This window comes from Furipterus horrens, unplaced genomic scaffold (assembly GCF_987537825.1).
Source record: "Furipterus horrens unplaced genomic scaffold, mFurHor1.1.pri manual_scaffold_7, whole genome shotgun sequence".
Lineage (NCBI taxonomy): Eukaryota > Metazoa > Chordata > Mammalia > Chiroptera > Furipteridae > Furipterus > Furipterus horrens.
The window spans coordinates 20,040,282-20,328,639 of NW_028327177.1; the positions used below are offsets into that span (position 1 = coordinate 20,040,282).

The 288,358-nt window shown below is 37.1% G+C and overlaps 4 protein-coding genes and 1 pseudogene across 6 annotated transcripts in view; 2 read left to right on the plus strand and 3 right to left on the minus strand.

Annotated features, from left to right (window-relative positions):
- Positions 1-2,507, minus strand: part of EBAG9 (estrogen receptor binding site associated antigen 9) — a 22,439-nt gene extending 19,932 nt beyond the window's left edge. The window contains exon 1 of one of the 2 annotated variants that reach the window (XM_090283441.1): positions 2,450-2,507. In XM_090283441.1, the coding sequence (XP_090139567.1) occupies positions 2,450-2,458 (9 nt within the window). In that variant the 5' untranslated portion in view covers positions 2,459-2,507. The remainder of the gene's footprint in view (positions 1-2,449) is intronic. The other variant, XM_090283442.1, reaches the window with a different exon arrangement.
- Positions 2,508-16,884: 14,377 nt separating this feature from the next.
- PKHD1L1 (PKHD1 like 1) lies at positions 16,885-158,263 on the minus strand. Its single transcript, XM_090283443.1, has 78 exons — positions 158,191-158,263; positions 156,583-156,672; positions 147,869-148,013; positions 146,854-146,962; positions 143,780-143,837; positions 143,236-143,329; positions 140,185-140,238; positions 139,578-139,651; positions 138,612-138,654; positions 136,182-136,252; positions 134,992-135,102; positions 133,387-133,476; positions 131,252-131,520; positions 129,855-129,946; positions 126,279-126,438; positions 125,831-125,966; positions 124,573-124,716; positions 121,820-121,977; positions 120,782-120,895; positions 119,234-119,383; positions 118,078-118,202; positions 116,731-116,894; positions 115,350-115,522; positions 110,568-110,715; positions 109,753-109,907; positions 108,209-108,331; positions 107,365-107,470; positions 104,216-104,326; positions 102,967-103,131; positions 101,926-102,047; positions 100,510-100,642; positions 99,900-100,095; positions 97,898-98,040; positions 97,374-97,478; positions 96,485-96,673; positions 95,534-95,704; positions 94,800-95,026; positions 93,078-94,062; positions 90,618-90,866; positions 89,772-89,921; positions 87,324-87,498; positions 86,223-86,379; positions 85,660-85,816; positions 84,363-84,442; positions 83,772-83,901; positions 82,707-82,836; positions 80,466-80,707; positions 78,678-78,814; positions 75,686-76,715; positions 74,316-74,507; positions 68,615-68,766; positions 65,504-65,663; positions 64,769-64,940; positions 64,081-64,169; positions 63,596-63,744; positions 62,217-62,346; positions 60,754-60,872; positions 58,526-58,655; positions 56,348-56,521; positions 52,973-53,076; positions 51,925-52,054; positions 51,053-51,174; positions 49,237-49,327; positions 46,098-46,246; positions 45,898-46,020; positions 45,227-45,338; positions 45,028-45,144; positions 40,386-40,551; positions 36,667-36,899; positions 36,307-36,474; positions 33,122-33,279; positions 29,627-29,762; positions 26,339-26,683; positions 22,627-22,778; positions 22,105-22,251; positions 21,622-21,775; positions 18,039-18,317; positions 16,885-16,977 (listed from the first exon to the last, which is right to left on the minus strand). Exons 1-78 carry the CDS (start codon positions 158,261-158,263, stop codon positions 16,967-16,969), a joined length of 12,777 nt encoding a protein of 4,258 aa, XP_090139569.1. The 3' UTR covers positions 16,885-16,966.
- LOC150004094 (nucleophosmin pseudogene) lies at positions 30,890-31,720 on the plus strand (annotated as a pseudogene).
- A 13,476-nt stretch (positions 158,264-171,739) lies between the features above and the next one.
- ENY2 (ENY2 transcription and export complex 2 subunit) lies at positions 171,740-182,531 on the minus strand. 2 transcript variants are annotated; one of them, XM_090283444.1, is made up of 5 exons: positions 182,362-182,531; positions 180,915-180,991; positions 177,612-177,682; positions 176,294-176,368; positions 171,740-173,756 (listed from the first exon to the last, which is right to left on the minus strand). In XM_090283444.1, the coding sequence occupies exons 1-5, from the start codon at positions 182,365-182,367 to the stop codon at positions 173,680-173,682; spliced, it is 306 nt and encodes a 101-aa protein (XP_090139570.1). In that variant the 5' UTR covers positions 182,368-182,531; the 3' UTR covers positions 171,740-173,679. The 2 variants fall into 2 exon arrangements, with proteins under 2 accessions (XP_090139570.1, XP_090139571.1); XM_090283445.1 differs by having other exon boundaries at positions 182,434-182,529.
- Positions 182,532-182,727: 196 nt separating this feature from the next.
- On the plus strand, positions 182,728-240,499 carry NUDCD1 (NudC domain containing 1). The gene is made up of 10 exons (XM_090282756.1): positions 182,728-182,942; positions 192,641-192,795; positions 203,357-203,542; positions 206,880-207,060; positions 208,374-208,556; positions 215,831-216,035; positions 220,440-220,584; positions 224,002-224,127; positions 237,591-237,750; positions 239,711-240,499. The coding sequence occupies exons 1-10, from the start codon at positions 182,825-182,827 to the stop codon at positions 240,001-240,003; spliced, it is 1,752 nt and encodes a 583-aa protein (XP_090138882.1). The 5' UTR covers positions 182,728-182,824; the 3' UTR covers positions 240,004-240,499.
- The last annotated feature ends 47,859 nt before the right edge of the window (positions 240,500-288,358 follow it).

A 288,358-nucleotide genomic window follows, 5' to 3' on the forward strand; every position in this document is an offset into this window, starting at 1 on the left:
TGGACGGCTGCCGACGACGATATAATTTTTTATTACAGTATACTGCTATAATTATTCTATTTTATTATTAATTACTGTTGTTAATCTTTTACTATGCCTAATTTATAAATAAAACTGTATAGTAGTAGGTATGTATTACAGGAAAAAAATGTATATGCAGGATACATACAGTTCAATACTATCTGTGGTTTCAAGAATCCACAGGGGGTCTGGAGCATATCCCGCGTGGTTAAGGGGGGCTATGCTACATGAATGAAGAGCTGAGAATAAATTTCATATAGATGCTTGGTAAACCAGGGTTATCACCTTGCCAAAAATATTGTGTGTCATTGTTCAATAAATATTTTTCAACTTAAATGACTTCAGTGGTAACTGGAAGGAAAACTTCCAGTTGTTCCAACAGAAACATAGAAAGTGGAACTATTGGGCTGGCCAAAAAGTTTAATTTTCTCTGTACAGTGGCGCTCGTAGAGCTTAGTTGTTGTTAACTTAATTCAAAACGATTTTGTTAGATTGTATTGTGAGAGCTGTCATATCAGCAACCATTAAAAAAGAAAACGTAAAAATTGGTAAATTTTTCTGTAGCCATTTTAATACTGAAAATGGAATAAAATATGCAACATTTTTGGTGTGTTGTGCTTTATTATTTTAAGATAGGTAAAAATGCAAATGAAACACAAAAAAAGATTTGTGCCGTGTATGGAGAAGGTGCTGTGACTGATCAAACGTGTCAAAAGTGGTTTATGCCCTGGATGGTGTAGCTCAGCAGATTGAGCACTGACTGGCCTGTGAACCAAACGGTTCGATTCCTGGTCAGGGCACATGCCTAGATTGCAGGCCAGGTCCCCAGTTGGGGGCACGCAAGAGGCAACCACACATTGATGTTTCTCTCCCTCTCTTTCGCTTTCCCTTCTTCTGTCTCTAAAAATACATAAAATCTTTAAAAAACAGCAACAACAACAAAACACATGGTTTGTGAAGTTTCGTGATAAAGATTTCTCGCTGGATGATGCTCCAGGGTCGGGTAGACCAGTTGAAGTTGATAGTGATCAAATCTCGACATTCACTGAGAACAATCAATGAACCTTACACCCGTAGTAGATAGCTGACATACTCAAAATACCCAAATCAATCAAGTTATTGGTGAAAATGAAAAATGTGTTTCATTTTATGGAAAAAGCTAAAAGGACTTTTTGGCCAACCCAATATTATTGACAACAGAATAAAATTCTCGCCCTAGGAAATAAGACTTCTCTCATTCTGCAGAATATTTGCTTTTGTGATTAACGAAAGAGAAGAACTAATATTCATTGACCAGGTACTTGCTGGGTACTGAGTTATCTCCCCTAACTCATACAGTCTTAGGAGACAGATAGTGTTGCTCTCATTTCATGGAATTGAAGCACAGAGAGTAAAATATATGTCCACGTTCCCACACCCAATGACTTTGATTCAAACCTAGGTCTATTTAATTCAAAAGCCAAGAATACCTTACTAACAATAAACATTCTTAAAAATTCTTAAAATTCAATTCAATGAAGACATATATTTAGTACCTACTATGCAACAGATTCTACCAAAGATGATGGGAAACACTGCTGACCCAGTACAGAGAAACAGTGTTCACTGCTCAGTTGTCAGAGGCCTGTGACAATGCAAGGGAAGGAAGCAGAGCCCCCAGCAGTCTTGCTCAGTTAATATTTTAGATTAGCCCATGCCAATCACATGGTAGGTGATTCGGATATTTGTTGAATGAAGGGAAATTAACATTCCTAGAGCACTCAATATGTTCAAGACATAGTTCTAGACCAGCGATTTTCAATCTTTCTCATTTCATGGCGAACATAAAATAATTGCTAAAATGCTGTGGCACACCAAAAATGTTATTTTTTGCTGACAAAAAAAAAAGGTACAACTTTTATTCATGCACAGCAGATGGGTATTGTTGTGTGGGCTGTTGTCAGTTTTTTATTTGACAACCTAAGGGAAAAGAGGTCAGTGCCCCCGACTCGTCAGGTATTGCGTGTCTTAAAAATTTTGGCGGCTCAGCAGTGCATCTCTTGCAGTAAACCAGTTGAAAACTGCTGTTCTAGACAATGTATGTTCCATCACCTCATTGTAATCTTAAAAACCGATGAGGATGACAGGGAAGCTCAGAATCACTCACCGGGACTTACAGAGACTGAACCCAAAGCTCCGGCTCTCCCCATACCAGGTCCCATTTGTGAAACCTTTAATTTTATACTCATTGACTCAGTTTGATTTTTGAAATGGCCTCTAGTTCCAACTTGATAAGCACGCCTCTGAGGCTAACTTGCACTTTGGCTGCTTCAAAATACTTTTTAGAACTAAATAATGCTCATATAATCTAATTTTTAAATTAAAATGTTCTTAAAAGTTGCTAGGAAATTACAAAAAGTTGAGATATAGTAGAGTAAGTTTCAGAAACATGAAGCATCGAACCCTCAGGGTTTTTGTAGAAATGACATCTGTAGGAAATCAATAGGAATGACTCCTCATTTATGTCAAGCGAAAAAAATTCACCTACAATTAAAAAAAAATTCTGCATTAGTAATTGAAAGATTATCTTTCCTCCTTCTAATTCCATGTAAACTGCAGTAGTCTCTATATTACACTTTGTTAAATCAGCCAATCTATGTCAGTACACACTGGAGCAATCAAGTCACTAATCGCTCTATTTCTAAAACTATACATTCTGAGTTTTTTTAATGCCAACATTTGAACAACCATATGAATGAATGCAGGATGAAATATCCTTAGTTAAGTTTGTAACTCTCTGAAGTAGGTTAAAGACTATGATAAGGCTCCAAAAATAAATTTTACTTGAACTCACTTAAATGTCAAAAACCAAAGTTTGGCGGCGGCAAGAGCAGAACTAGAAGTAGAACGTTAGAGAAAGTTCTAAGTCAAACCCTGTCGCACGTCTGGCAACTCCAAGTCAGGCCCTCAAATACGTGGCACCACGGAGACTCTTCTGAAGGCAGAGGAAGGTCTCCGTGACTCAGAAGTAAGGAGTTTCATAACCAAAAATGCTTTATAACTTCAGATTACCCATCTGAAACTGCCTGATGAAAAACAAGATCATACCCTCTGTACAGATAAGGGGAACAACAGGAGCGTTCTCAGGTTACCCAATCCCACGCCATCCGCGTGGCGTTTTATGAAACACTCTAAATTACTACAAGTGGGCGCCAGGTGGGCTGGGATTTGGATTTTGTAAAAACCTGACTGTGAACGAGCAAGGGGTGCAGGAAAAAAAGGCAGAAAAGACGAGAAAATTTCCCTGCGGGGGGCGGATATGGAGTCCCGGGGGTTTCGGGACAGCGCCCTGCGGGCCGATCTCCAGGCGAGAGCGTGGCACGGTGAGGGCAGTATGCCCAGGGCCCACTCCCAACTGCCGTTCTCTCACCCCAGAGGTCACCCTGACCCGGAAACAGTACCCCAGACTGGCAGTGGGCCTTTGGGGGAAACCAGCAGGAGGGGTGGAAAGGAATGTGGGAGGGCGGGAATTGCGGAGCAAAGAGGAGGGCTGACCGGAAGAGCAGAGGACACCCCAAGGCTCGGATTGCGAGGGATGGGGAAGGGAAGCTCTTTGCGGGCGCACGCAAAACGCACACACTCACCTGCCCCTCCCCCGCCCCGCCCGCCCGGCGGAGCCTCCGAGATGCCACGGGCCGCGCGCACACACACAAGGCGCGCGCACGCGCGCTGCCAGTTGCTTTTCCGAGTTCGGGTTCCGCGGGTTCAGTCTCACCCCCTTTCATTCAAAGCCGGGCGCGCGCTCCGTCGCAGGCGTCTTTGCCGCCGCGCAGCCGCCATGACCGCCCCCTCCGCGAGAAGCCCTCCCCTCGCTCCTCCTTTTTTGCCCTCTTTGAAGGGGGTTCTCAGTTCTCTCCAGGCTGGTACTTCCGCACCCCGCCCCTGTCCTATCTGGCCCAATGGGCTAAAGACTCCGGATCGGGCGTCAGGGTTTACAGCCAATGAGCGCTGGGGGGCGGGGCGAGCCACAGGCGCTGTTGCGGGAGAGAGTGGCTCCAGGCAAGGATTTTTGTGACTTCCTGGCTGCAAGAACTGTTCAGGAGCATCGGAGCCCATAGGTTTTTTTCTGTGTGGCCCTGCCTTATATTGAGTGCCTCTGCTATAATACGCCCCTTAATGTCTGCCCTCTACGGTGTGGGACCAAGGGAAAGCTGTGTTTAGACAACACAAAATGACGGCGTCCCTGCCGTCTCCCTATGATTTGAGTGTGGGTAGGCCCCATCTCAATCATTCTGCCGCCGGAGTGGCGCAGAATGCTGTTTAAATTCGGACTTAGATTTCTTGATGGAATTTATAAAGTGGCTCTAATCCGCGGGCAACCTGGGCTAGCCATTCTCCCAATCTAAGGTGTTACTTCTATTGTTCTGTCTTGGTGTTGTTGGAGAAACCCTGGTTCTTATCACCAAGGCAGTGAAGAATTACAGATCAGCGAACCTATTAGTGTGCACGCAAAGTATTAGTGAATGGAAGAGCAAAAGCAAGGGTGGCCAAAACCTGGGGTGGCAAGCTCACCCTCGGGTGGCCAGAGGGTCAGAAGGGCCAAGAGCGAAGAGAGCGAGCCCTTTGTTTTGAGGACTTACATAGTTGGCGGGATGGGGATAAAGAAGTCATATTTCAATAATGGCTAAAGGTGGAGCCAGATTTTCTCGCGGGGGTGGGGGGGATGATGGTGGAGGGAGTGGGGGTGGGTCATGACTACCTAAACTTAGGGATGTAGGGGAGGAGTCTGTTAGTGGAAGTCCATATCTTGCTCCAGACTCCATTTGTTCATCTTGTGTTAAAATATGTAAGAGAAGGGAGGCAATAGATTAAAATTGGGTCAGTTACCTGAAGTTATTTATGGGCCTTTTTTTTTCCTTTGGGCACTGTGGACCCTCTCCCGCCTTTCTGGCCTTGGGATGAAAGCACAGTTTCAAAGGCTTTCTTTCCTAGATAGTGGAAATGATACGTAGAATTTGAAGGACTGCCCTCCTCCCGAGTTAGCACGGTGTTTTCTTGTGATGTTGGAACACCTGGCAATGTAATCAGACCAGGCCTAGGGCTGCCGAATTACTGGGTGAGATGTGTCTCCCTCTTTTTCTAGTCTCCTCTGTTAAGTTCTTCGTTAGATTGCAATGGTGAGGGTCTTGCCTTTGTTTCCCCTCTGCTACTCATTCTGCTGTAAAGTTAGAGCTTGATTTTTGTTTCTTTTTATCCCATGTTTTATTGAAAGGCTAAGGCCCTGCTATTGGAGGCAAGGGGCCCTCAAAAAAGTAATTGCTCTACTGTTGGAAAAGCGACTGGTGAGGAACCATAGAAGTTTGTATGGTCAAAGGCTGAAAGCAGTTCATGCAAATTGTTCCCCAACCAGATTTTACCTTTTCTGCTCTTTTTTAGACTACAACTAACTGCCTTGGTGCTGCCATCCTGACCTGCACCCACCTACCCACTTAACTTTCTGGAACCCCCATTCCAACCCCATTCCAATCTGTACCACATTTCTGCCAATGCTTTCATTTGTTTATTCCCCAAAGGAGAAGGGAATATTTATGACTCTTGGTCTGAAATGATTCTATGTAATTTTGGATGTTATTTCATCTAGAAACTTCAGGTTTTTAGATCTATAAAGTAGCCATAATAGTTCCGACTTCGTGGAATGGCTAATGCTTGTGAGGGTCTAAGGGCAGAGCCTGGCACAGAGCAAACATTCACAGATAAGAGCTGTTACTACCTCTATTTCTACTAGTACACTACTTCATCATTCCCAGTTATTACACCTCCCTCTGCAGTCCCTTAAACACTTGGGCTAACCTTAATGTCTTCGAACAAGAGTTGAGATAATTTAGAATTCTGATAATTCAGAATTCCAATAATTCAGAATTTCCAAAATGATTTTGGATTCCAGGAATCCAATAATCCAAAATAGCCTCCATTCAGCATTATGCTAAGTGTAATAATCTAGTCAAAAAGACAAGCGTCATATAACTTCACCCGTGTGGAGGCTAATGAACAAAATGAACTAAAGAGCAAAACAGAGACCAATTAAGAGAGAGCAGGCTGATAGCTGTGGAGAGGTTGGGGGACTAGAGGTTGGAGGGATTGAGCAAAAAAGAAAAAACCCATGGAAACGGACAACAGTGTGGTGATTGTGGCATGGTGGGGGGAAGGGGAGATGGAGGAGGGTATGGGGGGATAAATGGTGATGGACGGAGAGCTGACTTGGGGTGGTGAACACACAATACAGTGTACAGTTGATGTGGAATTGTGCACCTGAAACCTGTATACTTTTGTTAACCAGTGTCACCCCAATAAATTCAATAAAAAGGAGAAAAATAGCCTACATCCTGACATAAACAAGTTTTCAAAATTTTTCCTTAGCTATTTATATCTTTTCTTCAAATTATTTATTATACCTCTATGATATTCCCTTATTTTTTATAATTCTTCAGTTTTCTTTATTAAATGTACCATTTCCACATGAAACAAAACAAAAATATATGCTTTTCCAGAAACACTGAATATTTTTTTCCCAACACAATAACAAAATAAAGTTTGCTAACAACTGTATACTTGAAATTTACTTTAAAAATACCTATAAAAGGGACTTTCTGCCAAGATGAAGGCCTAGACAGACACACTGTGTCTCCCTCCACAACTGAGAAGGAATACAACTACCTCAAAACTGGAGACAACCAGAAGTTCCAGAAAATCGAGCTGCATGGAAGTCCAACAAACAAAGATAAAAAGAAGAAATACTCATCCACATAGGTAGGAGAGGCAGAGCCAGGACAGAGAGGACATGGAGTGGTGGCAGCAGTGGCAGGTGAGTGGAAAGCACATTCACACATTTTAAAAAGTGGGGAGGGACATATGGGGAGAGCTCCCAGCCCCAGACCAGACACCACAACTCATAGTCCTAGCACCAGGGTAAATAAAGTCTCATTGCTTCTGACTGTGCAAACCAGTGGGAGTTGGGATGGATGAAGAAACTGCTGGTCTCTAAGCAGAGTTTGCCTGTTTAAGGGCCTGCACAGTCCTAGAACATCCACAGACCCATTCACTCTGGGAACAATGGCCAGAGCAACAGCTAGAGATGCTCCAGTCCCATAGAGAAGTGGGAGAAGTGCCTGGAAAAGGGACCAGTGCTGAGCAAGCAACATTGTTCCCTCTCAGGCACCCTCCCCCACATACAGCATCACAACATGGTAAAACAGGTTGCCCGTACTGATGAATACCTAAGGCTCCACCTCTTAGAACATAATAGGTGAGACAGCTCTACCTAAGACATAGAGGCAAAAAAACACAGGAGCCTGTCAAGATGAGAAGACAGAGAAGTATGGCCCAAAAAGGGGAATGGATCAAGGTTCCAGTGGGAGAACTAAGTGATGAAGAGATAGCCAAGCAAACAGATGAGGAGATAGCCAATCTAACAGATGCAGAGTTCAAAACACTGGTAATAAAGATGATCACAGGCTTGACAGATATGCTTAAGTGTGGCAAACACATAAGCGAAGAGGTGAAGGCTGTGCTAAATGAAACTAAGGAAAATCCACACAAAACCAATGGTGAAGGGAAGGAAACAGGTTCAAATCAATGATCTGGAACATAAGGAAGAAAGAAACAGTCAAGTAGTACAGAATGAGGAAACAAGAATTGAAAGAAATGAGGGGAGTCTTAGGAACCTCTGGGACAACTTTAAATGTGCCAACATCCAAATCATAGAGGTGCCAGCAGGAGACGAGGAAGAGCAAGAAATTGAAAGCTTATATGAAAAAATAATGAAGGAAAACTCCCCAAATTTGGCAAAGGAAATAGACATGCAAGTTCAAGAAACAGAGTCCCAAACAAGCTAGACCCAAAGAGGACCACACCAAGACACATCCTCATTAAAATGCCAAAGGTTAAAGATAAAGAGAGAATCTTAAAAGCAGCAAGAGAAAAGCAGAGAGTTACCTACAAAGGGGTGCCTGTAAGACTATGAGCTGATTTCTCAAAAGAAACTTTGCAGGCAAGAAGCATTCGATGTGATGAAAAGCAAAGACCTACAACCACGATTACTCTACCCAGTAAAGTTATCATTTAGAATGGAAGGGCAGATCAAGTGCTTCCCAGACAAGGTAAAGCTAAAGGAGTTCATCATCACCAAGCCATTATTATATAAAATGTCAAAGGGACTTACTTAAGAAAAAGAAGTTCAAAACTATGAACATGAAAATGACAACAAACACAACTATCAACAACTGAACCTAAAAAATAAAAACAAATCCAACTAAGCAAATCAGAATAGGAACAAAATCATAGGTATGGGAATCATTTAGAGGGTTATCAGCTGGGAGGGGGGAAAGGGGAGAGATGGGGAAATGGTGCATGGATTAAGAAGTGTAATTGTTTGGTACAAAATAAACAGGGGGGAGTTAATAATATAGGAAAGGGTGAAGCCAAAGAACTTATATGCATGACCCATGGACATGAACTAAGGGGGGAAGGAGGGTACTGGGTGGAGGGGAGAAAAGGGAAAAAAATTGGAACTACTGTGCCAACATAATCAATAAAATATACTTAAAAAATACCTATAATAGACTATTTAAAATCCTCTTTAGTTGAGTAGTAATCCCCTAACTGGGGACACAAGTGCCAATACTTGGGGATCTTGCTTGGGGACCACCTCTTGAGAGTGTGCCATTTAAAGTCCTGTCCCCCTCCCAAGGCTTGGTGGGGTGAGTGAGGGTGAGAGACAGCCAAATGTCAAGTGACAGGCACAGAAGGGATAGAACCTGATGTTGTAAAGATTTATTTCTGGATTGCCCCTACCTACTTCATGGGGTGTAGTTAATTCTACCTGCTCTGTGTCAAGGTCATGGTGCCCACTTAAAAGCTTATGATTGGCTTCTACCCAATCCCCAATCATCAGCTTGATTGATTTATTCATAATTTATTCATTCTATCAGCTTCCAAACCACCATTTACACGCTTAGTTCAAAGCCTGTATAGGCTTCCTTGTTCTGAGTTCTCCAGCTGGGTCTTAGTACTGTCCTGTCGACTGGCCTCCTCCCATCCCTTCCCAGGGGGCAAGGCAGGACTTGCAAACACAGCCCAGTTCTTCCAGATCGCCCCCAACCCAGTTTCCTGGCTTTTCAATAAAGGGATGGTTTTTAACTCAAGCTCAGTTTTATACCTGCTGTTCTGACTTGGACATTAAAGGCTTTTTATTAATGAGCAGCTGTTCACAGTTGAATACAGATCATAAAGTCACATTTTTTTCATGATCAAGCAAAACAAAGCCTTGCTGCTCATTGAATGACAGTTTTGAACACACATTTGAAAACAGGATACTCTAATGTTAATTTTAATGGCCCATTTTATTCATTTTTTTATTCTAGAGAATTTTTCTTTCTTTCACTATAATTCATTTTAATATTCTGAGAAATTATAATTCATTTTTTAATATCCATGATCACCACTTAAGAGTCAGGGTTCATTGCTTAATAGAGAGACCAAAAAGTCTGAAACAACATTTTTATTTCTTTTTTATTAAAAGAAAACAAACTTTCCATGAAGCATTTAAATAAATATTTTTTATCATGATATTACTACTGTATATTTTCAATTGGGAGTAATTTTTACTGCTATGTACAGGAACGTCTGAGACAAACCAGGACAGCAATGAAGGACAGTAATGGGTGTCTTTTACTGGTGAAGTTCAGCAATAGCATGCCTTTTGGCTAATGTCCACATTGTTATTAGAGCTCTAATACAGTTCAGCTATATTATGAATTAAGTATACAATCTGAGCAGGCCCAGCAATCTAAGGTCATTTATTATTTCTAAGGCTAAATGTGTTGAGATTCATACATGATCTATCTTGTGAGTTGAAAACTTTAAAGTAAAACAACATTGAACCAACACTGGCAGCCTAATCCATTCAGCTACAGCATGATGGACATTGTGGCTTTTACCTTAAATGAGCTTGTATCTCAGTTTTCTCACCTGCAAAATCTGGTGAATAATTCTGGCCTTGTAGATTTATTTTACAAAGTGAGTGGCATAAGGTATGTGGAAATGTGCTGGAATCAAAGCAAAACTATCAATGAGAACTTTTAGGCATACAGGCTTATCACCTTTTAAGTCCAGCAGGATCTTCTCTTAGCTACAACAGGGAATAGCACTTCCAAGAAAAAGAGGTGAATATTCTCTCATCAGCAACCATAAATAGGCGTGTTAGTAACACATTTAAAAAGGGAAGAGAGAAACAAACACGAAGCTTTGAAACTATGCTCTGAGTACACCCCTCACCTCCTTTGTTTTAATGACATGAGGGGGAAAAACAGCTGTTAGAAGGACTGCACCTGCAGCCCTGCCCTGCCCTCTCTGTGCCTTTTCTCACTACTGATGGGATATTTTTCTCCTAACAGTAGTATCTGTTGCCAAGGTTCATCCATTCTCCTCAGTGTCCATCTTTTTAGCACACCCCAATGATCACAATGACGTCCTAACTAGTATTTTGTATTTCCCCCCTTCCTCTGAATCAGTTTGGTCCTTGGCTGTATGATTAATTTAAATATTTTTAAAACACACACTTTTTTTTTTAATTAACTAATTTATTTATTTGCTTATTTATTTTTAGAGAGAGAGGAAAGGAGAAAGAGAGGGAGAGAAACATCACGAAACATCACTGTGTGGTTGCCTCTCACTTGCACCCCCAACTGGGGATCTGATGTGCAACCTAGTCATGTGCCCTGACTGGGAATTGAACCAGCGACACTTGGCTCGCAGGCTGATGTTCAATCCACTGAGCCACAGCAGTCAGGGCTAAAACACACACTTTTTTAATGGTAATAGTTCTGTTCAAAATAAAGAGAGAGATTTGCCATTGTCCATCAATTCAAATTCACTTGGGAGGATACATGTCTTGATCGTTGCTTTTTAAACTCTTCGTTTTGAACTGCTGCTGCTGCTAATGCCTCTCTGACCACCTCTGTTCCTTTAAAGTAGCAGACATATCAGCAATTCTTGTTAAAAGTGTTTGTATATACTGTACATTTCATACAGTGAAAATTAACTTGCCTCCTCTTCATGAAATATGTCTTGCTGTGATTTTATTTGAAATTACATCCTTTATAAGTAAGAATTAAATCTATTCATTATCATACTAGAAATTTTCAGCATAAAAGAACAATATGTTATTCTCTCTCTTCCTAGGGAGAACTTATATCTATAAAGGATCGTCTGCCTAAATACATAAATTACTCTGAAGTAAAACCAAAGGAAAATACTCTTGCCACATAGCCAGACACAGTCATAAATATCTTGCCCAAAAGGAATCAATTTTTCTGCTCATAGGCACCAAGCCCATTTCCATAGCAACCATAACTAGTTGGTGTGTAACTGGGTGTGAATTTCATAGTACACTTACTTGAAATGTTAAGTCAATAAGTCAGGATAAAGTACAACTTCCGTAATATTTTGGAAGGATTTCTTTATTTCAAAAATCTGGTGGAGGAAAAGAGTCATTATGCTTCCTATTCATTTGTTTATTTAAACAGTTTATTTAACACTTGCTATGAGCACAATGGCCCTTAACCTAAAGGAACTTCTCTAATAAACTCAGCATATCCTGAGTAAACAAAATTAATGGAAGAACGGTTTTTTCATAGGAGCTTTCTAAGCTTGGAATCATATGATCATAACAACTAGAGTAGTTTTTTAGGGCCTGCAAGTAGAGTGGCAGGAGGTTTGAAGCTCAGACAGCCCACAAGTATCGAAGTACCAGTTGTAACCGTTATGGCAGCCCCCTTTCCTTTTGTCTACACGGTGTATCTGTAGCTACTCTGGGGAGGTGAAGTTGGGGGAATACATCTTAATGTTTCTTTCACTGGAGATTGGACATTTCTTGCCAGCTCATACCATCCTGAGGAAGCTGAAAATGCCCACAGATAAGCATGAAAGAAAGTATGACCCTCCACCTGTTCAGATAAGTTTTTCAAATGAAATACATAACAGATTCAGGTTGAGTTTTAAGCTTTTCTGTTTTGGTGATACAGGTCATAACTTCAAAGACATAAGTGGTATTTAAAACTATTTCCTTTCCTGATGTTGTCCCTGCCCACTTCCCCCTGAATATGCCACCTCAGGCACCTGGTGAAACTGGACACATCAGTTAGGATTAGGATAAATAACACTGAAAAAAAGAGCAAGGGCTGGTATAGGGCACCGTATTGTCAGGGACCCAAATTCCTTTCAGCTGAGGGCTCCACCCACTCCCAGGCCCCCTCCCTGCAGGGGCTGGTCCTTGTCCTCCAGATCCAAGGAGGCATCTTGCTCTGTGTCAAGGGAAAACAGGAAAGAATGAAGAAAGGGCAAAAGGGTGAATAATAGCCACCTTTTTAAAAAAAATATGCTTTATTGATTATGTTGTTACAGTTGTCCCAATTTCTTCTCCCTTTGTTCCCCTCCATCCAGTGATATCCCTCCCTCCAGTTGTCTGCCCCCCCCCTTAGTCCATGCCCATTGGTTGTAGATATAGTTCCTCTAGCCCCCTTTTAATGAAAGTTCCTAGAACATGCCACAAGATTACTTTTTTGTTGTTGTTGTTGTTGTTGTTTTCATAACTCACTGTGCAGAAGTTAGCCACTACTCATTGCAAGGGAAGCTGGGAAATAGTCTTTGACCTATGGGCCCTGTGTCCAGCCTAAGATTATAATAATTTTTTACTACATCTAGACATTGTCCTGGTACAATTAGAAGTTTAATGGTTTATTGGGCAAATGATTGACATATGTGGGGAACATTATGGTCATAAAAATAACAGCAGTGGCTGCCATTTACGATGGCCTGCCACCTGTTAGGTACTGTGTTAGGTGCTGTATATATATATATATATGGTAGCACACTATCTACTATGCCGTATGGTCTCAAGTATCATACAGCATGGTAGATATTTTCCACATTTTACAAGTGAAGAAAATGAGAATAAGAGAGACTAAGTAAAAACTGGCCTGAATTCATACAGGTGGTAAAGCATAAACTGAGAATTTGAACAGGAATGTAGACATAAATATGTTTTCCTAAAAGCTCTCTTCACAATGGATCACTTCCCCATGCTTGAGGAAAAGTTGGGGGTGGGGGGCAATTCAGTGTTGGAGCTTGTGCTCTGGAATTAAAGTGTCTGGGTTTGAATCCCAATTTACCGTTAGAAATTCTGTGAATTGGAATATTTTATTTAATCTTTTTTAGATTTCAAGTTTCCTCATCTGGAAAAGGGGATAATAACTTGACTGTGTTATTGTAAAGAGTCCATATAGAACACTGAGCATAGTGTCTGGCACCTAGTAAGCATGTGGCAAATCCATATTTTATTATTAATAGTAGTAGTAGTGGTTATTGTTGTTTAAATAGTCCTCTTTTAGGTAAAAGAAGATGGACCACCGAGAAGTCACTGCAATGATCAGATGGTGATGGAGCTTAGAAACAAAGTAGAGACAGTAGTGCAAAATATAAACATTTTACTTATGAGAAATACAGGAAGATATTCTTATTTCCTCCTTATTCTCTGTTCTTCACATGGATCAAAATGGGAACATTATATTTACTTTGTTTACTCTGTGAATTTTTCAGGTCCTGGATGGAACAGTACTAACACCCAAAATATTTTTATGATTTGTTGAACAGCTAAATAGCCACTTCTTACATTAAAATGTATTTTTAAAAACTTAAACATGACAGCATTATTGAGAGAAACATTATTTTTTAAAAGTTGCCAGTTTATGAATGAAGGCAATGTGAAGTCATAGTGCCTATGGACTCTTAATAATTCAGGCATTTTAAAAAATAGCAGTTAAAGTTGTTATCTGTCTGGCATAAACAAGTTTAGGACATGCTATCATAACTCTAGAACATTTGATAAAAGCAGACAGCCAGTAACCCAAAGAAATTAAATCAGGAACATTTTCACAAAGCCTGTGGCTAAGAAGCAAAGTTTCAGAAATTTCCTTTTCTCTCAAATAACATGTATTAGAAAACTTTATTAAAAATCGATGGAAAATTTTGGGCAAAAACATGTCCAGCAGACTGAATTAAGACTTGAGGTGAGGGAAGACTACAGATGCTATCCCATTCTGTGGCTTGCACAGGGTTCTGAGGTTTTTGCATCTCTTCCAGAACCCAGTGCAGGGATTTGTCCTACAGGTGCCATAATGGCAGTTTGTGGAATTTAACTTTCTGACAGAAAGGAAGTACCATGACATGGAAAGTAAACTGGATTTGCATTAAAAACTCTGATTTTTAAGACTTTCTCATCATTGAATGGGGTTGTGTGGGGTCTCTTTCCTCTTCCCCATTTTATTAGCAGAGGTTTCTCACTCCTCCAGCACTGGATCTGAGGGCAGTGTGAATGCCCCCTCAGTTAACTGCTGATGTGGCCAGGTCACGTCTCAATGATGTCTGGACAGGAAAGATGTTCCTCATAATGAGACTTCCACATGTTCCTTGCAGACCTCATAGTCAGAGACCTCTTACCTGCGTTCCTTTGTAACTGAGACTCTTTCTGTTCTAGCTGTTTGCTTGAACTTGACCTGTCGCCACTAGGCATTCCATGTCTTCTCTCTCTTTTTCTTTTTTTCCCCGCAGTCTACTTCCCTTCCAGGCAGCCCTCCTGGAAAATATCTGAGACTTCCTGTGCTAGCAAACTCTTTCCCTCTCCTCCTCTCTGTCTCTGCCACACACACACACACACACACACACACACACACACACACACACACACACACACACACACACAGACCCACATCAGGTCTGAGGGACGCACTTGTATGGTCTTTGCCCAACAGAACTGGCGGACACTGTTACTTCCTAAATTGCAACCCTAGACTCAGCTGCCACAGGCTGCTTCAGCCACCTGCTCTCTGATTATATTCATCAGTTATGACCCTGATACCAGTCCACTGGGTTCCCCAAACCTCGGGGAACCCCTAATTAAGCTTTCCTTGGGGTCTAATTAAAGTCCTTCTCTCTTGGCTTGGTGTTGAGAGCTAGAATCTTCCCTTTCTTCCCTTTGTAATGGGGCCTCCCAGCACAGCCATTTCAAAGAATTGCTCTTCAAAAATCCTCCTCTGATCTTCTATTCTTTTAGGCTACTGACTTAAAATTTTTTACATCTTTGATTGGTACCTCCTCTTATAAGTGGTTGTAGCCAACGCTTCTGTTTTAACATCTGGTCAAAACTGCGGCCTGGGACATACAGAATAAATCCTAAATCCAAGCCCCTCTGAGAACATGACACGGAAGACTGCCACCCTCCCCTTCCAGCCTTTTCTCTGGCTCTTGCTCATGTCATATTTTGTGCTCTGGTAACATCTGACTTTGAGTTGATTTTGCCTACATTCCATGCTTATTCCATTAGAGAGTCAATCAGCATCTACTAGCCAGACGTTTTGTTAGGTGGCAGAAAGAAATGGTGAGGAAGGGAAAGCCCCTGTCTTCAAGGCACTCACTGTCAAGTGGGGTTTCAGCCTTCGTTCTTGTCACTACACCTTCCTGCGGGACACTGCTCCTTGACTAATCTCATGCTTTATTCCTCAGCACTCAGCTCAGACATCGTCTCTTGGAAGCTGTCCATCATCCATCTCTGGCCTCACTGGAGGTGTCCTCCCCAGCCCAGCGCCCCTCCAGCACCTCAGCTCTCTCTCTCTCTCTCACACCACACTGTATCAGTATTACCTTTTCCACCCACTGTTTTCCCAACTACCTGTAACACCATCTTATTCCTTGTAGCTTTCTCATTAGAGTGCGTGGTACCTAGTAAATGCTAAGTAGATATTCATTTGATTGAATGAAATGACAAATTTATCCAAAGATATTTAGATTTACCGCCTGGTAAATGTTTATAATTTTTCTGTTAAGCAAGGTTAACAATGACCTGGGGTGAATATTCTACAGAAAAAAGGTCCGGGTTTCATTGGAGTCTTTCATTGTTCCAAATGCTTGCTGATTGGCACTTGTTGGAAGGTAACTTTTGTGGGTACCAACTTTACTTGCTGTGGGCATGGCTTCAGTGCCTTTATTGGGAGTTCTTCCTCCAAAATAAGCATGCCATTTAAAATTTTCTCAGTAGAAGTATAATTTTTATGGTATGAGAGCTTTTGGTTATTTTAGTCACATTAATCTGTGGCTTTTTTTGTTTGTTTGTTTTGTTTTGTTTTTTGCCACAGAAGTATCTCTTCTGGTGTAGCCTGGGACTGAGGGGGATTCACTTTTAGAAATGGCATTTTTGAGCGGGAAGCAGGAGTAATCAGAGAAGGAGTTTGGACTTATTCCAAAAGCTGTCCCAGGGACACCATGGAAACACTTCTTAGAATACTGGCCAGCAGTTGGCTGGCCCACAAATCCAGAACAATCTAGAATTTCTGGGATTACTATGGGTCTGAAAAACAGCAACGTCATCTGAAAACCATCTAAAACAATCTCACTTCCCTCAAATTATTAGAAATTAGAATGGCTTAGATCATTGGAAATCACAGCCTCATGGATAGAGAGAGCAAGTCAGATCTCTCAGTATGCACAAAACTTTAAAATGCTTCCAATCTGATCTAAAGAGATTAAGTCAAAACTAGACAAGCTCCTTCAACTCTTTAAAGGATTAGATGATTTATAGGTATAGCATCTTAGAGGTGACATATCTGCTTCTAAATAAAAGATTTCTGAAAGTTTTAAAAGTGAAATAAGTACATACACATATAAGGAATCAAAAGAAATGTATATTTGAAGAAATTTGACTTTTATGATTAAAGCTAATTAATACATTTTTTATATTATAAAAATATTTTTAGAATATTTTTGAAAATGCTATAGAGTTTTTCTTATTGGGCAACAAAATAGATCAGGAAAAGAGCAGTTCTTATATTTGTTTTCTCCTATTCTTCGGAAGAGCACTTCAGTTGCTTCCTGGAAAGTGAAAACATACAAATATATTTTTTAAAGTAGAGGTAGAGTACGATTTAAAAGTTATATTAATTTTAACTTGTCTAACTTGTATAGTTAATACGGCAAGAGTAGTATGTGAAAATTAATATTTCAAAGTTTACCAGTTCATGTTAGAATCAATTACGTACTCTTTTTGTGGAGCAAGGAGAATAGTGGCGTTTACACATTGTGTTTTTCATATAGAATTTGTGTCATTTTATATAATGGAACTTCATGATTCTTCTAAGTAAAACATTGTTAACTCAGAATGCAAAGTTATTTTCAAAAATCCCATTTTGTTTCATTAGTGGTTGTTATAGTCTGAATGTGTCCCCCTAAAATTGATATGTTGAAACCCTAATGCCTGATATGATGGTATGAGTCCTCAGGAGGTGCTGAGGTCATGAGGGTCAAGCCCTCATGCTTGAGATCAGTGTCCTCATAAAAGACCCCACAGAACTCCCTAGCCCATTCTGCCATGTAAGGATCAGCGAGAACTCTATGACTCAGCAGCAGGTCGTCACCTGACCTGCTGGTGCCCTGACCTCACACTTCCAGCCTTCAAAATAGTGAGAGAGAGATGTCGGCTATTCATAAGCCACCCAGTCTGTGGCATTTTGTTATAGCAGCTTGAATGGACTAAGACAAAGAGTAGCTGCTGTTTAATTATTTTTTTAAATCTGCATCCAAGGATATTTTTTATTATTGATTTTAGAGAGAAAGGAAGGGAGAGAGACAGAGAGAAACATTGATGTGAGGAAGAATCACTGATCAGTTCCTCCCACAAAACGCTCAGACCATGGATTGAACCCATAACCTAGGTATTTGTCCTGACCAGGGACCAAATTTTTATGGTGTTTGGGATAACACTCCAACCAACTGAGCCACCCAGCCATGGTGGCTATTGCTTTCTCAATGGCTGAGTCGTGCCTTTGAGTCCACGGTGATACCATACACAAGTGCGGTGTGCTATCTTTGTTAAGAAAACACTTACTGGTAGCTCGGTATGTCTGTTCATTATATAAAAAATAAACTGTGCTTACCTAAATTTACTTTCAAAGTCAAAACTGCAGCCGTAAATAGTTCTAAGAGCAGCACTCGTCCCATCAGACAGCTTATTACTGTAGTCATTATCTCAGCAGCTGTGCCCACAGGGGATGCTCCGCCTGTGCTGCCGCTGCTGCTGCCGCCGCTGCCGCCACCACCGCCACCGCCACCACCACCGCCGCTGCCTCCGGAGACAGGCTGCACCAGGGGGCTGAAAGGCTGGGATTCCACCCGAGCAACATTATCCAGAATAAATTCAATCTTATAATTTTTCCCTGGGGAAAAAAAAAATCATTGTGCTATTTGATTCCATTTTATTATTTGTTTTCCATACACTTCCAGTTTGGTTTTTGTTGACTTAAAAATAATGTATAATTCCTAACGAAGTATTTTTGAAACTGAGTGAAATGAGTTAGTGTAAATCTGCCCATCAGCTATGGGCAGGGGCACTCTGGAGAGATTTTCTTACTGTAGCATCAGTACCTTCAGGCCCTTCTGGTGCCCAGGTCTGGAGAGAGGCTGTTTGAAATGAGGGACAATAGGGACGGGAGGAGATGAAGGTGCTGAACTTCTGCTTCATCCCCGTATACTGTGACCAAGGAGTGGAGAAGCCTCAGCCTCCCTTGGGGGAGGTGGGGATGGATACTGAACTTTTCTTTTGAAACGTTTCATGCAGAAGAGTTGAAAGAAGAGTACAACAAACTGTTTCCCACATTAAGTCAGATGTTATTTTTGTGTTGTAAGATTGTGACCCTTTTTTCTTACCCCAGGTAGAAAGCTTGAAGAAACACTTGGTAGGTCTTTTTAGAGAGTGAAACATGAAAAGCTCATCCAGATGTTTTTAATCTACATGTTTAATCTTCCTACAGTTTTGAATATGAGATAATCAGTATATTTTTCCTTGATGTAATTTCTTCTGGGACTACCATTATCATTAGTAGTGGTTACCACACAGAGCAGACTTTGCAATATTTGTATAACTCTGAAGTTTTATTTCATATTTTTTTCTTTTATATTTAAAAAAATAATCACTTCTGCTTTCATTCTTTCTTTGTCAGGGAGAGAATTTAATTAGGTCTTGACCACATTATGCTTTCATAAACAAAAGCAATGTGTTCTATAACTTTCAAGATGGACAGCATTGCACTAGACTTCTACCACTGTTACAATTCATGACAATAATGTATTTAAGTCTTCTTTCACTTTGAAGAACCGAATTTTTGTGCCAGGTGTATTTTTTCTTAACAATTTTGATTTGTAAAGAACTTAGGTTTTTGTTGTTTCTACTGAAGTATTACGAGGAAGCCCAAGCTTGCCTTGTGGAAAAGATACTGATGGAGAATTGAGGGCTGTAACTCCGATGAAGTCATCTCAGCAGAAGATTCAGACATCATGGAGCAGGGAAGAGCCATCTTTGCCCAAATCCCTGACCTACACTATCGTGAGCAAATGAAACGGTTTTTTAAGCCGTGAAATTTGTGGCTGCCTTGTTATGCAGTATTAGAAGCCAAAGCAAGCACTAAATATCACATAGGTTGCTAGGTAAACAGGTTTAAAATGTTATATCTATTAGTAATACTATTTTTATCCAGGTTATTCAAAGATGTAGTCTCAGCTATTTACTTTCTTCTTCTATTCTCTCCTCACTCACTGCTCACATCCCCATTTTCTGTGTTAGAAACCACAAGCCACACCCAGGTGGCCCCCATTATGCTCCTTATGAAGCTATAAATGGAAGAGTGCACACTGCCACACTGTCGGGCCACAGTCTAATCAGTGGGGGGATTTCCCACAGTGCAGTTATTGAGGGGGACCCTATTAGAAAAAGTTATAAGAAATACGCTTTGTTAATTTTCTTGCATGTGCTTTGTTATTACAATTTTAAGGTAGTTAATCTACAAACTGGCTAACTGTTCTAAAGATAATTAAAAGATGACTATACTTGATCCTCCTTACTATCCACAACTGGGGAACTGAGGTTCTGTACTTGATGGGGAAAAAAAAAAAGCAAGAAAAAATAAAAAAATTAGGAGCAGTGGCTCTTCTCCATAGCAGGCCAGATAGGTGCTCCAAAAGAAGCTCTGAACTCTGAAAGAAAATTTACCGTATAAAGGAGAGTAGTATTTTATTATCATGATAAAATGCCAAAAACCTATATCATTGCTTCAGCTCCCCAGTAAGCCTGGTGACTTTGAAACATTGTTATTTAGAAATGGTAGTTTAAAAACTTCCTCTCCAGGTTGGGTCTTTGCCACTTGGGTTCACCTTCCTAGGGAGGTAGCAACCTGCCTCATTTTCTATAAAAGGGCCGCAGTCCCTAAATAACCACGTAGGCTGGCGATTAAAGGATTTGGCTCTGCCTCAGCCAGCAAGCATGTGGGATATTCAGGGTCCTTGTCCAAGAGCACAATGCTGAGCACACTGCCATTTGATCTTCATCAAACACTAGGCTGAGATACTGCTGCCTAGTAGGCAGACCAAACTGTCTAGTGTGCAGCAGCATGAAAGCATGAGGAAGCCAAAAATGAGGAAAATAATTTTTTGGAATGATTTTAGTTGTTGCTATTTAGTGGTTATGAAAACCATCAGACTACTGAATTATTTTACTCACTTTACTCTTTATTTTTATCCTGACCTTTATGTGTGTGTATGCATGAGTGTTTCTGAAATAACAGTGGTAAGAAGTGGGAGTCTTACTACACAGCTTTTCAGAAGTTAGGGCCTGTAATGGTCTGAAATTGGTTTCAGGTCGAGGGGCACAGACTAAAGGAGGCCTGCCTCAAGTACAAGCAGTTTATCCGTTTCACTGTTTTAGGTACTTTATAACCCATCACCAAGAGAGACCTGTTTTTTGTTTGTTTGTTTGTTTTGTTTTGTTTTTTTAGACGTATCATTTTGGACTCAGTAGAAAGGCTTTTACAAACCATCAGCCCGAATGGAGATAGTATAAGAAACGGTGCTGTGGAAGTTATGACTGTATGTACTATAACAATGTTGAAGACATCACTTAGTATAGATTCATTGGGTATACTTTATGAGACCTCACAGGGGATCTTTGTTCTGCTCTCAGAGCAACTTATAAGTCTCCATGGCAACTGGTTTATCTGATGGACACTGTGAATCCTGCTAATGCTCATGTTTCTCCTTTGTATTGGCTGCCAGAAAGACTAGAACCCACTTTCCAGGCCAACTCTGAACTTCTGCCTAGGGTGTTCAAGTTATATGAGCCTCTCTTAGCCTGTCTTTCCTTTAACTAGAAAATCTGTTAATTATTCTTATTATAAATAAAATAATACATTTTTAGTGATAATTTAGACAAATACACAAATGGATAAAAATATAAATCGTGAGATAATTTTGATGCATATCCTCAAATTACCTGTTTTAATTTACTTAATTGCATATTTTAATTTCTATTTTGTTTTGCATGTTAAATATATTAATATTTTTATTAGCTAGACTAAATGTTTTCTGAAATAAGTCAGAATATAGGGTTTGGATTTCTATATATTTACCAAAGTGTTATAGATTGCTTGGTTCGATTGTAATGTATGTGAGGATCCAACACAGTACACTCACCTGTTCTAAGAAGAATAAGGTCGGTGTAGTTGGCCCAACAGCTGCTAAATGGAATTGTTGTATTTCCACTGAGACCACCAATTTGGTTATTATTGGAGTCCTTTAGTATGGCCTTCAAAGTCAATGATGTAATCCCAACTGACACACAATTACCCTAAAGAAAAAAAATTTGTAGAGAATTCTAATTGTCCGGTCCCATGCATTTTTTCCTTGTTAGTCTGTGAAGCTTTATTTTTTCAAAATACATCATAACAGGTTTAAAATCTGCAAAAGTCTTTTCCTACACAAATATGGACATTGGACATATGGAAAAGGAACATTTTTAAAACAGTAAGGGACGATATCCATTCATATTAGTCCAACTTCTAAGGGGCAGGGCTATCCTCAGGTTGCCAGGGTACCAGGATGAGTGAAGTTGGCTCACCCCCCCAGAATTTATATCTTAATTATTCCACATAAGTAGAGCTTTGAGTTATGACTTACATCAGAATCTACTGCCTTTACTGAAGGCTGCTGAGAAAAGGGCTGTCCTAGCTGTGCCGCCACGGGCTGAGTGATCACTGAGAGCGAGGACACGAAGGCCACGTGGTTAACAGGAAATGCAAACCTTTCAACGGGTTGGGCAGTCACCTGTGAATGGTCATGAGTGATGAAGTGGTTTACACATGAGAACTACATTCAGTAGCAAACTCATCTTAAGTAGAATATTCATTTTTTACTCAAAAAACCTGTTCAATATGTGCAAATAGTATTACAACATTTCCTCTAGATCAAATTTATGAACCATTGTTGTAAATATTTAAAGCAAAGGACATTTTATTCCAATAAATAAATTTTTAGAAGATAGGCTTCTTTTTTCAACTACTTTATCATTTTTGTGATACCATAAAGAATAGCCAATAGCAAATTAGATAATCACCATCTTGAAATAAAAAAAGAGTTGAAATAAGAAATTGGCAACAATTTTTTAAATAGCTAAAATGCATTTTTCTAGTATTTTCTTACCTTAATCCAGCTGGAATCACTTGGACTGGGGATAGGGTTGGTAATAGACATGGAAGAGACATTAAATCCAAGGGTACTGTTGGTTTTTCCAAAAATTACAGCTTGTCCGAGTGAAGCAACAATTTCCTGGAGTTCAGATAATTGCATCTGACCTACAGGGAAACAGTATTATGACACATGGATTGTAAGAATGTGGAATTGTGAGAACCCGTGAGAGTTTTTCACTTAAATTTTTTTTGTGCTCCTCCATCCACAATATAGAATTCTACAGCTTTCTAACTGTACATGAGCTGAACAAGACAAGGTCATATTAATGAGGTTAAGAAAATGCAGAACTCAGTAGAATAGGTTTTAAAGATGGAATTAAAGAAAAAAAAACAAAGGTAGATAAAATAGATACAAGAAAAATGAAGGAAAGCATAGTAGGAAAATATATGTCTCAATTTTATACTTTTCCATGTCATTCTTTGTTTATAAGTGAACCACCATCATGCATGTCTATCATCACATATCATTTGAAAAAATAAGTTATTTTGAAGTGAAAGGATAAAATTCACAGTATGTATATTAATAAGTTGCTACACTCATTAAATTACTAAAAAATAGTTACTTTTTCTGGACATTGATGATTTGCAAGGTTAATTTTAGCATTATTTAGGTATTATACTCTTTTTCTAGCTTGGCAGGTCCTTTTAAAACTCTTGGCCCTGTGAGGTTCCTTCTGTTACAAAGTGGCACCTATATTCATCATACTTCTCTTGCCAGAAACTTTTGCTTAATCTCTTCTACTTCGCCCTTCACATCTCCTTCACATCATATAATCAATTACCAATTTCTAAATTTTTCTGTCTCCACTGTCAAAATCCCAGGGAAAGTCATCATCAATGGACTTAACTAAAAGAGCTTTACACTGGCTTTCTTGTATCTCTTCCCTCCCTCTTCCACTCTATTCTATACACTGTAGTCAGAGTGATCTTTTAAAAACCAGCTGTCACCAGGAAAACATTTTGGTGTACTGTAGGCCTTGCCAACCCCTGTTCCTAGAGATCTAGCATCTTCCTTACCCAGAGTCCTGCCTTGAAGACTCTGACCACTGGGTTTCTTCCCTTAAGTCTTGGGAAGAAGGAGACAATATCCTTGGCCAGCAGGCCTCACAGGACATTTTGAAAATCACAGTTTTAGGGAATTTCAGTTCCTGTCAGTTTAAAAGGTCTCTTGTGGTTGACTCAGACTCTTCTGGAAAAATGCTCAGTCTTCTAGATTCCTCCCTCTCCCCCCACTTCCTCTATGTACTCCTCTCTAAGATGGCTTCCCAGACATGAGGGCTCATGTGCCCCAATGGTAGCAGTGCTAGGGGGCTTCATGTCCTCACACTACTATAACCCTCTGTCCTCACTAGATTTTGGTACAGAGTGGCAGGTCTGAGCTGGTCTGCACTGTTAATAGCTACTCTGACCATTTGACATGTGAAAGGGTCCATTTCTGTAGACTGGAAACCAACAACCTTAACTTGAGGAGCTCTTATTCCTGACTTCAGGACCTGGCTTATCCAGAGGTCCCCGTGGTACTTGAGGGCCCTTTTCTAGGACATCTGGGAACTTCTGGATATCGTGACACTATGTGAATGCTGTGGGAACCAAGATGACTACTACATGAACATCTTTTTGCTCTTTCCCAATATTTTGCTGTGATATTGCTCCATGACAAGTTGTAGGCGCTAATTGAGGCTCAACACCTTATCCTAGTCAAGGTCTGGGAAATACACCATTGGTCTGTCTCTCCCTACACCCCTATCTCTATGGTCTTAGACTATTTATACATAACTGGATAAATCTGACTAACAAGATAAAAGTACTTTAAGGGGATAAAGGCTGGGAGGGGTGATGGGTGAGAAAATTTAGAACACATATAGGAAAGGAATTATAATTTCTTGGGATATCTGAGAGGCTAGTATGTTAACTACTGGACCCCAATACATGTAAGGGCTTACCAGGGATTTCTAAGAGCCGGTGAGCAATCTGAGTGTGAGCCATGGACCCACTACAATTCTTTGGTTAAATTTACAGGCTCTGTTGGGTCCAAAGCCATGACCCTGTAAGTATAGGAAGTATAGGGCTGGTGACAGGGAAGAGAACACCAAGAGAGAACTGGTTATAACTCAGGCTGGTGCTTTGTCCTTCAACAAAGAGAGTGAGTTGATCAGAACCTCCGGCCTAACTAGTAGAATTACAGAATGGCAATGTGGCTCACCTAGAGCCAACATTAAACAAACCTCCTGGGGAAATGAGTGATGACCCCTAGTGGCAGAAGGTGAGAGCTTCACCCAGTACACAGGTTTACACAGGTTTACACAATGGGAGCGAGCCAGCGAGTGGAATGAAAAAGGCACTGGAGAGCGATAAAGTTGATCTGGACTTTGAGTCTGAAAATTATACAATTTGGAGGGTCTCTTTAAGAAAAAGAACGAAGAAAGATATTACTTTCGAAACTTTTATAACAGCATTCAGTGATTTGACCGCATAATTAAGTAGAGACTTTTTCCAGGGCCTTGAAAGTTAAAGCAACTCCGGGGATTTGTGTAAGTGAAGGGCATTGAAGTTGAATCTTTATTAGCTGGATGGTAAACCTCCCCAACCGAGACCAAGAGCTCATCTTCTTGGAGAGGGGTGGCCTAGGAGAGAGTACTTGTGCTTGACCACTGGAGACAAGGGCAAGGGTGGGAGTTAGCACTTGGGGATTAGCAGCCGGGGTCCAGGAAAGTTCAGTTGCACCCCAATAAAGGCTTATGCAGAGCAGGGAAGACCAGCCCCCTTGGTATTCAGATACCAACTTGAACAGACTGAACAGATGGAGAGGACAAAAACCTGAAGACTGAACATTCACCCAACTGCCCAGAATGAGTGACTCTAAAGAAATAATTTAAGCCAGCAAAGACACCTGCTGTGAGGCAGTGGAGCTTATTTTTCTCTGGTACTTAGAAAACAAGGGTATGAAGAGTGAGAGACAGAGAAAGGGGTGATGACTGATGAGGCTGATTAGATTAGTCATAGGGGTTACAGGTAGAATGTTGTGTTTGCATATTTGTACCTGTAGGGTAAATCTATGACTTTACTACGGAAGTCTGTCCCTCCACTCCGCTGCTCAGAGTCTCCAAGGGTCTACTCTTTCTTTACAAAACATACACAATCTTTCTTCAGTTTATGAAGCAGAGATCTTTCTTTGGTTTCCCATGATCTAGCACCTGCCTCCCTCTCAAGCTCATGTCCAGCAGTGCGCCCCTCCTGGCTCCTTCCCCTGCACACCTATTGGAACTTCTCTACTTCTAATGCACCAAACTCTCAACAACTACTCCTCAGCCTTGAACTTTCTCACCTCCTTCTTTTCATTGACCGACTCCTTTCATGATTAATCTCTCAGCTATAAGGTCACTTCCTTAGGTTACTTCTCAGATCTTTTTTATTAGGTAAAATCCTTCTGTTGCATTTATTAATAGCTATAATAATAAAACAGAGGCTCAAGTTCCTTCATAATTTCAAAATAGACTGGGGTTTCAGAAGTAGGGCAGAGAAAGGGGTCTATAGCCCCTTCCAGGGTTCACAATGTGGGGTTGGTGGGATTTCCTGAGGGCCTGTGTACCAGGCCTTGACAAGGTAACTTGTGGGTGTGGACTTGGTAATTACATTGCTCTGTCTCAAAGGTCTACTACTCATACCTGCAGTGTCATTGCTTATGAACTGAGGGGGCGGATCTCCAATCTCCAGTTCAACCAGAAGTCCCATGGATCTTTTCTTCCGCAGACCCTTCCCTCCGGTTATTTTGCTGATACGGATTTTTTCATTTGGTATCTTCAGGAACAAGGCAAGATTTCTAACCAGATGATGAGAGCTATAAAAGTCATCTTCTGTTATAGCAGGTATTTGGAAAGAAACAAATATGACTGCAGTGGTGTGGATTTCAACAGGTATAGTTCCTTTAACCAAAAGGTAGAGCATCTGGTAAGTTCCATCAAAATAGTTTTCACCAAGGACACTGGAATTCAGGTCCGGAAGGACTTGCTCTATGAAGGAAAAAAGTCAAAATAGCTTATTTATCTTATAAATAAACGTACTTAAGATCACAATTACCATGCGGTATTTAACATTTGTTTAAGTTTAGGACATTCTGAAAAAATTCAACATTATCATTCTTTCCTAAGAAAGTATGCATATTAAAAACAAAAACACTTACAGAACTGGCAAACAAAATTAAAGTCAATCCTTCATATAATACCATTAGTAATTGCTATAAATTTATTATAAAAAATTGAAAATTAAAAACAATTTAAAAACACTAATCATTGTACATTGAATTTACTTTATAAAATGATACTATATACACAGTATAAATGAGGAATAAAAGGTAATTATGAACCCAGCAGCCTATATTATAACACTATTTACATGTTCAGAATTTTAGAGCCTTGACCAAAGGCATTTGGTAATTTAAAAAATGTAAATTTAACCTTAATAGCCATCTAGTTTGTGCAGTGTTATATACCAAATCTTGAGGAGCATTTACAATGTAGTGCTTCTGTTTTTACTAAGGACAGAAGTATGTAACATGAATGAAGTGCATATTAAAATATCCCAGAAGGATCTTATACCAGTGAAAGAGGCTTACATTTCAGCCTGAAAAATCTTTCATTAATGCAAAACAAATTCTACTAGGGAAGTAAATTTTGTAAAAATGATTGGGATTATTAGGTTTACAGTTGTGAGTATACAACCCACAGTGTTTATTCTTGTATAATTGTTTATTAATTATTGTATTTTCCATATGAACAACTATAAAGCTACTCTTGCCACCCCTATATATATGATTTTATGGTAGGATATCAAATGTCTAAGAGATAATATATCTACTAAGATGCATTGAGCATTGAGCCTTGAAAGCCTGAATTGTATAATAGTACTGGAATAAGACATGTGGATTTTTACCACATTTCATAATAAGGCTTACGAAATTAAGAAATTAGAAGTTTTAGAAAGAAGAGGGTATTTCTTATGAATCTAATAGACATTCATAACAGTGGCATTAAGAAGTCATTTTATTATTACTCTATGTATATTTAATAACTACTAGGATAAATTCAAGATGAAATTTGGTTTAACCTGTGAATCTGAAGAAGTACTTTAGTATTATAATCAAATTACTCTTAGAGGTATATATAACATTTAACCTAGGTAACTATTTCATGTCTTCCCCCAAATGGGAGGAAGCACAGACGTAGATAATGAAAAAAAATTGGGTAATCTATATGTATAGATTCATAATACAAGAAGATTATTTTGCATTCCAAGTGTCAAAGCAAAATGTTCATTTAAAAGCAATGTCATTTCTGGGAAAAATATCTTTAAGAGGGCAGTGGTTGTTTTTGTAGCACTTCAACACCTATATAGCCAATACCCTATATTAAACTCTGCCTGTTGGGATAGTTTCCACTTTCTTGACCCCAATAATAGAGTACTTGGAACAAAAGTGGTGTTGAACAGTTAAAACTTATGAAAATGAAGCTGCAAATATGTGCAGTTATGTTGTATGTGAAAATAACACCGACTCTCTTAGCTCATAAGAGGTAGTATAGCATCATGGCTAAGTGCATGGGTTCTAGAGCTAGAGTCTGTGTCCGAGGAGTCCTTGCTCTGCCCTTACTGGCTTTGCTATTGCTATTGCTATGGACTGAATTGTGCCCCACCTCCCCTCCAAATTCATGTCGTGGAGCCCTGACCCCCCCCCCCCCCCATGTGAGTGTATTTGGAGATGTGGCCTTTGAGAGGTAATTAGGTTTAGGTGAGGTCACATGGATGGGGGCTTCGTGGTGGATCAGTGCCCTTATAAAAAGAGATACCAGAGCTCGATTACTCTTGCATTCTCTCTTTCTCCACCCTGTGAGGACACAATAAGAAGGAGGCCAACTGCAAACCAGGAGGAAAGCTTTCACTGAACCTGACCATACTGGCCCCCTGAGCTAGTACCAGCAGCCTCAACTGTGAGAAAATATATATTTTTTTAAGTCTTGTATTTTGTTATGGCAGCTTGAGCCAAGACGAAGACCTTGGCAAATTACTTCACCTCCTTGTGGTTCACTTTACTCAGCTGTGCCTACCTCACAGGGTTATTATTAGGATATAGTGACAATGTATTATTATAGACAAAGCACTTAGAACAGTGCCTGGCACATAGTAATGTCTCTGGCAATATTAGTTATTCATATTATTAGTAGAAATAGGACTTGCTCCATAGATGGTAATGAATGTGGGTATCCATTCGTACTCTCGTGTCTGCTTATATTATGATCGACAGCACACATTTATGTGATTGTTAGAGATTACAGGGCACATCTAAAAATGATACTAATTAGCTCATGTGGAATAGAATGTACTGACATTATTAGTACTGATTTAACAAAAAGACTTCAATGAGCAGAGATAAATCCTGGTTTTACAAATATCAGTATATAGGAAGTTTAGCCTCTTCCATTTCATTTAAATCCAGAGTTTGGTTTATTATGTTTAGTTCATGGTGTTCAGTTGATGTAATACTAGCTTGCTTGACAATACTTCTGGCGATTGCCAATCAACTTAGGCTCTGACTTTTATGAAACAGAAGTAAAGCAGAGATAGGATAAAAATTCTAAGCAAAATTTCTTCTGCACATAGGAATGACTAAACTAAATGTGTAGAACATAAATGTTCTTGGGGGCTAAGGAATGTCCATCATACACAAAAAGCCTGTATCTGCATGTATGCAGATAGGTAAGACTTCCATCAGGAGTGGTCTTTCAGGACACAAAAGTTACAAGTAAACACATATTAGTGTTTGGTGCCTAAAAACTATTTTATCTTGCATTTATCGATGACTAAGGAACTAAAAATATTAATGAAATATTAAGAAAGAATTTTATACATAATTACATATACAATGTATATACCATATATATTTATATTTTCTAAGTTAATACCTGTGTACAGATGTCTATTAAGTTCACAGTGTTTCTTTTGGGAGTTCCATACTGTATTTTTGGGGCAGACCAATGCATTGTTCACATAGACATCCAAACGCTGCAGCGTGGAAAAAAAAATTCCTACCAGAACAGCCTGTTAAAAAAACAACAACATTCGTTCATCTTGAAAGAACAATGAAACAGAATATTAAGAATTTAGCACTTAAAACATTTCCTTCAACTATATATTCCTTCTGCAAAAAATTAAAACTAAATTTTATGGACTTAAGGTAAATATTGAGCTAAAATTATTAAATGAACTTACATTCAAACATTCATACAGATATTACAACTTAATTGATAATTCTCAGTAGACAAGTGTAATGTAAGAAAGAAATTATTAGAGAAGGATCTCTAAATTAAATAAAGGATCCCTTTAAAAGATAACAGAGTTCAATATAGGCTTTTAACTCCAGGGGTGGAGGAAACGGGGAACTTCGCATTACTCTGTATAATGCAACCACACAAAGTTAGCGACTTAATGTTGAAAAAATGCTTATTTATGAGATTAATATGGTAGTAAGACTATGAAATCAGCCAAAATAACTCCCCTTTCTGATTCAGTTTTGTTCATTTCCCATGTTTATATTCCCCAAATCTCATGCTACCTGGTATAATCATAAAGTAAGAAGATTGGTTTTTGCAAGGCAAGGAGGAATATTCTTCTGGGTTGTCTATAGAGGTTCAGAATGTTAACAGTCATGTTACTTTGTAGTTGCCATTTTTATTTTTTAAATTAAAGATATTCTCTTTCATTCAAAAATCGAGTGTCTTTCCGAGCCAGGCATTATTCTAGAAGCTCTCAAAAGCCCCTGCCCTATTTAGTAAAGCTTACATTGTAGAGTGAGGAGACAGATTAATAGAAAGTTGTAAGTGCTATGGAACAAAAGAAAAGATAGATCACAGTACAAAAAAGTAATTGGCAGAGCCCAGAGGAAGGGTAACCAGGGCAGGCCTGTGGAGCGAATGGGAGTTGAGGAGATGGGAAAGTCAGCTGCCTGGGCAAAATGTTGGAGGCAGACTCAACATCTGGACAGACCCAGGTGGTAGCATGTCCAGTGTGTTGAGGACATCAAGGAGCCCAGTGTAGCTGGAGGACTAAAATAAGAAGTTGGTCCCTGGTGTAATTCTGTCCTGCATGTTTGTTCTGTGGAACAGAAGTCGCTTACCTGTCTGCATTCTCTCCCACCTAAGTCCCACCTAAGTGTGAGCTACCGCCCCATGGAAGATTCAGTGGAAATGGACATGAGCCCTCTGAGGCCCCAGAATTATCTTTTCAGTTGTGAACTCAAAGCCAACAAAGATCATTACCTTAAGGAGGATAATTATGGAAATGAGCACCAATTATCTTTATGTACAGTCAGTTTAGGGGCTGGTGCAAAAGGTGAACTGCACATTGTTGAAGCAGAAGCAATGAATTATGAAGGCAGTCCAATAAAGTGACATGGCAACTTTGAAAATGTCTGTACAGCCACCAGTTTCCCTTGGTGGCTTTGAAATAACACAACCTGTGGTCTTGTGGTCAAGTGTGGTTCAGGGCCTGGACATATTAGCGGATGGCACTTAGTAGCTGTGGAGGAAGATGCAGAGTCAGAAGGTGAAGAGGAGTAGGATGTGAAACTCCTAAGTATGTCTGGGAAGCATTCTTCCCCTGGAAGTGGTAGCAAGGTTCCACAGAAAAAAGTAAAACTTGCTGCTGACGAAGATGATGAAGATGACAATGAGGATGAGGATGATGGATACGGTGATGATGTTGATTTTGAGGATGAAGAAGCTGAAGAAAAAGCTTCAGTAAAGAATGCAAAAGATTCAAAACCATCAACACCAAGATCATAAGGTCAAGAATCCTTCAAAAAACAGGGAGAAACTCCTAAAACACCCAAATGACCTCGTTCTGTAGAAGACATTAAAGCAAAAATGCAAGCAAGTATAGAAAAAGGTGATTCTCATCCCAAAATGGAAGCCAAGTTCAACAATTATGTGAAAAATTGCATCCGGATGACTGACCAGGAGGCTGTTGAAGAGCTCTGGCACTGGAGGAAGTTTCTTTAAGAAAACGGGTTTAACAGTTTGTTAACATTTTTTGTCTTATCTCATTTCTGTAACAGTTGATATCTGATTCACCTTTTTACAATGCAGAGTGAGAAATTTCCCTACCATGTCTGATAAATGTTGTCCAGGTTCTATTGCCAAGAATGTGTTGTCCAAAATGCCTATTAAGTTTTTAAAGATGGAACTCCACCCTTTGCTTGGTTTTAAGTATGTATGGAATGTTATAATAAAACATAGTAGTGGTGGTGGTCAGACAAACAGAAATGGTGTGGAGACAAAAATACATATGTGAAATAAACTCAGTATTTTAATAAAGTAAAACATAAAAAAGAAGTCAAAGAGCTAAGGGAGATATTCTCAGACGGTTTTGTAAGAGCTGTGAGGACAGGACTCCGTCTCTTGCACAAAGATCAATAGGGAAATTATTGTAGAGTTTAGACAGAGGAATGAGCTAACCTGGCTTACATTTTGAGAGTATCTTTGTGGCTACTAAGGTGAAAATAGACAATAGAGGGGGCAAAGGTAGAGCAGGAGGAAGAGTTGGGAAGCAACTGCCTTCATCCAAGGAAGAGATAATCTTGGCTCAAAATGGTGGTAGCAGTGGAGATGGGGAGAAGTGCTTAGATTCTACATATTTTGAAGGGATACTCAGTGGGATTTGCAGAAGGGTTGGATAAGGAATGTGAGAGAAAGAGAGGAGTCAAGAATGGACCCAAGGTTGTGCCTTGAGCAACCAAAAGGATGAGTTTGCAGTCACCTGAGAAGGGGCAGCTGTCTCCTTTCATTACTCCTCTCTCTGTTTCACCTAATCAGCATCCTTTCTTCACACTCCTAACAGACTTTCAAGTCTCATCCTCTGAGAAACAAAAAGCTCCATTATGAGACTACCACTTAACGTCATGCTCTTTCCCACCAACACGGTATATTTACATTTAATCATCCCAGCTGAATTTAGTTTATAAAAACGACCTGACATAAATGAAGATATTTTAGACAACATGCTGTGACCTCTGAAGTAAAGTCCAAAGATGCATTTCTGACACATATAAATAACAGCGGCATGGAAGAATAAATATATACTTGCAATGACCAGTTTTGGATGTGCGCTATTTTTATGTAAAAATTCAGGTTTACTTCCTAATCACACAAATCCTAGGCCTCACTGTCATGCCTCCTATATGAATCACATGCATATGGGGGAGATGTATTTGGTACTCATCTGTGCTCTCAGGCTGATGAAAACCGTCTGGACCAATGTAGTGCCCTGATGATCCTTGAAAAGGAGCTATGGCTGACAATGTTCAAGAGAACAGGGGAGGAGATAAAGCTCTTAGCAGATAGAAATAGAAGCAAGTAATCAACACCAATAACTCTTAAGAAATTATTTCCATCTTGCCTTACCTTGTCATGGTTAACGTTAAGCAACATCAGTCGAAGGTTCTGAGGACTAGTGCCAGTGAAGTAAACCTCATAAGACTTGTTCAGAGCCACAATGCTATGGAAGAGGGACAGTCTTCTCTGGCATGTGTATCCGGCACACCAACCATGATCCTGTGGGCCTAAATCCACATAACATGCAAGTTCATGTTCCCTGTGATAAATGGTATTAGTGCAAAGTCTGACGAGTAATTGTATTAAAAATAAATTACAGTGATCAAGTCCAGTATTTACATCCATTATCCATCCACCCATCTACTCACTGATCTAAGTTATTTCTTAAACTGTGGCTTAAAAAAGAAAGCAGGGGAGCAACTCCTCTCACTTACCCTTACTTTTACAATGACCAGGGTAGTCAGGGTAAACTAATGTGTTGAGGATTTGTGCTGGAAGGTCAATGAGGAAACAGCAGATTTGCATGGTTCTCTACTTTAATAATCATACTTAAGCTCAGGCCATATGGTAAGGAAGAAAAAGCTTTATCTTTTCTTCTACTTATCAGATGTTGAGTTTGGGTTGGGAACCACCTTCCTCAGACTTGGTTGAGAAATACACTTTAACCAAATTAATTTGTTAAAAATAGGACTATATGGACCTGGAAACACAGATATTTCTATTTCTGAACCATTGATTCATTAACTCTTTCTTGCATTCACTCATTTATTCATCAGTTATTTGTGAATTCAACACTCTTAAGTTTGTTTTTTATTGTCTTTAATAGTCTCCCACTATTATTTTAATAAATTTTTGTTAAAGAGTATGATCATAGGTACAGTTTGAGGATCAACATGATTAATGAACTGAAGCAGCCGGAGGAAGAACACTCCAATAAACTCCAGAAAGCCAAAAGATAGTGTACGCTTTTCTACCAGAATCTAGACATTTCTAGAACAGATACAGCATAAATTTTGTAGCAAACTTCTCTTTCACTTCAGTTTTAAAGTGGCTGATATTATACATATATAAAACATTGAGTGAGATATGGAATGATGGCTTTTTCTTGATGTTTTTATTCATTGGCTTTGCTGATATTCCTGGCTTACTTAAATTATTATCAATATTTATAACTGGACTTCAATCAAATTTTACACCAATATAAACTTCTGCAGCTCAAGTAGAACATAAACTTTCCCTTAGTATCCAAAATATAAGTCCTGTTTTTAAATAAACATTTGTGGATTTTAAAAACAAACAGAAAGTACTGCATATGAAATGAAAAATTTAGAGTGATAAAAGTCACATAGTGTAATGCATCTCAAGTTTCAGTGATTCTTTTAGCACCTGCATAATTTTTGAAATGCCACTATCATTTACTTAAAACTATTTTTTAAATTGAGAGTCACTTCTTAAAATTTAAATTTATTTTATAGAGAAATGTCATGTCACTATTGTAAATGGAAAACTTGTATTGTCTTTCAGAAAAGAAAAGTGTGGAATAAACAGAATGACATTTTTTCCACCACTGAAAACCTTCTCCATTATTCAATGACTGGTCTAAAATTATCCCCACAGTCTTTCTCCTTTATAAGATCTGAAAGGCAGCATTTGAAGTTGGGCTGATGGAAGGTCATAGTAACCAGGCAGATCATATGTTGGGGCAAGAGAACATGGAGAGAGTTTAAAATCATGTTACTTTGAGCCACCCCTGATTTAGCTCATTCTATTCTCTTTAACACCTAAAAAAAATTGAATATTCTTGTGGGGTAAAGGCTGGTATTTTTTTGTTTTTGTTTTTTCTTTAATCTTAGAATATTTCAGCACATGTTATAACACTGCCAGGGCACAGAAATCTTTCTGATCATGGTTAAATGCCCTTGAGCACTTGAAAGACTCCTCAGCTTTTTTAGGAACTAATCTTCAAGCTGCTGGGGGCTATTTCAGGGTTATACACCGAGTCCCTGCCCTCTCTTTTCAGTAGCTTTTAGAAGTTCATTTTATTGCTTGAAAAAGTCTAGACTCTTGAAAGAGTCTTGATCTGAATTCATATAGAGACCTTTGCCTCCCCTCTGAACTAGAGTCACCATAACCAGGATGTAAGGATCTTAGACTCTAGATCTTGACAAAATGTTCTGGGCAGTCTAAGAAACCAGAAATGTAAACCAAACACATCATTTCAAGATTAAGTCTTCTCAGGGTTTATGACAATTAAAAAGAAAAGTAGGCTGAAAATAATTGTTCTCAAATATTCCAAAAAATACATTATCATTTTTTAAAAATGTATGTAAGGCAAATTGTGTTTTTAGAGATACCCTATTTAAGAAAAGAGGCCACGTATTAGCCTGAGCAGCTCCGGGGAGGTCTGCATGGCAGTGTAGTAAGGATGCCATTAAGAGGGCTTAAAGTAACCACAAAGGGTGGTCTGAAATTAAAACTTACTAACCAAAAGCAGTTGATGGTGGGTAGTCACGTTCTAGGCTGGTATTTTCTCCTAATAAGGTCAATCTTTACTTTAACTGTCTTTTTGTAAGTATGATAACAATGTTAAGGTAACTTCCCTTCCCCCTCACCCCCCTAATCCCTGGGACACAGCCCTACCTTCCAAAGCTGAGACCACAAATCCCCTCGTTGTTACTGTTATAATGTTAACTGTTGACTGTTAACTATCCTTTACCCACCTATGAAAAGAAGTATGTGTCTATCGTTTTACCTTTTTTCCCATCTCAGAGGTTTCCCCTCTGTGCGTCCCCCCCTCCCTAATCCATCACCAGTGGATTTCCTATACCCTTCTTATGGCTCCTCCTTTGATTGTAATGTATAAAATAAGGTGCTAAATTGCCATTCTCTGAAACATTTCTCAATCCCTTGAGATTTTGCTTCCAGCAATGGTCAGTTTGGCTCAGATAAACTAAAAAATTCTCTACAGGTTTGAATGTCTTAGGTTAACACTCATGCCAACTTTCTCTTAAAAGTATTTCTGTCAGCTTATCATTATAAGTATGAAAGTTGCTCAAGAAATAAATTTCCTGTCCTTCTTCTCCTAGTGGTCAATTTGGAATCACTGTCTTGGCTCTTCTACATAGATCTTTCTTACAAGGCAAAGAAGTCCTGATGTCTTCTAGTTTTGTGTGCTAAATAATTTATGAGATGTGTCCAGGCATGTAATAGTGAATGCTTTGAGTAACTCTAGTTTGTTGACATGGAACACCTACCGTTAATGAGATCTACATAACCATCGCTCACTAGAGCCATTGGTGAGAGTCTTCGAGTTTCTGTGTCAGAATCCAGGCTTTCAATAACCATCATTGCATATTCCATCCCAAAGCACCTATAGCTTTGCCATTCTGGAACGTATGCACAGGTTGAATCTCTAATAATTCCTAGAAACATAGGTATACACATTTTAGCATGAAAAGAAATCTTTCTGCAAAAGCATACACATACTATCTTTTCTTGTTACGTAACATGAACAAGTAGAAAATACATTATTGGTTGGGTACACCAATCATTAAAAATAAAAGATATATTTTGTTTCACAAATTCGAGGACTAACAGAATAATATCCAACGAACCTTTATAAGGTGCTTTCTCAGTGACAGGAATTCTACTTCCATTGGGGAATGTGAGCATCACCTTAGGAATTCTGTAGTCTCCAATTCCAAATTGGCTATCTCCATTCCACTCATATTCTGATTGAGGTATCACTGAACCAGAATTCCCCAGAAAGGAGCCATCCATATCTCTGAGAAAAGATTTCCTTTTGGCATCACAAACCATGTCTACACAGTCAGATGGATTCACCTTCCTGAGAAGAAAAAGTGAAATGTGTGGATACTTAGATTTCATATCCCTACCCTATTTCTAGGGAGCATGTGAATATATTTGAGTATTTTAAATGAAAGTATCAAAAAAAATGGACTGATTGAATCTGATCATTTCAGACAGGATTCAAAGTAGGACCAATTAGCATACCGTCAGAGGATAGAGGCAGCTAGAATGCAGGCCTGGACTTTTGGTATATGCTAATCAACTTGGCCCTGGACTTAGCCATTCCCAAAGGATATGGTAATGGACCTAGCCTGATATGTTAACTGACCTGGTGTGGGAGGGGAGAAAGCAATGAGATGTAAATAACCTACTTAATATGTTGATAAGCAAACTCACCCTCACTGAAGTGTGTGTTTCACAAGCATAAAAAAGGTGCCTGCATAAATGTGGGTGGGGATTCCTACGGGCTCACAAGGAGGACCAGGAATCAACTCTCCCTTATTCCCTTGCTCCTGTGGGCCCATGAGGAGGACCAGGAGCCACCTTTCCCCTGGCTTCCCTTGCTCCTATGGGCTGTTGAATCAGTCTGGGAGTTGCCTCTCCCCTTAACCCCCTTCCCCCTTTCTTTGGTCCTTCAGTAAACTGGTTATTTGCTTCCACAGCAGTCTCTGGGTGATTTTTCAGAACAGGGCTACCCTGACACATAGGTATTAAGCATCCTAATGAGGTCTGTTTTCCATTGTGTTGAGGTGGTGTATTATGAATTCATTAACATTTCAAAAGGACATGTTACACCTGTGGAATATAAAATTAGAATTCCATTTTCTTGTTCCATATTTTGTTGAATAAACTATTTCATATTTGTAATAGCACACAATATACTAACTACCTCACAGAGCAAGTGAACAAATTACTCTACTGCTCAGGACATACAAAATCCCTGTGTTGGTAAGGAAGTCTTCATAATCTTTCCCTTGCTTCTCTTTTTTTAATGGGTTTTTAGCATTATAAAAGTATTATATGCTTACTATAAAATAATCTAAATACTTGGCAAAAGTTTGGTCCCCTTCACCTTCCTATCTCAAGCTCTTAGGCTTATCACAAACTGCAGATTAGTATATATTTTCCCCATGTGTAAAAAAACAGATATACTTGGATTATGATTTTATGGTACATATTTTAGTAAGCATTCTGTAAATACCAAAATTGTAAGAGATGAAATACTATAAACTCAAATGCAGTTCAACCATAGATGCTATTCTGCTTTCATCTTGGGCCACAGTGTTGATTAACTGGTTATAAAAACAAAATAGCTGCTCAGTTTGCAATGTACTATACATTGCATAGCATACATGGAATACAGTACACTTACACTATATCATCATATACTCTGTGAGGAAATATAATTTATTACAGAGTTATAGCAACAAAATTATACTGGAAAGCTCACATCTATTAGATACTATAGAGCATATCTCTTCCTTTTTGCTATAAGAGAGGCATAAAACTGTAAGTTATTATTTACTATAATACTATAATCATTTTGGACAGAGAAGGAAAACTCTGACTCCAAAAAACCTCCGCTGCCTTGCGGCATACCTCTTCAGGGGAAAGGCTAAGGGAGTAAACCCCGACAGAAAATCCGGAGCCGGAGTCCCTAAGGCGGTTTGACGTTGTAGTCAACACTGGCAACTCCTGCGGCGCACCTGAAGCCAAGCTGTATTGACTCCGTCTTTCCCTTGGACCCTTCAGCTGCGAAGAGAGGGGGGGTCTGCTGCATGGGCAACAGCAGACCCTCCATATCACCCTGCCCAGGCTCTGTAGCTTCAGCTTCACTGGAGAGGACACTCCAGCGTCATCGCAAGATGTCGATTCAACACGGGAGGAGACAGATACCGTGTCACTCCCGAGTCGGACTGCACAACCATTCTCGGCGGTGCAGATGGACTCTTAAGAAGCTACACCATCGTCTCTCGAGATGGACGGCTGCCGACGATAATCATTTTGGAGATGATCTGAATAAATATTCCTGTAGTTCCTGTGTTCTTTGTTTTCAAGTATGTGCAGAGTGCTTTTGTAAACAAGTCTGTGGGTAGGTGCTTAGTGGCACTCACATTGTAGCTAGGGCTCTGACTGACTTCATGTTCCAAAGAAACAAAGTCTAAGATGTAGACTTTCATTCAAGTCAGTTATTGAGGGAGTCCTCTAAAAAGGGGAGGAGAGCAGTCATATACAGCAAAGGAAAGAAAAGGAAGATGACTATGATCTGTAGACTAGCTTCAGCCTGATCCCAGGGGAGCTTCTGCATCAAGAATTACACCCAGATTTATTCCTACCTGGAGACAGGAAACCTGACCTCTTGTACTCCTGAATAAATTAGTCATTTTCCATGGTCTGCAAGGAGGAGGTGGTAGGAAGGGTGTTAGCCTCAAAAAGCTATTCCTGTTTGGCTAAGAGCAATTTTCTGGAAAAATGGGCTATCTTAGGTAATTATTGGCCCATGTTTAGAGCACGTGGGGAATGGGTGAACTGCCTAGAAAAAGGGGTCCGGAAAAGTGCCAACAGTATCCTAATTAAAGCACAGAACTCCAAGACATATTTTATAATAAAATATTTTCTTCATGACCTAGATATAAAATTATATATTAAATCTTAAAGATTAAATGATAACTAAACAGGAACTAGTAACTTCCTAGTGGGGAGTGGCTCTACCGAGCAAAACAAAACCAACAAAGAAAACACAACACTGCAGTTCAACAGTAATTAATGAAGCGATGTGGGGTTATCATCGAAACAAAGTTTGATGAAGTCAAACTATTTGTGAGACATTGCAGTTCTCTGAAGAGAGGTCTATCGACAACGTTATTCCTCATCTTCTCCCTATACTGAAAATGGGCAAAGTTCTCTAATAGAAAACTTCTTACCTCCAATATTGTCTCACATCTAAATTCCTGGTCTGCACCTTTTAGGAAGAGTAGCAATCATTGACTATATTCTTTTAAGCCTTGGAATCTAAGTGGTTCAGCTTTCACAAATATTCTGATACCACTTGACCTTTGTGATTGAAAAATCACTGTTCTAAATTTTTACTTATTCTCAGTCACAGAGATTATAATACAATGACTGACATTTAATTTTCAACTATATGTTGGGGTCCATGTGATAACACATTTGGAAAGCAACAGGAAACAAAAGAAGGGAAAGGGAAGAAATGTCTCTTGGTCCTAATGACTATTAATGGAGAGAGATTAACGTACAGCGCACTTCTAACCCTGTTTCTACTTTTATATTTAATGACAGTGTAATGCATAGACAAAACTATGAGAAAATAAACACATTGAAGCCTAGCTTATTCAGCTTAACTGAAAACATGAATGCATTAGTCTTAATTTCATAATGCTGATTAAAATTTTATAAAAGTAACAGTTACTTTAACATAACAGCTTTCCCAGATCTACAGAGGGGAAAAAGACAATGGAAAACTATGATGGGAGGAAGAACACTGGATTTCCATATATTTTACCTTGTATCAGGCCTATGTATAAATATTTTGGATTGTTCAGTAGTATCAACCAGCTGTATATTCTCCACATGGATTGGATGCTGTAAATCCTCATTTAAAGGGTTAGTAATGAATATCACATTGGTTTCACCTGAACAAACATTCTTGAATCCAACAAAGGTTGAACCTAAAATATAAATAATAGAGAAGTAATTGTTTTCTATAGAGGAAGTGTTACAGTTGCACTTTATGTACATTCCAGCAAACTTACCCTTTAATACTACCTTGAACATGATGCTCTTACCTTACGTGGCAGATCAATCCGCCAGGATTTGTGGTATATTGTCATCTCTCTACAGCAACACCATTGAGTAGTCATTTCCATATTTCCCTGGGCTTGGCCATGTAACTTGGTTTGGCCAATGGGACAAGAGCAATTGTAGTATAAGCATATCTGAAAAGTGATTCCATATTAGGACTCACTCTCTTGGTGCTCTAGGGAATTCTATGACTCTTAGCATGTGAATAAGCCTAGCTCAGTCACCCCTATTACTCTAGCCAAAGGCCAGCACTGACCATCACTAAGCACCAACCACCAGCCATAAATGTGAGACCACCCTAGACTAATCAGCCCCTGTCCATCTTGTAAACTGAAGGCAGCCTAAAGAATAATCCCAGCTGGGACCAGCAGGAGAACCATCCAGCTAACCAAAGCCCAAATTGTCAATCTACAGAATCATGGGCTAATAAATATTCATTTAAAGACTCTAATTTTGGAAATGGTTTGTTATACAGCAAAAGCTAACTGAAATTCTACTGTTTTTTTGGTCTTATTGCATATATTGTGTGGCCAAAATATAAAGTTTATTGGATTCAAAACTTAAATCTCCACTGTCCTAAAAATCCAATAACTCAAAAATAGAAAAAAAGCAAAAAAAAGGTAACTTCAAAAACTCTTAAATCATTTATATGCTATCTACTAACCTCTCGGTTACATTGTTTTCCTAAGTCACATAAATATGAGACTTAGATGAGTACTAATAAAACATCACAGTAGCAGATACTATTTGTCACCTGTGCAGATCCCTTTTACTGGCCCAGTGTACTCATCTTAAGCTCCTGTGTTGACTGCTAACTACTCATAGCTACCCCTTCTCTAAGGAACTGTTTTCTAACACTTGACTTCTGAGGAACGTACATTAAAGAGATCATCTTTTATTCAGTCACAAAATCCACTATTGTGTTTCAATATTTATAAGCCACAGACCAAACTTCAGTATTATAGCAAGGTTACGAAGATTTTATCACTCCTTTTGGTTATATTCACAAGATGGACTTCCAGTCAAGATGGCAGCATAGGCAGACATAGCTCACCTCTTCACACAAGCACATCAAAATTACAACTAAAATATACAACAGCCATCACTTATAACCATCAGAAATCGATTTGAATGGAAGTCTGACAACTATGGAATTAAAGAAACCACATCCATCAAGACTGGTAGGAGGGGCAGACACATGGAATGGGCTGGTCCCTCACTCACATGTGGTGAATAAAAATTTGAGAGGGATATCTCAGGAGTGAGGAGTCCCACCCCACACCAGGCCCCCCCACCCAGGGTTCCAGTGCCAGGAAGATAAGTCCCCACTACTTCTGGCTGCAAAAACCAGTGGGCATTGAGCCGGTGGAAGAAACTGCTGGAGCCCCAAGCAGTTCATCATAAAGAACTCACACACAGAGTCACTCCCTCTGAGCTCCAGAACCAGGGAAGCAGTTTGAAAAGCACATGTGATATACAGGGAGAAATGGAAGTATCTGCCATCATGGCCAGCAGAGGCCATTGTCCCTTTTCTAAACCCTCCCTCCACTGAACTGGCCAGCTGGTGCCATATTTGAGCCTCTATCAACCTGGCTAACACTCTTTAACCCGCCTTGGAGATCCCCGGAGACTCTGCCCCACCCAATTTAGGGGCTCACCCAAGCTGCTTTTCTTTATGAATGGTTGGTCTTGGCTCATGCTTTACAGCTTTCTAAATTCTCTCAAATACGCAACAGCTGGCCTCAGAGAGCCCCAGGCCTGGCACTAGCAGTGGCCAGCCTAGATCCACAGCTTGGTTTTGCCTGAGAATCTCAAAGCCCAGCACAAGTAGCAGCCATCTCAGATTGCTTTATAGCTCAGGCAGTGTGGCCCAGGGCAAGCATACCCAAAGGACAGCTACAGACCACCTCGGAGCACCACCGCCCTGCCTTGTACAGCTGATAATCCACATAAGGCACAGGTTGGTGGTAAGTGGTCACAGCCAATCATTGCTGCTGAGTAGTCTGGGTAAATCCCTCCCATTGATCTGCCAACAGCAACCAAGGCTCAACTACAAGAGGAGGGAGTACTCAGTCCACATGGAGAGTGTATCTCAAGTACCCAGCTTGGGTGACAGGGGAGGCTGTGCCATTGGACCCTATGGGACACCTACTACATTAGACCACACTACCAAGACACACAGTCAAAGAAGCTTTACCTAATACATAGAAACCAATACAGGGAGGCTGCCAAAATGAGGAGACAAAGAAACATGGTCCAAATGAAAGAATAGATTAAAACTCCAGAAACAGAGCTAAACAAAACGGAGATAAGCAATCTATCAAATGCAGAATTCAAAATGCTGGTTATAAGGATGCTCATGGGACTTAGCGAGGACCTCAATAGCATAACAAAGATCTAGTCAGAAATGAGGAATACACTAATGTAAATAAAGAACAATTTACAGGGAAAAATAGTAGAGTGGATGAACCTGAAAGTCAAGTCATGATTTAGAACACAAGGAATCAAAAAACAACCAATCAAACAAGAAGAGAAAAAGAATCCAAAAAAAATGAAATAATGTAAGCAGTCTTGAGACAAATTCAAGAGGCCCAACACTTGCACCATAGGGGTGCAAGAAGGAGAAGAGGAAAAGCAAGAAATTGGAAATCTATTTGAAAAAAATAATGAAAGAAAACTTCCCTAATCTGGCAAAGGAAATAGACATACAAGTCCAGGAAGCAGGGAGAGTCCTAAACAGGATGGATGCAAAGAGGCCCACTCCAAGACACACCATAATTAAAATGCCAAAGGTTAAGTTAAAAAAGAATCCTAAAATCAGCAAGAGAAAAGAAGTTAGTTACCTACAGGGGAGTTCCCATAAGACTCTCGGATGATTTCTCAAAAGAAACTTTGCAGGGTAGAAGGGATTGGCAAGAAACACTCAAAGTCATGAAAAGCAGGGGCCTATAGCAAAGATTGTTCTACCCAGCAAAGCTATCATTTAGAACCGAAGGGCAGATAAAGAGCTTCCCAGACAAGAAAAAAGGAAAGGAGTTTATCATCACCAAACCATTATTATATGAAATATTAAAGGGATTTATTTAAGGAAAAGAAGATCAAAATTATAAACAATAAAATGACAAAAAATACATATCTATCAACAATTGAATCTAGAAAACAAATTAAGCAAACAGAAAGTACAGTGACAGAATCATGGACACAGAGAGCATTTTGATGGTTGCCAGATGGGAGGGGGTGTGGGGAAATGGGTGAAGAGGTGAGGGGATTAAGAAGTACAAATAGGTAGTTACAGAACAGCCATGGGGATGTAAAATACAGTATAGGAGATATAGTAGCTAAAGAACTTAAACACATGACCCATGGACATGAACAATGGTGTGGGGACTGCCTGAGGGAGAGGGGGGTGCTGGGTAAAAGGGGGCAAAGGGAGAAAAATAAGGACAACTGTAATAGCATAATCAATAAAATATAATTTAAAAAACAAGATAACTAAGGCAACTACAGTGGAACATAAGATTCAATGTAGGCACTCACTAGTTTAAATAAAATCTGCTATAATAAAAAACTGGGTAGCACAAGTATTAGGTAATTACTAAGCCATTTTATTTTATGAGTCAAGTCAAAGTGACAATTGGTTTTGCATTTCCAGGACTTAGTTTTAAGAAAGAATATGCCAAAACTTAGATGTCTAATTTATTGAACATCTTTCTTAGAGGAGACACTGGTTAGAATTATCATGAAATGCAGACTTGCTAAACTGAAATAAAGAATGGCACAGTGTATTTAATGGGCAAAATGAAAATAATTGATATGTTCACTACATTAATTTATATATAATTTTTTCATATTATTAAGGAGGCCACAACCTGGTTTGGTGAAAAAGCTACAGATTTCAAGTCAGAAGATCTTGATTCTAATTCTAAATTGGCCAATAGTTGTAGGATTTTAGTAAGATTATATGGGCTCTTAAGTTATGAGTTTAAATTTCTTCAGTTGTAAAAAGAGATAAAATATATAACCCTAGTTATATGAAAGGACTTTTATAACTTATCAAAACTAATTAATATTTAATTACTATACCAGTGGTTTTTCTGTTGTTTTATAAGGAAAATGAAATTTCAGTTTTTTTAAATATATATGAATTTTGCCAGGGAACCATTCTTGAAATTGACTTCGGTGCCTGATTTCTTTTCTTGTCATATTGAGCAGATGCATATACCAATTCATTTAAATTACTGCTTTTTTTTTTTTTTTTTACTAACAATGAAGCATTATTAGTTATACTCCATGTATTCTTTATAGACCCTAACTGAGACTTGTCACAGTATGTTCAGACTTGCCTGAGATTTCCATAAGGCCACTGATGGCGTTGTAACTCATGATCCCTGCATGAGGCTTCCGGGGTGCCATGTTATGTGCTGAAGCAAAGGTAGGCCAGCAAATCCCACTTCTGCCTCCTTTTATAAAAAGAAGAAAGTTAATAAAATTTGAAAGGACACTCATATGAACACCAAAATTAAAATCCTAATTTTTTTTTACCTGATGGATGTCTAGAACTCCGATGGGCAGCAGAAAGTTCAATATTGAGATCATCATTTGTTAGGACATCAGAGCAATTAAATTCAGGGCTACTTCCAACAATTAATGAGCTCTATTAGGAAATTCAAACAATACAGCTTTAATAATAGCTACTGCTAAAGGAAAACATAATAATGCATAATACTAAATCGTACTGTTGCAAAAACACAACCCGTGAGTTTGAGAAATGGATCATTCATTAAAGCAAGATAAAAAAAAGATGTGAAGGGATATAATTCCTTTCCTGAGTGGAATGATGCCAAGGGGAAGATGGGCATGTAAATAATTATAGTGTATGTTCTGTGTCTAGGATAGAAATATGTCCAGGGAACAGTAGGAACAAGAAGAGGAGGGAGCATCAATACTACCTAAGCTAGTTCAGGAAAAACTTCATATATGGAATTAAAATTTAACTAACTGTGGCAGAATTAGCAGGTGATAATCAAGAGGAGGTGATGGGACTGAGGAGGAAAGGGAAGGATGGAGAGCCTCTTGGCCAAAGTCAATGAGAGCAAAGGCAAGAGGTCTGGGCTAGTGGGGTAGAAGTGCAAGGGATTATTTGTATGAGTCCTTTAATGTCACCTTTCTCAGAGTTGTTCTTTTTTCCTCACATGGCTGTATTCATTTCTTACCTTAATTTGCACTGTTTTACTGGAAATTTGGTGAGATATGGCAGCTGGCATGTAAATCATTGAAGAAATGGCCATTCCATTATCAACCAGGGTCACATTAGAGATATGCACACTCTCTGTGGTCTGTAATACAATTTTTAACTTACTCAGCACAAAATGCAATAATAAAAATAAACACTCATGATATCCAGTCAATTTACCTGAAAATAAATTCCATAATCCCAGCACCTCCAAACGGTGAATCCCTGTATAAGGGAACATCCAGGAAGGCCATCTTGGTTCATATAGATGCCATATAACCCCCCGTGGGCTTCATTGTCAAACCACTTTTCCAGGGGATCAGACTGGCCTTGGAAGGCAATGCAGAATGAGAGAATTAACATTACAAGTCATGTCATATAGTTTTATAGGAAGTATCAGTTGAAGTTAAAAATTCTTTAAAAAATTAAATATATAATTTCAATGTGAATTTTAATAAACAGAGAAATTATTTTTATGCTTTGGTTATTTGTGATTTACTCTAGTTAGTATTAAATCTTATCTAAATTGTCCTTTCATTATTATTCAGGATAATTGTATGCTCATTTGCAAAAGGCTGTTTAGTGGTAGTGCCCTTATTATATCTGATTAAACTAAACATGAATTTCATTAGAAAGAGCATGAAGTTGGGTTCAAACAAAGCTGAACTTGGAGCACAATGACACTACTTGCTGTCTGAAATGCTTCCCCTGCAGACCTTTGGGTTGTTGGTTCCTCTGGGCATCCATTTGCAAGTTGTCACTTCTTTAGAAGGCCTTCTCTAACCACCTGAGTAAAATTTGGTAGCACTGCAGTCACTTTACATGGCAATGAAAATTTTCTTCACTTGAGTCTGTGGCTGATGTGCTCAGTGGATTGAGCAACAGCCATGAACTAAAGGGTCACTGGTTCGATTCCTACTCAGGGCACATGCTCAGGTTATGGACCAGGTCCCCAGTTGGGGGTGTGCTAGAGGCAATCACACATTGATGTTTGTCTCCTTCTCTTCCTCCCTTCCCCTCTCTCTAAAAATAAATTTAAAAAATCTTAAAATTTTTTCCTTCACTTGATATTTTATTGTTACTTATTTGTGAATTATCCATCTCTATTATGATATAAGCTTCATGAGAGAAGAGACTGTGTCTAGCTCACTGATCACCATATTCCTAGAGCTTAGAAGATAATGCAGAGATAGGTGTTCATTAAGTAGTTGCTAAATTAATATATTCATGATGTTAGGAAAGTTATTTAACCTTTTAGGATTTTAGTTTCCTCATATATAAAAAAAATCAACCTTAATTCAGGGTTGTTTCACAATGAAATGAAATAACCCATATAAAGTATCTCACAATTAATATCCAGGATAATTGATGTGGTGTTTAATAAAAGTTTTATTTATTTCCAAATCAGATCAGTAAGCTTAATAGCTCCCTGCTAACCATGCACAAATTGGAGGATTCCCTATAAGGAGTAGCACTACCCCCTAAATTGTACTTAGTCCCCAAGGATCTGACTTCCTCCTATCTTATATTGCTTTTCCACTTTCCCTAGTCCTTTCAGATTGACATTTGACTTATGGTCTGCCAGGTTTCTGCTTTGTTTCCTTCATAAGAATCTGTTTGCATGTTTCTGCCTTGGTTCCACACAATGTAACCCACAGGCAAGTATGGCTCCTCCCTTGGACCCAACATGGGCCCTAGCTCCCTTCCCAGCACCCTAGCCTCTCACTTATTGGGAGATGAAGTTCCCATTCCAGGTACTCAGACCCTCAGTTCCCCTGTGGTGCTTCCCATTTCCCTTGTTTAATTTCAAAAACTCCTAGATACTTTCCATTATTTAGGAATATCAATAGTCAGTGAAAAATAGATTATATGACATTACATATTAGTAAATATTCATATTTATAGCTCATAGTTTGATTTCAAAAAAATCACACAACACTTCAATGAAGTTATAAAGAAATGACATATTTGCAAATTTTAAGTTAAAGAAAAGTCACTTAAAGCTGTTGGGAACTAAATTGTTTAATAAGAGCATATATCAGAAAATAAATCTGTTGGCAAAGTTGTTTTATTCCATCAAAATGTGTCTTACACAAGAATAAAATTAGCTTAAGTCTAATAACTTTTGAATTTAGAAAAAATGCTGATTCAAAGAATCTTAAAAATAACTACACTGAGAAAAAAAGAAGGAATAAAAATTTTTGAAGAAAAATCCCATTTCCTTTAAGTAAGTTTCTTAGGAGGTAAAGCTTGTAGTTAGAGTATTTATTTTATTTTTTGATTTGATAATCTTTTTACACAGTTGAAAAATCAAGAAGTTATAAAAACTTATACAATAATAAGTCACCCTGTTTCCACTCAACTTCTACAGTTGTTTGTTTTTATAGCTTGTGTATTTTTATATAAACACAAATGCCATACATATTTTTATTTTCTTCCCTTTTCCCACAAAACATATTATACAAAAAACAGTATTGTAGATGCTGTTCTGCGATTTTCTTTTTATCACTTTATAATCTCCAATATCAATACATAGATATGTATCTTGTTTGTTCTTTTTAGAGGGGCTTCATGTTCAATGTTTGGCTTTGTATAACTAGCTCAGTTATTTGACACAGTGTGGCTTTCAGTTTCCTGCTAGCACAGAAAGCTGCTGTGAGGAATAACTTTGTTCACAAATCTTTTCTGTTATAGAGGCAACTGTTAGTTATATTACCAAAGTAGAAACACTGACTCAAAGGAAAATGCCTCTCTAACCCTGGTAGCTATTGTCAGATTGCCCTCTGTAGGGGTTATACATCATGTTGTCCTTCAACTAGCAACGTTTATATATCCCTGTGTCCCTACCGCATCTCCAAAAGAGGAGCTGTTCAATTAGTTCTTGGTTTTCACTCTTCTGGTAGAAATGTATCTGAGAACCGTTCATGTCCTTTGATGTTCATGCTTGCAGGATTTAACATACAAAGAGCGAGTATTTATTCCTATGAAGCAGAAGCATTAAAGAGTGGCATATCCCTAGAGGTACGAATCTCTGTGTTTCGTTTTGTGAGATACTCACTGTTCCACTATCAGTCAGATCAAGAATCGAAGTCGCTGTTAGAGGCTTTGGATCATAAACATGGAAAAGAGTTGTCCTTAAAAGCCTATCTAGTTTTTCTTTAGACCCAATGGTGTCTTCAACGAATTTCTCTTGTTGAGATCTTTCAGTGCCCAGGAAGAGGAGATATTGCATATTTAACTGTCGAACAATAATTACTTACTTCTAATGAATTTGGACAAATTATTTCCTAATGTTTTCACTCTGTGCCAAAAGACTTACTTGAGCAGGGTTCCCCATCAATGCGGTATCCTGCCCTTCCAAATCCAGCCACAACGTTATTTTGCAAGACTGTGTTGGTCCCTCTATTTATCTAGTACAGTGATAAAGAAAACGCTGTGGGTCAGGCTCTTACATAGTTATGCAATGAGAACAAGTGTGCAATACACATAGGACAGCTAATTATGACTACGCTTCCAGGAGGAAAAATTTAATTCGTTTTGCACTCCATTCAAACAAATTACAAATAAAGTATTCACATTACCTAAGGTTCTTGGTATAAAATTGATCACTAGAGTTATTTGGAAAATGCATTAAAGAAATTATTTACTTCAGTCACAAAACCCACTGGATGTGGTTCAGTATTTACAAGCCATAGACCAAATTCCAGTATTATAGCAAAGTTACAAAGATTTTATCATTATTTTCGGTTATATTCCATTACTAATGAGATTTATTTAAACAAGGCAACTAAGGCAATTACAGTAGACCATAAGATTCCATGGAGGCACTCACTAGTTTAAATAAAATCTGCTAAAATAAAAAACTGGGTAGCACAAGTATTAGGTAATTACTAAGCCATTTTATTTTACGAGTCAAGTCAAAGTGACAGAAAATGAAACTACAGAGCACAGAAGGGTTAGTTCTTGCTTATGATGTTCATTCACAAGAGTTAAACCCTCAATTATTTAAAGCATAATAAATACCCTTATTTTTAAAGATTATGATAAAATAAAGTTAAATTGAATCCATAAAGTACTCTTTACTTCAAAAGATAACGGATAACTTTAAAATTTTTGAATTGACATTTTATTACATTCTAACATCTATAAGTAGATGAAAGAGAACATTATTACCTAATAAACATATACTAAACTCTAGGCTTTCACATTTTACTGTAAGGTGATTATTAATAGTTGCACACAATCAAAATCCAAGCCTTATCCCATCTTTCATTCCTATGGCATAAGTAAATAAAATAAAACAAGTAGAGGCTATGTTTCTTCCAAATCCTTTTTCTGTGCTATTTTCTTGCTTGTAATCTGGCCCTGCATCTAAATAAAGACCTACAGTGATTGAAGAAGGTCTGCTGCATGGGCAACAGCAGACCCTCCATATCACCCTGCCCAGGCTCTGTAGCTTCAGCTTCACTGGAGAGGACACTCCAGCGTCATCGCAAGATGTCGATTTAACACGGGAGGAGACAGATACCGGGTCACTCCCGAGTCGGACTGCACAGCCATTCTCGGCGGTGCAGATAGACTCTTAAGAAGCTACACCATCGTCTCTCGAGACGGACGGCTGCTGATTGAAGAAACTTCATGGAAAACAAGAAGGGTCCAATAGTTCTATCAGGTAAGAGTGAATAACCTTGCATATGGAATCATAAAGATTATAGATGAGAAAGAGGTTGTAGAGATTCTATAGTCTGTTGTTGTAGTTTTTCATAGGGGGAAGGAAACTAAATTCAGAGTTAGGTAGTGATATATGCAAGGCACTCGGTCGGTTAGCAGCACAGAGACCCTGCACAGTAACTTGAAAGCAATAATTAATGTTAGAGAACTGAGGAATTAAGAGACCTATTTAAACTAATGGCCATCAACACAAAGAAAAGTTCAATGGCTATTGGAGATCACATTATCTTTTAAGAAAGTTCATTCACTTTTTAATTGGCTCATTTTATTAGTTCACCAATCTTATCTAAGGAAGAAATAGTTTTCAATGATATTTTTAGATTTATAATTTCTACAAAAATTAGAGTCTTTGATAAGGAAATTATAGTTTTGTATAATTAGAATCATAAATTTGTTTGCGTTACCTCAATTCCTGCATGCCAGAGAGTTGAACTTAAATCTTTTCTGCTCTGATAGGTTCCCGGCCAAACTGAAAGTGCAACCAAGTTTCCTCGGACTCTGTTGGCATCCCCCCATATTCTTATGCCTGGAAAGAAGTCACCCCAACACATATACATTTGTAATAAGTACTATGGGTAGCATCTTTCATTTTTTCTATGAAACCAGCTTTCTAGTTCAAGCCTGATAAGTGAACCCTTTAGATTTTAAATCGAGCCCTCTACACTCTTTGATAGTGAAGCTCTACTTTACAGACTACCTAAATTAGGACCTTCTGGGTGCTTGTTAAATATGTGGGTTCCCAGGCTCCAGATTAGGTTTCACCAAATACACAAATACATTTTATACATATTAACTAAGTTTGTATTATACTTTTACTGATATTTAAGAAATAATAACCTCCTATAATTTAATAAAATTTTTATCAAATAATGACATTTATTTGTGCATAATCTTTGCAATTGATATGCAAGGAGTAGTTTAAAGGTTGTAGTAATTTAAAATATTGGTATTAAATAATACACATAAGATTGTGGTTTGGTAAATAATTCTTGAGCTATACTGTCCTATATGGTATCCATAGCCACATGTGACTACTTAAATGTAAAGTAAATACAATTAAATTAAGTACAATTAAAATTAAATATCCAGTTCCTCAGTCACATATAGTCACATTTCGAGTACTCAGTGAAAACATGTGGTTTAGTAATTACCATATTAGCACAGATATCAACAATTTCCACTCTCAAAGAAAGATTAATCAGACAGCATAATCCTAGAGTTTACAGATAAGACTGTCTCAGAAAGATATGTTTGGACCAAAATATTATTACATTACCTTCCCCCACTGTAAAGTGAATGATGTTATCATCAATGTCCAGTCCATCTGTCCCAAACACACCGATTGCTGGGGAAAAGCCATGGTGAAAAGCACAGCCTCGTATGTAAGATGGGCCGTACTTTTGAATCTATAAAACACCAAGACTCAGTGAATATTTTAAAAAATAAAATGAAATATATTGAAAGAAAAATATTCAAAGCAGGTGATTTTCAAGAAACACACCTTGATAAATAAAATAGTTTACACTTCATAAAAAGAGAAGATTTTCCCAGGAAATTTCCACATATCTTGAATTTATGATTAAATAAAGCCAAAAAAGTATGCTTACTTTAAATTCAGTTAAAAAAATTCTCAAGTACTTTTCCATGCATTTATATTTCTGTCATTACTTATATAATATGAAGGTACCAAAATTAATTTTTTCAGAATAGTTAGTTTACTATGTGATGAGCAGGGATTTTTTTTTTTTTTTAATTTCAAAAGTTGACACTCTAGGCCAGGGGGTTATGATTCCAGTGTATATTGGAACCAGTCAGCGGATAGATTAGGGGTTTCAATTTCAAGTCTACAAGGTTACATTTTATTTCTATAAGAAATAAGCTCTCATTTTTCTTAAATCATCAGCCCTCTCAGAATATTTATTTTCCCACTTTTGACAATGGCATGACTATACAGACATAATATTTTCATTTGAAAAATTTAAGCAATATTCATTTTGCTTAATTGAAATTGTTTGGAAATATGTCCGGTTATTGCAAAATAAAGGGGAAATATGATACACCATTATAGATCATCAACCCTTTCACCTTCCCTGCTCTTTTTTCTATGTTTTTTTTTTTTTAAAAACTTACCTGAAATAAATGCATTAAATGGTTAGAATGAAATGTTACTGTAGGTCTAGAAAAGTTAATGGCAACTATAAGAAAGTTTTATTATATTTAATTATAGTCTTAGTAATTCAAAGATACGGCTTTTTAGTAAAGGTAAATGAAAATCAAAGTATTTTAGTTTGAATATGTGCAAAAACTGAGAATAAAGCACAAACCTGTCCTAGGTTAAGGAATGTGACAGCATACCGTGGGTCTGAGCTATCCCTGAAGCCTTCTTGGCCACTGTGATAAAATTCCACATTACTTATTCTTGCATGTCCTGTGGGAAGGAGACAGTGAAATTTCCTTTTTCTCCCCCCCGCCCTGCTTTTACATGTTATTTAATAATAGTAACAGCTGCTCTTTAAGAAGCCCCCTCCCTCTGTGCCAGTTCCTTTTTCTTGAAAAAGAATAAAAAATGTTTGAAAAGCTACAAAACCTGTAATTTTCCCAATTACAAATTTGTTTTCAACTCTTTCATTGAGATCTCATTAGTTTTACTTTGTTCCTTTAATCTAAATGAGACATTATTTCTGAAGTTCTTTTCACTGCCCCAAGAGCTTTCTTAGACATTTTTTCCTAATAGCTTCCCCTCCCCATGAAATTTTAATAACACAGACATGCTATATATCTGTTAATGTACGGTGGTCCTTTGGAGGGCTACAAACCATTGTAATAACTAAGGGCATTTTTATCCCCCGAGGACCAATGTCACCCCCTTGGTGGTAATATTGTCCCTGTTGAGAATGCATGGCATAAAGCAAGAGATATAATTCACCTGACATTTCCATTTTGATATTCCAAATAGCTTCTAGGGGTGTTAGCTTTACATGATCTAGAATATGTCTTGCCCACTAGCTGCTCATCAGTTTTTCATTAAGTACCACAGAGCTGACAAAAGCCAATTAGTGATACCAGCAATGACAATCCCTAAGAGACTGCTCTGTGCCAAGTGCTGTACTAACTGCTTAACAGGCGGTGTGTGGTTTAATTCTCATACAGCCTCCTGAGCTAGGAACTTTGTTCCAGTCTTCTATATAAGAAAACTGAGGCACAGAGATCTATGGCTGTTTAAAAGAAAAAAACCAGTAGAATGTATTCCTTGTTTCTAAAACTAATATCTAATAAAATGCATTAGATAAGAGTTATTTTGTGCTATAAGGATAAAGCTTGTCTCGAAATCCATGAGCCAGCAATTAGATGTGTGGTGGGGAACATAAGATTAATAAGATGCAGGCAGAGAAGAAACGGCTACTGCAGACCACCAGGGCCTACAAAAGCCACAGACGTGTTTTTTTTACTTACGTCACAAAGTAATTTATAAAAGCAAGGAAAGGTTGCCGTGGGAATAGGGTTCATCATGGGACTTGAAGTGAAACAGACATGGATTAGGATCCGAAATCAGAGCAATTTTTCTTATATTTTCTAGATAAACTGTCCCTCCAGGTAGTCAAATAATTGTTTGGAGAAGCCTCTCTTTATAAAAGTATTCTAGATTATAAAAGAGGAGGGAATGGTAGAATTAAAATGTCACCATTTCAGTGGTTTAATCCAGGCAATGATTATTAATGACTGCTAACAATACAAAAGGAGAAATAGTCATATATTATGTGCCTACTAAGAGAAAAACACATCACCAACTATGAAGAATTTGTAGCTAAAAACTGAATCTGCATCTGATCAGTTTTCTGGTTTTAAACTAAATATGCATAGAAAATATAAGAGAGATAGGAACAAGTTAATTTCTAGGGATGCAATTGCTAAATCCCAGACTGTTGGAAACACTATAGGACAAATGACCCTGCTCCTTTTATCAATAAAATGTTAGGAAAAAGAAATGAATCAAAGAGATTTAAGATTCATAACCAATTAGCTCCTGTTAAATCCTGATCTGAATAAAGAAAATACAAAGGAAGGAGGGAAAGGAAGAAATGGGGAGGAGAGGGGAAGAGAGGAAGGGAAGAAGGGAGGAAGGAAAGAAGGAGAAGAATTAATAAACTGGAGGAATTTGAACAATCATTTGATGATAAGGAGCTATTATTAACATTTTTAAGTCTGATATTGCTGTTTTTAAAGAAGTCTTTTGAGTTACATACTAAAATATTTCTAGATTAAATAATATGTGACTGCTTCATTCACAATAGCCAAGATATGGAAATAACCCGAGAGTCTATCAACAGATAAATGGGACAAAAGATATAGTTATGTAAACAATGGAATACTATTTAGCTGTGAGAAAGCAGAAGCTGTTATTGTGACAATGTAGGCAGATCTTGAAGCCATTACAGTGATATAAGTCAGACAGAGAAATACAAACACTGTATGGTATCGCCTATATGTGGAGTTTGAAAATGCTGAACTTGTAAAAACAGACAGGAAAGTGGTGGTTTCCAGGGGCTGTGGAGAAGGAGAATTGGGGAGACGTAGGTTAAGGATACAAACTTGCAACGAGAAGATGAGTCCTGGAGATCTAATGCACAGCATAGTGATTATAGGCAACAATACTGTATTATAAATTTCCAAGTTACTAAGAGACTACATCTTAATTGTTCCCACCACAAAAAAAGAAGTAATTATGTAATGTGATAGAAATGTTAATGCTATGGTGGTAATCATATTGCAATATATAAACGTATCAAATCCACACATTGCACACCTTAAAAGTACACAATGTTATATGTTAATTATATCTCACTAAAAATATATGTGGCTGCTTCAAAATAATCTAGCGGCTTAAATAGTGTGGGTAGGCATATCAATGATATAAGATCAGACAACATTGATAATGTGGTACTGGAGATGGTACATTGGGATTCATTGCGCTATTTTCTATTTTTAGTACGTTTTGAAATTTTCCTTCAAAAATAACAGATCTGCTGTGCTTGTTATAAAATGATTCCTGTTTGGGTGAGAGGCTGGGCTAGCTATTAAATGAGGTCATTTTTAATTGGATAATTCTAACCATATGAAGATAAAATAAGTAGAATAATGTTAGGGATTTGGTTTAAGAGGGTAGCACCTGGGCTACATAATCCCACTCAAAGCTTTATTTTTCCAAGTGTTAGAAACATGACATCAGGCCCAAAGGGAAGTCACTTATGCTAAGCCACACATCACCGAGCTGAAATTTAATTTAACTACAGTTTTGGCTCTTCCAGAAATGGAATTTTAAAACAGTCAGTCAGGAGTGGCCTGATCAGCATCAGGGGTAATCTGCCTGATAACCCCCTGCCATCTCCCATAGGGAAAGTAAACTTGCATGAACCAATTTTTTTTTTTAACTTAGTATAACTCCCTTATTTCTGCTCCCCTCAGCCTATAAAATCTTTTATTTTGTAGCGTTCTACAGAGCTCCTTTTTTTACCTGCTAGATTAGATGCTGCCTGGATGCATGAATCACTGGATAAAGCCAGTTAAGACCTTTAAACCATACTCAGTGGAATTTTGTTTAACACCTGAGATTCTATAAAGAAGCAAAAATTACTTAAGAACTGACTAAACATAGAAGACACTTTATTTCATTTAGGAAAAAATATTGAATTTGTACTAACCTTTAAACATCATCATATTTTCAGTGAATGAGCTGACCAAGACACGAGCTCCAAAAGATTCCGTGAACCAACCTGGGTAGTCTTCGCCAAGTATTTTGATGTTCCTACTCAGTATCCCAACATCAGCTGCTAACGTGTAGCTCTGACCTGTTCCAGGAACATGGTATCTTTCAGCTGCAACCGAAGGATAGTGAGATTACTACCAATGCTGAGAAATACCTGTCTTTATTAGTTTCTTTGCAGTTCACAAGCTATTTAACTTTCTAATATGCCAAAAGTCAACACAAATGCATGGACTCATTAGTTTTATGCTTTAAAATACATAGATGGCAGGCTGAAATTATGATAGCTTTTCACTTATAAAATGAAATTTAATCAAAAGTATTTCTTCTATGAACACCAAAAAGATTATTATAATCAGCAATTATGAAGTTATTGCTTCAAAGAAAGTTTGTAATTCTTTTATACATAAAAGCACTATTGTAAGGCCAGTTGAGAAGCTTCTTGCAATTTTTTAACTTTATTTATTTTTTACACTATTATAGTTGTCCTCATTTTTCCCCCTTTGCCTACCTCCATCCAGCCCTTGACACTCCCTTTCCTCAGGTCATCTCTACACTGTTGTCTTTGTCTGAGTTATGCAAAGGTGTTCTGTGGCTCATCCCTTCACCTTCTTTCAAACAGTCCTCCCCTCCCCTACCTCCTCTGACAGCTGTCAGTCTGTTCCATGTATCCATGCCTCAGTTCCTATTTTGTTTGTTAGTTCAGTTTGTTCATTAGATTTCACATATAAGTGAGATAATATGGTATTTGTCTTTCACTGACTGGCTTATTTATCTTAGCATCATAATACTCCCTAGATCCATCCATGCCGTTGCAAAACCTAAGAGTTCCTTCTTTTTTATTGCTGTGTAGTATCCCATTGTACCACATCCTTTTTATCCATTCATCTACTGATGGACACTTAGAATATATGACCCCTTATGTTCATAGCAGCATTATTTACAATAGCCAAGATCTAGAAACAGCCCAAGTGCCCATCAGTAGATGAGCGGATAAAATAGCTTCTTGTAATTTTAACAGATGAGAAAATGAGGCAGAGAAGTAAAAGAATTTGCCCAAGGCCATCTAGAGAATCAGAAATTCAGAGATATCACCTCTCTGACCCCTAAACCTTGGTTTGTTCCACTTTTCCTGTGGCATATTTGTTGTCCACCACAACTCTTTATAGCAAACACAGTGTGTATGCTTATGTCTTAATGATTTGCAAAACATAACCTAAATTCCATTCTACATTTCTAGAAATCTTACCCAAAACTTTAAGATAAACAGGTAAATTTCAAACAGAAAGAACTATTTGGTGATTTAAAGAAGACTATAACGTCAAACTTCAAAAACTTTCTGTTTTACAATTAAAATGTTTCTTTAGATTTAAAGAAAAATATGTGATGTAGAATGACAGACACATATGCTTCTATCATAACACTGCTTTTAAAAAGTTCTTTTAAGTTTTTTTTTTTTCCCCATGCAGGTCACATATCCACCAGTCTCTCACACAGCCTAACAGCTGGAATTCTCATGAGCACAGAAACATCTGAGTGGTTTTTCTAACATTTCACTCCTGTCTGCTTCTGCTTCTTGGGATTCAGATGAAGGTAGCATGTCAAATGGGCAAAGGCTGGAGTGCGGGGAAGGCACTGATCCTACAGGCTGAAATTTGGTCTTCAGTTGACTCTAACTCCCTCTTTCCTGGAGAATTCTGGTTTTACCATTTGGCTGTAGTTTGTCTAATTGCAGTTACAACTGAGGAATGCATTGATGAAACTAATCAGGACAGAGATGCTCTCAGATCAAAGATCAAGGGTTTTCCAAATTTTAGTGTGAGTAATAATCACCTAGAAGCCTGCCTAAAACAGAAAGTGACACCTTACCCCATAGACTGTGATGCAGAAGATCTTTGCCAAACATTTGCTGAATGAATGAATGCAGGGACTCTTCACAGTCAACATGTAAATAGCAGCACCCGTTGGGTACCAGTGCCAGTCTGAGAGAAATGCTCTTCTAAAGCATTTGTGAGAAGTTTCACCAAATAGTTTTAATTACAGAGGAAAGCACTGAAATGTGAATGTTTCAAGACATTTTAATTATATGTCTATTTGGTTAAAGAACACCACTTACCATGGTGAGTGTAGAAAAGGGTATCATTGAGAATGAGAATTTTGTGATCATGCAGGATTTTAACGATGCTCCTAGTTTCTGTCTGGTGTAAATCATAGCTTGTGGTTGTTATCACAATCTCTTCTCCCACCTTAGAAAAATTTAGGTGCCAAATTCAAGAACAATTTAAAAAATAGGTTTATATTTCTTAATAGTTATTCAACTATTAACTAACAATTTATATCTCATTAGAATCATGGTATTATAAGAGAGGAAAAACTATATTGATGTCTCTGAAATAAATATGCTCCTATTTGATATTAAGAATTCTACATTTTGAAATACTTCAGCATTTCCTTAAATTTAATTTAGTCATTTAATAAAATTATAGGCTATACATTTAAAAAATTAAGCAGATAACAAAATATATTCATAATTTTGTTAAAAACTGATCAAACAATATTCCTTAAGGTTTAAAAAAATTTCCCAGGATTTTATAAAACATAATTAACTAACACTTGATACCCCTGAAAGATGGGAAAGCAAAACCTAAAGAGCAAGACCAAGTCTTGGAATCTGTATATTGTTATGACACGTTCCTTCTTGTCTTCCACATCTCTGCTCAAATATATCTGTAGGGGAAGAAAAATAATATTTTCCTCTACCCTTGTAAGTTCTCAGCTGGGACCCCTGTAGCAAATAACAGATTAACAAGAGACGAGTATAAATGTATTTAATATAAGTTTTATGTGACACGGGAGTCTTCATAAGGAAATGAAAACCCAAAGAAATTGTTAAACTGAGTGTTTCTACGCTAGGTTTGATGAAGTATGGAGAGCAGTAAGATGATGAGATAGGGTACAAGTTCAGTGTAATAAACTAGGAGGATTAGCAAGACTCATTCATTAAAATTTCCCTCTGTGTCCTTATGTCTTCAGAGACAAGGATGGTCCTTTCATTGGGTACAGGGAGGGCACCTCACATATGACAGTTTTAGACCTGCTTCAGGGGAAACTACAAAGTCCTTCTAGCACAAACTGTTCCTCAAATTCCTAAATATCTTAAAATATTTAAGGTTTTGGGATAGCAAGTCATAAATTTAATATTTGGGGGTGGCACATCCTGAACCTCATCATACCCTTGAGAGATGCCTCCTCTGGCCACCCTATTTAATGTATCTGCCACCCTCTACCATAGTAGTCTGTCTCTCTCACACTACCTGTTTTATTTCCTTCAACATATGAATTATAATCTGAAATTAACACATATTTATTTGTTCATTTAGTATCTGCTTTTCCCACCCCAAAGTAATTTCCACTATAGTTTTGACAATTTTCTTCACAACTGAATCCTCTGTCTAGAAAATGAGTGGCAATAAATATTCATTGGATAATTAATAAGCAGAAAATATTAATTTGATAAATAATAAAAATATTTGAAATAAGGATATTGAAGTCATTCAATTACCTTCTAAAACATAATGACACCTCAACTATTGCAAATAAGAACCTCCTTTAATACCTCCCAGTAAATCTTCCTCCCATTTACCAATTTTAAACTACATTAAGAGAGCCAACCCCTTTGTTTGATGATCAGTTTTGATTTATTCAGACTAAGCCTCTCATTGTTCTGTAACTCAAAAACTCATTCTCAGTCAAAGGGAAGTGGCTGAGATCTAAGAGCATAGAAGAGGAATACATCCATTTTCCTGACCCTTCAGCGTTTAAAAGAGTATGGTAAAACATGTGATTCTAGAGCCTATGCACACCTGTGAGTATATAATAGGGATGGGAATTGCTTCCACTCATTTTACCAAAATCTCTCATTTAACACAGGCATTACTTGAATATCAATGGTTATCAGGACTTGTTTTCTTTCTAAATGTTTAACATGTACCATCACAAATTAGAACTAAAGAGAGAACCAAGATAACAATAAAATGTATTTAATTTGTTTTTTCTGTTTTGCAGGAATTTGTAATAAAAATATTTTTACCCCAGAATGTTCACATTTCCCCTTCATAACTGATATATACATGATTTTTAAAATATATCCCAAAGGGTCTTTGAGACCACAGTTTTTAAATGCTTGCAATCAAGTCAGCTTTTTGAGTGTAAGCTAACTGCAAAATATACATTTCTCATCTGGCTAATCATATGAGAAATAAATGTCAATAAGAATAAATAGGAAACCTTTTTAAGTTGACCCGTTGTATGTATTCACTTTCTACTACATAGTATTTCCTCTACCTGCCAATCCACAGCATCCATCAGAGATAGGACTTTGGAACCCGCTTCTGCAGTTTCTGAGAGTTTAGTTTTATATATCGAACGTGGAATTCCATGAAGATCTAGCTCACCAAACACCCCTGCAGGAGAAAATACACTCCCAGTTATCCACGACACAGTACTGTTAGGTGCTGATATAAATCACTGATGTATTTCAATGAGCAATTTTAGAATGAAGTAAGTCAATTGGGGTTATCTGCTCAGGACTTTGGACCTTTGATTCACTTCTAGGAATCCGGTCCATAGACATTAAAGCCAGTACACAAGGATATATGAATGAAGATGCTTCCTTCAACAATATTTGAAAATACTAGAAAACTAGAACTAATCAAAGTTTACTTCAGTAGACTGATAGAATAAATTATAATATACTAATACCATCATGTAATATGCTATAAAAAGGAAGTATGTATCTGTAAGTATTAATCTTGAAGGATATGTTAACTGAGAAAAGAAAACCATATAGTAATATATTAAGTTTGACCATGTTTTTGTAAAAGTACAATACTACCAGAATATATATATAATGTGAATATAAGCATAGGTAAAAAACATGAAAAGATATGCAAAATTTGCTAACTAATCCCAGTTAGTTTGTTCAAGCAGGGAGTAGAATTGGAAAGATGTATATATTTTTTCTTGATATTGTTCTATGTTGTTTGAAATAAAAAATAAAGACAAAAAAGGCAAAAAAAAATAAATAAAAGACTAAGTTTATCTTCCTTGGGACAGTTTTTATTTTTTAAGGTTGGAATTTGTCTTGGGAGAGCTAACTCAATCTCAAGCTATTTTTATCCCCTTATTTACTGATTGTCACGGTTTTAGAAATTGTACAATAAAGCAATTACAGCACGTAACTGTATGTGTCTTTTAAATAAGTATGCAATAATATTAATAAAAGCAGTTATTTACTGTGACCAAATTAAACCTTTGCAGGTCCTTTGCTTTCCAGGCTCAAAGAGGAATATGAACAGCCATACAAATGAACTGGGAAGTTCAAAATGTGGGTCAGTTGATTGTGTTGTCAGATATCTACTGATTATTAATACTACAAGTGAAATAACATGTAGGAAAGTTACCATTTAGGGAAAATGAACTAAAATATGAAAAGTTTACTCCTTATATAAAAGAAGGATTATGAAGAAAACCGGATTGGAAAATATGCATATAGGGAGATTTGTTGATGTTAGTTTTGTAATGAATTACATTTTGGTTTAAAATATACATATTTATATCAATATTAATGTGACATGACTTAATTTTTTAAATCTGTGCCACTTTATAACCCATTACTATAAATAAATGTCTGTAAAAGCATCTGATACCATAACATCATGAGCTGATAACAATACTTTAGTGCTATGTTTTAAAGTACATTTTTAAAACTGTTATGAATGATACTTTCAGTATTTGGAGACACATACCTAAGACCTTTGATCCTTGATTGGGTCCTTCTGGAAAAGCCCACTCTGGAGTAGAGTGATTTCCTCTAAGAACAATCTGTAATTCTCCTTTAAAAGGGTTATCTTCCCAGCCAGCAATTAATCTACCTCCCTGTAGTGAAGCAGAACATTATTTATACTTAAAAACTGAGCAGAGAAAATTTCCCCCATAAAAAAAGAAATTAGGAAGACTGGCAGTCTTCTCTAGCAAAAATGAATAAACTCTGTTATACAAAGAACAGTATTATAACTGGAAATGAACTTAATTTAAATCATTCACTATGGCATAGGCAATTTAAATGATTTTTGCAAGGTCAGATATAATATCTACTTACTGTCAAAATTGGACCTAAAACTGAGACCTTTTAAGACCTAAATTAGTGCTATTTGAAGAGATCACACTGGATTTTAAAATAATATGACATATATAAAATATACTCCTCTAATTACATCCAAGCTATGCCATTTTATGAGCCATCATTGTTAATAATAGTAGCTATGACTAAATGCTTGCTGATTTTATGTCAGGCATAATGTGTAAGGCTTACATATATTGTATCACTTAACCTTTACACTAAACCCATGAACTGGTATTACTCTCACTTTATAGGTAAGAAAGTTGATGCCAAAAGTAGTCAAATAACTTACCCAAGGTTACCTAACTATTATACAGTGAGGCAAGGAATCAATACTAGCTTTAATTTACCTCAAAGCTCACCTATGTAACCAAAATATCACACACCGTTAAAACACTAATTGCTTAGTTTTACCAAAAGAAAAGCTACTGCACACTTATTTTTTTAATAGTGCTTAATAGCTGTTTGGTTAGGCCATTTATTTTCATGAATGATAATAAAAGACTGACAGAACAATTAAAATGTTATATGATAGAGATCATCTGAGGTTTCTGAGAGAACAAAGTCATTGCTCTAAACTACTGAAATATTTTTATTAAACTGTCCCTGTTTTCCTAATTCTATCTATATTTATTCAAGAATACTGTTTGTTTTCTTTAAAAAAGGCTTAAAATCTTTTAATTTTTTCTGGAACTGCTGGGGATTCTTTGTTGGTTGGACCAAGCTTACATTTAGCTGTACCTTATAATAACAAAACTATCTTACGTAGGACTGAAAATGGGCAAACCTTACATAAAAGTAACATACTTATCACTTCTTGAGGAATGTTCAGTCCACAATATAAAGGAGAGTAGACATATATTAGACTTATATGAGGCTCGCATTTCATGGGCTATAGCCAGCTATAATTTTTTATTCACATCAATTGATTATGCTTTCTTATAATTTTTTTGGTAAATCTCCAATATTTTAGAATTTAATAAATTATAAGACCATTACTCTTACCTGCAGTGATATGTAGGTAGCAATCAGAACAACTTTTCTGTAAGAAGACTCTGGAGCTTCCACATTATGTTTATCTTCCAGCTCCAGAACCCCCCAAATAATGAGCCTTTCCATTGGTGGAATATCTGTGTCTGCTACAATCCATGTTCCTATAAAACAATACTTTAATATAAGAAATATAATCCATAGATTATAGCCTATTGATAAAGCATTAGCAACCTTATCAGTGAGTCCTGGTTTTGATGTGTGCAACCCCTTTTCCATACAATGACCGATTCTTATTTCTCCCAGAAAATGTATATTCTTAATATTCAGATTTAAGTTCTCATAAAACCCAGAAGGCTGAGTCTGGTATCCAGGATACGATAATAGGATCCACCTACATACTTGCTATCCCCTAAGGTGTGCTTCATAAAGGTCACTGTGGGCTGGCATCTATTCTAATGCCACATAAACACAAGCATTTTACTTCTTTATGCATTTACCTTCAGGAATAATCACATTTGCTCCTGGGTAAGGAACGGTATAATTATTTTCCCGAGATGATTGCCAGAAAGAATCATTTGACCATAAGCTGAAAACAAAAGAAAAATAGTTTCATTAAGTATTATCTCTATATATTTCATGACCATCTCATCTCCTAAGGGTATGGCATTATACTAGATGATTTGAGGATGATAAAATGCAAATTAGTTTATAATTTCACTATGTAGACAAGCCAATATGTAAAATTAGTAGCATATTCAATATCTATATAGTTTCTTCATGGAAGAGAACTTCCTTTCCATTCACATTCTGAATCATTTTTTCTTCACTAAATCATTATAGTGATACCCCAATTTCATTGTTCTGGATGTGTCATCAAGAAGTTCTGTGATTTACTTAAGGTCACTGGACTCCACCTATATAGTAGGACAATTGGTCTAATTATTCAGATCTAATATTATGCAAATCTGAGACTACCAGTAGCACACACACATAATTTCTGTGAGATTTTTTTCCACTTTCTTATCAGTGTGGTTAGAAGGCTCAAGTGAAGTAATGAGAGTGGAAGTGCTTTATGACTATGGGACACTGCCGGTGGAGGACATTACTTTCTCACCCAGGAGTGATGTATTAAAAGCATTATGTCAAGTGCTGTTGAAGGTAGTAACAAACAAAAGGCCTATATACTTGTATGTGGCTGGTCGCTTCCTGGGAATTGGATTTCTTGATGGAGGGTGCACAGGAAAGCAATCCTGGAGAATGCAGCAGTAAGCTTGGAAATTAATAACAACGTCTTTCACATCAGGATCCAAAGTCCCAGAGATGGGTTGGCTTTGAAGAAGATCATTTCTCCCTGACACTGAAAGTCAAGTAAAGCAGCAGTAAATTAACATGATGACCAAAGTACTTAAATGTAAACAAAATCATGGCAATTTGAATATATTCTTTAAATAGTAACTTGGTATAATTTAAATGCATGGACTACATATGGAGAAATTCTGACCAAATGCACATCTTGAGAAGCACATAGTCAAAATTCTTGAAAAAGATGAATATTTTATAATTTAAAGTTTATTTAAAAATATTTTTATTTTCCAAAAACAATCACATAATAAAAATGAAAACAAAATATATGTACAGCTTCCATTGTACTCATTTCCTCTCATTGTGAGAAATATATTTTGGGGTCACATTTAAATTAAAAATGTTTGTGGTATCTCCAAACATAAAATGTAAGTTTTTAATTCAACTCAAGGCTATTTCCAGCATGAGGTTTGTCTCCAGTCCTTTCATTCAACAAACATTCTTTGAATCCTGCTCTATATAGGGCACCGTATAACACATTGGCCCATTAAGCAATTTTTCTTCTCCTTTAGATAGAGCATTAAATAAAATAACCACTTCTTCCTAATGAATACATACCCAAGTAATACAGAGTACTAGTGTTTGGTTCAAGATGCCAGTCTCCATTCTTGCTAGTATTCCAACTCAAGGGATTTGAAGAGCCATTCCTCATATCAATAACATTAAACATATCAGGATTTTGAGTGAAGTTATGAGATATGATGACATAGTCTTCTTCCTATAAAAGTTTACATAAAAGTGACTTGCTTTAAGTCTTAATACTCTGCATAATATACATTAATTTTGATGGCATAGAATTAGCCCATATATTAAGACAAATTTTGGTATCAGGTTTTTATCTTGAATTTATATTTTGTTTAATAACATTTTATATGTCTACAGCAATAATGTTAACTCTGTCCTAATACAATAAAAATCTATCTCTATATGTATACTTATATACATAAATCTCAACACACACAAATATATCTATGTATTTAGGAAAATATTTTATTTCTATAATGTTTGAAAACATTTAAAACAATGCAACAATGTTGGGTTTTTTTGTTTGTTTTTGTTTGTTTACTTTTTGGCTGCACAAATGTAGTATAAGAATATGGGACCAGTCAAGATGGAGGTGTAAGTAGACATGCTTTGCTTCCTTGTGCAACCATAGAAAGAATTACAACCAGATCTCAAAAACGAATAACACCCAGAACCATCAGAAAATTGAGCTTTATGGAAGTCTGACAACTAAGGACTAAAGAAGCCACATTCATCCAGGCAGGAAGAAGGAGCAGAGTTGCAGATATTGGGAGGAAAAGCAGTGCAGTGCAGAGAGGAGGAGGTGATGGTGCCAGCTGAATGGACGGTCCCACATGCATGTGTAGTGGATAAAAATTGGGAGGGATACCTTGGGAGCAAGCAATCCCAGCCCCAGGCCAGATCACACAGCCCAGGAATCCAGCACTGGGAAAACAAACCCCCATTACCTCTGGCTATAAAAATCAGTAGGGTTTGGGTGATGGAAGAAATTGCTGGATCTTCATTGCTTAAATGGCCACTTGGGCTTAGAATGTATGCAAATCCCATGGCAGCAGCTATAAGGGTACAAATCACATACAGGAGGTGGGTGAGGTGACTGAAAGTGGGGTGAATGCTGAGCAGGCCTCCAGAAGCCAGGCAGAAGTGTTTTCCCCTCTCTGAGCCCCCCACACCCCAAAACACAGAGCCACAAAGCAGTGAAGCTGGTTGCTCCCCCCCCCCGGCAACAACCTAAGGCTCTGCCCCATACAATTTACAGGTGCCTGTTCTACAAAGGCTACACTACTGTGACAGGGGGTAAAAGCAGCTCTACCTAATACACAGAAGCACAGGGAGGCCATCAAATTCAGGAGGCAAAGAAATACGGCCCAAATGAAGGAACAGAAAAAAAAAAAACTCAGAAAAAGAACTAAATGAAACAGAGATAGCCAACCTATCAGATGCAGAGTTCAAAATGCCGGTAATCAGGATGCTCAGAGAACTCATTGAGGACATCCAAAAAATAAAGGAAGAAATGAAAAGCTCTAAGCAAAATAAAGAAAAATATACAGGAAACCAACAGAGAAGGGAAGGAAGCTGGGATTCAAGTCAACAACTTGGAACAAAAGGAAGAAATAAAGCAATCAACCATAATAGAAAGAAGAAACAAAAATTCAAAAAAATGAGAAGAGGCTTATGAATCTTTGGGACAACTTTAAGTGTACCAACATCTGAGCCATAGTGGTGCCAGAAGGACAGGAGAAAGAGCAAGAAATTGAAAACTTACTTGAAAAATAATAAAAGATAACTTCCCTAATTTGTAAATAGACATACAAGTCCAGGAAGCACAGAGAATCCCAAACAAGCTAGACCCAAAGAGGACCACTCCAAGACACATCATAATTAAAATGCCAAAGGTTAAAGAGAGCATCTTAAAAGCAGTAAGAGAAAAGCAGTTACCTATAAAGGAGTTCCCATAAGACTATCAGCTGATTTCTCAAAAGAAACTGTGCAGGCAGGAAGGGACTGGCAAGAAGTATTCAAAGTAATGAAAAGAAGGTTCTACAACTAGGATTACTCTACCCAGCAAAGCTATCATTTAGAATGGAAGGGCAGATAAAGTGCTTCCCAGACAAGGTTAAGCTAAAGGAGTTCATCATCACTAAGCCATTATTACATGAAATGTTAGAGATTTATTTAAGAAAAAGAAGATCAAAACTATGAACATCAAAATGACAACAAACTCACAACTAACAACAACTGAATCTAAAAAATAAAAATGAAAGCAAACTTAGCAAACAATCAGAACAGGAACAGAATCATAGATATAGAGGTCCTCTGGAGGGTTATCAGCTGAGAGGGCAAAGGGGCAGAAAGAGGAAAATGGTGCAGGGATTAAGCAGCATATGTGGTAGGTACAAAATAGACAGAGAGATGTTAAGAAGAGTATAGGAAATGGAGAAGCCAAAGAACTCACATGCACGAGCCATGGATGTGAACTAAGATGGGGGATTGCTGGAGGGAAGGGGGGCTACCAGGTGGAGGGGGGCAATGGGGGAAAATTTGGGACAACTGTAATAGTAAAATCAATAAAATATAAATTTTAAAAAAGAATATGAATGGAGGAGACAAAGGCACCCAATTTAGGACTCTGGCTTCCTTCAGGGGTGGAGAGTGAGGAATAGATCAGGGTAAGCCATAAACCATACAGGGAACTTCCACTTCATCTAAACTGTTATTTCTTTTTAAAAATGAAAAGTATATAGTCACAGAATGTTAGATTCAGAGAAAGATGGGTGACAGGTACAACAGGACTTGGACTATTTACTATAATTTCTGGTGTTTCGTATATTTAATAAAACAAATAATAAAGCCCTCAATCGGTGCATGAAGCATCAGAAGCACGCAGTAAGTGTTAGTTGCTATCATGCTAATATGGGAACATGGCAAGAATATGGCTTACTGTTGATTCTTAAATAAGGATCCTTTTTTGGCTTGTCTTAGATTTAGTGTGGGCCATGGAGTTTGTGCTGGGCTTTAACAGGTCCATGTGTGAGGCAAGGGTACTCTGGGCAAACAACTGGTGTAAGGACGAGAGTGTACCCTGGGGCTGAGTAATGCTCAATCTTAATTATTAGAAGATGAACTTTATAGCTCTTCTCTTACCTTAAACCCATAGAATGTTGATGTATATGATATGTTGGTTATGTGATCCACATCTTTAAAATACCAGTTAATGTGCTTTGCATTTGGAATCAGAGCCATCCATCCAGACATATGAGTCAGCCGTTTCTTCCGAAAGGGAACAATGCTTGTGCCTGTAGGAGAGCATGACACAGACAAATAATAGTAATCTCTGCCTCTAGAGAATTCCTTCTTTTATGGACAAATGTGAATGTAAAATACTGGTCTAGTCTTTGGATGTCTCTAAAGAGGCTAGTCTAGCATTTCATTATTTATGTTCTAAATGTTAATGTTTAATACTAAACTGAGCTGAAACATAAAATGTGTTCTCACTTGGAATTTTGAATTTATTCCTTAGGGGAGGAAAAAATTAAAACAGAATGAGTATGATCACTATGACAGAAATGCTTAAATATATTAATTCAATTCTTTAAATATCATTGATCTAAAATATAATTCCATTTCTACTCTTAAGAACTTAATTCTTCAGAATCATTGACTTGCAATGTATGCAAACATAAGTTCTGATTCTTTATTAAATTTTCTTACATTTGTTGAGTAAATCAAAATGTGCATACTAAGCGTGAGTGGAAAGTTTGATTTAGAACTCCTAAGGAAGAAGGTCACATCTAGACCTACCACAAACACTGGCCATTACATCCTGAATATCGAGAGTAACAAACTTGGAATCTGAACTACCTGTTATAGGAAAACTACATAATTTAGTTATGCATTTGGTCTTAAGAGAATGCCTGGCATTTTCAGTAGAAGATTGAAAAGATCTCTTACAATATAAAGAAAAGATCCATGATTAATGGCTCATATTCTATTTTTTCTCCCCCTTTCCTCTCTGATTAAATTTTAGGTTAAATAAAATTTACAAATTTAAAAGAAAGGAGCTAGAAGCAACTTTATAAAATAAACTGTCATCTCTTATTTGGGAAATCAAAAATCAATCAATCAATCCATTCCAATATCAAGGGGGAACAAATTTATTAATTCTTAGGCTTATGAAGTAGGGTCAGTTTTGAGAGGGATATGAGCACACTAAAACACTGTTCCAAAAGACTAAAATGTTCTAGAAGTATGATAATTTGGATCATTCAGCAAATATCCACTCTTCTCCCCTCTTTGAGGGCAGAGCAGACTTCCTTGTCCTGTTGACATTGGGTGACTTCTTTGGCCCACAGGACAGTAGCAGAACAGATGCTCAAAGGCTTGAAAAGTGCTTATTAGATGGGGCTTGCTGGCTTGAGCCTCTGCCATGGCAATGAGAAGAGGTTCCCTTAAGTACCCACTCTCCCTTCAGCCTGAGCCCTGCAGTGAGAACACGTGGAGCAACCTAAATTCAACCCTTGGGGAGGAGCAAAGCCCACTGGGTCCTCGCCTTGAAGCAGAGCCTCCCATGAGCCCAGCCCAGATCGACCAACCCAGCCCTCAGACATGAGAGCGAAAATAAATGATTGTAGCTTTAAGCTATGGAGTTTGGGGTTGGTCTGTGGTAAAGCAATAGTTGATTTATATAAGAGCTAATTAAAATAATCCAAAACCTCTAGAATTTGCTACTATATTTGCCAGAATCAAACTGTGAAGTTTGCTGGTGCATGGAATTATATTCTAGCCCTACATTTCCTGATAATTCAGTTTCATAAGTAAAACTAACTTTCATTTTTCAAGTTAATTTTGTTTTAATTTTTTTGGCTACAATCTTTTTCAGTATGTTGATTTTCAGTATTCTGGACTGAAATATAAATTCTCTAAAGTTGATATTTTAAAAAATAGTATCACAAAGAGTAAGTATCTCAAATTAATTGGCCATCTGGTCTAACTTTATACATATATTTACATAAAGATACATTATCATGTGTGAGAAGCTTTGATGAAGATATATTAAAATACACGTAAAGTTATGCCAAACATTATTTTCCACTGATCTAGAAAGCTTGTTGAACTTTTGATTCATTTAGTACACATGTAAAATCAAAACACATATTTTTTCTGTTTCTAATTTTTAGTAGTACATCTATTTTTTTTTTTTTTACTTTAATGGAGATAAAATAAAATTAATCGAGCTTGCCTATTGAAAGTTGATTTATTTTTTTTTTTATGTCACATTATAAAGCAAATTGCCTGGCATGATATTTTCTGTACTCTGCAATTTGGTGTATTTACTACAAATAATTTCACTGTCATTCAATACCAGCGGAGTCCCTACTATTTACAATGTCCTGTGTGGAGCTTTGCTGGTGAAAGTAAGTTCATACATCTTGGCCTCGCGGTGTTCACAGGTTAGAAATAAAATAAAATTCTTGGTTTTTTCAGGAAGTAGGCTAATGGGTACAGAGTTATTTCATAAGAAACCTACAATCTCATAAATTCAGAAATATTAGACTTCTTGAATCAAAAAGCAAAAACAAACAAGCCCCCTTTTAAAGTTACTGCTATCAACCCCCCAAAATAAGATTTAAAATATGTAAATATTATTGCGTAAAAATTAATAGTTAGCCCGGGTGGTGTGGCTCGGTTGATTGGTTGATTGAGAGCTTTCTTGTGGAGTGAAAGGTTGCTGGTTCGATTCCCGGTCAGGGTATATGCCTGGGTTGCAGGCCTGGCCCCTGATTGGCAACATGCGAGAGGCAACCGATCAATATTCTTCTCACACATTGAAGTTTCTCTCCCTCTCTTTTTCCCTCCTTCTCCCTCTCTATAAAAATAAATAGTAAAATATAAAAAAATAAAAAATTAATAGTTAAAGATAAATACTTTTTCATGTTGTGTATCTAAAATAATTTACTGAGGAAGATTGCACATATCTGAGTTCTCTGTTAAAACTATCTTAAACCCTGTTTTATAAAATACTTATGTTCAGTCTAATCATAGCTGAAGAATTTGGGGAAAGACTTTAGTATAAGTAACTATTTTATGACACAGTAATGGAAATAACAAAATATTATCACACCAGATAAAATAATTTCATTTGTTTTTTTGCTATTTTGGTTCCTTTTTGTTTTAGCCGGTCAGTTTTTAATAGGAAGAAAACATTTATAGACACTGCTTAAAATACTGTCTACTGTACCTTAGTCTCTGAAAATTTAAGAAATTTGGCTCTATTTGGGCTATCTAGTTATCAGAAGAAAAGAAATGGCTTATGGGTTTGTACATTAAGCCACAGAGATAGCGGGTATAACTATTACTCAGGTAGTAGGTATGTGACCCTTTCGATGAAATTGATGGCTTACATGCATCGTCCTAATAAGTGATGGAAGCGGTGTTGCTAGCTTTCTGTTTCCCTTGCAGGTCCACTGACCACTATCCTACTGGATTTGCAGAAGCGAGGGAAGGATGACGGTGAAAGTGAGGCACTTCCCTGACTCTCCCCGTGGTTCAGTAAGGGTGCTCCTGCCTCTCACAACCAAAGAGCACACCCGTCAGGCATCAAAACGCCCTCTGTCTCTCAGCTCCTGTAATGGCTCCTTCCCCTCATCTCTTCAGGCCTGGAGATGGTACCAGTGCCTTTCTCCTGTTCGCCCTTTGAAGAGCTCCCTGGTGGCTGTTCCCTGGATGCTGGAAGTGATAATGGAGGCTGCTGCAAGGCAACTGGGTTCCCTGATCTCAGTATGAAAAATGAGATCCAAAAGTAGCAGGAAAGGAAATATAACCATCAGGTATAGAGGTAGATTTAATTAACACAGTAACTACTGGCCAGAGGAATAGCCAGAGTGTTCTGATCTGCAGGAATCTCTGGTGATAGCTGATTGATCTTGGGGTTCCTAAAAATGAGATAAGTGGGTATCACACTTCGGTGATGTTTGGTATACACAGGAAGAAAAATTATATATGCCTTGGGGGACCAAAATCTAACTTAGATTACACAAGTGGGAATTTGCTGCTTCTTACTTATTTCCTGGATCCAGGCCAATTCACAGCCTGGGAACATGCCCCCTGCACCCCATCCCAGCCAGTGAGTGGGAGGAATCTGTGGCCACTTATTGGGCTACTGCATACTAAAGAGAGGAAACTATCCAGACTGATACTAGTCCTCAGGCTAACATGGTCGGCCAGCCAGAGTGGAAGTTTATGAAGGCCAGGTGACAGAATGCATCTTTGCTGAATCTCATAATGAGTCCAGTGGGGCCACTGCCCACCGTATGCTTATTTCTCCAGTTCCAGAATGTATAGTGAGAATAGATATCAATGTCTATTTGAAGGGCAGAAATTGTAATTCTTACAAGAACTATTTTAATAAGACACTCTGATAACATGGAGTAGAATAACAAAATTCCAGAATGTCCTGATGGATTTGACATAGGTAATTTTAGCAGCTATAAGGTGACTGGTATAATCATGCTACACATTTTCAAAACTTATTTGTCATACATTGAGATGCGTGATTTTAATTTCAAATTGGAAGTTTCTACCTTGTAAATATCGTTAAATGTGGAAATATTGATAGCGTTTTTAAGTAACATTATGAAACTATTTGCAAGATACTGAAGAAAAGTGGTTAATGTTGACACTATAACAGGGTAAATAAGTGCATTTGGATTCTGTTGATAAAATCTCTTTCTGTAATTATGGTTTCTTGTTATATGTTGATTAGAGTTTCTATGCTTATGGTTCCTTATTATATGTTAATGGTTACAGTTTTATATAGTATCTTCAAGAAGCTATATCATGTAGATTTATACAGAAAATGTAGAAAACTGTATTTGGTAATTATCTATATCACCAATCTTTGGTTCTTCAGTGCATTTACTATTTCCCACAATCTTCAGTCCATCAGAACAGTGTGTGAGAGAGTAGATTCATTGTTGATAGGTATTTTAACTAATAACTCCTAGACAGAAGGTGGATGAATGAATGGATGGAAAGATAAAGAGATAGATATATGGACCTAAGCCAGTCAGAGTAGGCTAGGTCAGGGATAATGAGAATAGAAATATTTAACTGGAAGAATTCCCATATTGGTTCCCTAATGAATGGTGTTAGGAAAAATCTGGTAGGAAGGACTGAGGGAACACTCTAGGGACCACTCCTCAACCCCTCACCAAAATAATAAGGTCCTTCATGGGGGGAAAGGCAGCTATCAGTGCCACAGTGAAAGATCTGAGAGGTACAAAGACCAGGATTCCTACCACATTCTCACTTCACTTGCTTGTTTGGCTGGTGCAAATGCCAGATGAATCATTACTAATGACAGTAAATTAATACAATCTAGTCAAGATATGATATCAAGCACACCTGATGTTCCAGGTACAGTATCTTCCCTGAAACAAATCAGTAAGTCAACGGTCTCTGGCACCTGGTATGCAGCTCTTGACCAAGCAAATGCTCACCCATCCCACTCCAATCAGCAAAGATAACCAAAGGCATTTGCCTTTCATGTCAGAAACAATGGCATATTTACACTGTCTTGCTCCAAGGGCCGTGTCAGCTTTCCTGCTCTGTGTCAATAGTATCAGCTGGAGCTTGCTTAATCAGCAGAACCCCAAACTGGTCCATGCATTTATTTGATAGTTGTCTCAATCTCATTTTGAGTGTAAAAGTTTCCTGCCTGGCTTCTGACATATAAATATTCTGCTTTTCCCAATGTTTTCAACGGTGAGTGACAACTCGGGAAGATGATGAGAAAAATTGAGGAAAATAATTAAGTTAGTGGTTTAAACTGTTCTATTCCACTTACCAAAAGAGTCTGAGAGAACCACATCCTTTTCAAGCAGAGATACTGGAGATGGCTTGTTGAATGCCAAACGGTGGAAGCTGACTGAGGCATCACAGATGGACCCGGGGAACCCAACGCTCCACTCGGGTTCCTGAGTGCAGTGAGCAGGGTCCAGCAATGGGCTGTGTGGAATGACGGTGTGTCCTTTGTGACCTAGGGAGTGAACGCAATCAGCATTTTCCCTACTTCATGTTTTAAAACTGAAAAACCAAACTGTCCGCCACATAAAGGTACTGTGACCATAGTACTACTAATGAAATCTCAAAGTCTCGGGGCCAGGGGACCTCATACAGAGGTTTTGCAGTGGGTGGACTCTTTGGTCAGGGAGTTCATTGCGGATGTAAGTGAACCATGGACATAAAGCACCCATGAGAGCCAAAGCAGGGTGGTAGGAAGCGGGATACTAAGTCGGCCAAGAAGTCAAACCTAGCAGTCCGCCATAGAGCCTGTACTCTTAGATGATGGACTGCCAACTAACATTAAAAAGCTAAGTTAAAATAAATAAACTAATAAAGGTTACACAAAGCTTTATATGTTAGAACCATCCAAATGTTCCCCCTCTTAAAGCCACCAGGAGATAGAGGTCAACAAATATTGTTGAGAATTCAATCTTTGAATCTTGAGATGAATCTTCTTTCATCTTTCAAAGCTAAATTGTTAATATTCGTAAGGTTTATTTGTCAGTTTTCTCTCTCTTCTAAAGTATTATGCAGAATCTCTCTCTCATACACATACCCTTGCTATCTCAAACTTCATAGAGGCACTCGGTACTAAAACTATGAATATTTTAAAAATGTGACATACTCTGAACTTGAAATGGTAAAAAATGTTATTAGTTAACATAATTTCTTGAACTAATTCCAAACTCATAATTTAGATTTGAAAGAAAAAAGTTAACATCAATTCTGTAACTTACTATTTCCCTTTAAAGTATATGAGTGGGATATATCCAGTTTGTCTACATTGCTTATGTAAATAAATCTGGAATTTATACATTTATGGGCCATGACTGACTGAACAATTTGGGTAGGCATGTAAGAAGTTTCTTATTTGTGTAATTAACTGCTCAATGTTTCCATAAATATTGCTCAAAATTAGCTGTTCATTCAAAACCAAGGTGCAAATTCAGGGAAAGAAAGGACATATTTGGAGGTGCATCTGATAGTTTAGAGGTCTTCCAGAAGAGATTGTCTCATTTATGCCTAGTGTTTACCTATATCCTGAAGTCATTGGTACAGTTTGGTGCTGAGTAAAATCTGTGAATCAGGAGAGCCAGCTCTGTGTTAACACAAACATATTTACAATGTACATTATCAGAAATTATAAATTACCTGTAAGTGAACCATCCATATCAATGAGTGCCACTTCATGTTCCCATCGAAAGCCAGCCTTGTTTGGTGTGTGAAAATACTGGATGTCCATGAATTTTGCACTCCAACCTCCACATCTCTCATTACAGACTCCAGTGATGGATGTCACTCCCAAAGCCACACAACTGGGACGGTCAAAATTCATAAAGTGTACGGAAGATACAGTCAAGCCTTCACTAAATGGGAGAACCAGGCCTCGCTTTGTACAGAGTTCAGATCCCATTCCCAGTTCATCAAGATGACCAACTATTTTGGCATTTTTAATGACCGCTCCATTGGTTTCACCCCATCCTCCAACATAAGCAGCCAGGATCCTCTTGGTCTCAATTCCAGACTCATAATTATTTACCATCACGAAGTTATGGAACTGAAGGGCACCCCCATTGACCCATTCAGCTCCTTTTTGACAATTCCAAGTAGTCAGTGAATTAAATATTGCAGGTTCTGGCACTGTAGAAGTACAGGATCCTGTTTCCATGGGGAAATATTCTTCAAATATCCATATTCCAAACCAGCCTTGAGAATGAACAGTGTTGTTAAAGAATTCTCCAAGAGGAACTCTTTTCTGGCAAATGTTTCGGTCATAGGATGGCCCATCAGGGTGGTTGTTCATTCGGTACCAAAAGCCAAAGTGAGTGCCTCCTGCAGCTGCATTGTGCCGAATGGTGTTGTTTGGGTTGGTCACCCAAAATGCAGCTGGGGTCACATCATCATTCAGAAGACTAGTACTTTGCTGTACAAATACTGCCAAGTTGTACTGCAGGATATTACCATGTTCAATACCATCTTCTATAAAAAATGCTCCTCCCTTAATATCATATATAATATTCCTCTCAACCAGAAGGTGATGTGTGTTATGGATAGTAACAGCTCTGTTATAAGTCTGGTGAATTGCACAGCCTCTTACATAAGATTTAAACTGTAAATCTCCCAGCAGGTGCCAGTGTATTGGATATCTCCCCAGCCGAAAGGCCTGCCCAGCATGGAATACCTGTCATGCCCAGAAATCATGACTATTTAGTGATCCACAAAAACAGAGAGTTTACTTAGCTCCTATTTTTTTGTTTAAAAATAATCTCCAACTTTATATTAATTATCATTAATACATTTATATCTCCCATATTATTCCTGTTTGGCATTAAAAAATATTTGGCTTCCAACCCATCTTGTCTTATTCATTATATAACAACCCATACTTGATACCAATGAATTAATGAACAAAAGCCATGTTTAATTGTTCTGTTCTTCACCTAAGTCTATTACAAAACTTGTGTTGTTTAGTGAAATAAAACCTCTAAAAGACTGCTTTTATTCTTCTATAAGAAACACTCCTTGGATGCTCAGCATGTGCCTGATATTATGCTAAGTGTCTTATGTGCAGGATCCATAGTCCCTTACCACGATCCCATGAAGTAGCCACTTACCATTAACTTAATTTTAGTCAAGTAAATTTAGAAAGGCTAAGTATCTTGTTTGTGGTCATAAAGCTCATTTAAAATCAAGTTGGTCTGATTTTATAGTTGTGGCTTTTATTAACCACTCTACTGTACTTTCCTTCAATAATGTCTACAATCTAATAGTCTAATAGTGTACAGTGGATGCCAGTGTGTGTGAGTGTGTGTGTGTATAAAATGTGATTCCAGGAGATTTGGAAATAAAATATAAGGGCACTTATTTCCATTCTTCATCCAAAAATACAAAATTAACCACTACTAATATTTAATATACAGGTGGACCCTGGCAACCTGCTAAGTCTGTATCTCAGTTTCACAAATGAGCAACATATCCTAGGAGGAGGGGAGTGTCACTAATGCAGGTGTTGATTTTATCACACTCAATGGGTTGTTTTCAGTCTAAGTGTTCCTAGTTTAATGGATTTATGAATTTTCCTAGCTTTCCTTTCTTTCCTCCATTCCTTCCTATTACTGAATACTTGATAAAAAACTATGCTAAATCTTGATTATATAGACTGAATATAAATAAGATACAGAGGAGCTCCTAATTTCTTGGGGACAACTTGCATGTTTATTAAAGTACTTATATATCTGTCCAATTATAATCAATTGAGAATCTGCTATATGCCAAGCAGTGTTTCAAGCTACAGAGGAATCAGCAGAAAACCAGTAAAAGTCTTTTAACTAATTGAGTTATGTTCTAGAGGGATAAATAAAAAATAAATTACAAGTAGATTTAATGTTGGGCGTTATGAATAGATAAAGGAAAGCAGGAGTTTGGGCAGCTATTTCAAATGAAGATGTTGAGGGAAATTCTGAAGAGAAAACATTGATGAAGAGAGCTGAATGAGTGAGAGTGTGAAATGTGCAAATATTTGGTGGAGAAGCATCTCAAGCAGAATGAAGAGCAAGTGCGAAGAACCTGAGAAAGGAATGTGTTTGATGTGGCCAGGTATGGCCGCAGGACATCAGGAGGCCTATGTGGTTTGCATGGCATGAGCCAGGGGTAGAGTCGCAGGAGATAAAGTCAGAGGCCAGCTGGGGGACGGACCACATGGGTCCTACGGAAAGGACTCAGAAGACACTGGAGGGTTTTGAACAAGGTATAACAAGATATGATTTATACTTTTAAATTTTTCCTTTGGCTGTGGTGCGGAGACTCTAGTGGAGCAAGGGAGGAAGCAGGAAGACCAGTTAGGAGAAAATCATAGTAGTCTAGGTAGGAGGTGATGGTGGCTTGGGTTAGGGATCAGCGGAAGGTGGTAGAAAAAGACAGTGGGTTCAGGATGCATTATTTTGTGGACAGAGTGTATAGAACTTGCTGATGAATTTGAAGTATGAGAAAAATAGAGAAGCAAAGTTTTGCCATGATTAAATGGGTGAATAATTAGGTGTACCCAATTATATTTAGCATCTGGCAAACAGCATGAACTTAGTACACAACCATTGTATGGATAACCTTGAACAAACCACTGTGCTTTAATAACAGTGCCTCCTACCTCTACATATTCTATTCTTCCAGTTACCATGTTAGCCCCAGGCACGGGAGCATGAAACATAATGCAGCCTCCAAACTGATCACTTCCTATTTCTTCTCCAAACTTTCCTTGGAGACATGTCTGTGTAGCAAATTCACCTTTAAAAAAATAAAATTAAGGAAAAACCGTGTCAAAATTCTGTAATTATAGAAATATATTTTCCCCTCATAATTATATCTTTTTATTCACATAAAACTTTAATCTCATTCTGGAACAAAATTATTTGCATTCACATCATCTCCTCCTCTAGATAGTAAGAAGGGTATGTGCCATGTCTTTTGCCTTGTTCCCCTTTGCATCCCATAAAATACTTACTACCGTATTTTTCAAAGATGCTAAATAAACGTTTGTATGGTTAAATGCATACTGATAAAGGTACCAGTATTTTGTTTTATTATCTCCGAAGCTTTTCTCCAAGATTGGGCGATTAACTTAATTAATGCAATCTTATTCTCGAATAGCACTAGATATGCATTATGTCACCTAATTCTTATAACTGTAGTAGATAAGCAGAACAGAAAGTATTTCTATTTTTACCAGGATGAAACTGGGTTTAATGGGCATTTGAGACCATGCAGATGAACTGATGACAGGAAGGGAATTAAGCATCGCCACGAGAGTCTCTTACAATAGTCAGGAGGCTATTAAGGAAGCGGGGTTCTGTGAGGCCCGTGCAGATCGTGTGCCTCAGTTCTCGGAGCTGCTATTAGGTTGCTAACCCTGTTGTTAAGCTCAGCTCAAGGTTGAGCTGTAAACATCCAGGAACAACTGCTGCGTGGACACATGTGGACTTGGCCTCCTCCTTTGTAGTGTTTGCCCTCTTCATTTGCATATTGGTACTAAACAATCAGTAATTTAGCCAGCAATCATTCATCTGTATGAAAGACTTACATTTTGTGATTTTTTTTTTGCCCTGCCTTTCTTTGTTCTCAGAGTGGAGGTTGGGTTGCTATCTGAATCTGTGTCTCTGGATGGCAATCTTTTGCTCAAATAAATGGTTTTTATTCTTTACTGCAGCCTGAACTTTTCCTTGGTTGATAATTAGAATTAGAATGTAAGTTACTTGACATCAAATCCAATGAGTTTTGCCTTCTTTTATACTTCTCATGGGAGAAAAAGCTGTATCTAAGCTGTGTCTGTTATTATTTAATTGCTTGTAGGATTGTGATGCTATTAGCAATTATATAAAATATTTTTAAAAGACTCGTAAAATACATTGAGCTGCATCCTGAGTTAAATATCATTAAGGTTCTCTTATAGGAGAGCCTTAACATCATATCAAGTTCTCTTCCACCTCTCAGTATACGAGGCTTTGAACAAACTCACTTCTTTAGTGTTTAGCATAGCATAATCAGTTCTGACCAATGGCACACGAGTAGAGGAGACACCTGTTTTTTTAGGACCAAAGTAATGAGTTTCTGCTGCTCAACTCTCCAGCCATCTTGTGTCCTGTCTCAGAGATCAGAGAAGCCCATGTTGAGACGGAGCTTCCGTCAGCCTAGATCCTGAAACAGTTACAATTAGCTGAGCAACTACCCTCGCCCCTCCCAGCCCCCAGTGTTCACCCATATTGGACATGTAGTATCAATGAGAAATAAACCTTTCTCATATTAAATTCGCTGAGATTTGGGGCATGTTTATCACTAGAGCATAATTTAGTCCAGAAGTTCTCAACTGGAGGTGATTTTGGCCCCAGGGAATATATTTGCAATCTCTGAAAACATTTTAAGTGATCACACTATTGCTGACCTGTGTCAAATCCATCAGGACATGCTGGAATTTTGTTATTCCACTCCACATTATCAGATCCTCTTATTAAAATATTTCTTGTAAGAATTCCAACTTCTGCCCTTGCTTCAAACAGAGTTCCATCGGGAAGGGTGACGGTGATTCCCAAGTGCGTGTAATTCAGCGGATCAGTTAGCGTTACGTTTATGCCATCAGCAGATACAGATGCAATGGTCCTTTTTTCATTCTCTCTTTGACTGTGTCTGCAAAAATTTCAGCAAAAAATTTCAAAATTAATATATATCAACATAACATTAATTTGGTGTATTAGGTTTATCCTATTTAGAATATTTCATCTGAGAAACAAAAAAATTTTTTGTCATACAGTATTCTGAGGAGAAATTTGAAGAGGGTATTTTATTTTATTTTTTAGAGCAACTAAATAAATTTTACCGGTGCCTTTCAGTGAAATATTTTCCAATTGTTACACTTGTTCATAAACTTCAGTAATTTATGTAGAACTGTATACAAATGATCCATTCATTTAGAACATCCCTCATGCAGTATAAAAACGGGGTTTAGGCTGGGCTGTATTGAATTCTCTTGGATCAAGATGATACAGAGATTTCTTTCTAAAAAGCATTTTTTCATGTTATGTGCACCTAAATACACCTTTCCTTTCTTTGTAATAATAGCTAACACACAGCACTTACTTTGAGCCAAGTTCTTCTCTAAGTGCTTTGTGAAGAATAAGTCATTTAATTCTTACAGTAAGTCCAAGATAGATACTAATAGCACTCCCATTTTATTGAAGCCCAGAGAAGTGAAATAATATGGCTACAAGCCTAGTAATTAGTATCGTTGGAAGTTAGATCCAACAGACTGACTTTAAAGTAGTATTCTTAGCCAATTGCTTTAGAAACTCTCAAATAGGATTTACCGATGAAATAGTGAACAATGAATTAGATTTGGTGCGAAACTATTTAATTCTTGTTTCTAAAACTAAATATTTCTATGTTAAATACTAAATTTACTTTTAATTTTCATACAGAAAAGCTTAAATGAGGACTTTCTATTCTATTAGTAAGCCCTGTCAATTTGCTATTCTTTTATTTTGCCATTATGTAATTAAAATTTCTTCCAAGGGCAGGAAAAAAGATTGTCGCTTACAAAGCTAAGTATATATTTAACTCTTCCTAACATCTGCAAGTCTATTTTTAACTGAGAAAATAGCAAACTCAAAATGCCATCTTAAATTTCCATTCTAAATTGAATCACGGCCTTAATGTCATTTAGTTGTTTCTTGTCATAAATTACCATTTGTTCCCTGATGTTCTATTGTGCCATTACCCATAATTTGAACAATAAAGGGGGAAAAAAAGCCTCTCTTGGCTCCCTCTCTCCATTAGTATTCTGGTGTAACATAGTTAGCTATATTAGTTTTCTTCCTTTCATTCCTTATTTGCTAAAATATATAATGAAATAGAAATTGAGGGTCATAAGCAGTTTTGATTATAGATTGTCAGACACCTAAAATGTCCTGTTAATCATCACTCATTCTCTTATAATTACTTCCCTTTTATTCAATCATTCCTTACAAGTTTGGTGCTTGGGAACCCTTGCTGTAAGACAACAAAGAGTTTACTTCCTGTTTTCAATCCCATTCTTTAGTGACCCCAAAGAAGCATTTACATTTTTGCATGTATTAATGTATTTGGCTAAAGCTCTAAGTCAGAAGTTTTCAAATGACTTTTAATAGCAGAATGATTTTTATCCAACAAAACCTTACATGGGAACCTAACCATAAAAAAACCACCAAAATATTTTCTTAGTACAGAAGGTCCTTGAATAATGTGATTTCACTCAATGTTGTTTTGTTATAATATTGATAAGATTTCATAGGAACTTAACTCTTGTTTATATCAATTAACCTACGGTAAAATTCAGTTTCATTATACATGGTTTTGCTTAAAGCTATAAAACCTAATGACAATATTAAGCAAGGACTTACTCTATATGTTTATTTTATAGATTCAAATTAATGATTTTTTGTTTGTAAATTCAATCAATCAGTGAAAACGATACTGGAAATCAACACAACGTGAACATTGGGCAAATGCATATTTGGCTGCTTATGTTTCTTTATTAGAGGTTTCAGATTTAAATGAAACAGTTGTGGACCTCCTGAATCATCCCTCTTTTACACACATAAAAAAACCTCTGGTTTCAAATTTGAATGATCAGGTCCAGAAGACACCATACCTGTGTCCTGTGCTTGCAATCACAAGCTGGTCTCCTGGTTTCCACGTCACTGCTTCTTGTAAAGTCAAAGTCCTCTCCCCTGCCTGTGCAGTATGAGCCAAACGGGTCCAGACCACAGTGACAGGCAGACCTGGAGCCAACACACAAACCAAGTATTTCTAAAGGTATGTGTTCTTGGTTACTGAGAGCTTTAATCTTTTCCTGGATTGAATCAATTTGAGGACGATTCATTTTACCTTAGCATTTCATGCCTTTCTCACAAACAAAATATGTAAAATGCTTGCTTTATAAAAGTAACAATCAGGGTTGTAATAACACATGTGGGTGTATAAACTTTAAAAATATCCTTCAGCACCAATATATTCCATTTATGAACATTTTCTTTAATGAACTCAACATAAATGTGGTATGATTCTATTGACAAAACAGGCAGAGGCCTGTTATCTTTGTTATTGTTGACAGAAATTGCTTAAAGTGATAATCTAGAGACAAATAAAATGTGTAAATTCCTGAAAATTCCATTAGCATATATAGTTAACACAATGCAGGATATTTATGATCATGTTTACATATCTTAAATTTATAAAAGAGATTATTGCAATATAGAAGACTTCAATATAAAAAGGAACACACCATGCTTCCTTTAAATAAGTTAATACCTCAAACATAACCAAAATCATTGTTATTTGCTCATGATTTTCCAGAATATAGGTATACAAAAGTATAACTATAAATTTATAGTTCTATTTCAGGAAGAGCTCATAAACAATCTTTATAAACTGCGGTGAGTGCTGAATTAGGCAAAAGGTGTTAACGGCGCACATAGAAAGGATGTAGAAAAGGCCCAGGAGGGCTTCCCCAGGAGTGCCCTTGGCTGTTGCCTTGATCCTATGCAGGGCTGGGCTGGCCCAGATGCGGAGGGAAGAGGTCAAAAGAAGTAAAAAGGAAATGTATGCAGGCAAGAGAAGCTTGGTAAATTTTCATCTGGAGAAAGTTATCAGGATGATTATCTCGGGGTCCTGGCCAGTCTCCTGAAACAATCCCCTGAGCCCCCTAGGCGCGTACCATGCAGATCCAGGATTCCCTCGCGCACGGCCAGCGTTTTGGCACCGTACACCGGGAGCTCCGGAGACCGCAGGTGCCCGTGCAAGGTGATGACCGCCTTGTGTTGAAATGGAGATGCTTCCGTCCCAATCTGCAAGGGATTTCACGAGCATCATTCAGAATGTTAAAACCCTTATCCACAATTCTAATCACTCAAAAGTAATGTTTTCCTTTTTTCCCTTTTCTTTCAGGAATGGATTATTCACTTGTCAGTAACTTTCTTCCAAAAGATATACTTGAAATTTTCCAGCCAACAAAATACAGATCTTTGGAAAGTAAACTGATTGACTTAAGCCACATCTCAGAGCAAATTGTTTTCCTACTCTATTTTGAATTCTGCTCTCTTGTAATATGCAATTATTTTCTCATTAAAAGAGCAAGAATACTCTGAAAAACTTCCCCACAAAAAGGATTTTATACTAATGATAGAGACTTATACAAAAATAAACTTGTGAGACATTGGTATAATTAACTGCTTATTTTATACATAGTATTTTTTAAAACAAATGGAGAGAGATCACCAAGGAATATATCTCAAGTACTCTCATATACCTGAAGAATGCCTCCATCTGTAATTAGAATATTTTCTGCCTGGAGTTCAATGTCAGCTTCATCAAATATTAGAGTTCCACCTAGGAGTCATACGATTTTGAAATATATCATAAAGAAAATCAATATTAAAAGTTATTTATTCAGTTATACATAAAATTTAATTCTTTAATCTTATTTGCTATCCCCATGCATGTCACTTCACTTCAGCTCTTTGGCAACATAAAATATAAAAACTTCAGGCAAGACTCAGGAAGTGGTAGAAAATCAAATCCCAGGCAGATTTTCTCTTGACCATTCATTATTTTAAATGCTATCAGCCACATGAATTCTAGTTCTTCAGAGACAGGAACACAGAATATAAATTAAGAATCAAAACAATTAAAATTAAAGAATAGCACTATTTGTAGAAACTATTATAATGCCAACATTAATGCTCAACTTTTATCCTCCAATTTGCCTAGCAACAGCTATAGCCTGATTAGCATTATTAAATATAATACTGGGATACAGTTTTTTATAATAATGATATAAATTTGCAGGTAGGAAAACTTGCCCAAGCGTCCAATAGTTAATAACTTCAAATGACTGAAGCACTGCTATTATCCCAGAAGTTAAAACAAAAGCAAAATGCAAAGGTCTTTGAGCAGCTAAAACCACATGTCAAATGTATACACTAAAGCCCAGAGTATCTCACTCTGGCTAAAGATTGTTTCTTTTACATGCAGTTGTAACACTTCTGGTTATTTAGTTTTCTGTAGTTAAAACAGAATATCAAGAAGCAGAGAGCACTCCAGGTAACAATAAAAGCAGGTTCAAAGGCATAGGTGAAAGTCACAACCTGGCCCCAAGGGGAGTCAAGGGGGTCATTTAACACAAATTTCTATGATTCTACAACCCCTGAGATCCACTATTGCAGTGTTTTTCTAAATGGGAAATAGCTCTTAACTGTTGTGATCCACTGCTGGGGTATAGGCCTGTACACAAGTGCATGCAGGCACACACAGTTAGTGAAACGAATGCTTCATGAAATAACATTTAGTTTAGAAGATGCTTACTTATATGAATGCAATATACTCTGATATTGCCACTGTATTTATTAAAACATTCTGGATGCAATACACTAAATAAGTTCATACCACAAATGGCCTGTATTACTCAATTTAAAGAACTCAGTACTATATTCCATACTCAAAGCATGATTCAACTACAGATGTTCATAATAACGAGTCTTGATTAAATTAACTTTACAGAAATAGTCCACAAGCAGAGTCTAATAAACAGATTTTCAGAAATTTACCCTGAATGAGCAACATTTTCAGAATAGGGGTATTTTGATCCAGCAGAATTGTCTGTCCTTTTGTAATGACAACCAGTGACCCTTCCTCTGGAGGAGACTTTCCTCCCCATGAAAACTTGGAGGACCAAGCATCAACGTATAGGAAGTCAGCATTGTCCTGTAACAGAACACAAGAGGCTTAAAGGTAGCAGTTTCATCAGAATTCTTCACTCGCTTTCTGAAGAAAAGAAGAAATCTATAACAATAAACATACTTGTTAATAATAAGTATAACCCACTTTAAATATTTTATAGCTGCCTGGAAGTTTATTTCACAGTAATAATTTAGTGAAAAAACCATTACCAATTACCCTACAATTAAATTAAATACTTAAATATTGGAAAGAATAAAATGTTAGTGATAAGCAAAATAAATAAATAAATAACCTGCCTTAAATTTATTGTAGCCATAGCTCCGCTGTTTTCTGGAGACATTAACAAAGTAAAAAGCTCTTCTCCCATCCCCTCCCCTCCCATAGGCTAGCTTTCCGCTGCTGTGGTTGCGGCCTCCCGCAGCGGTCTTACCCGTCTGGCCACGCCAAAGCTTCTGATGGTGACGTGCACCAGAGCCCACCCCGAAGGACTATGGGTGTTTGTCATGCAGATGATATACGTCCTGTTGGAATACTCAACATCACATTTGGCTTCAGCTATGGTGACGAGAACATCCTGCACGTTTTCACTGTAAAGAAAAAGGAGGGAAGCAAAATACTGATGATTTTCTCAAATTTCAGGTCGCATACGCATTATGGTAAAATGAATCATCTTACCCTATGAGTCATCAAAGTGCAGACTGACATGTTTTTCAGTGGTAAAATTTCTAAAATATTTGTTCGGAAAAAAGGAAACAAAAAGAAGAGGCCAGGAAATGTAACTATACAAACTAGAAGGTGTTCTCCTGTTGGAGAAAAACTATTTGAGTTCAATTTATTGAGAGATGCTATGTTGGTCTCTAAACAGACGCCTTTGTAAGAGACTTGCAGGGGTCATTTTGTCTATGTGATGTTTTCACCACATTCACAGACTTGAGAAGTGAATCTCCATGTAAAAATGCAAGTCCAAGGTAGTTATAAGTATTTCAGGACTTAAAATTGCCTTTTATGATTTGAATGATCTGGCATTTTGATGTCAGTTTTATTCACTTAGCTAATGAAACAGTACATACATTTGAGCTAAATAATAAATATTTTTTTGGAAAAAGAATCTTGCTTGTTACAATGAAATGGTCCTCGTGCATGAAGAGTTGTTGCGATGACCCGATAAAACAGGTCATGGCTGGAGGTGAAATGCTGGGAAAAGTATAACAAGAAGGTGATTTGTACTTGTTACATTACTAGGATTTGAGGCAGGTTATTTAATCTTTGTAATCTTAGTCTTTTAACAATAAAATGGGATGGGATATCTAACAAGGCTGGAAGTTTCATTGAGGCAGAAGATACCTGGCACAGATTAAATACTCAGTAAACGTTACCTATTAGTTCTACTGTGTGACTCAAGTGTGACTTTGGAACAGATGGGTATGTGCTATGTGACTGCACTTAAGCCCTGGCCTGGAACACAAGGAAGCGGGCACAGTGGCTCGCGTCAGGAAACAGGCTCTGATGTAGGCGCCTCTGAAGACAGTACCTGAAGCCTGATCCCATGACTGTAAGTCTGGTGCCCCCTGCTGTGCTGCCTCTCTTGGGAGATATTCTGGTGACAAGCGGAGTCAGGGACATGGTGTAGCTGAAAGAAGTTGTGGACTGTGACAAATCCTCCCCATTGACCACGCTCACTTCACAGGCTTGCTCCGGTCCGCTGCCTATGAGAAGAGGGTGGGAGTGACTGCACTTCTGCCATCACGCCCCATTCCTTTCCCAAACCCCCACATGTTTTCTATTATTTTGAAATTTAAATTTTATTTTTAAATTTAAGTTTACATCAATATAATTTTGTATTAATTTTGGGTGTACTACAATGCAGTGGTTAGACAAAGTGCTCCCCCGATATTTCTAGTATGTACCTGACACCATACGTAGTTACTACAATATTATTGACTATATTTCTGATGCTGCATTTTGCATCTCTATGACTGTTCTTTAACTACCAATTTGTACTTCTTAATCCCTTCACCTTTTTTCACCTGCCCCTTAACCCCACCTCCCCTCTGTTAACCATCAGTCTGTTCTCTGTATCAATGAGTCTGTTTCTATTTTGTTTGCTTGTTTATTTTGCTCTTTAGACTCCACATATAAGAGAAATCATACAGTATTTGTCTTTTACTATGTGGCTTATTTCACTTAACGTCATACCCTCTAGGTCCATCCATGTTGTCATAAGTGTTAAGATTTCATTCTTTTATAAGACCAAGTAATATCCCATTGTATATGTGTACTATAGCTTTTTATCTACTTGTCTGTTAATGGGCGCTTAGGTTGCTTCCAAATCTTGACTACTGTAACACTGCAATGAACATAGGGAGGCAAATATTCTTTCAAATTAGCATCTCGAGTTTCTTCAGATATATACTCAAAAGTGGAATTGCTGGGTCATAGACAGTTCCATTCTTAATTTTCTGAGGACACTCCACACTGCTTTCCAAAGTGGCTGCACCAGTCTGCATTCCCAACCAACAGTGCACTAGGGTTCCCTTTTCTCTGCATCCTTGCCAGTACTTTTTGTTTGTGGATTTATGGATGATAGCCACTCTGAACCAAATATTTTCAAAAACATCTTCCTTTTCCCCAAATCACTCTCACAGGCTATATGTGAAGTAATAAATATCTCCAGCAATTGCCAAAAACATTGCAAGGTTAATACACATTAGCAACAGAGAAAAAAAAACTCTCAGACCCTCCCTGGAGCCTCTCATTGTAGACAGCCGTACAGCCTGAATATTTAGTTCGCCAGTCCTAGAGGATCCAACATGGCAAATTAGAGCAGGAAGGAAGAACTGCTAATGGCAGGCACTCTGACTGCAGCAAGGAGTGACAGCTGGAAGCAAGGTAAGAGGCAAACTACAGAAACGCAATACAAAAATGTAAAAAGAGGAGCTGGTGTTAAGACAAGCATCCGAAAACTTTGATAAATCTTAATAACATTGTTGCATTTAAAAACAATCAGGATACAAACTCTGATGTTGACATGATAAATAAGCCCAGTCCCCCAAATGCTATATTTCCTTCAATATTCTTTGTTTAAGAAGTTAGAGAAAGATACCAAAATGTTTAGAAAAGCTTCATCAAATATTGTTAATGTTTTAAAAAATGTTTGCACATAAAACATATTTTCTGTTTGAGAATCTTTCTTTTGGTTTTTCTTAAATTTTGTTAATTAAAAATTGTTGTATATGTATAATACCAGGTATTTTAACTTTATAATAACCCACTGAATTAGGGTTAATAATATCTCTGTTTAATAGATGGAGAAAGTGAGGCCAAGAGGAGTTAAGTTACTTAGCTAAGGTGACACAGTTAGTGAGTAGCAAACTGAGATTCAGTGGCTCCTCAGATCCTAACTCTTAACTGCTTAATTAAAAAAAATAAATGAGTCATAGCAGCAAATTACAAAACCCGTTTTAGGTATCATTCCATCCCTTTTATACACATGTGCTTATTAAACCTCACAATAACCATATAAGCTAATGTGTTATTTTCACTCTGTAGGTGAGGTTGAATAAATAGCCCAGAGACACAGCTTGGGGTTGCCTCTTGGCAATGCACTCACTACCAGAGCTCACACTCGGAACCATTACACATCTTATGTCCATGGAAAATCTAACACTCCAATAGAAACTAAAAATGTCTTCTCCGTTTGGCAAACTTAATAAACTAAGAGCCACAAGTTTGTGTGATAAACTGAAATACTACAATTTATTATAAATAATGCAATTAACCCAAATGTTATACATTGTGAATCACATATAAATGTCAAAAAAAAAAAAAATTCTGAAGAAAATGCTTAAAATCAGGACAGTTATAAAAGTGATTCAATTGCCCCAAAGAACACAAAAACCTGGAAAAAGAAATGCAGACTTTGATCTTTATAAAATTAACCATTTCTCAAAAACTGCCATTTTTTTTTCTGACAACTTACCATTATTAGGTGGAATTTTACATAATAATGTTGTGTGATTAGATTTGAGTCTATCAACAGCACATTCTGAGCCACACACTAATATTCTGGAATTTTGTGGATTAAAGCCAGTGCCTGTCACAGTCATGATCTGACCACCACCGAAGCTCCCTAGTGAAGACATAACAGAAGGAAAAACAAAGCTGACTAAAAGAAAACCTCTTCCACATTATATTTAACTTTATTTTTAAAATTTGAAATAGAACTGATAGTAATGAAAATATTCTTATTAGTGAAATTATATTTATATTATATTATAGTATGTTAATGCAATAAAATCTCTTTTTAGTGTAGTGTTTTATATCTTTACTGAGTAAACATTACAGCTGGTCATTTATTTAAACTACTAGGAACTAAAATTTTTTAAAAAAGAGATTATCACAAAGAATTTTAGAGTAGTAAAAACATAAATATAAAATTACTATTTTAATTAAGAATATATTGTTTATACTGTCTCAAGATTTTAAACAACTAAAACAATGGCCAAATAAAAATATATTTATGTAGATAATTACAGGCCAGTGATGTCTAAACATGCTTTTAAGATAAATTTCCACACAATCTGGCTATTTCAAGTAGGGTTAACTTTTAAATAAATTACATAGCACTGAGAAAAATATAGGCATTACACAGATATTTTGAAATGATTAATTAATGCCCTTTCATGCATAAACAAAAATATATATTCTAATGTGTTAAAAGAACCACAAATTTTAGCAGTGTTTGAAGAATTGTTTTCCCTAAATAAAATTAGTATTTACTGAAACAATATATAATACTTATAGGTTCCTGCACACTCAGAATTACCTTGGCTTGGATGAATATTTTGAATGGTGAGTGGGTACTCAAATACAACTGTGGACACAGCAGAGCCTTTTTTCTCATGATGCATCATAACAGGAAATGTGCCACCAGTATTTTCTCCAACGATGCATTGCAATACACTGTCATTGACCATGGTCACATTACACTGAATGTTATTCGTCATCACCGAAATTTCTGAGATATCAACACCAAAATTAGATCCAGTGATCTGAATTCTGGTTCCTGGTGGACCTTAAAAAAAAAAAAAGCAAAAAATATAACTATATCTAAATTCCAATACTTACACATGCATTTAAGATATACCTATTTACTTCCATAAACAAAATAATATCTAATACTTAAAAAACTAATATAAATATTAACAAAACATGCTTTATCATATACATTACAGTCTATGAGATATTGACTGTAAATTATGACAACATTCATTACTTTTCAGCCTTTTCTGTCCATTCTACTGAGTTGTAAATTACTAACTCAGGCTGGTGGGGAAGAAAGGGCAAGAGAAGAAAGATCTAGCATTAGGAAGTATGAATATCTGGGCAGCGAGTTGTGGGGTGGGTATATTTTAAGAATGGTCTTACTGTTTGGGGGCGATTTGGCGGTACTTTTCTGCTATTAGAAACATGTTGAGGATGGATTACTTTTCTTAATTCAAATATTTCCCATAGATATAACTTGAAAAGCAAATTATGATAGATACTTAGGTGTGAGATAGTAAATATGAATTAAAGACTTGTAGATGCCTTGAATAAATGCACACAAAACAAAGCACTTCAATTCCTCTGTTCTGTTCCTTCCTCTTTTGACAAAAACGCATTGAGGACATTAAACACATGGAATTTTTCAAAGGTCATCCAAATGACCATAACTAAATATTAAATGAATAGATATTAAGCAACATAATTTGTTGCAGATGCAGAGTCACCAAGTAATAGTTTGATTTAAATTCAAATAGTAATAGTAAAAATACATGTACAATTGATCATGGTAAAGATAATTAAAATATATGTTGTCATTTTAAAAACCACAGATATTAATGAGATATTTCATGTTAGGAATAATTTTAAGATACAAGCTAAAAATATTTTGAGGGTCTTAATTTTTTTATTTTGTCTGGCATTTTCACCTTTTAAATGCAGATGTTCTAAGTGTAATCTATTGCCTTATCTCTTCAGTAAATAAAGTAGCTCAATTCTCACTTTCTACAAATCTTATATCATCAAATACATTGTTTTGAATGAGATATTCAAAGAAAGAGATGAAACTTAAATGGTTCAAGTAAATAAGGAACAAATATCAATGTTTAGCTCATCATTTGCAATGACTACAACTATGTGGGGATTAAGTATGTCATTGTTATTGTTAATGTTTGCTTTTTTGAAAAATAAGAAAACTTGATGCATCAAAGAATATTTCAATAGCAGACCTCTTGAAGCCAGAGAAAACATCTTACCCAAACTCAACACATTTGCTGCTAATGTAAACTGAAAAATACTTTTTGTAAGGCTAACATTTAATGAGTTCTTTATTAAAGGCACCATTCTAAATTACATTATATCAATGACATTTAGTTTCATCAGTGGAAAGTAGAAGAACCAAGATCTGAACCTGGGGAGCGAGACCAAGTCTGCAGGCGTTACACTACAGCTCCCTCTCCAGAATTTATTAGATAGATGATAATAAGCACTCCAACAGCCAGAAGATTAATAGACATAGCACAACACAGTGACAAAGGAAGGCATCTCAGTCTACCTTGGTTTAGAAAAGAACGAGTCATGCTAAATAAGTACATAAATCTTTATTTCGTATTATTTTTCTAAATGAGTGAGCCAATTACCTCTTTCAAAGGATTCTGCTGCATTAATAATCAATTGTAGTTCAATGGCAACAAGGTATTCTGGAAAATTCTCTATGATAGTAAGATCAACTATTTGTGAATTTTAACAGGTGTTTTCTGTGCCATATCAATCAGCATTAATGACATAAGTTAATTACCAATTTTAAGCCACAGATATCCATCTATTTCTCCTTCATTTTGAAATTTAGGTCAAGTTAAAGGGGATTTTGTTTCAAGATGGAAGTTGGAATTTGACTAAAAATTTTATCCCAAGAATGTGCAAAAGAAGAATCACAAAATAGAGATGACATTAAATTCGAATCCCATGCAGTAACTGGATTAAATGGGATTGTCTTAAAATACATCTTAAATGGGCACACATTGCAGTGTGTGGATCATGTATCATAGAAATGTACACTTGAAACCTATATGACCCTATTAGTCAGTGTCACCCCAATAAATTTGAAGAAAACAGAGATAAAATAAAAACTAAAAATACATCTTAATTATCACTTATAAATATTACTCCAATTCTATGCTAATAAGCATCGCTGATAAAATATCAGGATAACAAAACAATGAAAAGGTGGGTGTTGGAGTACCTGTACTGGGAACAATTTCTCTGAGAAGTGGAGTATCCTCCAAGGCATATGTAAATAACAGGGGTGGATAAGCGACTTCGTTCACAACGATTCTCACACTGACCCTTCCAGCTGTCCCTGCTGGGGTGCGACAATACACTTCACTGGAGTTGACAGAAATAATTGAACAAGGTCCATCCCCAATACTGACTGTGGTGTTGCCTGGGTGGAAGCCATTTCCTTTGATCACCAGAGTCGTGCCCCCACCCATGCTTCCAGAAGTCGGTGTGACGGATGCTACTGCGGGGCTGTAAAAACTCAGGTTTCCCTGAGCCAAGCCCTTACTTCCCACCATGACACGGAGAGGATGAAGTCCAGCTGGCAGAGGAGTCATGAGAACAGTGATGTTATTTTCATTAACATCTATTGCTCTGAACTGTTGGTCTCCGATGAAAACAGCGATGTCCTCCGAGATAGTGCCGAAGCCTTCCCCTTCAATAAGAGCTTTTACAGATCCTATGACAGAATTTGGGGAGATTCTTGTTATAGTAGCAGCAATGCTGTCTGAGTATGAAAAGCTGCAGTTCCCCTGACACTGGGCAGGCACTCCATGGATTAGAAGCTCTACTGTCACAAGCTGGTGGGGAGCAGGAGATGTTTCACATTCAATGGTTGTATAATTCACTGATAGAACTTTACATGGAAAATGACCCAGAAGGACCTTTACAGCTGCAGAAGAAACTGAGAATCCAGAGCCTCTTAAGGTCACTTTGGTCATTCCTGTAGTTGATCCGGCATTTGGCAACACCGTATCGATGTTTGGCAAAAGTACAAATCGCCTATCGAATTCATTGGCCTGGGTGTTGATAGCACTGCCCAGGTTGTAGACAGTTAGAGTGACAATTTCTCTGATGCCAACATCCATTGAGTTTTGGGGGTCAATGTGACATACAATGGAACTTGTATTGCTTTCTTCTACAACACAGGGGTAGCTACCAATTGTAACCTGAAAGGAAAATTAGTATGAAAATAGGTCAATACATTCATCTACTATAAACTTAAATTTTGTATTATCAGGAACCAAATTTTTAAAAAATTACTTAAGTGCAAATTTTTATACATAAAGTTGATTTAGGGGACTGATTAATGTATATCTTGCATTAATCTTAAAACTAAATTATGATTGTCCATCAAAGTTCATTGCTACATTATTCATAATAGTCGAAAAGGTAAATACAACCCAAATACCCATGAACTTAGAATGGATAAATAAAATGTGTATGCCACACAATGGAATATTATTCAGCCTTAAAAAGAAATGTTCTGATATATGGTACAACTGGATGAATCTTGAAAACAATATGCTTAGTAAATAAAGCTGGTCACAAATGACATATTTTATGATTCTATTGATAAGAAATGACCAGAATAGGCAAATCCACAGAGATAGAAAGTAGATTAGTGGTTGTTTAGGGCAGGGAGGTATGGAAGAATTGGGAGAATGTCTGAGCTGAGAGTTATAGGGTTCCTTTGGGGATAACTAAATGTTATAAATTGACTGCAGTGATAGATGCATGATTGTGGATATACTAAAAGCTACTGAATTGTGCACTTTCAATGGGTGAATTGTTTGATATGTGATATCACAGTAAAGTCATTAGAAATTCAGTTGTGAGGTTATGGACAAAATGCCTTCCTTTTATTGAGTATATGGATGCAAAAATGAGATCTTTGCCATCTTACCTTATTAGCACATGTGAGATTACTGAAGCCGTGTCCAGTAATCGTTATCAGTTCATTTACGGTTCCGGCAGATGGACTAATGTTGGTTATAGATGGTGAAAAACACCTGGAAAGCTCAAGGAGGAGCCCGTCTGCATGGTTCACCCCGGTGTTGCTCAGCTCACACAAGGGCTCTGTTGCTCGGCAGCCTCCCACAGAGCTTCCCAAGTGCAAATCCATGGGCTCTCCTGTAAGTCATGGATAACATTCTAAAAGAAGAACTGTTTTCAGACTGCATTCATCTTTATTTTGACCGTGGTGGTTTATATTCTGGTAAACCTTTTTATTCTTCTCTTAAAGAAAAGAGGGACCTCGGGCAGCACCAAGTTAAAAGAAAGACCCAGACAGAGATGACGTGGTAAGGAGTGAATATAAAATTAACTTATTTTCAATTTGTCTCAGGCCAGATCCCATGGGGAAAATATCATCTCACACTTTAATGTATTTTCAGGCAAGTATTGAATATCAGAACTTTTAAAATATTATATTTGAGGCACACAAAGATTCTGGGAGAATGGCAGGGCAACATTAATATGATCCTTATTTTATAGAACAAATGCCTGCCTCAGAGTAGTCTAGACCCATTCAAGGTCATGTGGTTAGAAAGAGACAGAGGCAGGATTAGACCCAGCTATCTGCCTCCTACTCCAGAAAGGTCACTGGAGTAACAGGGTTTTCATCTTTATCTCCCTTACCTTGAGCATATGTGGCTTCAGTGCTACCCACAAACACGTGCAGGGGAATGTGCCTTGTTTCAGCTGGCAAAACGTTAACGACTCCTTGTAGAAAAATGGAGCGAGCATCATCAATGTAGCCGCTGCTGTAATAATGGATTCCAGGTGAAGTAAATCGGTAAGAAAATGAACCTGCCATGATATAAGATTGCACATAATAAATACAAGCACTTAATGCATCTTTGAAAAGAAATTTGAAATAATCATTCAAGTGCACATGCAGATGACAGGTTTCTTAGTTTTCATGCATATTATATTTCAACAGAAAGTGAGTAGTAAGGAAATGGCTGAAAGCCTATAAAAAAGCTATCTTGTATAATGAAATTACGTTACAGCAGGGCAAGATCCAGCATTAACTTTTCTAGGAAACCATGTCGAATCTCGCATAACTTACCAAATTTTAAAGAACAACTCGACATGGAATGAATAATGGACAAGTAATACTTAGTTTGTGTTCATGAGGAAGGAGTTCCAAACTGCTACATGTACAGAATAAAATGAGCAACCGAAAAGGCACACTAATGATAACGACTGATTTTAAAGCTGATTCCAATCAACAGAACTTCATTACTTGCTAGCAGACTGGTATGATTAAAAAACACATTCCAATTTTCTTTGTATTTTGCTTATTTCCATACATTTTTTTCAATTGGTTTATTATTCCATAATGAATAAAGATATTTTTTGCTATCAGAAGCTCATCACCAATGTATAAAATACCTTATTTACATTCACTTATAATACCTTATAAATTTGTAAATGTTTACTACAGCAATAAAATACCAACCAGATCATTTTGTATGTTTGTACATATTATTTATGCACGTGTATTTTAAATCTAATCAAAATATCTTTTTTATCGTATCTAGGAAAAAGAAGCATGATGCAAAACTGGACAAAGTGGAAACATACCTGATGCAGATTTTTCTCGCCCATTCGTCAATCCTTTGCCATCATAGGTCACACTTCCAGGACTGGAGACGGAGAAAACTCTATATCCTATTCCCCTGAGAAAGGGATGTGCTTGCCAGTGCCATGTCACTGTGTCTCCCACAGATACATTTAAGATTGATGGTGACCAGGCGTAACCTAATCCATGTACTGGGAACAAAAGTTGAGTCACATTTTATACTGGGAGCAAAAGTTGAGTCACATTTTATAAGAATAAAAGGAGTAAAAATTCTTAATCATTATCTTGAAAACACTACATTTTTATATAGCTACCAGTGAAATCTTTTAAAATAACATTGTAAAACTTTATGTGCATAATTTAAACATGTAACAAAAATAAATATAAATAATGAAGAGTAAGGACAGAAGCTAAGGAAAAAAATAAACCACACAATCACAAAACTGATCAAAAGACAATCTAAAAAAAATCAGAAAGTCAATAAGGAAGTAGTTCAGGAATATGACAAGGGATGTTTTTTAAAGCTTATTGATTCTTTAAACATAATTTTTCTCAGGCATAGAGGTATACACAAATCTATATAGTTTCAATTTGAATATTCACTAAGAAATCCATGACTGATAACAAACTACAGTAATTCAGAAGGTTCTATACTGCATAAAGCAATTACTAAACTTAGAAACTGTAAAGTCTAGCCTTCAGACTCAAGGCTACCACTGATTCATTCTATATGTGGTTCTGTATGTCAAGGAGATAGATACCATTGACAAATTAGAGAAGGAAATAATAATGCATATTCTCTGAAAACTTTGAAGTATAAAATAAACAAAAACCAACTTAATACAGGATAAGTGCTTCCATTATTGACAATATGTAAATGTTGGCTGTTACCTGAATCTTCCCCATCATTCGTAATCCTGAATACATTCCCCGTTGAAGGAAGAGTACATTTTATGACATTTGATGATGATGATGTCACATTGCAAGGGTAGGGCCCTATAAAGAATAAAGATGGGATAAAATTTTTTTCTCAAAAAATTTTTGAGCTATCGAAATAAAATATAATGAATAAAAAGTCAAGGCCCCACAAAAACTCCACATTATATAGTAGGCTTTTGGTACATTTTTCTGATAGTAATCATGTTTGAGTCCTGGTTATTTTTAAAACAGAAACCTTCCTCTTTTTAAGTGGTTTATAAATATTAAGAACACAACAATTATTTATTGAAATCCAAAGGAGTCAGTTTCCCTTACCACCTTAACCAAATACATTAAACCTTTTATACACTCAGAGAAGATAAAACTTCCATGATTGAGAATATCTGTGTAATCACTCAGAACCTATAGTACGTCCTTTAAGCTGAGAAAAATGAAACACCCCTCACCCCCACCCCCCGTGAGGATGAAACTCGTACCTAAGAGCACGGTGTTCTCGGTGGGTATTGTGCTGAAACCCAAACCCATTATGGTGATTTCAGTTCCTCCATATAAGGAACCTCTCTGTGGAAACATGTTGTTCACTTCCAACGTATACTGTATAGAAGCATTTAACCTGTCTCTGCAAAAGAAAAATTAATAGATGCTTCAATGAGCTTTCCATGGGGTCATGTTGTAAACTTTTACCAAAATATAATTCATGTAAGAAGATAAAGTAATTGAATATTTAATTAGACAATACTTTTTCCAATTAATTGACAATTATCATGAACCTCAATTTGGTTGAATGGTATATAGATAATTGCTTCTCCCTAACTATGAAATTGGATTTCTGAAAATCCCACAGTAGTAGAATTTAGGATAAAATATTTAAAAATATTATGGGAAAATACAGTTATAAGTACTAAGGTCACAAGTAATACATAAAATCCTTTAAAATATTTTATGTATTCATTAAAGTAAAACATAAAGGCAGCACTAGCTACAAAAAAGAATAGCAATAAGCCCTGACCAGTATGGCTCAATTGGTTGAACATCATTCCACAAAGTGAAAAGTCACTGGTTCAATTCTCAGTAAGGGAACATGCCTGGGTTGTAAACCTGGTCCCTGATTGAGGCTCAAGTGGAAAGCAACTAATTAATTTTTCTCTCAGACATCAATGTTTCCCTCCTTCTCTTTTTCCCTCCTTTCCCTCTGTCTAAAAATAAATAAATAAAATCTCAAAAGAATAGCAATGACATTTCATATATTTTATATGAGTAATAAAAGTTTTGTGCAATTAATTTGAATTTATCATTCTATGTTTGTAGGAAACTTGTCCTGTTCTCCATTCCCACTATTTCAACGAGAGGGTTTTCAATTTATTTAGCTTTGTTACAAACAGTGTGTCTACTAAGAGGCCATCAAAACAAATGTACGATACTTTTCTGACCTGACAGTTGACTCCCATATCCCAGCTCTTACCATAACTTGAATGAGTCTTTGAGTTAACTTTGTTTACTTCCACAGCATAACAAAACTGGTACTTCTTGAACTGCAACCCAGATCCCCAGTCAATATGCTGTCAGTTCTGCCCATTCTATCATTACGCAAAAGCACAAGCCAACAGCTTTTCTAGAACCCATGTGAGCTCCACCCTTTGAATCAAAGAGGAGATGTAGCTTCCAGGTCTATGTTTACTGTTGCTCATCTTCCTGCACCTCCCACAAGAACTTGCTGCAATCACGTCTCCTTCCACTCTGACATCAGCATTACTTGCTTTTTCTTAACTCCTAAATTTCTGTTTCCTCTTCTTTCTGCATATACTAACCCTGCAACTTCCTATTCCAGAACTAAAATTTTACCAGTTAACGCATAGCTTTTAGGGAAGAAAATACTAAACAATTGCTTACTGGGAAGTTAAGAGATGGAGAAGGAGTCTATCCACCCTCTCCTTCAGATGACCAACTCCTACCCATTTCTTGGCTTAATTGTCACCTTTTCAAAGAACTCTTCCCTTTTCCTCAGGAAAAGTTAGCTCTATTATATACTCATACAGCACTTGGTAGCTCTTATTCATAGCCTTTTTCACACGTGTGATTAAGTTACTGATATAATCCTCTGTGTGAAATCGGCCTCCCCAACAAAGCTGTGATGGGGGGACACATCCCTCTTATTCTCCTCTATGAACCCAGCACTGAGCAAGTGCCTGCCCCCCAGTGACTGCTTGATAAGTATTTCCAGAATTAATGAAAATCATGTGACATATACATATACCTAGTTCTGCAGAGAACCTTACAACCTAATCTGAATAATTAATGGCCTCAAAACTAAGAATCCTATGCACTGTATAAGATATTCTCAGAACCTTTTGCCAAGGGAGATGTAGAAAGGTAAAGAAAGCAACTAATTATAAGGTTAATGACTATTTCTTTTCGTCTCCTGATATTATTAGCCCCAGGTGTTCCACAATGCCATCAAGTTTAAGTTCATTGCCATACCTTGTTGATGCAAAACCCCAGTTTCTTACTTCCACACAGATAACATGTTTTCCAGGAGACAACTTGGGCAAAAGGCATCTAATATCAGTTAAGTTCCAGTGAAGAACCTGGCAGGATTTTCCTCCAACATACACCTCCACGTTTTGTGTGAGTTCAGTTCCAAAGTTATAACCCTTAATTGTTAAATTAACTTCTCCTATTATTTAAAATAAAGAGTTTTACAAAAAGGTTCAACTTATTATGCAGTGTGCAATCAGCATATTAACTAAACCAGATCACCTCTTCCTCTGGATTTAGGAAATCCTACTACTTTCACAGGCAAAAGAAAAATCAGTGAAAGAGCTGACAGCTGCCACACAGAGATAACATTCATGTTTAATTATTTCACAAGGAAAAAAAAAGGTGGCAAAGTAATTTTTAAAAAACGTAATGTTTTTCTCCTATTGTGCATGTTCAAAGTGAAATAACAGACTAATCCATGATTTCAAAAAAAAACCCTCATGACTGGTTTTGCTTTAAGAAACAAAACTGCAGGAAAGACTGTTTCAAAAACCTTTCTAGAAATGATTTATATATGTCACACAACTGATCTTACTGAACAATTTCTTACCTAATATTGTCCGTACTTTTGGACTAAAATCAGTTATAACTGGGGTCTGTAAACAATCGTAACTATAAGCGTCCTTTGCTGTGGCTTGAAATCCATTGGTAATAACTGAAATATCAACTGTACCCTCAGTTCTCTGAAATAAGAGGAAAAAAAGAAAACAATTAGAAAGTGTTAAATGTTGAGATAAAGCTATTCAATGTCTAACACAAACAGAATTTTTCAAAATAGACTTCCGAAGATGTTTTCTTTCAAAGTCATGAATAAGAGTCAGTTTTCAGATATTTAGGAAATCCTATTTTCAAATGTAGGTTACATGTATAAATTCTTTAGATAAAGTCATAGGATAAAGTGACTTTGACCGGTCTAATTGCATCTATATCATTGAATTCTTGAAGGTTTGGCAACATAGTTGAGTTGCTTTAGATAAGTGATTCTCTAACTGATAAAACATAAGATACAAGAAGTTGTGACTTTTTGCTCTTATAATGGACTCAAATTTAATTTTTATTCCTCTTCACTGACAAATCACATTATTGTATCTTTAGCTACCAACTTCCAGAATCCAAGGCTAACACTTGGATCCCTAAAAAATATTGGTGCTTTTACTGATATAGCAAATATACAATTGCCAATTAGGAAAAACACTTTTTATATCTAGCATTTACTTAATGCACACTGATTGTTTAACTTAATGACATAATTTAAACAAAGTAAATTTTAATGTACCTTCCCTCCTGATTCTCTTCATGATTATTCAGTCCAATGTATATTCAAATTTGCTTTTCCTATAGGTTCCAACTGCATAATACCCACCTTAGTCTGCTACATTTTAAAAAAATGTTAGTGACTGGATTCATCATCTTTTTGCACCTAATAAGCAAACTGGAGTCTTTGTTTTAATTTCAACACTATTTTTAAAAATAAAGAACAATGACTGGTTCTAAAATAGAATGTTCCATTTTCATCAGCAATTAGAAACTTTAACACATTTAAAATATATATTTCTTTTAAAAAACTAAAAATGTTTAAATTTTCATCCCTGAAATTTTAGACTATTTATTAGTACTAAGTTTCTTTTTCATCCTTTGATTTACCTGGTCTATTCCCATTCTTGTTTTGTGAAACTCTCACACCCTCTTCCCACATTTTTAATCTTTACTTTGTATCTACTCCTATTATTTCAAGTGGAACACACTGTTTATGTGCCTGTTTTCCTTAATGTTAATTTTAAGTATCTAGAAGATTGAATAATATTCTTGTATTTGCACATTAGCAGAAAGATGTTGAAGAAATAACTGTTAAAGAGCATAACTGAAACTCTGCACTTCCTAGGTAACTATGGAAATTTGTTTAACTCTTTACTGAGATCTTCCTTAATTCAGATTTGAGATAAATAAATAAAATCAGATGCCTTACTTTCGGCGTTCTACAGGTTATCTTATTCAAATCCCCATCAATCACATTGCAGTTTTCATTTCCAACTAGTACTTTTGAATTTTCACTAAAGCCAAATCCAGACAGAGTAATAAGAGTACCACCTGCATAAAGAAAAACACAACCCAACAACAGCAGGTTAACTATAACAAAAAGAACCTTGGCAATAACCTAACTCATCATTCAAGAATTGTCTAATTATCCAAAGTCTGAGCTTTGAAGTCTGAAACTGTACAGGAAGTGGGCTAAGCAATTTAATGAAATAACAGATTCAGAACCAACATTGCTTTGGGACATTACTAGCAGCGACTGTTATTTTGCTAGTACCTTCTTCATCCTAAAGAGAAATGATGTTGTTTCTATTTGCTCAACCATTCCATGGGTGGGGCATGAGAGAGAATTAAGATTCTTACCAAATCCCAAATTTTAATACCTTTAAATAAAAGGAAAACTGAGAAAAAAAATCCCCCCAAAATAAAAATAAAATAAAGTAAAATAAAAACACAAGACATGCCCAAAAGTTCAAGATCAGGAAAAAAAAAAATCCCAAACTAAGCATAGTAAAATGAACAAAACACAAAGAAAATGAAACAATAGGCAAAATGTGTTATTTTCCTCTCATCATCTGCATCACCTTCCTTTCCCCAATTTGTTCCTGGAACTTTTTCTGGGTCAAGTAGCTCCACTGAGATTGTGGTTACAAATGGAGCAGCTGGTAAGCAGAATAATAACTAATAAATCTTATCTTGACATAACTGATGAGCTTGTTATAGAAACATGTAATAATTGATGATATTAATTCAATAACCTAAGTTGTAAATATGAGCAGTCACCCTGACTTGTGTTTCATGGGACACAAAAGAATGAGTCAGCCGTTTAATCACTGTGACTTCTAAAGGGGAGTCTCCTTTGTTCTACCTGAGGGAGGCTTGGGCTCCTTTCCTTTCACCCTGTTCTAGAAACAGTACAATGAAGTGATGGAAACGTATGCAATGTTCTTTCTTTGGAACAATTAAAAATCACCTGCGAGGCTTCCAGAATCTGGCCAGAAGTGTGAGATCTGACTCTGATAAATGAAGTGGAATTCCTCGTGCTCCACATTCCGTGCGAGCCCAACGTCAGCTATGGACACGGCAACAGGGAAACGTCCAGCGCTCCCATGCAGAATCTGGCACCTGATCTCATTTTCTTGTAATAAGAAAGAAAAAAAAATGATAAAGCCAATATTTTTATGAAATCAAATCACTGAAATTTTATATTTGCAAATATAAACATTGGCCTTCATTTTATACCATCAATAAATATAACTAAGAAAAACCACTCCATTATTAATGGAAGAAAAAACCCTTACAACGTACTTGAAACCAGACACTCCTAGAAAAGAGTTAGATGAACAAATGACACCAAAGTAAACAATCTGCTCCTGATTGCTACTGTGTTAAAAAAAAAAAAAAGAGGGGTATAATAATTTAAAAAATCCCAATCTGTAGCATAATTTATATCAAAAGTTCTAAAAAATGTGATCCAATATATTATTTAAGTCCCAAATTGAGTAAAATAGGTTTTGAAATGTGAAAGGTGACCGAAACTAAATGAAAACATCTTCACTTCATTTGGGACAGAATGTGACTTGCAATACAAGTGCAAAACTGACAGGTAGATGACAAGCGTGCATAGAAGATCTAAGTTAAAAACAACTCAAACGATATGAGAGATGGATTTGCTTATGTAGTTTCAACTTATTAAAATTAAGAAATATACCTAGGATTCCGAAGGGTAAATTTTAGGGAAATAAATAATTATGGCCCTCATTTTTTCAAGAGCAGAAAAGGTGAATAATCTTTAAATTCTATGTTGATAGACAGAGGTTGTGTTGGGCCAGAAGTCAGGGAAAGTGGCCCTGTCCCCTTGCAACAAAATTAATGTGGCATTGTCAAAACACAGGCAGCGGGGACTGTGGAATACCAGAGCAGCACTTCACATGTTTCTGTGTCCCAGAGACACACCAAACAAGAAAAGATTTCATGTAATCACTTTATGAAAGAAAAAAAGAAGAAAAATCAACTACCATGAGATAAAGACACCGTATAACAGTGAAAAGATTAGTTTGTGGCCATAACCAAAGATTTAAAAGATAAGTTGTCTTTCCAGAGCACTTTGCCAAATTCATGACCCCATAGTTTACCCTATATGATAATAGTAATCTTTGATTCCATTTCCTCTTAGAGAAGGACAATTAGAATCAATAATAATAATTTTTAAAATAACCTACCAGCCACAGAAAGCAGGGAGCAACCTATTGGTCCAACTGAAACTGAAACATCCGAACTAGGAGAAAATCCAGAGCCTGATATGGTTAGAATGGTACTTTCTTCATAGGACCCTGAAAATGATGTTTAAATAACCATGTTAAGATGACAACTCATAGAATCTGCTGTTATGAAATGAGAGAAAAATAATACTATCTTCTAAAAGATATATACGCCTATAAGCAAGCAGGGGGTGTAAATGACACACTTATTCAGCAGTGGTATTTTATTCCATTGGGGCTACTACATTGTTTCATATTTTGCATCTGTGTGTTGATAGAGATCAATGATCTGACTGGAGATACGAAATAAAATAAGGAAAGAAAAATTATTCTTACAACAAACAAACAAACATCTCTACGTGGTAACTTAGGCAATTTCAGAACTGCCATCATAAATTCATGAGAAAAAGATAAGTTGTTAAATAAGTGTGTTATGGACACTTCCCATTTGAAATACAGCAGGATCCCTCTCTCTTGGGTGATATGCATTCTCAAGAGCCTGGCATATTGCTGGTTTACAGTCGCTGTCCCAGCGTCTTATTCTTAATGATTTCCCATTCGATTTTTAGAAGTGTCCACATTTGTTCAATAAATGATAGATATGATCACCCTACTTATTATTTTTATTATTTTTTAAAATTGTTGTTCTATTATAGTTGTCCCACTTTTCCCTCCATTGCCCTCCCCTGTCCCGCCCTCACCCTACTTATATAACATTACACACCACAAAGATCCTGCAGGAATTAAACAAACTCTAAAATTTTAGAAGAAAAGAATCAAATGACTTGTGTGTAGAGATGGATTTCTTAAGTATGATACAAAAGCCATGGTGAATCATAAAGTAAAAGAGACATAAGTTAGAATGAATCAATGATTTAAATGTTTCCATGAACAAGACACAAAAACAAAACACAAGTGATATATTGGAAGGAAACATGAGCAAAGGATTGGCAAACATACTGTATAGTATGCAGCTACAAGTCAGTACACAAAAACAACCTCATAAATGGATAAAGGAGGTTAACAAGCAATTTGCAGAAGAAGAAATAACCTCAGTGGCCAAGAAACATACAAGAAGTTGTTCATATACATTACTAATTGGTTATTAAAATAATAACTTCTTCTGCATATCAGATTGACCCAAGTTATTAGGAAGCTAATAATACCAGGTATTGGTAAATATGTAGGAGATGTGGTACTTTCATACACGCTAGAAGTACAGCCTCTTTGGAGAGCAATTTGGTCATCTAATAAACTGTGTACACATATACCCAATTATACAGCACGTGTGGACATATCCCCCCTAAAGAAGCTCTATCTAGCATGAATGCAATAGATTTGTAGGAGTACAGCAAAGCTCAAAATTGCTTACAAGAACTGTAAGCAATCTAAATGTCTATCAATAGAGAAACAAGTAAATTGGTATTTTTGTGGAATATTTTAAAGCATTAAATTTGATATGTATAAAACCATATACATATTTCTCAAAATGAATGCTGAATGTTAAAAGTAAGATAAAAATTATATTTATGCTGTAACTTATCATTCATAAACATATAAACTGGTAAAATTACTGTGTGCTATATACAAAAGGGATTAAAAATGACATGAAAGAATACACACAAAATTAATTACTGTGACATCCTCTGGGGAGGTTTATAGGTGCCTAGGAATAGCAACAGCACTTAAGGAGGATGCTTTAGCTCTTACAATAATATTTTCTTTCTTAAACTGATGATTTAAAGTAAACACAACAAAATGTTTACAGCTGTTAAGCTTCAATGAAGAAAATATGGGTGTTTTAACAGCATTATTTATATTTCTTTTTATGATTTTTAAATTTAACAAAATGTGGCACAAAGCAATTCATTCACATCGTTAATTATTTTGAGTAAGAAATAATGTTTTCAGAAAGTGTATATAAAATTGAAAACTCATTACAAAATATAAAGATAGACGCAAAAAGTAAAGATATCAAAGAACTATAACCAAATTAAAGTTAATCAAATCCTTATTTTTGAAAGTTTTGGCCCCTGTAACATGAATTAACCCAAAGTTAATATCATTACTTTAGAAAAAATTCTGAAGATTATATTCTTTCATCATAAAGTGTGCTATTTTTAAAATTTACAGTTTTATTTTCTGATCTATAATTATACTTCAATTGTTTTAGGACTGTCAAAAGGAGGATTAGATTATAATGGAGGCAATGGTGTAACCCCAGGTGCTATTGTCACAGATAAAATTGGGAGTATTGACCTTATACTAAAAAGCAAGGGTTAAAAATTATTAAAATATCTACCTTAAAATACTTGCAAACATCTTATGCAGTTATCTTTAGCTACAATTTCTTTGGTGTTAAAACCTTAGCATGTTTGGCAAAATCATATTGCCCCTTCTCTAACAATTAATTTTGCTCTCTTGCTGCCTTCTTTGTTTTAACAGGGACTACAAATACTGGCTAATTTGTCAGGGTGAATTTTCCTACTAACCACGGAGACTTAACATGTGATTATAACAAATGAGCTATTTTTCTGACTGAAAAAAGCCACTCCTTAGACTCCTTAGTCCTCATGTTTATCTCGATCCTCAGGAGTTCAGACACAAAGCATAACCACACTTTTTAAAGCAATCATATATTATGAAGACATGGTATAATGTGTCCTCCTAGACTGACTTCTTGGCAATAATTTCTCTTTTATTCTCAAATCCAGGACCTAATTATTTTCTTTTACTAACTAGCAGCTGTCTCATTACTAGCCTTTTAGTACTAAATCTCCTAGAACTGGTCTTATTTGATGAAAGATTTCAATCAACACTTTAGGTAGTACAGTTTAAGAAAAATGCCTCCATATCAGACTAAAATCGTAGAGAATGATTCTAATGTGAAATTGAAGACTAGTGAGTTCAACTTTAACAGTTTTTGTTTTTCAAAAATAAGTCTTTAATGATCTTTTCACAGCTTTCCAATCTGGTACATTTTCCCCCACTATGTAGAACTGTTTGCTTGTCTTAGCCAGTGACACTAGCATATAAAACATCATTGTCAGAATTCACATTTTCGCTAGTTGTCTTCTATCCCATAACCAAGTTAAAGAGCACAAGGTTACCTTGGGAAGGGCTAGTGGCCTCGACCACAGGAGTAATCATGGGATCCCATGTAAACCCACAGTCACCTGAACATTTAGCAGGAATTCCATTGACATAGACTTCAACCTTCAAATAAAAAACACATAGATAAAGAATACAGGTGAAGAAGTAACATGGTTCTGAAGCATATGCATAGAATTTAGAATGAATAATGTAATGTTGTTTGCTTCCTTGCTTGTTTATAAAAATTAGTCTCCCTACTTGAACTTTTCCTGCTTTGACACTTCATTCATTCATTCATTCATTCATTCAGCAAATGTGACCACTCTGCACCAGGCACAGTTGTAAATGTTATAATATTGGGACACAGCATTGAAAAAACAAGTGACATCCCCAATGTACCAAATTTATATCCTACTGGCGGTGAGACAGGTGGTTGCCTAGGACCATAGACAATAATTATAAAAAGGAAATGCATATGATGCCCTGATTTTGAGTGCCCTGAAGGAAAAGAAATCTTACTCTCAGGAAAGTCACCTAAACTCCTTACACACTAATGTCCTCATCATTAAAGCAGTGGCATTAAAAATTACTTCATAGAGCTTCTGTAAAGATTAAGTGAAAGGATATATTTTCAAATTGTAACTGGCTGTAGTACAACTTAAAAATCTATTCTTTTATCATAAGGAATATAATTTTCCCAAAGATCATAACATAATATTATGAGTTGATCAACTGTTAACACTAACATTCACATGAAAATAAAGATGTCACCTCTCCTGTTTTACCAGGTCTTTAATGTACTACAAACTAGTTATACATTTAAAATTATGTTAAACATCAGGTGAAAAGTTTCAAAAATACCTGTGGCTGTTGGCTGGGCGTACGAAGGAGGTCTCCAAGTACACGTTGTCTGAATAAGCCACCTTCCTTTACCTTTGTCACTGTCATATTAGCCTTTTCTCCAATAATGTTAGAATCATTAACCTATTTTTAAACAAAATTATTTTAATAGAAAGCTATGATAACCACATTAAGTTTTTTTTTTTTAATTTAAGAATGGTTGAGAGTGAATAAAAGATAAAGGATAAAAAAACAAAAAAAACCCATTCAAGTCACATTTATTAGAAAAGGAGCCTCTTCAAAAATGAGCATAATCTACCCAAGGAAAAATCTGCTAAGGTCATGGCAAGGGCTATCTCAGTTGCAGAATTTTCTAATTCCTTTTCCAGGCCATGTGTATGTGTTTTCTTAAATACCCCCACATCTGTATGACATCCATACAGCCTATGTGTGGCACACGGTATTCTGTGTTTATTACTATTTTCTTGTTTGTTTCCTTTCCCTCTCAAACTCCTCTTCCTCTTCTTTCCAAAATGATTTCATAAGTAGAGCTTTGTGTTTTTTTCCACCTTATGTCATGGACATATGTGGGTCTATATATGGTGCTTGTATTCAGAAAGTATCATTTTCACAGCTACTATTCTATTAACTGGGATTTAGGTTTCTAGGTTCTCATGATTACAAATAAAGCTGCAGCAACTAACTTCGTGCCTACATCATTTAATATTTGTATCATTATTCTAGTAAAAAGAGTTATGTATAGGAAAGAGTGCTGAATCATAGGTATCTAGACTCAGATAACTACTAAATTATCCTCCGTAAAGGTCATGCTAATTGACTTTCTTACTGACAGAGCCTGAGGGAGACTGTTTCCTTACACGCTCATCATGATAGAAAGCATCACCTTTTTCAGGTTTGACCATCACTCCAGAGTCTCCTCTAGATTTCCCTCCTTCACATACTCAGCCTGCCTGACTCCCCTCCTCTGCCCTCTTCCACATGCAAATGAATCCAATGACAGAAGATGAGAACTTAAGGTGTGACTGACTACCTTAGGAAGTTGAAAAGGTCATCCTTACAGCCGCAGAAACCTCCAGGGCCCCAGAACACAGCTCTCAGGGACGGTGGTAGAATTACAGGCAGTGAGGCTGATTCAGCCTGCCCAGCCCCCTTAAAGTGCCTGTGGATTAAGTTCTGAGACTGGCCCTGTCCTGGCTCCTCTGCCCCTGTCAAGAGTCTTTGACACATATTCCTGGGCTTGTCCCACAGGGGTAGGAAATAAAATACCAACAGCTGTTCTTTAGGACAGAGAACATCTGGTCAACTTCATTTAGAGCAATCTTCTCAATTTCCTTTCTTTAGTCTATAGTTGGTACTTGGGAGGGGAGAAGGTGGGGCTGGGGGGAGGTAGGGAAAGCGAGAAAAAACAGGAACTGTGGCAGCGTAAGCAATAAAAATAAAATTAAAAATCTATACACAGTCTCCAATTCTTTTTAGACTGAGGCAGGGTGCAAATAAGCATGCATCCAACAGAGGAAAACAGAAACCAGGCCAAATAAGGGAACCTGTAGGAGATTCTGCTTTCCACATCTGCTTCTCCACTTGATGCTCCACGAGTATCCAGCACAGGTGCCCTCTCGTGTAACGGAGACTTGCCCCACGCCTTCCAGACTCTGCAGAGCAAACCGCAGTTCCTCTGCGGACACCGTGGCGGGGAGGCCTGCACTCACAGAGGGGGTCAGAAAGTCACAGACTGGTTTTATCCTTAAAGTACAGAAAGGGTGGGCTATGTGTTATCACTCATAAATGAGCTGTCCCCCTTCAAATAAAAATTACATGAGTAATGCACCTCAGATTATAGCCTTCATGCAAATACTTTATTTTTGATATACAGTAGTCCCTCTCTATATCATGGTTCACTTATTGTGGCCCCACTGTATAGCGGAATTTTAAAAATATTATATTTAATTATTTATCGCAGATTTTTCGCTGTATTGTGGGATTTTGCGGTACTGTACAGTAAATACTAAAATAAATGTAAGGTTCCTCCACGAAGGATTTTCACCTATCATGGGGGGGGGGGGGGTCTAGAACGTAATACCCGCGATAAGTGAGGGATCACTGTAAATTAACTTTATAGGCAACCTATGAGCCATGGATACAAAAGAGAAACAAATTTCTGAGACTATAACCTGGTATACCTAGTTATATGAATAAAATGTGAAAATGTAATTTGTTCAGGATCATTTACCTTTACATTAGTAAATTATGAAAATTATGTAGAGAAATAATATTAGAAAGAAGTATACCAAGATGTTTATTGTGTTAGTCTAGGTTAGCATTGTCCAATCGACACATGTTCTGGACTTTTTTTGTATACCTTTGAGAATCTGTCCATGAGCTTGAATGTCAAAGCTGCCACTCAGAGGTGAAGATGCTGCTTGAATTCTTTGAATACGAATCCTTGATTCCCCTGGCCAATTATTTCCTCTGTAAACAGACTCATTCTCTGTCTCATTCGTGATGATCTAATTTCCCAAAATAAATATTGATAAAATGATTAAACATGGCAACAGCTAAGACGATTTCTCTTTCACCATGGTATAATCCTGTGACATGACATAAATGAGCCTCATATATTCAGGATTCTTCAGAACATTAAGGAGAGTCACATAAATCAACACAGACCATATCTATATAACTGCAATAATGAGGCCAAAGTCAACTGTCATCTGTGCAGCAATTAGCTGAAACCACAGTAATTCCTCATTAATTCAGAGTGTATCCTCCATCACTCAAGGGACAAATATTTATTGAGCGGCTTTCTATTCAAGGTATAGTGCTATCTCTGTGGGGAGGCAAAGAAACCTGAGATGCAGCATTGGCTATCAAAAACCTAAAAACTTTTAGGAAAAATGTATATGGGGAATTGAAAACTTAACTAACAATATGATCAGTACAATGAATGAGCCAGACTTGGGAAATACCTGGCTAATGTTGAGAGCCAATCAACTGACAAAAGAAACACAGGCTATAAAAATTCATAGATTGTAACTCAAATAGTGAAAATCATATTTTCCTGCTTCTGATTCCTCACAGTTATCAGTTAATCTTGTAGAATTTAAATGTCCATAGAAATGAGTAAACTTAAGTATCAAGAAACATGAGAGAATGTCTATAACAGCTTTATTCACAATAGCCCCAAACTGAAAATAATATGAAAGTTCATCAATAAAATGAATAAATTGTGGTATATTTACACCACGGAACACAGTAAAGCAAAAAAAATAAAAAATCTAAAGTTACATGCAGCACATGAATCTCACCATATCAAATAAAATAAACTAGGTGCAGAAGAGTACATATTGTATTACTCATTGATACGATTACAAATAAGCAGAAGTCAAAATAGTAGTTATCTAGGTGTGAAATGTAAGTAATCTAATGACAAAGGGAAGGCACAAGGAAGTCTCTTGGTGCTAATGACTTCTTTATCTTGATCTGAGTAGTGATTACCTGAGAGTACTTATTTTCTAAAATTCATGGAGTTTAGCAAGGTTGCAGGAGGTAGAATCAACACACTTCTCTATACAAATAATAAGCATGTGGAAACCAAAATTAACAACACAAGACCATTTACAATTGCTTCAAAGAAAATAAAATACTTTTGTATCAATCCAACAAAACAGGTATTGAATCTGACTTGAAAATTAAAAAATCATGATAAAAGTAATCAAAGAAGACCTAAAAATGTTGATAAAAGAAAGCAAGAAAGACCTAAATAAATGGAAAGACACATAGTGTTCATGGATTGGAAGACTCACTATAATAAAGGTGTTATTTCTCTCCAAAACAATCTAGGTTTAATGAAATTCTTATCCACATATCAGCAAGACTTTTGTAGACATAAACAAGCTTACTCCAAAATTTATATGAAAAGACACAGGACCTAGTATAGCTTAAAACAATATTTTACTAGAAGAATAGAGAGGAGTCACTGTACCCAATGTTAAGACACATATGAGGTGGGTACCCCAGAAAACAGAATTATCTTCTGGAGGGTGGGCCCCTTGTAGTAAGGCATCCCTTGCTGGATGACTGTTCTAGAAACCTATCTGTATCAGTGTACTAGTTGAGATAGTTGTGAGAGGCTGTGTTCAGTTTCAGTGAATTTTTTTGACAACTCTTTTAATAGGTTTGCCCATTTCATGATGAGTGATTTACAAGCACACAGGTCACACCACACTGAGTGTTGAGCAGTTTTTGGTGTAAAATGGCATGACCCCCATGCCCCACCCTCTCTATTCACCTGATCTCTGCCCGAGCGTCTTTTTGTTTCCCCAGATGAAAAAAGTCTTGAAAGGCAAACATTTTGCCAATGTGGATGTGGAAGAGGTGAAACAAAAAATAGCAGAAGCACTAAAAGGCATCCAAATTGATGAGTTCAAAACCTGTTTTGAGCAGTAGAAAAAAATGTCTTGATAGGTGTATTGCATCAAATGGAGAGCACTTTGCAGGTGGCTAAAGTTTAAATATGTAAGAATAAAAACAATTTTTTATAAATAAATTCCAGATTTATTGGGGTCCCCCCTAGATAGCTACAGTTTTCAAGAGATTGATGTCGGTATTGGTGGAAGGATGACACATGGAGCAACGGAACAGAACAGAGAAATCAGAGGTAGACCCACATGAATATACCCAACTGATTTTTGACAAAAGTGCAAAAGTGATCAAATGGATGAAGGATAGTGTTTTCAATAAATGGTTCTGGAGCCTCTGGAGCCACATCAAACGGATTAACCTCCACCTAAAACTTCACACCTTATACAAATGTTAACTCAAAATGGATCATGGCCTTAAATGCAAAATGGACAGCTATAGAATTTTCAGAAAGAAATATAAAAATATTCAGGGACTTTGGGTTAAGCAAAAAATGCTTAGCATTGAAGCTAAAAGCAACATTCATAAAGGGAAAATTTGATAAATTTAGATCTCATCAAGATTAAAGACTGTCGCTTTATGAAATGGCTTATTAAGAAGAAAAGGCAAGGTACCAACTAGGAGAAAGTATTTACAAAGACATAGCTGTGGTCAGATGAACCTACAGAGGTGACAAAATTATACAGAACTACACATATATACAAAGGACTTGTATCTAGAATATATAAAGAGCTTTAAAAACTCAAAATAAGAAAACTGTTCAATTAGAAAATGAGCAAAAGAGAAAAAACATTTCACAGAAGAGAATATATGGATATGCAAAATCCTTAGCCATTAGGGAATGGAAATTAAAACCAGAATGAGTTATCAGTGCAAACCCTAACAGAATGGCTAAATCAAAAAACATATATGGTGTTAATGCCAATGCTAGCAATTGTGTGCAGAAAGTGGATCACTCATACAGTGCTGATGGACACGTAAAATGATATAGTCACTTTGGAAAAGAATACACTAGGTAGTTTCTTACAAAACTATATGTAGCAATTAATCTGGAAAAATCAAAATTTGTTACATGAAAACCTAGAGGCGAATATTCATAGCAGTTTTGTTGATAATAGCCAGAAACTGAAAACAACTGAAGTGTCCTTCAATGAGTACATGGTTAAACACTACTCGGCCATCAAAATCACCAACTACTGATATACACAGCAACTTGGAGTGATCTCAGGGGATTATGCTGAGTGAGAAAAGCTGATCTCAAAAGGTACATATAGGTATGATTATGTGAAGTCTGATTCTATCTACATAACATTGTTGAAATGACAAAATTATGGAGATGGATTAGTGATTATTGGATATAAGGGAGTGCAGGAGGAAGGGAGGTGGCTGTGGCTGTGAAAGGTCAGCAAGAGGGATCCTTGTGATGGAATTGCTCTGTGGTGGTCAGATGAATCTACACATGTGATAAAATTGTATAGAACTACACACATACACACAATGAAAGCATGTAGAACTGAACAGGGTTAGTAGTTTGTATCAATGTCAAATTCCTGGTTGTGCAATTATGCTACACTACACAAGATGTTGCCATTGGGGAAAAATAGGTGAAGGGTATAGAAATATTTCTGCATTATTTCTTACAACTGCCTATGAATCTATAATTAACTCCAGGTTACAGTTTTTAAAACAATTCATTGATCTAGACATTTAATATATGTGCACATTACTGCAAGTATCTTTAGTTTGAATTTTTTAAAAATGTATGAAAATATAAACACCATATTCTACAAGTTACCTTTGAGTTAGCCAAAGCTAGATAATACAATTACCAATTTTAATGAGAAATTTTGAAAACTGGGAGACTGTTGACATAAGTGCTTTGACAACACAAAACCCTAAGTTAGTTACTACATTTTGTTATAGAGCTAAGGGAAAAAGACTGAGAAATATTTACAAGACACTCAGCTTGAAGATACCTAAATTAAAACATTGAGCCAGAACAAAGTAAAGGCAATTTGCATGAAATACTTAGTTTTTCAGTCCTAGTGATCACAAAATTTTTTACTTAGCAAAACATTCTTTATGAGACCCTGCTATAATATTTAATCATTGTTTAATCCTTAATCTTAAGCTTATTTTGGTTTTGATTTGTTGCAGGGAATTATATTAACACATATTTTTGTAAGACATTAATTTAAAAAATCTCATCATATCGTAATATTTAATACTTATTTTAAACAACTCAAGCCATACAAAAAAATTGTTCAGATCCTTTTGGAATTAGGGAAAGTTGTCTATTTCTTCCCTGTGTCAATTTTGATACCAACAAAAATTAAATGCTGCTTATAACAGAAATGATTTTTAAAAATACAGAATCTAAAATTTTCTTTCAATAAATAATGTTTGTGGAAGAGCCCACAATTTTTTCTTTTAAATAAACAGAGGTGACTACTTAAGTCTGACAGTTTCATATGGATGTTTCCTCTTGTTTTTTCCCATAGACATATTTTTGAAGATTTTTAATGTTTACAGTGAATTTTCATGCTCAAATTCAACAACCCTCTAGGTCTTCATTTGTCCTTAGAATAATTGTCTTGTCCTGTTAAAAGATATTTAATCTGCATGTCACGTATTTGGGAAGATTAAAAAGGAAGTTTGTTAGATTGAAACTAATGCTTCATACATTGACAATAAATAGTAACTTGTAAAATGCTAGGCTTACCTGCCCAAAGCTCACAGTTATCAGGGGTATATCGTAACTGCAATTATATGAAGTCATGGTGACAGAATATTGATTGGTCACACTTGATCCATTAATTTTGGTCTGATTCACCTGAAAGTGCTTTAAAAATATTCCTTTATTTGTTAATGCTGGGAGTCTTCTCCTTGGCATTTCTAAAGAACATAAAGTAAATGAGAAGTAAAATTGCATAGCTTCTGCTGCTAACAAAGAAAATTACCTTTAAGTAATATCCACGTGTCATGGACTAAGCTGTTTAAAATCAAGTTTTAGTAGATCTTAAGGCAAATAGTTTGTGGTGCTTGGTAAACTTTCACTTCTATACTATAAAGCTCAAGTCTGTAGACCTATGAGCTTCATCAGGTGAAACAAACAAACAAAAAATTGTTTAAATTGTTACTGAAAAGTCACCACAGTTTGGGTTCTGTGTAGCTTTCTGTGGCCCAGTTAGCTCTGCTCTGGTCCAGCCTGCTCACTGGCACATGTGCTCCAAGAGGGCAGAGACAGGATTGTCTGTTCTTTGTTCATTATTAGTACTGGATACAGTGCCTGCCACAGTGTAGGTGCTAAATCAATGTTATTTAAGAAACTACACCTGTCCCTGCACAATTCAGCTGTCTTACACATGTGTTCCACCAATTATAATACAGATTTGATGTTAGCAAATTCAAAGGGAGTGACTCTAAAGTATTAACATTTAATTTTTTTAGCAGTTGGATCATTGCCTTGCACTTGAAAAACTCTGAAAAATGGTGATAGTTGCTTTTTAAGGTGACTGACTGTTTGGAGTTAGGTTGATTTTAAAAAAATCAGTTTAACTTTAATTATTTTATTATCATAGCTTATACATATGAGTCTACTGAGATACTTAGAAAAACAATACTAAGACTATCAGAAATAAAGTTTTCATTTGTCACATTACTAATGATTGCTGTCAAGTCCATGGGAAGATTCAGCCCAATCTTATGAAACAGATGTCAATGTCACTATCAACACCAACATCAACAATGTCAGTTGTAGCCTTTTAGAAATAGCTCTCTCTATTGTTAGTTGTTTATCAAAAAATCAAACTTAGCAAAATGAAAATGCTTGCCCCAGTTTATATGTCTGTAAACAGAACCCAGGACTACAAAACCAATATTTGCTATAAGGACAGTTTACACTAAGGATGCACTTATTCTTAATCAGCTAGCCTTATTCCTTAAAAAATGATTAAATAATATTATCATGATAAAATAATAACTCATAAATATTTAGAGTCATTGTTTCTATTTAAACTATATAATAAAAATTATTTTCATGGTAAGATTTTACATACAATAGATTTAGATAGCTTACATAGATATGAAATGATACAACATACCATCCCATATTGAAATTGTAGGTGTCTGTCCAATGTATACTGTATCCACATAGAAGGACTGTGATTTTGATGCTTTCTGTAAACTAATCCTCTGAAGGGAAAAATTAGTGCCAGTGTACTTGGTTTGTATGAGGTCCAGAAGGTCTATGCAAGTGTATATCCAGCTGAAATATGATATATTAATTAGGTATATCGATAAGTTGTAATGTTTGCTGTAAACACACTGGGAAAAGCATTAAAATCTTAAAGAGCAAAAAGTTTTGTTTTTGTTTTTTTCCCACAAGAAGACCATCAAGTATGCTTTATGAGTTATAAAAGCAGCCATAACAAGGGAGAGCAGACAACAGAAACTTACATGGGCAGTAAAGGATCTAATGTTGCATCCAAATATAGATTATCTTTTATTTGCAGCCTTGGAAGTAGCCACAAGAATGTAAAGTATTCTATAGCAATAGGTAAGAAAACTAAGGAGCATGCATGCTGGTGTGGAGCACATAAAATAAGACACAAAAATGAAGTAAACTATGTTAGCAGAAAATGTCAGGAAAAGAGAAGTAAACTCAGTCCAATACTAAGAAGCAAAACTGAGCCTTGATATTATTTCCAAAAAAGCTCACTGGAGTTGCATTCTCTACTGTTCTAAGCAGAGACAAAAAGTTGCTGCTGAGTTGTGTATAGCACAGTACCTTTTAAGTGGGTACTTTAGATTAAGATTCAGGTTTTCCATGAAATACTAACTGCATTAGAATCCCACGAATTATAGTTAAGCAATTCTACTATGATAGTTTACAACAGAAAGATAAACGCTGCCATCCAAATAACTAAGCAAAGTTTAAGAATAATCTTCACATCTTTACAGCTACTACTGTACTTATTAACTGTGCAGTTTGGGCATGTTTTTATTCTCATTTCTTTCACTGTTTGCAAACTCAGTTTTAGAAAATTATATGCAGTGCTACATCAAGTTAAAGTGCCCTTTAAAATAATGAAAGCACTCAGGGACTCTCAGTAGAAGTCTATTAATTATATGACTCTGAGGTTTTAAAAACTACTACTTAGAAAATTTGGTATACTTAACAGTTTACCATTGTTTTGCCTCTTAAATGGTCATAAGTGATGATGACACTACTAGGTTTTATTTTTTTCTCGATAGATTTACTTTTGGTACAACTATTTCTGTGAGGAAGCTTTGTGTAGAGAGCAAGAAAGTTGCAGTTAGACCGTAGTATACACAATTTATCAAAAACAACAAACAAACAAACAAAAAACAAGAAATGGGTTTGTTTTATCTTCATAGTTTATACACTCTAGTATAAGTTAAGTTTTCAAATTGATAGAGTAACTTACTTGTTTCCATAAGCAAATGTATATGTAAATTGTATATCAGTGCTTCTAGTAATCTTGTTTCTGTCTTGGTATTGAAATTTTAGGCCAATATAATTTTCCAGGAATCCTTTGTATGCTAAACATAACTACATAGAAAATATGAAAAAAATCAGAAACAATGTCTTTCTATTAAATTACTTTGCAAAAATTCAAATTAACTCATTTCAATCGAAAAACAAAAGCAAACAAACAAACAAACAAAAAACCTCTTGAGCATTTTCCAAACAAAATGTATCAGAACACCTAGGAATAAAAAAATGATTTCAGCCTATTAGGTGCAGAAGTTTTGGGGAAGATTTTATAGAAGAAGTGGAGTTGAAATGACTTTATAATGAATGATTAATTCAATGTCTTTTTAGACATGGTTTCCTTAAAAAATGGAAATAATTCACTCCTTAGAGTTGCTATGCTACCTAAGAATTAGGTCCAGCTCTAACTGAACTCCTCAGTGGATTTAAAAGTCCATTACACATAGAGAGGGAAGAGAGAGAAATTTTTAGGTAGATTGAGATGTGAATGCAGCTGAGCATTTAGAGATGAAGATGTCATTGTAAAATAGTGACTATATACCAGTTTTAATGGTCTGCCACACCTTAAGAATACGAAATACATTTAGAACTTCCAGCTTCAGAACACGTGCTACAACTTGAGAACTTTAAAACAAGAGAAAGGGTAAATCTATGATTATTAGTCTTAAATACCTATCCTAAAATTGCCATTTCCTCTTCTCAGAATTTCTTTTCACTTTTCTCTGATTAGATACTTGAGATCACTCTATTACAACTATCCATTTTTGTTTCTTCTTAATTAATAAGGGAATATTAAAAATATACATATTTAATTGTTTTAGTATTTAAATTAGTGTGCAAATAATTTTTTTGAAATTATGAAGTAAAGCAGAATGCATGTGCATGGTACTGTATATTCTTTTGATTAATTTTTTTTTTCAGTATCACCAGAAGAGAAAATCCCAGGCACCCAGAAACTGAACCACAGTGCCTGTCCATTGTGACATGATTTCACATGACAAGCACTCCTCCTTGTCTTAAAATTTCATGAAATTTTATTACCAAGGGATTTCACAAATTTAATTAGCATATCATTTTGTTGAGCTTACCTGATTATAAGGAAATAATAAAATATCTCCATATGGTAGTTTGTTTGGTTTAACATCTGCTGAGTCAAAAAGAACAGCTGGGTTTTTCAGGGCATAACGACCACAGTATGCATCCGTTTCGGCTGTCTTTTGCCCTCTATTAATATTTTCCTGCAGAAACAGTAATATTTCAAATGAAAACATGATTTATTGTCCTGCTTTATTCCCCAACATCTCCACCCAAGTCCTTCAAGTTCTGCCTCGGATCTCTTTGCTTCCCAAACTACTGTAATTTGAAATGTTTTCTCTCTTTGAAATTCTAAAGCTCTCACCCTGTATCATTCATTTGGATCTATAATAACACAATCCCGTGTAGCTGTATTTCCCAAATCCTATCTTCCCCCATTATTATGAATTCCTTAATGACATTTAATCCTTCCTTCCACAAATGTTCACACAAGAGTTCACTGTGTGCCAGGTTTTTATTTGTTTGTGGATGTTTTTTGTTTAATCTTTGGGGTTCAAGTGATGAACACTACATCTGAACACAAAAGCCTACCCATTTGGAACAAAGGAACCAAGTATTATAAAACAGAGGCTGAAGGGAGGCATCTAACTCAAATAAAAGCATCAAGAAAAATGACTAAGAGAAAGTGGCACGTGAGTTGTCTTTGAAGATAAAAAGGAGTTATTTAAAAGGAAAAGGGGGGCAAAGGGCTTCAGAACAGGGTAAAATACAGGCAGAGAAGCAGGTGTTACGAAATGCAAATTGTCAAGGTAAGGTGGATCAAAAAGCACGCTGTGATGTGACGGGAAATGAAGAAGGAAAGAAGTACAATGCACATTTACTTGTGCAATTCCCTTGGCTGCAAGTACTACATTCAGGATAAGAGAACCCAGAAACATGTAGATTTGCTAAATTAAGTGGAAAAGGTAGCCCATTAAGTGGATTTCCCCCTTTTATTTCACTAATAAACCTCTTCATATAGGCATCACATGAGATATATTTTAAGGACTCATTTATTTCCAGGGTATTGATCTGAATTGAATAACTAGCATATTTCTTATTTTGATGATATTCACTTAGAAATAGTGCCTATCTGCCTTCCTTGAGTCCTCAAAATAAGAATTAGGAAAGTAGTATATTTTAAATTTTCTTTGCTGTGTATCAATGAAAAATCTTTATATCTCACCGAGAAATAAATAATCACTAGGCATGAACTAATTGAGCAGAGAGTGATATCAAAGAGCAAGGGAAGTGATTTACTATGTAACACCCTACTACAAATTTTATTCTCATACTGTATCCAACTGAAGAAAACAAACGAAAGACCCAGTAGATCTTATATTTTTCTACTTTCTATGGATCAAAAAAATTCATTTGTAGTGAAAATACTGCTTTCACAAATGAATCATTTTATAATGCAAAGAGATGTTAGAACAGACCTTATCAAAAATTATACTTGTAGTTTGTTCAAAAATTAGTTAAAAAAAGTGAAATGACAAAATTTCGAACATTTATATGAATTATTATTTGGTCAGTTTCATAGTTCACTAAACATTCCATACCAGGTTAAAATCAGTTTCATAATCTCTGAAGTATTTCACAATAAATCCTTCTTCAAAATTTGCAATTTGCGGTGGACACTTAGCACTAACCATTTCTTCCACTGCAGCCTGAAACTAAATTAACAAATATGAACTTTAGCAACTTCTTTTTTCATGACGAGTTACTAATTGGTTACAACAATATTGGTTACAATTCTACTAATTTGTTATAACATATTCATATAATAATTCCCATACTTTAGCTATAATTAAGAGATCATTTCCTAAATAATTAATATGTGATAATTTTAGTGTCCTATAACTTTCAATAGTTTTTAAATTTAGAATGACAATAGTAACATCCAACTAGCTAACATTAGCTTCCTTAGTTAGTTATTACTAAGGTAGGTATATTTGTTTAACAGTTTTTTTTTAAAGAGAACAATGAGGTAAACCTAAATAAATTAGCACCCAATCAAACAGACTTCAAATGAATAGTTTTCCAAATTAAATCAAAATTAACTGGAAAAAAAACATATAATCTGATACAGTCTGTTTTTCAGAAGAAGAGATACAGATGTTGAAAGCCTATATTTATGACTATTTAAAAATAATAAATAATTCCAGGTATACAGGAATTGATAGACATTCATGAGATATCCTATAATTTCTACATCTATTTCTTTGGCAAAGCACAGATATAAATAAATGACGTTCAGAAGTAAGGACTTGGAATGACAGATGATCTTTAATCATCAAACAAATATTAAGTTAAACTCATTGTACAGGGAGTTGTCAAAATTCAGTAACTCACAATAAAATTGTTTCTTTAGGAACAGCTGCCCCATATGGAGATACATCAGACCCTGTTGGCACAGATCTAAGAAACTGCTTTTTATTTCCTGTCTCTGTGACATTTCCTCCCTTCTCTGCTCACTATGGGTTGGCGCCGATCCATCATCCCAATTAGGCGAGTGTTACTACTATTTAAAGTGTTTTTTTTTTTTTAATAGAAAAGTGATGTTTAAATGGTTTTCTGTTTAAAAATTAACAGCATACTTCAGCTACTGATGGCCACACAGTAAGAGGCTTAGAAGTGACCCCATCCCAATTCAGTGTAAATGTGTCCAAACTGGGTTTTCCTTTCGTTTGTTCTGTAATATCCAGTGTGACATTATATCCTCCAAATACTTCATAACCAAGCAGATCAAAGTCTCCTGCAATGAAGTACCAAACAGAATTTTAAGATGTTAATTTTAAAAATATCAATATATTCATAGTATAACTCAAATTTAACAAAATTGGTTTAATTTGGAGTTGCATTATCACAAAACAAGAATGAATAGGGAAGATGTAGATCCTTAAAATTGAGCAGATTTATGCACAGCAGAAATAGGAAAACAGCAGATAGAACACTGTTCCTTTAAGGTTCTGTTTCTATGGCTTACAAGGAAGTATTAGAAGATAAACAAAAGGAGGTATAGGGACCATGATGTAAAGATCAATGGGCAGTAGTATATTCCAAATATTCTTTGAGTTTTGTGCTAGGACCACTACCTCAGTGTGAAGGGCAAGTCAGGGATAGTGCAATTTTTTTTTTTTTTTTTTTTTTTTTGGACATGAATAAGGTACAAAGCTGAATTTCAAGGAACAGTCCCAGGCCTGTGAAGCCTCTTAATATCACCTTACTTAGAGAGAATTAAGGCCTTGTCCTCAGATGTCTATTGCTACTTTGTTTTTTGGTTTTTTTTTTAGTTTTTAATATCTTAATTTTATTTTTTAAAACATTTTTATTGTATTTTTCTATGGCCATTTAACCCCCTGATACCTCTCTCCCCCCGCCCCTGGCTGATTTGGCTCAGTGGATTGAGCGTCAGCCTGCGAGCTAAGTGTCGCTGGTTCGATCTTCCAGTCAGGGCACATCAGAGAAGGAAAACTCTGATTCCAAAAAACCTCCGCTGCCTTGCGGCATACCTCTTCAGGGGAAAGGCTAAGGGAGTAAACCCCGACAGAAAATCCGGAGCCGGAGTCCCTAAGGCGGTCTGACGTTGTAGTCAACACCGGCAACTCCTGCGTCGCACCTGAAGCCAAACTGTATTGACTCCGTCTTTCCCTTGGATCCTTCAGCTGCGAAGAGAGGGGGGGTCTGCTGCATGGGCAACAGCAGACCCTCCATATTACCCTGCCCAGGCTCTGTAGCTTCGCTTCACTGGAGAGGACACTCCAGCGTCATCACAAGATGTTGATTCAACACGGGAGGAGACAGATACCGTGTCACTCCCGAGTCGGACTGCACAGCCATTCTCGGCGGTGCAGATAGACTCTTAAGAAGCTACACCATCGTCTCGAGAGACGGACGGCTGCTGACGACGACGACCTCTCTCCCCCAAAGCAATCACCACACTGTTGTCCATGAGTCCTTTTTCCTTCTTATTCAATCCCTCCACCCCCTAACCTCCCCCTCACCAGCTGTCATCCTGCTCTCCATCTATGAGTCTGTCCCCATTTTCCTTGTTAGTTCAGTTTGTTCATTAGGTTCCACATATGAGTGAAATCATAGAGTATTTGTCTTTCTCTGACTGGCTTATTTTGCTTAGCATGATATTCTCCAGGTCCATCCATGCTGTCTCAAAGGGTAAAATTTTATTTTTTATGCCTGAGTAGTATTCCATTGTACAAATGTCCCATAGTTGTTTTAACCACTCATCTACTGATAGGGCTGCTTCCATACCTTGGTGATTGTCTGTTTAGTTTTGGAGGATGCTTTACTAGTAGAATTTCATTGATCTCCTCTGTCAGGTAAAGTCCTAGAATTTGTCCAGTTATGATTTTGGTACCATGTTACTTTAGGTCTTTGCTGAAGCCCTAAAATTTCTCTTATCATAAGTAACTTCATGTGAGAACAAGGATAACCATATTTTTATTTATATAGTCTTTTGACAATCTAATTTGGGGGGAATTTTTAGAACTTCAATTCATGTTACACACAGTTTTTCACTCTCCACCCAACAATCAAATTAACAATTTTGTAATATGAGACAAACATTGAAGTAAATCTTACTTAAGTGAATTGGGAAATAATGATTGCCCAAAGAAGAGTAAACACACATTTTCAGGGACCTAATTCATGAGCTAGGTATCTCAAATACCCAAACTGGTTGCTAGAATTGGCTATAAGACTTGATAATCTGAAACAATACATTAACAGCTATTACTTAAAAAAAAAAAAAAAAAAAAAAGCATAGAAAGATCAGGTAATTTTGGAAATGTTGCATTAAACACAGATGAACTGGGCCTTTTTGTTTGTATTATTTGTTTGTTTCTCACTGCAGGGTTCCTCAGAGATTTTAATATCCTAATAAACTCAGTTAATCTTCATGGACAAGCCATGGTAAGCACTGTTTCCAATGTAGATTTGACCACAGAATGCTTTCATCCTACAAAATCTGGCCAGACTAGGGTCTCTGAAGCAATACTGATTTACCTAAATTTCATTTCCAGACTTAAAATCTTCACCAATTTTGCTAATTTATAAAGGACTATTTATATTGGTAGTGTATAGTATACATAGTGTATTATTGCCCATGCATTAGAGTTGTACATTCCTTGAAATACAATGGCAATTTAAATTGCAATGGAACAAAAATAACCATTTAATTTCTATTGTTTCTAAAATTGGTTGAGGCTGTGAATCCAATTTTTTTCCTCTGTCATTTTATGGTGTTTTTACCTTTTTCAGTGGGGTTGCACAGGATACAAATTGGTTTCCTAGAAAAAGCTTAAGAGACATGCAAAATGAAATACATGCTTACCTCTAGTTGATATGAAGGTTATCATGTAAACATAACTCTGAGGATTTTGTATTCTTGTTACTTGAACTGTATCCGGTTTTAAAGACCAGAGGTCATTTAAGGCTGACTGCAGCAGGAAGTCAGAAGCGTCAGCAGGTAGCAAGACTTGCATGAATTTAGAAAGAAAAAAAAAGAGGAGTTGGAATCTTTCTGTATTACCGACAATGATGTCTTAGAGTTGATTTTTTTTAAGTACTCATGGTCTGTACAATATACCACTTAATGAAATTGTGTTCTGAAATTGATTCAAATTCAGTAATATCGACCACATAATTGGATTATGGTCTCTTGAGCTCATATTTTATTGTCTTAATATCCCCATAGCAATAAGCATTATATTTGGCAAGCAGTAAATATCCATCAGTATTTACTGAATGAAACTATTAACTGAAAGAGCAACATTAATTTTTTCAGGACTTACTGTACGATATAGAAATATAATGTTTTTTTAACAGATAATTAGTGTCTCGTGGGCCTATCACTTAATTTGAGAGATCGAAAGCAATGTTTTACTTCTCTGAAATGATTAATTTAATTCCTGTTATCTTACACCTGTGAGTCACAGATATATAAAATCCTGTGTGCATTTAGATATACATTTGTTATGATCTTATAGAAGAAAATGATAGTATGTGCCATGTTTTTTGTTTTTTAATGTTTTTATTGATGCCATTTTCTATCCCAATCTGAAGATTTTTTCTTTCTATTTTTCTGCTTTGTCTAGCATAGTATTAAAACTGAATTTGACCACAGCATATACCTCTCTATAATTATATGTACAGTAGTCCCTCTCTATATTGCAGTTCACTTATCGCAGCCTCACTGTATCACGGGATTTTTAAAAATATTTTAATTATTTATTGCGGATTTTTCACCATATCGTGGGATTTTGTGGTACTATATATGTATGTTGTTAAAGTTACATAGGTTTAAGAGTGTAGAATATGTTTAAGAACATAAGTAGTGTTTATAAAAGTGTGGAAAAGGTTAATAAGGGAGTGAGAAAGGTTAATAAGGGACTGGGAACGGTTTGTAAGTGTGTGGGAAGGGTTTATAAAGCCTTAAAATATAGATAAATACTAAAATAAGTGTAAGGTTTCTACTTCGCAGATTTTCACCTATTGTGTGCAGGGGGGTCTAGAATGTAATACCCACAATAAATGAGGGAATACTGTATACATGAAGAGAAATAAAATCTCCCTTATTACTTATCACTTACCAGTTTTCTCCATGTTGTAAATTAACCTATATTGGTAAAGGGAGCATGAATTTGCTTCTATACATGGGCTGGTTACCATGATCCTCTGAACTTCCTTAGTTGCATTAGTCATTTCCCAGTTTTCCAAGGTTATAACCTATTTTGCAATTTACAAAATTATCTTTACCATATAGAAAAAATCTAAAGAAATCATAATTCAGTAATGCAATACCTCTTTATTGCTCTACTTAATTGCAAAGGATAAAATATTTAAAAATTTAAGTTTCATCAAGTAACAGCCTCTAAAGAGGCTGTATCTATCATACAGATACTCTAAGCCACATTTCAGTAATTTTCCATGCCTGCTTTTCCCCAAAACAGTATCTTACCTAGTAAAATGAATAACTAAGTAGAGCTCCTATCTTTGAACATTTTCTTTCTAGACAATGGAGCTATAATCATGGCAAACCTGTACTTCCTGGACAGCTGTTGACTGGGATTGAATAACTTGTTCTTCGTTTACTGCGTCTTCAGTTTGTTGTTCAGTATAGACATTTCTATGCTGGTACAGCCCAACGTCAACAAAAGCACTTAGTCTATACTCCTGAAGCAAGATTTCAATGTAATATCTGGAAAATAGAGTAACTAATAAATATAACTTGCTTTCCACAGCAGGCCATTAATTCTTTTTTTAATGAATACAATTTCAACACAATATGAAACATCTGCCTATTGATTTATATTATAGTATCTCGGATTTTAAATATTAAAATATCACAGGTTTCATAGTAGTTTGCTAAAATAAAATGAATTATGTAAGATACCTGCATTAGTAAAGCGCTGTTCCCATTCATAACAAATTCATTGTTTCATCAATACATGTTTATCGAAAAAGATACTATATCCTATCCTAGAGGAGCTTAAAACAAAATTACATTTTAGCTTATAATACAAACATCCTGGCATAAAGCACAGAGGACATGCAGAGATTAAGTATTTTAGTGTAAGAAAATGGCTGGCAGACGCACAGATATATATATTTTATATCTAAGTTGTTGTATGGGATGACAGTTCCTACTTTCATATCTCTTGAATGTTGGCTCTGTTCGTAACTTGGGAAATAAAACATTGCCTCAGGAATCTGTTACTGATTAGATTGACAAGCTGGATGGGATTCACACAATATATTGGATTGACCAAAAAGTTCATTCATTTTTGTTTGTTTGTTTGTTTTTTTGTAAGCTGCCTCTAGTAGCACTTAGTTGTCTTTAACTTCTTTCAGAATAATTTTGTTAGATTGTATTGTGACAGCTGTCATATCAGCGTGCATTAAAAAAAAATCACAATTAGTGAATTTTTGTGCAGCCATTTTAATACTGAAGATGGAAGAAAATACAAAACATTTCTGGCATATTATGCTTAATTATTTCAAGAAAGGTAAAAACGCAACTAAAATGCAAAAAGAAAGATTTGTGCAATGTATGGAGAAGGAGCGATGACTGATCAAACATGTCAAAAATGATTTGCAAAGTTTCATTCTGGAGATGACTCACTGGATGATGCTCCATGACTGGGTTGACCAGTTGAAGTTGATAGCCATCAATTTGAGACATTAATTGAGAACAATCAACCACAAGAGAGACAGCCAACAGAGTCAAAATATCTAAATCAATAGTTATTGGTGAAACTTTAAAAAATGTGTCTTTTATTTCACGGAAAAACCATATGAACTTTTTGGCCAGCCCAATATTTAGAATTCTTGATTGCTGAGAACCCCCACGCATCATCCAACTGACTACCCAGGATAAGGCATTCACTGCCCAGCTGTTACAGGGGAGGGCAAAGCTGTTGTTTTCCTGCTTGAATCTCTATCAAAGTTACCATCGCTCCCATCTTCGGAGAGGACAGCTGGGAGTTCCTCTAATTCCCTCAATCATTCGGCAGATACTCTTATATGGAGAATGAGTGTCCACCGTTCATGAAAGACTGAATAAGGGGCACTTACCACTGCTCACCTGTCTAGATGGGGCTCTGGGTCACCCTCCTCACAGAACTGATATTGGAGGATTGCATGAGGCTCTTGGCTGCCCTGAGACCCTGTTGCCAGCTCTACCAAATCAAGGTGGGCAACACCATGGAGCAGGACTCAAAGAAGAACCAGTAAATTCTGTATCTTAACCTGGCAGCTTAAAAATATTAGGCACTTTCCATGTGCTAGAGACTAGTCTGAACACTTTACAGACATTATATTGAATCTTCACAAAATCCTATAAAATACATATTATTTTTCCCTCATTCATATGAATAGGAGAGACTAAGAGAATTTAAAAAAATTTAAAGATTATTTAAAATTAGCAACTGAGGTAGGATTCAAAGTAGAACAGGGTAGATAAAGAGACATGCGCTTAGAGATGGGGCTATATCATCTGAGTAGAATGAACTAGACACATGAGCTACCTTTGAAAAGACCTCAGGGACCACTGTGCAATAAACCAGAATTCAAAGCCATCATTCTAAGCACAGTGTGTAAATTCCAAGCTAGTATGCAGGAGCACAGCTACCAAGCAGCAGATGTACAACGAGTCGCTTTCATGCAGTCTCTGTGTTCCGGCCAAACAGGTAAATTGAACTCATTTTCTAAGGCCAAGGCAAGACCTGAAGGTGAATTGACACTGAATTCCAGTAGGGATTAATTAGGCGCTCCGTTTACCCTGAGTTGGCCCAGTAATCTTGGTTAAAAAGAGGTAAGTATATAAAAGAAGTAAAGGCAGAAGGAGGAGGAGGAAAAGAATAGAAGGCTTTCCCCATGACCCTGTGGTCAGGACGGCAGTGAGAACACTGTGTGGTTGCTCCCAGGGACCGTTGGTCCCAACCCTCTCTGTCCAACTCCGTCAGATATTCATGGTGTTACCTATGAGCAAAACCTCATTAATTATCTAGAAGGGTGATATTGTAAAAAAGTTTTTTAATCCTGCCATCAAGAAGTGAAATCTGTTTTTTCATCTGGAATCTAGGTTTGGCCATTTGTTTTGGGCAATAGGATCCTAGTAAATGTGACATGATCAGACTCTTGAAAAGCATGTGTGCATTCGGAATTGCCCTCTTTACTGCTGGAAACCCATTTATCAATGTGACAAGACTGGGCTAACCTCCCGGAAGATTAGAGACTACGTGGAGTAAGACATCCCAGATAACTAACTCCAACCATGCCACATGAGACTCCAGATATGTAGGAGAGGCCATCTTGTGCCATCGATCACCAACTAAAGCAGCCAGCACCAAAAGAACTGCCCAGCCAATCACAAAACTGGGATGCTTTAAGCAACTAAAGTTTGGGGAATTGTTTTCCATGCAGCAAATCCTAACAGATATAAGATAAATGGAAAATGGTCTCAATGAATCTCTTGATGTTATTCATGTAACTTGGCTATTTTAAATATATGTCTTTTATCTCCCTGTTTTCTAGGAAGCTTGAATTATTTTTTTTGAAATAAATTATCTGTTATTTGAATGGTACCTTAATTTTTTCTCTGCATTTTACCTTTCAGCACTAAATGATGTACTTCTTAATGAGAGAGAGTGTATTTTAATATCCTTTGTATTAAATTTTCAGTACCTGGCCCAGGGTCTGGAATACATGAGTGAATAACAAATATGTATTAATTGCAGCACAAATCCATGTGGTTTTGTGATTTTTCCCTAGCAATATTTAAGAGCTCATATTTCTATGGAAGCAGAGAAATTAGATGGCTGGACTGACTAAAAAATCTTAGTAAAAAAACTAAAAACAAGATTAAGTATATTTCACGAAGTTATAATTTCAGCAACAGAGATAATTTAAATGTCAAATGTCCCTGATTAGCTGAATGCCAGTATTCTTGAAGATATAAAAACAAAGTTTATTAAAATTACAGAGACAAATAAATTATAAATTAAGCCAAAAAACTAATATGACTTCCACTAATAAAAATAAATTGAAAATATATGTAGACATAAACTTATAATTTTTAAATGTTACACAATAATTAAAAAATAAAAACCTTACTCTTTTCCTTTCTGAAGATGAATGTCACCAGATCTTTGTGTTGGACTGGCAAAATAACTGTTGGCATTGGAAGAATGATATGCGATCCTTATCTTATGCCAAAAGGAGAGGGAGAAGGGAGCAGGGAGGGAGAGAAGGAGAGACAGAGAGGGAGAGAAGAAGTATTAATAAACATTTTTAGCACTTACTTATTTTTCTGTTAGTCTCGGAACTTTTATGAATCGAAAACTGTGAGGCTACTTCATATTTTTCTTCTAAGGTCTGTTATCCATGATTAATGAAATTTTAACAGTTATCAAAGCTCACTTCATCCCTTCCACCCTAACTAACATCAGCACCTCTATACCAAACGTACTGAACAGACACAGCTCTTCCACAATTAAAACTGCAAGAGAAATTAGAAAGGCATGTAGCAGAAGGACGGTTTTTACTGTTAAATAAAATATTCTTTTGGTTTGTAGAGATATTCAAGGGATTTAATCCAAATGATATCATTAAAAGTAGGTCTGATAGGTGCCAAAAGGTCACTAATTGGGTCTGTGTACTAGAATGAGAAGACTGTGGGTCCCCATTAGCCTTGACTATACCATTTTTGGAGGAAGCATGCTGACAAGCTGTGATGAAATTGGAATTCATTTATCACAGGTAGCAATTTAAACTCATGCTTCCAGTTTGAGAGGGAATCTTTCAATATATATCAAGTCATAAAATGTTCTTTTGTTTTGACCTATTAGTTTAATATTTATGAAATTGTCTTAAGGAAATAATCTAAAATACAGAATAATTTAATAAACTCAGATATTTGGTAAAGTATTATTTATGGTCATAGAAGATCAGAAGTAAGAAATTTACCAGTATGGAAAGAATGACCTAAGTGTAGTAAACTCATAAAATATCATACTATTAAGATGGTGTTATACAAATTATTTATTGTCAACATACTAATATGTGACAAAAGAGTACTATGAAATTGGATGTATGATCCTATTTATATAAAAAACAAAATAGAGATATCAAGAAATGATAGACTTTCATTTCAATGTCTGACGCAAAGTATAATAGCAGAATATTTTCTTTTGCAAATTTCCTCTGTTGTAGTTATAATTCCCTGATAATAAAAAAATTCAATTGCAAAGAAAACATATGTGTTTTTTCCCATGGAAGAGAAAATTTAGATATGGGAGAGTATTTTCTTTTAGGTGACAGATATTCTATGACAACTTTATAATTCATATCACAAGTGTTTAAATAGTCAAGAATCCAACCACCGGAAAAAATGTGTCTGAAAAATTATTTAATCTATTGACTGGTTTGGGTTTAGAATAAATTACATACATTATATATAAAGGTTATCATATTGTTTTAATAATATCAAAGGTTATCCTTTTCTCCCCTACCTTATCTTCTGGAAGTCCAGTCTGGCTGAAATAAATCGCATAACGGTCATCACCTTTGATGTAGAATCTATAAACATCAGAATCTGGAGCCACCAAAAATCCCCTGAAGCGTGCAGCAAATGTGTCTTGCTCCATGGGCCAAATATAGGAAGCTGAATCTACCCAGCTGGCACCCATATACCCCGGTGTCTCCTCATTGTACTCGAGTATCTCTTCAAGGTGCACCGGCCGACTATTATTCCATACCTCAAGCTTTAGGCCTCTCCCACCTGAACACAAAACAAGAGAAGTCTTTCATTACGACTTTGATATGGTGTTTCAATGGCCTTTTATTTGGGTAGTGGTTACAGATATTTGATTTCAACTCCTGTTATTGAGCATGTGTGTAAATAAAATAACTACTACCAGCCCCTGTACCCAGAGGATAGACTGCTATTAAGGCGGTATACAATTTATTATTACTTCACTTCTCTGCATCTCAGGCTCCACATACATAAAATGGGAATAATACTACTACCTGCATGGATGCTATGGGGGTTAGATATAATATATGTAATATATAAAACACTTGGTACTTTATAGGTGCTTTACTTAAGATAACAATATAATAATTATTACCTACGATATGATTCATGTTGCTTTATATAGTTAAGTCTAAAAACTCCAAGGTTCATACTATTTGATCAAAACCTTTGCCTTGATTATTCTCTCTAACAAAAGTTACTCAAATAATGGCTTATAAGCAATCAAAGAACAGATACTGTTGGCTTTAAGATTTGTCATCATGTTTTCTTTTTCTTTTTTTGAACATTACTTCTGACCAAGGATTTCATCTCCTTTTTGGACAGAACCAGAGAGAGAATATTCTCATTAAGGTGTATCTACATTTGCCATAAACCATGTGATTAAGTGTTTTCTTCTTCACCAAAAAGGAGCTGTCTAACTCTTTATTCCTTCTTTAAAATACGACAACAATCAGGCTCATGACTTCCTCCAGTGTCCTCAAGTTTGTATGGAGTGTCTGGATGTAGAAAATAATAGCTACTCTTCTTCAGTTCAGTTTGTTTAGAGAAAAGCTTTAGCATTTCACTCCCTGATACATACCACTTTATTTGAAGTTATCAATAAATATCAGAATTCTTTTCTTACACTGATCATTTTTTATAATATTGCTCAAAACAAGGACATTTAAGAGGTTGGTAAATAGAATTTATCTGGCTTCATATGCCAATCACTGATACAATTATACGCCACTCTCACTATATGCACAAGAAAAGATCTACAGCCCACTTAGCACATGCACAAGATCTAGTGGAATTACTGCAGATGTCAAGTCTGTCAGTTCCACTTTCACGGGGTCAGAGGTGAAAGTCTGAAAAGAATTTTGAGTTCCATTTCCCTTATCCCCTGTTATCACTCCTAATTCACTCTGAACAAGTAAGGATTAAACTCTGCCATTTATTTTTTTAACCAGGAAAAGGCATAATTTACATTTCCATGTAGCCTGTACCAACATTTAGTAATCATCATTTAATTTGAAATAAAGGCACCATGATATGCTATCAATGAAGGTGGCTGTTTTCAGTAGGATGCAAAGGATTTAGGTCAGGTTTACCTCCACTGGTGCAGTCTTAATACAGCTCTTTTACTACAAATATTTCCTAATCTAGAAAGTGTAAAGAGAAAAACTAGGAAGAAATGTATTATAATTTTCTAAGTACAAATTCTAAAAAGTTCAAATATTTTTTTCCTAATTATTGTAGCTGACTGTGTCCCCCCAAAACTCATATATTGCAAGTTAATGCCCAACGTAATGGTAGTAGGAGGTCATTAGGTCATGAAGGTGGAGCCCTCATAATGGGATTAGTGCCCTTATCAAAGAGACCCCAGTGAGCTCCTTAGCTTGGAGAAGGAGACACCTATGAAAAAGCAGTGGTCACCTAATCAGTCAGTACCATGATCTTGGACTTCCCAGCCCCCAGAACTATAAGAAATAAATGTTTGCTGTTTATAAACTATCTAGTTTATGGCATTCTGTAATAACAGCCGAATTGGACTAAGACACAAATGATATGTATCAATAATAGTCTTCTTATGTAAATGTAGAAATGGCCATTTTCTCTCTGGTAACTTACCTGGATGTACAGTTTTGAGAATATTAGGTTTTGGAGATGTCTTGCAACATATACTATTTTCTGTGACATTCAAAACATCACAGGCTTGACCTATAGAGAAGCAAGGTACAGAGCTATTACTACAGAGTTTCAGAATGCAAATCACATCTGCCCATCTCGAAGCACTGTTTCAATTAAAACAAAGTTGCACAAGCAAGAGACAAAGATGTGGGGGGCCGCATGTCCTTTATATATTCACTAAAGCTTATCATTCATTAATCATCATCCTTCTGCAAGGCAACATTTTCTTGACAAAATATCTTAAGTCTGAGTAAGAAAATTTCACAATTTCTGAGAAAAAAATTAAAAATTTGATAAAATTATGTCACAATAAGGGATTTCACATCTGGGTCCAAAGTGAAGTCTTATATTTTGATCCTTAAAGAAGATTGATGTTCAGAATTTATAAAAGCAAGTGATCTCAGTCCTCTTAGGTTAAAAAAAACTGATTTGGTCCAGGTTCTTCAAATGAAAACAAAAAGGATAATAATTTGTAAATATATATTCAAATCATTATTTACAAGAAATTATCAAAGATTCAAAATCTCAAGTCTGGTTTTCACATTAACAGCAATGAAATATAAAAATTAACTTATATTTTCATATCAACTGTACAACATCAGATCATAAAACACATTATATAGATTTAAAATAATGTATGTTCCTGGTTCTAATATTCAAAACATATTTATATTTAAAATATCAGAAAAAATATATAAAACTTTAAAATCTACAGCCTAGATTTTAGTATTTATATAGGTTACCAGAAAGGATTCATGGGGATAGGAAATATATTGTATAAATGTTAGATGAGGTTGCTTTATATTAATTTCTCTTCTTGAAATCACACTTTGGCTGGCTTGAGAAAATTTCTTCAAAGTCAAAAATACCTAAGCAGAGGGCTGTATCAGAAAACATATGTGCCAGTAGCAAAGACAGACATACTTTTCCCTGCTCAACAGGGTAGGTTACGTCACTATGACTGAGTGGGAAGATCCCATTCTTATACTTACTTTCATCACCCTTTTGAGCTGCATAGTTCCCCACCTCTGAACAGACCTAGACCAGACTCATAAAAGTGATGCATAACCAGAAAGCCGTTCCCTAAGCACATTAGTGGCCAGGTGAAACATCAATTAGTGCTCTTTGCAAAGCCAATGTCATCAGCAATTACTGATGCATAAACAAGGGGGATGAGGAAAGTATCACCAAATACTACTTTAAATTTACTCATAATCAACCAACCCATTGAGAAGTAACAACAGTTAAGAATGACATTGAGGAATTCATGTCTAGACATGTGGCAAGGAATTTGTGGATGGCAGTCACGATGCCACCACACAATGCCTTTTGGTACTGACCTCAGAGCCCAAGCCCTGGTCGTGCAAGGCTGCAAGGGAAGGCCCTCACTGCTAAGTGCAGTGGGAAAAATGTCAAGACCACAACCCAATGCCTACGTGAAAATACCCAGCTTTAAATTTAAGACATTAATTGAGAAAACAAATTATTATAGAAAACACAGAATTTTTTTTCATAAAGTAATATATTAAAAATGATGAAAAATACCTCCAACTAGAACTCTGACTGGGGAATCTGTCTGATCGAAGAACTGCCCATGTATTGTTAGCATGGTGCCACCTCGAATGCTTCCTTGTGAAGGTGAAACCATAGTGACCTCTGGGAAAGGGGAGGAAAAGCACATGAACCAACATGTCATAAGTATTACACATAAACCCAAATGCTTGCATTTAAAAATTTTTCTAAATCACCTAGCTATAGGTGATTACATTACCACATAAATGAATTAGGTGTTCTATTATTTTGTTTCTGATCCAATCCTGCAGAGGACAACAAACATGGCTTTCACAGAGACCTACAATTCCTGGGACCAGGCTTCACTGGGGACTGGTACTCAGGAGACACTGGTATTGGGAGGATCCAGGGCTAAGGAAAACCTGGGCTGAGCATAGATCTTTGGTTCCAAAAGAAAACCTAGGAAGACAGAACAGCCTCATCTCCCCTATGCTCTTAAAGAATGAATCTGTATATTTATTGGCCAACATCTTATATTTATATTTTTCTCATATAGTAGCTTTATAGATCAAAGTTTTAGCTATATTGGTAAAAGAACCTAGTGCATTACATATGGTAGATTCTATCAAAGTTCTATGTAGTTTTACATATGAGTGTTTCACATTAAATAAATTTCCAGAAAAAAGCCAAGGTATATCATATTTGATTGATTCCAAGACACATTTTGTTTCCCATTGAACATCTATGAAATATAAATGTGCCAATGCCATCGGTCTTGACCTGGAAAGAAGAAAAATGCTTTCAAGGAACAAACAATTGTGTTTGCTTCTGACACTCTCCTAGGAGTACTACCAACCTGAGACGTGTGTAAATTAAAATAAGTATAATATGCTTGAGGATTCTTTTGGAACATGCTGAGAGCATATATCTGAGAGAGGACTGGCTTATGCTTTAAACTGACAGCAAATTTCTTTTTTCCTCCTTCAACCAGCAGCCAGAATTGAGACATGCCCATTTTCCCGTCTATCTCTTTTAGTGTGGTGAGTCTTCAGGGTCCTAGTTTAATGACAGGGCTTCCTATTAGAATCCCTTTCTCAGGAGGTTTTCCTTCTTAGAAGTACGTACAATAATATAGCACACATTAAGTCGTTATTGTCTTTGATTTAATGAAATGAAGTATAAACATTTCTCTTCTCACACACACAGAGTGAAAGGTCACATACCTGCATATGTTTGAAACATTGAAATTTTATTCAGAGAAGAAACAAAATGTGCCATTTTTTGTGGGAAACTCCTGTTAAAAAAAAAGTTCAGAAACTCTTTAAATATAAACTTTATTTGGGGAAAATGTTATTTATTTATTTTAGTACTATAACTCATGTTATAATTTGCAAAGGAGCTGCAGAGAACAATTGAATCTAAAAAACAAACTAAGCAAACAAGAAGAACAGAGACAGAATGATGGATACAAAGAGCATTTTGATGGTTGTCAGATGGGAGGGGGGTTTGGGAGAATGGGCGAAGAGGTGAGGGGATTAAGTACAAATAGGTAGTTACAGAATAGCCTTGGGGATGTAAAGTACCCATGGACATAAACAATGGTGTAGGAATTGTCTGAGGGAGTGGGGGCAGGGGGATGAAAAATTGGGATAGCTGTAATAGAATAATCAATAAAATAAAACAAAAAAAATAAAAAGAATGGTTTTCAGAAATAATTAAATCACATTACCACTCACCAAGAACATCATTATATTTGGGTGAGAACAAAAGGATTGTGTTGTTAATAAATGTTATTGTAAATATTGAAAAAAAAAGAAAGCTGAAGAGTCACTGAAAGTATTTTATGCTAAATTAGTTATTTAAGAAGTTCACACTGGATTTTATATCTTTATGCTATAAGCCTTTCAGTCGCTTTACCAAAGATCTGAAATGATGCTAATTCCAACAATATTGCCTGTGGTCAGATCACGCATCAGAAAAAGTCTCTCTGCTTCTTAGTTGATGTGAAAATTGCCTCGTGATATAAAGTTGGAATGTAATTTATTTGGTATGACACTGAGATGTTTTTCACTAATTCAATGATAATGACTAGGCATTTCTCAATTAAGGCAGCCTCATCTGAACCTTATCAGTCTGGAACAGCTGTTGTTTGAACTTGGGTAATAGAGGAAAGAAGGTTGGCTATTAAAAGAAATACAGAATGGGGGCCATAATGGTCTTTAATTGGTTCATTTGATACTCAGAAATGCCCCTGAAAATTTGTAAGAGACTATATGGTTTAACATTTTAAAATGCTGTATAATCTTAAAAATGGCTTTTACATGGTAAATGTCATATTTTTAACAGTTATCTTAAATTCTTAAGATAGTTTTACATAAAACACAATTTCAATACAAAAGGACATCAATTTGCTATAAAAATTGTAAGTCAAGATCACAGAATCAACAATTTTATGCAGCAATTCCCTACATTAGGTCAAAATCTGCTGGTCTTTTTAAATTGAAATTTTTGCGACATGCTAATGCAGCATATTGATTTATGAATACTTATCAATCACATTCAATCTTGATCACTCAAACCTTCTATTTCTGGATAATTATTTCTCTGAGAGACCTATGATGGATTTGACAATTAATACCTTTTATATACTAAGAGTTCATTTTTCTCACCTGAAGATGACATTGAGCTCATAAGAGAACCATATATAGTTCAAGATATCATTTCTAATCCAAGAAGTGTTGCTTCTAACATGGTTTTCTAATATTTTCAATAAAATCCTATTGTCCTGTCTTATCAAGTTATATGTAAGTATGTCATGTCCTTGCAGAAAATGACAGTTAACTCATGGGACTCTAAGTCATTTGCCCCCTGTAAATCACAAAGGTAAATATTAGTACTATTTACATATTGTCCAGTCTGGTTTGTTCTTGAACTATGACATTCTTAATGGTTTGGGTCCAGTCTGTAGTGGTCTCTAATGAAGTGTCCAGCCCAGGCATCGCTGAACTGCAAACCTATTACCTCTAGATATCTAGACTAGATGATCTAAATACTACAATAATGGATTTGTTCTCATCAACTCAACTACAGTTCCATGCATGCAAGGAACAAATACCAGCCTTCTCCTGAGCATTAACCAGGTACAACATCTACTTTTGTCATAATATTGCCATTCTTTTCAAACTTCAAATTGTTGATTCTCTCATTAGAGATAACAAAGAAGTCAACAGACCCGTCCTGTTATTGATCTACTACAGCTATATTACTATTCAATGGGTAAATAATATAATTTATCTGGATTTCTGCTAACTGGCTCATTTTCTCAATGTAAGATACCATGACATTTTGTGCAGAACAATTCATTTAGGTTTGGCACATCTTGGCCTTGCCCACAAAAGGTCATTAGCATGGCCCAGTTACTGTGACAATCAACAAACATCTCCACACATTTGCAAATGCACCCAGGAGTGGGTGATCCTGCCATGGTAGAGAATTATGGGTGAAAGGGAGTTGCAGACCCCTTAAATGTTAATTTGTGGGAAGAGAGTGATAAATTTTTTAATTGCTGGATCTAGGGCACAAAATAAATATACTCTTATTTTATTCACCCAGTCGAATCAATTATGAAAATTATTACTTACAAAATGACCTACCTTCCATAATCACTATCTAAGATGAAGCTTACATTGTGATGACCTGGAATTAATTAAAATACACAATCAATTAAATTCCCAATCATAGGAGAACAATAACTATATATTATAAAGCTGATTTTAAAGCAAAGAAATTTAAAATTAAAACTGTAATTACATAACCATCTATTGATCCTCAAAGAAATGACAAGTGAACTATCTTAAAGAAATACCTATTATTTGAATATATACATAATTGGATGTTTCAAGGTCAAAACTAAAAAAACCTGACAAAATATAATAATAAATGAAGACTAATCAAAGAACATATATGTATGGGACAATATTAACCCCGAAATTCTTTCATCCAGTGAACAACTGTCTAGTTAGGTCGGAGACTCTGCCAGGGGTTGAGATGCAGGGTGAGCACACAGTTTGCTCTTCTCCCCCAAATCATCTTGTCTGGTGGAGGATACAGCCAGCTAAGAGCAATGACACATTCAGACAACTATGAATTGTGATAAAGCTATCAAGGAAAAGGAGAATGAACTTTGAGAATGTAAGGCAGGGGATCAGGGAAAGCTTTTTTTTTTTTTCTTTTCTTTTTGGAAGACAAGATATTTTATCTGAATTTCTCAGGATGGGAAGCTTGCAAAGACCCTGAGACAGAAGGGAGTTAAACTCATTCAGGGACTAAGAGGTTTATGTGCATGGAGTAGCTACAGCAAAGGAAAAACAGAGTGAAATAGCTAAATTTGTCATGGAATCTTCTGGATGACAGATGAAGAAGAAAAAAAGAAATGTGAAGAAGCTTACCTTAAATGTAAACCTTAGGAAAAAGGTAATTCATACCTCTTTACATGAAACTGAAAGGAAGCCAAGGAAAAGAGGAAATGCTAGCATTTAATAAACAGTGGGCATCGCAGGAGAATACAAAACAAGGAAACAGGGATTTCTGAGCTATGAAGAATTATAATCAATATTTACCAATGTAAGTTCCAGTTGTCTTACAAATCATAGAACCCATGTCTCCACTTGGATGATCTAGTCTTAGACCATACCTAATAAAATATATATGTTAATTTTAAAGCTTACATTGACACAAAATTTTTAACACAGTATGTTTCCCTTAAATCATCTTACGAATTTCAGAATAGGTATCCGGATAGAAACTGTAGCTGAAAACAAAAATTTCTGTGAAATTAGAATATTTCCCAGCTTTGGTTGAAGATAATTGAATAAAATTTCATTGAAAAACTAAATATTTTGTAATTAATTTTACTACCCCTATTGATATTCCTCTTAAAGTTTAAAATACTATCAAATGAAACAATTATTTGATAAAAAATATTTCTCAAAGCGTCTTTCTCATAATAATCTAAATAATAGTTCTTATCATACTATACTGGACGCAATTGGGGATATCAGGTAACATCTAAGCATATACATGCTTGCAAATTTACTATAAAATATTATAATCTCTACTGTTTTACAAAGCATTCAACTATGTGGTCTTGCTAGAAATTACTATTTGAACTTAGTGTGTTTATATCTATTCTTTATTTTTCTAAAGAAAACTATTTGGTTTACTTACAAATGATCAGATTGTGGTACAAGAAGCTCACAGGGCATTCCTCCAATATATACTCTGTATAAATATTGTATTAGAAGAAAACAAGTTATATTTAATTGTTTCAAAATGCTCTCCTCCCACCAACTTAATGTCACCTTATATTTTTTCTCTCTATCATTTATTATCCATCACTTACTCATTTGACAAACTTCCATTGAATACCTATTATATTGCAGTCTTTGTTGTAGGTATTGCAACACATAAAAACAAAGATCCCTGCCCTTGTGGAACTGACATTCTAACTCGGGGAGGCAGATCATGAAGATGATAATCAGAACATATTTGGTGTTAGTAAATGATAAGTACTATAGGAATACAAAACATAGAAACAGATTATGGAGACTCTTCCAACTGAAGTTCCATTAATTCAAATACAAAACAATTTTGTAATAAGTTTCATACTATAGGAATTAAGCAAGATCCATCACAGAGGCCCCGCAGAGTAATCAGGATGAAAAGAATGTCTAACAGCACCAGTAAGTTGAAATGAAAATAAGCCGCTGAGAAAGGGCAGGGTAAAGCTGGAGAGAGAACATCTGTCAACCTACTGCTTTAAGGCTGATAGAACCTGATGCTATTGGAGGCCTGCGGGGGTTACTGACTAGTATTGTATTTTTTGCATTATCATAATAAACCACCCAACATCTGTGACCGCAAATCCCAGGCTCAAAATAAGGCCAAACACAAACCTGAACTTAAAATATAAGGGATATGATTACGGGAGAAAGGGTGAGCTAGGTGGGGGAGAGAAATGGGGGAAAAATGGGACAACTATAATTGAAAAACCAAAAATAAAAAATTTTAAAAAATAAATTAAAAAAATAAAGTTTTACTTGGATAACAAATATATATATATGGGCTTCTGTTTGCAGAAAGTTTTGAACTTTTTAATACACTTTTACATACAAATTCTTTCACTTGGTCATTACATTAGGTTTATAAAGAAGGTAACTTGAATTATTGTACCCATTATAGATTTATGGATTCGTTTTCTCCTTCTAATCTTCTGCCTCATTGCACTTAATAATCTTAGCAGCTAATATAGACACTTATTACATTCAATCCTTGCAACCTTTTACAAGTTAGGAACTATTATCATTCTGCTACACAGATGAAGAGACTAAGACAGGAGAGTTAAGTAGCTTGCCCAAGCCTGTGGCCAGTAAGGGGCAGAGCAAGAATTCAAACCCAGACAATCTCTCCCTCTTCACCCTTAACCACATCCAATAATTCCCACTGTGGTCTGGGTTTGCCTTTCTATGGTAATACTATACTATTTGGCCTTAAGTATATATATATATATATTTTTTTATTTTTCTCATCTGATCTTTTAGACCAAAAGCTCCTCGGTAGGCCCTAGACCATTTTAGTCATTTGCATATCCTCTATAAATTTGTACCTGGTCTGAATTTGGAGGTTTGGCTGAATTGATAAGACTTTTGAATAGCAGGAGCAGCTTGAGCACCGGGGTGTCCTGACTTCCTGCTCAGACTCGCTCCACTGCTCCTGCTAATGGAATCCAGGCACAATGTAATGCCTCGGGGACACTACTGCCACAATTAATGTGGTAGAAATGAGATAAATGCAGGTCTGAGATCTTCTCTCCTCCCATTAATAGGTGTGCGAAATTCTTTCTATATTTATAGATAGCATTTCAGGGTTTTCAGAGTGTAAGAGCTGGGTAGCCTGACCTCTGTGGTCCCTGCTGAGAGCAGTTCTCTGATTTTATGACATAATTTCATCCATCCCTTTGTATTAAACAGAATTAACTTCAGATACAGTGAGGGGAAAAAGGAATCTCTTTTTGAAAGGTAAACTTTCTATTTCTTGACAGTTTTATGGAAAAGGATGACTTAGAAAACCCCATCTAAGAATTAGAATATAAACCGTTCATAACAGTCATACGGTAACAAAAAAATCTTTATGTTAAACTGCCTATATAAAATGTTAAGTATTTATTTCTCTATTTAGTAGTTCTCTTATATATAAGAAATCAATATGAACATTTCCAGATTATAGTCATGCAAACGTTATTTAATTGAGTTATACCTCACTCACAGAATACCAAATAAATCAACTTTATTTCATTTAGCAAAACCTTTCAAATTGTATGTTTTACAGCTATATATGCAAATGTACAAGTATGTGTGCTGTCTGAACTTGTTTAACTTATCCATTTAATGTATGTATTCAATAAGCATGAAACATCTCGAAAGCCAGGAGTCTGATTCTCTCCTTCCTTCTATAGGAAATGAACAGACTTTCCCACCTGTGCTACAGGACGAGAACTCTAGTCAAAATACTAGTTTCCAAAAAATAAAATTAAAAAAAAAAGGGGAGGGGGGAATGGGACAACTATAATTGAATAACCAAAAAATAAAATTAAAAAAAAAAAAGATACTAGTTTCCAGTCCAAAATGTGGACAGTTATTTCTGATGTTAAATGACTAGCCAATATTACCATCTTGTCCAGAGTTGGTAAATGAAGGAACCAGAATTCAAACTCAAGTCTGTTAATAAAGTTATTGATTTTTGTTTTTGTTTTTGTTTTTTAATTTTAATTTTAATTTTTTAATTTTAGCACTCTCCTGTATACCATGGTGCGGTAGAAAAAGTGTCAAATGACAGGTTAGCTGACTTGGGTTCTCCTCCTGACCCTGATGAAGCTATGAACGTCTAGGATTCAGAGTGTTGTTGTTTCTTTTTTCTTAATCTGTGCAATATGAGGCAGTTAGATTAAGTAACAAAGTTCCCCAGTAGTAAAGCTCTGTGGCTTTAATTCAATTGTTCTTGCACTTGCCTCCATGTGTCTTCTATTAATAAACCTATCACAGGAAAAGAATGATGCTCCCATGTCAATGCATCATCCAACAGGCTATTTTTCTTCCTATAGTATGGCTGAAAGAACACCGGTTAATCCTATTGTAGTGGTTTTTAATGTAATTTAACCCATTATTTTTAGAATATCTAGTCTATGAGTTATAAGAATATGTTTCCACATCAATAATTTACCTCAAAATCCTAACATTTCTCCCATTTGAGCTTAGCGCAGTATTACTTCCATAGACATCAGTGAAGATTCTCCCTTGGATTGTTATTAATGTACCTAAAAGCAAACATAAAGTTCTGTGTGAGATTATCTACCCATATGCCCACATACTTACACTACCAGAACACTAGAGGGTCTTCCAATAAAACAAGCATCCAAATACTTAAACCTCATGTAAATACTTGGAAAAATTGTACATAGAATTGTCAAGGTTACAGAACTAGGCATTCTCACATATTCCCATTGGAATTATAAACTGGTATAATTGTAGTTATTCCAATGAACATTGGAAGTCAGCTAAATGTCCAATAGGAAGAAAGTTAAGTAAATTTAGTAGATTTGGACACAGCGCCTGAAAATCATTTTATAAAATATATTGGAAGTGATTGTACAATCAGGAAAATGCTACTCATAAATTTTCAGATATTACAATAATTTTATACACTAAAAAGTAAATTAATTAATTACCACAAACCAAAAAGATATTTCAGCTGTCATATAACAGACCTGGAGTCCCAGATAAAGGTGTGATGCTCCTTATTGTTGGGGTTCTGAAACTTTTTGCCTGTAAAATAATACTATCGATAAGCAGACTTATCTCCATTTTGTTCCTAGTTTTATGGACTGTCTCTGCTTCTTACATTATTTATATTTAAACAATATCCATGAAATAACTACCAAAATATTATTTTTTACATATAAGAAATAAAGTTTGGAATATTATTCTGATTATTCAAGATCTTTTTCTTATCCCCTAAAAACCCTCTCTCATTTCAAAATGTGTCTAGCTCAGAATAGTAAAATTCAAGCATCCTTTTGTTATTGCGGTAAGTCAAACCACAGTAGTAAGGCTTTCTGGTAGAGACTTTTAGGAATCTGATAGAATAAAAGTAAAGCAAGTCTACTTTGAATTAAGCCCAGGAAGAATAGTAACAATGTATATTTCAAAAACATAGAAGCAAAAATTGGGAAAAGTCCATCAAAGTAAGCTTTAGATACTTTTTTTAGAGGAGTGCAGTTATAATTCTTAAAAACTGTGACGGCAAATAAGAATTGGAAAAGAACAGAATTCTGGGAAGGCTACTGGTGTGATGGAAACTAATACATTGTGATAGACAGAATAATGGCCCCTAAAGATGCCCATGCCCCTAATTTCTGAAAACTGTGAATATGTTAGGTTCCATGGCAGATGGCTACGGATGGAATTAAGGTTGCTGATGTGTTGATCTTAGAATAGGGAGATTACTTTAGATTATCTGGCTGGGCTCAATGCAACCACAAGGTTGCATTTCGTTTCTTATAAACAAAAGGGGGAGAGAATAGCCAGAGTCAGAGAAGGAGACTTGACAATATGGTAGCAAGATCAGAGTGCTGCATGTGATAAGGACTCAAGCACCAGTGCTGGCTTTGAAAGCAGAGGAAGGGATCATGAGCCAAGAAATGTGGGCAACCTCAGTCTAGAAGACAGAACAGCAAGGACACAGATTCTCCCCCAGAGCCTCCCAAAAGAACGCAGACCTCCTGACACCATGATTTTAGCCCACCGAGACCCATAGAGCTCTAGCTTACAAAGTGGAAAGGTAATAAAGCTCTGTCATACGTCACTAAGTTTGGGTAAATTTTTACGGCACAAACAGTAAATTAAGACATACCTGCTATATTCAAACACATATGTGATGCAGGAGGGGATGATGATTAAGAGCCCAGTTTTAGAGTCAGGGGTCTGAATTCAAATTTGAGCTCTACCACCCCCAGATGAATGAATGACTTCAGGTAAGTGTAAGTTCTCAGTTTCATTATGCACAAATAATGATAATAACAACATTATACAGTTATAGGATTATCGTGACAGTCAAGAGCTAGTATTTATAATGTACTTAGACTGCTCCTGGCACACAGTCAATTACATATTAAGTATTGTTATTATCATCCAAATAAACGCATGCCAGCTTCTATTCTAAAGGCAAAGTGAGAAACAATTACTGCAAAAGGGAAATAAACTACAATGTGGAAAAACAAAGTAAAGAGCAGACCTTATGGGAAACATAAAGAATCCTCAGTAACTGAGATATATACAGATCAAAAGCTATACTTAACAACAAATACAATCATCTCTCCCTTACCTGCAGCTTCAGTTACCCACAGGTCAACCAGGGCCCCCAAATATCACCTGGATAATTCCAGAAATAAACAATTCATATGTTTTTAATTGTGTGCTGTTCTGAGTATTGTGATGGAATTGCACAGGTCCCACTTTTTTGGGCCCGAGACATGAATCATCGCTTAGTCCAGCATCCTCACACTGTACACACTCCCGGCCCAATAGTCACTTAGTAGCCACCTTGGTTATGAGATTGACTATCCAGGTATGGCAGTGCTTGTGTTCAAACAGCCCTTATTTTACTTAAAAATGGCCTCAAAGCACAAGACTAGTGAAGGTGGCAATCTGAATATGCCAAAGAGAAGCTGTAAAGTGCTCCCTTTAGTGAAAATGTAAAGGTTCTTGATTGTAGTAAGAAGTAAAAAAAAAAAACATTACAGAAAAACTTCAGCAAGGGAGCCCCTGAATCTAGTGACATCAAGCCATTTACAGCAACTAACGGAGGGTTACACGGATTCGGAATAGGTTTGAACTAAAAATATAAAATGACTGCATCTGCCAATGAGGAAGCTGCTGCCACATTTCCGGCAGAGTTGAAGTTGATCAGGGGTCAGTACTAGCTGCAGTTTCAGATACCCACTGGGGGTCTTGTAATTTATCCCCTGGGAATAACAGGGTCTGGGATGGGGACTACTCTAAAGTAGAAGAAAACAAATGGACTAGAAATTGATCAGGAAAACTATGCAGAAACACAAGGATGCCACAGAAAACAAACAAACAAAAAAAAAATAGAAACATGGGCAATATTTTTAAGAAAAAAGTTTTTTTGGAGGTGGAGGGTTGATGACGCAGAAAGAGATGCATAGTTACAAAATAATAAAAACGAAATAAGCTAGCACAAAGTCAATTTCCAATAAACATCAGTTGTCCCCCATTGTCGTTCAGGAACTACCTAAGGAAGGCCCAGATCTCTCCTTAAAAGCAAAAAGACAGATTTTTAGACCACCCAGAAAAGAGATAAATATTCAAATGTGAGGCTAAGAATGACTTCAGACTTATTCTTTTACACATTAAAGTGGTAAAAGAAGAGAAAAGCTACCGGAGAAAGAAAAAGTCATTATATTTCTATTCAAGATGAAAGGGACTCCAATGAAAATGGGGAAGAGAAGAATCAAACTCAGAACAGAAATGGAGAAAGAGCAAAAAAGAAGTGTGAACAAGAATATGATTTGGAAGTATAACAGTTTAATCCTTACTAAAATTAATTTAAAGAAGGGGGAAACAAATCAGAAATAGTAAGAGATTCTATTACTATGGAAGATAAGTAATACTGGGTGAAATTATCCTTAGTTACATGCTAATGTATATTTAAGTGTGGACATAGATAATAGTCTGCAAAGTTAAAAAGTAAAAACCCAGTTCTGCAAGAAGGTAAGTATAAGATCCATAATCTGTAAGTTAAAGACGAGCTCCCACATACATAGAAGCTGCACGCATGGCTGTGGATGTGACCTTTGCAGGTATTATTTTCTGTAATAGGAATCCCATCCACACTGACTTTAACAGTGTAGGAATCTTCTGGCATTGCTCTGGAAGGCAAATGAAGAACACGTAAGGAAGGTAATAACTCTTTCATTGAATGCATAGTATTAATAAAAAATACTACCCCAGACTACATCATTTTTAAAAAAAGGTGTCTAAAATTCTAATTGACGGACAGTTAAATTCTACTTTACATTATGAAAAGATTATCTTTGTCCTGAATTCTGTACTGCAAATTCTAAATCATGAACTTCTGGCAAATGCTTATTCTAAGTGCATTGATGCTTATTGAGAATAAAAATAAATGCAATAACAAGTGTAATAATAATCATTTAAAATAGGGACATATTGCCTTACTTTAAAAAGTTTTAATCAAATTTCTCCATAAGTAAGCTTTTGCTGCAAAAAAACAGCCAACAAGACTAAAAAGTAGATGAAATCCTCTGGAATATATGCTACATGTTTCAATATTGAAAGTTACTATTTAAAATGATTAATTTTTCCCTAAGTTGCAAATAACAAACATTAATTTGAGCTAATAGTAAAAAGCTTAAAATGTCACTATACAAAATGATCATCTTTAACCAAAATGACTATGCCTATATTGAACAAAATTAATCAAGCCTGACAGGAAAGCATAATTTTGATATTTTGAGGAGCATCATTACAATTTAATAGTAGCCATTTATCTTCTAAAAGAGATCAATAATGATAATAGCTCTAATAACCTGGGAAAGAGTATAGAATATATTTTACCATGCCAATATATGAAAAGAGCATTATAATTGAATGTAATAAAGGTATAAAGTAGTCTAAACATCATGAAATCAAATATAGATAATAAAAAATATTATTATAACAGCCAGAGTGATAAAACTATTGCAATATTAATATGCATAACTCTAATTCTGATATGATAAAAATGATGCTATTAAAGATGCTTTAAAACATACCTAGTATAGCATGTTATTTGAGTTGAATGACTTGCATCTTTTTCTACATCACAAGAAACTGATCGAAAAGAAGAAACTAATTGCACACTGTTTCCCAGCTCAGCATCATCAACTCCATAGTTAAACTGGTTTGCTTGAGCAAAACCTGGAAAAGTAAAAATGCTCAGTTATTATTAATGGATTCTGTTCTTAGAGATTGAACCATTATAATGCAGTATTGAATTATTCAATAAATAACAAAGAATAGTACTGAAGTGAGCAGTTAGCTTATTCCATGTATCTCTATGATTTTAATCCTCTTTGGAAACAGAAAAATTGAACTTTAATTAATTTAATTCATAAAGGTAATTCTTGAGAACCAATTATTTATCAGGTGCTGTTAAATGCAGTGGAATCAAACAGCTTATATTTCAGTGGGAGGATAAGAAGGGGTGGAGCAAATAGACAAATATTTTATATATAAATATACAAATATACAAAAAATATATGTATATGTATATATGTACATACATATACCACCAGATGCAATATGCTATATCTGGTAGGGATAACTACTATGAAAAAAGGAAGCTAAAGAAATAGAAAAATTACATGAGGGGAACGCTATAACACTATTTTACCATGAGTTCCTATTTTTTTAGAGATTTTATGTATATATGTATTTATTTATTTGTTTTATTTATTTCAGAGAGAGGGGAAGGGATGGAGAAAGACATCAATGTGCAAGAAAAACATCAATTGGTTGCCTCTCACACTCCCTTCAAGTGAGGGCCTGGCCTGCAATCCAGGCATGTGCCCTGACTGGGAATGGAACCAGCGACCTTCCAGTTCTCAGAATGGTACTCAGTCCATTGAGCCACACCAGCCCAGGCTACCATTAGTTCCTATTAAGCAAAGGCGATGTGAGAAGTTGCAAGCAGTTTATTTGGATGGTGATGACTTAGGGACAAAGGAGAATAAAGCCTGAAGAAAGAAAAGCTGGACACCACTGAGGACAACCGGGGCTCAATCTTGCTGGGAACTTCTAAGGAGAATTAGAGATTGCCTCTCACAATCCAAGAGTCAACGGCAAGAAGCATTTCCTCATCAAATCCTGTCCCCATGAGTTGAGGGTTCCCACTCGGGGAAATAACTTTTCCTGGACTTTCAAGCAGCATATATGCCCTATGGGATCCATGTCCCAAGTCCCTCTATCAGAGAAGCCCTGGGATGGTAGACAAAGTCAGGCAAAAACCTGAAAGTACGGATTGAGTCAAAGTTTGGGGGAACTATCTGCCATAGCTGTCGCAAGAATTAGAACATAATTCTAATGTGAGGCTGAACATAGAAGGTACCTGATCCAGTCCACTTCCTGCATTGTACAGAAATTCTCATGCTCTATACAAGTATAATTTATTACCAGGTCTCTAAGGTGGTGGCCAGCTGAGAGCTCTGCTAAGGATTTAATACAAGAAGATGAGTGGACAAACTACAGGTCACACTATTAGGACTAGTCCTGAGGCTATAATGAACATTCACATGTCCCTGCTCTAGCATCCATTGTAGATCTCTCTTACCCTTAGCTAACACTTCAGCTAATGAAGTGATACTAACCTTCATCCTAAGGTCTGAGCCCTTAGTTGCCTTGCCCTTGTTAGGTTGTGGTTGCCATAGTTGCCTATCCACACTTATCACTGGACATGGAAGCCAAGAGATGCCTCTGAATATCATGAATTCCAGACATACTCCTTGTCTGCATTAGGTAAAGCAACCCTACCGCTTTATGATCATCAGAATTGATTATCTCTAGTTTTATACTAAGCATGTTTGATGAATTCAAACTGATCAGGTAGGAGTGGAAATCTTAGTTCAGTGGAACCCATATTAGGACCCTTCACAGACGCATTCTCTAACTGGAAACTCAGGCCCCAAATCCAGCAAAACCTAAAACTGCAATGACAGAAAGTGAAGATTCAATTCTTGGATCACTGGGCATGATAATGATGGTGGTAACCCTTCATTTGCAGCTCCACGTATTCTACCTGCTGGGAAACAACAGCAAGCATCCGCCATTGGCTTACTGCCTGTGGCAAATGACAGAGAACAACATCCCATCCTGCAGGATGCTGTTTCAGAATGGGATCTTAGCCATCCCTTTCCTAGGCCATTTCATCATCCTACTAAGCCATATATTTCAGAGCAAAGGCACTGAGGAAAGGGAAGGAAAAACCTATGTCTGGAGTGGGTGCCAATTCCAGCAGTAATGAATCTCTGCTCCTTCCATGGGAGGAGAGTGATACAGACAACTTGTCACTAAGTGGCCGGGTGAACTTCATGAAGGATGGTTTATCTTGAGAGCTCAGTATTGGTCTCTGCCACCAGCAGGTCAGACATTCAGCACCAGCAGTATGTGGCTTAGCCTTGGTGAAAGGGATTCCATGGTATTGCCCATGCACAGCCATCATCACCCCAAATCCTGTATTCATGGGCCCATTTCATAAGCACTAAAGTGGCCAAGGAGAGAAGACCCTGGATGAGCCATCCAGTCAACGTGGCTGTTCTGGTTCACCTCGTGGGAATGTTTTCTCGTAGGAATTAACTTGAGAGCTACAGATCTGCATCTCTGTGCTCACTACCATGAGTCCATTCACATGCCTCTTTTCAAGACTATCTTGTTTGTGATCTTCTAATCCTGTTACTGGGATACAGGAAACATGCAACACAGATGGTCAAGGAAGGTTTTAAGAGGAGTAAGGTATGAGAATACCTACGGCAAGTGCATTTTAGATAGAGGAAACAGGCTGTTCCAAGGTCTTGTGATGGGAGCATGTTTGTGAATTCAAGAATTAGCAAGTAAGGTTGGAGAAGTATGAATGAGGAGAAGGATAGGACATGAGACCGGAAATAAGAGCATTTGGATTATTTTTATTATGAGTGGAGAACCATTAGAAGCTTTGAAACACAGGAGAGGCATGACCTTACACTTCCCAAGAGGCACTAGCTGCTGTTCTGAGACTGTAGATTTGGGGCAGCAATGAGGAAAGAGTTGGGGCAGGAATGAGGCTCTATGAATCACTGATGGGTAAATGACTGTCTCACATGGGTTCAGGAGAAGATGGGGGACGCTAAGTGAAGAGAGCAAGTCTTGGTAACCTTTCAGGGAACTTTTACTGTAAAAAAAGGAACGCAGATATTGGGTGGTAGCTGGAGAAGGGTATAGAGGAAGAAGAACGTTGATGAGTGTGCTTTTGCTTTTTCCAGGTGGGTGAAATAGTATGTTTGCGTGCTAATGGGTGTGACCAAACAGGAACAGAGAAATAGATGATGTGAAAAGAACAGAGCAGAAAATTAATTTAATCTTACTATACATATATGAAAATTTGAAACTACATTTGGAAGTAAATATGGATTAACTAATTTTATGCCACATAAAAGTATTTTATATTATTGAAACAACATTCAATTTTTAAATAAACGTAAGAAATGAAACCTATGAAAGAAATTAAATGGAAATTTTCTATTAATTAAATCTGACAATTAAATAGTCTCCTAATAAAAAGTGTTTAAAAGGTATTTAATACTATTCAGGTATGCAGAGTGAATCTATAAAGTTGTCTAGGTCATAATATTTTATGGAATAAAGTGAAGTTAGTGAATAGTTGTTTGCCCAGATTATTTCAAAATCTAAAATTCCAAAATTCTGAGTTCTAAAAACATGTGCCCTTTTAATTATTTTTCTCTATCACAAGTGCTTAACATTAAAACACTATTATAGCCAAATTGATGACTAATATTACTTTTGAAATTATGAAAATTTTTCTTTTATACCAAAAGATGTCTATCCATGTAATTAATGTAAACTTATAAACTATTTAAATTTCAGAACTTAATTGCTCTGATAATATTGTTTCCCTAATACAATAATAAACTTAAAATCAGTATTAAAAAGAAGGTAAACCCAGAGATGTATTTATACATATCTAATATGTATTTATATCACTAATGTTAGAAAAAATAAATATTAAGTATTTATCTTAAATTGTCAGTAGTTTTCAAGGACGTTTCAACAAAACAATCACCACTACAATATGTGCTCATATTAAATGACCTTTACTAGTTGAAGTGGCTGAGTTGGGGTCATCAGATGTCTGTGGTATAACTGCTATTTAAGTCACTGAACATCTTCAGTGTTTTACAAAGTTCACTTAGAAAACACAAGTGTTGCCTGGTTTCATGTAGGAAGTAGGACTTCACTATGCCAGATGTTCGCCAAATGCTAAGTTTTAAAACACCAGCTCTGATAGATCTGCATGTTAGGGGACAGTGCTTTTTCAGGAGAGGGCATTGGGACCCTGACATCTGGGTTGGAACGCTAGTGCCAGCATCGCCATAGGAACTTTACAAATAAACTCTCTCAGTCTTAGTCACTTCATCAGAAAACTAACAGTAATTGTCTACTTATTGGATTGTTAGGAAGACTAAATGAGACTATATATATTGTTTAACATAGTGCCTGGCTCATATATTGAGAGTTCATTTTATATCTGCTCTTATTCTTAGTTACAAAAATCCTGAGGTTTAGGTTCAGTATTACTATTCCTTTTTAAAAAATAACAGAAGATTAATTAAGTGGGTAGTCAGAGAAAAATAATATTAAAAATGCACATTATGAAGCTATTACTTGTTATAAAAGCTATTACCTCTTCCAGACCCTATGTTCTTAGCTCTTCTTCTCTCCTTTGTATATAGAAAAAGCAAGCAGAAACTCAACAAAAGGTAGAAATTTTAATGAACACCATTTTCCTCTTTTCCTCTTCTAAGCTTAAACATTAACTAGTCATGACTCATCCAGCATAGACTAAGGTATAAATATAGGCATCAATTTCAAATGTGAAGAGATACTTGCATTGAATTTGTGGTTTTGAATCTAGAAAGGCAGTTACTGCTAAAATGGCACCGTGAGAAGACACAGGAAAACACGGAAAAGCAAGCTACTTGTAAATCTGCATGTTCCTTCTGCCAACTTCTGCTTATCTTTGGCATTCACGTTGCATTTGGAACAGCCAGACGGGCTGCTGACAACTAAATAAAGAATGGGAAGTTTTCATTGTGATGTGACTCGGGATGTGATGAATGTATTATTTTCCTACTAGGTACATGTCTTGTGAATGATATGGTAATGCAAGTGTGTTCTTCAGTTTTCCTAAGACAAATACAACTCTAAATAATAATACTAACAAAAGATGATGTTTTTAGCTTAGCAGTTGTTTCTCCTCCTCTCTCTCTCTCTCTCTCTCTCTCTCTCTCTCTCTCTCTGTCTCTCTCTGTCTCCATATATATATTTGCCTAGGAGAAAAATTTATAGAAAAAAATATGAACCAAATCAGTAAGATTTGTAAATATTTTCTTTACAAATTTTGCTAAAAAATAAGCATAGAAACATTTCTGATTTTCAGCTAATTCCAATAAGTTAAAAAACACAAAGGAATCACCTTTAAAAAGAATTTTAATTTAGAATTGTAATATTTTAAAAAGTCAAATGAATCAGCTTTAAAAAGAATTTTAATTTAAAAGCATACTTCTAAATAAATAGTTGCGCATAAAGAAATACCTCTGGAAGTACTCCAAGCACAGAGATTACAGGAAGGGTTGGGTGTACCCTAGAAACAGAAAAGGTTGAAGCTTCAAATGGAAATTCCTAACATATTGATGTATTTTTTCCTTTGGCAGAAAAACTGGAGACAAGCCTTGCCAGGCATGAAAACCTGGGACTCCTTCATGGGCGATGCCAGCTGCCATGTACAATTCAGGCTATTTGGGTTTCTCTACTTAAGAGCTGAGAGTGTATAAACCTACTTAAAAGCTGTAACATGGAAAATGATGGGAAGGAAAGATGTAGTGGTGGAAGAAACTCCTTAAGAATGAAACCAAACGTAGAGCATAAATGCAAAAGAATAATCAGAATAAAGTAGTTCTAGTTTATGAAGCTTATACTATATACAGGTACCTTAGATACACCATTCGTTTCAATATTTACAATAGCCACAACAGGTAGAAATTCGCATCGCGTTTTATTGATGAGGAAGCTGAGGCTTACAGCAATAACTTTCCCCCAGTCACATTGTGGGAAGTGGCAAAGATGGAACTGAAATTCAGTTAAGCTGGACCAAAGTCCATGTCCATAATATTATAAAAAATGTGTAATTCAACACTTTGCATTAACAGAAATATATACGCCAGACGTTGTAACAGGAAATATATAGAAAAAAAAGATCCAAAAGAAAGATGTTATTCCTTCCATCTTACTGATATCAGGGAAGACAATTGAGAAATACAAGGTATGAGTACAATGTAATAAAACCAATAGTTAGACACACTCTAGAACTTATCAAAATAATGACACAGCCTCTCAAAGCAGTCACCTTAGAAGGACATTCAAATATTTCTACAATCATGCCATTGCACAAAACATTTTTACTTTGGCATCAAAATTGTAAAATTATGTATCTTTGGTTCCTATAGAACAAAGTGATGCAGTAGCAATTTTTTTTGCCTGTAAAGGTCAATACTATGTGTGAAAATAGCCAAAAGTCATATGGATGCACCAAAATACTAAAGTAGATCTCCCAAAGGGTGAAATTTCAGAGAAATCACTTTCTAAGTCAAACACCTCCATAATAGTTAACTTTTTCATTGTAACTTTGACAAAAATAAAATATTTAAAAAGTCATATGGGACCAATATTTAGGTAATCATCTATCATTTACAATTTCATATAAAAAGTGTTCTTGTGTGGTTAAGAACTTAGCTCTGCATGCAATTCTAAACATGGAGCATCAGTTAGAGAGAGCACTGATGGACATGTGAACGTAGTCCTTCCAAATAAACTTTGTTCAAGTACCATATTCATGCAGCTATAGGAACTCTGGTGTGCTTTGTAAATTTATTATCACTGCTTTATACACATTTGTGTATATATATACATATATATATCATGGGCCCCCAAAACCTACGTGAAACAGAATTCAGACTCAGCCTCTGAGAAAGACATATGCTAACACATTTTTAGTCACCTACAATGTGTGGTTAAAGCAGGGAGTGGGAAGACAAACTTGGGGGGCGGTGCTGGTATCTAGACTTCAAATAAGATTTAGCTACTCTAGAATTCTCTGCCAAAAGCACTGATGGGAAAACTAGAAATTCACCATGACACTTTTTATTCCAAAGGAATATTACTCCTGAGCCTTAGAAAGTACATAAAAGGGCAAAGATTATAGCTAGATTAACAAGGATATTCTTCCAAACTGCCTAAAGAATTGAGTGCTTTGCCCTGGATGGGTAGCTCAGTTGGTTAGTGCCGTCCAGATATGGTTGCGGGTTCCATCCCCAGTGAGGTCACATACAAACAAACACCAATGAATACATAAATAAGTGGAGCAACAAAGTGATGTTTCTCTCTTTTTCTTCATTTTCCCTCTCTCTCCGTTTTCTCTCCCTCAAATCAAATAAATAAATAAATAAATAAATAAATAAATAAATAAATGAATGAAGTGTTTTGTTTTTTCCCTATTTCTAACTAGGGAAGATCTGGATCTACATACTTAAACCCAAGCTATGGTTCCTGGATCAGAAAAAGTTCAGGTCTCAAGACAGAAGGAAATAGGTGGGTGGTCTTATTGTTTTGTTTTAACCTGAGCATTTCTTTCACGGCATGGAAATCTCTGTTAAAAACCTAATAGCTTCCAAGCACATTATGTTAACAGCAACTTACAATATAAAGGACCTATGTATGGATAAAGGCATTTTGAAAATAGTCTTTAACAAATACATTGCCTTCAAGTGTTTAACTCTAAAAAAAACACTTTAATTCAAAATATGTTGTTAATGATTTTGAAGTATAAGCCATTTTAAGTATATTGCTGAGAGGCTGAATTCGGCAGAAATATTACTTAGAAGTATTAAAAGACATTATATATATATATATAAAATTAAATATCTTGCTTTGTCAATTTTCTCACTCCAAAAACTTCTCATTTCCCTTATTATAGACTAAGTAATAGCTTTTGTTAATATTCTTTACAATTTTTCTTTCTCATCCTTCAAAAATTTGTAAGCATCTGAATACTACAAATACTTAGATTTCAAAGGCTTTATAGTTAAAAGAACCATGTATTTCTAACTAATTTTAGTAATTAAATATATTCACTGATTGCTTACTACGTTTTCATCCCAACACCAGGGAAGGAGTCATATACAACCCATGCTTTGATGAAGCATATGATAAGGATTGGTAGCAGAAGAAGGTATTCCAAGTTCTACTGTCAGTTGTCTTTTCCTTTTCATTCCCATTCTATTTCTCTATCATACCTTCTTACTAACATTCTATCCCCAAACCCCTAACATGTTTTATTTGATATAAAAACAAATGAAATATTATTAGACCCATGAAGAGCAAAGCAAGTAACTGGGGTTGAGGTGAAGATGTTCCTTTCAGTTCAGTCATTAGAATCCAGATCTTAGAGTTAATCAAGTAATTATAATACGAATCCAAATGATTGTGTTGATAGAGACTCTTGGCAATTTTATTAGCTGTTAAAGGGGATAGAGTTTTACCACTCTGGCCAAGTGGAGAAATAACTCCAGTGGATTTTTTTTTTAATGATAGGCTCTAAATGTGATATACTCTTTAAAATACTTCAATCTTAGCCAAAAAAAGGAAAAAAAGGCAACCATACCTTCTCCTTTGATAGTCAGTCTTGTTGCTCCATTTATGCTGCCATATTTAGGTATTATTTCTGTGATTTTAGGAATTATTTTAGAACCATCTGAAAGATATTAAAGTATAGGAGAGGTAAAATTATCAAGTACTCCATTTCTAGCATCAAATTTCACACCATATATTGTAACGCTGTTAGGAAAATATCATGAAAACTACAGACTGAAAGTAAATATATCAATGTTTTATTTTTGGCTCCACTGCTAACCAATGACTTGACAGAGTTAAATCATTCACTTAATTTCTGGGATCTTTCTAGCCTCCCCATGCTAGTGAGTTCTTCATGCAGAGGTCGCTGATACATTCAACAAACCATGTCAGGTATCTGAGGATATTACAATGCTTAACAATCCCAACTTCCTGGAAGTTTAGCTTGCACAGTACAGAGTGACAGAAGAGAGCACAGGCACCATGGAAGACTCAGATGGGGCATTTCATCCATATCTCCTGGGTCATACCAGCTAATTGAAAGAAGAGGTGCCCCTGCTGCATCTTGGAGGGCAAATAGGACTTAGCTCGTCTGGACCGATCGTGGGAAAAGAACGAGAGTTCTAGGCTGAGGGTGAGTGAGCGGCTTCTTTGGAGAACTGTAAGCAATGCTTTAACACAACGCACTGAGCTGTAGAGTTTGTTTTCCGCTTAAACTGCACAGATCTGGCAATTATTAGAACCAGCAACAAATCCTCAGAATATGTGAAAAGATTTAGGGGGGGGGGCACAAAGAAAAACCACAGAAATCACCAGTCGTTTGAAACTGAATGATGAGAAAGGCGAAAGAAATTATGATTGTATGCTTCATTCCTGCCTGAGAAAAGCTGAGTTAGGGATTTCGCCTGTGATGGCCACAGCTCTCCAACTTGAAGGAGACCAGCCCCCAGACCCGACGCATCAGATCTTCAGGCCTGTCTTTGCCAAGGTCTGCAAGGCTGTTACTGCTCAGGCACTTTTATAACGCCCAGCAGCTCACAGCCAGGAGCAGGAGACTCCAGCTGGATCCTATCTCCAAGACTGTGCTGCTCCTCACCTATCTCAGGTTCATCCTCCCGTTATCTCCACGGACAACTCCAATTTCTTATCTTATCAGGCTCTCCCCAGCCTTCTCCTGGGTATTACTTTGAAGGCATGGGGCAGCCGGCCCAGTAAGTGACTGACACCCGCCACAAAGACCCATTTCTGTCCTACTGGAAAACCTCCCTGCAGTGGAGCAAAGGGACCCAGGAAGAGCGAGAGGGGGGACTCCGGTTGCCTCCCCCGCCTGGACTTCCACCTCCAGTCCCCCAGGCCACATTTCAGTCTTATTTTAAGTCACTTCGGGGAGAGGAGGTGAGATTTCATAACTCGCATAACTCACTCAACCAACACTGATGTATTAAGAGCAATCTCTCCCTCGGTCTGTCGCCATTAGGTCCTCCTACCAGGTCCGTAGGTCCCAGGCACCTCTCGCAGGGGAACCCACACCTTAGCTCAGGGCTGGTGCCTGCGGTCCCGCCTCTCCCGCGACCCCAGGAGCAGCGACCGTCTACATGGACTTCTCCTGGGTGCCTCCCTGGCGCCCCGAATGCGTTACCTGTATGAGGGTCCGCGGCGCACAGCAGCAGCCCCAAGAAGCCCCAGGTGCCCAGAAGCCACAGGTGTCCCATAGCGGCTCGAGCTCCGAGGAGTCCAGCCCGCCGCTGCTGGGAGCCACCGCCCGCGCCTGCGCTCCGCTCCGGGACCGCCACGCGCTCGCGCGCCCGACTCGTCCCACGCGCGCAGGCGAAGCCGCCCCGCCCCCGACGATCGGGCGGCGCTCTGGGATTTGCGCACAGACTGGCACCCTTCACCCGAGAGGCGAGCCTCCGGGACCGGCTCGCGTTCCTCAAATGTCCACACTCAGACCTGGGTTCCCACATCTCAAGGCTGACCCCGTAGGGCTAAGAGCCCCACCTTTTTGGCAAGAGCGATCAACTGCAGTTCCTCTCCCTCCACCCCCCTTTCCTTTCCTGATCTTTTAAATTTTTTTAAATTCTGGGCCTGCATACGTTCATGGCCTGTCTGCTGTGGTTATTAATCGCCCCCAGTTGTGCCTAAAAGTCCATCTAATACACAAACCTCACTCATTTCCCCCCCTCACATTGACAATCATACTAATATTCATTGATGTTCCAAAAACCATGTCTGGTGCTCTAGAGACTTCAACTGACAATAATCTCGAAAGGACGATTTACTATTGCTGTTACTATTATTAGGCCTTTTAAGACACAGAAGGTTACGTTGCTGAAGGCCATACACCTAAGTGTAGAGCAAGGACAGAAGCAACGACTCCAGGGCCACTGCCCGTATCCTCTCCACTGTCCACAGTTCGGCAGGCTTCCAGCGAAGGCCTGCCATGCTTAGGACACACTCATACAAAAATCTATTCATAGTTCATCCGAAATTCAAATTAAACTCAGCATCCCATATTTTTATTTATTAAATCTGACAAGTCTAGTTGGGAGGGAAGACAGAAGAAAAGAGAACTCTAAACTAAGTACCTAAAATTGGGTTCTTACATTTTGAAAAATACTATTAGGAGTGCGTATCTCTCTCATTGGGGTTAAGAATAATTGTGTTAGGTTTGGGTAATTATGTTCACCTAACAATTTTTTGCAAACTGACTTCCCGCATCACTTCTCTACTGAAAATAGTGCCTGGGAGGGTACCACAGACCTTTCTTTGCCTGGAACTCTGCAGCAGGTGACTTTGTTAAACATCTTTCTTGAAATTCCATTCCTCTGAATGGTCTTGGATTTCTTCCTACCTCTCCAATCACTTCTGGCTCATATTTTTGTCGTCCATCTCTTCCTGGAAACTGGTATTCCTGCAGATTCTCTTCACTCTTTTCCTTCTCTATCTGAAAGCAGGCCACTTGGCGGAAAATCAGTTAGCTGAGTGCCAACTTGTCAATTAATTACATTCAAATTTACTAAATTTACAGGTTGTAATATTGTGCAGCAATACTTAGCATCTTTACCAAGAATAATTTAGCAGTATTAACAAACATAGCTATTAAACATACAAAGTGTATATTTCAGTATCAATAACAAAAAAAATTTTAATGTGGGTATTTTTATATGGAATTATTTGGCTAATTTTGATTCCTTTCTGATGCTTTCAAATTAAAGTTAGATTAAGTTAACCAAAATTAATTTTTTGATGTTTTTATTAAAAAATAAGTTAAATCTGAGCCAACTCAAAATTCTGATTATTTTCAGATTCTTTTCAATTTATAAATTAAAATGGAGATGAAACTAGGCTAAATGATACTAAAAAGAATATTAAAAAGGCTTTGTATTAAAAAAGCAGAAAATGTCATTCCAAAGCATTATAAAAGAAATCAGAAGTAGGTGAAAAATCTTGTTCCATATAATACACTCAAGTTTGATTATTAATGAGGAACCATTAAAATAGCCAGACTTTTCAGTAGAAAAAAATCCCATAGTGTTTATAACAGAGAAGAACTGTTCTAAGTTTTGGATATAGCAATAAAGTCATTAGGAAGCTTTATATGTTGATTTCTTCTTTGCTAAACTTTTAACATTTGTAAGATTCTTTTACCAAACCCTTAGACAGTATATCAACCAGCAAATAACATACAATATTTAATATATATAGGTGGGTAAAAGCCAAGCTGTATTGACTTTGTCTTTCCCTTGGACCCTTCAGCTGCGAAGAGAGGGGGGGTCTGCTGCATGGGCAACAGCAGACCCTCCATATCACCCTGCCCAGGCTCTGTAGCTTCAGTTTCACTTGAGAGGACACTCCAGCGTCATCGCAAGATGTCGACTCAACACGGGAGGAGACAGATACCGGTTATAAGCTCATCCGATTGGCGAAGGAAACGAGCGCCAGGGGTCTCCTCTGACGGTGGGAGAGGTCATCGCACCTCACTGGACAGCTACCGTCTCGCCATGGCTCGCCTGCCCCACTGGGTGCGTGGGGATCAGAGAGGCGCCTCTCGAAAAGTGGGCCACAAAACACCCGCACCAGTTAATTCCAAGCAAACAACAAGAAAGAAGCCTCCGGCTCTTCGCCTCGCTAGCTGGAACATCAGGACCATGTGCCCCGGACTTACTGCAGACATTCCGTGGATCAAGGGTGCCAGGAAAACCGCTGTCATCGATAGGGAACTGGCACGACTAAACATCGACATTGCGGCTCTACAGGAGACCCGGTTGGCCGACAACGGAACTATCAGAGAAACCAACTACACCTTCTACTGGCAAGGGAAGTCTCCGGACCAACCAAGACAGCACGGTGTTGGGTTCGCTGTGAAGAACACGCTTGTTAACTCCATAGAGCCACCCACAGGAGGCACAGAGAGATTACTTACCCTCCGATTGTCAACAACTTTCGGCCCAGTCAGCATTCTTAGCGCGTACGCCCCAACCCTCTGCGCCACCACCGAAGAGAAAGAACAGTTCTACCATGCACTGGACGAAGAGTTATCCAAGATTCCCAGAAGTAACGCTCTCTATCTCCTTGGAGACTTCAACGCAAGAGTAGGAGCCGACCACATGGCCTGGCCCACCTGCCTTGGAAACTTTGGGAGAGGAAAGATCAATGAGAATGGTCAGCGACTGCTTGAGCTTTTGTGTCACCACGGCCTGTGCGTGACAAACACATTCTTCAAGTGCAAAGAGATCCACCAGGTGTCATGGAGGCACCCCCGCTCCCGCCATTGGCACCAGCTTGACCTCGTCATCACCAGAAGAACGGATATTGGCAGCACCCTCCTCACCCGCAGCTACCACAGTGCAGACTGCGACACGGACCATGCCCTCGTGGTAAGCAAGGTGCGCATAATGCCGAAGAGGTTGCACCACTCCAAGATGAAGGGTCGCCCACGCATCAACACCAGTTGTGCCAGCAACCCAGTTAAGACCCAGCAATTCATCAACAAGATGGAAGATGCACTCGGCGAGGGAGTGGCGGCAGATGACATTATCGAATCCAATTGGCCACGTCTCCGCGACGCCATATACAACTCCGCCATTATTGCTTACGGGAAGAAAGAGCGGAAGAACGCTGACTGGTACGAGGCTCACTGGGAAGAAATGGAACCCGTGATCGAGGCTAAGAGGAAGGCCCTACTGGCTTACAAGGCCACGCCCACTCCCAGTACACTTCAAGCTCTACGGGCTGCCAGGAACAAAGTCCAGAAGACCGCCCGCCACTGTGCCAACACCTATTGGCTAAACCTGTGCAGAAGCATTCAGGAAGCCGCCGATATAGGCAACGCACGAGGAATGTATGAGGGTATCAAGAAGGCAACAGGCCCAATCCCCTCCAAGATCGCCCCCCTTAAGTCCAAGACAGGTGAGGTCATCACTGACCAGGAACAGCAAATGCGGCGGTGGACCGAGCACTACCTCGAGCTGTACGCAACGAAGAACACCGTAACAGACACTGCTCTTAAAGCCATCCCAGACCTACCAGTCATGGAGGAGCTAGACACCCCACCTACTGCGGCAGAGCTCGGCAAAGCCATCGACCGCCTTGCTTGCGGGAAAGCACCAGGAAGCGACGGAATCCCTCCAGAAATCCTAAAGAGCGGGAAACCAGTCCTGCTACAGCCGCTCCACCATCTACTCTGTCTCTGCTGGAAGGAGGGTTACATCCCCCAGGATATGAGAGACGCCAACATTATCACCATGTACAAGAACAAAGGAGACCGCAGCGACTGCAACAACTACCGGGGTATCTCTCTCCTCAGCGTCGTCGGCAAAGTATTCGCCCGGGTCGCTCTTGCCCGCCTGCAGACCCTTGCTTCCCGCGTCTACCCAGAGTCCCAGTGTGGCTTCAGAGCTGGCCGATCAACAGTGGACATGATCTTCTCCCTACGCCAGCTGCAGGAGAAGTGTCACGAGCAGCATAAACCACTCTACCTCGCCTTTATCGACCTCACGAAGGCGTTTGATCTGGTCAGTCGAAGCGGACTCTTCAGCTTGCTACGGAAGATTGGCTGTCCACCACATCTGCTTGCTGTGGTCATGTCCTTTCACGACAACATGCACAGTACGGTGTCCTACAACGGCGCAACCTCTGAGGCCTTCCCAGTCAGCAGCGGAGTAAAGCAGGGCTGCGTCCTCGCGCCTACGCTGTTCGGAATCTTCTTCTCCATGCTCCTCCAATACGCCTTTAAGGACTGCAGCGAGGGTGTCTTCATTCACACCAGATCCGATGGCAAGCTCTACAACCTGGCCCGTCTACGAGCCAAGACCAAAGTCAAAGAGGTGCTCATCCGTGAGATGCTCTTCGCCGACGACGCAGCTTTGACATCACACTCCGAAGGGGGACTCCAGCAGCTAGTCACTTGCCTTTCCCACGCATGCAAGGAGTTCGGACTAGCCATCAGCCTGACGAAGACGAATGTTATGGCTCAAGGCACAGGGACTCCCCCATGCATCACCATCGACGGATACACCCTGGAGGTTGTCAACGACTTCACTTACCTCGGGTCCACCATCTCGAGCTCTCTGTCAGTTGACTTGGAGGTCAACCGGAGAATCGCCAGGGCAGCCACAGTTATGGCCAGACTGAACCGGCGAGCGTGGAACAATTCCAGCCTCACTGAGAAAACCAGACTGCGCATCTACCAAGCCTGCGTACTCAGCACTCTCCTCTATGGCAGCGAGACGTGGACCACCTATGCAAGGCACGAAAGGAAACTCAACAGCTTCCACATGAGGTGCCTGCGACGCATCCTGCATGTCGCCTGGCAGGATAAGGTCCCCAACACCGAGGTGCTGAAGCGAGCCAATATGAGCAGTTTGCATGCAGTTCTTAGCGAGAGACGCCTCAGGTGGCTCGGCCATGTCAAAAGAATGGATGCAGGCCGTATCCCCAAAGACCTCCTCTACGGCGAGCTAGCAGAAGGCAAGAGGATGACAGGGCGCCCAAAACTGCGGTTCAAAGACATCTGCAAAAAGGACATGACACAATGCTCCATCAATCTCAACACATGGGAAGTTCAAGCAGATGACCGCCTAGCCTGGAGGCTCGCGGTCAGGCAAGGTACGTCACGTGCAGAGGCTGCGCGCAACGAGGAGGTGGTCCAGAAAAGATCGAGGCGGAAGCAGCGTCAGCAGCAGCAATAACAGCCATCTGCCTTCACCTGTACCAAGTGCGGCAGGGATTGTCACTCCCGAATCGGACTGCACAGCCATTCTCGGCGGTGCAGATAGACTCTCAGGAAGCTACGCCATCGTCTCTCGAGACGGACGGCTGCCGACGACGACGATAGGTGGGTAAAAGTAGGTTTACATTTCTGAGTATGTGAAACACAGATTATTCTTGTATTATTACTTCATTATTATATTATTTATTTTTACTACAACTGTAAACCTACTTTTTCCCACCTCTGTATAATGTGGTTGCTCCTATTGTGTCCTGTTTCACTTTTGTAATATGTAATTTGTACTAACCATATGTCCCTTTAGCAGTCCCTCCCAGATATCTTTACTTCCTCTATACCTACTATTCTTATTTTAACAAGTTAACTATATGCAAGCATGCACAAGTATACATATTTATATGCATATAATTATGCATATATACACAGAAAAGTATATATGTACATAATATATACATATAACATATATACATATAACATGATATTTAAAATGTATGTATAATTTTTTATATATTTCATTATCAGTAACCAAGATCAAACAATGCTGTTAAAGCTTCTAAATATTTGTTAAACTACAGTCATTTAATTTGACAAATTTGGCAAATTTGGCAAATTGGTCATTCTGCAAATAGATCATTTAGCTATCTTCAGAAAAGTTGACATTTCAGCAGATTAGCCTGCATTCCTGTCTATTAATGCCTAAATTTCTCATAGAGCCAAGTACTATAATTTGCATATATAGGTTTTCACTCAACTTTTGGTGAATGAATGAGCATCTCTCTCTAAATAGTGCTTAAGTATACAATATCTCAGTTCCTTGAAAGGGAGCACACCAGTAAGATATTTTTATCTTAAATGATTAACAGAAGTGTATGGGATAATGTGAATATAAATAATTATACCTAGATGGATATTTATATAATCAAAAGGTCAACTTGGATCCTGAAAAGAGGTTATATAGTTTACATAATTAATGACTTAAACCATATTGACCTGTGAATCTTTAAACTTTTTAAGAGTCAGACTCGTCATGGAACATGGACTTGAGGAAACATGAAAGGAGAATCCTGATCCCTAAACCCCATGCTTCTTTTGTAAGTTTAAAAGAAGTCTAGCTCTAACAAACCCCTCCCTGTTGGGCCACCAGCATTGTGGGCTTGGCTCCTGTGCAGTCTCCTAGGACCCCATGCTTGCTGTCATGCTCTGCTATCACCTTCTTGACATCCTCCATACTTTTGGAAGGAGGTAATCCCCATTTTCATTTTGCTTGGCCTCCCATGATTAGGTAGCTGGTCCTAGCTGCCTTTATGGTGAAAAAAGAGACAGAGTTAAAACTTGCAGATCCCTCGATTTAAAAGCAGTAATAAAATGATGATGAGTTAGTGGGAACTTGCAGAACTAGAAGGAATAAGGAATTCACTTCACTTGGAAAATGAGCTGTGTGCTGGAGCCTGATTTTGAATCTGGACCTAATTTTGAGAGAGATGGTAACAGAATGAGGTACCTATAAGACAGAAGTTTGCCTTCAACAAATATTCAATGTCCTAGGCATCAAGAATATGACAGCAATTTAAAAAAAATCCCTGTCCTTGTGGAACTTACATTCTTAGTGGAGATAGACAATAAACAAGATAAATGAGTAAAATATGTAGTATGTCAGAAAGTAATGCATGCTAGAAAGAAAAAAGTAAAGCAGGGAGGCCTACAACAGGGTGTGTGTGTGCGTGTGTGTGTGTGTGTGTGTGAGTTGAGTGTGATGAACTTTTAGATACAATAACCAGGAAGTTGCCATGGAGAGGAATTGTGAGTAAAGATCGGAAGGTGTGAAATTATTCTTTAGCTACATGTACATCGGAGAGAAGTGCATTCTGGAGAGGGAGTATGCCTGGTGTATGAGGAGCACAGGAGCCAGAGTGGCCAGAGTGGAGAGACCTAACAGGTGGTGGAAGCCATGAGGACAAAGAGGTAATGGGAGGTGGGACAGATCACACAGGATCATAGATGTGACTCTGAGGGAGATGAGAACCAACTGTAGAGTACTGAGCTGAAATGTGACATGATGCAACTTATGTTTTCAGAGAAACACCCAGCTGTTGGGTTTTTGTTGCTTTTGTTGCACGAATATGTGACTGAACCCAGTTAAGGCCTGTGTATACACTTTTGAGATTCTGGCAGGTAGGTGTGGAAATCTGCTCATCTTGCAGTCACCAAAGACAAGCCTCCTTACGTTTCCTTGCTTATTGGGCCTGACACCCACCCGTGTGGGGTGGGCTGCCCCTTTCTTCTGTCTTCCTTGCCCTCTGTGTGTGGGGTGCCAGTTCCAGATTTCACCTGGGAAACTCCCCAGGTTGGGAACCAACATTAATTTATGAAGGTTTTCATGTCAAATATTTTGTTATATTGTAGAATTTTCAAAATATCTGAACATTTGAAATAAGCAGTGGAGGAACTGGCAGCCCTAGCATTCCCATTGGTATGTGCCTGGAACAATTCCTATTTCATGAGTCTCTTTTGGAAACTACCAAAGTTGTTGACATACTGGAAATGCTGAAAAGTTGTTCTATTGCTCGGTTTTTTAAAACATGATTTTTCCAAATAAAACTTTAATTGGAGAAAAAGCATTATACTCCTTACATGACTTAGTAATATATCCAGTACTGCTACCTTAATAGAAAAGGAAGCACCTCATGATGTTGTACTTTTATTTGTTTGTTTTTTACACATACATGCACTAGGAATTAAGACTGTTTTTACAGTCCTGGGAGAATTTTTGCCAACAGCCATAAAATTTATCACTATTATCCTCTAATAATTCCTCTGAATCGTTGCATTTCAACAATTGTCAAGAAAGAGGACAGGAATATCAAATGGTTACTGCCTTTCCCAGAGAACAAGACTTAGTGCTTATTTGAATTAAGACAGTTGCTTTAACTTTTCTGAAAGGAAAGAATTTTTGGTTTGAGACACCTTGAATAAAAATGGTTTATCCATTAATGTATATCTTAACTAATGAAGTTTTTCAGTACTTATAATCATTAAAATAAAAATTTGAAATTCGCAGAATTTCTAACCTGTTGAACACCACCCTCCAATTTAATATTCTTATACAAGTTTAGAAATACCTTTAAAATAACATTTTAAAATAATAAGATAGGATTTCAAGCTTACCTACATTTGAAATGCACTGCCTTATTTTTGTGTTAATAAAGATGAATACAATGAATTCATTTTGAATGATTTCTATATTTTCATGTAGTTTCCTGTGTAATTCTCAGAAGTTTATTTTGTGCATTTAAATATGTTATTCTGAGAAAGAATTTATAGGCTTCGCTTGGCTGCCCCAGTAACACAAACGCTGTTAAGAACCTCTGATGCAGACAGACAAAGAACTAGGTCTTATGATTAGGAGTTGAGGGACTCCAACAGCTAGAGGTCCAACAGAAGGCCAGGAGGCGGCATAAGCTAGGAGGAGGTAGGATAGCTTTGTAGAATGTAAATGAAGAGAATACCATGTTTGAGGAAGGAGTGTGGTCAGTTGTTACCAATGCTACCAAGAGGTTGAGTAAGGTTGTAATTTCTCGTGACCTTGACATGAATAGCTTCACTGCAGTTTAATTTCATAAGGCCAGCATGAGCGAGTGAGTGGGAAGCGAAGCGGAGACAAGTGCCTATAGATAACTCAATGAAGCAGCCCTCCTGGCTTTGAATGGGACAGGGGAATGGGGCTGTTCCTCTACGGAGATCTTATTCAAGGCATGGTTTTTATAACAGATGGGAGATATCAGGACTAATGACTGTGCTATTAGGGCTGATGCAATAGAGGGAGAAACTTCTGATGGAAGAGTGAGAGGCACAAGCACAGGAGGGAAATCACTGAGAAAAAGAGGCACCAGGATTCACTAAGAGCACAAGTGGAGGAAAGACTCAAAGTCTGGATCCAAATTCAGGAAGGCTCTCAGGTTTCAGGGCTGGGATCTTTCTTGTCTGATGGCTGCTGTTCCTTGATAAAGCCTGCAGAAGAGTTGGTGCAGGAAAGTAGCGTGAAACAGGCATTTGGGGGGAGTGAGAAAGTGAATATATACCAGAAAAATGTAGTAGAGTTCTTGGGCGGTGAAAAGGGTTCACCTGAGACTTGTGACCATTCCTTCTTTTAAATTTTAATTTAAAAAATGTTGAATCTGTTTGCAGTAAGTATCTATAGACCCCTCCCTTAGATGCCATTTTCTATCCTCCTCTCTCTCCATACTCAGTGTGTATACTTTTTGTTGTCGAACCACTTAAGAGTTAGTTATAATGTGACCTGTCACCCAGGATACTTCAACATGGAATGAGGTCTTTCTTCTTCAACACAAACATGACACTCAGGAAATTTAAAACACTAACATTCTAGTCCATGGTTAAAATTTTCCAACTGTCTCAATAATGTGCTTAATAGTTGTGTCTTGTTTATTGATCAAGGATGACACATTGCTTTAAATACTGTCTCTTTATTCCTTTTTAATCTAGACAGTTCTCGACCTAACCCTTTTTTCTCTTTGATTTTATTCTTTTGTGACATTAACATTTTTGATAAGTCCTTGCCAATTGTTTTTTTCAGAATGCTGTAGTTGTTATTTTAGAATGGGACTCATCAGAAGGGTTGTATACTTTTCCTTCATAAAGTTCAGGTGGTCTGGCACATGCAGAGAGTAGCCCTCAGGGTAGTGAGGTTTAAGCAGGAATGGATATTAGTGGGGGTGGAGGGGTGGGGGGAGGAGACAAGTTGAGGGTAGTTGTAAGGGATTCCTAATCATACACCATTAAATCTAAAAAGGAGGGAGGTGAGAACAGGAGGAGAGGGAGTGACAGATAATGAAAAGGGGTCAGTAGTTGATTGGAGGTTTCTACAGAGTCTCTATAAAGTGAAAAAAAAATGTGTAAGAAACAGGAAATGCAAGTGGTAAGGGAATATGTCTGTGCTTTTTCATGAATTATGTCTGCTGAAAGCCTAGTGTTTTATAGATGGGGTGAAATGTGGGAGCTAGATCCCATACACAAGACTATTTTATGAGCACCATTGCTAGGAGAAAAGTACAGCATATATATAAGGACTTACAAAGTCCTTGACCATAACTTTGACTTGATGTCACACTTCCTAAGAGTAGTGTCCATAATTCTTATACTTTATCATCCTCTCAGCATTCCTAGCAGATTGGAGTTGGGTGGTTGGTAGGCAACTGTCACAGAACATGCAAATAACTAATGAAGAGTACTAGAGCACTCAAAAATTACTTCAGTCAAACTGAATGCTCCCCAAAGTACACAATGTATATCGCTACCTAGGTCACCTGCGCATCAGACAGACTGTGGTTTAATGGACATCTCTATTTCAGCTACTCTGCTTTGTACCTCTTACCTTGTCGAAACCGATGTAAGTAGCTGTCCAGGAAGAATAAATTCTCAAAGGTGTGCCCTCAACAAACGCTTTTGGAATGAGAAGGTATACAGTAACTGAAAGCCATTATCTTCACTTAATTCTGGTGATCCCAGACACAAAGCCAAAGCATTTGATGGCTGTAGAGTACTGGCACCTGCTCTTACTTAAAACTATTTTTGTGAGCAACATTAGCCCACGAGTAGAGAGTCTATCTGCTTTCATTTATTGCCTTCCTTTACCATTGTCATCATAAGCGAACATTCACTGAATGTCCACATGGTTTTAGCACTATATAATTCTCTATACTTTTAAAAAGAAACAAAGGGACATAGTACGAAAAAGGAATATATGAATATTATGCCTTTAAAAGGGTCTTCTATAAAAGAGCAGCATCATGGACACTGAAAATTATTTTCTTTTACTTTTTGTTAAGAATTTACTCTGCTTTTTGTTTGATAAAGTAACTGAAATAGAAATACTTTAGTCACGGTGTACTCTATTTAAATCAACTTGCTTCCTGCATTAGTGAACTGGTTTCTAAAAACAGTCCCAATAAAATATAATATCTGCATCTCACTGTAGCTTCATCTTAATTTATAACAGCAGCATGTTCTGAGATCTTCACAATTAAGTTTTAATTCAATACCCTTACGCTGTGAAAAAACTGTCGGGCCTAAGCTGGAAATGCACTCACATCCTTTATAGAGCCCCAGAAAGAACCAAAATACAGGCTTCAAGTGCCTCCTGGTGGCTGAGAAGCAGAATAACCAAATACAGTGTGAAGTTTGGAATAAATAGGTATATGCCAAATTTCTTTCCCTAGTGTTAATCATTCATCCAATTCAAAGTATCAAGAATTCACTCCATTACTCACTTAGGATTAAAGGCAAATGTATCAAAAATATAAATAGGATCAAAAGATAAACTCCTCTATGACATAAACTGCTTATAGAATGTGGGTAAAAATGACAAGATAATTTCAATCCTTCTTGCTAAGTGTTATAGTATTTATTCTATTCCAATCAAATAATGTCAATATTTACTTTTGTAGTAATTCCTATGTTAGTTAATATTATCTAGAAATTCCTGAAAAATAAAAGCAGCTATTTTCCACATAAATGTAATTTATATACCTGTATAAATCTAGAAAACACATAGTAAATACATATTTCTAGAGTTCTTCCTAGGAGTAAAATGAATCTGTATTTCTTTTTATGACTATCCTATGAATAGTATTTAGTTTTTAAATTAATTTAATTCTTGCCAGTTCAGCATTATGAGATCTGTTATGCAGATGAGAAAACTGAGGCAAAAGAGGCAATCTTACCTGATAATTCAGTATCATAGATGAGGCTAGAACTCAAATTGTTTGATTGTACCTGTTAGTTTTCTTGGTGGATTCACCCAATGACTGTGTGGTTTCTAATGGTAAATATGAAGGGTTTTATGAAGTCATTGAGTAACATGAGATGACAATTTACAAGGGTTAAAAAACAAAAGCACACACAGGATCATTTCCAGCATCAGCTACTGAGCAGCTGTCACAATTCTCTTGAGTTCAATGGAGACCGTTATCGAGTTATGAAAAGTCCCATATCCAATTACCAGTCCCCTGTATCACCAGGCCCTAGCTTGGCACTGTTCAACCAAATGATACACTTGTAATGCCAAAGCAAAGTGATTACCTAAATAATTTAGTTGGGCCTTCTTTAATCCTATACAAGAAAAGCTTATTGTAACCCTAATTAGTATTTCACTCACCCAATGCAGTCATGTAACAATAATATCCTATCGTATTTCCAACACTGAACATGAAAGAGTGCAAGATTTTTAAAGAATGTATTCCTGGTTAACATAAATCAATGATGTGAGTCGAGATGTTCACAAAGTTGGTTTATTTGAAAGATATCAATGGTCTAGATGCAGACTACAGGACATTTTCAAAAAAAAAAAAAAAAATCCTAGAGATGATAGGGGACTTCTCGGCACTATCATTTTAAAGCTATGCTCTTCAGTATTTTAATTGCTATTTTTTCAACTCAATTTTTTTGTTCCATCTCAAACTCTTTTCATGACTTTTCCCTTCTTATATTTTGCTCTGAATTATTAAAATAGTATCTCTATGAGCAATTTTTGGTTTGCTTTTAAATACAGTACTATGAAATGAGAATTACCTGTTGTTTTTAACATTTCCTGTGTACCATGTTTCTTTTTTTGCTAGTGGGTGCATGATGAATACAACTATCATTTAATTTTACATTATTGCTTTATAAAATGAAGCAAAAAAATTGGGGGGCAGATTTTGTGACTGTGTGTGTGCATGTCTTAGGTTCAACATTTTACATATGTAAGCAGAGTTGGTTCCAAGAGTACACTTAAAATGTAAATTCATCAAAGTAAAGTTTTATCTCTGGAACATGAACCAAAATTTAATGCGAAAGCTTTTTCTCAAACCAACTGTATTTTTAACTTTTTTGTGCTTCTGTAATGTTCATTCACTTTTTTTTTTCCCATTCATCTACAAATAAATATCATACAGAGAAAAAAAAAAAAAAAAAAAACTATGTCACCTTGCCTCCAGGAAAAGCATGCAAAGTTTTAGAACTATTGTGTTGAAGAGAAATTATGCACAAGTGCTTCTGATAGAAAAAAGGCAGTGGAAAATCTAAGTCAATTAGAAAGGCCAGAATGTTCTAACAACTCAGGCAGTAGGCCAAGGTTGAAGGTTCAATCCCCGGTCGGGGCACACAGAAGCATCAACTGATAAATGCAAAAGTAAGTGGGACAACGAATCCATTTTTCTCCCTCCCTTCCTCTAAAATCAATACATAAAAAATAAATAACTCAGGCAGAATTTTGAAGGCCAGTTAGGAGTAAGGTAAGTAAAAGGCCTTTCAAAAGGGATGAACAACTTGATACTTTTGGGAACTCTTTAACTAGAGAAGCTAATACCAGATCAAGTGGCCTAGGTGCTATGGCTGTGTGAATTCCACCCTGCAAACCACGAAGAGCCATTGAGCAGCTTCAAGGAGGGAAACAAAATGGATTCTAGCAAGGTCACTTAGGCAAGAGTGGAAGACATACTAGAGGGTGCAGAGAGCAACTGGCACAAGGACACATAGATGCCTACTGCTCTCACCTGGGCTTGAACTAAGGCACTCAAGAGGGCAGGCAGTGGGCAGCGGACAGCCTTGCCACACTCAAAGTGGTCCTCCCTCACCAGCACAAGTATCGACTGGGAATTGGTCAGAAATACGCAATCTTGTGCAACACCTCTTACCTTCCGAATCAGTATTTTAACAAACTCTTCCGGTAATAGGTACGTCTGGGAGGTACCGCTCACACTGATAAGGAATACAGTAGGGATAGTTACTGGAGGGGAAAAAAAGAAGTCACTACCTTAGGTGTGGTCAGTTTGTGTTCATGGAACATCCAAGGAAGCTGATCCACAGGTGGGTGTGCGGGTATGGAGGCTGGGTTGAAGTCTGGGTTGAAGTCTGGGTTGGTGATGCAATTTACCATTTATTAACCTGTTAGTATTTGAAGTCATGGTCCGACCAGTTTCCTGGGATTTTCCCAGGGAAAGCATATCATGAGTCAGGCAGAGGGCCCAGGAGCAAGCCCTAAGAAACACCATTATTTCAAGTCCCATACAGCAAAAGGTACTCCACAAGACACAGAAGGAACTTCCAGTGGTAGGAGTAAACAGTGTGAGGAGTGGGAGGAAAGTTCCAGTGGCAGGATGGTCAACATTCTGTTTCCAGCAGAGGTCACATACGTACAGACAAGAGTCCATTGGATTTGGCAATCTTGATGTCAGAGTAAAGCTATGGGTGGAGATTACTTCCCATTAAGTTCTTTCTTGACCTTAGTATGTGGGGATGTGATTTAGACTTTCTGCTTTCAAAGTTCAGATGAGTAGATATGTGAGAGGAGCTTGGTATGGAGCCAGTTTGCAAATGTTCTCTCTTCCAATAGGATGATAAATTCTTTGAGGAATAAGGAAGGCACATAAAGATGAGTAAGACCCAGTCCTAACTCTCAGAGTTTATAACAAATAAGATTTAAGACAACTGTAGTACAAGATGGGGCATGTATTATAAAATATTATGGGGATTTAAGAGAAATACACCATATCTAGACAATCAGAAGAGGCTGCTTCCTTCTCCTCAGTTGTTAGCACAGAAATATGCACATATTTAATAATTAAACTATATTACTCGCTGACTTTTTCTCTAACAAATCTGGTGGATTGTTGAAAAGTCTCATTTATTCCAAGATCCAAGGAAACTTCAAACTCATTCATGAGATATTTATTAAAATAACACATTTAGGGAAAAAAAAAAATCAATACAATGTATACATCATTACCGAAAACTGTATACCATCATACAAAAAAGGAGTTTATTTGGGGAAAGCGATTCCTAATTTATGGCAAGTTTTACTTTCAGAAATAAGACCACAAAACAACACAATCTAATTCAATCTTAAAGGCTGGCATGCTGAGCAAGGAATGTTCTTATTCTTTGTAGAAGCTCCTTCTTTACACTGTCAGGTACCAGGGCTGAAAAAGAAAAATAAATACATAAGAGTAAGAAGATTCCAAAAAATATATGTCGATTTGAGATTTGATATTTTATTCAGGATGACCAATTCAACAATTTATTAATAATTTATTTCATAAACAACCCTCATGTTATAATTTAAAAAATAGGTAAAGATCTGGGGGGAAAAAGTGTATCTGCAATTCGTTATTTGAGTGAACTATCAAATACTGAAATATACTGCACATTGAGAAGAAAACATGAGAAAATCCTTCAACCTAGGAGTGAAAAGGCTTTTTCAAAACACAGAGGCTGTAACATTGATAAATTTAATTCAAATGCAACAGCAACTTAAACTTGGTCAAAATCATTGTAAACAAAGGCAAAAGGCAAAAACTGGGAAATCACTTTACAGAAATAGGCTAGTATGTCTACTCTACAATTTCTTCAATTTGATAAGAAAAAGATCAGCAGGCTAATAGAAGGGTAAGCGCAGGAAATAAAAGGAGAAACACAGTTCCTGAACAGAAGAGGCGGGAAATCCTTACAATAGAAATGAGAATTGAAACCACATTCAGATAACATGTTTTAACAGACTGGCTAAAATCTGAAGGTCAATAATATACTATGTTGGCAAGACTGAGGGAAAAACTGGCCCTGGGATACTAGATGATGGAGGTGTAATGGGTACATCTTTGGGAAGGTAATTTAGCGATATTTCACAAATAAATGCACATACTCTCTCTGACTCAACAAAGATGCAAAAGCAAATATAAAAATAGAAATGTATTTCCATTTTTTACTTTTTGAATTTGAACCATGTGATTCTATTATCTATTCAGAGTATTAAATAAAATTTTTTTTTAAAAGTCCTGCTCTTTGAAGTTTTAATTAATATTAAAAGTCAGTAAACAAATCTATATTTATTATTCCTTTCCTTGGCTACTAATAAATAAGAGCTCTAGAAGAATTTAGTAACACTTCTAATGTTTTCTGCTTGTAGCCACAGGAAATGGAAAGCTTCAGATATAGTTCCATTATTTCCATAAAGAATTCCAGAAATAAGTAAACAAATCAAATGAGACAGATACTCCACTGTATAAACTGTTTAGATTAAGCCTGCCTAGAAATAAAGACTACATAATTAATTCAAGCCCACTGGAAATGTGATCGGTATGTATATTAAACATACTTTTAATCAAAATTATGGTGATGGAGAACAAATCAGTTGCCTTGGGGTTGGGGATATGGTGTGAATACAAAGCGACTGAGGGAGTTTTATGGGAGTGGCGGTTATACGAATTTATATATGTGTATAAAATTCACAGAACAGCGCACTAAGAAAAGGGTCAACTGGGCTGTATAATAAAAAAAATAAATAAAATGCTTCTACTCTTAACAATAAAGAAGACTTAAGAACATAAAGGAACAGTTTTCCTTTCTCTTCCTTTTATTTGCTCATTCTCTACCAGGGGAGCTACAAGGGACTGGTCTGTCCAGGACGCCAGAACTGAAGAAGCGAAGGACAGTTTCTACCTTGTATAACCAGTTCCTAAATAAGGTCACAGATTAAGCATAAACTACAGAAGAAAAACAGAAAACAAAGTAAGGGAAATTATTTTAAAATTTAAATTCATGGGGAGAACAATAAATACTGTTGGTTTTTCCTTCTTTCCCTGAGATATGAGTACAGAAAAGGCAGATTTCTGTAGCTGTAAATAGGCCAAAATATACGGTGAAAACAACCAGGCGATCCCCTAGCTCCTTCCCAGCAGGTAAGCAGTTCGGGGAACTAGTAGTCTCAGAATTATTTTCACACTTATTTACTTTTTACACTTAAATATTTTCATTATATCTGTGTGATAAAACAATAGGGTCATCTAATTTACTGCCTTCCACTTAAATGAACTTTCTTAGAATGGGAAAAAAGCGTAGCTCCATCTGAGTTAACAATATAACGTAGTTCCTGACACTTTACTGCATAGCATCAATGTTAACACATTTCCTTTCTCTACTTTGCCCTCTGTAAGCAAGGCATTCAAGGGGGAAATGAAGGAGGCTGCAGTGTGAAGCTTGAATACGATTACCCTGAACGCGAAGTAGTGGTGCTGTCGAGTTCTTAGACATTCAAGAAGACAGAGTTTGTTTATTTTTAATAAGCAAATAGAGCAATGACTCAGGGACATGAGTAAAAATTTAAATTATTAAATATTTAAGTGAAGTCAGGCCATATCTAATACAGTTTATAAATCTTAGCTTCCAGTAATATTTGCCTCTAGAGGATCCCATTTTTAAAAATTATCTGTCTTAACAACCACATAACTTATTTGTATACTGTTTTAGAGTGTAGGAGTATTTTATACCTCTTATCTTATCTGTTATTCAAAACAATGTTAGAGAGGAAGGTAGCCAATTGTAATTTTCCCCAATAAGAAAATACAAAGTACCCTAAAAAATTTGGAAAGATTTTCCTTGTAGAAAGAAGAAAAGCTGAACTAGCAAGAGCAAAAATAGTGTCTTGAGCCACGTTTCCTTTCAGACAATTTGTATTCCTTACCTCTGCCTTTTGGTGTGATTTCAGCCACCAAGTCATCAACAGTAACGTGTTCTAGTCCTTTTTCTTTAATTACCTCTTATGCAAAAGTAAAAAACAAATCATATCATTTAAAATCATTATCTGTAAGAAAGATTTTCATAGAGGAAGGATTAAGATCATGTTTTTAGAGTGCAGATTGGTCTTTAAAAAAAAAAAGAGGACACTTCTTTTTTAATGAATATTTAATTCAACTTTAAATACATTAAGTATTCACCAGATAAAATCATAAAAGCCTGTTCATCTCTCATCTAAATAGCCTGTAACTTAACAAATATATCACAAAATGAATTTGAACTGTAAGGTCAAATCTAACATTTGTAAAAAGCTGGAAACTTTTAACTGCACAGACCCTACTTCGCTATAATCACACTAGCTCTTAAATGTATGGAGGGGAAAAAACCTATTACTTGTGTCCAACTTATAATTTCATAGCCCAAAATTAAAATATAGAACTCTTTTGCTCCTTTCTCTTCCTTAGACTGCACCAAAAGAAACAGAGGAAGGAAAGCAGTTAATATTTATTGACCCCCTATTATGTGCTAAATGCTTTACATCATTTAATATTTACAATAATCTAAGGGGCTGGGCGTTTTTCCCACTTCACAGTTGAGGCATAAAGATTAAGTAACTCATCCAAACGAGTTAAAATACAGCTCTAGTCTTTTACCAGTGAAGATGTGTATGACCTTGAAGTCTGTTTTTACTAATCTGTCTTGCTGCCTTCTTAGGGTTAATGTTATAAAGTTGCTATTATCATTACTGCTTGTAAAAACCATCATAATACAACTGGAATTAAAAATAACCCAAATGCTATTATACTAAAAGCTGAGCCAGTAAGGAGGCCTGTCTTAGTAACATATATAACCCATCATCAACATTAAGCAATTTAACAAGCTCTCATTTTACATTTAAAAAAATAAGTATAATTCTGTAAGAACTTCCAAAACAAATTTTTCAAAATAAAACATAGTAGGAATAAATAATGTTTCACTTTGAATAAGCACTCTGAAATAGGTGGGATTCCTTCCACATTTTGAAGCCAGAGAAAATCTCGCCTCACTTAGAGAAACAAAAGAGAATTCCTAAAAATTTAGGAATTAGGTCTAAATATTACCATGGAGAGGAGAAAATCGTAACGACAGGAGTCAGTTTTCTATTTGTTTAAAATGATGTCTCAGTACTTAATATGCCTTTAAATACTGACTAATTTTCCTACTGAACCCCAAACCAACAGTTGAGAGCAATGGAATTAGCTTATCTTCTAAATGAAACTGATTACCTTTACAGTGTGCCTTCAATTGATCCTTCCAGCCACATTCACTTAATTTAGCTCTCAGCAACTCTTTGAGGCTGTTGAAAAAGAAGTGTTTTCAAATTAAATTACAACAATGAATGTTTGAATCAAAGGTTCAACTCTTCAATTAAAAATCCCCTGCCTTCTAGCCACAAAACTTGAACTATGGCCTAATCTTGGTTCTATCACGAAACACTAAATAGTTCTTCAATCCTATGACAATCATTTAAACTCTGGGCCTCGTTTTCATTATCAGTAAAATAAAATGCAGTGGATGGGGGCATAATACTTCTCAAGGAACTGCTCTGGCCTTCTTACTGTCTGCGTCTCTCCACCAGTAGGAATGCTGGGGGGCTGTGCACTGTTGGAGGGTATTAGTTGAGCTTGAAACCGTTGCACCTCTGAAATCTTCAAACTCCAAAATCCCTTCTTTGACTACAAATCCTTATCCTTCAGCTCTTACCTCCCCATTACTCCTCTCTCTAACCTCAAAGACTTCCTCCTCCTTTTCTCCATTAACCTTCTAAATTATACATCAACTATGTATTTCACTGAATCTAACTCCCCCCCCCTCATTTTAACCATTCAGTAATTGGCACGCCTATCATAATTTAACTGGCAAGGTTTTCTTTTTTCTTACTGGTTTAAAAAAAGGGGAAGGTATATATTACAACATGGGTGTAATAAAATATTTTATCAGTACTTACTTATTCTTTTGCCATCCTACTCCTGCAAATCCTCCATCTTCAACCTAAATCATCTAATTTCTCGGCTTAACTGTGTCACATTCCAAACCAAACCACTTCTCTTTCAATATTCCCATGCCTCCACTACGTGACATTTTCATTTCAACTTTTAATCAGGTCTTTCAATCACAACAGGACCCAAGCCCAACTCACGCTTCTCTCCCACCTTAACCTGTTCTCCATTCCTCCGGTTCCTTGGGCTACAAACCTTGGCAGCGCCCTTCACTGCAACTTTCACTACACATCCAATCCCCAAGCAAATCCTATTGGTTCCAGTTTTAAAATATGTACCTGCACTCCAGATGTTTTTCATCATCTCTGGCCATTACTGCCCTTGTACAAGCTGCCACCTGACTTGTCTCTCTGCTCTTCCACCTCGTACACTTCCATCCTCCTCCCGCTGCTCAGATCTCTCCAGTGGCTTCCCAATTTACTCAGAATAAACTTCAAGTCTTACTATAACCTAAATGACACTCCATGATCCGCCCATTCCCCAGCTATGCCCTGACTTTAGCTCTTCTTTTCCTCTCCCAATTCATTCAGTCTCCTTAGTTTCCATGGGCTCCTCAAAACGCCAAAAGTTCCTGTCTTAGGACTACAGCTCTTGGGGTCTCCCATCTCCCTTATAGTCTTCTAATTTCTAATCAACGAAGCCTTGTTTTTTCCTATCCAAAATAACATACCCCATTATTCTCTGCTTTGTCTTCCCCCTGGAACCAAGCACTACCTGACATATTTGACATTTACTGTCTTGTTTCCTCCCATTAGAAAATGTAAGCTCTGTGAAAACGATAGATGTCATTTTTTCACTACTATAACTTCAACACCTTACCAGGACAGAAACTCAGTAACTAAGTTGCATAAATGAAAACAGAAACAAAACCAGTTCTTCTTTCCATTTTACTGTTTTTCATTTTTAACCCAATATAATCATCTAAACACATGTTTCTGCACTCTATCTCTAACGCTTCCAGCCTATCGGCCACACTGCCACGATAACATTTCCTAAGTGCAAATGTGATCTAGCCATTCCCCTTTTAATAACCTTTAAAGACTCCCACCACTCAAAGATAAAAGCAACAACAGATGTTTTTGCAAACCCACCAGCCATTTTCCTGCTTTTTATCTTTATTGACGGGGGCGTGGGGAGAGGGAAACTCTACCACTCAGTGTAAGGAATTTGGGAAGGGTTCTAGTGGTGGAAAGGTGACCTAGGCAGGGGTCATCACTACTGGCCTATTACCTAAGCAAGATAGTAATCGAACTAGGTCTTTACTGAAACTATTAGGAGGAAGGTAGTCTGAGGCAGAGGGATATACATGCTGAATTACAAATCTCTGTGGGTAGAGCCTGCTCGAGAACAAAGCCAATGCAGAGGAAAGGAGAAAGCTCAGGGAGGAAAAGACAGACACATTCCTGACAATAATTTCTGAGTGCCTGGGCCCAGTGGTGCCTGAAGCAATTTCAAGCTCTAGACTTTTAGTTAGATGAGCGTCTATAGTTCCATTGGTTAAGTCAAGTCTCTGAGTCCAGTTTCTATCACTTCCAATTAAAAAATTCTGACTTGTACACAATCTACTGCTCCTGTCCATTGTTCCAGCCACACAACTTCCCTTTAGCTTTAATTCTGCACTTCCCAGCACATTATCATGTTGCAACAAAGCTCTATTCCAACTGCCTAGATTGCCTTCTCTCTTTTACTGGCTTAGGGAAATGCTAACCCTCCTCCCCCAGCTGAAGTAGCTCTTTTACTATTTCCCGAGGCCTTAACTCATTATCTTAACCCCCAGGTGGAGTTGAAAGATCCCTCTGTTCCTTATATGTAAGTATTTTTCTCATACAACTTATCACCCTGCTTCTGGAAGCCTTTCATGACTCCTCAGCCTCTCCTTTGTATTTCCAAACTACTTTTGTTCATTTTTCAAATGTTTACGTGTCCAATTATGAGCTAGGCATGATATTGAGCATACAATGTGATTTCTGCTATCAAGTAACTTAGATTATATTGGAAGACAAAAACTAGCAAAGTAGGTGGTCACAATACAATGTGATTAGATGTTATGGAAGAACAACGTATTTGGGAATTAAGAAATACTCAGAAGAGGTATTTAAATTAAGACCTGAAAGATAAGCTAGAAATAGCGAAAGATTAGGAATAAAAAAGAGGAATGCTTCAGAGTAGGAGCTTGCTACTCTGAAGTTAAGAGAGCTTGGTAACTAAAACTGGTTCTGCTCCGCTGTCTCCCTGTTAAAAATTGGGTACCATGTCTCCAGTTGTAGTTATTTGGGAATTTTTTCTCTACTACGCAGAATCATTTCTTGTTCATCTTTCTCTAACACCCACTTCCCATAAGTCTTGCAATATCGTATAGACCTAACTATTGTTTATAGACGCTAGGAACTGAAGCTTTTGACCATCTCTATTTTCTCTAATTATTTCCACCGACATCGGTTTTGTTCCTTCATATTTAGATTCTTACATGTAACGTAAGTATAATTTAAAGTTGTTAAATGTAATTTATTAACACAGTCTATGACTTACCGTTCTCTTTCTCCAGTTTCTATCAACTTTTGGTTAATCGCTGCTCTCATCTGCGCATCTTTGTTCATCTTGCTAACCTGAATATCAACATGTATTTTCAGATATAGAACACTTATAAAGCATCTTCTCCTAAATCCTCTACGCAAGCATGTCAACGTGTTTAACATTCTAGCCACTAAAGGGGTGATAAATTTCAACAATGTGTTAACATCATTACTCTTAATATTTACTGCATTCCAAGAAGTCATACTGATGAACTCAATTTTCTTCCCCCATATACCCTTTATTAAAACGAGTCTTTAAATAGTAATTATTGTAACATTTATTGAACACTTATGTGCCTGTTACTGGGCTAACACATTGTTCTTGTTTTGTTTTGTTTTTCATTTAACTCCCAGAGCTTATTATTTTACATAAGTATTATTAACATAATTTGTATTTTACAGATGAGGAAACTGAGGCACTGAGGTAGAAAAGCGAAGGGAGGTGTTTTGACCCCAACCCCCACCCCCAGAAAAAACTTCTAACATCACTTCATAACTGACTACTAATCACTTCTGTACCTTAACTGCACTCAAGAGTTTCGGGGATGCCATAATATAACCTAAATGTAAACAAAAGATTAAGCACTGTTGGTGAAAAATGCAATTTCCAGATAAGGTTCTAAGTGCTTTACTTTTCACTACGGCGTATCCAGAAATAACAACTACCAAACCAGCTGTAAGTAAACTTGCGTTTGCTCTTTATCAATGCTTGCTGGTGGGACAAGGAGAAAACAAATCCCAAACTAAATCCTAACTTGGGAAATTATCAATTTGCAGTACGAACAGTCAACCAAACCCAAAACTGTGTAGAAAGAAGAGGAAGGTTAGGCTGTAAAACTTGGAACAAGCTAACATTACTTTTGTTGTCTCCCACCTGGCCTGTATGAAAACTCAGACTGGCAGGGAGTTTTCAGAGTTGATTCTTTTTTTTCTTTCTTGGAGTGGAATAGGAAAAAGGAGGGGTTGAGAAAGAACTAGAAAATGTTTGCTTTTGTATTTGGACGGTAACATTTTCAAAATAATTCTAAGGTGTAGAAAGTATCCTTCCTAGAATATTGAACTTACTCTCGCCTTGGACCCTGAAATACGGATAGTGACCTTGGACAAGTCAATTCTTAAAGACCTCAGTTTCCTCACTGGTAAAACAAGGGCGCTAGGGGATCCCTCCCAGTTCAGACATTCTTGAGGAAAACAGAATAGGGCGGAGACAGCAGGAGAGGCGGGAGGGGAGGAGCCAGAAAACAAAGCGAGGACTGGCTACAGGCCAACTCCGGTAGCACGCCCTGTTGGAGAGCCCTATAGGCCCGCGAGCGCGGGTCGGGGAAGCTAACGAAAGACAGCACATCGAAAGGAGCCTGGGCTGGGCCCGGGTCCCGGCCCTGAGGACCACGGGCATAGCTCACCACCATCACCGCGGGCGAGGGCCGTCCCTTCCCAGCGACGAAATGACCCTTGCGCTGACGACCGTTACCTACCACACTCTTCGGCTGCCCAGACTTAGACCCTCAGTAGCTCGGGCGCCTAAGCACACAGAAAGCTAGAACACGCATTTCCGGGGCGGGGTCTGGCCACCCTGCCTATAATACGAGAATTTAACCAGCGCGGGCCGCCTCCTGGTCGCTCAGCCCTCTGGGTAAGAGAGTCCAAATCCTACCGCTGAACCGAGCGGTGCGTCCCCTGAAAACTACGTAGCCTAGCAAGCAACAGTCAACATTCTCATAGGCACTACATTTCCCAGCAGGCATTCTGCCCCGCAGTGTTTTCTGGGATGGGACCCACGCATCCTTCCAGCTTCTGTGCTACGAGAGAAGCGCGGACCTTTCAACAAGAGCTTTATTAATTGTCACGCTTGGATCCTGGAAGGTGATGGAAGTGGCAGCTAATTGCTCCCTGCGGGTGAAGAGACCTCTGTTGGATCCCCGATTCGAAGGTTACAAACTCTCTCTGGAGCCGCTGCCCTCTTACCAGCTGGAGCTTGACGCAGGTGGGAAGCGGCGGCCCCTCCTTGCACTCTTCCTTTCCCCTTTCGGCTGCAATGGACTAGACCCTTCCCGCATGTTCTTCTTTTCTTATTCGGGCAGGCAAGGCAACCGGGGCCTTCCTTACGGACCCGCCGGACTGGGGTGGACACCGGGTGGCGGTTTCTGGAGGAGGACGCCCATCCCGGACTCCGTGGGAGCCACTTCTCGCTGCTCTTCTGTAGTGGGACCACGGGCCGGCACTCGGCTCGGCCGCCCAGACTCCGAGGGCCGACACGCGGGCGCTGCTCGGGCTGAGGCCGCCTGTCCGTCCCTTGCTTGGTTCTTGCTGCGGAGAGGGCTCAGAAGTTGCTTCCCCACTGGAGCATTCTCTGTGAACGTGTGCGTTGAGAAGCCACACCTCCTCGGAGGACCCCCAGCTCCTGTTTTCTCTGGCCGAGACCCATTTCTTAGAAACTCCATTGGCTGTTAAGAGCATTTTCAATTTTCTGGGTGATATCAAACTAAGGACTTGTCCGTATTGTAGACAACATCTCTAGAAAAATTTTGAGGAAAAGTTGATTTTCGTACCCATACTGAACACTTGTTTTGTTTATCTGTAGCTGGCCAGAATATTCATCCTTTGTTTTTAAGCAAAGTAAACAATGGCATTTTTATTGATGATAAAGAGCTCAGAGAGTTCCATTTTTATTTAATAACACCCCTGCTGGTTCTGATGCGTGTTGTCATTGGGTCACACTTTGAAAAATACTGATATAGAGTTAATAGTTTCATAGTATTAAATAAGCAATAAGGGTTTAATTCATTTATAAAATTCAGAAAATCTGTTGGGAGCCTGTTGTATGTTACATGCCAATATCAAGACGAGTAAGAGTCTGTAACGTAAAAGTGCAATTTGTCTAGTTGGGAAGCAAAGGAAACAGATAATCATAAAACAGTGTGGTAAGGCAGTGGGATATGTGCAAATCATAATGGCAGTACTTAAATGTCTTCCAAACCAGCCCGGGAGATCTGGGAAAGCTTCCTGGAGGAGTCTATATTTAGGTGGAGCTGTGAAGAGGAGGTAAGAGTTGACCTGGGTAAGGAAGAATGAGCTTGATTTTTCTTTTTATTCCGTTCCTTTCCATTCCCTCTATCATCCCATATCAATAAATGCTACCACCATGTTTAGTTTATTCATTTAAAAAATCACTCCAAAACTCAGTGACTTAAAAAATAAGCAGTTATTGTTGCTCATTAGTCTACAGGCCAGATAGGTTGTTCTAGGCTTGGCTTGGGCTCATTTGTACATTTTTGTTCTGTTACAGGTCTGCTAGGTATCTCTCTGCTCATCCTGGCTGGACTTCCTCATATGTTTAAGAGTTTTCTGGCTTTAACTGGTTTAAGATTATTTCAGATGGTTCCTCCTTACTTAGCTCTCCTCTCCATGGTCATGGCCTCTCATTCTTTAGCTGGCTAGTGCAGGCTTATTCCAAGAGATAAGTAGCAGTGCACAGACACTTTTTTCAGGCTACTGCTTGGATAAGTTTGCAGTTGTCCCATTGGCCTAAGCAAGTCATATACTCACTCATAGAGTAATTATAGCAACCTCGTAGCAAATGGCATAGATCCAGGGAGGCATAAAAAATCGGGGCTATTAGTGCAAATCCATATAGTTGCTTATGCTGAAGTCATGGAGTTATTCCTTTCTTATTAAGTCCCCCTGTTCAATCAGTCGGCATATCCACTTGGCGCAAGATTTTGGCTCTTCCATGCCTCTACCCTTGTCCAAGTCGTAGTTCTCTCTTACCTGAACCATAGTGACTTCCCGACTATCCTTCCTGTCTTCACTTTTGGGCTCCTTCATTCTATTTTCCATAAGGCAGTACAATCATAGTTTTAAATTCTGTGTTTACTTGATATGTTTCCTCCACCAGACTTTGAACTGCATGAAGACAGTGATGTTTCTCCTTTGCTCGCTACTCTGTCATTGCTCTTAGCCTCGTAGGTGCTGAATAAGTTGAGTGAATGAAGATGAGAAGGAGGAAAAAAAAAATTTCCTGGGAAAGAGAGACAGGACTTAGAAAGATAGGTGAGGCCACTGCTTCCCTAGACTCCTTCATGGGCCCTTAAATAAACAGTAAAGCTCATCTGTCATAAGTTTGCCAACTTTTAAAGAAATTTCTTTTCAATCCTTACTTGAGGACATGCTTATTGATTTTAGAGAGAGGGGAAAGGGGAGAGAGAGATGGAAAGAAACATCCATGTGAGAGAAACATCAATCAGCTGCCCCAGAGACTGGACCCACAACGCTGGCACGTGTCCCAACCTGACTGATTGATTCTAGAGAGAGAGGACGGCAGAGAGAGAACCATTGATATGTTGTTTTCCTTATTTATGCGTTCCTCGGTGAATTCTTGTATGTTTCTTGACACAGCCTAGGTGTACCAGGATGAAACTAACCAACTGAACTACCTAGGTGGGGCTGGTATCTTTAGTATCTTGTCTTAAATGATGTTATTAAATTGTTGTAAAATTCCCTCTGCTATGTAAACAGTACAACTTGTCACTTTATCTTTTTCTATTTCAAAGAACTAAACAAAAAAAAAACCCACTTTTTTTTTTTTTTTTTTTTTTTATGAATTGTAATTGCCCTTTAACACAACAGTTCCATTTCTGGGCATTATCTTACAGATGTTTTTCTCAGTAAATGTTTTACAGTCTTTATTCAGTAAATGTCTTTGTATATATTTATTTTCCTCCTGTATTTCACCTGGCTAACTCATACTCCATTTTTCATCTTGATTTATTTGTTATTTAAGAGATTACTCTTTCAGACTATCTGGTTAGAATCTATACTATAGAACTTGTATAATCACATAGTACCCAGCACTTTATTATAGACTTGACAATCGGATTCCGTGTCCTTTCTGTGCTAAAATTGTTAGTTCTGTGTTGATGAGTGCTGTGTTCATCTATTTGTTCATCTCATCTTTTTCAATGCTGTGTCTCTAAAGCATGCTTGATGAATAATAGATTATTTTATGTCACACGATTAAACAGCTTTATTGAGCAATAACTGACAAACTCCACATATTTAAGTGTATAGTTTGGCAAATTTTGACATATGTGTGCACTCATGAAGTCATCACCACACTCAAGATACTAAACTGAGCTATCATTTCCCAAAGTTCCATGTACCCCTTTGTAACCAGTTGTCTGTTCCCTCCTGTATCCCCTTCAATCCCTAAGCAGCTACTGGTGTGTTTTCTGTCACTGTATGTTAGTGGGTTTTTTTGCATTTTCTAGAGTTTTACATTTGTGAAGTTATACAGGGTGCATTCTTTTTTGTCTGTCGTCTTTTGCTCAGCATAATTACTTCAAGTTCATTCGTGTTGCGTTGAGAGAGGGATATTGAAGTCTCTGCCTATAATTGTAGATTTTTCTCATTTTCCTTGCTCATATGCCAGTTTTTGCTTCATATGTTTTGAAGCTCTGTTATGCTGTATAAACATTGATTATGGTGTCCACTTGATAAATTGACCCCTTTATCATTATGAAATAACCTTCTTTAACCTTCGTGATAGTCTTTGCTCTGAAATCTGTCTGATCTTAAAATAGCAGCGTCAGCTTGGTTTGATTAATGTTAACATAGTGTGTGAGTGTGTGTTTCCATTCTTTTACCTTTATTCTCTTTGTGTCTTAGTATTTAACATGCATTTCTTTACTGGCATAAATAGTTGGGTCTCACTTTTTTATTGAGTCTGACAGTATCTTTTAATTCAGTTGCTTTTATTTAATATGATTATTGATTTTTGTTACATTTGGGTCTTTTATCTTGCTATTGGTATTCTGTTTGTCCGATCTAGTCTTTGGGAAAATGAAATTTTCCTACTGTTCCACTTTCTTTTGGATTGAAATTTTTTTTTTTTTTTTTTATGAATCCATTTTATCATTGTTGTTGGCTTATTAGCAAAGCTATTTGTCTTGTTCTTTTAGTAGTTGCTTTGGGGTATAAGTATACAGTTTTAACTTATTACATGATACACTTAAATGATATTACAGTACTTCATGTGTAGTGTAAGACTACAATAGTATACTTCCATTTCTCTCCTGCTAGCCTTTATGCTATTATTGTCATGCTTTTTACTTTTACATATTATTATAAATTCACAGTATATTGTTATTTGTTTAAATAGGTAATTATCTCAAAGATGTAAATGATAAGAAAAAATCTTATATATTTCTCCTATAGTTGCCATTTCTGGTGCTCTTCATTCCATTACATAGATCAGTATTTTTATCTGTATAATTTTCCTTCTTCCTATGGGTCTTGGTGATGAAGTCTTTCAGCTTTTGTATGTCTGAAAACGTTTTTATTTTGCCTTGGTTTTCAAAGACATTTTTGCCACATATAGAATTCCAGGTTGACATTTTTTTTTCTTTCAGTACTTTAAAATGCTTCCTCACTTTTTGTTTTGAAATGAGAAATCTGATTTTATCCATCTTTGTTTTTTATGCATAACATATCTTAAAAGCAGGCAGGGAATATAGATATTTTTCTTTACATTAGTTATGAGCAGTTTCACTATTTTGGCATGGCTTTCCTCATGAGTCTTGTGCTTGGAGTTTATATTCCCACATCTATGGATTTATAATTTTCATCAGGTTTGGAAAGTTTCAGCCATTATTTCTTCCATTCCTTCCCACCCCCTTTCCTTCAAGAAATCCAGTGGCCCATTTTTAGATTGCTGGAATCTGATCCCAGTGCATCAATGTCATTTTCTTTTTTTTTCCTATTCCTGTTTTTCCTCTGCTTTATTTTTGATAATTTCTATTTTCATGCCTTTAATATCACTAATCTTTTTTTTTCTCAATGTCTAATCTGTCATTAATCCCATCTAGTGTATTTTCACTTCAGTATTGTAGTTTCCATGATTAAGTTTGACTTAAATCATTTTATATTGTTGTATGCCTGTGTCATTTGGATCATACAGAACATACCTTTAACAACTGTTTTAATGTTCTGCTAATTATAATCTCTGTGTCAGTTATGTGTTGAACTTCTGTTGATTGTTTATTCTTTTCATTATGGGTTTTATTTTCTTTACTTTTTATGTGCCTGGTAATATTTGACAGCATGTCAGAAAATGTGAATTTTAACTTGTTGGCTGCAGAATATATTTGTTTATAAACGTTCTTGAACTTTGTTCTGGGATGCAGCTGAGTTACTTGGAAACAGATTGGGTGCTGCTTTTATAACTTGTTAGGCTGGTCTGAAGTAGTTCTCAGTGTGGGGCTAATTATTTCCCATGACGAAAGAAGACTTTTCTGTGTACTCTTATCCACTATCCCATGAGTTCGGAGTTTTCTCCTGCCTGGTGAGTGTCCCAGATGACTGTCTCTAGTCCTTTCAGAGGATTCTTTCTCTGGCATGGGGTAGTTTCCTCAAACATGTGCTGTTATTTGAGAGAGACCCTCTGGGGGTCTCTCTGTGTGGCTCTGGTCTCTGGTACTCTGTCCAGTGCTGTAGAGCTGCCTTGGTTGTCTCCAGATTTTCACTGTTTCTACAACAAAGGAGTCTCTCAGGTTCTACATCATGTTTCCCTTTTTGTGCTCCGGTCTGGAAACTCATTCAAGCAACAGTAAGCTGGGGCAGAGGTAGGGCTTTACCTCCTTTGTATCTCATTTCTGAGGGATCACTGTCCTTTGTTGCCTGATGACTAATGTGTTGAAAACTGTTGTTTCATGTAATTTTGTCTGGTCTGGTTTGTTTAATTTTGCTTATTGGATCTCTGATGGAAAGATAAATCTGGTCGCTATTATTCTATTTTGGCTGCAAGAAAAGTTATTCAATAGATATTTTTAAATGAAAAAATGATTCCTGTAGAATAATAGAGTACAAACAAAATTGAAATGGGTCAATAAGGATAATGAGAAAAATGGGATAGAGGCACTTTCTAGAGCAGTTTGAGGAGTACAGGGTAGGGAAGAATTATGCTTTGAGTGCAGGGCAGAGAGAAGGAAACCGTTTTCATTTGCTTGTTTTGCAAAAGCGGAAGTTATCAACACATTTAAGCGGAGGAGAAGGGCCCAGTAGAGAGGAGGGGACCGCCAGTCCTCAGCGAGGCCCTGGAAGGTGGAGGAGAGAATGGACTCCTAAGCAAGCACCTGTGTGAGAAGGAGCCTTAGAAGGGAGAAGAGAGACCGGGAAATCGGCACTTCCTATGCGACGTATAGCAAACAGTATATTTTTTAAGGTTAAGCTTGTCAATAATTTTGTAGGACAAGTGCTGTTAACCTTTACTACAGGTGAGACAGGGTAGAAAGCTTAAGTAACTTAACCAGGCTCCTCATCAGTGGGAAAGCTGTACCTAAAGCTCATGCTGTTTCTAATGGTTTTTGTAGTTTTGTAGTTTTGTAGTTTCTCTGGACTTTTTCTTCAGGCAGGGAGAACAAACGCTGGTGAAGATTAAGGCTATCATTGGAGTAAAGGGAGAGGAGGGCCATGTAACCACTGTATTTATGTAGACTTTACTATAAAGTTCTTATCTACCTTTATGGAGGAAAATATGGGGGGAAAAGGCCGATGAGTATGTTGTGTGCCGAAGCGTTACGTAACAGTTCAGTGAGAGCAGTGGCCCTGATTCCATACCTTGCTTCAGAACTTGTCATACAGACTTGCATGCTACCTTTTTTACATCTTTATACACAAATAACAAATTCAGTAACTAAAGCAAAAGAAGACAACTCACTGGGTATGATTAGGAGATAAATGGTTTAAGAAGTGACCTTTGTTAATGTTTTAATATTCTTCCCCTCTACACCCCATTTGAAAAAAATACTGTGCTTATATAAGGATTAGATTGAATCATATCTAGGTGGTGTCAAAAGAGTTGGAATATTGACAGTTTCATGTGGTTCATCATAATAGTATATTATGGACAAGAAGCAGTAATTGAACGGTTGTTAGCACTATTAACAGGGCTCATGTCTGTTACTTACCAGTGTGTGCTCAGTACACAGTGTCAGGCACACAGTAGTCGTTGAATAAGTGATTTGTGAGTGGAAAATCTATAGGTTTTTGAGGTCATATGTATGTTTTGTAAGGAATTCCGGTAAAGATTAGGGGAGAGTCCCTTTGTGTTAGGCTCTCACTCAGTTTTTAGTTTTTAGTTTTTAAGACTAAAGAGAAAGATTTTTTCAGCAAAGCTCTTTTATTTCCAGTGCAAGATAATGTTAAATAATAAACTATTTACTACAGTGACTTCTTGGCCCTATTAAAGGTGCTTCTCTTCAGCTATTTCAGAGATCCCACAGAGATTTGAGACCATGCTCCCCACTCCTCCTCTCAGGGGGCTTTGTAAGGCAGCTCTGCCCGCTCACGTTCTCAGCGCTGCTTTGCTCCTTTCAGTTGCTCTGCCTCCCCTTTTATTCTCAAGGTGAATAAATTGATATTTTTCTTTCCCTCGTGGGGCCAGAGGCGGCCTTTTTCTGTGCATTAACAGGACAGTGGTGAAGAAAGCATATATATTTGTCATGCGGTTGTTAGTATTACTGTCTGGGCCCCTATGGGACCGGGCACATTTCCTGCACTCTCGAGTTTCATCCACACCGTGGTGCTAGGAAACCAAGAATTGATGCTTATTCCCCTCCTAAGCAGAGGAATATTTCTAACTGTTCTTATAAAAATAGCACAGATTCGAGTTATATGGTAACAGTTTCCTCCGCCTCTGTCAAGTCCGTCCTAAAGTTACAGCGATGGTGCTTCTGAAACGCCTCTACACTGCGGTTGTCCGTGCCCCGGGTGACTGCAGTGGCTCCTGATGGGTCTTCCCGGACTTGCTGCTGCTCTTCTCTGGTGTGTTTTCCATATTGTACCCTGCCCAGGCTCTGTAGCTTCAGCTTCACTGGAGAGGACACTCCAGCGTCATCGCAAGATGTCGATTCAACACGGGAGGAGACAGATACCGTGTCACTCCCGAGTCGGACTGCACAGCCATTCTCGGCGGTGCAGATAGACTCTTAAGAAGCTACACCATCGTCTCTCGAGACGGACGGCTGCCGATACGATACTTATAAGTGAGCCTTCTACAAATTTGAATCTGGACTTGATTCTCCTGCTTAAAAAGTTCTTATTACATTGGGTTTATCAACAAATATAAATAAAGACAATGCCTTCATGATTCAACTTCTGCCAAGTTCTCTAAGTTTATTCATCTCTAAGCCTTTCCCTGTACAGTTCTGTTTGCTCTGTTATTTCAGCGAGTTTGGCTGTCTTTTGGGTCTTTGAACACAAGTTTTTCCTCCTACTTTTGCCTGCTTTTCCTTCTGTGCCTGTGATAAGTAGGTATGTGTGTATGCGTGTGTGTCTAGGTATACTTCTTAATTCTGCCTTACCCTTTGTAGCTTGGATCAAAATTTTTAAAGCTTTTGTTAATCTCCTCAAGTACATTAGCTTGCATTGTTATACGTTTTCACAGTACCCAGTGATTTTTCTTAATAACCTTTAATCATAATACTTTGTGATTATTTGACTAATGTCCATTTCCCCACTCTATCATAAGTGTTAAGAAGATACTAGATTCTGTCCTCTTTGCTCACCATTGTATCATTGGTGCCTATTAAAATATTTGTTGCACAGATGAATGAGTGGATATAAGTCAGCCAGGACTCAAAGTAGGTAATAGAATTAGGAATTAGGAACAGGTGAGCATTGTGGAATAAAACTTCCAGTTAGGATATAGTAGGATGAGTTTTATATAAAGGTAAGGTATTGGCCCAGCTTGGTCAACTTGCGTATTTCCTGCTGGAGCAGAAGTTAACTGTAGGTCCCAGGCAGCCCTGAACTGTAAGGGTTCCTGTCTGTATGAAAGGAGGGAGGAGTGAGAGGCACAGATCCCATTTGGCACATTTAAAATTATGGAAGAGGCCAAGAGAGTAGATCTTAAAAAGTACTCATCTTTACAAGAAAAATATTGTGACTGTGTGAGGTGATGGATGTGTTAAGTAAACTTACTGTAGTAATCATTTTGCGATATATACAAAGATCATATGTTATACACCTTGAACTTACACAGTGTTATGTGCCAATTATATCTCAATAAAGCTGCACAAAAGTAAATTCGAATTATGGAAGCAGTTTATGCTCTAGAGGAAAAAGCTCTATTTTTAAAAGTAGGAAACCTAGGTTCTTTTCTAGGTATAATATTGTTTTGCTCTGTGCCTTGGAAAAAATGTGGTATAACATTGGAGAAGTCACCATTTGTGTTTACATTTATTTCCATAATTGTGTAGTGAGATAAAAACATTATTTCTTAATGCATGTTAAAATTCAGTGAGATAATTTAAAAAGAGCATTTTAAAAAGTATAAAAGCATTTTATGAGGTGGACTTAATTTTGCTCAGGAGACAGGAAATCCTTTAGTTTTAGAATTTCTCTCTTCTTATTCATAATTGCAAGGAGGAGATGCCTAAAAGAAAGAGGGTTATGGCGTAAGAAGCCCTGTCTCCTTTGGCCACCATAGTCTAAGTTCTGTATTTGTCCTCTGCACAGTTTGTCCTCTGGTGGTGCCCAGAAGTTGTGTCTGAATAACATAGTGAATTGGCCTGAAGGCCTCTGTGATTAGCATTCGCTGATTTCTTTGCCATGTACGCACTGTGCAGAAAGGAACACTCTCAGGCAAAACTCTTGATGTTTATGTTTATTTTTCTTATATTTCAGCTGTAGCAGAAGTAAAACTTCGAGATGATCAATACACACTGGAACACATGCATGCTTTTGGAATGTATAATTACCTGCACTGTGATTCATGGTATCAAGACAGTGTCTACTACATTGATAACCTTGGAAGAATTATGAATTTAACAGTGATGCTGGTAAGGAAAAAAAATGTGTAATACTAGGATTTTCTTATAAATTTGATCTTTATTTTTTACTTTGATATCCAGAGAATGAATATACACATACCTTTAATATAGGGAATCCTATTACCAATCTATATAAGGCTCCATTTCTGTTTAATTCAATTAGATCCTATTCCTACACGTATTTATTGTCCTCCACTCCCATCAGTGGGCAGCTACTCTGATGAGTTTATCAATGTTGATGTAACTGTTCATTTCTCCTTTTTTTAATTATCTTTATTTTTTATGTGAAGCATTAATCCCTTACAATGACAGGGGATCTGTTTTTCCATTTAGTTAATTTTTGCTTTATGTATTTTGCAGAATTTTGCAACATTGTTAATTGGGTACATTTAGGATTGTTTCATCTGGTATGACTTGGTCCTTTTAGGATTATGAAATGTCCTTTATTTCTAGGCTCGTGGAATAATTTTGTTTTGAAATCTTCTCATAGTAATATAGTTGTGCTGGCTTTTTAAAAAATTAGTATTTTTTTTATCTTTTTAATTTCAGTTTACTTTTAAAGTGTATCTCTTGTAAAGAACATTTAGTAGGGTCTTGTTTTCTATCCAGTATGAGAATCTCTCCTTTAAGTAGAAGGCTTAGGATATTTATATTTAATATAATTACTGATATGGTTGGGCTTATATTACCATCTTTTCAATTTGTTTCATCTATTCTTTGTTTCTTTGTATCTGTTCCCACCTGTGTCTGAATTAATCAAGATTTTTTTTTTCATTAAAATTTCATTTAATTTTCTCTTTTGGCTTTTCATCTAAACCTGTTTGTATTACCATTATTTTAAATTGTTTTTGTAGAAATTATTTTATTTTTAATTTATCATAGAGTGCCTCTAATTAATCTACGTAAAAACAGTATAAATCTACAATAGTATTTCTTTTACTTCTCCTACCACCTTTGAGTAATTTTTGTCATATATTTTGCATCATCATATGTTGTAAACTCCGTAATACACTGTTAGTATATTTGCTATAAACAGCGGTCGGTTAAAAGCCTCATAATTACTCTGCTCTGCTAGCCATCCCTTACATTGCATCTACAGAAGAATCCAAATGGTTTGTCTGATCTTATCACTTCCCACTTAAATTGCTTTAATATTTTCTTTATGACAAAATCCATACTTTTTTTTTCTTAAAAAATTTTTTCTTAGCTTGATGGTTTCCTCATTATTGATGTGAAAATTCACACTTTTTAATATGTAATTTTAGAATAGGCAGTGTGTTCATGTAATTTAAAAAACAAGACATTTGAAAAGGTATTTAGTGAAGTCTTTCTGACCTCATCTTTTATCTCTCCTGTGTTCAATACCCGTATTTCCTCTGCATCTTTTCTTTTATTGGTTTCTTTTTCTGTTCTTCTCAACGCAGTTTGTGTTTCATGTGTCTGTTTTTGATATTTTTTTCAACAAGTATAAGCACAAAGTGATATATATTCTTAACATACAAACTCTTCTTGGCCTATGAAGTTTACAGTGCCCTTCTCTCCTGCTTATACTTCACTAGTTTATACAAACTACACTGGTAATCCTGTACCACACACACTCTTGCAGTTCCTGAGACTTGCCCTGTAGCCTGCGGCCTCCAACCCTTTTCCCATGTGATTAGCTGTACCTGGAACATTCCCTCTTAGTTCTGTCAGGAAGCCTCCCAGGCTGCACTTAAAGTCCCAGCCAATAATCTCATCTCGGAAGCTTGACTTGATAAATCCCTTTGCTCCCCTAGGAACATTTAAACCATTGGCTCTTAGATCTACATGGACTATGAATTTGCTCTAGGCCAGGGGTTAGCAAAATTTTTGTGCTCAAGGCCAGATAATAAATCTTTTAGGGTTTGTGGGCCAATCTTACGTCACAACTGCTCAGTTTTGCTGTAGTAGTGTGAAAACCTTAGTAGATAGTATGCAGGTGAATTAGTGTGGCTGTGTGCCAATAAAACTTTACTGACCAAAACATAGAGTAGGCCAGGTTTGACTCATGGGCTATATAATTTGGTGGCCCTGGGTATAGCCTGTGGTTCTTTCTTATATTTCTGTGGTTACAGAACCCAGCAGAATGGTTGGCCAGTGTGTTTGTTGAATGAATAACAGCTGTTTAAAGTTTGTTCTTACTCTTTGGAGTTGTCTTTGCATTCCTGATAGGGTCTTCCTCTTACTATCCAGGTATATGTACAAGTCTTTGGTTTGTTGAGAGAAATCATTTTACTGAATGAGAAATATTTATATTTCTTCAACAAACATTTATTGAATGCTGTTGTTTGCTTAGTAGACACATACACATGAATTGATAACATGTAACAGTGGAAGTAGGGATAAGATGCAGAAGTGGTATGGAGAAGGAAATAGTTTAGTAGTGTGCTTGGCTGGGAGCAGGGAGAGAGAGGGGGAAAGAGGGTTGCAGTTCAGGGCCAAAAGCTTGATTTTATCAGTTCATCTATTAATAATCACAATTTGGTATGCTAATTCCAACTTAAATCACAGGATATAAGGTTGGAAATCTGGAATGAAAGTTTAATGATTGCATTTGAATCACTATAGATAAGCAGTGTGGACTAATTGGTATATATTTTTTCTTCTATAAAGTTTCCATAGGAAATCCAATACAGCTGACTCTTGAACAACTTGGGTGTTAGAGGCACCAACCCCCTTACAGTTGAAAATCCACGTATAACTTTTGACTCTCCCAAAACTTGGTTATCCCATAGTATCCACAGGGAGTTGTTGGTTCCAGGATATTCACCCCCATCCCCGCCCCACAGACTACAAAATCCAATGATGTTCAAGTACTCTATATAAAATGGCATAGATCAGTGCATGCAGTTGACCTTCCACATTCACAGACTGCCAAGCAGATCAGAAAACAGTTACAGGGGTTTATTGAAAAAATTGTGTATAAGTGGACACACACAGTTCAAATGTGTTGTTCAAGGATAAAATGTACTGTAGTTTTATTAAGATAGCTAATTTGACATGGAATCAGAGTAAAGACTAAGATGTCTTTGATTCTTTTTTCTAACCTATTCCCTAGTTTCTATGGGCACTTCAGAGTAATTCGTTATAGTTCCTTATTTAGTTTAGTCTGTCTTTGCCTGCCAATGGACTCATTTATGACACTGTATACACGTACACTCTGTATGCACTATATACTTTGGATAGTGTATACATACAAGCTAAATGCCTTATAACACGCATGCGCGCTATGTTGTGCATATATGATCACACATAGCCATACTCTGCCTGTGCATAGTTGGCATTTTATTTTGTCTTTAAAGTTAAGGGCTTTTATGTTTTTAGAATTCTGTTTTGTTTGTTTAGGAAAACAAATCTAAAATCTCAAAATTCTCTAAGAATATTATATAGTATGCAACTCAACATTCAAAATATTAACTGCATGCCTCCTTATATATTATGCTTTGGTGTAGGCACTGACAATGCTGCAGTGTACAAAATAAAGTTCCTTCCACTTTATTAATTTATAGTAGAATTTGAACTGCTTCCTTCCTTCTCTTCCCCAGTTTGAACTTGACACTGAAATAACAATCTCTTTTGGTACATGTTCATACATGTTCAAAGCAATCTATACCTTTCCGTGTTTATAATGTATATTTAAATTTGTTTAGCATCCTGATAAAATTAAAAGGATTTTTGAAAAAGTTTCACTAGTAGGCAATAAGGAAACTATAATTTAGAATGGATGATTTCTGGGAAAGTTTCTGCAAGTTGCCTTCTTTCCTAATTCTTAATTATTTTCATCCCTGAACTCTTTTCCTATTTCATATGTACTGTATTCTCTGTTTAGCAATTGAATTATAAAATCCTTGAATTATTTAGTTGAAAAGACATGATATACATTCTAAAAAATAGTTTATTAGATCCTCTTTTTAAAAGGCCTACCATATATCTTTTTCAACTGGTAAGTGACACTGTATGTTTGAGTGAGGACCCCTACCCCGAATGTTTGTTTTTGTAAGTAACATCTCCAGGGCTGGCAGGTGTCCCTACAGAGGCACCTTGCTGTCCCTTGGTTTCTTGTGTAAGAGGTGTAAGGCTTGATCTTGGCTTTCTGGGATCCAAGGAAAAGAAAAGATTTTGTGGTCTTTTTAATCTTTTAATATATGGGAATTCGCTAAATCCCCTATTTTCTTTAAGAGTGTTCTTGACCTTTGTACTTAGCTGGGCTTGCTGGCCAGAGTCTGCCTAGTTTAAATTTTTAATAGAAAAATCTCAGTTTTTTGCTACAGTGGGAAATTTAAATTGATTTTGGAAGAATTGGCATTTTTATGTCCCCCCCCACCCCCCCAAACATGGTATGTCCTTCTATTTATTTAGATCTTCTATGTCCTTTAGTAAGATTTTCAGTTTTCCCTTATGCTCATTTAAATTTATTCTTAAGTATTTTATAATTTATTTAGTAATAGAATATAGTTCTTTTTTTCCTATTTTCTAGTTGCTTATTGATTATTTGTTTTATAAACAGCCACCTTATTTCATAATTCAGCAATTTTTACCTACTCCCATTTAGGTTTTCAGAGTATACAATTATATCATCAACAAAAGGAAATGGTTTTATCTCTCCTTTTCCCATGTTTATGAAAATGTAAATGACATCCCCATGTCATTTCATTTTTATCTTATTGCTGTTACTAAATAGAATGTGGAGACAGTGCTGAATAATAATGGGGTTTGCACATATCCATTTAGCTCACGACTTTAATTGTAGTAGCTTTTCAATTTACTTAGGAAAATATTTACTGTTGGTTTTGATAAAAAGCTTTTATTGTTTAAAGGTTATTTCCTTCATTTCCATTTAATATTTTATGTTAAGAATGGCTGCTGAATTTTATCGCATGCCTTTTCAGCACTCACCTATTGTTAATGATTGTGTTTTTTAATCAATTTATCAGTGTAAGTGATTTAGTTTGATAAAACTTAAATTTCTTAATTTCCAAGAATAAACCCTTTATGGTAAGAGTATATTATTCTGTGGATACATTATTGGATACATTCTGTGGAAAATGTCTACTGCCTGACATTTTACTTAGAATATTTGTATTTATTTTCACAAGTTATAATAGTTTTTAATTTTTTTCCCCTGATATCTATTAGACTTTGTTTAAAGTTTTGCCGGCTTCCTTAAATGAGTTGGAGAGCTCTCTGGCTCTGGAATAATATAAAACTGAAAAGATCTGTTTTTTATATTTAAAAGATTTTTTTTGGACCTCTTGTATATCCTGCTGTCCTTTTCAGTGATAGTTCTCTAATCACCTGTTCGGTTTATTCTATAGTCACTGGTTTATTCATACTGTTTCTTGGGTAGTTTCTTTTTTTTTTTTTTTTTTTTTTTTTTGGCTAGGGAAAATCTTGCATTTCCTCTTAGTTTTCAAAATTCTTCCTGTAAAGTTACATGTATTATGCTCTTAATATTGTTGTCTTTTTTCCCTCTTTTTCCTAATCAAACTTGAGAAGGTATTATTTGATTTTTAAAGAACCATGTTTGGAGTTGTCTTTTGTTTTCTGTTTAATTAATTCAGTTTATCTTTGTCTTTTAACAGTATCGCACATCAGAATCACTGGGAGTAACTGATCAAAACAAAAGCTAATTTCAGGTTACTGTTCCCAAACATTTTGATTCAGTATGCCAGGGTTGGTCATGATCTGGGAATCTACATTTCATCAAGCACTTCAGATGATTTGGCTTGTGTTTCAGTGATCATGTTTTGAGAAACTTGCACTGGTGGTACAGAAGAATCCCACACTTATTTCTTACTATTTTTCTGATCACCTCAAACAATACCTGTCTCTTCTTTTAAGTTCTGTGTGGGGGGCAGGTGGAAAGTATTGACCATTGAACACACATTGACGTTTTTTGTAGCAGAAAACAGTTATTGTAATATCCATTTTATTGTCTGATTTTTGTTGTTGTCATTTTTTGAGTCAAAGACACACGTGCTCAGATCCCAGAGAGGCTCTTTTCCTGTGGCTGGTCTACAAATGCCTGCCCTTTTACTAGGCAAAACAGTATTGTGGTTCAAGTGAAGGCTGTAGGGCCCAAGAAAGAAAATTTACACTTTGTTTGAACTTTAGATTTTGTCAGGAGCCAGCAGGTGGCGGCATTTAACTTCCAAGTCAGTTTAATTTGTGGGCTTATAATTTTAGCGAAATATCAATTGGGAGGGAGTATACTCAAGAAGTAGAAAATGCCCAGAAAAGCAAAAATAAAAAGTTATGTTTAAAATTTAGTTTTTACCATTTGATTATGGTATTACAGCTTTTTTAAAGTGATCTGTTCATTTTCTTAATATTTAGGAAATTAATTCTGTCATTATTGTTTTTTTCCCACTAACCTGAAAAACTAGTTTCTGCTACTAAGAAGAGTGTCACCTTGTGGTGTGTCTTTAAGTTGCACTTAAAGGTCCAGGGAGTTACTGGATTCCATTTGTAAGCAAGCATTTGTGAGGCTGTGTCTTGGAGTGACAGGTGGCAACTACTTGTTAGTCCAGCTCAAATGTTTGCTAGTATATTCATCTCTAGACCTGAATCTCAGCATATTTTCTATGACTGAGTTTATTAATATAGAGCCATTTATTTTCCTCGTTAAAGAAAAAAAAAGGAGTAAGCTCTTGGAACTGTCTGCTTAATGCATTCTTGAAAGTTTTATGTTACATAGAGACATTACTCAAACCAATTAATTAAAAACACCTTTTCTTAAAGCTTTAGCAAAAAAAAAAAAAAAACAGGAAAAAGGAAGATTTTTTTTTTTAAGTTACAAGTTATTACTGATGAAAGCCGTTCTCCAGAAAAATGTCACTTCCTTTTAAAAGGGCAAAATTTTAATGTTGGTGTCTAATAATACTATTAAATGGTATTCTTATTTAATTTTGCTTGATAATTTTTTAAACTTGAGTAACCCTTTCTATAAATGTTAGAAAAATGTTTTGTAAGTTCAGAACTTATCGCCTTGTAGATGAAATTAAGAGGCCCCTAAACTCTTGTTTAGAGATTGTTTTCATAAATATATACAGTTTATAATACTTATTTACTATTTATTTATAGTGTCATTTATATACAATGTGTAGACATAATTTTTATTGACTTAGAAATATAAAATACAGTAGTATAATATTTAAGCGTGAAGAAAAACAATATAATAGTTGTATTCACAGTTGTATTTGGAGGGGGAGTATTCTAGAAATTGCATTGAGGTATCTGAGGTATCGTTTGTTTAGAACAGCTTGGGAAGTGGTTCCAGAAAGTGTGGAATACAGGAAGGACATCAGCCTTTGGAGTGGAGTGGATCAGGATTTGAATGCTGGCCCTGTCGTTTCTAGTAGAGTCCCAGGCATTTTATTTACTCTTATTGAAACAGAGCTCTTTATCTTCTTAAAATGGGAGTAATAATTTCACCTTTCTGTGGTTTGGTAATAATTTTAAATAAGGTGGTAAAAAGTCAAAAGCACTTTTTATTCAATACTGTGCTTTTACATTATAGTCATTTGGTAAGTGTTTCATTTATCAGTGAAATTTTAATTCTTTTGCAATTCAGCTGTGAAATGTTACCTCAGAATGATTTTCAACAGCATTGAACATAGTTACATTAACATTTTTTTTTCCTAGAAACAAATGATCGGGTGGTACCAGGACATTATAGATGCCAATTACATAAGATGTTATGGGAACACTTGGTAAAACTGTCATTGGAGATAATGAAAAATAATTTAATACTCCTAAGATTTATAGAAGGAAATATTTTATTGTGTATAGTCCACTCATTAAAATGTACTGTTTGAGAAATAGATTTCAAAAATCAGAAATATTCAGGTTGTTTTCACTTAAACTATCATTTGCATTAAGTAAGGGAGATACTATATGTTTCCTTTTGTATTTTAATTTCATTAATTGGTCTTCACATTTACATACCTTACTACCTTAATCATTCTATTGGACATTGCACTAATTTATCTGCTAGACTTCTAGCAATCCCAGTCATGTGTAACCTTGTATTTAAAAGAAAATGGCTTAAAATTACCTTTATAAATATGTATAAAATGAAGAATGATAACTTAACAAGTTTAGCTTTGCATTCTTTCTTGATAAGGCTTCATTTTAGGTCCAGTGAAGGGCATGTGTGAAGATCACTACAAAGCTTTACTTTTCAACAACTGTGATGAGGAAAAAGTCCCATTTTATTTATTAATACCTTTAAATTATGTATATAACACATAAATTGCTTAGTGGAAAAAAATAGTCAAGCAATGTTATTTAAAGCAAAAAGGGAAACTTCCCCTTAACCTCATTAATCCCTACCACTAGTCTCAATCCAATCTTAATTTTTCTTCTACTGGTAAACACTGTTAACAGACCATCACTTTACTCTGCTGTCAAATCACAACATTTATTTATTTTAACATATGTGGATTTGTACTGTACATATTCTACATCTTTTTTTCCCCCAGTTATTATCTTTGGAGATCTTTTTAAGTCAGTATATAAATCCACTTGGGTGACTTAACACTCATTTGGATTTATTATTTTTTGACTGAAAGGACAATGCACACCCAGGGGAACCACAGAGTGTCTTAGTAAGAAGATGTTAGAAAGGGCTAATTATAAGATTGGGCTTTTAAAGGAATTTTTTTATTGATTTTAAGAATGAGAGAGGAAGGGAGAGGGGGAGACAGAGAGAGATACTCATTTACTTGCTGTTTCACTCACCAATGCATTCACTGGGTGATTCTTGTGTGAGCCCTGACCAGGGATGGAACCCACAACTTTGGCGTATTGGGACCACGCTCCAATCGACTGAGCTATTCAGCCAGGGCTAGGTTGGGGTTGTATTAGGTAATTTGAGGTGGGGGAGGATAGGTCATTCTAAAAACTTTATGCCAGCTCTCTTTTTCATTGAATTATTTAATTTAAGGTGTTGTAAATCACTAAAATATGAATACAGAAAGAAGGAAAGGTACTGTTTCAAAAGTAAATTGTATGCTCTAGAAACAATAGGTAACTGAAAAACTTGAGGCTAGTGAGGCTATTGAATGTATTTTACTGAAATCTTACTAATATATACACCGATCTAAACAGTTCTAGGAGCAGGTTCAAATTCTCAAGGACTGCAAGGTTTTGCTGGTCTAGTTTGTTAGAAACGTCCTTGCCAGCCAGGGCCGAGACCAGGCCCGCTGAGAGCAGAGGCCCTCCCAGGCCCCAGGCTGCCATCACCACAGGAGGACCTTGTTTCCCAGAGGCCCAGGTCCGAGGCTGCCGGCGTCCGCGGCAGCTGCCATCAAGAAACCCCTCTCGGGCCAGAACACCTTTGCGGGCATGGATTCCTCAAGTTGGAACTGCGTAACTAAAGCAGTTGCAGGGTTTTTTGTTTGGTTTGGTTTGGTTTTTTTACAGCTTTTCCCAAAAAATGATTTGTAATTGTGTGTGCAGCACTTTGCCCTCATACGTGTGCTCTACAATAAAAACCAAATCTAATATATTTTGGGGGGAAAAATGTATAAATTAAGGACCTTTTTGGTCCTGTAGGAAAAACTGTTAACTGAAAAGTAAAATAATAAAAAATTACTGCATACTATGTGTGAGGAAATTTATTGACTAGGGGTGTGAGAGGCAGTTTATTTTCTGAAATGTAGACCTTTTCATATATTTTCTTGTAGAACATTTTAGTAATGCACTCCATCTTATAGCCTTAAATTATGAGGACACAGACATGATAAAAACATGTTAACAATAGCCTAAGTCAATGGTCTAAATGTGGCATTTTCATAGCATAGGTTGTTTCTGTAGGCATTTAGAACATGATGTGGTATTTCTAATTAGTTAAATATGCAGATTATTAACTCTAAACTTAAAAGAAGAATAAAGACTGGATTATTGCACCGTATTAGTTATCTATTTCTATGCAACAACTTTCTTCAAAACTTAGTGAATTACCATGGTGATCATGTTGTTAGGTGTATATAAATGTTGAATAATTATGCTGTACACCTGCAATTAATATAGTATTGTATGTTAATCATCTTTCAATTTAAAAACTTATTGACTTTAAACAGTAGACATTTGTCATCTCATAGTTTCCGTGGGTCAGAAATTAAGAGAGTGGCTCAGCTGGTTCTGTCTCGAGGTCTCTCAAGGAATTGTGGTCAAGAAAGATGTCGGCCAGGACTGCAGTGAAAGCATAACTAAGGCTTAAGGATCCACTCCCAAGAGGATTCACCTATAGGATGCTGGCTGTTGTCAAGAGCCCTCAGTTCTTCCCTATATGGGTCTACCATGTGCTGTCCTAGAGAGAAAGCCAAATATATGAAGTCTTCATGGCCTCGTCTGAGAAGTCACATAACTGTTACTTCTGCCAAATTTTACCAGAAGTGAGTCAGTAGGACAGTTCATGTTCCAGGGGAGGGCAATTAGACACCTTCTCTTGACGAGAGTAATACCACACTGCAGGTGTTTATTCTATATGTGTGTGAGCCAAAGGGAGGGAAGGATTCATTTATAATATTTCGCTTCTTTTTAGGACACTGCCTTAGGAAAACCACGAGAGGTATTTCGACTTCCTACAGATCTGACCGCATATGACAATCGCCTGTGTGCATCTGTCCATTTCACATCTTCTACCTGGGTTACCTTGTCAGATGGAACTGGAAGATTATATCTCATTGAAACAGGTGAACGTGGAAATAGTGCTTCTGAAAAATGGGAGGTGAGATGTTTTGGGGTTTTTGGGTTATTTATTTATTTATTTATTTATTTATTTGTAGTTCATGCAAAGACTGGAAGGCATACATAAATTAAGGACCATAATGATTTTGAAATAATGCTATTTAGGGACAGTTTGTGTATGACCTTTTAGTTTTGATTATAATGTTTTGAATATCTATTTAATTAAATTATAAAATATATGTCCTCTACAAAACTGATATGTTAACCATTTCTCTTTTGATTTGGGGTCATGCAGTTGTCAAGAATTGCATTCATTTTTTCAGCAAATATTTATTAAGTGTTTGAAATATGTAAAGCAGTACACTGAACACTGACAGTGCCACCTTCTTGAAGAAGAGTTGGCGAAAAATTACACTGGCATATCTTTTCTCCTCCACTCATGTTATATTTCCTGATAGGCTGATGGGTCTAGCATGCTTCCGTTGCAGTACTCTGCTAGCTGTCTGGTATGTTTGCCACAGTATCTCTGCTTAGAAAAATACACTACACCATAAATACAGTAATGTGCTGATTGCTAAGATGCCATTTTTACTTCAGTTTTCTTAACACAATTTAACAGATTACCTCTTAGCAGGTTAGGATTTTAATAGTAATAAATAAGAAATTAATTTCTCTAGAGCCACCGTTTTTGAAAGTGGAAAGGATCAACCCTGGGTTAAGTTACACTAAAAAGACTGTTGTGATATTATGACTGTCGATATTTCAGCAGTTGATCTTTAGTTCTGGGTAGGAAAAGAGATCTGAACTTAATATATTACATCTTATAAAATATTTTTATCAGACCAACCAGTACTTATCAAGGCTTTAATTAATTATCTGAGAAAAATCAAGAAGACCTTAGAACAAAATAGTTTACTTTTCTTACTAAGTTATACTAAATGTTATAATACCAAATTGCATTATGTTCAAAAAAGTAAACAAAAAACAAAATATATGACCAGAACAATAATATCCTGTTTATCAGGGCCTTTGCAGGCTTTTGCAGTCACATTTTCAAATATTCATTGGGCATTGTGACGTTTTCTGCTCTGGCCTATAATAATTCTTTTTCCTTTTTTTTTTTTTTTTTTCTTAAACTCAGACAATGTGGTATATAACACAATTACCTGAAACAGTGGAAGGAGTTTGGAGAATAATGGGCAGGAAATATATGAATGAGAATTATCTGTTGTAAAGCTATATTGATTCTATTGGTTTTGAGCAGGAAGAGAAATACCTTCAGCTTAAAATGATACTGCATATTTAGCTAGAAAGGAAATTCATATTGGTTTATAATTCATTTGATTTCTGCTGTGCATATTCTCTTGGCATGTATCACGCCTTCAATAATATCTTCTAAATCTATTAAAAATTTGTATCTACTTCCTCCTCAGTATGCATTGCTGCAATGAAATAAGCACCGTGAGATGATTTCAGTTAATAATAATTTTGACTGAGGATTGGAGGGGGTAGGGAAGAGATGGGACTTGGGCGTTAATGAGTGGGAGGGATACTGTGGGATATGCATTGCTTTAAAAGAAACAGTTGAGGAGAGTTTAGGACTTTGGGGGATCTGGTGTAAGGGAGAGAAAGCAAAAGATGGGAGTGGCTGGGGGCGTTGTAGGGCAGAAGGGGCCTAGCCAGCCCGGTGGCGGTGACTGAAGTATGGCAGGAAATGCGCAGGAATACTGCCCAGATGTTTTGCCTCTAATATGATGGGATGCTGTACAGCAGCAGTACCACAGTTGAGTGGCTGGGCTCATTCAGAAGACTGGAAACTTCAGCCTGACCGTTTTTAAAAGTCCACACATTTACCTGTGGTCACTTTCTAGTCCCTTTTGTGCACGAGATAAAAAAAGGAGGAAACTGTTGATAAACCACCTACCAGTACCTGGCAAAACTCATTAGTTTTCCTTTTCCCCTTTTGTTTTCCCCAAACAAAAGCAAAATGCACTCAACCAATTAAAAACTTGTCTTCATCATCTCTGTTTTGACTACTTGAGTATTTTTTTGTTGTTTCTTTTGTTTTTCTGGTTATGGAAGACTAGAATAGATTCCAAAGGTCTCCTCTTTTAACAATTATGATCAAATACATAAGGATATTGATGACATTAAAGCACACTTTTCTTTATAAGGCTTTCAAGTAGGAGCAGATATGAGGGGATTCCAGATAAAGGTTTTTTGTTTTTTTTAATGGAGCTAATTTAGGTTTTTTGTTTTTTTTAAGGGAGCTAATTTTTATATTTTAGTTAGGTGTTTTTTTCAATTATTTATTTATTTTATTTATTTGAAAATCTTGTTTAGAAATCAGTCTAAAACTTCTGTTTAGTATTCTAATAAAAATATAATAGTCTTTTATTTTTATTTTTTTTATAAAGATTTTATTTATTTATTTTTACAGAGAGGGGAAGGGAGGGAGAAAGAGAAGGAGAGAGGCATCAATGTGTGGTTGCCTCTAGCTCACCCGCAACTGGGGACTGGCTTGCAACCCTGGCATGTGCCCTGATTGGGAATTGAACCGGAGACCCTTTGGTTCGCAGGCCAGCGCTCAATCCATTGAGCCACACAAGCCAGGGCTTCTCTCCTGATAGTTTTTTAGATTGTGTGTTTATAGTGCAAAAAAGAATTTGATAAGATTTTGGCTCTCCATATGATGCTTAGATTTCCTTTCATATAAGCAAATTCAGTATTACATTTTAAATAGAGTTGGTTGAATTGTTTAAATGGATTCCTTTGTTTTTGAGAAATAGGAAGGTTTTAGTGATTTGTTCTTCAATGCCTTTGACTCTTTGTAAACTTTAAGAAAACCCAGAAAGACAAACCAAAAATAAATATAATAGGAAAAAAAGCTCACACACAGGTGAACATATGCATGTATAGTATCCAGAAAGTAAAAGGAAGAAAGCAGAAATAAATCACATATGAGACAGGGGGAGAGATGAAGGAATGAATAGTATTAACTATTACTTAGAAATAGTTATTAGAAATAATAATATTAACTATTACTGAAAACAATGCTTTGTATAGAGCACTGTTTGCACTTGATAATTCATTTCTAGGAGATTGCTTTTAGTTCTTTCTCCTTTAGATGCTGTTTGACCTTTATTTTCTTTGTTTTTAAGTCAAGAGCACTACTCAGCTTTTTCTCTGCTAAACAAAAAAATATTTTAAAACAATTATATTTAAACTTGAACCTTTAAAGACTTTTTAAAATTTTGTATCACTTGTATTAAATAGTATCAAAATTAATCGTTGGATTGTCAAAAATCTGTGTATTCCCTCTGCTTTATGCATTCTTGTAATATATGCATTTTTGTGTGCCATCTTTTTTTTCCTAGATAATGTTTAATGAAGAGCTAGGGAATCCTTTTATTATAATTCATAGTATCTCATTGCTGAAAGCTGAAGAACATTCAATAGCTACCCTACTTCTTCGAATAGAGAAAGAAGAATTAGACATGAAAGGAAGTGGTTTCTTTGTTTCCTTGGAGTGGGTCACTATCAGTAAGAAAAATAAAGGTAAACAGCATATTCTAAATTCCTCTGTAGTGGTTGCCATAATTTAGTAGGTTTGAAGTGCAGAGCCGTTCCTATAAATGGTGTTTGTTTTTTGGGGGGATATTGGGTTATGATTCTGGTACCTGTCATACAGTGGAATGAGTATCTGTAGATGATTTCTCCTTAGGTGTCAGTTATGCCTTTTTGTATAAAAGACATTATTACATAATTTTAAAACAATTTAAAATGTATTTTTTTAATATATACAAGAATATATGTGTGTATGTACACATATACATGTGTGCACAAGAATTCATATATAGAGTGGGGCAAAAGTAGATTTACAGTTGTTCATATGGAAAATAATACAATAGTTAATAAATTATACTAGTATTAACTCTGTTTAGCATACTCACAACTATAAACCTACTTTTTCCCTACTCTGTATATAAAGCTAAATGCAAATTATAATTCACAGTGTAATGGAAATATAAATTAAATATAACTGCCTAGATGGAAATGAATATACCTGTATCTTACTAAATCACAACTGTTATTTCTTTTTAATCTAATTGAACTTTGCCATTTGCTTTTACCTTCAGGAAAACTATTCAATTTTTTTTTTTTTTTTTTTACCCAAAGTGCTTCCATGAATAGGGAAGTCCTGACTTTTAGTCTGTTTGAAACTGTCTGTCAGACTTCTAAGTATAAAAATAATTTCTCCATTAAGCATATTTCACTTTAATAAAACCCCGTATCAGTAACTAGAATGGGCAGAAAAATAGTCTACACCACACTTTTTCCCATATTCTCAATTTGTGGCTCTTTTCAGAAGATGCCTATCATATACTTGCTGGGAAAGCAGACAGACTGGAGTCGAGGAAAAGGTAGATCCTTCAGAGGCTGATATTTCAGGTTTAGTTGGTCACTTTTATGCTCTAGAGCACTGCTGTCCTGTAGAAATGTCTGCACAGGGGACATGTGTTGTATTTGTGCCATTCGGTGTGAGAGCAGCTAGCCTTGTATGGCTGTTGAGCCCTTGAAATGTGGCTAGTGTGATTAAGGAAGAGAATTTCCAGTTTTCCTTGTGACCAGTGGCTACTACATCGGATAGCAATTTTTATCAGATCTAGTATTTTAAAATAGGGATTTATTTACAAATTAGGTGGTCAGTTTTTTTTTATCCTTTTAGCCTATAAAGACACCCAATAGTATTCCTTTTAATAGTACGTTTAAAGTATTAAATTTTAATGAAATTAACCTACAGATATTTTCAGAATATTTCTTTAAGTTATTTTGTAATTTTTGTTCAAAACTACTTACTACTCTTTCAGATAATAAAAAATATGAAATTATTAAGCGTGATATTCTTCGTGGAAAGTCAGTACCACATTATGCTGCTATTGAGCCTGATGGGAATGGCCTGATGATTGTTTCCTACAACTCCTTCATATCTGTTCCAGTTGGTCAAGATACTGAAGAAAACATGGATGAAGACATGTCAGATAAAATCAAAGGTATTTATGTGCATGCATACTTAAGTCTGGTTTGTCTGCCCTATTATGTTACGGGTTTTACTAGGTCAAGGTAAGTGCTTAATAATAATAATTAATAACAATTATTATTAAAATATACTTCCCAGAATAATCTTTGTAAACTGCACCACCTAAATCGTAGAAATGAGTTTAATTGAATAATTTTATAATTGCAAAAAATGTTAGAAATATATATATGTTAGCTTATCTGATTAGGTGTTTAATAAATACTTGGCGAAAGAATAAATAAATAACGACTTTGTTGTTGGCATTTGAGAAGCTGGCATATTAGTATTAAAGACGTTAATCTTTTAAAATAAGCTCAACTCTGTTCATTTTAAGTGTATACTAATGTACATAGTTTTACCTTTCCAAAGAAAGTGAAGGCATAATCACTAATTGTTTTCTGTGTAGAATGAGTACCTGAATGAAGACTTGTAATGATTTTAGAATGAAAAAGGAACAAGGTCTTTCAGAAGTTTACATTTGTATGCAAAGAATACATATTCTTTTAAAAATATGCAAGAGATGTGTACATGTATATATCGATATAAATACATTCCCCCTTTAATCATCAATGTTCATGTTTCTGATGTTTATATATATATATATATATATATATATTTTTTTTTTATCCTTACCCAAGGACATTTATTTTCATTGCTTTTAGAGAGAGAAACATGGATGTGAGAAAAGTATTGATCAGTTGCCTCCCATATGCACCTGGCCTGGGAATCAAACCCAACTGGGGTTCATACTGCAACCCGAGCATGGGACCTGACTGGAAATTGAACTGGCAGCCCTTTGGTTACAGTATGATGCTCCGGCCAACTGAGCCACACCAGCCAGGGCAAGGATAGCATATTTTTTAACAGAGCTTTCACAATATTTAACAATTACACATGTTACTCTTTGAATCTACCTTTTTTTGTTACTTATTTAAATAAAAATCAGTTTTTATATTTTTATATATTAATATCTTTTTAAAAAATCTAAGATCCCTTTTAGAATAAATTCTTCTTTTCTGTCTTGTGTAATGTTAAACTTTCCTAGAGCTTAGCCAAAACAGTTATTCATATTTCTAGACCACATGGTGTTTAGAACTTAGCTCCTTAGGTGAGCATTTGTGAAGGAGGAAAATAATGCCTTAATCCTTGGAATCATTTTGTCTAGAAGCTAAGACCATGTGGTTCCGAGACAGATTGTAGGTAGGTGGAAACATGTTTAAATCACTATCAGGTTAGATATTGTTTTTCTTGTTGACAATTCACATTGTTTTTTGAATTCTTCCTGAATTTATTTTGTCTGTTCTTCCGTTTTAATGTAAACCTCAAATCCCTTCCATTTTTGTTTTCCTTCTTATAAACAGCCCATACTTAATTTCTTGTACCCAATTTTTATTGGGAAATTTATCACCTCTATTTATTTTATCATAGGATTTTCACAGATAAAAGAAAAATGTAACTTAAGAAACTTATGGATAGTTTGTTAATTATAGCCTGTTTTGTTTTAAACTGTCTTACTATATATATATATATATATATATATACTAGTCTCATTTTCTGTAAACCTCAAGAAGAAATATTGTCTATTGCCTGTTTAGTATTGTTATGGTTATATAAATAATAGTGGTTTCTTTGAAAGATCTAAAACATGATCTCTAAAAACATACAAAGGCACTCAAAGCAACCAACAACTGAGAAAAGTATTTAGGTGTTTGTATACATTTATAGTGGAGAGAGAACTTAAAATTCAGATTTTCCCTTTGGTTTTTAATTTATACTAAAAGCTCATGTGATTTTGCAGATTCCTCCCATCCCATATCTGGCAGAAGTTACCCATTGAGTATTATGTGTAAACTGCCTTGTTAACTTTTGCAGTATACAGAAATATAAATAAAGCAAATTACTTGCCATAAGGAGCTTATAGTTATTAATCTCTCAAATTACAAGATTTTTTTTTTCAGTGCATTCATATTAAAAGGACTACTAAAGGCAAAAGAGAGAGGGTCTGAGAGGCTATTTAAAGAAATGTGATGCAGGTTAAAAATTACCCCAAAATACAATTTTAACCTGAAAATTCATGTATATTTTATATTTATTTCTGTAATACCATGTTTGTTAAATTTTTTTAACATAAAGTTAAAATGACCCTTTAAAAGATACACCATACATATCTCTGAGCATATCTAGTACCAATGTTTTTACATAGAACAGCACAAAAACACAAGAAAAACAATAATAACTGGTGTTTAGTAAGAATTCATAATACATTTAGGTAACAGGATTAATATTAAATTTTTATATACGTTAACTTACATAAATGTCAACAGTCCTAGAGGTATGCAATATTCTGTTAGCTTATTATACAGATTAGGAAAATGAAGCTCAGAGATAAAACTGTATCCCAAAATTAATAAATGGTTGAGCCAGGAGTTTGACCCAGGACTAGTCAACTCTGAAGCCCTGGTTCCTAACCAGTATGTAATTTCTCTTCCTGATGGATGAGTGGACCGATGAATGTGTGTGGATGCTGTTAGGCAAATACTTATTACATTTTGGCTGTATTTTCTTAGTTCCATGGTTAAGTATGATGATGGGTCTAAAGGAGATTCTTCAGTAGCTGGCTTTTGGCCGAGGAGATAAAGAAGGAGGTAGAAAGAGGATTCTTTTACTGGGAATTTGAAGTATGCTGACAGCCTTTGAATTTCCAATGAAATTGCTTCGTGCAACAAAGTTGTGGGGTAGAATAGCCTGTTATAAGGAAAATAAATCTATTTTTGTGTGGATATATGTCCCATCAGCAGACCCCCCCTCTCTTCGCAGCTGAAGGGTCCAAGGGAAAGACAGAGTCAATACAGCTTGGCTTCAGGTGCGCCGCAGGAGTTGCCGGTGTTGACTACAACGTCAAACCGCCTTAGGGACTCCGGCTCCGGATTTTCTGTCGGGGTTTACTCCCTTAGCCTTTCCCCTGAAGAGGTATGCCGCAAGGCAGCGGAGGTTTTTTGGAGTCAGAGTTTTCCTTCTCTGATGTGCCCTGACTGGAAGATCGAACCAGCGACACTTAGCTCGCAGGTCGACGCTCAATCCACTGAGCCAAACCAGCCAGGCAAGATGTGAAAATTATACAGTAGGTAACATATGTGAAATGCCCTATCTGCCAGAGTGAGTAAGGAATATGGACAAGAGAAGAGGCTGGATATCACCCTGCCCAGGCTCTGTAGCTTCAGTTTCACTGGAGAGGACACTCCAGCGTCACCGCAAGATGTCGACTCAACACGGGAGGAGACAGATACCGGTTATAAGCTCATCTGATTGGCGAAGGAAACGAGCGCCAGGGGTCTCCTCTGATGGTGGGAGAGGTCATCGCACCTCACTGGACAGCTACCGCCCGCCTCAAGCTGGGCAGCCCCCAGCCAATTAGGTGCCGTCTCGCCATGGCTCGCCTGCCCCACTGGGTGCGTGGGGATCAGAGAGGCGTCTCTTGAAAAGTGGGCCACAAAACACTCACACCAGGCAATTCCAAGCAAACAACAAGAAAGAAGCCTCCAGCTCTTCGCCTCGCTAGCTGGAACATCAGGACCATGTGTCCCGGACTTACTGCAGACCTTCCATGGATCAGTGGTGCCAGAAAAACCGCCATCATCGACAGGGAACTGGCATGACTAAACATCGACATTGCGGCTCTACAGGAGACCCGGTTGGCCGACAACGGAACTATCAGAGAAACCAACTACACCTTCTACTGGCAAGGGAAGTCTCCGGACCAACCAAGACAGCACGGTGTTGGGTTCGCTGTGAAGAACACGCTTGTTAACTCCATAGAGCCACCCACAGGAGGCACAGAGAGATTACTTACCCTCCGATTGTCAACAACTTTCGGCCCAGTCAGCATTCTTAGCGCGTATGCCCCAACCCTCTGCGCCACCACCGAAGAGAAAGAACAGTTCTACCATGCACTGGACGAAGCGTTATCCAAGATCCCCAGAAGTAACGCTCTCTATCTCCTTGGAGACTTCAACGCAAGAGTAGGAGCCGACCACATGGCCTGCCCACCTGCCTCGGAAACTTTGGGAGAGGAAAGATCAATGAGAATGGTCAGCGACTGCTTGAGCTTTCGTGTCACCACGGCCTGTGCGTGACAAACACATTCTTCAAGTGCAAAGAGATCCACCAGGTGTCATGGAGGCACCCCCGCTCCTGCCACTGGCACCAGCTTGACCTCATCATCACCAGAAGAACGGATATTGGCAGCACCCTCCTCACCCGCAGCTACCACAGTGCAGACTGCGACACGGACCATGCCCTCGTGGTAAGCAAGGTGCGCATAACGCCAAAGAGGTTGCACCACTCCAAGAAGAAGGGTCGCCCACGCATCAACACCAGTTGTGCCAGCAACCCAGTTAAGACCCAGCAATTCATCTACAGGATGGAAGATGCACTCGGCGAGGGAATGGCGGCAGATGACATTATCGAATCTAATTGGCCACGTCTCCGCGACGCCATATACAACTCCGCCATTATTGCTTACGGGAAGAAAGAGCGGAAGAACGCTGACTGGTACAAGGCTCACTGGGAAGAAATGGAACCCGTGATCGAGGCTAAGAGGAAGGCCCTACTGGCTTACAAGGCCACGCCCACTCCCAGTACACTTCAAGCTCTACGGGCTGCCAGGAACAAAGTCCAGAAGACCGCCCGCCACTGTGCCAACACCTATTGGCTAAACCTGTGCAGAAGCATCCAGGAAGCCACCGATATAGGCAACGCACGAGGAATGTATGAGGGTATCAAGAAGGCAACAGGCCCAATCCCCTCCAAGATCGCCCCCCTTAAGTCCAAGACAGGTGAGGTCATCACTGACCAGGAACAGCAAATCCGGCGGTGGACCGAGCACTACCTCGAGCTGTACGCGACGAGGAACACCGTAACAGACACTGCTCTTAACGCCATCCCAGACCTACCAGTCATGGAGGAGCTAGACACCCCACCTACTGCGGCAGAGCTCGGCAAAGCCATCGACCGCCTCGCTTGCGGGAAAGCACCAGGAAGCGACGGAATCCCTCCAGAAATCCTAAAGAGCGGGAAACCAGTCCTGCTACAGCCGCTCCACCATCTACTCTGTCTCTGCTGGAAGGAGGGTTACATCCCCCAGGATATGAGAGACGCCAACATTATCACCATGTACAAGAACAAAGGAGACCGCAGCGACTGCAACAACTACCGGGGCATCTCTCTCCTCAGCGTCGTCGGCAAAGTATTCGCGCGGGTCGCTCTTGCCCGCCTGCAGACCCTTGCTTCCCGCGTCTACCCAGAGTCCCAGTGTGGCTTCAGAGCTGGCCGATCAACAGTGGACATGATCTTCTCCCTATGCCAGCTGCAGGAGAAGTGTCACGAGCAGCATAAACCACTCTACCTCGCCTTTATCGACCTCACGAAGGCATTTGATCTGGTCAGTCGAAGCGGACTCTTCAGCTTGCTACGGAAGATTGGCTGTCCACCACATCTGCTTGCTGTGGTCATGTCCTTTCACGACAACGTGCACAGCACGGTGTCCTACAACGGCACAACCTCTGAGGCCTTCCCAGTCAGCAGCGGAGTAAAGCAGGGCTGCGTCCTCGCGCCTACGCTGTTCTGAATCTTCTTCTCCATGCTCCTCCAATACGCCTTTAAGGACTGCAGCGAGGGTGTCTTCATTCACACCAGATCCGATGGCAAGCTCTACAACCTGGCCCGTCTACGAGCCAAGACCAAAGTCAAAGAGGTGCTCATCCGTGAGATGCTCTTCGCCGACGACGTAGCCTTGACATCACACTCCGAAGAGGGACTCCAGCAGCTAGTCACTTGCCTTTCCCACGCATGCAAGGAGTTCGGACTAGCCATCAGCCTGACGAAGACGAACGTTATGGCTCAAGGCACAGGGACTCCCCCATGCATCACCCTGGAGGTTGTCAACGATTTCACTTACCTCGGGTCCACCATCTCGAGCTCTCTGTCAGTCGACTTGGAGGTCAATCGGAGAATCGCCAGGGCAGCCACAGTTATGGCCAAACTGAACCGGCGAGCGTGGAACAATTCCAGCCTCACTGAGAAAACCAGACTGCGCATCTACCAAGCCTGCGTACTCAGCACTCTCCTCTATGGCAGCGAGACGTGGACCACCTACGCAAGGCACGAAAGGAAACTCAACAGCTTCCACATGAGGTGCCTGCGACGCGTCCTGCATGTCGCCTGGCAGGATAAGGTTCCCAACACCGAGGTGCTGAAGCGAGCCAACATGAGCAGTTTGCATGCAGTTCTTAGTGAGAGATGCCTCAGGTGGCTCGGCCATGTCAAAAGAATGGATGCAGGCCGTATTCCCAAAGACCTCCTCTACGGCGAGCTAGCAGAAGGCCAGAGGATGACAGGGCGCCCAAAACTGCGGTTCAAAGACATCTGCAAAAAGGACATGACACAATGCTCCATCAATCTCAACACATGGGAAGTTCAAGCAGACGACCGCCTAGCCTGGAGGCTCGCGGTCAGACAAGGTACGTCACGCGCAGAGACTGCGCGCAACGAGGAGGCGGTCCAGAAAGATCGAGGCGGAAGCAGCGTCAACAGCAGCAACAACAGCCATCTGCCTTCACCTGTACCAAGTGCGGCAGGGATTGTCACTCCCGAGTCGGACTGCACAGCCATTCTCGGCGGTGCAGATAGACTCTCAAGAAGCTACGCCATCGTCTCTCGAGACGGACGGCTGCCGACGACGATATGTCCCATCAAATAAGAGTGGTCTCCTATATCACAGATGGGTGCTTCTAACATGGGTGAAAGTTTCAGACACTGGTTTATGACATATTTGGTATTTTTGAACTAGGAAACCACTGTGTGTGTGTGTGTGTGTGTGTGTGTGTGTGTGGAAACCACTGTGTGTGTGTGTGTGTGTGTGTGCGTAAGAGGTTCGAGAAGGCAAGAGAGGGGCTGGGAGGCAGGGAGATAAGGAATGGGGATAAAATAAAGGATTGCTATCATCAGGATTTTATGAATACTTAGATAAGCCTGGAAGATGAAAACATCAGGTGCAATTGCTATAACTCTGAGTGAAAATTCCCCTAAGAGATCTGTGTGCGTTTGTTTATAACTACTTTTTGTGAGAAGATCACTGGGAAATATGCTAAGATTCCTTTAGCTAGGTTATTCTTTTGTATCTTCTAGTCTCTAATTTTGTATGTTCTGTTCTCTTTTTATTACATAATGCATTTTTCTTTTCCCATTTAGAGCCTCTGTATTACTGGCAACAGACTGAAGAAGATTTGACAGTCGCAATACGGCTTCCAGAGGACAGTACTAAGGAGGACGTTCAAGTTCAGTTTTTGCCTGATCATGTCAGCATTGTGCTGAAGGGTCAGAAGTTTTTGGAAGGAAATCTCTATTCATCTATTGATCATGAAAGCAGTACATGGATAATTAAAGAGAATAATAGGTATTTTTTATAGTTTTATTTATATTTAAAATTTTACTTTTCATTATTTTATGTTTTAGTCTTTCCATAGTAGTTAGTTCAGAGGTGAACACTATAATTGGTCTGTCTGTATTGCTGGTTATTTTTAAAGGTGGGTTAAAATTGGAATTATGTCGAAGAACATAATTGTAGTTAAGATTAAATTTACTAGTTATAGTAATTGCTTGCATCGCATAGTAGTGCTTTTCATTACCAGCTCTGGAAATAATAATAATAATAATAATAACAACAACAATAATAATAGGTAAAAATGGTTATTTTTATTTGCACTTTTTTAACTTAATAGAAATAATTTTTTCTACAACCTTTAATTTGTTGATTAGATACTACATTACTATTCTTTAAAATTTAAGATACATAAAAGGATATACAGTGCTAAGTCTCCCTCCAACCCAGGCCCTCCAGTATATTTTAAACAAAAAAGTTTTCAACACATACAACTCACAGTTTTACAGCTTGCTTTTGTTGACTGTAACAATAAATCTTGGAGAGCTTTCTATAAATAATGCATAAATTTTTTATCCTCTTCTGTGTCTTCACAGAATTCTCTGTCAACTGCATAATCATTTAAAAAAACTGGTCCTCTATTGATAGACATTTACATTGTTTCTACTCTTGCTATAATGATAACTGTGTCTGTCTAGCAATATCATTTCACATGTGTGGGATACATGGAGAATACATGGAATGGTTCATACTTCTTTAAATATTGTGGAGAATAAATATTCTTATGTAAATTAGCCATTTACATTTCTTTTGTGAACTGTGTGTTCAGGACACACAAAAAATAAATGATAAATTCAACTTCATCAAAACAAAGCTTTTCTGTACATCAAAACAGAGAACTTTTTTTTGTTGTAAAGATACCATTAAGAGAACATAGGTAAACCATGGACTTGGAAATGGTATTCCCAGTACGCATAGCTAACATATAGGACTTACATTCTTAATATATAAAGAAACCCTATTACAAATTCATAACAAAAGACAACCCAGTTTTTAAAAGTCAAACGAATTACAGAGACATGTCATAATAGAAGATAAATATAAATGCCTAGTAAGCACATGGAAAAATAATAACTATTAGTCATTAGGGAAATACATATTAAAGCCAGATGAGACACCATTACTTGGCTAAAACTAAAGAGATGGACGTTATCAAACATTGGCAAGGATGTGGAGCACTAGCAACTTGTACATTGCTGGTGGGAGTGGGAAAGATATAATAACTTTGACAAACTGTTTAGCAGTTTCTTACCAAGTTAAATATATAGTTTGTTACCCAGATATTGTATTCCTATATATTTACCCAGGAGAAATGAAATGCATTTAAGAAAATAAAAACAACTTCCTCCTCAAATGTGTAAAAGTATATTCATAACAACTTTATTCATAAAAGCCAAAAAATGGAAGCAGCTCAATGGTCATGAAAAAAATGAATGAATAAACCCACGTGGTAGTATATTCATACCATTGAATGTTCCTTTGTAATTAAAAAAAGAATGAACTACTGAAAAACAATAGTATGAATGAATCTCAGAAACATGTGGAGTGAAAAAAGGCAGAGACAAAGAAGTACATATTGATTGATTCCCCATATGTAGAGTTCTGGAACTGGCAGACCTAGTCTACGGTGATTCAAATCAGAACAGTGGTTACCACTAAGATGTTAGAGGATTGACTACAAAAGGGCACAAGGGAACTTTCTGGATGGTTCAGTATCTTCCTTGGGTTATACGGATGAATGCATTTGTAAAACTGAATGAATCCTACTCTTAAAACCTGTGATTTTTGTCTAAATTATACCTCAATAAAAGGAATATGTTAAAAAAAGAAAAGGTAAAGGTTGAAGGCCTTATAAAACTATTATCAACTATAATCTTCTGCCTCCAGTATCATGCCTCTTTATAAATCTGTTGTCCCAGGTTCTTCATGCCCCAATCATTTGGATTAATAAAATTTATTCTTTTTCATTATATATCAAGTTTCAGTAATGACTGAATTCAGTGATGGATTAATAAATAGTATTAGGAATTTAATTTTAAAAATGGTCAAATTTGGTCAAAAGTTGGGTATAAGTTAGATATTTATAGTCTAATATATAATTCTTAATTAGTAATATATGATCCATGTGAGTCTTTAGTATGAGTCTAAATCTTTTAAGCTCTAAAAGCAGATATCCTGAATTTATTTTATTAATGGAGAAACTTAATGATTTTGTTACAATTTTTAATATATTATTTCAAAAACTCAGTTATCTGAAAGATTCTTTTTAAAATAAATATTTTGTACTTCCACATATTTTATTTAAACTTTTTATGTGTGTGAAAGAGATTTGAGGCTGGCATTGTAACATGGCAAATTAGCTAGAATATATTGTTAAATATAAGTCATTAAGCAATAACCCCCTAAAGGTCTGTAAGAATAGTTGAACCTCATGCAGATCGTTTCAGCATTTAATACACGAACATAGACCAGTGTTGTTTTTCCATTAAATTTGACGTGCTTGATTACTACATTATGTTACAAAAGATAATTACAATGATGTATAGGTGGGATCCATTGATTTGAAACACAATTTTTTGTAGTTGATTAAATTATTCATATCTCATTTTCAAATAATGTTCCTTCTCTCATTGGAAGAATAACTAGTGTACAGTTTATTATGTACAGGGTTTTATGTTCCTTTTGGCTTGGATGGCAGGATTTGACACTAGTATTAAAATGTAGAAATGCAGTTGTACAAATTTAATGATGGGTCAGGATCTTTTTACAACTGGGATTGTATGAACTCTTTCTAAGTTCTTTGGGTAGCAACCAACTAAGAACAGTACTTACACATTCTGGTCACTGGGTCAAGTTCTTTAGGAGGTACTTACATATATTTTTGCAGAGAGGCAGAATAGTGCAGTAAGGAAGAGCATGGACTTGGAACCAGACTGCTCTACTAGCTTGTGACCTTGGCAGGTTCTTAACCTCTCAGTGCTTTTTTTTCTTACTTGTATAATGGAGATGTTAATAGTACTTACTTTATTTGGTTGTGGTGAACAATAAATGAGTTAAAATATGTCAAGTGCTTCAGGCAGCACCTGGAATATGGTAACCACTAGGTCAGTATAAGCTGCTGTCATTATTTTTATTATTATCATTATTATTATTCATTATCATCATTATGAAGATTAGCTTTCTCTTTAGAAAATATAACTAAACCTGGGCATTATTGTTTGTGGTGGTAATTTCTAATGCTAATGATAGGAACTAATATTACATAAGAAAGATATTTTGTATAGTCTCTTAAAATAAGTAGTTTTAAAAGATTTTAAAGTGCTGTAATTAATTCATGAGGTAGTAATAATAACAGCCCTTAAAAAGAATAGTTGAAAAGTTTGCATGTTCTAGTTGATAATTATGATGATAGTCATTACTGTGTTCTTGCAGTTGTTTGTTTGCAATTGTGTTCCGGGGTGTGGGTTAGTATGGCACACGTGTACCAGAGACGGACCTCCCCCCTCCTTTCTCTTTATTACAGCAACGGCTGCTCCCAGAGCGGGTTATTTGGGTTTTCCTTCCTGTTCAAGAGGCACGTGGGCAACTCCCTGTCCTCCTCTGTAAACTGTTTGCCCTGATTCAGCTCGCTCTCTCTACTGCGGTGTCAGATCTTAAGCTCAGGATTCCTTGATAGGCCCTTTATATTGCATTTGGAATTTATGTTTAATGGCTTAAATGTACAGGATTCAATTTTTAAATTGATAGAGACTATATTAACAGCTTTCTTCCTGTGTTACCAAAATCATTTCTTTCTAATTCCTACATTTTTTTCAATTTTTTAAAAACTATATTTTAAAAATGAACATTTGTATTGATTTAACCTGCCTGATCTTTGATTAATTATATATTGTGACTACTAGTTTGTGAAAATAAAGTTAATTGGCTCCACACACGCAGAGGTACCTTTAGTTATAGGCCCTTTTTATGAACTTTATGTACCCACCCCCACCATTCCCCAATGAAATAATTACAGATATGTGCTGCTTGCATTTCTGTTACTTAAGTTTGGTAACATACCACACACTCAGACAACACAATGTTTTCTGGGTTGTCTTACTCTTTCTAATTATTCCTCTCATCACACCATTTGACATACTATTCCCAGTGGTACTTTCTTGTTTGTTTATTAAATCTAAATTATTTACCCTTGGATTACAGATTTCCCATCATATGCAAAACTAAAATAAACATAGTATTTGGTAAAACATCTCTGGATACCTGAAAGGTAATTTCTATGGAAGATTCTTTTTTTGATATTGGTTATATAATTTACATAGTTGCTTACTATGACATTACTTTTCTCATTTAAACTTCTAGCTTGGAGATTTCCTTCATTAAGAAGAATGAAGGACTGACCTGGCCAGAGCTAGTAGTCGGTGATAAACAAGGGGAATATATAAGAGACTCAGCCCAATGTGCTGCAGTAGCTGAACGTTTGATGCATTTGACCTCTGAAGAACTGGTAAGCAATTGCAATAGTAGTTTGACTTTCTAAGTACTGTAAATAAAGGATTATGCCATGTTTCCAAACATGATTTTGCTCTTCTAAGATAAAAGACAGATTAAGTATGGCTGACTGGTGTTTCAATATGGCTTAAAATTCTAATATCCATTCCTTACACTATTTGAATACATATATATGTGGGGAGGGCATGTTTAATAGGGTAGATGTGTATGAATGCATGTATCTCTACCTACCTACACAAACACGTGCTTAGCCACAGAGATATGTTCTGAGAAATGCTTCATTAGGTGATTTTGTCATTGTGCAAATATCATAGAGTGCACTCACACAAACCTAAGTGGTATAGCCTATTACACACCTAGGCTGTATGGTATAGCCCATTGCCCCTAGCCTGCAAGCCTCTACAGTAAGTTACTATACACATCAACACGAGATTAAATCAAGCATGAGAGAAGATGGCACAATGAAGAGACACAGTAAGCATGAGATGCATGAAGTTGCTGCTTGCTTCATGTGGCATACTATTTTATAGCAAACTTTTTATAAGTAGAAACAGTACAACCTAAAATAATTAAAAGTATAGTAAACTCATAAACCAGTAACACAGTGGTTTAGTATCATTATCAAGTACTAAGTACTGTACATAATTGTATGTGCTACTTACTAAACTTTTATATGTCTGGCAACACAGCAGGTTTGTTTACACCAGCATCACCACAAACACCTGAGTAATGCCTTCCACTGCAACCCATGACAGCTATGACATCACTAGGCAACAGGAAGTTTTCAGAAGTTTTCAGCTCTCTTGTAATCTACGGGACCACTATTGTATATGTATTTGTGTGTAGACATACAGATTCTCCTTTAGAAGAATAGGCTGACAGGAACAGAAGTGATGATTTTACAGTCCACCTTGATAATAACCTGCTTATAATCATTGAAATTTTCTAGGTGATCTTAGACTATTATATTACAAGGAGTATATCGAGTCGGCAGCCATCCGTCTCGAGAGACGATGGTGTAGCTTCTTAAGAGTCTAACTGCACCGCTGAGAATGGCTGTGCAGTCCGACTCGGGAGTGACACGGTATCTGTCTCCTCCCGTGTTGAATCGACATCTTGCGATGACGCTGGAGTGTCCTCTCCAGTGAAGCTGAAGCTACAGAGCCTGGGCAGGGTGATATGGAGGGTCTGCTGTTGCCCATGCAGCAGACCCCCCCTCTCTTCGCAGCTGAAGGGTCCAAGGGAAAGACGGAGTCAATACAGCTTGGCTTCAGGTGCGCCGCAGGAGTTGCCGGTGTTGACTACAACGTCAAACCGCCTTAGGGACTCCGGCTCCGGATTTTCTGTCGGGGTTTACTCCCTTAGCCTTTCCCCTGAAGAGGTATGCCGCAAGGCAGCGGAGGTTTTTTGGAATCAGAGTTTTCCTTCTCTGACAAGGAGTATATATATATATATATATTTCACATATAGTACAATTTGTTTTGATTGACAAAATAATGCATTGTAATGATGACAATATATTTACTCATTCATCATGAGATTTTGTTGAATATATTCGCATCCATATGACTTTTAAGATAATGTTAAGAATTGGAACACATTGCATAGCAGTACACCAGAATTTTAGTCATATGTTCATTTCACTAAAAATTATATCAGCACGTGTAAAATGTCTGACTTATTGCCATCTGAAATTATAGCGATGAAGAAAACTGTGAAGAAACATTGATACTATACAGTTAGCTCCATCCTAAGTTAGAAAGGAAAGATTAGAATATTTGAAGTAAATGTCTTTGTCAAAAGAAAACATGGCCAAAACCAAGTTTCGTGTGTGCCAGCAGTAATTAAACATTACAGGAGTCACTGGAATTCACAAATTAGACTATAAAACTTTGATTTCATAGACCTGTTACAGTAAGCCATGCCGCCTGCATTGCCCTGTATTCATTCATTCAGCAAGTATTTATTGTGATAGGGCTCTGAGGATATAACAGTGATAGTCATGGGGGCTTGTTTTGAGGTTGTAGATCACTGCTGCTGCCTTTTCACACTTGGTGATTTCAAATGAGCATTGTTATTTGCGAGTGAGTAACTTATGCCTGAATCCCAGTGTGTTTGTTACATTTTGAAAAAAAAGAAATGAACATAGATTCTTGTCACCTGCAACTGAAGTCAGTTTTAGGTTTTTCAAATATTTATACTTTTTCTTGCCTTACTGCATTGGTTAGAACCTCTGCTCCACTGTAAAATAGAAATGGTGAACAGTGAAAGTAGACATTCTTGCCTTATTCGTGATATTGGGAAAAATAATTGAGTATTTCACCATTAAATAAGATGATTCTTTTCATCACATTGAGCAATTTTCTTTATTCTTAGTATATTGAGACTTTTTATCATGAAAAGCTGTAGAATTTTGTCAGATGCATTCTTTTTATTTGTGGGATAAACCCCACTTAGTTATGATATATTATCTTTTTTTTACACGTTACAGGTTTTGGTATGCTAATATGTTATTGAGGAGTTTTGCATCTATGTTTGTCAGAAATATTGTTGGTGGTTGTTTGTTTTGTTTTGCCTTTTCACTTTTTTTTTAAAATGCTGACTTCATAAAATTAATAGTGAGGTGTTTTTTTCTTCTGTTTCTGGAAGAAATTGTGTAGAGTTGGCATTATTTCTTTAATTGTTTGATAGAATTTCCAGTGAAACTATCTGGATTAGAGTTTTCTTTTTTGGAAGGTTTTTAAGCCATAAATTTAATTTACTTAATAGATATAGGATTATTTTGGGCATCTATGTTCATTGATTTGTTTTTCAATTTCCAATATTCATTTCTGTTACTACATTTTTTCAATTTTTTACTCTCAGTTTTGCTTACTCCATCTATTTTGCCTATCCCTGCCCGCCTGCCCTGCCTCCCCCCACCCCCTTTTAAGTAAGAGCTTAGATGATTGATTTTTTTACCTTTTCTGGCATGAGAAGATTTCATGCTTAGACACTTCCTTCTTAACACTACTTTAGCTGCATCCCCCAAATTTTTAGCCTGTCTTCTTAATCCCATTGGGATTAATCTGACCTGATGTTGGATTTCAGTTTTCTACATGATTGATATTTATTCCTTGTTTATTTTTACTTATAGGGCAGAACTTTCATGAATCTCGACTGAAAGTCTGGGTTGTTTACCAAGGGCTTCTCCTCCTGTGTAGGCCATAATAATCTAATTTTTGTCTCCCAAGCACTTTATTAATACCAAAACTCAGCTTCTTAGTCCCTTATCTGCTGCTTTCCACCTTTCTTTTTCAATTCGGCTTGGAAATCAGTTTTTAATTATTCCTCTAGTATTAACATTTTTAAGTATGAAGAAAGACATTCTCTTATTGTTTGTTTATATACTTATTTTATTTTATGGTCTAAGAATCCAAATCCAGATAAAGAAAAACCTCCTTGTAATGCTCAAGAATTGGAAGAATGTGATATTTTCTTTGAAGAGAGTTCCAGTTTATGCAGATTTGATGGCAATACATTAAAAACTACACATGTGGTAAGTTCTTGAAAATCAAGTTTTTAAAAAATTTGTGAAGAAATAGAAGTTACTCAGATGAAATAATTGATTGAATAAATATATATTTTCAAAGATGGCTTGATTAGCAATTACTGGTCATACAGTAGCAACTTAAAAATGTATTATTTTGATACTATTGCATATTTGATTTTTTTCACTTGGCTTTTTTTTTTTTTTTGGTGCAGGTTTTTACATACAGTTATCCCTAGAATGTGGAATAATTTCATGTCTTTTTCATTCAGCATTGATATAGCATTTCCTTATGTGCTTGTGTTATTTCAAGCTCTAGTTTAATCGTTGTATTATACTATAATGTTATATAATAATGTACCTGAATTGCATTGTTTATGATGATGCTATTTTTTTAATCCCCTTTTTACTTGAAGCCTTTTCTATCATCAGGGGTATGTATCGAATAGTTACAGAAGACGGAAGTCAGGAAGTCACAGACTAAATCATGACAAATTTATTTTCACTTTATATTCTCATTAGTGTTTGCAGTTTCTGCCTGTTACTGCATTTTTACCTTCCCCTTCAATTTTTTTGTTTGATCTTTAGTAATTGCTATCTTATTTTATTCTGTTTTATTTATTTTTTTACTGTTGACTTTCATATATTACTTTTGACTATTTCTTTGTTGTGAAGAATTTATTTGTTTTAGTATTTCTCATTCGTGTGACCTATTGTGAACTTAGGAAACCCTTCTATATCAAGTGATTTAATTGTTTCCTGGTTTGTTCTTTTTTTCCCTTCTGTTTTGGAATTTTTATTTGACTCCTTAATTCATTTGGGATGTCCTTCCTCTATTTCTGATATGCCTATAAATATATGAATTGGTTAATTGTTTTTGCCTTAAAATAGCATCCTGTTCAAAAGCTTTGAGAGTTGTGTCAAGGTACTGAAGAATGCGGCCTACGCTGGCTTTGTGTGATTCCTGTATTCCCGGATGTGGGCCTCAGCTTTGTAGATGTAGATTTCTTTCTTTTTTTTAATTTAGAACTTTATTATATATATTTGCTTAAGGGGATCATTAATCATTATTTAATACTGAATTACCACGGGCATGTTTCATAGAGCATTTATGTGAGAAGGGTCTTCATAGTAAATCAGTGGCTAATTTAGAACTTCGCATGTAGGAATTAATTTAGCCTTACTACTGAAACCAGAGGTGTTGGGCTTTAGGAGCCTCAGTCCAAGCAAAAGCAGTAGGAAAGGGAGGACTACTGGGTCTTTGGTTATTTTGTTTTTAGACCTTCAGTCTTTGATATAGGTCAAGAAAATTCTTTAAAATTTCTGCCAAGTTTGTCTTGCAGAGATTTAGGGGAAAGTATAGTCTAGCAAAAATATAGAACCAAAGTCAAAAGTGTTGTAGGAACTTGATTTAACAGAGCTATCTGTTCCTCTCACTCACCTGCCTTTCCTAGTGTTTTTTGGATACCTAACTTTCTTTAACTAATGGCTGGTCATTACAGTACTCAGAGGACTAATAAAAATGAGTACTTCTAGATTATATACCTATGTAGACAAGTGAGATGGAATGGCAGAAGACCAGTGGCTAAGCAAAGTGTCATTAAAGCTCTGCCAGAATTAAAACCTTACCCTTATAATTTCTGTATCTGCACTTCTCTCTTTCCCACCACACACATTTTGTTTTTATGTTGCAATTTACATCTTTTAATCTTGTGTATCCCTTAACAAATTATTACAGTGATAATTATTTTTGTAATTTTTAATATTTTATACTAGCTTTTATAAGTGATTAACCCACCACCTTAATAATGTTAGATTATTCTGCAAGTTACTATACTTAGATTTAACATTTCTTGTAAGACTGGTCTGGTGGCGATGGACTCCTTCAGCTTTTGCTTATGTGGACAGTGTTTTAGTAGGCTTCTAGGTGTGTATTAAACAATGAGCAGAAAGGAAAAAGGATTCATGGGCATGGACATCAGTGTGGTGACTGCGGCGTAAGGGAGAGGGAGGTCCAAGGGGACTAAATGGTATGGGAAAAAATACAATAAAAATAAATAAATAAATTCAATAAAAAGAAAAAAAAATAGATGCCTGCATATCACACCAATGCTTTAAGATAAGCAAATAAGAAAGTCTGGGTGTTTTTCAGTCAGCTGCCTCTGCATGGAGCTTTGGGGTGTGAGTCCATGTAGGAGGATCCTTTAAGAACCGTTCCTCAGTTCATCATAGCCGTGTGTGTTTTGTGGATGCAAGCCTCCTTTGGCTTTCAAAGCTAGATGTTGTAGGGCCTCATCTTTTAGATGCAGGTCTTAGAAGTTGTGGTACCTGATTTGTGGGGTTCTAATTCATTCCTCTTCAGGGAGAAGCTCAGGGTTATGGGTCATTGCACCAGGAGTGGTGGGTGGGTTTTTTCTAGTTTCCATGATGTATAGGTGTTGCTCAGCTGGTTTTTAGGTTTTTTTTGTTGTTGCTTTAAAAAGGAAATTGATCCCTTTGTAGCAGTAGATTTGGTGTGTTCACATGAGGAGGTGGTTCAGGATCTTCTTATGGGGCCATCATGAACTGGAACCCTCTAAAGATTTTAATCTTTGTTTCAGTTGGTTTATATTTGAGACCAGAGTTGTTTTTTTAACAATTATAAGCACTTTCAGTTTTCTATTATTAGTCATTTTTTTGTAAATATAGGTAAAGTTTCAGTGACGTAAACTTGCATAAACATTGCTGTTTGGGTATAATTGGAACTGCTAACTGTGAATGGAAGAGCTCCATTTTTTTTCTAAGGTCAGATGTGGTTTATCCATGTATTGTATGAAAGTCAAGATCTGCCTGGTCACATAGTTCCTGGGTGTACTCAGGACGGTATGAGTTGTTTGGTCACTGTAGGAAAGGAATGAAGGTGGCTGCAATATGTTGGAGGCTCAGTGCCACATCTCCCTGAGGAGTCATGTAGGGTTTTATTGACAGTTGGTACTTCTTCTGCAGTGCCTGCTTCAAGTTCTCTTTTCTTGATTTCATTTGTCATGACTTTGGATAATTTAAAATTACCTGGATATGGAAAGGTCAATCAATATATGTCCTTATAGTTTAGGGGAAAAAATACAGTAACTAAAAGGTCAGAACTCTATACTGTAAATGACAGATTTTTCAAAATGTAAAATTTCCTGAAAGAAATATAAATCAGGGTTAGACTATGGCATTTGGAAAGTGAAATTTTAAATGAATATATGCAGCAGGACAGTAAAATAGACATATTAAATATCAGAACTGAAGAAGAAAAGTAATAAGATGTGGTCACTGGGGTGTAAAGCTCAAACCAGAATTTAAATGCATTTGAAGATGAATTACTTTTGCTTCTATCTAGAGCTTTACTAGATATGTTTTATATTCAATAAAATATCAACCACTGGCCCCAAAGTAGCAATTGAGCGTTGAAGTGTTCTGTAAAAATAAAATACACAACCAGATTTTGAAATAGCATGAAAAAAAGAATAAAATACATTAATAATAACTTTTCTATGAATGTTACGTTGAGATGACAATATCTTGGACATGTTTGGTTAAATAAAATTTATTATTAAAATTAATTTATTCTGTTTCTTTTTGCTTTTCAATGTGGCTACTGGAAAATTTAAAATTTATGTATGTTCCTTGGATTTTATTTCTGTTAACAACACTCATCTACAGTACAGCGATCAAATTAAATATAGACGAGCAATCAAAAGGTGATAGGATATTTAAAAATTTTAAATCACAGTGAGTTTCTGAAATCACATGATAGTCATCATATACTGCATAAAATATGAGATTGAAACAGCTGAAAAGAATATTTGCAACATTTTATATGAATAGAGAATTTACAAACAGGAAGAAATTCTTTAGGTAACTGCCATTTTGAAAGCTAATAGAAAAGGCATATACTTGATATACTAGTTTTTTTTTTGAAAAGATATAAAGAATAGGATCAGAAGATACAGAGGAAGAAAATACTTTTAGAAAGTATCTAAACCAATGGTTCTCAAGCTTTTTGGTTCCTTGGGGTACGTCATCTTTTTGTGTATTTGGATTTATCTTTCAGATTTGACCACATTAAAAATTAAGTTGTATAATAATTTCTCTGCTAGGACTGCCGTAACAAACTATAAACTGAGTGGCATAAACAACATAGGTTCGTTTTCTCACAGTGCTGGAGACTAGCAGTCTGAGAGCAGGGTGTCAGCGTGGTTAGTGTCTTCTGAAGCTTCTCTCTTTGACCGTAGATAGCTGTTGCCTCCTGTGTCTTTACATGGTCTTCCCTCTGCATGTGTGTCTGTCCTCATCCCTCTTACAGGGACATCTTTGATACTGGATTTGCACCCACCCTTATGACCTCTTTTTAACTTCTTTCTCCAGATACAGTCACATCCTGAGGTACTAGGGGTTAGGACTTCAACATATGAATTTTGAGGGGATATAGCTCAGCCTATAATAATATCCTTCATTTAGATTTTAGTAATGTTGACATTTTGCCACATTTATTTTTTCTGTTTTTCCACTTCCTTTTTGCTGAAACATTTAGGAATGAGTTGCACATGCCATGTCCCGTTACCCCATTTTTTAAAAATACAACTGCAATACAATTCAGAAAGTTTCATTTGATATAATACTTTATCTAATATGGAGTTCATAATGTCCTTTAATTTGGAACATCCAGTTACCCAGCCTTCATGACATTAACTTTATTTTATACTTTTTATAGACCACCTCCAGTATTTTCTCAAGAGCAGGTTACACTTGTTGCATTTTTTTGCTGGGAATACTACATAAATATTTCCTTTCCAGTGAATCACATTAAGAGAAATTTGGTAGTTTTTGCTACTATTTTTTCCCTACTATTGTGGTGTTAATTACGCGGTGTTCACCAGGTTTCTCTGCTCTAAAGTTATCATTTTTCCCTTTCAATTACTAAGTAGTTCGTGTGAAGGTCAAAGTAATCCTGTTAAAGCTTTTAGTAGATTTTGTCATTTCTCTATTCTTTTTCTTTCTGTGGTTGCTTTGTGTGTGTCATATTTAGAAAAATATCTAGGATCCTTCGCACCCCCTTCAGACTTTCTGTGACTCACTGTATATATTTTCAATTGAAACACAACAAACACACACACAAATTGGAAGCAAATATTTCACAAAGCAGTACTATCCTTATTGTATAGGACATACCGTAGTACTCCATTCCATACTATTTTTAATGAGGTAAAATAGAAAATTCTCTTCTGGTGTACAAAATTGATTTTGCTACCAGTGCTGAGACCCATACTTTAGCCCTTTGAGTGCCGTGTGTAATTGCTAAAATCTGTGTGAGAAATGCCAGGCTATTTTACTAAGAAATGCAGAGGTTATGAAAAATGTCTATAAAAACATTATTATTCATAATAATTTGCTGAAAATTTCACGACATATAGTAAATACACTCTTCTTTTGTAAGCAGTGTTCTTTGACACAATTTAGCAAAAAATTTATTGCATTAAAATTATTTTATTATAACAATTATTTTAGAAAAAATAAATCACCAGAAAAAATGCTAACGTTATACCGTGAAGCAATGAAAATGTCCATTAGCAAAAGCTTCCTTATCATGCACACTGCATAGAATTTTGACGATTATTGCAAAGATAAATGAAATTAAAAGGACCATTTAAAATGTAAGTAAAAATTATAACAGAATTAATATGTCAGTATTTGAACAAGTGTAAAAATTCAAAATTTGGATCAATATGAGAAAAAGTTATATCAATATATAACCTGAGGCACAAAAAAAGAGAACAAAACATAAAATACAAATTATTCCATTGTTATTTACATTTATAGCAATCGAAAAAAAGAGTTCCTGGAAGTGACGCTGGCACTTTTGGGAAAATTTGTCAGCCTCACTCACAGCAACATTGGCACTCAAAGGGTTAAAATCCAGTACTGATTGTCTTTCATTTTCAACCTCGCTCACTTTTCTTTAGCCACTCTGGCCTTCCTGCTTCTCCCCTTTCTGAACATGCTTCTCCATTAGAGCCTTTGCATTTGTGTTCACTGTACCTGAAGTGCTCTGCCTTTCCTTCTTTATTCTCTTAGTTTATTCAGATCTCTGTTCACATGTTAGCTTCATCCCTTAGTTACCTATGTCAGACACAACCACATTATCTCCTTACCTGCTTTCTCTTTTTTTCCTCTGGGAAGTTTGTATTTTATATTTATATATTGCTATTGTCTTATACAAACTCTATTATATTTTTATATATGTCCTCCATTAGAATACTCAACTGAAATTTGATACTAATGATAATATAAAGAGCTAAAGATCCAACTTGATAATTTTCAGATTGAAAAAATTGTCAGTTTTTTCTTTATATTTCTAAGTTCTGGTAGTTATTTTCTTTCTTACAGTTTTTATAAAGTAAAAATGTAAGTGCATTTTCCCTAACTGCATTTTACATCACTTAGCTAAGATCTAGCATCTTTCTATGCTCAATCTCTAGTCAGTGTTTAAATGTCTTTGATTAGTTAGATTACTTTATGGATGAGTGTTCAGATAAGATTGCAACTCAGGACGATATAAGACTTCTTCCCTGTTGTTTATAAACATCAATTTTAGATGTGCCACACATGCACAACTTATCAACACAACTTAACTGACCAAGCAGAATATACCTATATTTTATAGTACGTGGATTACCGCACCTGAAATAGTGCCCAGCCAGGGACATGCTCTGGTGATTGCTTAGTGACCAGTATAAAATGGGCTTTGAGAGAGCATGCAGTTGTAGTGATTAAGTGCAAGGGGGCAGCCGATCGATGTTTCTCTCCCTCTCTTTCTCCCCTCCTTCAGCTTTAAAAATAAATAAAATCTAAAAAAAAAGAAAGAAAAAAAGGGAACATGGATTTGGAAGCACATTGAACTTAAATCCTAGGTCCAATTATTAGCATCTTAACTTAAATCTCTTAATTTCTTGAGTCTTAGTCTCCACATCTATAAAATGGGATCATATTCCTCATTCTTAGGAAGTGAAGATTAAATAAGGTAGTTGTGAAATTATAGAAAATATTTATATATTGATATCTGTTCCCAGTTCCTGACACAGAGATCCTTAACTCTTTGTACTATCCTGAAAAGAGCACTAGGAGCATCTTTTGTTTTACTATTTGGTCTTTGATCTGGTTCCTGACAGAGCTCCTAAATGCTCTAGAATTTGTTCCTAGGTGACAGAAGTGTCTTTTGTTCTATGGAGCAACTCCTGGTTGGCTCCAAGATAACTTCAAGATGGGGTCTGGTCACCAGAAATACCAGACCATGATTTGGAGCTTGGAACTTGCAGCTCCATCTTCATCCTCCAGGAAGGGGAGAGGCACTGACCGAGTTAATGAGCAATCTGCCCTATGTGATGAGAATGCCATAAAAGTTCCTAGAATACGGGGTTCATAGAGCTTCCGTGTTGCTGAATACAAGGATGTTCCAGGAGGGCAGCGTGCCTGGCGAGGGAATGGAAGCTTGGTGTGCCTTCCTCTAAAGTTCTCACTATGCATCTCTTCCGTTTGGATGCTCATCTTTGTCATATCCTTTTATAATAAACTGGTAAATGTAAGTTAAGTATTTCCCTGAATTCCGTGAGACCTTTTAGCAAATTATGAAACCCAAGGAGGGAGTCATGGGAACCTTGATTTATAGCCGGTCAGTCTGGACTACAAGTGGCAACCCACGCCATGCGGTTGGTATCTGAGGGGCATGGGGAGGCGGAGTCTTGTGGGACCGAGGCCCTGACATGTGGAGTCCGCTGCGGTCTCCAAGCAGATCCTTTCAGAACTGAATTGAATTGTAGGACATCCAGCTGGTGGCAAAGAATAGCTTGATGTGTGGAAAGTCCACGCACCTGGTGTCAGAAATGTTTTGAGTGTGGTAATACTGTGAAAGTAAAGAAGAAACACAGGTGTTTTTACTTACAGAGTAATAGATACAGATTAACTCGATATTTCATGCAGAATAAAAACAGTAAATTTTAGCAATTCTATGTACAGAATATGAATTTGGAATTAAAGTTTCATGTCATTAAGTTTTCAGTCTGGCCTCTTAACAAATACTTTGTTTCTGAATAGATAAAACCTTTCTCTTAATACTACTTTTCAGTTTAATTTGGTACTAGCACTAATTAAAGTTTATTTAAATGTCTTCACTTTGATTTAATATACAGGAGTCTTTAATTGCTAAGTGTTTGACAAAGAAAAGGAAAAGACGGTTAATTGACTACATGAAATTCATGTTTCAGATTTTTCTCTAGAGAATATTGTATTTAGTTGTAGTCCACCCTAGAAGAAATAGGTAACCTTAATAGCACCATATCTGTTAAGAGATTGACTTTATTATTAATCTTCTGGCAAAGAGATCTCCAGCCCTAGGTTGCTTCACTGGTACATGCCTCCAAATGAAGAAACAATAACAATTCTGTATGGACTGTTCCCCAAAATAAAAGAGAAAGGAACACCTCCCACATGTTTTATGAGGCCAGCATTACCCTGATGGGTAAGGCATGATGAGATAAGTAAAGGAGGGAAAAAAGAGAAGAGACCAATATCTATCCCTCATGAATGCAGACATAAAAATCCTCAGAAAATATTAGTAAATCTAATCCAGTAAGTAAAAAGGATTCTACATTGGACCAAGTAGAGTTTACCCTGGGAATTCAAAATTGACTCATTCAGATATTAATCTGCGTAATTCAGCTTATCAATAGACTAAAGAAGAAAGATATTTGACCACCATAGTAGATATAAAAACATAATTCGACAAAATTTAGCCTCCATTTATGATAAAAAAGTGCTCAGCAAACTAATAATTGAAGGTAACTGCCTGCTCAAAAAACCTAGAGTTAACATCGTACTTCATGATAAAAGACCAGATGCTTCCCTAAGAAGATATGTGCCCTCATTATTCCTCAGCATCATACTTGAAATCCTAGCTAGTGTATGAGGCAAGAAAAAGTAGTAAAAAGCATAAATAATTATCAAGAGATTCTAGTACTACTATGAGAAAAAATGAAACCAAACACTTTTTGGGTATTAAGAGCAGTATTTACATTCAGGCCACTTACCCACTCTTAGCTAGCAATCTTTGAATGGAATTATGAGCTTATTTTGCTGTCCTGGCTCCTGACCAACCTAAGTGGTAGCATAACCTCTTTTATTTAGCCGTATGATATACCTGGTTTAAAATGAAGAATAAGAAGGCTGGAACTTATTAAGTAAAATGAGTGTCTCACAGTCTCTTACTACATAAAGAAAAAAGAATTTCAAGTTATTTCTCATTTAAAGGGAATGTTTTGTCTCACAGTAAATTTGGCTCTGAATATATTGAAGCATCCAAATCTTATTTGAAGGCTAACTTGTTCACTTTTGGGGGAGCGGATCCACAAACTATTTACTAAATGCTTATAGGAAAGTACAAAGTTGAAAGTGATGGGCATATAGTTGAAACGACACATAAAATAGAATTTATTTGACAATAAAATGACAAGCAAAATAATGAATTTTGCCCTTATTTTTGAATTAGTGCAGAAGTTTAGAAATTTATGTGTAAATTCAGTATGCCAGGATTAGGACAGAGTAAGAGTATGTTATTTTTATAGCTATTCTCACATTTACTGGGCATAAAATACGTAAGTGCCATAGGAGTTGTATGACGATCATATCAAGGTTGGTATATTTTCCCATTAATGTTGCTCATCTCATTTGTTTGATCTGGAATGCCAGTGATATTCAAGGCAGAATGCATAGAAAATGTCTAGAATAGTAATAACGGACATTTGCATTTATTAAGGTTTTTCTAAGTGCCAAGTATTGTTCAAGTGCTTGAAATACATCGTTTACTCAGCAAAAACAATTGTGGAATAAGTACTATTATTATTGTTGTACTGATAGGAGAATAAAGTAGGGGCTAAGTATCCTACCCATAGTCATAGTCCTCACTCTCAAAAGACCTATAAAGGGGATGGAGAGATAAATTCTATGGGAGAGGAATACATAAACTATTATGATACATTATTTCTTCTACTGTTGGAGAGAACTGCTTAGAGGAGAAAACGCCATTTGAGTGTGGTGTAAAGTATGTAAGGAGCAGAGGACGTGAAGCAAGCAGAAGAGGTGCGACAGATAAAGAAGTGGGAAAGCAGGGATGCAGTCTTGTAAATAATGGTCAGTTTTGCTAAGTGCTAGTTTTCAAGGAGAATAATAGGAGGCAATGTTGGGAAGGTATTTGGGGGTCAGTTTTGAGAAGCTTTCAGAAATACCATTGAAGTCAGTTTGGACACTTTTCTTCAAGCTTTGGAAAACCATGGGGGAGCATTATTGAAAAAATAAGATTTTCTGAAGTGAGACCTAAAAAGCACTGAGAACTATGTACTTGGTTAAGTATGGAAGCTGCTGGCCCTACTCACCTTCCAGTGGGTATTTCTCTGACAGCTTAATCATAAGATGTGCTGCTTTAGAAAATCCTCAGCCAATTTTAACTATAAGTGAGAGTAAAACATTCCAAAGTCTAAGGATAGATTAGCTTTGCTGGAAATGTTTCTGAATAATAATTTCCTATATAAAATACAAAATTCCTACATTCAAAAGTATTTATCTAGAATATGGAGACAAGAAGACAAACTTCTGGTTCTTAGGATCGTCTTGTGAGGTAGGTGGTGCATTTATTTCCTGTTAATGCCATAACAATTTGCGCTGTTATTTATCTAAGTTCTGGTAGAAGTCCTTAAGTTCTGTAGGTCAGAGGTCACTAATATGCATGTTTGAGCCTGCATTCATACTGGAGGCTCTATGGGGAGAATCCATTTTCTTTCCCTTTCCAGCTTCTACAGGTTGCATGCATTCCTTAGCTGGTGGCCTCAACTTCCAATATCAGAGTCAACAGTGTAGCATCTTCTAATATGTCTGTTGTCCCTCTGCTTTTACTGTCATATCACCTTCTGTGTCCGTGACACCCCCACTTACAAAAACACTTATTAATATATTGAGCCCACCCAGACAACCCAGGATTATCTCCCCAGTACAAGATCATTAACTTTGTCACATCTACAAAGTCCCCTTTGCCATGTAAGGTAACATAGGTCGTTCCAGGGATTAGAATGTGGACGACTTGGGACATTACTCAGCCTACCAACAGGTGGTATGTATATACATACATATTAATAATCTAACATAGTATGATAAATAATTTGTTAGGAATAATATACATGATGCTGGGGATCCTCAGAGTTCAAACAGCTCATATAACCATGAGAATAGGGGAAGCTTCTGGAGCGAGACTGCTCTCTATTGGAAGTATGTAGGTATAAGGTATAAGGAAGCAGAAGAGACTATCTTAAGTCTGAGTAAGCAGTCCATCACAAGAGACCTGCCTCTCAATCTGCTTATTTTCATGGATGATCTCTCGGCGTTTAGCCTTTTTAAAAAAAAAAAATATATATATATATATATTCGTCAGCAGCCGTCCGTCTCGAGAGACGATGGTGTAGCTTCTTAAGAGTCTATCTGCACCGCCGAGAATGGCTGTGCAGTCCGACTAGGGAGTGACACGGTATCTGTCTCCTCCCGTGTTGAATCGACATCTTGCGATGCCGCTGGAGTGTCCTCTCTAGTGAAGCTGAAGCTACAGAGCCTGGGCAGGGTGATATGGAGGGTCTGCTGTTGCCCATGCAGCAGACCCCCCCTCTCTTCGCAGCTGAAGGGTCCAAGGGAAAGACGGAGTCAATACAGCTTGGCTTCAGGTGCGCTGCAGGAGTTGCCGGTGTTGACTACAACGTCAAACCGCCTTAGGGACTCTGGCTCCGGATTTTCTGTCGGGGTTTACTTCCTTAGCCTTTCCCCTGAAGAGGTATGCCGCAAGGCAGCGGAGGATTTTTGGAGTCAGAGTTTTCCTTCTCTGATATATATATATTCTTGTTTATACTATTACAATTGTTCCAATCCCCCTCTTCTTGCCCTCCTCCACCCTGCCCACCCCCCGCTCCCACAGTCAGTCCCCACCCTGTTGTCCAGGTCCATGGGTCACTCATACATGCTCTTTGACAGGTCCCTTCCCCTTCTTTCACTTGGTGGTTCAGGGCCTCCGTTCCTCTCTCACTGTTGTGCATTCAAGCATGAGAGGGTTAGAGATCAGTCATTTTCACTGTTAGTGCTCAATACATTCTTAAGGCACTTGGCCCATGAAAGTAAATGCATTTTTATGAAAATATTATTTCAACTTGTATTTGTATTTCAATTATTTTTTCTTCTGTGAAAGCCCTTGGTAAACAAATGAGAATATCAGCGGGTGGAAGTGGGGCGGGGAGGTTATTGCAGGGAAGAGAGCTGAAGCACTATTGGGTCCATCAGTGAGTTGGTTTTGAAAATAAACCTGACTTAGCCAGTGGGTATCAGCAGCAAAGGGAGAGAAGAAATAGTCTGTGAACAGTGTGTGCCAGTCTGTTCTCCGCTAGAGAGCAAGCGCTGCACCAGTCACTCCTGTTGCTGGAGAGCCCAGGCCTCCACCTCTAATTTTAACCATTTATTCTCCAGTCTGCTCTAACACTTATGTAAGCAGTTCCATATTTATAAATACTATGCATATTTTGTTTTCTACATTCGAGGTGATTTTGTTGGTATTTGGGCATTTTAAATTGACAACATTTCTAATAAAAAATATCATTGCAGTTTCTTTCCATTGAAAGTATTCCTGTAGATGGAATCCACGTATGAGTCTCAACTGGATTATTTTATATTAAAATGAATTGCTTTAGCCAGCAATATTGTAATAAAAATCAACATAATAAACATGCTTGATATTGATACTGTAAACAGTACACCAAAGAAAATAATTTTAAACAGATGTGTTTGAATCTCAGCGTTGTCATTTTTCTTTGTAGCCTAGAACAAGTTACTCAAGCTCTCCGAATATGTTCTTTCATCTATTGAATGAATTTAACAACAGCCTGCAGGTTCAGATTGATACTTATAACATGTATGACATATAGATGTGCTACCTAGTAGCTATCATTGTTCTTAGTAATTATTATTATAAGTTAGCATTTGTAAACTTCGTATTTGTATTCTGTGGTTTTGAAAATATTCTGCTTATAAATTGGTGTTTTGTATCATATTTTAAACTAATTATTAATAGCTAAGAGGTAGTTTAGTGTAGTAGTTAAGAACATAGACTCTGGGTTCAAATCTCAGGTCCTCAACTTATTAGCAGGCTGTTCCTGGACAAGTTACTTAAGTGCCTTCTGTATCGCTTTCTCGGCTTTAAAATGTAGGTAACAGTAGCACATTTCTCCCAGGGCATTATGATGAGTCAATCCGGTTAAGTATATAAAAAGTTGAGAACACTTGCTGACAGAAAGTGTTACATCAGTTTTTGTCATCATTATTTTTAATAATTTGTTGACTGAAATATTATTTTTTGTCACTTCTTATTTTAGGTGAATCTTGGAAGCAACCAGTACCTTTTCTCTGTTGTCGCGGACCCAAAGGAAATGCCCTGCTTCTGCCTGCGCCATGATGTGGACGCCCTGCTCTGGCAGCCGCACTCCGGCAGTAAGCAGGATATGTGGGAGCACATCGCCACTTTCAATGCTTTAGGTATGAAGCACACTCTTGCACAGCGACTTCATTACATCAGAAATTGCACTAATCATTTTTTTAAGCTTTCCTTTTCCTTTTTTAAAAATTTGAGCTGTCCTAGTTACATTTGGTTTGATTTATGCTATAATTATAGTTGATGAATGTCAGTACTCTGGGAAGAGTAGGACTAATGAGTTTTTATGCTTGTACAGAAGATCAATGCAGAACAGAAATCAAAGTGGTTATCTAACCACTTGAAAGGTTCTGATCAATCATTTGTATACTCCAGTTAAGCTGTACAGTATGAGAATATGAACAAGGAGTTTGATAATAATCTACATGGAACTTGTGTTCAGGTTTCTTCAGAGTAATCTTCAGAAACACCATAGAATTTGCTCTGAGGTAATGAACATGAGGAGGCATCTTTCATGGGTTGTAAGTACAAAGAACCATTATAAATGAAAATGGGGAAAATGGTGGTAAGCAGAAATAAAATTTATTCTATAGGATAAAAGGAAAAATACCGATTTAAAAATAGGGCTTGAAAAATTTTAAACTACATAATTGTACTTATGAAATAATTGATTTTTTATCAAGATACATTAGTATTGTGAGGGAGAAGTATTTTACATGACTTAGTCACAGTTACTGCTTTATTGAAAGGTTATTTTAAACTGAAAGCAGGAAGTAAAATTACGCATTTTGATTGCTATATGTGCATAACCCAAACTAAGAAGAGATTTGTCAGTTATCCCTTAGAGTTAATCATATAGCTGCTATTTGTTAATTCAGACTCTGAATGGATTTTTATGACTTGAAATAAAGTTTGATTAAGTAATTTGCATATTTCTAGCCTTTCCACTGTAATTTCTATAGTTTTTATATTCTTTTTTTAGTAAGACGAAACTATCAATTTTCATATGCTCAGATCCTCTATTTGTATCCCCAAATCCCCTAGCATAGAAGATTGTGTTATGATTCAGTTTAAGTCAACATTATAGTAGATATGTAGTCTAAAGATATTATATACATTATTAATTTAGCCATGGTTGGCCCAGAGAACTAATTCGAAGCTACTCAAATACAAAGCTACATCCTTTTTTTTCCTTCTCAAACCCTGCTTAATATTTAAAAAAACATTAATCATCTAACTGTGCTCAGTGGTTCCTTTGCTCATTCATTGTTTGATGAACTTTATATTAGTGTTATATTTTTTATCTCACATGTTATGGCTGCAAATCTTAATTATATTTCAGCTTTTGAAATCTGGAAAGATAATTGTTAAGGAGGTTAATACTGTTTTTTTTTCCTCCAAAGTTTAATTCGTTTTCAAGGGATATCCTTAAGAAATTTTTAAAAATTAGATACGTGAATTTTCTTTTAAGCTTGAAGTAGTCTCAGGGTTCTACTTCTGGGAGCTAAAGTACAACAAAATTCTGTTATAGTGTTGGTATATAAAAATACTAGCATAGAAATAATGAGAACATATTGTGCATGTTAGTAACTTCAGTAATGGGGTATGCATTTTGAACCCACTCCTGAAATAATTTTACAATGGTAGCCTATAAACGTTTTCCCTTTTTTTAAAGAAGAAGATGTATAATGACCTATCTGTGATTAATGCACCTCATTATTAAATTGGCTACTAAAGATCTTTTGGCATGTTTTTAGCATTTAAAATTTTAGATTTCTAGTATTTTAATTATTCATGGAAATTACATGGTGCTATATTGCTCCTTTCTTGAAGAGATGAAACCCTGTCTCTTTTGCTCCTTAGGTATTAAAGCTCTGTATTTATTTGCACCAGTTGGGAGAGATTGATTGTGGATAATCATTAATGTTCATTGTTGAGTATTTATGGTATATATTTAATTTAGGCATTTTAATTTGTAATAAAGTTGTGAAATAATAAATCACAATGTTTTTTCTTCTGTTTAATATACAGTTTTTCCTTTGTTTTTCTCATATTTCTTGGCAGGCTACGTCCAAGCATCAAAGAGAGACAAAAAATTTTTTGCCTGTGCTCCAAATCACTCCTACGCAGCCCTCTGTGAGTGCCTTCGTCGCGTGTTCATCTACCGTCAGCCCACCCCCATGTCCACGGTGCTTTACAACAGAAAGGAAGGCAGGCAAGTAGGGCAGGTTGCTAAGCAGCAAGTAGCAAGCTTAGAAACCAATGATCCTATTTTAGGGTTTCAAGCAACAAATGAGAGATTATTTGTTCTGACTACCAGAAACCTCTTTTTAATAAAGGTGAAAACAGAGAATTAGTTAATCCAGCATGTTGGCCTCTCTGTACTGGGGAAAGTGTCATTGGTAGCTGGAAGTCTAGGCAGTTACACTGTAACCTGTTAAGTTTTACTGTGTTAAATAAAATTATCTTGTATGAATTTTTATTTTTTAAAGGATATTGGAAATATATTCAAGAGATTATGATTCTATAAAAGCTATGGAATGAAGCTGCAAATTTAGGAAATACTGACTTCTGTAAAAAACATAGAGATACTATTAGCAGTGTAATTATTTTTTAAAAACAGAAGCTAGAATCTTTTATATGAAAAAAATGTACAATTGAATGTTTAAAAATAAAAATATTTATCGTGTATTTGTTCATTGATGTAGTTTCTACATGCTGTACCCATGGAATGGAGAGGATAATAGTTAAAATGTTGAGTCTTCTAAGTAATTAAATGAACTGAAGAGCTGAGGTGGAGGGGGAAATGTAACAGGAAAACAGCGGGTTTAATATTATTCAAGTCTGCTGAGAGACCTTCGCTGTTTTCAAATTACATATAGTTTATTTCATTTTTATCCATTTGCTCTTTCACAGGCGTAGAGAGATGATAAGAATCTACAGAGTAGCTCCTATCCATCATTGCATAACAAACTACCTAAAAACTCGAGGAAATCTTATAATATCTCATGATTCAATGACTCAACTGTCTCTGTTCTACACAGCCTCTCATCCTTCAGTAGACTAGACTGTGCTTCTTCACGTGAGAGAGAAAACATTCCAGATGGGCAAGCCCTTATGGACAAGACCTTACCAAGCCTATACTTGCATCATATTTGGTCATTTCCATTAAACAAAGCAAGTCACATGGCCAAGTCTAGAGTCAGTATGAAGGGGAATACATAGGATGCAGATAGCAGGAGGTATGATTCATTGGGGGCAATTAATACAACAGTCTACCACACAAATTAAGATTTGTCCTTATACTTCCTATATTTCTACAGTTATGGAAAAAATTGTTTATACATTAAATATTTTTTGCCTTGAATTTTAGCTTCTTAAATTATTTCTTTGGGTTTCTTTAGGTGTGCATTTACCTGAAAAATTGTTTACGTTTTATACATTTTTAGTTATGCTTATATAACCTAAAGTTGAATTTTATTTTTCAATAGGGAAGTTGAGACCTTAATATAAGAGGCAGAAAATGAAAAAGAAATAAAAAAGAAAATATTGGGTTGGTCAAAAAGTCCATTTAGTTTTTTCCATAAAATAAGACACATTTTTCATTTTCATCAATAACTTTATTGATTGGGATATTTTGAGTGTGTCAGCTATCTCCCACTATAGGCTTCTAGTGGGTAGAGGCCGGGATGCTGCTAAACATCTTCTAATGTGTAAGACAGCCCCACAGGAAACAATTATTTGGCCAAAATGTCAGTGGTACCAAGAAATTTCGCAAACCACTTTTGACACATTCAGTCAGTCACAGGACCTTCTCCATATCCTGAACAGATCCTGTTATACATTTTAATTGCATTTCTATCTTTTGAAATAATAAAACATAATACACCAAAAATGTGTATTTCCTTCCATCTTCAGTATTAAAATGGCTGCACAAAAATTCACCAATTTTGATAAGTTGTTTTTAAATACATGCTGATATGAAGCTTTCAAAATACAGTCTAACAAAGTTGTGTCAGATGAAGTTAAAGACAACTAAGTGCTACTAGAGGCATCTCAAAAAATAAAAGAAACTTTTTGGCCAGCTTAATACTTGCACTCACTGTATCTCTTGCCTCTCTGCGAGTGTTTGGTTGAGTTAAATTTTAGTGTAAGAAGGAGAAATAAGTTTGAAAGGAAAGAAAGAAAAAGATGGGGATAACATGCATATTTTAAACACTATTTCAGACTAATTTCCTAGAGAGAAGTATTGGAGTGCTAGATACAAAGTTGGGAAAAGTCCTAAGAACTGAGAGTGATCATTGAAGTTCTGATAGAACTGTTAACATTAGGAAAGACTAGATACCAAGCATCATGAGGTCATGAACGTAGAGGGAAAAATGTGTGAGTGAACCAAAAACAAAACTGATCTTTCCAGAACTTTTTAGTGTTATTGTAAAACTTAATGAACCAAAGACTATTTGGACAGTGAATTATTAAAAGCCTTTTTTAGGTGACAATACATTTAAATTTTCTTTAAAATTTATCTGAAAGATCATAAATGCCCTCTTAGGGAATATAAGAAAAATGCAGATTAATGTGGGTGCTTAAATAACCATAAGGCAGTGTATATAAGCAAATTTCCATATAGTGTAACCAATTTTATTCCTTGTACATGCGATTTTTAAAATGATTAATGTTGAATTGAAAGCTATCAGAATAATTATTCCTCAATATTGTTGCATATTGGCCTATATTAAAAGGATAATAGGTTTAGAGCAGTCATTCCAAGCCATGTTTTTTTTTCAAATGTTTCAAAGATTTCACGAATTTTAACTCAGCTTAAACAATGTTCTGAACTTTTCATGATAATAAACACGTTTAAATGAGGTACATACCACCTTGTATTTTAATTAATTTTTATCAGTTATAAGTGGGAATTTATATTAATAAAGCAATACTATATGTGTTTTTCATATTAGAATCACTTAACAATATTATTTGAACATATTTAGTAAGCATAACTGTCATAACATGTTTTCCTTGTTAAGGATAATGCAGTGTTAAGAAAAAGAGTAAAATTTTCCTTTGAGGAAAAGAAACAAGAGGGAAGTAGGTGGAGTGAAGTGGTTGTTCTACTGTTAGAAAGAAGTTTAACCAAGGATGGAACCCATGCAAGAGCAAGCAGAAGAGTTGCCAGTGGGAAGGGTCGGAAACAGGATAAGAGAATTCAAGAAATTAACCACAGAAATACAGAATATCACATGAAAGTACTATGAACAATTGTACACCAGCAAATTTGACAAGGTGGAAGAAATTAATAAATTTCCGAAACATACAACCTACCAAGACTGAATCATAAAGGAATAGAAAACTGAACAGACCAATTAGAATCAGTAATCAAAAGCTCTGAAAAAATGAAAGTCCAGGACCAAACAGCCTTACTAGTGAATTCTACCAAACATTTAAAGAATATCAACCTTTCTTAAACTCTTTCAAAAACTGGAAGAGGAAGGAGCACTTCCAAACTCATTAGACAAAGCCAGCATAACCCTGATACCAAAACTAGATAAGGGTGCCAAAAAAAAAAAAGAAAATGGCAGGCCCGTATCCCTGATGAACATAGATGCAAAATCCTCAACAAAATATTTAACAAATCAAATTCAACACATCAAAAGTATCATACATCATGATCAAGTGGGATTTATTCCAGGGATGTAAGGCCGGTTCAACATCTGTAAATCAATCTGGGTGATACACCACATCAATAAAAAGCATAAAAATTATATGATTGTCTCAATAGAAGCCAAAAGAGTGCTTGATAAATTCAGCATTTATGATAAAAACAAAGCGGATATAGAGGAAACGTACCGCAACATAATAAAGCCCATACCTAACATACTAAATGGTGAAAATCTGAAAACTTTACCTCCATGATCAGGAACAGGAAAAGCATGCCCACTCTTGCTACTTTTTTCAACGCAGTATTGGAAGTCGTAGCCAAAGGAATAAGGTAGAAACAAAAAGAGATAAAAAAGCAACCAAATTGGAAAGAAAGAAATAAAACTCACTATTTTAAGATGGTATGATATATATAGAGGTGTGGGCAAAAGTAGATTTACATAATACAAGTAAATAAGACAATAAATAATACAAGAATAAGCTGTTTTGTGTACTCACAATTGTAAACCTACTTTTGCCTACCACTTACAGAAAATCCTGTAGACGCCACAAAAAAAAGTGGTAGAATTAATAAGTGAATTCAGCTTTGGCTAGTGTAGCTCAGCGAATTGGGTGCCAGCCTGCGAACCAAAGCGTTGTCAGTTCCATTCCCAGTCGGGCACATGCCTGGGTTGCTGGCCAGGTCCCCGTTGGGGGCGTGTGAGAGGCAACCACACATTGATGTTTCTCTCTCTCCCTTCCCCTCCCTCTAAAAATAAATAAGTAAAATCCTTTTTAAAAAGAATAAATGTAGTCAGTAAACTTGTAGGACACAAAATCAAAATACAAAAATTCTGTCATGTTTCTCTATACTAATAAATAATCAGAGAAATTTACAAATCATATTTATAATTACATCAAAAATGAATAAAATACCGAGGAATAAATTTAACCAAAGAGGTGAAAGACCCGTACAATGACATTAAGACTGATAGAAATTGAAGAAGGCACAAATAAATGGAAACATATCCCATGTTCATGGAATTCATATTTTACAACGTCCATACTTCTCAAAGCAAGCTACAGATTCAATGCACTTGCTATTAAAATTCCAGTGACATTTTTCACAGAAATAGAACAAACAATCCTAAAATTTATATGGAACCACAAGAGACCATGAGTAGTCAAAGCAATTTTAACAAGGATCGAAACCGAGAAGCATTATGCTCCCTGATTTCAAACTAGAATACAAAGTTACAGTGATCAAAACATTATGGTATTGGCATAAAATCAGACACATAAATCATGGAACAGAATGGAGATCTCAGAAATAAACCCATTCATATGTGGTCAATCTACAATAAAGGATTCAAGAATATACAATGGGGAAAGGACAGTCTCTTCAATAAATGGTGTTCGTTGGAAAAATTGGACAGCTACATGCAAAAGAATGAAACTCAGCCACTGTTACACCATACTCAATAATTAATTCAAAATTGATTACAAAGTTGAATATAAGAACTGAAGTCCTAATCCTAATACTCCTAGAAGAAAACATACATATTAAGTTTTTTGACATCAGTTTTTGCCATGATTTTTTTGGGTGTGACACCCAAAAAATAAACAAGTGGGACTACAGCAAACAAAAGCCACTGCACAACAGAGGAAACCAATAAAAATGACAAGGCAACCTACTGAATAGAAGATATTGCAAATGACACATCTGATAATATTCAAAATATTTAAGAACTCATACAACTCAACAGAAAAAGGCTGACTGAAAAATTAGTGGAAGATTGAATGGATGTTTTTTCAAAAGAAGGCGTATAGATGGCCAACAGGTACATGCAAAGATCTCTACATCACTCCTCGTCAGGGAAATGCAAATCAAAACCACAATAAGTTACTGCCTCACGTTTTTAGAATGGCTGTCATTAAAAAGACAAGATATTAGTGTTAGTAAGGATGTGAAGAAATGGGAACCCTTGTGTGCTGTTGGTAGGTATGTAAATTGGTGCAGACACTATAGAAAACACCATGGAGATTCCTCAAAAAATAGAAATAGAGCCACCATATGATCCAACAATTCCACTTATGGGTATTTGAGGAAAATAAAAACACTAACTCAGAAAGCTGTATGTTTCCTAATATCCATCAATGGATGAATGGATAAAGAAATTATATATATATGGATTATATGTATATATGGATTGTTATTTAGCCATAAAAAGAAGGAAATCGTGCCATTTGCAACTAAATGGATGGACCTCAAGGACATTATGCTAAGTGAAATAAGTCAGACAAAGAAAACAGATTAGTCAGGATTTACTTATATGTGGAATCTAAAAACAAAACACAAGAGTTAATATATAACAAAACTGATTGCCAGAGGCAGACGGTGGGGGATGGGCAAAATGGGGGAAAGTGTTTAGAAGGTCAACCCTTTCAGTTATAAAATAGGTCCTGAGTGATGTAATGATCAGCATGGTGTCTGTAGTTAATACTATATTGTGTATGTATTTGAAAGTATTTGAAAGACATCTTAAAAGTTCTCATTAAAAGAAAACATTGTAACTGCATATGGTGATGGATGTTAGCTAGGTTTAATATGGCAATCATTTTGCAATATATACTAATGAACTATTATTTTGTATGCCTGAAACTAATGTATATGCAATTTATTTTTATTTTTTTAATGAGGGTGAAAAAGAATGTGGCAGCTGAACTGGTTTCATTAAAAAAAAAAAAAAAAAGAAGAAGAAGAAAGGAAGGAAGGGGCCTGAGGGGATGGTCCCAAGGGAGCGATATTGGCTTCTGGGACAGAGCTCTCCAAGGAGCTTATTCTACATTAACCCAAACTCATAAATCCACAGAGCCCCGTCTCTCTCTTTTTCTGGCTCCAGCCCACCAGGAAGACACATGTCAGCCAGCGAAATGGAGCAGCAGAAGTGAGGACTCTGCTATGATGGAAGAAAAGGAACCCACACCTTTATAGTCAATTAATATTCAACAGAGAAAGCAAGCACATACAATGGGCTAAAGATAGTTTATTCAATAAATGGTGTTGGGAAATTGGACATATCTGCAAAAAAATGAAATTAGACCACCTTCTTACACCACACACAAGAATAAATTCAAAATGGAATAAAGACTTAAATGTTAGACCCCCAAACCATAAAAACCATAGAAGAAAACATAGGCAGCAGAATCTCATACACTGCTCATAGCAATATTTTATTGGATATGTGTGCCCAGGCAAAGGAGAAAATTGAGGCTACATCAAATTAAACTTTTTGCATAGCAAAGGAAAACAACAAAATAACTGACAGAATGGGAAAACATATTCGTTGATACATCTGATAAGAGGTTAATTTCCAAAATTTATGAAGAACTTACAAAACTCAATACCAAACAAACAACCCAATTAAAAAATGGTCAGAGGACCTGAATAGATATTTCTCCAAAGAAGACATACAGATGGCCTATAGACATATGAAAAGGTGCTCAGCATCACTAATCATCAGAGAAATGCAAATTAAAACCAAAATGAGATATCATCTCACATCTGTCAATGTTTATCATCAATAAATCAACAAGTGCTGGCAAGGATGTGGATGCACTGTTGGTAGAAACACAGACTGTTGCAGCCACTATGGAAGTCAGTATGGAGATATATCAAAAAATTAAAAATGGATCTGCCTTTTGAACCAGTAATCCCACTTCTGGAAATATATATGAAGGAACCCAAAATACAAATTTGAAAGAACATAAGCACTCCTATGTTCATTGCATCATTACTAACAATTGCCAAGATATGGAAGCAGGCCAAGTGTCCATCAGTACATGAGTGGACAAAACAACTATGGGACATTTATACAATGGAATACTACTCTGCTATAAAAATAAGAAAATTTTACTCTCTGTGACAGTATGGATGGACCTGGAGAACATTATGCTAAGTGAAATAAGCCAGTCATAGAAAGACAAATACCATATGATTTAATCATATGTGGAATCTAATGAACAAAAAACTAACAAAAATAAGGACAGACTCATAAATAGAAGTACGATGATAACTAGAGTTGGGGGGAGTTTAGGGGGTGGAGGGATTGAGAGGGAAAAAAAAGACTCATGGACAAGTTGGTGATTGCATGTTAGGGGGAGTATAAGAGGGCTAAATCATAATGGAAAAAAAAAAAAAACTCCCAGAAAAAAGTAAAATTAGTATGAAAGAATAAGCAAAAATAGCCACAGTACTAGGTAACCAACTAGATAGCAAGATATATTATAAAGGGACTTATGATCAAGGTGGCAGCATAAGATAACATGGCTTACCTCACACAGCCGCATCAAAGTTACAAATAAAATAGAACAACCATCACTGTGAACTGTCAGAATAGAAGTTGAATGGAAGTCTGACAACTATGGAATTAAAGTATCCATATCCACCCAGACTGGTCCCAAATCCACATAAGGTGGATAAAAATTCAGGACGGCTATCTCAGGAGTGAGGAGTTCCAGCCCCACACCAGGCCCCCCAGCCCAAGTTTCCAGTGCCAGGACAGTGAGTCCCGTTAGTTATGGCTACAACAACCAGTGAGGACTGAGTCGATGGAAGAAAATTCTAGAGTCCCAAGCAGTTCATCCTAAAGAATGCACACACGGACTTACTCAGACTCACTTCCTCTGAGCTCCAGCATCAGGGTAGCAGCTTGAAAGGCACTAGTGGCATACAGGAAAGAACTGAAGTGTCTGGTCTCAAGATGAGAGCTGGGGGACAGCTTTCTCTAAGACAAAGGTAGGCAGAGGCCATGGCCCCTTTTGAGTCCTCCCCCTGCAGACCCAGAGAGCTAGCAGGAAGATAACATATCAGAGACTCCATCAACCTGGCTAACACTGCCCCATCCAGGAGATACCCTGAGACTCCGTCCCACCCAACTTAAGGGCCTACACAAGCTGTTAACAGAGACTTTTCTACATGAATGGCTGGTCTTGGATCATGCTTCATGACTTCCTAATTCCTCTAAAACAAACAACAGCTGGCCTTAGCGAGCATGCAGCATCTGTACCTGTACCCGTACCCATACCCATACCTCTTGGTAAGTGATCCAGGCCCAGCACTAGCAGCAGCCAGCCTAGGTTGCTTTATAGCCCAGGCAGGGTGGCCCTGGGAAAAACGCATGTGGGGGCTGACTCCAGAGGTGGTACACCCAGTGGACAGCTACAGACCATGTTGGAGCATCACCACCCTGTCCCTGCACAGCTGATCATGGAGGGTGGAGGTTGGTGGTCAGTGGTCCTAGCCAGTCCTTGCAGCCGATGGGCCTGGGTAAATCCTTCCCATTGGTCTGCCAACAGCAATCAAGTTTCAACTACAAAAGGAGGGTGTACTCAGCCCACATGAAGGGCACACCTCAGTACCCAGCTGTGGTGATAAGGGGGCTGAGCCACTGGGCTCTATAGGATGCCATGCTACCAAGATAGGGAGTCATAGCAGCTCTACCTAATACATAGAAACAAACGTAGGGAGGCTGGCAAAACAAGGAGACAAAGAAACATGGCCTAAATGAAAGAGCAGATCAAAACTCCAGAAAATGAACTAAACAAAAGGGAAAAAAGCAATCTATCAGATGTAGAGTTCAAAACACTGGTTATAAGGATGCTTGGAGAACTTAGTGAGGACCTCAATAGCATAAAAAAGATCCAGTCTGAAACAAAAGATTCACTAATTGAGATAACAATTTACAGGGAAACAACAGAGGAGTGGATGAAACGGAGAATCAATGATTTGGAATATGAGGAAGCAAAAAACAACCAATCAGGACAACAGAAAGGAAAACAAAAAACGAGGTTATTGTAACCAGCCTATGGGATAATTTAAAGCATTCCAACATTCATATCATAGGTTGCCAGGAGAAGAGAAAGAGCAAGAAATTGCAAATCTATTTGAAAAAATAAGGAAAGAAAAACTCCCTAATTTGGTGAAGGAAATAGACATGCAAGTCCATGAAGCACAGAGAGTCCCAAACAAGATGGATGTAAAGAGGCCCACTCCAAGACACACCATAATTAAAATGCCAAAGGTTAAAGTTAAAGAGAGAATCTTAAAAGCAGCAAGAGAAAAGCAGAGAGTTACCTACAAAGGAGTTGCCACAAGACTATTAGCTGATTTCTCAAAAGTAACTTTGCAGGCTAGGAGGGATTGGCAAGAAAGTCATGAAAAGCAGGGGCCTACAGCCAAGATTGCTTTACTCAGCAAAGCTATCATTTAGAATGGAAGGGCAGTAAAGAGCTTTCCAGGCAAGAAAGAACTGAAGGAGTTCATCATCACCAAATCATTATATATGAAATGTTAATGGGACTTATTTATGAAAAATATCAAAACTATGAATAATAAAATGTCAATAAATATATACCCATCAACAATTTAATCCAAAAAACAAACTAAGTAAACAAGAAAAACAGAGACAGCATCATGGATACGGAGAGGCTGTTGATGGTTGCCAGATGGGATGGGGTGTGGGGAAATGGGTGAAGAGGTGAAGGGATTAAGAAGTACAAATAGGTAGTTACAGAATAACCATAGGGATGTAAAGTACAGCATAGGAAATAGAGTAGCCAAAGAACTTACATGAATGACCCATGGACATGAACAATGTTATAAAACAATTTAAATTTCATACCATTCAATATTGGCTACGATGTGGGAAAATGATCACTTTCTTATATTGCTGGTGAAGTGTAAGTGGTTCCTGAAGAACACTTGGAACTATGTATTAAAATAATAAAAAATACATTCTCTGTGATCCCAGCAATACTGTAAAAACACTCAACATGTCACAGAGAGATAAAAATATCAGAATATACATTGTGGCAATATTTTTAATAAAAATTTGGAGAAATTTAGGAGAGTAGCTAAATTATATATTTTTATATTAGAATGCTATATATTAGCATTTATAAGAAGATATAGATTATATCTCTATGGGCCTGGGAACTGACACATTATGTAAGTAATATTTTTCCCTTTCTCGTGGGAGAAATATGGACTTACATTGTAACATGCTGGCAATTTATAATAAGATTTGTGTGCTGTTTCCTAAGAAAGTAGATACTCTCATAAGAAGTCTGTCTTTGTTCGTAATGTTATTTAAAAATAAGAGGAAATATCTCTTAGTGCCTGAGAAGAGATAATAAAGTTAGGATTGAAAATTGCCAAGGTTCCAAAGTTTCTGCCATGGAAAGGCAATGGAAGCCAAGCCTCTGATTTTGAACAAGTGTTTTGGGTTTAAGAGCAGGCAGGCTATTTTTTTAAGAGAGGTCACTGTTGGATTGCCAGCCACGTCCATCCTGAGATTCTGTCTTTTCCTCCAGCAGCCTCGCCGGGCATGTATTATGGGTATATGAGAGGGCAAAGCCAATTGCATAAGTGGTTTTTCAGGCTTCTGCTTGCATCACATTTTCTGACATACTGCCCACAGCAAATTCGACAGCTCATCCCAGAGTCCGAGTGGCGTACCCAGCAAAGTTACATGGCAAAGGACATGGATATGGGGATGGTGGAGAGTTGGAAGTTTTTAAAAATCTATCACATGTGTTTATACTGTGTCCCACCAATATCATAGATTTCTAACCTCCTACCTCCCCACCCCCACTTAATGGCACACAGATAATTATATGGCTCCGTGGGGCAAAAGAATGAGGCGATTCTGGGCTAGAAGTGACCTTAACCAAAGGCCAAGGGGCTAAATACCTAGGCAGCTGGCAACCTATTTGCAGCACACCGGTAAAAGTCTATAAAGAAGTGTGTGCATACACTGGAAGACTGTCCTTTAAGTTCAGGTGGCTATATTAATATCACACAAAGTCAGTTTCAGAGCAAAAGTTAATACCAGGAATAAAGAAGGTCATTTTATGATAATATAGGGGCTGGTTATTCAAAATATTCTGAATATTTATGCCCCTAATAATAAAACTTCAAAATATATGAAACAAAGACTGATAAACTGCAAGAATAGACAAATCAACAACCACAATTGGAGATCTGAATACCCTGCTTTTAATCATTGTTGATAAAACAAATAGAAAATCAGGAAGGGTGTAGAAAATGCAAATAACACTATCAACCAAGTTGACCTGATGAACGTTTGTAGAGCACACTCCCGACAACAGAAGGACATTCTTAATATTCTTAATCTTAAGAGTAAACACTCTTATGTGCAAACATTATATTTATCAAGATCATATTTTGGGCCATAAAACATCCCGATAATTCAAAAGTATGTCAGACAAAGTATGTCCTCTGATCAAAATTGAATTAAATTGGAAATCAGTAACAAAATAGATCTTTTGAAAGTCCTCAAATGTTTAGAAACTGAATACACTTCTCAATAACTCATTAGTTATAAAACAAATAATGACTAGAAAATATTCAAAATGAATAAAAATAACAAAAATTTGTGATACTGCTAAAGCAGTGTTCAAAGAAAAGTTTATATAGCACTAAATGCTTTTATTAGAAAAGACAAGAGATCTTAAATCAATGACCTTTGCTTCTACTTTAAGAAAGTAGAAGAGGAAGAGCAAACTCAACCTAAAGTGGCAAAAAGGATATAATAAAGATTAGAGTAGAAATAATGACATAGGAAAGAAGACATTCAAGAAAATCAATGAAATCAAATGTTGGTTCTTTGAAAAGACTGACATATTAATAAACCTTTGGCCAAACTGATCAGGAAAAAAAGAGGGAAGATCAAAATTACCAATGTCAGCAGTGAGAAAGGTAAAATCACTATGAATTCTAGTAAAAAAAATAGTAGAAGAATATTGTGAAGAACTTTATACTAATAATTTGGACAACCTAGAAAATACACAGATTCTTTCAAAAACACAAGTGACCAAAGGCTCAGTCAAGAAGAAATAACTTGAATTGCTTTATACCTATTTTTAAAAAGGAATTCATAGTTAAGAACCTTCCCACAGAGACTCATGAACCAGATGCCATAAGTAAATTCTGTCGAACAGTTGAATAATATCAATTCTACACAGTCTTTCAGAAAACTGATGAAAAGGGAATATGCCCAGTTTATTCCATGAGAACAGAATGTCCTTGATATCAAAACCAGCCGATGGAGTTTTGGACACAGTTGTATTTCTCAAACACTGCCTTTCTTTTGTAGCTTGATTAACTTTTCTCGTAGCTGTCAGTGTTCAACATCTTCAGAGAGAGAGGCTTTGGGAAAGTGAACAATTAAAAATATTTGAATCAATGGGAAAGCTTGATTTATGATTTTAGAAAGTGATGATTCCACCCCATGCTTGGTGGGGATGGGTCTAGAAAAATTCCACTATGATTTCCATTGCATTACTTTTGAATTCCTTCCAAACGTACACTTTGTAATGGTTTCCCCAGTAATTTGATGAGAGACCTACCCCAGCTGTATGATGATTCCTAATTAGGCCCCAGGGGGTTATACAATTTGGTACAATGACAAGAAAAACTGCTATCCAACTGTTTCTGAACAACTTGCCTTCTGGCAATGCTTCCTTCACAGGTTTTTCTCTCTCTTTTCTCCAACTTCTGCCCCCTCCCTTTTTTTAACCTCCCTTGATGTGTTTGAATTCTCAAGTTATCATTTCAGCCAGTGTTGAGTCCTGGGCTAAAAGTACATGTTTACTTACCTGAAGACCTTGTTTTACAAAGATAGCAGCCAGTTAAGCTTCCTGATATACCCAGTGCCCATGAGTCATTAACGAAGCAAGAAAGACAGTTGACCTATTTGCCAAGCCTGCCCACTGTGGAACCAGTTATAGTGACAGGCTTTTGAGATGAGCGAATCCTCTCATCTGGTAGGGATTTAACTAGTGGTTTCCATACATTGCTGGGAGGACTCTAGAACAATGATTCATAAGAACTGACTTACTGTAGAGAGTTAAAGAAAACTGTGGTGCAAGCCATCTGTCCCTTAGCAAATGTTCTCATTCTGGTGGTAACAAATATTGATCCTAAATCTGACAGAAATCTGAAGGCCAGATGTCAGCTTTTTAAACTTATGTAAAATTAGAAACTATAAGTCAGTTTATGGTCATCAAACACCAGATATAGTGAGTTGAGAAAGAAATGTTGCTTTTTAATGAATAACAATTCAACATTGCCACAAGCATTTAAAGTTGTTTAAAGAGAAGTTTTGGTAAGTGTACTCCCTAATTTTCTCCAAGAATTGTATTTAAAAGTACATTTAAAAACTGGTATATAGTGATATTAGTATTCTGCTTTCACCCAGACAGGTAATGTGCTAAATGGTAGTGTTCTCTAGATAGTACTACCAAGCTGGTTTTGCCCATTCTGGACTCAAGAATCTTAATTGCAATAGGAATCCTGGAGAGATTCATTAACTATTTGCTGTTATATTAGTTTCCTAATAACAACACAGGCTTAAAAATTCTGGAGGTCAGAAGTCCCAAATGAGTTTCAGTGGGCTAAAATGAAGGTGTAGAGAAGGATCTGTTTCCTGACTTCCCCGGCTTCTAGAGGCTGCCTCATTCGTCGGGCCCTTTTCCCTCTTCAAACCCAGCAATGGTGGTCTAGTTCTCCTCATGCTGTATCACTCTGACACTGACTCTTCTGCCTCCCTCTTCCACTTTTAGGGACCCTTTTGATTGCTCTGGGTCCACCCACATCAGCCAGGATAATCTCCCTATCTTAAAGTCAGCGATTTAGTAATCTTATTTACAACTGCAACCATAATGTTTCTTTGCCCTATAATATAACATATTCACAGGTTCTGGGGATTAGGATGTAGACATCTTTGGGGTGGGGGCATTATTCTACCTATTACAGCTGTCTACAGCCTGCTATCTGGACTATATGAATATGTGTCATATATATCTATATCTAGCAATTTCTTAAATCCTGCTTGAAATAACACAATGTCTTAAACAAAAAATTGAAAAATGTAATGTTGGTAGTAATAGTTACTATAATTATAAAAACTCATATATTGAAATCTTCATATTTGCATGGATACTAACAACCTAAAGACTACCCTCAAAGAAATAGGAAGATTAAGCTCATTTCAAAGCAATTTCTGGAAGACAGAAATTGGAAGTGGGTTGATGATAAACAAGTAGAGAAAGCAATAGCACTCATATACTATGATGGAGATACTGAAGATAAAGAGGCCAGTTACTAATCTAGAACCCTGTGTAGGCTCTGGGCTCAGATTCTCTCAGGAGAGAAAGGCTGAAACCAGAGGATTAGTTAAATTGCTCTGTCCGGGCCAACTGTACCTGTAGGCTTCCCTGTTCTCCTCTCCCCTGATCATGGAGCAGAAGCAAGTGGCGTTTCCCAAAGCAAAACATTTGTTGCCTCTTTTTAGGGGATAAAAGGAGAACTCATTGTCTGGAAACAACTAAGTCTTCTGGTGAAGATTTTGGAGCTTCCAGAAAAAGTATTCCTTGTTCTAGAATTTGGGAAGATTTGTAGTGGCACATCTGGTTCTAGCATTCTCACTCAAAATTTTTATGCTGGAGAGAGACCTGGTCAGAAAAAGAGAACAAGATACCTAGTACAGTATTATAGAATATTCACACTGGCAATCTGCCCATTTGTTTTAAACAAAAATAGATAACTTGTGATGGCAGAAGTGGCAGTGGGGAGTCACTAAACAGTTACAGAAGAGAGTTTCTCAGAACTGAAGAAGAAAGGATTTTCAGGACTCCACATAGTGTCCAGGAAAATAAGTGTGGAAAGACCCACACCTAGATAGGGTCATGAACCTTCACAAAACCAAGATTAAATGATGACCCTAAAAACCTCAAAGACAGAAAACCAAATCACTTACAAGGAATTAAAAGTTATACTGACATAAGATTTTCTTCTAACTACTGGAGAGTTTAAAATACAATACATTAAAAATTTTGTTATAAAGTTATTTTTAACCTAGAAGTTTGTATCCAACAAATTATCAGTTTGGTGTGAGGGCAGAGTATATGTTTTCTGGCATACAAGTTCTCAGGAAGTTAAATATTTTTTTGGAATATAGCCTAACAAAAGGAGAGAATAAATCAAGAGAGGGACGCATATAATATACTAAAAGCAGTGGACCCAAACAAAGTGACAAGAAGGGACTTGTGAGGACAGCTGTGCAGTGGATTTGAAGAGCAGTTCGCTCTTGAGCAGTTAGCCCGCAGTCCAGTGAGGGAAAAAAGGACAGATGGCTCCAAGAAGAGAGCTCTATAGACTGAAATCAATGAGCTCAGAAAAAACTCAGAGTGTGCTAAATACAAATAATGCAAGGGAGACAGATGCACATAGAATTCCTGAGCAAAATAAAAAACTGGAGAAGAAAGTGGTTCAAATGTGATGCTAAGTGGTACAGGGCACGAAGTTAAGCATGTTCATCTCCATTTCCTCTTCAAATGGCATTGGGTCAAGTTCTCGGACTCACAGAGGAGGAAGTGCAATCCAAACAAATTCCTTGGGTTCTTAATGAACAACGTGTATAGTGTCATAAATATTGAAATGTTGTTCCTGGGTCTCAATTTTGAGAGGCAACCTAAAGACAAAACAAAGAAGGTTTGACTGTGGTTGCCAGAAATAATGTAAGTATGAACCACCTTGTTAAGGTGTAGCTGACAGAGGGTGGGGTATATAAGGAGAGAGGAACAGCTGAGAAAGAGCATGGGTGCAAATCTTATCACAAAGTGGGGAGTCAATACGAGAATGTCAAAAGTACCTAGAGTATGCTGTTTTAAATTATCAAGGTCACCAAGAGAACAGCAGAAACATGAATGTCACACTTTGGGAGAACAGTGTTAACAGATCCTGTGGGTGCCCTACTGATATCCCCCAGCTGACGCCGGAGGCCACCACAGCCAGTACCTGCCCACACCGATCTGAGGGCTTCTCATTTTCTCTCTCTGCCAGAATGGGCTGTACCTGCATCGTGGTCAGGCCAGAAGTGCTGGGAGGATGGCCCAGGAATACGCTCAACCAATGAGGATGAGAGTTTGCTCTCACTGAGACAACTTTGAGTCGTCCCAGTTTTTCTTTTTTTAATTATTTGTTTTGTTTATTTATTTTTAGAGAGAGGGGAAAGGAGAAAGAGAGGGAGAGAAACATAACTGTGTGGTTGCCCCTCACTTGCGCCCCCAAATGAGGACCTGACGTGCAACCTAGTCATGTGCCCTGACTGGGAATCGAACCAGCGACATTTGGCTTGCAGGCCGATGCTCAATCCACTGAGCCACAGCAGCCAGGGCTAAGTTGTCCCAGTTTTAAGTGTCTCCAGATATAATAAGCCCCGCTGCCCACAGAGGCAACTTGTCCATTAATCCCCCATCACTGGCTTTTCTTCATTCTGTGTTATACTTCCTTACTCCTTCATGTCCTCCCCAGAATTGTCTTCCCAAATACTTGTCTGAGGGACTGTTTTTGATGGAAATCAATACATACTATCTAAATTTGATAAAACAAGGAATGGTCATTTGAGCATATTGCTAGTAGGTTATGATGAAAACTGCCAGAGCAAAGTCAAATAGGAACATTACAAGAGTATGAGGTCTGTCTGGAAAAAAATCCAACCATTGTTAATATAACAAGAATGGTTTGTATGACACTGATATAACCTGGCAGCCCAGGAGAGTGCGTGAACAATGACAACTTCACTGTACTAGTCAGTGGGGGCATAGCGGCTGCTGAGTGAGCATGTGTGAGGTGTGTCTATTGCATTCAAAATGAGCGAGTAGAGCATTGAATCTACATCAAACTTTGTGTTAAGCTTAAACATTCCTCCATGGAAATTATTCAGATGATTCAGAAGTCCAGTTATAAGCAACCGGTGACTGGCAGCTTCATCACGACAACATGCCCACTAATGCATCATGTCTCATGCAGAAGCTTTTTTAGCAAAACATCAAATCACCCAGGTGACTCAGCCCCCCTACAGTCCAGATTTGGTGCCGTGTGACTTCTGGCTTTTTCCAAAACTAAAATCACCTTTGAAAAGGAAGAGATTCCAGACCATTGATGATATTCTGGAAAATACGAAGGGACAACTGATGGCGATTGAAAGAACTGTATGAGGTCCCAAGGTGCCTACTTTGAAGGGGACTAAGGCATCATTGTCCTGTGCACAATGTTTCTTGTGTCTTGTATCTTCTTCAATAAATGTCCTATTTTTCATAATGCATGGCTGGATACCTTCCGGACAGACCTCGTATTTCTCTGATGGAAGGAGAGGCAGCATAGGAGACCGCTTCCCACTACAGAAGTGACAAAAGACATGAACAGACCATTTACAAAAGAAAAAAAAGCTAAAGCATATAAAATTTTGCAGCCTCCCTTGTAATTAAATAATGATGAATCATTTTTCACTTAGACAAACTTTAAAAACTTGGTAACAAGTTTTTGGTACATAAGTAACAAGGGTGAAGTGAATCAAGCACTTTTTTAAAAAAAATAAAGGTGAAGGGAAAAAGTACTTCTTCCTACGTTGCCAGGGAGAATATAAATTTATACATTCTTCCTGAAAAAGCAATTTAATTATTTGCTTGAGAGCCTTAATAGTCTTCATACCTTCAAACTCTGTAATTTCACTGCTTGGAAAGAATTTCAGAAGATAAATTAAAAATACAATCATCTATCCATAAAGATATTCACTGCATTGTTATTTACAATAGAGAAAATGGAAAATAAGTATTCAGTTAGGAAAATTAAAAGTGAATTATCATATATGCATATAATAAAATACTATGAAGACATATATGCTTTTGAAGAGTTTTTATTCACATGGGAAATGCTTATGGTTTAGAGTGAGGTGAAGAGGCAGAATATGAAGTTAGATATAATTTACCATCTCAAATATCTAAAGATGTATCTACTTTTTAAATGGACAAATAAAATAAGAAAAACATGTTGTGTTCAAGTCGTCAACATCATCAATAGGTTCTTGGAAACTGCAACTTTAAGCTAAACAACATCTAATGAAATTAATTTGACCATCAGCTAATTAATATAAACAAAAGTCAAGTTCCTATGGCATACTCCTGGTCAGAAAAACACCACTAAACTTCTAAATAAAGACGCAAAACTTTCTACGATCAAACATTGAAATAAGTGTGAGTTACACATAGATTTAAGAAACATTAATAAAAACAAGATAATTATTTTTCAACATGTTTATTCCAGGTCAGGATCACAGGGGGCCCTGTCCCAGTAGCTCAGGGCACCAGGCAGGTGCCCACCCTGAATAGGACGCCCTTCATCACAGGATGCACTCATACACACGCCCACTCACTGGGACTGCCACAATGGAGACATACTAGTTTGCCTCATGTGCACATCTTTGCAATGTGGGAGGAAACTGGAGTCCCTGGAGAAAACCCAGGCAGACATGGGGAGAACGGACCAACTCCATAGAGACTGGCCAGGATGGGAATTATTTTCCCCCATCAATGATATAACAAAATGACATTGAACAAAACATTATTTGAGGTCCTGCTGTACTATGGTAAAATTCTAGCTGGCACCAGACTTTGAAAAGGAACTTCAGTAGGAAATTATCTTAATAAGACATCTGGGTTAGGGCTGAAATATCAAGATGTATGGGTAACAGATGATGATTAGTAAATATCTATATGGGAAAAATGGATTTAAACATATATATATATATATATATATATATATATATATATATATATATATATATATGTATATAGTTATTGGGACTAGGCAAAGGGAGAGAAAGAGGTAGAAGATGAGGGAGAATGAGGAGCTGTTCAAAGGCCATGAGTATGTGATGTGGCTGTGCCCAGGACACTGCCCCCTACCAAACATTTAGTGTGATGTCTCTTCGACTCACATGTGTGACTTCTGTGAAGGCTGCTCACAGAAGAGACTGTCCTGTTGGGTGCTTTGCTCATGGTATTTACCTTTACCAGGTAACATACGAGGATTCTGGGTCCCAACTCCTGGAGTTGGGTGTGTGGGGCAGTGTGTAACATAAACTTCCCAGGAATTAGCTAAGGTCTTTAGAGGGTTGGTGTCAGCTTTGATTTCCACACGTGATGGTTTCACACAGGGAGTTTAAGAAATTTCACCCATATTGGAATCACCATCATTATTACTATTTACAACATCATACATTACGAACTATAATGAGCAAGGACTTTGGTTACAAGGGACAGAAGGATTTATTGGAAGGGTCTGAGCGGCATGGACAGGGCCTGTCTGGGACCTGAGACTTTGAACTAGAACTTCAACACCACTGGAACAGAGGCCCTCTCAGTCATTCATCCTTAGCAGCCTCATTCTCTCCTGCTGCTGCTTGTGACTGGCTACAGTTTACAGTACTACATCCTAACAGTGTCATGTTAGCCACAGACGAGCTTGACGTGGTATGTGTGCCCAGCTTGGTGCCATCACTGTGGCCCAAGGAGCAAATCTGTCCAATGGCTTAGCTGTGGTGTGAGGGTTAGTCCTGATACTGGATCACAGGAGGCAGAGAAGAGCCCACCAGAAAATTCTGAGCCTCGCTTGTCTCCACAACACAGGCAAGCAAGCAATAAAGAGTTCAAAGTTAACACAAGTACAGGGCACAACAAATTATAAGTCAGGGATTTTAAAAATTCACTTAGCTCCAGAGGACAGAGCTGAAATCATAGACTACCCACCATGGGGCCATGCAGATCAGAATATGTGAACATTGTTCTACAAGCACCCAGGAAGAATTTTCCCTATCACCTAACCTGTAAACTCACACAGAGTAGCTTTCTAATAGAAACTGACAGCTGACGATGGTGCAACACACATTTAAGAAGTACATGGGAAATCTTCTAAACAAACAAAGAGAAACGACAAACTCAATAAGCCTCCCTAGCAATTCCATTATTCTTGAGGCTGCCTGCATCCCTTTGCAAGACAGCTCATCCTCCCTCCTCTCCCCTTTCCTCCTTCCATCCTCCGTACAAACCACTTCTGAGCCCTTCTACTGGTCTTCAGGTTCTGCTCTTGGCTGGCAGCAGTTTATCACATCAACTCATCTGTGCTAATGTGTTACATCACCCAGGTAACGGAGCTCATTGTTGACTCCCAGAATAAATCTCCCTTGTATCCAGACTCTATCCCCCTGGGCCCAGTTACTTTTCTCTAAAATGCCAGTGTATTTTTCATTATAATGCTTGCAAATCCTTCGGGTTATTAGGTTTATGGCAGCCCCATTAAGCAGAACAATAATGATTTATGTAAGAAGTTAGGCCAGGATCTTAGTTTTGTTCGATAAGAAGGTTCAAGTCTGTAGCTGGTGCCTCGGTCCTGTGGCCCTGTATTACAAGAGTGTCTCTCTGTGACTTAGACAAGCTCCATATTTTGTTTCCCAGGAGGATGTCAGTCCTCCATGGAATTGTTCTGCAGGATTCACAGCTGGAAAAGCCCAGCTGTGATGTTCAAGCCTCCGCTGAGAAAGCTGCAGGGACTTTGGATCAGGACAGACCTTGGGAAAAGTTCCCTTTTGACTTGGGACAAGTCACTTCATGAACTTATGTTTCCTACGCTGTAAAAGTGGGTACTAACACTTTACTGCACATTGCACGAATTAGGTATATACTGAGTGAACCACTCTTGCTGGCTGGAGATCCAGTTTTGGTCTATAAAAAGCTGACATAAGTGGAGCCATTTTAAGATAGAGCCGGGACAGCCATTCCAGAAGAATGGCCTTGTATGCCTTCCTCCTCGAACCTTTGGAATGTTTGAACTGGGCAAAATAACCTCTGGATTGGGCCAAATGAAATTCATATTTCAAACAACTATTTTAAAGCTAACAAGAAAGCAGACTTCCTGAGTTATGAGGGAACAACTTGGGTGAAGGGGAATTATGATTAAACATACCTCACAGGATTCTTGCTGAGGGCAGGAGAGGATAATCAGCTATCAGGGGCGGGTGATAAGGAATTTAATCAGATCCTGAGGGTGATAAGATATTGAGGATGGGATTGGTGGGGGGTGTTCTCTCTAAACTGACTTGGCAAGATTCCTGCTATAACTGGGTGATGCTGGTCTGACAAATACAAATGCCAAAGTCAAAGCCTAAAGGGCTTAGCAGAGCCTAAGGTTTAGACAAGCAGAGTCTGTCAATATCTAAACATATTTCACTAATCAATAGAAAGAAGTAACATGTATAAATATTATAAAGGACATGGTAGCAGGCTAATAAAATAGTGTCTAGTATACCTTTATTTGAAGAGTCTTGAAACCAAGGAATAGTAACCAGATGAGCAGAAACAGCATCAACACTACTGATTTTAATATACATTAGTGGTATTAAATATAATTTCCCTGAATAGAACATTAAGAGTATTTCATTTCAGTCTTGGAGGGGTTTTGTAAAATTTTAAACATTTCTCATGACTGGTACCTAGCTTCTATCTTTCCTTCACTCTCCATCCATTTCTCTAAATAAACCTGTTTTACTTCCCTAAGTTGTAACAAAAATGTTGAGCAGAGAACACAGATTTCACTTTTGCATGGTTTGGCAACTATAAAATATTTTAATCACTTGTATCAGGATGAGCATATTTTCTATTTCAAAGCCAAACTAAAGAAATAGGACATGTGCCCAAAACAATTAAACCTAGCAAAGAAAAAGATAATACAATGAGCCTCTTGACACTGATCTGTGGGTTGCCAAATGAGACACTGGATTAAAAAGCAATTTTGCAGTTACTTAACCCATCTACAGCTGGCCCTTGATAGAACTTTTCTTTATTGCCCAGAGAGCACAGCTGCATATTGCTCACCTTTTATTCTCAAAGCCCAGTATAGCACCTGTCTACTCATCAATGTTCAATAAATGTATGCTGAATGAAGGATATCACCCTAGGTTCCTGCCTGTTCTACGGCTGGTCCTATGTCAAAGTTAGAGTCATTTTCGTTTTATTAGAGGCCAGTTCAGAAAACAGGAATTCTATTAGTTCAGATACAGGGGATTTAATACAGGGAAACACACATCTATGTCATTACAAGAGTGATGGCAGGTGAAAGCCTAGCACGTGGATTCTGAGGTAAGTCACAGGTAACATCTCCAGGAAAAAGCCACACTACCACTGTCCCCTAGAGCTGGGAACACTGGGCACAGTTCGAGTTACCTTGCAGCTTAGAGCAGAGGCCATAAAGCTGATGGTCACAACTTTGAAGAGGGTCACCACCCAGTGTGGCAGCCACTAGCGTCTCTGAGGGACCAGGAGGAAGTTGCTTCTGACAGTGAAATGAAAATAAATGCTACCACTGAAGCAATGACGGGAAAGGGAATAAAAGCACAGATGTCTTGTCCATATGTCTCCCTGTGGAACTGTGTTTCTCAGTTGGGGGTAATTTTGCTCCTCAGTAGACACTGGTAATGTCCAGAGACATTTTTGGTTGTTACACTAGGGTGGGGAATGTTATTGGCATCTAGTGACAGAGACCAAGGATCCTGCTAATCATTCTCTGATGTGGGGGTTCTCTTGCTCTTCCTAATAGTGGGAGCCCCCACAAAAAGAATTATCCAGCCCAGAAGAGTGACGTCACCAACATGGTGACATAGGTTGTCCCTAACTCTGTTCCCTGTCACAAGAAAAACAATAGTCATAACTAAGACACCACTGAGAAAATCCTAGAACACAGAGTGAGGCCGAAGCCCCTGCATTACAGAGACCGAGAGAGACTGCCTCCGAAAGAGAAGAGGGGCTGCCATTCACTAACCGCACCCCTCCCCCGCAGGCCAGTGCAGCCCACACAAGAAACTTCCTTTGAGCGCATGTTTCCTCCAGTGAGAAAAGAGTCCAGGGTGGACTCCCAGTCCCCCAAGGATTGTGGGCCACTTCCTGGGGACCCCCACTCTGGTCTCGCCACAAGGAAATTGGGGGGGAATCTGTGGGACGTGACCTCTGGGAATCTAATTGTGATGGAGAATGGGGAAGGGGTTTAGCACAACCAGCGCGGGAATATGGGCAGATTGAGCTTCTACCTGCGGTGCCCACGTAGTGGTGCTGGCCAGCGGCTTTATCTACGGGGCCACGGCGGCGGCGCAGGGAACGTGGCGGGTGCGCGTCTGCCTGATTTGTGCCAGCAAATGAAGAGCCTTTGATGGGCGGGAGCCTGGTGTTTTCCTGCCTAGGCAGGGGAGCAGAGTCATAGTCCCAGTCTCACTGGTGGATGTTCAGCAGCTGCACAGCCAACTACACGGTCATAGCCCATTGCTGAGTGACGTTCTCCACCTGCTTGACCAGAAATCCTAGTAGGAACACCTGGAAGCCATGGAGCCTAGTTAGGCCCAAGTAGAGAGTTCAGCAGGCAGAGCTGATTGTCCTCAGCGTAAAGCCTGGGGCACCTTTCAGCCAGGGAACTTAAGGAACAGGCCAGCTTGAGTCAAGAGGACAAAAAGCCTTTCCCAGCTTGGAATCAATCCCCCCAGGCAGCCCAGGCAGGGGAGCTGATTTATAGACCCACTCACTTCTGACTGCAGTTCCTACCCAACCCGACCAGAAAGCCTGATTGGGAACACCTGGGAGGCTGCTTGGGGCTACTTGTCCTGCTCTACCCAGGCAGGGGACTTAACTCAATTCTACACCCACTTTTTTTAAAGTATATTTTATTGATTATATTGTTACAATAGTTCCAATTTTTTTCCCGTTTTGCTCTCCTTTGCCTAGTACTCCCCTCCCCCCAGCAATCCCACCCCCTTTAGTTCATGTCCATGGGTCGTGCATATAAGTTCTTTGGCTTCACCCTTTCCTATGTTCTTCTTTTTTTAAAAAATTATTTAATTCATTTTTATAACAATAAAAAATAACAATTCCCCCCTCTCAGACTTAAGACTTTTATAATCTTATAAAGGACAATGGACGAAGGTCTTGTGCTCCTCTAGCTGCTTCAAGCTGGACATGGTTGTCGTCCTACCTACCCTTGGGTCCAGAAATCCCTAATAAGAGTGGGGTGTGGAGGGGAGGGTGGCCTTCCCACATGGGGACGGATTGTGCTGACTCCAGGTCAGTTGGCCGTCCCCGACAACGGCGTCCTTGGTTTAACAGGCTGGCATCCTTGTTGTATTCCAGCCACTTAGTTCAGCCAAACCGTTGAGTTTCAGAAGGCAATGATGCAGACAGGATTAAGTGAGGCCTACATGTGCAGAAAAGCTACACCCACTTTTGAGGGTAGCTCCGCATGGTGCCTGACCAGAAAGCCTGGCCAGAAAAGCTGGAAGGGGGAATAGAAAAATATCCTACAACAAACAAAAATGAAAATACAACATACCAAAACTCACAGGATGCAGCAAAAACAGTTCTAAAAGTTAAGGTCTTAGTGATAAATGCCTATTTTAAGAAGTAAGAAAGATATCAAATAATCTAACTCTATACCACAAGGAACTAGAAAAAAAAAATGAGCCCAAAGTTAGCATAAAGAAGGAAATAATAAAGACTAGAGCAGAAATAAATGAAGTACAGAACAGAAAAACAATAGAAAATATTAATAAAACTAAGAGTTGGTACTTAGAAAAGAAAAAAAGTTGGCAAACTTCTAGCTAGACTACTCAAAGAAAATTAAAAGGACCCAAATCAACAAAATTGTAAATAAAAAAGGGGCATTACAACTGATACCGCAGAAATAAAAAGAATAATAAGAAAGCACTATGAACAATTACATGCTATCAAACTGGACAACCTAGAAGACATGGGAAGATTCTTAAAAATAGGCAGCCTACCAAGACTAAATCAGGAAGACAAAAAAAAATCTAAATGACCACTTACTAGTAAGGAAATTGAATCAATAATTTAAACTCTCCCAAAGAAGAAAAGCCCAGGACCAGATGACTTCACCAGTAAACACTACCAGATATTTAAAGAAGAACTAATGCTAATTCCTCTTAAACTCTTCCAAAAAATCAGGAAGGAACACTTCCAATCTCATTTTACAAGGCTAGCATTACCCTGATATCAAAGCCAAAAAAGGACAATGCAAGAAAAGAAAAATACAGAGCAATATCCCTGATGAATATAGATGCAAAAATTCTCAATGAAATACCAGTAAACCAAATTCAGCGGCAACTTAAAAGGATCATTTACCACGATCAAGTGGGATTTATCCTTGAGATGCTTGCAAGGATGGTTCAGCAGATGCAAATCTATAAATGTCATACATCACACAAATAGAATAAAGGAAATTACATGATCAGCTCAATAGACCCAAAAAAAGGAATTTGAAAAAATTCTACATCTGTTCATGATAAAAACATGTAACAAATTAAGTATAGAAGGACTGTTCTTCAACATAAGAAAGATCATATATGAGAAGCTCACAGCTAACATTATAAACTCAATAGTGAAAGGTGGAGAGTTTTTCCTCTAAAATGAGGAAGAAAACAAGGGTGTCTACTCTCACTGCTCCTATTTAACATAGCATGGAAAAGTACTGGTCGGAACAATCAGGAAAGAAAAAGAAATGAAAGATACCAGAATTGCAAAGGAAGAAATAAAATTGTCTTTTTTTTGCAGATTACATGATTCTATATATAGAAAATCTGAAAGTCTACAAAAAAAAAAAAAACTGTTAGAGCTAATCAACAAATTCTGTAAAGTAACAAGATGCAAAATTAACATACAAAAATCAGTAGCATTTCTATACATTAACAATAAATTATCTGAAAAAGAAATGAAAAAGAGCTCATTTAGAGTAGCATCAAAAATAACAATACTTAGGAATAAATTTAGCTAAGGAAGTAAAAGATCTCTACACTGAAAACTATGACATCAATAAAGGAAATAAAAGAAGACACTAACAAATTGAAAGTCACCCAGTATTCCTGAATTAGAATTAATATTGTTATTATGTTTGTACTACCAAAAGCCATCTACAGATTTAATGCAATGCCTATCAAGATCCCAATGACATATTTACAGAAGTAAAAAAAAAAAAAATCCTAAAATTTATATGGAACAACAAAGACCCAAATAACCAAAGCAATCCCAAGAAAAAAGAACAAAGTGCAAGACATCACTTTTCCTTATAATTAAAACATTATGGTACTGGCATAAAAACTTAGGTATAGACCAATGGAACAGAATTGAGAACCTGGAAATAAACCATGCATATATATTCAACTACTATTTGACAAGGGAGCCAAAAATACTCAATGGAGAAGGGTGGTTTCTTCAATAAGTGGTGCTGGGGAAATTGGATATGGACATGTAAAAGAATGAAAGTAGACCTCTAATGTACACCGCTCACAAAAATTAACTCAAAATGGATGAAGGACTTAGATGTAATACTGAAAACCATAAAATTCATGAAAGAAAACATAGGAAAAAATCCCCTTGCCATGGGTCTTGGCTGTGATTTTTTTGAATATGACACCTAAAATACAAGCAACAAAATAAAAAAATTAAAAAGTGGGACTACATCAAACCAAAAGCTTCTGCACAACAGAAGAAATGATCAACAAAATAAAATGAGAACCTATGGACTGGGGGAAAAAAATTGCAAACCATATCTCTAATGGGTTAATATCCAAATTACATAAAAAACTCATACAACTCAATAGAAACACCCCCCCCCAAAAAAAGAAAAAGAAACAAGTAATCCAATTAAAAATGGTAAAGGACCTGAATAGACATTTGTCCAAAGAAGATATATGAATTTCCAACAGGCACATGACAAGGTGCTCAACATCATTATCAGGAAAATGTAAATCAGACCACAAGGAGATAGCTCCACACATCAGTTAGGATGGCTAGCATCAGAAAGCTAAGAGAAGTGCTTGCAAGGAGGTGGAGTAAAGGGAACCTTGTGCTCTGCAGCCACTATGAAAAACAGACCTACCATATAATTCATTTCTGGGAATACATATGAAGGAAATGAAAACACTATGTAGAAGAGATATCTGCACTTCTATGGTCATAGCAACATTATTTACAATAGCCAAGACCTGGAAACAATGTAAGTGTCCATCAAGGGATCAACGGAAAAAGAAGTTGTGGTATATAAATACACAATGGAATATTATTTAGCCATAAAAAAGAAAGACATCCCACACTCACAACAACATGGATGGGCCTTGAGGGCATTATACTAAGTGAAATAATTCCGACAAAAAAATGCCTTTACCCCACCAATTTTTAACTGGTGTGCTACAAGAATTTTTAAAACATGCACTACCTGACTATTTAGTCAGGGTCACTGACCTCTCTTCCCTTAGACTGGCAAATAAAAAAATGGCGACAGCCAACACAACAATAGCCGTCCGGTGTGAATAAATCAAAATTACACTTATTTTTTTGTCAGATAGGCAAAAAATATATATTGCAGAATTTTAGTAATTAGTTTATGTGTGCCATGAGATAAAAAAAAGTTTGAAAATTACTGCTCTATCCTGAGCTTTAGATCAAATTCCCAGAAGGAAAAGCTAGGACAAAAGGCAATTGGATAAGTTTGTGCCTGTTTACGTTAAAAGCCAATTTCTCACTAAGCTTAAGGTGAAGGAGGTGCCCCCCACCTCCTGTAACCCACCTATCACCCAGGGGTAAAGGTGAGACTCCTAGCATTATAATAGATCTTCTAGAGAAATACTTCCACAGATCCTTCTTTTCTTCACTCTGATAATCATTTATACGATTGATCTGGTGGGATATGTAGATGTGATCTAGCTAAGGAAATTTTCATCTATTTTATTTCTGTGTCTTGGTTAAAAGCAAACATATATATATGTACATATATATGTATAAATTTATGTGTGTATGTTTGTGTGTGTGCATATGTATGTATAGTTGCTATTCCTGACTTTTAAAAAAGGCTTCATAGAGAAATGTAAGTATATGAAAATATTTTTAAAATATATAAAAGCACAGGACAAATTTAATGAAGCTTTCTACTGAAAATACCAAAAGCTAAATTTAGAGAATTTAAGTAGCCAGTGACTTAAGTCACATCGTCCGTTTCTTTTACAATTACTTGTTCGCTTTTATTATAAACTAGTAACAATGTTTATAGGCATTTTAAAAGGTCAGTAAATGGGAAAGAAAGCATGTATTACTTCTGTGATGCATTATTTAGTTCTTTATATTTGAGAAAGCATTTCTATTGCTTTGGCATATTATCAAAACTCTAAAGCAGTGTGAAGCAATGGAACAATGTCAGTAGGAAACCAAGTATAAAATAGGAACTATGCCTAAAGCCCATTAATTATAGGGAAACAATTATGTATGTTAGATTGATATTAAGTAACAATAGGCAAGGGGTTACATGATGCTAGAAAAAAACTACATATTCTCTTTCAAAGATCTTAATTATTTCTTTTATAATAGTTGTCCTTTACATAGTTTCATTGGTTGGAAAATTATATGTAAAATAACAAGAAATATTTTAAAAGCTGGGCCAGAAAGCTAGTTTTTTAATACAAGCTCGTGCCCTTTATAATCTAACTCTCTGTGTCTTTCCTTTCTCACCAAATAAAAGTTCCAAGAGGAATAAAATGTTATTGCTATTTCTACTTCCTTGTTTTTCATTTTCCTGTTAGTATATTATGCCGTGACTTTTCTCTTCAATCCCTTGGAAAGCTTCTTACTAAGATAGCACATTATATTCTATTTCCCAATCCAGTATTTATTGTTCAGCCCTCTGTTTACCGTGACGTTTTAAAATGACTTCTTTTCTTTACTTTTAAAATTTGTGTTACTTATATAAAATATACTTAAAAAAAATAAAAAAAAAAAATAAATAAAAAAAGGGGGGGATGCTGGGGGAGGGAGATACTGGGTGGAGGGGAGTAAAGGGGAAAAAATTGGAACTACTGTAACAGCATAATCAATAAAATATACTTAAAAAAAATAAAAAAAATAAAAAAAAAATTTGTGTTACTTTTCAGCTTTGTTGAAGGATAACTGATAAATAAATTGTAAGATTTGAAATATACAAAGTGATAATTTGATATATGTATACAGTGTGAAGAAAGATTCTTCCCATCCAATTAACACATCCATCACTCACATATATATTTGTTTATTTGTGAGAACATTTAAGTCCCACTCCTTTAGCAAATTTCAGTTATACAACATAGTCCCCTTAACTGTAGTCACCATGGTACACAGTAGATCCTCAGACATCTATCTTATAACTAAAAGTTTGTACCATTTTACCAACCTCTCCTTAACCTGCTCTCCCTCCAGCCTCTGGCAACCATTTTTGCACTCTCAGTTTCTATCTGTTCGACTTTCCTTTTATTAAAAAGATTCCATATACAAGTCATACCATGCAGGTTTTTCTTTTTCTGTCTGGCTTATTTCACTTAGCATAATGCCCTCAGAGTCCATCCATGCTCTCCCAAGAAGCAGGATGTCTTTCTTCCTCATACTGAATAATACTCTATTGTATATATATAGCATACTTTTTTTTCTTTTTATTGAATTTATTGGGGTGACACTGGTTAACACAATTATACAGGTTTCAGGCGCACAGTTCCACAGCACATCAGCTGTAGAATGCATTGTGTGTTCACCACCCAACATCAAGTCTCCATCCATCACCATCCATCCCCCCATACCCGCCTCCATCTCCCCCAACCTCACTCCCTCCAGCAATCACCACATTGTGGTTTGTGTCCATGAGTTTTTTTTTTTTTCTTTTTGGCTCAATCCCTCCATCCCTCCACCTAACCCTACAGCACCCACCCCCCAACAACTGTCATCCTGCTCTCTATCTATGATTCTGTCTCTATTTTCTTATTAGTTCATTTTGTCCATTAGAGTCCACATATGAGTGAGATCATATTGTACTTGTATTTCTCTGAATGGCTTAATTCACTTAGCAAATGCTCTCTAGGTCCATTCATGCTGTCACGAAGCATAGGAGTTTCTCCTTTTTCATGGTGGAGTAGTATTCCACTGTGTAGACAGAATACTACTAATGGGCACTGGGCACTTGGGCTGTTTCCAGATCTTGGCTTTTGTAAAAAATGCTGCAATGAACATAGGAGTGCATGCATTCTTTAGAATTAGTGTTTTGAGTTTCTTCAGATAAATTCTCAGGGGTAGCATCACTGGGTTATAAGGCAGCTCCATTTCTATTTTTTTGAGGTAGAGCCATACTGTTTTCCACAGTCACTGCACCAGTCTGCATTCCCACGAGCAGTGCAACAGGGTTCCCCTTTCTCCACATCCTTGCCAACACTTGGTGTTTGTTGATTTATTGATGAAAGCCATTCTGACAGGTGTGAGGTTGTAGCACATCTTTACCCATTCATCCATAAATGGACATTTAGATTGTATCCCTATCTTGGCTATTGTGAATAATGTTGTAATGAATATGGGTGCAGAGATATCCCTTTGAGATACTGATTTTACTTCTTTCAATTACATACCCAGAAGTGCAATTGCTAAATCTTATGATAGTTTTATGTTTAATTTTGGGAGGAACCTCCATATTATTTTCCATCGTGGCTGTACCAAGTGTCCATTTTCAAAACTGGTATTGTATATTCCAACTGACAATGGCCAAATGAACTCTGGTCAGAAATCTGGCAACCTCAGTTAGTTTCTCTGCCACGAGGCAAAATCCAGGTGTTGGCAAGGGGTATTTCTTTCTGGAGGTTCTGGGAATAAATTCACTTCCAAGCTCATTCACATCATTATCAAAATTCAGTGATAAGTAATGCAATTACAAGACTGGGGTCCCCTCTCCCATTTTTTTTTTTTTTTGTGTGGTTGCTGTTAGTTGTTTCCTTGCTGGCTGTTGACCAGAAGTTGTCCTCAGTTTCTGGAGGCCACGTACACCCCTTGGCTTATAGCCCCCCTTTCTCCATCTTCAATGTCATGACTGGTTGTACCCTCACAAGTCACATCTTTCTGACATACCTTTTTGCCTCATCTCTTTTGCCTTTTCCTTACAGAATTTTACACCTTAAATAGATACAGCTTATTTTTTTATGAATTATACCTCAATAAAGTTAATTTAAAACATATCCCAGTAAAGGCTTATAAAACTATAACACCAAATATATTTGAGGAACAAAATATTGAGATGCAATAACCTAACAAAAATGTTTATGGATTTAAAATTTTTAATTGCCTTATTTTTATGGTTAGTCTTTTTAAAAAAAAATTGTTGCTGCTAAAAATGCTTTTTATGAGGAAATTTGGAAGGGAGTGATAAAATGTTTTATATAATTCCTGGGGTGGTGAACTCAAAAGTATGCATTGTCAAAATCCAAAAACTGTACAAAAAGTGAATGTTACTATATGTAAACAACAAACAAACAGACAAACAACCAAACAGTAAAGAACCTCACCAGAATGTGAGAGTAACAGAAAAGAAAATACCAACAGTAACAAAAAAACCTAACTGAATTACAAATTAACATAACCATACTAAGAGAGGTGGGAAGGTAAAGAACTAACCTAAGGTACTTTGCAAAACAGTATTTGACTCAGTAAAGACAAAAAGAATTGCATACAAGTCCAATATGTCATTTAGTAAATGTTTTTCATGGGCTATAATGTGGCAATTCCAAGTCTTTATGTATAGAGTAAGGTTCAATAAGTAAGTAAATATATTTTACCTAGTGGTAACCAGATTTCACACTGTTGGAGAAATTACAAATAAGGGAAGGGGGAAGGCTTAAATAAATATGTTGACCTGAGACATTGGTATGCATTCATTGTTTTTTTGTTTTAATTTTTATTTATTAATTTCAGAGAGAGAGAGAAACATTAATTTGTTGTTCCACTTATTTCTGCATTCATTGGTTGCTTCTTGTGTTTGCACTGACTGGAGATCAAACCTACAACCTTGGAGTATCAAGACAACGCTCTGACCAACTGAGTTGTCTGGCCAGGGTGAATTCATTGTTTTTAATATACGTATTCAAATAGGTAAATGCAGAAATAAGTTTACTCTGTGTGTTTCCATGGTGTGTGTGTGTGTGTGTGTGTGTGTAACTGAGCTCTGTCTGCTGAGGACCTAGAACCAATGACACCCCAGTAATAATGGTTACAACTTGCACCCAGATCTTGGTTTCTGTATGACACTCTCCGATATAAGGAACCAGGGATCCTGAAAGAAGTGTTTGATTCCATCACTGAGACATTGAAAATACAAGATAGCCTGGAGCATTTTATGGTGCCAGAAAGATATACTCAAAAAAGAATATGGGAGGGTCATATTGAAAAACCATGGAGCCAGTCTGAGAGAGTTCCCAATGGCTGAAGTTGAAACATTTTGAACAACAACAAAAATAATAATAGTGTTAGATTATAATTCAAAGAATAAAATAAAAATACATGAATTCATAGTGATAAAAATTGTAATAAATAAACGAGAAAGAAGGAGCAGCTCTTTCTTACAGAAGAATTCTAATTAATACGTCTTGAAGGAAAGAATGAGGAAAATAAAAAATCATCATGAGAAATCACAGTAATAATTGTTGTAGGCAAGAACCATTAATTAGTGCTAAAATTTATGGTGTAATGTTTGAGGAGACACAGGCTGTTTCCATAGTCTCAAAGTATCCCCCCAAGATATTAATTACAAAGGGAAAAATAATGATACACCAGTTCTGTAACATTGCCAAAAATATATCATCTCAATCTAATTATTCAAAAACATTAGAAAACTTTAAAGGAATATTGTATGAAACAACTAAATAATACTCCTCAAAAGTATTAAGGTCATAATAAACAATAAAAGACTGAGGAACTGTCATAGATTTTAGTTTTACAGGTCTTTATATTAAAGTCTTTAATCCACCTAGAATATATTGTGTTGACAAATCCACCATCATTGCAGACTTTTACATATCTCTCAATAATTTATAGATTAAAAAGAAACAGTACAGATTGCTTGTTGGAACATTTTTATAATAGCTGCTTTAAAATCATTTTCAGAGAAATCCAACATTTGCATTATCTTCGCATTGACATTTATTGATTGCCTTTTTCCTAAGGGATGTAGGAGAAAGGACTCTTTTTCAGGTACAATCAACAAGTCTTCATGGTTTTGTTTGCATTTCATTATGGGTATGTAAGCAGTAAGGCTGGAGAGGATGAGGAATAACATAGTAAGAAGCCTGAACAAATTTCCGAGGCCCCTGGCTTGAATGATGTCGGGTAGCACTTATTGAAATTGGAGGTAAAAGAGGATAGAAAAAGATGAATTTGTTTTTTCATCTGCAGAGGTTGAGAGGCTTACAGGACAACCACATAGAGGTATCCAGAAAGCAGTCGGGTGGTCAAGTCTCAGCTGGGAGAAAGGGGCTGACCCAAAAATGCAGCTTGTGAATTGTTATTGCAGAAGTGGTGTTTAAAAGCAATAAAAAGAGTTTAGAATGGCTGATTAAAGAAACTAGAATGAAAGCAGAAGTATTTTAGAAAGTAGACAGATATAGGGAACTAATAAACACAGAGAAGAAATCATTAAAGAAGTGGCAGGAAATCCAGAATGTGTGACAGAAGTTTGGGAAGCAGAGAGTTTGAAGAAAGGGAGAAATCCCATGAGCAGAAGCACTGGTGGGGCCCAGGAAGATAATGACTGAAAAGGGTATGGGTCGCTGGTGATGTGTGGCTGGTTTCAGTGTGTTGGCAAAAGCAGAAAAGGATCAGTGGCTTACGGAATAAAAAGGAAGCAAGGAAGTGGAATTAGTAAGTGGGGTCTCCACTGTTTCTTGAATCTTGACTTGGAAGGGAAGGAATGAAGGAAGTGAATGATGAAGAATATGGAAGAAAAGTATATGATTCCTAGACTTTGTCAAAAATAGTTTTTCAGCAATTATTTGTATTTGTTTTTATCTCATGTGACTAGAATTTCATCTTGCAACATGAGGATGGACTGCAAATATTTTGGCGACTGAAGTCCAAGCAATATAAAGCTACGATCTCCAGAACTGCTGCAGGAAAACAGAAATCATCCACTAATTTTGACTGCTGTGGCCATGCAAAAGGAGCCAGAGGTAGCCAAGGCTTTGTCAATTCAAAACACTCCCCCAAATTTGCTCTTGTACATACTGCAGGACATGGGTACAAACCGCTTGCCTGTCTGAGCTAATTAATCAAAAGGGGGTTTCTGCCCTCACCTCTTGCCAGTCCATGGTGGTCATCACGTGCTTAGGACACTAAATAGACCTCCTACGAAGCAGAAGTTTCTTGGCTCCCACCGCCTGTTAATAATAGCACTTGCACATTAGGTTTATTTTCTTGGTTTCTTCTGACTGCTGTTCTCAGTGTTGTTTCTAATGTGGGTTCAATTTCACGACCCTTCTCGGAGGCAGCTACTTTGCCTAGAATACTCTGGTCATCAGATGGAGGACTGCAGCAGCGCAAGTCCAGATCTGCAGGAAATTGTTTTCCAGTTCAGGGAATTCTTTCGAGCCATAAATTCTCTAGTTTTAAAGAAGCTACAGCATCCTAGGATGATTTTCTTTTTTTTAATTTTCAGAGTGATAAGTTCAACTTGTGAAAGTCAAAAAGAAATTTCTATTTCCTATGTCTCATTCTTTTGTTTTAGTAAAAATGTGTTTACTTACCATTTGACTCAGCATGGTCATGGATGACAGAGTGTTCCCAATACTGATTATTGCCCCAAAGCCAACAATTGTCTGTAGAGGAACCAAGAGAGGAAAGAACTGAACCTGGAGTCGTCATTTTACCTGATGACACCATCAGCGGCACCATCATTGAATAGGAAGGGTGGACATCATCACTGTGGTATTGTCTAGCTCCCTACCACTCAACAGCCTACAAGGGAGTTGCAGTGATTATTCAAAAATTAAGCAATAAACAGAATGGATAATAAAATAAAAGAATTTAGGTAATTTAATCTGTATAACAGAAATATAATGGGAAAAACTACTATATGATAACTAAGTCTCACCAAAGTAAGACCACATTAGGTATAAGCTGAATCTGTTGACCTCAAAGAAAATCTGAGTAATCATTTAACTTTTCATATATTTAAAATGTGAGACGAATTCGTATGTACTGAAAATTTATCCTGCGTGGAGAAGCAAATGTACTGGATGAACTAGATCAAAAGGGTCCTATTTACTTCAAGACTTCATGATGTAGATTTTATGTAAACTTTGAGTTCATAAGTGTAACACTTGAAAAATTGGCTATATTTCCTACAAACCATAAAGTACTTGGATGAATAAAATAAGGGTTAAATAATGACTCAGAGTAAAAGATTTTGGACAATGTAGAGAAGCTCTATTGTTTATTTTTACCCTAAATTAAAAGAGCTTAGCATTAGATTGTTTTGTCTGAGGGAGTAGGGTGCGCTGGGTGGAGGGGGGCAAAGGGGAAAAATTGTAACAATTGTAATAGCATAATCAATAAAATATAATTAAAAATATACTAAATGATAGAGAGGTTTCAAGTAAGACATTAGTTATTCTCTGTAGATCTTTCCTTAGTGCCCAAGTATCCATGTGTAGTAGCAAGAATTATTCAGAATGGAAGTTGTTATTTGTTTTTATTTCTTAGAGATAAAAGCATTTTGAAAAAAAAGGGGGGGCATGACATGTTGACTGCTTCTGAATTAAAGCCAACATTTTAGAAATGACGAATTAAGAGATCTTATTCCTCACTATCATTTATAGATACTTTCAGAGATGCTCATAGGAAAAAGGCATCTCCTGAGAATGGACTTCAGTAAATAAAAAACAAGAATGATATAAAACACTGAGTTACAGGAGAAGAAAAGGCATGTGATCAAAGCAAGTGGGTAGCTGCCTTTTATAAACTACCAAGAAACTAAGAGCAATAAGGTTTAGAGACTTGGGCTTAATTAAAGCTGTTTTTAGATTAAAAATATATTGAGAAATTAGCTTGACTTAGCTTAGGAAGTTAATAACCAGTTAATTTTTGGCCAGTGGCATACACGTAGTGACCTCGGAACTGTGCTAAGAGCTATATGTGCAATGCCTTATTTCATTTACTAGTCAGTGCATATTTATTGAATACCTGTCATACTTTAGGCAATGCTTTGAATGTCAAGGATAGAGACAGAAAAACAGGAAGTTCACATTCAAGTTAGGAAAATATACAATAAAAGATGAGTGAATAAACAAAGTATACTCAGATAATTCTAAATATTCTGGAGGCAATATAGTCACATGGGAAGAGGGAAGAGGGGAGAGGTTAATATGTATAGGATGCTTGGGGGATATCTCTTGGTGTAGGTGACATTTTGGGCTGAGATGCAAAACAGCCAGCTGGGTAGACAGCCAGGAGGAAGAGTGTTCCAGGCAAAGGCCCTGAATCAGGAAAGACTATGATGTGTTTCAGGAATTAAAGGAGGAAGACTCCTCTTTCTCAGCATGATTGTGGGGAATTTGGTTGGAAAGTTAGGCAGGGGCCAGAGTATGTAGTGCTTAATGCACCATAGCAGAAAATCATGACCTTACGCTAAGTGCAGTGGAAATCCTTCAATGATCTGGTTTATGTGTGAAAGTGATAATTGTAGTTGCTGAGGAGAAGAAAAGGTCACTAAAAACAAGAGGCTGTTGCAATAGCCCAGTTGGAAAATGGTGGTGGCTTGGAACAGAACAGTGGCTGTACAGAGAAAAAGAATGGGACAGATTTGAGATAATTTTAGAGGTAGAAACCTCAAGGTCCCCCTGTTTTCCTTCTTTCCTTCTTTCCATTTCAGCAATATTCTTCACCTCCACTATGGCAGTTTGTACTAATTTTTCACCTTTTTAATTTAATTGTTTTAAAGGGAGGCAGTAGAGCATAGTGGATAAGAGTGACGCTTTGCTGCTGTAGGCTATGAGAATGTGGGCCGGTTACTTGGCCTCGCTGCACTTCAGTTAAATGAAGGGGGAAAATAGCACTGATCTCATGTTGTTGCAGAGCCTCAATGCATTGGTACTTGAAGAGCCCTTGAAACAGTACTTAGCAAATGTGGAATCTCAATAACTGTTAGTTAATATAATCAGCACAAGATGTTTTATATAAGGCTTGTCTATTACCACTCTCTGACAAATGTAATGCTGTAATATTTTGGATAATATGGATGGATTTTCAAATTAAATCGAACTTATATTAATATTTCAAAATAATGTGGAAGGCCTAAATTGCAGAATGCACAATTGTGAACAAGGATACTTATTTTATCCAACAATAGGGAACACAGAGAAAAGTAGGGTAGATATACAGGCAGGTTGGTAGATGCCATGGTGGGAAAATATTCACCTTGAAATAATCTTTCAGCAAATATTTATTAAGTTCTTACGGTATGCCAGGCATTATATTATGCACGCCTAGCCTAAACATTAGTGCCACAATACAAAATCCAGGCTCTCCTGTAGTCTCATTCTAGGGGGTTTGAGATGAAGCTATTTACTGAGACAGGTGGCTGGGAGAGGAGATGGGGAAGGCTTGAAGAGAGAGTAAAAACTGGGGAAAAAAGAACACATTAAGGAACTAAACTAAAGTTCTAATGCTCTATTGAGAATATGTTTGAATTTTAAATGAATTTAAAATGTAGCGAATTCAGCCCACTTATATGATTTCTCTAGTGGCATTCATGCAGGTACAGAGAAGGTAGCGGTTGGTTGGGTTTTGAGCCAATGACTTGCCAATGAGTATCTGTATGATGTCATGGAATCTAAGCTGGCCCGGCAGCAGTGACAGTAAGACGAGAGTGTTAGTTTGGGGGAAATGATGACATTTAAAAATTCAGAATGTAGGTGAGATAAATGGAGCACTTTAATAGGAGTTATAGAATAAGGCAGCAGAGGACTGGAAGTTGGAGTTGAAAAGGGCTGCTTGATGATTTTGAATGTGGTACATTTACTGGTAATAAGGTGCTGGGGGTAATAGGGAAGTGTGAAATTGAGATAAGATGGCAGCAAAGATTGCTTTGTGAGAAGGTCAGGAAACTTGGACCCGAGGGGTTAGATGGCTCACCCAGAGGCTATTAACAGTGCTGAAAATGATGACGGGGTGGGGGTGGGGGGAGCCGTTAGAAGAGAAGGGAAAGAAGTGAACCAGAAGCTCAGGCTCAATCAAATACCTATCAAGCTCTCATCACAAGTGAAGCAGATACATGAATGCTCGCTCCCCAGCTCCAGCTGAATGTTGCACAGCAGGAATGTGTACTCAGCATTGCCAGACCTTATGTTTCTTTCCAGACAAGCCAGACATTTGGATCCATTTTAGGTAAATTTTGCCAATTCTACATGTTGGCAACTATTGTGATTTTACAAAGATAACGGGCATCCTAAGCAAAAACATATTTTCAGGACAGATTTGGCCCATAGACTTCCAGTTTGTCACCACGGAGCTGAAGCTGGACTTTGCTATAAGCATCATTTAGGAGTAGTAGGTGCTACATCATTCCAGGCTACTTTGTGATCATGATGGATCACGATGAAAACAAGACCATTCTGTAGTTATGTCCGAACCTAGACAAAACATGAACACTGTCAAAGAAAAATGATTACACATTTTCTTCACCTAGCTGATACAAATGACTACTATGTTACTAAGCATATATTTAGCCTTGCTTTACTCCTTCCATCTTATAGATATGATTTATTCAGCTAACCAGTCATAGAATTACTTTTGTATCTAGATAGCATTCAATCTAGAATGAAGCCATGCTTACTTGGACATTCCCAACATATATTTCCAAGACTTGCTTGAATAAACCCAACACAAAATCAAATCCTATAGGTCCTTTGTAAGACCTCCTTACTGAGCTGTACAATATTTCTCCATGGTGTGTAATCACCCTCTTAGAACAAATCAATAAATTCAACTTTGTTCAACTACAGGTATATTACTGGTGGTCTTTGGCCAGCGGACACCAACATGACTAAAGCTTATGTCTTACAAAACATTGTAATGTTCAGCTCCCCACTACTTTGGTTACCATAGTAGCTATATACCAAAAAGGATTCATTGTCAAAAGAGATGGGAAGAATAAACTTTATCTTCATTGTGACCTTGAAGATATATATCACCTTAACTCCTGTGTTTATGTGTGATGGTTTGCAATCTTACGACGTATAACATCAGTCATTTTCAGATCAATTTTCATTTTACTTGATGTTTTTTAGCATGAAGGATCTCATTGGAACTTCCTTATATCCACTATTAATTGATTTGAAGAATTTTTTTTAAATTAAAAAAAGATCTAGGTGTCAATTAGGATAAAAGTAAAGGTAAAAGTTTTAAGAAAAAAAATCAACTACAATTTGTTACCAACTGGCTTGATCGGATAAGGAAACTCATTTCTTCCCTCATTCAACAGTATTTATTGAGTATTTATCATGCGGGGCATTCTTCTAGTTACTGGAGATGGAGTGATGAAGATGTACTTGTGAATGACAAGGTGGATAAACATGCACAAATAATATATTTTCAAGTGATGGTAAATATTATAAAAATATAAAGCAAGTTAAGAAGCTAGAGAGCAATGGAGGGGAGTAAAAGGAGAGCTGTTTTTGATAGGATGATTAGGAAACTAATCTCTAAGGATGTTACATTTCAGGAGAGACTTGAATGAAATGATGGTCAAAGGATCCTGATCAGCAAGTGAGTCTAGGACTTTTGTGGCCAGAGAGTGGTGGCCAACAGGTAGATGACAAGGAGCAGCAGGTGATGAGGTCAGAGAGGTGAGCAGGGGACAGGACGTGGAAAGCTTTGATGTGTCAAATTAAGGATAGGGAATTCATTATGGGTATGATGAGAAAATATTGGAGGGACTTAAGTAAGAGAATGATATGATCTGATTCATATTTTAAAAATCAATTTGGCCATGTGTGGAGATTGGAGAAGCAAGAGGGGAAGCAGCATGCTAAATTAGGAAGTTATTGAAATATTTCATGTTAGAGGAGATGGTGGCTTATACTACTAAGTGGTGAAGTGATGGAGAGGAAGAGAAATGGTCAGATTTAGGAAATATTTGAAGGGAGAACTCATATGACTTGCTCATGCATTAGGGGCAAGATATGAAATAAAAAGAGAAATCAAAGCTGATTTCTAGGTTTTGACCTCAGTAATAGGGAAAGATGGCATTATTTATTGAAATGGAGAGAAACTCAGGGACGAGTGGGTATTGTGGGCAGATCAAGTGTTCTCTTGGAATATACCATGTTTATAGGACATTACAGGGCTGTGCCTAACTTTGGAACATAAAGGTGAAGAAATACCTATTTTATGAAGTCACCCTCTATTAGTGTTTCAAGTCACTCTAAGGAAAGTTAATTATCTCATTCACAAAGACTTAAGCTGATTCTTCAGAAGGCAGCCCAAGTCTATGTAGTAAGTTTCACCCAAGAAATCTCTTCCAAGTTTTTAAGTAAAAAGATCCCCTTTAACAATATCTGAACCCTTTCTCCATTCATCACGAACTCCCTGTTGTGGCTGGTTAATACGAATTCTGGGCATACCTGAAACTCCTCTGGGCTTGGGTATCCAGTAGATTTAATAAGCATTGGTCCTTCCTGGTCCTTGCATTCCTATTTCCTGTAGATACGGTTCTCTGGGGCACTGTCTTTACCTGGAGGTATTTTATGTTTTGCTTTGGGAATGAGAGTTATGCACCATGACCGTAATGTTTTGAGGCAGTCATGATTCTAAAAAATGAAGAGCTTTTAGATCTGTGGATACAGAAGTGGGAGCTATATGTAAGAGAAACTGAAGCGGAACAGATGAGACTAAAGCACAGTGAATGAAAATGTGAAGGAAGGCTATTCAGGAAATTTCAGAAGCTGGAGGCTGGGACACAGGACTCAGTAGTGGGTCATTTGACTACAATGGAGCAGTGTACATTAAAGTGCTAGATCTGGAGCTTAGAAAAGAAAGAGCTTTAATGTCCTGAAGACCTACCTTGCTGAGAAAGAGCTCGATTGGGGTTTGAAAGTAGAGAGAATCAATAAGAAAGTATTATCACACCCAGAGTGGGACCCAAAGTTGGGGCCCTCCGAATGGGAGGAAGTGAAACAAAAAGTATAGGAATGAGTCTGTGTTCAAGCTGCCTGAATTATGCAAGGTCTATAGCAAACCTTATCTCTATGTCATCCCTGTCTCAGAGAATACCATTAACTTCTGGAAGGATTAGCTCAAATGCTCGTCATAGGACCTGTGGGAATTTTCTCCCCTCCCTGTGCATTTCTGAAGTTTCTCAGGACACTTTGCCTTCTCCTAATTCTCTTTGATTTTAAGTTCTTGCTGCTGTTAAAGAAGTAATTCAGTAAAGCAGGGTAAGAGCATGAATTCTGGAGGCAGGCTACCTAGGTTCCAATTTTCATCTACCACTAACTGCATGCCCTTGGGGAAATTACTTAACTTCTCTGTGCCTCAGTGAACTTGTTTGAAAAATGAGGGCCTCACAGGATGGTAATGAAGACTAAAACTATCAGTATCTGCAGAACTCTTAAAGCTGTGCCTTGTGCATGTTGTTACTCAGTGTGAGACGCTCTCTCATCTGCGCTTGATTGAATGCCTTTCTCTTGGGTTCCATCAAAATCCACTCACACAAGGTCTTGGAGCAGGTATGAGGCTTTACTGGAGCAGTACTGTCTAACACAAATATAATGAACCAAATATATTACTTTAAGTTTTACAGTGGCCATATTTTAAAAATGATAACATTAATTGTAATATATATTTTATTTAACCAAGAGGTACAAAATACCAATATAATCCACTGTGATCAATAAAATTATTAAAGATTTTTTTCACTTCTTAATCATATAAAGTCTTCAAAATCCAGAATATATTTTACACGTAGAGCATATCGCAGTTCTTTCTAGTCACATTTCAGGTACTTAATGACCACCTGTCGCCGCGGCTGCCATACCGGACAATGCAAGTCTGGATCGTCAGAGAAGTTATAGTTAATTATTAGGTATTTTCATTTCCAAAAGTCTTTCCCCTGAGGAATTTTAAAGGGCCTGGCATTCTGTGAGACATCCTGGCCTGTCAATATTTGACTGGTTTCTTTCTCTTCTCTGCCCTTCTTGTGTTTTCCTGAGCCAAAGAGAAGTAAATCAGATGAAAACAAAGTCAGGCATTGATGACACAGAGCAACGTAGCCTTCTCTAGTCCTGAGCTTAGATCCCAGCCTCTCCCCAAAATACAGGCAGGTCTTGATTTGCACATGCCTGTGCTACTCAAACATGTGCACATCAGAACTGTATACTCACTTTTTACCTTTGTTTGGTAACTGAGCTAGGAATACATGTAGTGTTTTTAGGCTTTTGACTTCTTGGGCAAAGACAAGTCACTATGTGGTGAACAGGTAGAGATGATTGTTTTCTTTTCTTTTTAAGTTATGCATTTATTATTTATGATCTGAGACTTCTGTGCACAGATTTAAAATGTTTTGTTCCCATGTATTGATTTAGTATGCTTTGTACTGCCTGGAAAGCACTAGAAAAAGGATTCCATTACCCCACCACCACACCCCACATACCCCCCCAAAATAGTAAATTTCTCCAGGTTTTAAAGAAATGCCACTTTTTTCTTAGGGTGAACATGGCAGGAAGTTGCCCAACTAGTAGTAGGGAGTCCCATTTGGGCTTCCTTAGGCTTGCCCATTTTGTCATTTCTTCTAATCAAAGAAAACTTTAAATGGTAGAACTAATTTAAAAATCTCTATTTTTATACCTGAGATAAAATTTTAAATGACATATTGAAATCCATCATACTTAAAAGATGTTTTAAAAGTTAATGCACCATCAAACACTCAATCAATCAATCAAAATAACAACAGACTTTCACTAAGAGGTTACCAGAAGATGAAATCAAAGTGATAGAGTCTAATGATCATAGTAAGTAGATCCCTGATACAACAAAGCTAACTATATTTAAATGCAGTTGCTTTCTAAAGGATTTATTATTGTACCTACTCAGGAAATTCTTGTGGCCAAACTCATTTGTCTCCTTTGCTCACATAGAGTAAGTGAGGGCCCAGAATGTTTTACATCAGTAGCTACAATGAATCCTATGCTTTGACTCATTCTTAGATCACTTATGACATCAGTAATGACACTCAGGAACTCAAAATTCCAATGTGCCTTTTGATTTATCAAAGGGAAATTAATAGTATGCCTTGTTTTCTTATAAGAGTTTGAGACTTCATTGTTCTTTAAAAATTATTAATCCATGGATATCTAGTACATATTATATCTCTTTGGAATGAATAGTTGAACAACTAGATCATTCCATTCTGTTACTATAATATAGAATCAAGTTTATTATGAAGATAAGAAGATTAAAACTAAGAGAGGTTTTTCATACTATTATTATTATAACAGTAAAAATGTGCTTCAGTAAGATTTATTATTGAGGATTCTTGGAGAAAATACTTTTTACAGGAAGCATTGTCTTCTTTGTTGTTATCTGTCAATTTTATCTTTTTTCTCAGACATTCATCTGAGCCTCAAAAGTGAAAGAACCCAAGCGAGACAAAAGGATAATGAGGCCTACTGTACTCTGACATTTTATCTGCTTGACATACAAAGTGAATCTGCAAAATAAAACATTTTTCCCCTTAAAGAGCTCTTTCATTTTTCTTGCTCTTCTGACCTCCTTATGCAAACAATGCCTAATCAATAGCTAGCTGTCATCTCTCTCCTGGGCTCAAGTCCTCAGTTCCCAACTGCACAATGGACATTTGCATTCGGATGGTCAACATCCACATTAAAGCAAAGCATGTCTACAGCTACATTTCCATCCTTCCAAACTAACATTTGGAACATTTTCCAGCTTCCCTTGACTTGAAACTGAAACTCACACCTGAATTCTTTATTTTCCTTCTCACCTCTGTCCATTAGCCAGTTGGCCATATTGTTTTTTGGTTTTTTTTTAGTCTTTAGTAGCTTCCTGTTCATGCTGCCTTCATTAGAGTTGAAACTCTTATCTCCCCTGTGAACAACACAATAGTTTCCCTTTTGGCTTCTATGCATCCTGTGTTTCCCTTCTCCAGCCTGTTCTATTACTTTTGCCATAATGACCCCAAAACAATCAGGTAGGGAATACAGGCAGTTTGAGACCAGGCAGGAGAAAGTAGGACCAGAAAGGGTTTGACTGATCAATGTCGTAGGATACCCAATGAAAGGTCAAGTTCAAAGTGACATAGACTAGGCAGAAAGATTATTGCTTTTTATAGCTAAGTAGGAAAGAAGTTAAAACTCAAAAGATTGTGCTGAGGCCAAAAGAATGAGGTGTTCAGGCACAGTTAAATTCTAGGAAAGGAGGATCCTGAGTCTAAATGTTAAAAATAGTACAAGTGATCAGGAGGAATAGTTATGGTATCCCGAATAGATGGCTAGCTCCCTCAAGGGTGGACCGCTTTGCCGAGGATCGTGGCACTATCTTCTAATATCTAGAGCATGCCTTCTGCACACACGAATTTGTCATCGCATGGCAGGAGGTGTTTGTCTCAGCCTTGTTTACTTCTCCTGCTGCTGCTGGATTACCTGGGTCTACTATCGACAACCATAAGGACTGGGCCTGGATTTGCCCTTAAACAGATTAACTCTACTGGTTTTGTCTAGAGGTCCCCCTATAAGTACCAATTCCTAACTAAAACGTTTTAGTAGCTCCCTATTAACAACCCCAAGAAGTTCAAACTCCTCTTTTAGCAATCAAGGCTCTTCTGAAACCAACTCCACTCTAATGGTCCAGCTCTATTCTGTTATTACCTAGTCATTCTGTCTAAATGCTCTCCTGCTCTACTTTGTCAAGGTTTATCATGTTGATCTGGAGTCAGACTGCATGGGTTGAAATTTTTGTTTTACTGTTAACTAGCTGTGTGATGTGAGAAAATTATTTAACCTGTTTCAGTGGTAATTTCCTCATATGTAAAAAAAATAGTAATGATGATAGTATGTACCTAGTTCGTTTTGTATTATTTAAGTAACATAATAAATGAAAGGCATTTAGTATACTTTCTGGGACTTAGTGATAATGTAAACTGTTAAAATGATACCATTGCACAGACTTCACACATTTTTCAGACTCCAAATCAAATACTATGGGATAATATACTGTACCGATTAAGAATGTGGGCTCTGGATTTGCATCTGAACTCTGTCGCTTAAACTAGCTATGCAAATTTGCACAAATTTCTTTAGCTATGCAATGGTCATCATCGGCAGCCGTCCGTCTCGAGAGACGATGGTGTAGCTTCTTAAGAGTCTATCTGCACCGCCGAGAATGGCTGTGCAGTCCGACTCAGGAGTGACATGGTAGTATCTGTCTCCTCCCGTGTTGAATCGACATCTTGCGATGACGCTGGAGTGTCCTCTCCAGTGAAGCTGAAGCTACAGAGCCTGGGCAGGGTGATATGGAGGGTCTGCTGTTGCCCATGCAGCAGAACCCCCCTCTCTTCGCAGCTGAAGGGTCCAAGGGAAAGACGGAGTCAATACAGCTTGGCTTCAGGTGCGCCGCAGGAGTTGCCGGTGTTGACTACAACGTCAAACCGCTTTAGGGACTCCGGCTCCGGATTTTCTGTCGGGGTTTACTCCCTTAGCCTTTCCCCTGAAGAGGTATGCCGCAAGGCAGCGGAGGTTTTTTGGAGTCAGAGTTTTCCTTCTCTGATGTGCCCTGACTGGAAGATCGAACCAGCGACACTTAGCTCGCAGGCCGACGCTCAATCCACTGAGCCAAACCAGCCAGGGTGTTATGCAATGGTGATAACAATATTTCCTACCTCATAGGCTTGTTACTGGGCTCTGATAGTGGCTGAATCCTGACCATGGAAATATGGGACCTGACAAGGTGACTGTGTTACCCAAACACACCTTATTAACTATCAGCATGCTATCTTAGCTGATGAAACATGAAATTCGAAAGGATCAGCAACTGTCTATTATAAGATGGGAATGGCTAATATATCTTGGATCTCAGGGGGTCCAGAGTAACAATAAAACTGCGTGAATACGTGGTTCAGACTCATCTGCTTCTCTTACTTTGCTGCCTTTCTCAATACACACCTCTGTCTTCACAAAGAATTCCTGTGGCTAATTCATAGAAGAGGAAAAAAAAAAAAAAAGTGGGCCTGGGCTGATGGATCAGCATGGTATAGTTGCACCAGACAAGAACGCATGCTGTTACACTACAGTCTTATTTAAGGTAGGCTCCAAAAGACAGTGGTGAGAGTGTATGTACCACGCCAACAGGCAGAACTTCAGGTGAAACTAGTTGCTCAGTTCCATGGAAAGAAACAGGCTCAGTTACAGATCTAATCAGATTTGTGGGCAAGGGCTAATAGGTTGCCCAGGGGATCAGGCACTTGGGAACACATTTGAACAATTGAAGGTAAGGAAATATATGTATATGGACTTCTTTGAAAGGCCTCTTCCTCTTTCTGGAATGTTCTTTCTATGATCTTGACATGATTTCTTATCCTTCAGAAGGACTATGTTTAGAACCCAGGAGATTCTCTTGGATACCTGTTAGCACTACCTTGTCTTAATAGTTTTGTTCAATAAAAAAATAGCAACAACTCCAAAATGACAAGACCACCACATAGTTAGATCATACAGGTTGTCTTTACATAAAAATTCCTTGTGATTGAAATGCTTGAAGATTAGAAAGAAAACCTGCCTTGGGTAGTGGAAGAAAGTTTAGGCTTCTTGACCAGCTATAGGTATGGGGATTGAAACAGCTGTTTTAAGTTAATTGGTCACTTTATAATCTTTCTTTTTCATTCTACTACCTAATATGGAATAACTGGTGATGTCTAATGTTTTAGCTTTCAAGTGATAGCATAACTCAATTATCAGGTTATAATGGGAGTTTTGTCACCTGGATTGAAGATAAGAATTTTTAGACTGAATTAAAGACAAGACCAGAGGAAGAGCAGAAGCAATGGACTTTGACCGGCATTATCTATTTGTTCTTCCAAATCCACACCTTTCTGCCCTCTACGAACCTAACCTGTCTAGATTACAGTATACCCTCAGCCAAAGAAGTAAGTAACAGGGTCTAAAACCATTGTTTTATCCGCCATATGATACAAAGTTCTCTCTCTCTGAAGATGTCATTGTTCTCTCAGTTCAAGGCTCAGAGATGGAAATTAGTTGTGGTGGCGCAGCTGAGGTGTCCCCTTGCCATGTGTATCCTGCAGCAGTGAATGTATCAAGTGGCAGTGAAGGTCATGTACTGGGATGCTAGCCACGGGCAGGACTGATGACTAGCTGTGTCTGCTGCCGATGTCCTGGATTATTCTTCCTGAGGCTTAAGCCCTCAGAGACTCCCTACTTCCAGCCTAACTGCCCAACCTGCTCCACCAGCTTTCTATTAATTCTATGAGTTACTAAATATCTTTCAAATTTGATTCAATAAATCCATTTTTTGGTATATTTTTAGTGGCAAGGAAGTGTCAATAAACAAATGAGCAAAAGAAATATCAGTTTCTGGCCAAGATGGAGGCTTAGATGGATACACTCGGTCTCCCTCTACAACTAGAGAGGAATACAACTACTTCAAAACAAAAGATAACTAGAAATTCCAGAAAATAAAACTACACGGAAGCCCAACGTACAAAGTTATAGACCAGCGGCGCCCTTTGGGCAGGTAAGAGCGAAAGGGGGCGGAGCTGTTTGCGGTCGCACCAGGGACAGCGGCAGGGAGAGCAATCCCGGCTGCAGTCAAACCCCGGCAGCTCGCAACCCCAACGCTGGGAGAAGCAGCCACTACGTCACCTCCAATAGTGAGACCCAGAGGGCGGGAGGACGGATCCCGGTCTCCTAGTGGAATAACTGCAGGAATCCATCTTGGACCCCCGCCCGCACACAAAGCGCCACAGCGCAGCGAAAAAGGTTGCGGATCGCCACTGGTCGCTGGGTTGTGATGAGTACACAGGCACTGCTCCCTATAGCCGGCCCAAGAAAACAAAACGCATCTGTCAAAATGAGACAGACAACTATAGAAATCCCGGTGGCGCAGCTCACCAGGCAACAGATGAAGAATCTGACAGATGAACAAATAAGAAACCTGTCAGAGGCTCAGTTCAGGGCCATTGTTACCAGATGGCTTACAGAATTAACAAAAGATCTGGAAAAAGATGAGAAAGAATCGAAAAACACTCATAAT

Coding starts and splice junctions, on each gene's coding strand:
- PKHD1L1 (XM_090283443.1), bottom strand. CDS start 158,263: ATGGGACACCTGTGGCTTCTGGGCACCTGGGGCTTCTTGGGGCTGCTG. Junction 104,327..107,364: donor GGCCACTAGCCCTTCCCAAG/GTAACCTTGTGC, acceptor CATCATTTTCAG/GGTCCTATGAAGAAAGTACC. Junction 96,674..97,373: donor GAATGATGGGGAAGATTCAG/GTAACAGCCAAC, acceptor TTTTGTTCCCAG/TACATGGATTAGGTTACGCC.
- ENY2 (XM_090283444.1), bottom strand. Junction 176,369..177,611: donor ATTGAAGGCACACTGTAAAG/GTAATCAGTTTC, acceptor CTTTTGCATAAG/AGGTAATTAAAGAAAAAGGA. Junction 173,757..176,293: donor AATCACACCAAAAGGCAGAG/GTAAGGAATACA, acceptor TTTCTTTTTCAG/CCCTGGTACCTGACAGTGTA.
- NUDCD1 (XM_090282756.1), top strand. CDS start 182,825: ATGGAAGTGGCAGCTAATTGCTCCCTGCGGGTGAAGAGACCTCTGTTG. Junction 207,061..208,373: donor TATCAGTAAGAAAAATAAAG/GTAAACAGCATA, acceptor CTACTCTTTCAG/ATAATAAAAAATATGAAATT. Junction 208,557..215,830: donor CATGTCAGATAAAATCAAAG/GTATTTATGTGC, acceptor TTTCCCATTTAG/AGCCTCTGTATTACTGGCAA.